Source organism: Filicampus tigris, chromosome 3 (assembly GCF_054856515.1).
Source record: "Filicampus tigris isolate MCC_2025a chromosome 3, RoL_Ftig_1.0, whole genome shotgun sequence".
In the NCBI taxonomy this organism is placed as follows: domain Eukaryota; kingdom Metazoa; phylum Chordata; class Actinopteri; order Syngnathiformes; family Syngnathidae; genus Filicampus; species Filicampus tigris.
Genome location: NC_141219.1, coordinates 60,890 through 326,239, shown reverse-complemented (window position 1 = coordinate 326,239; position 265,350 = coordinate 60,890). Strand labels below are relative to the sequence as shown.

Sequence of the window (265,350 nt, the reverse complement as noted above, 5' to 3'; positions counted from 1 at the left end):
GGCGTGTATGTTGGAAAATATTTCAGTTTGATGTGCATGAAATGTGTGCGTCCAGGCTGAAGAGCGTGCCGCCGACGCAGCCCCCCTGGCGGTGACCCTTCTTCTTCTCGGCAGCAACATGGCCCTAAAAATCAGGTCATCAAAGTTGCCAGTGACACGGTTGCGTTTTGGAATTGCCAGCGAAACCATTCTTCATCGTCAGCCGTCAGCAAGCAAGAAGTCATCGCCGCACGGCGCCAACGTTGGGCCGAATAACGATCGTGCAGCTCCCGGCTGAAGTTTAGTCCCAAAGTAAAGCTCAACCAAAGGCAAATATTTGAACGCAAACAGTGCGGCGACACGTGTAGACTGTCATGTATTCTTTGTGCCGCGCGAAATGAAACCCTTCCCAGGAAATGCCCCGCCGCAATATGATTGGCTGCGTCATCTGCTACGGCTGGGCGATGAATGGAAACGAAATTGGGATTAGGGCTTCTCGTGACCATAAAAAACGTGATAGGAGAGAAGCGATAAATGTGTCAAATGGTGCGGTGTGAGTGTAGCCAGCGTGTTGCCTGCGCTTGTATGTCGCTGCGCTGGAAGCTGTTTGATGACTCGCCACTTGCAGTTGACTGGCAAAGCAAACGCGCAGCAAAAAGGATTCCACACGCACACAATAGATTCAAGTACAAGACGGGCTTCGTTTGTGCTAATGCCAAAGTCAACGTAAAATCCCACTGACAGGCTAACGGAACATTAGCATGGACTTCTGGGAGTGATATTCCTTCAAAGAGCAAATATTCACACACAAACGCCGTTGGAACACGTACACAAAGGCAATACTTTCATGTTTCCGAATGTGTGACAAACGAGTTGAATTGATGATGATTAAACTTGATTTAATTCATAGATTTCCTTGTTGAAGGTTTCATGGATTTTGTTCCAGACATGCTGATGATGACCCTGCGTGGGCACTCCTTGAACGTTTTCTGACATATTTCAATCAAAGACGTATGTTGTCTCAGATTTAAAGTGGAAACGTTTTTTTTTTTTTCAAGAATATGTTCTATGCAAGGCCACTAGTTGAAATAAGGCAATCACGGCTCAGCTTTAGAAAACAGGTGAGCTGCGATTGGTCATTCCTGAGCCCTGGGTAGTTGTGATGTCATTTTGAGTCGACAGAAATGACAAAATGGCCGCCCCGTGGGATGGCTCAAAACGGCTGGATTTTGCTGCTTAACTCCTATTGCACAAATGCACTATTAATCAGAATGCTGTGTTTCAACTAGTGGGCCTGCTGGGAACAAATTCTTGAGAAAAAAAAAACACGTTTGGGTTGATTTCCACTTTAAGAAGAAGAAGAAGAAGAAGAGAAAAAATCGGCCATTTGTGGACTGAAGGTAGCGCGGTCGTCAGTCAGCCCACAGGTCGGAGGTTCGATCCCCGGCCATCGTGACCATGTCGAGTGTCCTTGAGCAAGATAATGAGCCAGCCCAGCTGGTCGTGATGCTGCGTCATCAGCACATCGACGAGGGCGAAGCGCTTCGCGTAGCGAAAGTCCAAAAGCGCGCGCGGCACAATCAAGTCACAGGCACCACCCGTTTGCGTTTGACTTCTCAAGGGGAGCGTCCGACAGACAAGTGTGCGTAGGGCTCCATGTGTCCGACGTTCCCGTCCCCGCCCCCGCCCCGCCCGCCTTTTTGGGGGACACACAACGAAGGCCAAAAGAGGCCCCCGGCGGCTGGCGCGACGAGCGGGCCAAGAGCGAAGAGCACAATCGCTGACGGAGGTGAGCATTCGTCCGGTACGTTGGGGCTTCTCGAATTCTGCTTGCCTTCAAAGTGGAACTGCTGGTTGTGTGTTGTTTCTCCTCCGAATGCAATTGGTCTTTCATGTGCGCCTGACGTCTTTGTGCCACTCGTAGCGGTGGCTAGTTATCAACTTAATGTTGTCGTTTGTCTTGACATGTACGCGAGCCGTCGCGTGGCGGCGGTTTACGTGTTTCAAAAGTGTCTTTGGTGCCCTTCGCGGTCTCATGTGATGTGGCGTGGTTGCCCTCTAGTGGGCTATGTTTGATTTAGCCTACAGGTCAGCATGAGCCCTTTTCATGGCAAACGAAAGTTGAAGGAAACGTGTCAAGCACTTGCAGCAGGCACGGCTGGGTGGCTCTTTAAGGGCCGCTGAATGCAAACTCCCCCTCCTCCGTTGTTTTGCGTTTTGATTGGACCCGTTGGCTTCGTTGACAGTATGACACGCTGTTTTAAGCTCTCAATCCCAACATGGAACTTTGTAGTTCCAAAGTTCCAGGGCTGCGAAGACTTTTCCAAGGCACTTGTGAATGGCTGCTTTGCCTTTTTGTGGGGTGGGGTGGGGTGGGGTGGGGTGGGGGTGGTCCGCGCCGTCGCCCCTGTGCTGGGCAGGGTGGACGTCACCGTTGAGCCTCTTGGAAGTGTAAAGAGGCTTTGAATGAAAACACGATATTGTTGCAATTGCAGCCCAAAAACCGAATGCTCGTACGATTTGCAAAAAGATCAGCAATAACCGTGAATGGACTTTGGAAACATTTGCAATTGTCAGATTGCTCACAAAAGCACACTTGAGCCCAAATCACTTTGGCAGCCCGGATGGACTGACACAGTCCAAGACAAATAAATGCACACGACATGGAAAGCGTGGATGCTGTGTGCGTGCGTGCGTTCGTGTTTTCATGCTCAAGGTGTGTTTGTGTTCGTTTTGCACACATGCAAACAGACAGAATTGTGTGGAAAAAAAACATCTTTAATTCTATCAAAGAATGAGCTGAAAAAATCTAATCTTGTATTAATACAAAATTCACAGTTTGAGTGCTGAAAGTTGCCTTTGATATAAATACTCCACAATGTGCTGATTGGTTGGAAATAGTGCAGGAACAGGACGTGATGTCACAGTCAGGCCAGGAAAGGAGCAGGAAGTTGACCAATGGGCAGGTGAATAAATCAAAGTCACTTCCTGGTTGGGAAATCATGTCTTGGTGCTTTTATTTTAGCGGTGTGACTTGCGGTTGTGCTTGTGAAAATTGGCTGAAGGGGCGCGGTCGGCGAGGGGCGGGGCGGGCCGGGCCGGGCCGGGCGGGGCCGGGGCGGGCCGGGCCGGGGACGCTCCCGACAGCCCGCAGCGGCAGCGTCGGACAAGCCGTCAGGTTTCTAAAGGTGGCGGACCAGAACTCAACAAGCGGCACTTGTACCCGTAGAACCTGAAGAAGCCCGATTTCAGGAAGCACATCATCACCGTCACCTGGAACGGCGCCGACTAGAATCAGCACTTCGACAACCACAACCTGATGAACCAGAACTACTCCAACTTGAAGAGGCAGAACAGAAGTCGGGAAGCAGCAATTACAGAAGCGGAACTTGCGGAAGAAGTCCAAGCGGAAGCGCGGTCGCCAACACCGCTGCAAGTTGCAGGACCTCAAAGTGCCGCTTCCCAACCTCCTGAAGAACCGGGCCGTCTCCAAGGAGAAGGTCTGGAGCCGCGGCTGGAAGAGCCGGCGCGATTAAGCTCAAGGCGAGCCCAGCCCCGCGACTTACTTGTACCTCGAGGAGCGTCACTTTGATTTGCAAGCCACAAGTTGAGGAAGCGCAACTAGCGCAGCCTCCGCAACCTCTCAAATGTCCAAGTTGAAGTAGTGGAAATTGCAGCCCTTGTGGTTCTCCGAGCCGATGTTGCGGGCCCCGCCCCAAAAGGATTGAGGGGAAAGCCGCCTGTGCGTCGATCCCCAAATCTTGTTCTCCCCTTGACACCGGCGGGTCGAAGCGCGTACGACGTCGGTCGGCGCACACCAGGCCGGTCACTTTGCCGTACGAGTCGCTAAAGTACACGTTACCGCCGGCAAAGTACACGTTACCGCCGGCAAAGTACACGTTACTACCTACATGTGGCCAATTGCGTGTCAGCGGCGCCGGAGTCGGACCACGGCCGTCTTCCGACTTTTCAACTCGCCCGCCGGGGTTTGTCTTGCGCTAGCGACCGCGTGGCCCTTAAGCAAATGCTGAGCGGGCTTCCGCCGTGCCTGCCACACAAATCCAAATCCAAATCCAGTTGTCTTTCTTTCTCTCTTTTTTTTTTCTTTCTTTGATTGGCCCCGCCCCGCCCCGCCCCCAAGCCGCCAACGACGCGCGGTCTTCAGCGCCGACCGAGACCGCCGCCGCTACTTGACTTTGTCCGACGCCTCCTCGTTGTTGTTGTCGTCGTGGCAACAGTGGGCGGGGGCCTCCTTCCCTCGGACGACGTCGGCGGCGGCCTCCTTCCTGAGCGCCCGCGGCGCCAACTTCTTCTTGAGGAAGAGACTCTGGAGGAATCGGTCCCTGAGGGCGGCGGGAAAGTAGCCGCTGACCAGGTACATGAGGCCCACGCCGGGCCCGGCGAAGTAGCGCGCCCGCGGCTGCGGATCCCGCAGCGCCCGCTCCATGGCGTCCACCACGGGGCTGAGGTCCGGGTTGGCGTGGCGGGCAAAGCGCTGGAACAGTTCCTTGGTCTCGCCCACGTAGTCCTCGCCAAAGTCGTCCAGAAGCGCCGGAGAAAGAGAGCCCAGGAGCTGCTGGTGTTGGGCCTCCCAGTACGCCGCGTTGCTGCACTGACCTGGTGGCCGCCGCAACAACCACGTTACCACGGCAACTCACCTGCGCCGCCTTCGATGCTTGCCCGTTGCGCGGCCTTACCCGTCTTATAGGACGAAGGCAGTATGGTGGAGACGTGGACTCCCCACGGCGCCAGCTCGTGTCTCAGCGTGTCCATGAAAAGGTTGAGCGCCGCCTTGGACGCTCCGTAGGCGGCCAAGCACGGGAAGGGTTGGTCACCTGCGCGGCGGGACCATGACCATGAGGAAGATGGACGGACGGACGGACGGACGGACGGCATGAGAGTCAGCCGCGGGCGTAGCAGACTTTCATTCCCATTTGTCCCCATCGCATTTGAATCGTATGCCAATCGCGCGCCGGTCCCAATCGCACTCGAGTAGCGAGGCTCCCCTGGACACTCAAAATTGTCACTCAGTTGTTGCAACATATTGACTGGGCCGGCGGTGATGGTTTTGTTCTTTGTTTTTGAACTTTTTGGGGGTGGGTACCTAATTAATGATTCAATGAAAAAGGTTGAAAAAAGTGAAATGGAATGGAGGCGTACTTGGACAGTTTGCCACTAGAGGGAGCTGGCGCGCCGCGAGTGGCACTGGTGCCACATTGGGCTTCTTGGAATCCCGCGAGGAGAAATTCAACCGCGACTGCCAAAGACATAATAAGTGTCTCCCCCCCCCCCCCGCCCCCACCGATGAAAGTTGTCTCACGCAGGCTGAGGCTCGACGCGCGCGCACGTACCAGCCGGACTGGAGACGGTGACCAGTCGCCCTTTGTCGCGTCGCAGCAGCGGCAGGAACGTTTTGGTGACGTGGAGCGTCCCGAAGAAGTTGACCTCCATGCAGCCGCGGAAGTTGGACATCTCAGACAGCTCGATGTCGCCGAAGTTCACGCACACGCCCGCGTTGTTTACCAGCGCCCACAGACCTGACGCGCGCGCGCACACACACGCACACGCACACGCACACGCACACACACACGCACACGCACACGCTGACTTGAGCTGGAAGGGCAACGCGCGCCAGTCGTAAAGCTGCCGCGCACGGCCGCCTGCAGTCGCGTTACGCAAGAAGCGCTTTGGAGCGCGCGGGCGGCCGATGGCGTCGAGCAACACGGCGGCCCAAAAAGGTCATCGACGGTAGCCCAAGCTTCCATTTGGACTGCCGTGACATTGGTCTTGCTTCTTTTCACTATTCTGCCTTCCAAAAAGGACGAAAGGAAAGGAAAAGAAGCAAGGTGCAGCTTTTCGAAAAAGTGCTCCAAAAGATTTCTTTGAAAAAAAAAAACCCGTTTTGATCTTTAGCGTTACAAATGGAAATGCAGTAAACGGTGCCCTCCGTGGCAGGCAGGTTCACGGTCGGCTGTTTTGGCATTTTTTATTTATTTTTTTTGGTGTAGCGTTTTTTTTTCAATTGCAAAGAAGCAGCGAGAAGAAGTGGCGTGTGTGCTGTGCCGCAGCACAAACCGATTGGATGACGTCATGGGCTGCGGTCCTGCTTTTGATTTTCAAATGTACTTTGGCCCTGATTTTGCCTGATGTTGATTATCGGATGACAAGTTCCATTCGTTGGTTTGGAACAACAACGCCATTTGTTGGCTGAGAACAGATGGAGGGCAACAGTGTAGTAAGGAGGACAATATTTTTGGCCCGGTAGTTTGTTTAGAATGAAAAATGCCGTCAAAGCGTATGTGGGGAGTATTTGGCGGCTTTTGACTTATTGCTGGCGGGTCTGCGACGCAAGGCCTGCCATGGACGCTGGACGGGCGTCTAGGAAAAAAAAGCCCTCAGCTGTGACTCCAACGAGTGAGCGTTTTTGTCGAAGAGAGGCATGAGGTGAGGCGCGGGCGCGGGCGCGGGCGCGGGCGCGGGCGCGGGCGCGGGCGCGGGCGCGGGCGCGGGCGCGGGCGCGGGCGCTTGGGGGCGCGGCCTACCTCGGGGTCCCAGCCGCTCCCGAACCTGGGCGAAGGCCCGCCGCACCTGCTGCGGCTGCGTGATGTCCAGCTGCAGCAGCGTCAGCCGCGGCGAGCAGGTGCGCCGCAGCTCGCCGGCGCCCTCCCCGCCCTCGTCCAGCACCGTGGCGAACACCCGGAAGCCCAAGCGGTCCAGGTGGCGGGCCGTGGCCTTCCCGAAGCCCGAGTCGCAGCCTGAGGAGGGGGCGGCACAATACACACGTCACGTCACGTCACGTCACGTCACGTCGCATCGCCCACATTTGCCACAATCAAATGCCCAGAAGCCATTCATCGACCGAGGAGTTGACAAAATTTACGGAAGGGAAAAAAAGTACAACTTGATTTTGGGTCGCCGTTTGCCCGGTGTTTGCGAATGTTGCTTTTTCCTTTCACAAGAAAGCAACAAACCGTTTGTCTTGCCGCCAATCCATTTCCAACGTCGCAGCTTCAATGTGTTGCGACTTTTTTTTTTTTTCCTCAAAATTGCTGATCCTTATTTGTGCCTATGCGTGGTTTGAGGGCGTTTGCACAAAACGTACGTCGGAATTCCCGATTTGTGGCTGCGTTCCGCACAAATGGAGTGAGGTGGCGAACAGTCATCGTGACGCGCCAATTTTTGCATTCAGCACGTTTAGAATTCAGCGTCCAATTCGAATGAAAAGCCCGATGGGAACCAAACGTGCCCGTGCCCATTTGGAATATTGTCAAGGCCATTCCCATCAAGAGTGGCAAGATTCCCACCGGTGATTCCCAACCAGAGAGCGCCAGGCTGACTTTGATGGCGCATTGCCGAGGGGTCAGCCACCGAGCGAGGGCAGGGGGGCGGCTGTTGCGCAACATTTCCCACCTTGGTGTTTGACACTCAAGTCCGCTCCCAGCGTGCTCTTTCTTCCTTTTTATATCTTGCTGTGACCGCTCCGAGTCATCCTGACACAAAAGCTTCAACGCGCAGTCTAGCGTGCGTGTTGGTGAATAATTACAAGTGTGCGTGTGCGTGTGCGTGTGCGTGTGTGTGTGCGTGTGTGTGTGTTGGGCCGGACTGGCAGATGCCCGGTCGGTCGGTGTGTTGAGGGGCCGACGCGGTGCAATGAATTCCTTTTGAAAAAATGCTTTCAATGAATGAAAAGCACCAAAGCAGAGCAGAGGGGAGCAGCCCAGCAAAGCGTTGACAGAGCGAGCGGCCCGGCGATTGTAGCGCTCGGTTTCCGGCTCAGTTTTGCTTGGCCGCTCCACCGTCGGCCGAAAGCTGCCTTGCCAAGCGGCAACGACTTTTTCCCTTTTTCGATGTGCTTCGAATGAAGGGGCCGCCCGCGACGACAATGGCGACCATCGGCCAGCAAAAGACGAAAGGGTCGCACGCGGCAAAACTTTGCTTTGGCAGTTGTTGTTTGTGGGGAGCGGGCAACTTTTTTGGGTCACCGCGTGACGTTGGAGCTCGACCTCCGAGTTCCGGACAGAGTAAGGGCCAGCAGCGTGGCCGCTTGCGTGCGCTTGCCATGACCGGCGTGCCGGCTCAGCCCTCGTCTTGCGCCGCTGGATTTGCGGCTGCTTTTTGCCGATCGTGCGCGTTGGGTGCGCTGGTGAATGATTGAAAGTTTAGTGTGCAAAGTTGGAATGATCCCTGTCGTAGTCGAGATGGCTGCACGCACATACACTGTTATCTCACGCGCGCGCGCACACACAGATTAGGTTGCTCTGCTCAAAGTCAAATAGGGACAAAGAGTGAAAGACATTAAAGTTTAACACGCACACCGTCATTACGCACACACTATTATCACACCAGCGCCACACACATAGGTAGTCACACACGAGGACAATAATAACACACGCTCACTCCTGCCATGCACACACTAGTCAAACACACGGTCTAGGAAAACAAAACTACTAACAGGCATTCTTTTTTCCCTCACACACACACACAACAACACACAGACAGTAGAACGCAGCCATAAACACACACAGACACACCCCCACACAGTCCAAACACGCACACACACACGCGAGCATAAACAATCCGAAGCAACGCGAACACGCACGCGAAGACTATTGTCGTGCGACACACATGCGCGCGAAGGAGGCGCGCCCGCCTGCACTTGTCCAACTTTGGCCGCCACTTTGCCTGATCTGATCAGCATCCTCGAGGCCAACGCTTGATGTGCACGATCGATGGCGACTAACGCGCACGCGCACGCGCTCGAGGACCGCGCAGCAGATCAAAGTCAAAGAGCATCAAGTGGTCGCTTGCCTGATAGCGCAAAGTGGAAAGTGAGCTGGCGTGCGTGCACGTGTGTGTCACCTGTGATGACGACGGCTTTGCCGCGGGCCGCCAGCATTTTGCTCGTCTTCTTCTTGGGCTCGTCTGTCCTGTGCGCGTCGTCCTCGAGCACGCGCGCCAGCATCCTGGTCGTGGCGCCCAAGCACGCCAACGCCAATGCGGCCGTCGCCAGCACCAAGCTCCACCACGCCAGCGCCCACGCGTCCATTTCCCGCGCCACTGCGACCTGCGTGCGTGCCTGCGTGCGTGCGTGCGTGCGTGCGTGCCTGCCTGCCTGCCTGCCTGCCTGCCTGCCTGCGTGCCTGCCTGCCTGCCTGCGTGCCTGCCTGCCTGCCTGCCTGCCTGCCTGCCTGCCTGCCTGCCTGCCTGCGCGCGTCTGCCTCGTCTTCGTCCTCGTCACTGGACTGAACACTGAGCAGCAGCAGCAGCCGAGCACTCTTTATATAGCGCTCGCTCGCTCGCTCGCTCGCTCACGCACGCACGCACACACCTCGCCTCACCCAACAGCCCTTCTCCAAGGGTGCTGCGCGCGCACACACGCACGCACGCGCGCGCGCGTCTGGACATACGAGCCGCTTTTCAGTCTTTTGGGAAGGCAAGAAAAGTGCATTTTTGCAACTCTTTTTTATTGGGATTTGTTTCCCTTTTACTGACTTGTTCACACATTTGCTTCAAGTTTTTCTTACAATAACAATGAAGAAACTATCAGTCTTTCAAAAATCCTTTTTTTTTGGTCTTCCCCAAACATTGAAAAATGACTTTGGCTATATGAAGGCGTGCGGCCAAACTGACGCGTCACACGCACGCTGACACAATTGCACACCTCATTTGACACTTGCGCAAAGACACACTGACAGCCAGATCAGCAAGGGGGGTGCGTCAAACGTGTGCTGATGGCTGTCGCGTCGACTCCACCCCAGCCGGGGGCGCCCGCTAGCAAAGCTCAGCGGTGCGTCGGTGCTCGCCCGACCTTGACGTGATGACACGGTGCCCTGCTTGTGCTTGTTGAACGGGTGCTGTCTGGACGCGCCTGTCGGGGGATTAAAGATTAACCTTGAGTGGCTCACACCAGCTGCTCAGCTAACCGTCGGCGCTACATGCTAACGGCCCGAGGCGCTCGCGGTGAGCCGGCGCACCGCGCCAAACGGATTAGCGCACGCACGCGACGTGGCTCAGTGGTAGGGTGAGGTTGGGGGTTCCATACCCGGCCCTTGTGACCCCGTCCAAGTGTCCCCGAGCAACATGACATAGAGAGCCCCCGGCCCCTCCCCCTGCGCCATCAGTAGGCGGCGCAGGCCCAAAAGCGAGCGTCGAGCGGTCGTGCTTGGGCGGCGCCGCGCCGCCATGTTGTCAGCACGCTTCCCATTCTGTCCGCCCTCAAATCGCGTCATCCTCCCCAGGCAGCAAATCCCAATGGCGGACGGAGGCTTTGTGTTCTGCGGCCATACAAAACGCCGCTCAAGTTGTCAAGAAACGGGGAATCCTTCTTGGCGTCGGCGCATCGTCCGGGACCGTTCGACACAACATCGACATCGGCCGGGGCCTCGGTTTCCTTGCTCATCGGTCGGGGCGCTTCTGGGATCGGAGACGTCCGCTTTCGCCACCCGCGTCTTTGCTCAGAAATAGGCAACGCGTTTCATGGGCTCCAAATTGGTGTGGACATAATTTGGGTCATTTGGGAGAATCCTGACGACCACGTGAGGCGCAATCTCATCACAACAACATGACAGTGACGCACTTGCACTTGACGCAGGCATGCAGGCAGGCAGGCAGGCAGGCAGGCAGGCAGGCAGGCGCACCTCCGCGGATTGTTTTACGATGACGCCTGACCGCCGGCGGCCTTTTCGGGATCACAACGTTCCCGCTGCGGACGGAACATGGACTCTTTTTTTGAATGTATTTTTTTAACATCTGCGAGGACTTGCACAAGGTCGCTCAGAAGGCCAGCGTTGCCTCACACCGCTCAACAGTAGACAACTCGGCTCTTTCGCCTCATATGCTGTCACATATTTGATACGCTACACACATGGACCAAATTGTCGGTAGCCGTCTTCTAATCGAAGAAAAACAACGTGAAAAGCAAGAACAAGAATCACTGGATCAGCCTTCCAGGAGGCGTTACCTCATGGGGGCCTCCGAGGGGCTCGGGTGTCCCAATGGAGCTGAGTCGTCTGGGGCTTGATGCCCCCGGCAGGGGCCGCCATGGCAAACGGGGTCCTAGGTGAGGGACCAGACCAAGCGTGGCTGAAAAGACAGACTGACATAAATGGGCGGAGTTTTCCTTTGCCCGGACGCGGGTCGCCGGGGCCCCCCTCTGCAGCCGGGCCCGGAGGTGGGGCTCGCCGGCGAGCGCCCGGCGGCCCCGCCGTGGCCCCGCGGGGCCCGCGCCCGTGAAAGGCCCACGCGGAGCCAGCCCCCCCCCCCCTTCGCGTGGGCTCACCACCTGTGGGAGGGGCCGAAGGGGCGGTGTGCATCGTGAGCCGGGCGGCGGCGCCAAAGCGGGGGACCTTGCCAGTCCGCTCCCCGGCTACAAAAAGTAGCTCTTGGCACGTGTCCTTTGTCACCGACTCTGTTGATCGGACCTTGACGGGGTCCGTATTGCGTGTTTGCTTTTGGGAAGTCGTGCGCTACTGCTGGCTTCTTCAGTCGGAAAGGGCCGGGCTGCCGTCTCCGGCTCGGGGATGAGATCCCGCCCCAAGTATTTTGGCCTCTCGCTTGCGAGCGCGGGGAGATGGAGAGGCGGCTCGGCGCAGCGGCTGCGCTCATGCGGACTCTGCGTCGCGGCCAAGCTCAGCTCTCCATTTAGCGGCCCGTCTACGTTGCCGCCCCCAGCTAAGGTCGCGAGCCAAAGATGGGAGCGGCCCAAATGAGTTTCCGGGCTCTCCCTTCGAGATGAGCCGAGGAGCTCCGTCCTTCCTCCCGCGAAACGCGCCGTGGCCTCTGTTGCGTTGTGGAGCCGCTTTGCTGCGTCTTGCCGTCTTGCGTCGGCGCTGGCTACGATGGAATCTGGAGAGGCTCCCGAGACTCAGCTTGCCGTGAGCCGCCCGCAGGCCGCAGGCCGCAGGGGAAGAAGCGGCCAAAAGGCAGAGCCGCGGCAGCCGACCACGGCCGAGAGCACAACTTCTGCCAAGGGCCTCGGCTTCAACATGCGACTCGCAAGCGGAGCACATCAAGAAGCGCAAAACAAGCCGGCCGTCTCTCTCAACCTGGAATAGCAAAATTGATGCGTCCTGTCATCGGACATCTGCTCAAAACCATGCGCCGCTACGTATATGCAGTCGCTATGCGTGCGCGTGCGCGTGCGTTCATACAGATACGCACGCGTGCAATTGGGCCATTGCGGGAAACGTTGCGGTGGTCTGCGAGCGCGCTCATAAACGGAGCTGTGCTCGTAAAGGTCTTTATTGGCCACGGAAGGTAGAAAACCTGGGAAGGGATCATCAAAGTATCAATACAAGGACAGCCACGCATGTTGCGCAGTTGATTGCGAGCGCGTCGGTGTGTTTGCGCATGGCATTGGGGGGTGGGGGCTTGCGTGAAGGCGAAAGCCAAGCGCCGTCTTTGCTGGCGCGGCGTGGCGCCGTCAAGGTTTCCGTCGGCGCAGGCCGGCCAACATCTGCCGCTCGGCCTTCTGCCTTGCCAACGCAAAAAAAGGGAAAGTGTCTCCTGGCCGCGCGCGGGACTGTTGCACCTTTGACACCACGCGTCCTTGTTTGCTTATGTTGCGATGGGGGGGGGGCTGGGGGAAGTCTTGGCACTCCTGCCGGACGCCCTCACGTGACCAGGAAATCCGCCGCTTTCCTTTCCACGCGCACGCGCGAGTCACGTACGCCTGGACGCGCGCACGCGCTTGTCGCATCCGGAGGTTTTCGCATGACCAATTGTTTGCCTTGAGACGCGGGCAAAATCGGAGGTGGGACTGCCCTTGAGCTCCAGCCGCCTGACCCGGGAGCCTTGCGGAAGCGCATTTCCTCGGGACTTGGATTTTGCCTCCTGGCCATCTTGAAAAAGAAGAAGGCCGAACGCGCTCCAAGTTCCCGACTTTGTGAAAACAAGCCGCGCGCGCCGCGTCTGGCATTGAAAAGTAAGCGCGCAACAAAAAGAATTAGACGCGTTGTATATTGAAATGCAAGACGTCCTTTTGTTTTTGTTATTTGAAGTCGCCAGCGCTCGTGCGTAAGTCGACGAAAAATCCCATTGAAACGAGCAGCAGGCGCAGCCCAAACGCTTGGTCTCGGTTGTGCTTTTTGAATTGCTTTTATCCCACTACTCTCTTCTTGGACTTTCTTACTCATTTCTTTTCTTCTTGTCCTTTCAAATGATACTTCTGGTTGAATTTTCAAGATGCATTCTTTGCTCAAAATTCAAGGATCCAAGAGCCCTTTGTGGTTCTCCTAACGCAAATTTCCCCCCCGATACGGCAGTCAGACGGTTATCCCAGGTTAGACCGAACATAAAAAGGGGGCGGCAAAATCCCTCCCCCCATTCAAAGCGAATGGAGAGATGAGGGAGATGAGCTTTGAAAGTGGGCAAAGAGGGAAAATGCAAGAGCCTTGAATTTCACCTGGGATGTGCAAGGTCACTTTTGTGACACTTGACATAAAAAAAGAGCAAGAAGAGAGACTAAATAGTCCAAAATAGTGCGGGGTGAATGAATGCGCAGGAGGCTGTGACCAGAGTTTGGAGTAGTTGACGTTGACCAAGTTTTCAAGGCAACGAATGATCGTCTTATCGTCTAATCGTGATTCCAATCGCAATCCAAATAATCGTGATTCTTATTTTGAGTCCAGCTGTGAACTCAAAGGTGACTTGAACTCGTCCCAAAGTTCTTTTGCGTTGCCCACGTTTGCTCAAGCACTTCTTTCGGGCGCCATTTTGGTCGTCGGGGATGGACGCAAAGGTGCTAGCCGACGGTGTCGCGGCGGCCTTTGTCGTCATTTTGGCTCGTCCAGCGTCACCGCGCTGACAAAAGCTCCGATCCCAATGACGGCCGTTTGCCGTCCGCGCCGAGGTCGGAAGGGTTCGCGGAAACCGACGGCGGGACGAAAAGTACAATTGGAAAAAGAACATTTTCCACAAAGAAATCAAATAGAAACAAAAAAGTATCTCCCGTTTATAGAAGTAACTCAAATGATGTGTGCGTGTGTCAATTACTAGCATGCATGAGCTTTTGGCTTGATTTGAAATGTCTTTATTTTAGCATTGCTGTATGGCCGTACAGAAGAAGGAAAGGTCAAACTCAATTGTTTGACTTAATTACACGATCCTTTGTGACCTTTTTTGTTCAACTCGGGCCTGACAAATGCTCCGCGTAGAAAAAAAAGACGAATAAAAACGCAAAAAAAAAACTAGCTGACTTTCAAAAACAAAAGACAAACTGGAAGTAAAAAGCAAGTCTCATGACAAATCCAAAACGATTGTAACCCGGGTCCAGAGGACAGGAAGTTGAAAGCCACTTCCCGTCTGACTGACCCGACGCTCGAAGCCGCTTCCTGGGAATCGGGCGTCATCCCCGTTCGGCGCAAGTTGACGGCAGGCTGTTTGCTGGCGCTTCCCGCGCGATTGACGGCTCTTGGCCGCGCTCCACTTTGTTCCGCCGCCGTTTGGAAAGGAGCCGTGACACCGCCGCCGCGGCGGCCAATCGCGGGTTGCGGGGGGCGGCGGCGGTCTTTGTGTGGGTGTCGCATGACGCTAACGAGGCAGTTGGGCTCAGACAATGTGTTGTTTACCGCCGGGCGCTAATGGCTAACCAAGCGAGCGCTCGGCGCTATTGTTGACGGTCGCCGGCCTCGCCGTCCTCACGCCATCCGCTAACGAGAGTGAGCCCCGCCCACCCCCGCTTGACTCCACTTCCTTCCTGGTCAACACGCTGACATCATCCCTTCACAGGCGCCAAGTTAGCTTGTTAGCAGCACTCGCAAAACTCCTTGTAGCTCACCCTGAAACGGGAACGCTCGGCTTACGCAAGTGCACGCATAACATTCACACTACACGTACACACGTACACACGTTGCACGCTCATTACATGCGCTGCGCACACGCACACGCACACACACACAAATGAGTCTCCACAAATATTCAACTTCACGAAAGGTGACTGGAGTAGCCAAGCAGTCTAGCTCCACCCACGGCAACCACGGCAACCAAGGTCCTACCTGCACACCCCCAACCTCCCGCCCCCCGACGTTTGCCTGGCATAGGCAGAGCGGCTAACAGCTAGCCACTGACGTCTCTGCCGCGGAAGGCCCAAAGCGTCCCGGTCAGACTGACGGGCCAACAGGTGTGGCCCTCTCTTAACGCTCCCCGGTTGCCACGGCGACCACCCCCGCGCCACCCGGGAAATCCCCGGCCCAGTGACCTCAATCGGCTGCTAAGTGGACCAGCAGAAGCTTGCGTGCGGACGCCCCGGGGACGCTTTGTCCTCACATGAGCGTGGCGGCGGTGGCGTGAGGACAAAGCGTCCCTCCCGTCTGCCTCCCGCTCACGCTGACACACATCGTCGAGGCGTCGGCGGCCGACCGTCGTCATGTAACGCCGAGTGCCGAGCGCTAATCGGCTGAGCTCCCCCCTCCCGGGATGAAGGGCGTGACCGGGCGGGAAATTTCCCCGGACTCGCTCGCGCGGGGGACGCGGCGCTCAACTTGCAGACAGCTATGACGGCAAGCTACGTCGAACCTTCTGTCAGTCACTGTCAGAGAGGTTAGCGGCTAGCTGTTAGCCTCAACTTCCTGTCTTGGACATCTTCAGCACCGAAGCGTGTCGTGTGACTTTTTGTCAAACGGGGACATGCGGGTCAATGGCTTGAGCGAGGCGTCTTTTGACGCTCCGATGACGTCAATCGATGGAATGACGACCTTTGACCCGTTCCTAATGATCTCACCGGGCAAGGCTGCGCCGGCTGTCGACGCTTGGAAGACAAGAAAAGCCGAGCTGAATTGCTCAGGCCCCGCGGGGAAAGTTGTCCCGCCGGCCGCTCGGGGGGGCCGCTAATGTGCCACCCTGTGCCACTGTGGGTTGTGTGTGTGTGTGTGTGTGTGTCGTGTTTGCTTGTGTGGGGTGTGCGCGTGTGTGTTGCAGTTGTGGCTTTTGCCGCGCGTTTACTGTGAGCCGCACGACGTTTGTTGCGCTTGTTGAAGGAAGCCTCAGGTGATCCGCTAAGAAGATTCCCACCGGGGGATTGTTCCCGACTGTCTCGGCCGTTTGAGCCGACCGACAGCTTGAGAGGGATTGAACGCCGCTCGGCCGAAAACCAACATGACACCGTGAACCCTAAGCTAAGCTAAGCTAAGCTAAGCTAGGCTATAAGTGAAGCGCCCGCCCGCACGCACGCACTCTTCCTGACTTTTCCTTTTGACCCGAATGTCGACTGCGTGTAAACGTAGTCGCCGACGTCAGCGTTTGGTACGCGACGGGTAAAACAGCGTCGCTCGTCGGCCGTGTGACTCTTTCGACACAAACTTTCAACACAAACACTTGTTTTGGTCACGGCGACACGTTGACGGGGCTTTTTTGGGTGGCTCCCTCCCTCCCTCCCTCCGGTGGCCTTAACGCCCAAGGCAGCTTGAGTGACATTTGTCCTGTCACAAAGCCAAAACGGAAATCCCGCGAAAAGGCGCAAGCAAACGAAGCCCAAAACGGAATCGGCGTCTTCCTTTGGCATCGCCGTAAAGACATTTTGCCATTTGAAGCGTGAAGCGCATTTGACCTCCCCCAAGCCGGGGCAAATGTTGATGTGCAAATGAGCCACAAAGACGTCCGGTCGGGTCCGCCAAGGAGCGAACCAGCCTAGCGCCGAAGAACGGCTCGCCCCAAAGCTGCCGCTCTGGGTCCAAGTCAACCTTTGTGTTTGCCACGCACGGGGCCGGCGGCGGCACGACGACGACGACGACGACGACGACGACTACGACGACGACCACGACGACCACGACGACCACGACGACGACGACCACGACGACCACGACGACCATGACGACCACGACGACGACGACGACGACGACGACGACGACTACGACGACGACCACGACGACCACGACGACCACGACGACGACGACCACGACGACCACGACGACCATGACGACCACGACGACGACGACGACGACGACGACCACGACGACCACGACGACGACGACGACGACGACGACCACGACGACCACGACGACGACGACCACGACGACGACGACCACGACGACCACGACGACCATGACGACCACGACGACCACGACGACCACGACGACGCCTCCCGTTTGGCCGATGGAGAGAAGGAGGGCCGTTTGTCTCTCGAGCCCTTTGGCTTTGTTCCGCCGTTTACACTCCAGCAGAAAATCCGGCACACGTTGTAGGAACACGCTGTTCTGGGAAATTCTAGTCTGCCTGCGCACACGCGCGCACGTCCGCCCCCCACCTCTTGTCCTGTCCGTGTGGGTGGTGCGCCGCCCAAAACAAACGCAGCTTTTGTCTGCGAGGGGCCAAGATTACCAGGAGCGGGTGCGCGCGCGCGTGCGTGCGCGCGCGCGCGCGTTCCACAACTACACAAGCCAATAACACATCCCCGCGCATTCCCGCGCTCATCCACTCAGTGAGCGTGCCAGTCCTCGGCCGGCCGAGACGGAAGCCGACGACCTTCGTACTCTGCGCCTGGCTATTGTCTTTGAGCATTTGCTCGGACGCAGTCAAGTGGCCGGCTAAGTTGTTGTTTGCTTGTTTCCCTTTGGCCGTTTTGCTCCAAATAGGCCGTTGACTTGATTCCAATGGAATGGCGAAGGAACGAAGGCCGCTTACGTCCCAATAAGTCGCCCGAAGCGATCGCCATTTCCTGGCCGCAGGCCGAAAGCCAGCGAGTCGCAGGATTCCCCCCGCCCTCCGCGGACGAGATGTCCTTCCCTCCCTCCCTCCGCGCAAAGGTGAGTGGTGCCCCCGTGCGCCCCACAACAAAGAACAAGTCAGGCGGCGCAAAGGAGTACGCGAAGCCGGCGACGCGGCGGCGCGGCGGCGGCGGCGGCCCATCGTTCGCCTTCAATTGAGTCGCGACCGACGTGAAATCGGCTGGGAGAAAAATGCACTTCACGCTCTTGCTTGTCGACTCAAACAAAGTGGCGCTTTCGCTCCGTGCCGGCTTCCTTTATCCTTCCTTTCCCCTCGCCCGTCCGCCTCTTTTCGTAAGCGGCCAAAAAGGCCGAGCGGACGGCGGCCGCATCGGCTTCGGCGTCGGCCGCGAGGGCCTCGTCCGCGCGCGACCGGGCGCCGCGCTCGGCCCCGACTTGGACCGGAAATACGGCGCCCGCCGGAGCCGGCCGCGGCCTGACCGAGTTGCCGTCTGCACATTGAAAGTTCAAAAGGAAAAGAAAGTTGTCATGAGCGGTGGACATGCCAAACAATGGCGGTGACAACATGAAAGTCACAATTCAATTGCGGGTGCGTCTTTGCCGGCCGGCAGCGTGTGTGTTATTAGTGTTTTTATTGAAACAAGAGGCAAGAAGCCAGAAGAAGTGTCCACAAAGGCACCTTGACAGGACATGGAAAGCAATCCGACCTCATTCCGTGTTGGAGCAACACCCCCGAAAGCGCGCATGAACACACATGCGTGCGCACACGCGCGCGCGCGCAGCACATGGACACGCACCCGGCCACACGCACACACGCAGCACCGCATGTTCCGTCCCGAACTCTCGGTTCACGACGCGCCGCTCTTTTAGTCATCCCGAGAGCCCCGAACAAGTCGGCAGGTTCTGCTCCGGAACGGCCGGCCCGGCCCGCCCGCGGTCGAGCCTCGCAAACCGGACTTCAGACTTGTTGAGGTCCATGTTGGGCTGTTGGACCGCCGCTTCCCTTTCGCCCGCCCCGACGGGATGGCGGCGGATCCTCGGCGGACCACCTGCCGGGCATGCTGCCGGCTTTTGAGCGGGACGAGCGCAGCCTGCTCATCCCGGAAAACACCCCCCCCCCCCCACACACACACACACCCCCCCGCCCCCCGGCCCCTTCTGGAGGTTTCTCATCTTTCCCAGATGTTTTCCTTGTCCGCCCGTGCGCTCAAGATCGGGGGAGGTTGTGAACGTTTGTCACCTGTGGGCCCTTTTCTGCGATGAAAGAGTCGAGGAGTCCGGCGGAACGCACGGTGCGGCGCTGCACCGCTTCCATGTTGCAAATTGAAAACCTTTCTAGTAGCCTCCCAATCCTCATGGCTCCGCGCCGCCTCCCTCCCCAATGGTGCCCCTGCGCGTGCGCGTGCGCGCGCGCGCACGCACGCACACTCTTAAGTGTCTACAGATGTGTGTCCTCTGGCTGCTCTGACATTTCCTCACAGGTTGTTGGAGACAGCACTGTGTGTGCGTGTTCCTCTTGAGAATGATTTCACAGAAATTGTGTTTATGGAGTGTGCGCATGTCCCGCTTGAGAACGCTTGGACAGAAAGTGTGTGTGTGTGCGCGCGTGTGTGTCAAAAGAGGTTGATGGTTCATTTGAGCGCACGACGGCGGCCACGTTCTCATGCTGGGACGCGCCCGCGTTGCGCCACGTTTACCAGAGGCAGCCATTCCCTCCCAGAGACGGAATGGTCCGACGCACGCCCATTTTGGGGACGGAGGACGAGAAGTGCTTGAAGAAGGACGGACAAAGCGAGGACGGAAGCACCTGCAATCGTCCCAGACCGGCTCAAGTAGCCGCCGACGTGTTGCGTTGGGTTCTTTTCAAAAGAAAGCCCGCTGCTCTCTTGAGCGAGGCCACGCTCACAGGCATAGTCTGCCCCCTAGTGGACGCCCATTTCACCGACAAGGAAAAAGGCGCCTAGCGATTTAGTTTTGTTGACTAACTGTTAGCATTTGGCACACGTACCTTCTCCCCTTTGCCTGCCAACTATGTCCTTGTCTGGGACATTGGGAGAAAAGCGTCCTTCAGTCTCATGCCAGCGCCTCCGTACACTTAACGCTTGGAGCCGGAAGTGGAAGTCTTTTGTTCTGCTCCTAAAATAACTTGCCTTATTTTGCAATCATTGTTTTGATTGTGAGTCACGGCCACATAAACTTTCGCCTTCTAACGCGCATGAGAGCATGAGAATAGAATGACATGAGAGTGTGAGTGCATGAGATCTCATCGGCGTGTTCTTGCAAACGCGCACACACAGATAATTACATCCAGCGCAATTGAACGGTCCCATGTGTGGGGGTCAAAGGTCACACACCCTGTCACGGCAAAATGTTCATCTGCATCTTGTCGTGCGCATTTGAATTGTAGCGGTGTGTTTTCCCTCAACTGCTTTGACTTGTACTCGAGTCGCTTTTGGGGTTTGTGTTTTTTTGTTTTGCCTGAGAGAGTGCAGCGTGTAGCGAGGACTTGAGTCCTTTGGCTGTCAAGTGGAAAGCCGCGGCGATGCGAGCCGGTCCCTCGTGTGGTTTGATCGGAGCAGCAGATGACCTGCGATGCACCGCGGGGGCGGGGCCGACTGGCTTCGCAGCTTGTTTCTATTAGAAGATGGGAAGGGGGTCAGGAGAGGGGGGGTCCACTCGGATCCGTACTGGAGCGGACGGACCCCCCCGGCGAAACAAGCGGACATATTTCAAAGCTCTGCGGGACGCCGGCTGGCTCTTCCACTGCAAACGTCTTGAACTTGAATTTATGAGCCAGAGCATAACAGCCAGCCCCGTTTGACCCCCGCCGGCCCCCGCCGGCTCGCATTTCCTCTTAAAGGCGCAGGAACGCTTGGCTTCTTGCGCTCGCACTGCAAGAGTTGGCTCGGCGGGTCTTTCGACGCAACAAGCAGCCCGCTGCCAGAGCTAGAGGGGGCCCGGCCGGCCGGAGGCGGCACCGCCCCCCCCATTAAATAGGCTTGGACCCCCCCCCCAGTGCCATGCTAGATCATTGACTTTTGGGTATTTTCCATTTTTTCCCACATTTCACCCCGTTCTCCGTAGGAAACATGTCACGAATATAGACGTTTTGGAGGTTTGTAAAAAAAAAGACATACAAAATTGACACGCAACCTCATGAGAGCGCAAAAACCTTTTGGCAATATTGGAGAGATTTTTTGAAATGTCGGCTTGGCTATTGCGCGATTTGCATTCGGGGCATTTCTGAGGGTAACGGCAACCCAGCTCGTCGTGTCAACGAGCTGAAAAGTTTGCATCTCCATTGGTCAATTTTGCCTGCCATTTTTTAGACTCGCTAACATAGCGAAACTGCCACGAAGCAACAGCAGGCTGCTGTCTTTCCTGTTTTCACAGGGTGCATAGAAAATTAATCCAAATAAATTGTAGCGGTTGAAGAACGATTCGTCTGTATATTTTTTTACTTTGTTGCCAATGTTTTAGATGTGTACGTGTGCGCGTGCGGTTTATTCAATATAAAAATGATGTCGATAGCTGATAACGTGTTTCCAAGTCGAGCAACTGATTGACGGCATTTCCTTTTTTATGGCCTTTTTCATTGATTGAATGGCATTCTTGTTTCTTTGACAACAGCACAGTGTATTTATTAGCAGTGGTATTTATTTAAAAACACTATTGTTTTCTCTAACCCCCGCGTTTAATTGAATGACTTTCAAGGCTTTGTTGATTTAACAGGATTATTATTTAGCTGATGACTTTTGTTAAATGGCAGTATTATTGATTGAATAACATTGATTCAATTATGTGATTTCGTGACATTATTTGACTGATTATTTAATGGTTTGTGTAGTTTTTGTATGAGTTTATTTATATGGCATTTATTTAATGACTTTTTCAAAACGAAATATTTCATGGAAGTATTCATGTAATGCCTTTTATCATTTAATGGTAATATTCATTTATAACTCAATTATTCAATGGCAATATCACATTAATTGGACTTTTATTCATTTAGTTATATTCAAAGATTTCCATTATTTACTTCAGACACTGTTGTCGATCAAGTAACTTTTTTAAAGTGTATTTCTATAGGTTTGTATCAAATGAATTCAAAGCACGACACATTCAGAGTGCGATGGATTGAATTCTCATTTTGGTAATTCGCCAATTGTCCCAATTCTGACTGCGTGTTGGCGGCGGGCCCCCCCTTCTGGCCACAGCGTCTCATCACGTGAGGACGTCACTCGAGTTTGTGGGCGGGACAAGGACTAAAGTGGCCAATGGGGAGCGCCCGGCGCGTTGCCACAGAAACGACGAGCAGCTTCTCGCTGGCCGGGTGCAGCCGTCAATACTATTGGCGCAGCGCGTTCGCCGGAGCCAATCAGATTGCACGGGGGGCGCGTCCCGCCCGGAGCTCCAATGGCATTCTCGCCAGCGGCGCAGCGGGCGGGCGGGGCTGAGCGCTTCGGCGTCCGCGGGCGGGCGGGGCTGAGCGCTTCGGCGCCCGCGGGCGGGCGGGGCTGAGCGCTTCGGCGTCCGCGGGCGGGCGGGGCTGAGCGCTTCGGCGTCCGCGGGCGGGCGGGCGGGGCTGAGCGCTTCGGTGTCCGCGGGCGGGCGGGAGTCCCGCTTCAAGATGGCGGCCACCGCAGGATCAGCTCGCCTTTCTAGCCGAGATTCGCCTCGCAGGCTGGCCGGTTGACGCTCATCCCTGCGCGCGGAACATCCGTGGACTCCTCTGCCGCTCGCCCTTGCCGTCCGCCCGCATGGACGTGAGCTAACGTTCCCACCGCTTGGAAGGCCCGAGACGAGCTGTGTCGCTTTCGGGTTGGATCGGACTGAGAGCCCCCGACGGCCGGCGGACGGCGGACGAGCTCGGGCTCTGATGATGAGGCGCGCAAGCGCCATCCGCCAGACGAGTCCCGCTCGCCTGTGTTAAAAGGTGAGCGCGCGGTCGTTCAAATGACATTTTGGCCTGCGTGTTCGAAGGAGGCTTTCCGACGCACTACTCGTCTGCACTATTGGCATTCAGTAATGGACGAAGCGGTTCGTCTTATCTGTGTTGGGTCGCTTCTTTTTTTTCCCCACCCAGGATGTTTTGGGGTGCCATATTTCCGGTACGATCCAAGAACTCTTCCTCAAAGAAATATCACATTTCAACCGAGCATAACGTACAACGTGTGTAGATGAAGACTTGGAGCAAGAATGTCAGCGTAGCCGCAGATGTTGTTGAGCCCCAGCAGAGCAAATGGCCCTACCCGTGCCAAGCGTCCTACCGGAGGCCGATTTGCCAGCCCGTTCTCCCAAAATGCCAAACCCAAACCCTAACCTCAACCTCAACCTCAACCTCGAACTCAAGCGCGACCCCCAAGCGCGCTGGGCATTGGTCGGACGTCTCGAGGGGCAGCAAGGAATTTCAGGAGGCGAAAAGTCCAGAGTAAATGATGCCCCTTATAGTTCATGTTGGGGCGGGGGGTGTAAAAATCCCCCCAAATATTTGGAGTACGTGGGGATACGTATCGCCAATAAGCGTTTTCCACCAAAATCCAAGGTTGGCACGTTGAGGGGCTCCTTGAGTCAAAGCGCAGGGATCTTAGCTGAAGACAAGTTCAAGTCACAAGTTGACTATTAGCGAGTCTTCAAGTCTTTCATGTTGAAGCGACGGTGAGGCCGCGCACTTCCCGGCATGCTTGGAAATACTTGCGGCTCTTTCATTGCTTTGCTGCGAGTGTGTCCGTCGTCCGTCTTTGGCCACGTCGCGACTGCAAGTCATGATGCCCCTTGTCTGTGGGCGTGACTTGGTACGCGTCAACTAGGGTACTAAGTCTTACAAAAGTTGTCGTATGCCCGTACATATCCGCGTCTCACCGTACACGTTCTTTGCCAATGGCTGCTGTCTCGTGATTGGAAATCAGCTTCAGCGGATGGAATCAAGGTCACGCGAGAATATCGCGAGGTATGAGAATGAGAATGAGAATGAGTGAGCAGACGACACTTTGGAAATGGCGCTGGCAACAAAGTACAACTCCATTAAAAAAAAAATATATATATATATATATAAAGCGTCCAAGTTGGCAGGTATGCGACTTGTTGAATGTGACCTCGGTCTGCTGCCGCGTGGCCACAGGTCGCCAATGTCGGCCGAACGCACGGAAGGAGCGACGACGTCACTCGCAATGTCCGCGGAAGGAAATTTGGTCCATCTCGTGTCTCCGGAGGAGCTGATGTGGGAGGAAGTTGAAATCTTTGGGGAAATGAGGCGAGGCTTTTTGAGCGCCTCATTTTGTGGAGACGTCCGCGAAAGATGACGTCACGTCATTGCCGCGCGGAAGAAATGAATGAAAACCATCACCGCAAAGCGGATTCAATTGCGGACCAGTTTTTGGGCCGTGGCGATTTGCGATGGGACGGATGCGCCGACATGCGCGACAGCTTCCGCCTTCGGTCACGGTGGGGCGTTTTCCGATGGCGCCAGAAGAAACGCTACAAGACTATTTCGATATTTGGCAAACTAAGCAACGTTTTCCACCAGCATCTCGCACGTAACTCAAATTGTATGTAAAAAGGAGCATTTGAGATGCCAACAATTCATAGGAATGTTTTTTGAGCAAGTCCGGCTTCACGCCATCACGTCGTCAAGCGCTGGCGCTCTTGCCGGTTAATGCGGCGGCGTTTTTTTCGCTTCGCTCAAGTGACGCACGGCGCAGTCGCGCAAATTCGGCGGACGGCGGTCGCAAGGATGAGGCGCCGCTCCGGAGGCGTCTGCGTCGAGCAAGCGGGCCGACCGGGACCCGCTTCGGCCGAGCGCTCTTCCTGCAGCGCTTCACTCGATTGACTTTCATATCATATATTCCGCATCCTAAGCTGCGTCCAATGCCGCCCGCCCGGAAGGGGGCTTGCCCCATCTGCGCTCCCTTCTCGAGGTTTCTCTTTTCGTTGCGCCCAGATGGGCTTTTTGACTGTTTGCCAGGAGGCCGGCCCTCCCTCCTGGGGGCTAAGATCGGGCCACGTCGTACGTTCACATTTGTCAACCGTGGGAAATCCATTTGACCTGAGTGTGAAATGGCGGTCCGCCCCGTGCGTCAGTGCGTGTGTAACGTTGAGCCGCTGCGCTCCGCAGGATGGAGGCGTGCGCCAAGCGCACGGCGCCGGGCGAGGACGAGGACGAGGGGCGGCCGGCCGGCGACGGCGGCGGCGCGTCGGCGTGCTCGCGGACCAACGGCTGGACTTGGCCTCCTCATCCCTTCCAGATGCTGGCCTGGCTCCTCTACGCCTACTTTGCCGTGGTGGGCCTGGGCGTCCTGGTGCCGCTGCTGCCCGCCCACTGGACGCCCGCCGGCTACATCGTATCCTTGCCGCCGTGCGCGCGTGCGTGCGTGCGTCAAAGCTGCGTGAAGCTTCCCGATGCGACGGCGCTCAGTGCACCGGCGTGATGTTTGCGTGCCACCTGTGCACTCACGTCATGGCGGTCAGCGTGGACCCGGCCGACCGCAACGTCCGAGCCAAGAGCCCCAGAGGGCCGCTTCCCGTCTTGGACCGCTCCAAACGCGCCCACGTCATCGAGAACTGCCACTGCTACCTCTGCCAGGTGGACGTGTGAGTCGCCGCCCAATGAACTCGTATTGCACAAATGCAACATTCGTCAGAATGCAGTCTTTCAACATATTCTCGGGGGGGGGGGGACTGTTTGGGTCGACTTTCCCTTTTAAGGTTGAGAGTTGATTTGATTCGGCTCCTTTGTGACTCCGTTCCATTGGGATTCTTTAGGTTGCGATTCCGTCGGATTTGTATTCTTGAAGTGGAACTTCGGTTGACTTTGCATTGCGACGCCTTCCAACTGGATTCCGGATAAGACGATTTGGTTTGCGATTCGATTTTGATTCTTTGGCTTGAGATTGGACTCGGCTTTGACTTGTTCTCTTGCCATTGAATTCCGTTTCGAATGCTCACGTTGACATGCGATTGGCATTCAATTCTTCGGGCGCCTCTTGATTTGACTCACTGCTCCCCCCTCAGATGTCTGCCGGTACTGCACTTGTCAAACATACCCTGGCGCCTGCGCTAATTGTGTGTGTGTGTGTGTGTGTGTGTGTTGCAGAGGACCCAAGTCCAAGCACTGCAGCGCGTGTAACAAATGCGTCGCCAACTTTGATCATCACTGTCGATGGCTCAACAACTGCGTGGGAAGCAGAAATTACAAGTCGGTTGCCGTCTTCCGCTTCCTTTGTCCTTGTCGCGTGTGTGTGAGAGAGAAAGTTTGCAGGGTTCAGACGGTCATCAAAAACCTGCTAACGTTTAGAGAATTGAAAATGCATTTTGCAGCTCCTGGAAAAGTTCATCGAAAAACCATTTCTCATTGCTTTGAGTCAATGACGTGGGCGGCCGTCATTTGGACAGCCCGGAGGTCAACTTGTTTGACCCCACCCCCTAAATGACACTTAGGCCGAAAATCACTCGGCTTTCCGGAAGGACCCGAACATCCCCTTCCTGTTGAGAGGCTCAAATCAGAGCGATTGGACAAAGTGAACCTCAACAATCACCGCATAGGATATTACTCGATATTTGTCGATGAATCAATTAGTTGCCCCTTCATTTTGACAGCGGCGGTGCGTAATGAGCGTGTTCCACGTGTGTGTGTGTGTGCGCGTGCGCAAACCCGTCCACGTGTGTAACACGCGCACGCAGGTTGTTCCTGTACAGCGTGGCGTCGGCCGTCTTGGGCGTGTGCGTCCTCCTGGCCGTTTCCTCCTACGTGCTGATCGACTTCTTCTTGGAGCCCGGCGGCCTGCGCGCCGACGAACACTCGCGGGGTGAGTTGTCGCGTCGCCAGGGTAACCGCTGGCACCGCCCGCTCAGCGCGCCTCTCCCCGCTCAGCGCCTAACCGGACGGCGTCGTGGTTCCCGTTCCTGCCGCCGGCGCCTTCCGCCGCCGTTCCCGCGCTGGCCGCCGTCACCGGCGCGCTGGCGCTGCTCGCCTGCGTGCTGCTCTGCCACCTGCTGCTCTTCCACTTGTACCTCAGTAAGTCTCTCTCGCCTTCCGAACGCTGCGCGGCGCTATCCGGAAGGAAGAAACGTGTTTGGCCCGCCAAACGGGACTTGTATGACGAATGCGCGTGCGTACTTGAGTGTGGAACAGGTTGAGCACGTACGAGTACATCGTGCGTCAGCGCCACCGTCAGGACGGAAGACAAACGACGGCTGTCCGCTTGAAGGTGACGCGCCGCATTTCACTTCAGTTGCGTTGCCGGGCTCGCTCGCGTGACGTCATCGATGATGATGATGATGATGATGATGATGATGATGACGATGACGATGACGACGACGACGATGGCCCTGTCGTTGTCAGGAAGCGGACGCCTCGGGACCGCCGGGCTACACGGAGCCTCCGCCGGACGGAGGGCGTGCGCAGTAAGACTTCCTCATGCCCCACCCTGACACGTAAGCGCTCCATCAACGCCATCTTGTTCATCAAGCAACTGTGTGTGTGTGTGTGTGTGCGTGTGTGTGTGTGTGTGTGTGTGTGTGTGCGCGCGCGCGTTGGAAGGTTGGTGGCCAATGGCAGTGTGAGGGGTGTGGCTAGCCCGGTTGTAGAGCTCGAAGCCCCACCCGCAGTCTCCACGCAGCACAACACGGCAGAGCACACGTACGCGCAGGTGAGCCTACACACACACGCACACGTTCTACCTGTCCTACTCAAGTACTTACAACTTTTGAACAATATTTGTATTAATTCAGTGCCGGGACTTTGTTTCATTTAAATGGTTCTTTTTTTCACATGGTAGGGTAAAGGAGCGTCTGAAAATGGCTGGCACCGAATGAGTTCAGCGTACAATGCTTTGGAGAGTATATTAGGGCCGCAACTAACAATCACTTGAATCAGCGATTTTCTCGATGAATCGCATTTTTAAAAAACATGTTTAAAGTTTCCAAACTATTATTCAGGACCAGGACAAGATTTCAACTAGGGCCGCAGCTATGGAAGAATATTTTGGTGTTTGCAAATGCGACTGAAAATTCTATCAAATAATTTGGATAAACATAAAAAATGTCTACCTTTGCTTGGTTAAAGAACAACATTTCACTTAATAAAGAATGACCAGCTGTTATTCGTGTTGCGAGAATCCCCACGTCGATGTCAACGGAAGGACATTTTTGGCTGATTTTGGGCTATGAGCGCAAGCGAGCGAGGTCACCTCAGCACCCCGGCAACCGTTTGGCCAGCTCCACCGGCCAGCTTTTATTTAGTTAGCCAGGCGAAACAGATGAAGAACAACATTCTTCTTGACACCGTGGCCTGAGTAAGGAAGTCGCTCCGGCTTGCTTCAAAAACGGGCCACTTGGATGTGCGTTCGTTGGGCTTTAAAATGATTTCTTTTTTGAAATGAGGTGCTCAAATAGCTCCGGCTTGTTTTTCAGACGGACGTCATTGCCTTTCACTCGCTGCTTTGGCACGGAGCGTGGGAGAAAAAGTCAAAAGCAGGTGGCTTGTTAGGATTCAACGCAAAGTTGAACGACACAAAACGGAGCATATTCCACATATTGGGACAGTTTTCTATTACAAATGACATCCAAATCGATAATCGCAATTAATGGTCGATTGCTTGGATACTCGATTAGTTGTTGAATTGCATCTCCAAATCATATTTCAGTAAGTTGTGACAAAAACTACCAACATTGAAATCGTCAGCAAATATGAAAACAAAACATAATCAACAGAAGACACGCACTCGAGAGTTGACAGCGTCGTGTGCGTGCGTGTGTTGGCCTTTTCCCAGAAAACGGCGACAAAAAAGAAGAAGAAGAAGACGGCGGCGGCGGCGACGACGACGACGACGACGACGACGACGACGACGGGTGGAGCCAGCGCGATGGTGTCAGACGGCGGTCCAGACGCTCGTTGTTCGTCGGAGCGGGTCGGCGCGTGGCTGCCGGGTCCGCCCCCCGCGGGGCGCGTCCGCCCCCACCCGCCGCCCGTCCGGGCCGCCGCCCCTCCCGCCGAGTACCACTCCGACTCGGCCGAGTCGCTGGAGGAGGTTCCCGTGGCGCTGCGCAAACTGGGCTCGCGGACCCCTCGGCGGACCGCCCCCGCCTCTCCGCCGCCTCCCGCTCGCTCGCCCGCCGTGTTTGTGAGCGGGGCCAGCGGCGAGGTCGGCGCGCCGCCGCCTCGGGGCGAGGGAAGGACGCCGAGCGCGCCTTGGTCCTCCTCATCCTCGTTTCCTTTTCCGTCCGTGGCTGGACGGCGGCGGTGACCTGGCTCCCTGCTGGTCCCGTTGCCATGCCAACAACGCCGACAGGTTCACTCAAACGTTTGTCACGTCACACGCGGTCACTCATCGGTTAGTCCCGCCCGGACTGGTCGCCGGCCCAGATTTTCAGGCCCGCCTCCCGCTTATGCTTTGGGAACCAATGAACTGCCGCAGTGTGGCCAAAGGTCACTCGCTTGCGCCCCCTGGCAACTTGGACAAAAAGGAGCGCGTTTCCCGTCCGTCCGTCCGTCCGCCCGTTTCGGAAAGGTGCAAATATTTTGACCTTTGGCGCACCTGCACATTGTTCACCCCCAAAATGCCCCTTTGCGTCATCAAGGAGTCACGCACGCACGCACGCACGCAAGCCAAAAACATTTGCCACGTTCAGCTCGTGGCAACTTGTTCCTTTCCCCCGCTACGATGGCACATTGAAATTGCTCCTTCGCAAGTGACTCTGCACTCGTCCCCCTGCTTGATTCTTTGGAACCGCAAACTGTTTTCTACGTTTTTCACTGTCAAATTTCACAAAGTTCCACATTAAAAGATGTTTTCCTCTTCAATATTTCTTGACTGACTAAAACCATGCTCGCTCCCAAATTTCCGTGTTTTTTTTCCCCACGACGAAACTTGCCCATTTTGGCCTTTTCTGTCCTCCGTCGATACTGCTCAGCCGGAAAATGCGCAGGACTCTCGCACGCCAACATTGACGCATTTGTGGCGTACAGCTAGCGGGCCCATGTGACCCACGTTGTATTGATAAGACTGGCCACCCATCAGACCAAATCACACCATTGTCTGTCTCTTTATATTGTTCGCCTTTCAGTGATACGCAACTCAACATGAGTACTTCACAACACAAAATTGGCCTCCTCTTTCCGTTGGCCTCGCGCGTGCTAACTCAGGAGCGCAGCAAGAGTACGCGCTCAAGAGCGATGCGGGATGAACATGGCCTAACTGCTGCATTCTCACTAGTTCGTCATATGAGCGTAACAATGACCCTTCATCAAGTGCGAAGCTCACAAGGACGCACGACAAGCAGGAAAGGCATTTTAGCAACACGCTGAAGTCAATAATGACGGGGCGCCCTTCACGTGGGTTTCCTCGCACTGCTCGTGGGCCGGGCCGTGTCGTGTTTGCGTGCCTCTGCGCCAAGCGCGCAAGAAAACATGACCTGCATCTGAGCTCCAAAAGCGCTCACTTTGGTTCAATGAGGCGGACTGAAAAACGCCACACGATGAGGGCCTGCTCTGAAGGAAAGACAGATTTGGGATACATTTAGTGGAAAATACCGTCAAGCTTCTTTATACTCAACCTTTGGGTACTTGTGGGGAAAATAAGTACATGAAAATGAAATGCAACCAAATCATTTAAAAATAGGCCGTACAGCAAAAAAAAAAACCCGAGTCTTTTGCCTTCATTAGAATAATACACACTACAACAATATCATGTCATTCAAAGCATGACGACATGCGATTATTAAACATGAAATTGATCCCACTTCCATAATTTCCAATGGAACGAGTCCAAATCCAAATGATTTCGATCCGCTGTGCACGCGCACGCGCGGAGCGCACAAGGCAATATCGCCCCCCGCCCTCCTCCTTCCCACCGCAGACCACGTGTAAGGTTTCACTTCCCGCCCCTCTCTGATTGACAGCCACGCCGACCAAGGAGAGGCAGGGCTCTCCCCTGGCGGAGTCGAAGCAGGCCAATCGCATCGGACCCGAGGCGGAGCCGGCTCGCGTGGGCGTGTCCTCGGCCTGCCCGATTTGATCCACTTTTGGGGAAGAAGAAGAAGAAAAAAAAAAAAAGTGTGGCGGACTCGCGCTCCTCCTTGCCGGTCCAACGACGTCCGTCCAAGTCCCGGTTGTGGCGAGCGGCTCTGGTCCCGGTCCCGGGCCGGTTCTTGGCTTCGGCATGCGGGGCGGCCGTGTGTCTTGCCTGCTGGTGGCGCTGTTGTGCGCGGAAGTGTCCGGTAAGTTCAACGTTACCTTGGTTTGGCTTGCCTTGGCTTGCCTTGCCTTGGCTTGCCTTGCCTTGCCTTTGCTTGCCTTGCCTTGGCTTGGGCGCTGCTGGCGAGCGAGTAACGGAGTAACGAGTACAAATACTCTGGGACAGCATCGAAGAAGACTTTTCAGCTGGCGCTACCTGGCGTCGACTTTGACTTGACTTGTTTTAAACACGCGCGTGTGTACTTGGGCCTCCTTCCTTTGGAAGCTTTTGTTTCCAAGCGCCCATTTGATTTGAGCCGAGAGAGCAAAAGTGGGCGACTGATTGCTTGACTGACGGATGTCAGCAGCTTCTGGCCTTCAAAGATCTTCGGTCTAATCGGAGAAAACACTGAGTGGAATGTATGTTGTCATTAGCTCCCGTATCTTATCATCCATAGCATTATTATTTGGATGATTTTTTTGTTGTTGTGAGGAGCAAGTTGTCTAACGGGCTCTTGTAAAGCACAGGGCCGGGGCTCATCTCATTTCTATATTTGCGCCTTCCTCACTCTCCTGTTTACATGCTAGCTTCTCGCAGCAGATGAGGTGGGGAGGCGGCACTGTAATCTGTCCCTCCATGAGTTCGCGGGCACTTTTATGATTGTTGCTCTCTCTAAAATGCCTGATTTGGCAGGCAATTTTCCTAAAAGTTGCGATCATTTTTGGGATGACTTGTTTTTCTTACACTGCATTTAGAACAAAATAGTTGACCCCCCGCTTTCGTGCGGGTGGTCCAGATATTGGTTTGCGCAGTCCTATGCCGTGTTTTTTGTTGGCCAATGCTTTGCGTTTCTTTGCTCCACGTCTCTCAGAAGTCAACGTTTGCCATCGTCGGAAACAGGATGCGAGGTGGGGATTTTCTTCTCGGTGACTTCAGTTACCGCTGCTATTTCCAGTAGGGCGCCCGCGGAGCCATTTTAGGCAAAGTAACCCCCAGAGTTAAGTGAAAATGTCATTTTTAAAACCTAGTTCTCGCGGGAAAGTTGCGGTGTTTAAACAAAATTGCAGGGAAGTGCGATTTTGCCGGATTTTCTTGATTTTACGTTAATCGTTGCGATCGCAGCCCTCGCAAAATGGTGTAGGGGCTGTGTGATGATCGTATGAATGTTTTCTGCTGCAAGGATGCAAACAAGGGGTCACGCTCCGCACATTGCAAGGTCAAATGTGTCATTTCGTCATTTTCCTTTCCTTGCACCTTGAAGTAGGTTTGCGCAATTAATGTAATCGGGGCGCGCGAGCCGAGCGCACAATTTTGCCTTCATGAAGCTGCTTCCACAACGACCAGGCTGAAGTGGCCATTTGGACGGAATGTTTGTCTGTCTTGGGGAAATCTTGACATGTTCGGCGGCGCCAGCCAAAGTAAATGATCGATGCTCCCTTTCATTTATAATTGAAAAATGTTTTGGTTTTTTTTGTACTGCAAATCGGCGACGCTTTGCGTAAAGAAATAGCGATGCCACCAGATGGCGGCAAAGCGAGCTTTTGCTGACTTGTCGGTGCCGCACCCAGCGGCGGCTTCGGACGGCGACGCGGATTCCGAGGAATGGGCGGAGGTGTTCCCCAGGCTGCTGTCGGCGCCCGGCGACCCGGAGCACCTGCTGGTGTCGCTGGCGGCGTTCGGCCAGGACCTGCGGCTCAACGCCAGCAGAGACGGCGGCGGCGGCGGCGGCCTGCTGCCGGCCCATCTGCTGGTGGAGGAACGGCGGGCCGGCGGGAGCTCGCCCGAGCGCGTGCGACTGGAGCGCAAGCAGCTCTGCCTCTACTCGGGCTCTGTCCTGGACCGACCCGGCTCGCTGGTGTCCCTCGTGGCCTGCGGAGGCCTGGTACGCACGCACGCACGCACGCACACACAAAGAAATGACGAGGGCTCTTATGCGGGTTTTTTTTGCGTCTGATTCCAAACTTTGGCAGAAGAAAATACGGATAACCCATTTATAGGCCCACTAATCCTGAAAATGTCATGAATAAAAGAACTTGTTTGTTGGCGGCGCTGGGCATTTGACTCAAAATTGGCGCTCCGCAGCCGGGGTGCCCTTCCGCCGTTTTTGTCCGGCCGGACCAAATAGTAATGGCCCGTTTATCCGAGTCTCATTTGAAACGGGCTCCCGTTAGCGTTTCCGACAACCACCTTTGACAAACTGTCGGCAGCATAGTGCGACTTGGCGCTCGGAAGCCGAAAGCGTGACCCGCCCGGCGGTTTGAATGTGAAAGTGCGGCCCGGCGCTTGGGGCGTCCAAAGATGGCGGGGCTCTTTTGGTGTCAAACTGGGACCGGGCCTTTGAATGGGAAGACGTGACCCGGCACGGCACACTTGAAAGGATGACCCGGCAGCTCCCGATGTGGCCTCATCGGTTTGTGTGGGAGCGTGCGACTCCCCTCTCAAGCATTTGAATGTAAAAAAGTCACATTTTTGCCAGATGTCTCCATAACGAGATTACTCTGGGTTCGGTAAAACACAAAGCATTTTTTTTTTAATTATTTTTTTATCAATCCCAAAGGTTGTGGAAAGTGTCGTTGTTTTTTCTTTCTTGTTATTGGAACTAACTGGCAGCCATCAACATTAGCAACGTCAGTCATGAAGTCAAAACAAGTCACGTTCTGTTCCAAGAGAAGCGTGTGCGCGCCAACTGCCTCAACTTGGGCGGTGCAATTCATGGAAATCCAATGACCGTTATTACACGATACCATTACAAAATTGGCATCATCGTGAAAAAACAAGATTGATACGCATTTGTATCCAACGTACTACGCTTGTTTATCGGGCGAATCGGCCACTCGCGGCTGATCGGCGCGGCAAAACGCTGACGGGAACGTCCCTAGCGAGAAGAGGAAGGTGGTTGGTTGGACTGAGCTTAGCGTGGCAAGCTCGCGCGACTCAGAGCCTCCCTCATTTCCACGCTGGTATATCTGGAATCTTTTCAAATGCTGATGACGATACGATAAGGACGCGCCGCCCGGCCGGCCCGACTCGGCACTTTGAAGGGTGCGGAAGGGTGAGCCGTCTTTTTCAACGCGAGAGAAACTACGCCGCTCGGCACTTTGAAGCCCGGAAATGAGATGTGAAATTGGTACGACTCGGCGCTCGCTTCCCATTGCAGACGGGTCTGCTGCACGTGGACGGTGAGGTTCTGCTCATCCGGCCCCTGGAGGAGGAGGAGCAGCAGCGGCGGCGGCGGCGGCGGCGGCAGCGGCAGCGGCGGAGGAGCAAGAGTTCACCGGGGTGGCTCTCGGGAACCAAACATCAGCTCCTGCGACGACGGCGCCGCCGGTCCGGTCGGGACGCGGACCACGCAGCAGAACAGCAACGCCGGCAAGGTTAGCCACGCGCCGCTCACTACAGTCACAGCCACAAGGGGGCGCTCGTGCCACTCTCTGGATGGAGCTTATGGGATGTTTCAGCGACGCAATCAACGGCAACAGGAGCGTGCGAAGGGACAGGAATAGAAAGCCGAACACGAGCGGGATCAGGAGTTTGCACGTGAACACCCACATGACCGCTGACGGGAACAGAAAGAATAACAAGAAAAGGAAAGTGGACACACACAGGTACAGGAACACGCCCCTGAACAGGAATTTGAAAAGAGACACGACCGGTGACCGAAACCGAAAAGTAACAATAACTCAAACATGCGCAACAACAGAAACGGGAACAGGATCGTGCACATGAACAACAATATGTAGATGAACAGGAACATGGGCAGAAACACCACACAAACAGGACATGCTCCTGTTGCGGGACCGGAATAGAAACACAAACGGTATCATGAGCAGGCAGAAACGGGACCGTGCGCATGAATCGGGACTTGGACAGTATCATAGACAGGAAGGAGAGAGAGGCGCAACAACAGAAACAGGAGCATGCGCATATAGCTGCACATGATTAGAACACAACAGGATCATCGACGGGTCCACGCAGAAATAAACACAAGCCCGGGATGGAGAAGATGGCCAGGAGCAGGCGCCAGCCAGCCAGCCAGCCAAGTGGCACCTTGTCTTGAGTACTCCCGTCCTGTAGGGGGCACTCTTGCCCATTGCAAAATTCCTTCCGTCGACCCGGCGCGCGCACACAACACGGCTTTGCGTCACCGCGGCTCCCTCCGCCGGATGCGAAAAAAAAAAAATGGACATGTGAAAGTGTCACTCAGCTTTTGAAATTTGTTTGTGGGACTCACTCGGCACTTTGCGACAGTTTTGAGTCGACGCGAGCGGACGAACAAGCAAACAGAGAAAAAGAAGCGTGCCGGTCATCATCACTCGGCTTTTCGAGCGTGAGCGTGTCCCCGTGCGCGCTCATTCCACCAAGCGGCTTGACCCCACAAAAGTTACATAAGCCCTCCCCGCCAAGACCACGCACGCGCGCACGCACGCACGCACGGTGGCTCGCTCTTAATCCGTTCCACATGTTCACAAGCGGGTCAGACGCCGAGCCCAGCCGGCGTGCGTGCGTGCGTGCGTGCCAATGTCAAGACAACATGGCACACACGAATGGCTCAAAGGTCTTGAGCAACGTCAGCTAGCGTCGTCTGATTGCTGGAAGTCGTCTCAGCCCTCCCACCCCCCCCCCCCCCCCCCCAAAAAAAGAGGAGAGCGGCCGCTCTCCCTCCAGCTGCCTTCTGACCAAGCGCGGCCAAGTTGGCTTCTGGGCCGGCGCTGCAACATGTTGCCAGACGCGTTGGACGTGTCCCAAACGCTTTTTCTTGTGGCCAAACACGTTGCAAAAGGCCTGTTAGGAAAAAAAAATGGGATTGCCATTTTCTTCAAATGAAGCTTCGGCGCATTTCCCACAATTCCAAATAGGACAGAAAGTGACAGAAAATCCACTAAAGAGGTTTTGTGCCGGAGGCCGGGTTTTTTCAAGCTTTTGAAGGTAAGGCAAGTCCTTCAAATGGATGGCAACGCTCCACCAAATTCTGGAGCTCCACAGCGTCTTTTTGCGTCTTCGTCTTTGCCTTTATTTCCCTGTCACAAAAGGCGGCGGGTAGCGATGAGTTGAAATGAGGCCGGCTTTGGGCCCCTCCCTTTACAATCAGAAAAAAACGAGGCCAATTTGAACACATGAACACATTATGGCATAAAACGGAAAAAAAAAAACCCACATCGGCCAATGAATGGCAGATTTACCGATTTTTCTTGGTCATAACTAAAGGCCAAAGTACTGTAAAACAGTCCGATGTCCTCACTGCAATTCACGTTTTTTATTGTTGTAAGCGTTAAGGGACGAAGAAAATAGTTATTTCATTCATTCTATATAGTTTTGGGTGATTATAGGGCTGGGTTTAAAAAACCCAAAAAACCATGAATCAACTGGAATAAATGTTCCCTTTCATAGCCCAATATCGATCCTTACAACCATAAATCTTTGAATGCTTCTTCTTCGTGCGAGAGTAGCGTAGCAAAGCAACATGGCGGAAGACAACAACGAGCTTGAAGGTCGGCGAGGGTTTCAAAAACACGTGAAGGCAGCTTTTGGAAAAAGGACACCATGAATTCCGCCCGTAAACAGTCCTCCTTTTACGAAGCCGGCAAGTTCCCGCCAAAACAAACGTTGCGCTATTTGCAGCGTCGTTCCTTCCGAGAAAGCGCGGCGAATCCCGAAGGGAAGGCAAAGTCAATCGCGGCGGATCTTGCCAATGTCGCGAGACGACGAGCGGGTCGCGGGAAGTGCGCGCCTTTGGGCTGAGAGGCGGCCAACGCCTGCGGCGTGTCTTGACAGACGGGAAGACGGCGAAGAGTCGGGAGGAAGGCCGCGCTCGGCGCGCGCTGATCGGCGCCGAGGACGCCTACACGCTGGAAACGCTGCTGGTGGCCGACTCCAGCATGGTGCAGTACCACGGAGCCGACGCCGCTAAGAGGTTCTTGTTGACCGTCATGAACATGGTAAGCGCCGACGTTCCCTTCTCAACGAGCCGCCCGCTCCCGGCCGAAGGCTGAGCTGCACCCTCGGGCCGGTTCGCACCGCAGGTCGGCATGCTCCATTTTCTTTCTGTACGCCTTCATATGACAAACGCGACCTCGCTCCGCCGTATGAAGGCACGCGTCGCCAAACCTGTTTGCGGAAGTCAATGCGAATGCGGTCCAGCGCGTCGGGCCTTTTCCGCACCGAAGCCTGCGTTAGGTGGCGGGTCGAAACAAATGCCTTTCTTTCTTTGTATTTGGGGGGAACGTTTCCGCTGCAAATGTCTGTCTGCTTCGAGTGGGATTCAATTCAAGTCAAATAGAAAGTCAATGGTGTCAGTCAAAACAAGTTTGCAGAGCGCATCCCCCCGCTGCCGGCGCCCAGCGCGTTTTGGGCCGCGGGCGACTGCGGGCGACTGCGGGCGATGTCGGATGGATGCCGCCTATATTGCAAAAGATGGCCGCCTATACCTATCCCATTTAGGACCGCGCGGGAAAAACAAATGCCGACCGAGGCCTTCGGAGCGTCCTAAAAAAATCCCATCCAAAATCCGAGCGATCCGGGTCGCCTTTGCCCGCGGTGTCAACCTAGCCTTTGTTTGTGCAGCGTCTCTGAGAAACGAAACGTTGCAGGCCCTTTTTCAGGCTTGTGCGTGTGTGTGTGTCAGGTGTACAACATGTTCCAGCACCAGAGTTTGGGCGTGAGGATCAACATTCGGGTCAGCAAGTTGGTTCTGCTTCACAGCCGCCCCGTGAGTGCCGAGTTCCTTCAGCGTTGCCGCTTCGGCCCGGTCGAAGTTCGCGGGAAGTTCTCTGAAGGCTTGCGTCCAACATTGGGCAGCTCCATCATCCCATCCCCAAATGTTGGGCGCAGTAACTGAAATCAGCATGGTCCTGGTCCGCGGTTTACTTTTGGCTACAAAACAAGAACATTTTTAAAGGTAAACAATAGAAAGACAAAGAAACCAAAGCGAATGTATCAAATGAGTTCTTGTAAAATACAAAGAAGGTGCAAACGTCTACATTGGAGTACGATTTCCTTCAGGCAACAAAGGAAATAAGCGAATCACCGTTTTGTTCCGATGACGCCAATTTCAATCATCGTAATTGTCATTGCTCACCCCCGTTTGGCTCCATGAAAAGTCCAATCCAAATTCTTTGGGGACTTCAACAGTCTGTAAGTCTTTGATCGGAGCACGCGCTGGCGCCCTTTCCACTTGATGGAAAGCTTCTTGCTTCTTTTGACGCCGTGGCAACCTTCTCAGTTCTTTCGCTCGACCGCTTGAGTTGAACTGGAGCAGTGGGGGACTCTTTGCCTTGCCTGTGCTCAGGAGAAGCTGAAGGTGGGCCACCACGGCGAGCGCTCCCTGGACAGCTTCTGCCAGTGGCAGCACCAAGAGTTTGGAGGGCCGCGCTACCTGGGCAGCAATCGCCTTCCCGGAGGGCGGGAGCAGGCGCCGCCGGTGGACAGCGCCGTGCTGGTCACCAGGTGGGTCGGCCCGGGCGTCGGGTCCTCGCCGCGCCGCCTTCCTTCGCTTCCGGTCGGGATGGCGGCTGCGGCGGCGGCGGCCGCCCGGCGCGGGGGCTCGGTCCAGGGAAGCGCTTTTGCGGGCCGCGTCCGACCTTATTGCTTTGTATCCTGGCGCCGCCGCCGACGGGCCGCCGATGCAAATGGGCGCAAGGTGTAAAGGCGACCGGCAGAGGGCAGGCTTTGTGGCATCGCGGAGAGCAAGAAGGTTGCGTTTGGGTCTCGGACACACGACGGCCAATGAGAAAGCCAGTTCGCCGACTAAAGGCGGCGCTCGCTCACAGCCGATGGCCGCGCTCCACCGAAAATGGATCCCGCTGGCTTTCTTGGCGGCCCGACGGCGTCTTGTGCTCCTGCTTTGCCTCGGCAATGCACTGACTTGCTGTTTTGTGTATCTCAGGACAGACTTCTGCGTGCACAAGGAGGAACCGTGCGACACTGTTGGTGAGCTTCCTCAACGGCCTTCCCTCGCACACACACACAAACACACGCGCCCGCGCCCGTGCTTTTGTCTCATTTAGGGCTCTTTTTGGTTAGGGAGGGACCAATTGTCATATTCGGCGTTTGGACAAATATCGGCCTTTTTTCACCGCTCCGATTCAAAACTTGGAGGATGTATTTCTTTACATGTTCAGTTCACTTAGTTCAAAGATTTGACTGACCCGGAGAACACGCCGGAGCCTGCACCCTTTGGTTTTTGTTGGAAATCAAAACAAAGATAAGTGAAAGGTGAACATTTCTGTCATTTGGAACGTTTGCAGAACTCTATCTACTGTAGAAAACTATATGGAGCTTTTCATTTCACTTTTGAAGACCCTGCGCGGCGATCCCCAGCGACAAAGACGTATAGTGCATATATGTAAAAAAAAGAAACAACAATCTTATGCAAATCAGAAAAATTGTTCAATATGCTTAAAGACAAAGTTAAGAGTTTGACATTTTTAAGAGTTTGAATTTAGATTTAGACGCCAATATTTTCCTTTTTACCGATAATGAATATCGGCTGCAAATATCGGCCTCCTTGACGACTAATAATCGGTATCGGCCCTGAAAAAAGCACATGTGTCCATCTGTACTTTTTGTGCGTCTCACATTGCATGTTGTTTTGTTCTTGGGGTGTTTTCTGTCTTTTGCTGCGGCGTCTCTTTGCACGCGTCTCGCCGCGACTTGATGTGTCTCTCTTTGTCGTGTTCCTCTCGATCACGTTTTGTTTTTGCGTCGCGTGGCCGACGGTTAGCCCGTAGCTGTTAGCATGTGGCTAACAGGCACGGCCGGGCCTTTTGTGTGTCAAGGTATCGCGTACCTGGGCGGCGCGTGCAGCGGCAAACGCAAGTGCGTGCTGGCCGAGGACAACGGCCTCAACTTGGCCTTCACCATCGCGCACGAGCTGGGACACAAGTGAGTTGCCGCCGCCGAGCCGGAGCCAAGCTTATTTGCGCGTGCAAATTCAGCTCTCTTCCACTTTCTGATGGAATGAATGGAAAAGCGTTGTATCGGAGGAGACGTCCGAAGGCCCGTCCAGTAGGAGAGAGGCTGGCGGAGTGGTTGCAGAGCGCTAACGGCAATCAGAGAGGTCGGCTGCTACGCGGGCACTTTGCCAGTAGCAAGCGTAGCGCCAAAACCGCGAGCCGAGTGTGAAAAGTAGGGATGCTCCGATAGACCGGGCGCCGATAATGATCGGCCGATTTTCGTGAAAAATGACGCAGCCTAAAGCCATGAGAGACTAGCCTGCGTGCGGCGTTGCGCCCCCTCCCCAAGTTTCAACACAACCCACCTAATCCGACATTTGAAGAACAAGCAATTGTGAGACTGCTGAGTTTACGAGGCTCACGAGGCCTCCGAGCGGATTTGGCTCCGAATTGGCGCTCCGTCGATAGCCTTCCGCCGCCCGCCTTTTGCTCCGGCCGAACCGAGTAGTCATCGCCTATCGGTCGCTCCCACTCTCCTTCCCGACGGCCTTCGTTAGCGTTTCCCGCGACCAACTCTGACAAAGTACATTGGCATACACGGCGCCTGAAATAATAGCGGCACGGTTGGATTTGGACTTTGCTGATGGCCAGGGCAAACGTTGTCCGAATGAGCTGACAACCGGACATTTCTCGCAAAACAACAACCGGCTCTCCGCACCTTTGCATATGTTGGGCAATTTAGTGCCAGGGTGCGGGATTGAAAAGTCAAAAGGCAAATGTACTCAAAAGAAGCTGCCGGTATTTTGCCGGAAAGAAAATGCGGCGGCAAAATGTGACGCTTTTTGTGCGGCCGAGACGCCGTCCGCGAGATGGCGCCCGCGAGATGGCGCCCGCGAGACGGCGCCCGCGAGACGGCGCCCGCGAGAGGCGAGAGCCCAACGCCGTGCCTCGGCCTGACCGCCCGCGCGTTGTTCTTTGTGTGTGCGCCGCGGCTAGCATGGGGATGAGCCACGACGACGACCACGCCTCCTGCGGCGGCCACGCCTACATCATGTCCGGCGAGTGGGTGAAGGGACGCAACCCCAGCGACCTGTCCTGGTCGGCGTGCAGCCGCGACGACCTGGAGAAGTTCCTCAGGTGACCGACTGGTCGGCCCGCTTCCTTCCTCATTTGCATATCTGTCGGTCGGCCTTCGGCGCGCACTCCTTTTCCACACTCCGCTTGACTTGGCATGAGTAGGAGTCACCCGCGACGCAGGGCTTGGACGCAGCAAGCCCACGCGGGCCAAGTGCGAGCGACGCTCGGTGCCGCGCGGCGTCGGGCCGAGCGTCGGCTGGAGAAATACTCGGCCGGCCGGCACGGGCGGCGACGGCCACGCCGAGCGTCAAAGTAGCTTCGTGAGATGTAATAGCCCTCCATACCATCGGCGGCGCTAGTCACCATTGCTCACGCTTAGAGAGCGCCAACCGGAAAGCTACCGGCCGGGGACGGATTGTAAAAGCGTCAACAAAGCATTCAGCTCTATTTTTGTCTCTCGCGTGAAGCGAACCCTCCCGCTCTTGACACAGCGTGATGCAACACTTCCAAAGTGTCAACTCTCGCGCTTGCACCTGAGATGAGAAGATGAAGGCGCGCTCACTGTTTATCTGCATTCGTCACTTCCCGTCGGTACGCCCACGGGCTAGCTGACAGCCAATCGGAGGGAGCAAACGTCACGACGGCGCTTCCCGACGGGATCCGACGCCACCGCCGCGTCGGCCACATGGACGGGACGGCGCGATCCGCCGCCGGCCGACGTCGGATCGCTTTCGACGCGCCAATCCGACGTTGGCCTAATCCGACACACTGCAAAAGAAATAGAGCAAGTTCTTCACGGAAGCCGGCCACCGTTCGTATATTCACTCGCGTTGTTCTAGATTCGAGAGGGCTCGTCCGAACATTATCTGCAAGTACGAGCAAATAATGCCTCGTGCCGGTTACCGGCACCGGTATGGCCTTTGAACGGATATTTGAGAAAATCCGAGGAGAAGCCTTATCCGTTGTTAGCGTTGTTGCTCACCGGTCTAGTTGGTGCAAAAGGTCCCAGTACGGAGGGACGCGTGTCCTTCGTGTCCGTCCGTGACCTGTGGCCACATTGGAGGCGGTTGCTTGGGGGAGTCTTGCAATGACTTTGACTGCTCGCAGCAAAGGTCTTTTGCTTTTGCTTTCGCTTTCGCTTTCGCTTGACACACTCCGTCCATCGCTATGGTGTAAAACGCCATTCTCAACTTGTCTTTCTGTGCGCCGTCCAAGCCGCGTGCCAAGTCAGCCAAATGGCAGCTAGCAAAAGAAAGGAGCTATTCCTCGCCCTTTGGCGGTCGCGCGCCGCCCGCATTGTTCCCGAGCGGCGGGAAAGGGCGTGGCGTGGTCACGCTGGCCTCCCTCTCTGTGTGTGTGTGTGCGCGCGCGCGCGTCAGGTCCAAGGCCAGCGGCTGTCTGCTGCACACGGCCCCCGGCGGCGGCGGCTACCAGCCGCGCCTTCCTCCCAAGCTCCCCGGGATGCATTACAGCGTCCGCGAGCAGTGCCAGATCCTCTTCGGGACCAACGCCACCTTCTGCTCCGACATGGAGGTAGCGAGATGGATCGCCGATAGACGCTCTCTTCTTCCCCTCCTTCGTGTCCCCCTCTTCTCGGTCCCGCCGGTGGTCAGCATGCGCGGCCGGCGCACCGATGGACGTGAAGAGATGAGCGCGGGAAAGGGACACCTTGAAGGCACGGCAGTGAGGTTGCCCGTGACAACGTTGGTTCGCTCGCTCAACTCTTCCATCATGTCCATCCGTGCGTCCGCCCGCCACGCGTCCCTTCTTGCGCAACGCACGTCCATTCATGCGTTCTCGGGCCCACGGCCGTTCGGGCCGGGCCCATGTTTGGCGTTTTGTCCAATGTCGCCACCCGCCTTTTTGAACAATCTGTCGGCCGATAATAAAGCCATTTAAAAGTGTATTGAAAGCAAAACAAAGAGACGTGAAAGTTGAACTTTTCTGTCATTTTCAAATTCGGGAGGACGTCGAAAACTTAGGTGGAGCTATTTTGGAAGTTTTCATTTCACTTTTGAAGACATGCTGGTGACCCAGGGTGCTCCCTGAACGGAACGTTTTGTTACAATTTGATAACAATGATGTATATTGGCAAACATTTATAGTAATGATCATTTCCCCCCCAAAAAAAATCAACATGATGCAAATCTGAAAAATGGTTCAATAAACATCTGCTTGAAGGGGAAGTCAAGCCAAAGATATTATTTTCCACAATATGTTCTCTGTCGGCCCGCTGGTTGAAACGCGGCATTCTGCTGACTTTTGCCTTGGTGGAGCGAGACTTGATCCGGCCCTTTTGAGCCACGTTGGGGGGGGGGGGCGTCCGTTTGACCGAGGGCTGGACCGATCGCAGCTCGGCTGTTTTCTGAAGCCGATTGGTCGTTATCTGAGCCCTGCCAGAAGTGACAAAATGGCTGAAAGCAGCTGGATTAACTCTTCTTCCGCAAATGCAATGTGAATCGGAATGCCTCGTTTCCAGCCGCGGGCCTGCATTGAAGGTCCTGTGGAAAAAAGGATCTTTGGGGATCCTCTTATCCCCTTTCAAGACGTTTCAAGCACGGGCCCACAAAGGGCGGCAAGGAGCGCAAGAACGCGTACGTGCCGACGGTCCCGATGGAACCGATGGCTGAGATGAACACATGAATGGCCGGACACGGGGATGACCGCCGGCCGCCGCCGCCGCCGTCTGTGTGTGTCTCGTAGCACCTGATGTGCGCCGGCTTGTGGTGCCTGGTGGACGGCGACGCCTCCTGCAAGACCAAACTGGACCCCCCCCTGGACGGGACTCAGTGCGGAGCCGACAAGGTGATCCGCCCGGCCCCGCCCCGCCCCTACCCACTTTCCGCGCGTGCTTAACGTGTGCGTGCGTGCGTGCGTGCCTCAGTGGTGCCGCGCGGGCGAGTGCGTGAGCAAGACGCCCCTCCCGCAGCACGTGGACGGCGACTGGAGCCCGTGGAGCCCGTGGAGCATGTGCAGTCGGACTTGCGCCACCGGGGTCCAGTTCCGGCAGAGGAAGTGCGACAACCCGCCGTACGTAGCGCACTCGGATCACCGCTGCCAACCTGCGCTCAAACGTTTGCCCCGACCGACCTCGCTGGATCGAATGCGGCGGCGTGCGCGACTACGCCATCTTTAGCGCTCTTCTTTCATGGTTTTTTCCGCCTGTCCAAGTGAGCAACTTGACGCGTATGCTTTCCAATTTGAAAAAGAATACAGCGACAAAGTGACAAAGTGCTGCGCAGACTGTCCGCTCGTGCAATCACCAGCGTTACCGAATGCATGAAAAAAATGCCACGAATACAAAACAAAACACACAACCCAAGCCGGACAATAAACGTGGCCGGGCGGGACCTTCGGCTCCAAGACGAGACTTAAAACACCGGACTGAGGAGGCCCTTCCGATCCGGGGGGGCGCAGCGTTCCACAGTCTGGGGGCCACCCCCGAAAAGCGATGCGGCCGCCGCCGTTTGTCCGCTTGCCCCGCCCGGCCTCCTTCTGCTCCGAGACGCCTTTCGCTACCACTTTGTATTTGCTGCCCTTGCCCCATCTCAGTATCCGTGGCTAGTATGGCGTGCTCTCGCGAGTACTCGGTGCATTGAAATGACTCCCTTGATTTGTACCGCACCTCGTCATCCAAAATGTGCAACCCCCCAAACAATTTTGCAGTTTAAAATCAACCCGTAAGGCTGCTACAGGCTCGACACCGACACCTGCCATCGGTACTCGCCCGTCCCTAGTAACCGTGGCAACAGGTCGAGTCCGTTATTGTGTGTGTGTGTGTGTGTGTCCAGGCCAGGTCCTGGCGGGCACCCCTGCCAAAAGGCCAGCGTGGAGCACAAAGCCTGCGAAGGTCCCCCGTGCCCAAAGGGGGCGCCCAGCTTCCGAGACCTTCAGTGTTTGTCCTACGACCGACACGCCGGCAAGAAGAAGAGCGACATGCTAACTGCCGTCGTCAACGATGGTGACGCTCACGCGCGCACGGAAAGCCGCGGCGTGTGTGGCCTGTGTTTGTGGGAGGAACGTGTGTGTGTGTGTGTGTGTGTGTGTAAGCGTCAGTATGTGAGCGTGCGTCCATTTAATGCTAGGTGTGTGTGTGTGTGTGCGTGTGTGTGCGCGTGCGTGCGTGCGTGCGTGCGTGTTTGCGCTTAGAGAAGCCGTGCGTGCTGTTCTGCAGTCCGGTGGGTCGCGACCTTTCCGTGCTGATGGCCGACAGGGTGATGGACGGGACGCCGTGCGGGCCCTACGAGGCCGACCTGTGCGTCAACGGCAGGTGCCAGGTATGCCCAGCCCAGACGAGCTAAGCTAAGCTAAGCTGAGCTAAGCTAAAAGCTCCGTGTGATTTGCGCACATTTCAAGCGATGCCTTCAAAGCCACGAGTCGGCCTCTTGGATTCCAACCGGCGAGCGAGTGGCTTTCCGAGCGCTGAGCAGACGTTGACGCGCACGCTCTGCGCTCTTGGGCTCCCTCTGGCGGTTTGCCAACCAATCGCTGGCCGAGTACGGTTTGGCCGCTCTGAACTTTTCGATTCGGCGCAACGCGTTTGCGCGACATGACCATTGCTCAGGGTGCTGTCCGACCCGGCGGCCAAAGCGTTTGCCAACGTAGCCAATCTTGCTTTTTCCTCAGGCTCCTTCAAGGTCGCAAAGATGTTCCTCAACGGTTTTTCTTGTCAGGTTTTTTTTTTTTTTTTTCGGAACGTGTGCAAAATGTCTTTGCGACGATTCGCAAACATTTGCACATTTCTCGGAGCCCTGACAAATAAACCTTTGCTACCTTCAGCCCGTATGTCACTGAGCGGCGAAAGGTTTGCCAGTGTTTGCGTGAATATTGATTCAAATGTTTTGGTCAGGGCAGGTTCAAGGTCGCAACGATGTTTGCCAGACATCCGCAAACAGTTTCAACAGCCGCAACGCTGTCAAGTCCAAATGTAATCATTGCCATGCAAGTCAGGATAGTTTGGAGTCCCAAACGTCGGTGTGCTCAAGCCCTACTTCGGATGCTAAGCTAACTGTGCTAAAAGAGTGAGAAGGAGCGGACGCCACTTTTGTCTGTTGTTTGTCTGCGCATCTGGAAGCACTCGACGAGAGGGCGTGTCCTTCCCCGCTCCAATATGGACATCATTATCTTGACACACACAACAAACAAGACTCGGAATGCGTGTCCTCGGCACGCACGCACGCTCATTTTGACCTACTTTGGCATGGAAACACGCCCGTTTTCATGCGCACGTTGAAGACGGTGCAAGGTCCAGCGACTGGAACTTGAGGAGTTTGTCGGTCCGCGTTGCGCCATTCAGTCAACATTGTTGACTGGAAGCAAGTCAATGGAAGACGTTGACTTGAGGAGGACCTGAGCGATTGAATTTGCGTGGCTGACGTTGCGTCTTTTCAAATCAGCAATCGGCAGGGAGCGCAGCTCTGCTCCGCACTTGGTGAGCCTAAATGGCAGGCACTACCGTCATTGCGGTGAAGATATATTGTTGGATAGGGAGGGAGGCCGATGCCCACTCGGACCTTGGGCAAAATGCAATCGCATGCAATAAGCCACGAGTGAATTAAGACAAACGGTGAAAATAGCCTGTTTCTGGTCCCTCAATGCTTACGACAACAAAGAGATGAATTCCAGGCAGAACGCGAAAAGGTTCCGCAATACTTCAGCTCCTTCGCAACCGAGAGAGAAATTGGTCCAAATCTGCCAATCGCTTTCCCCTTTTCCCCAGGGCAAATGACCTTTGTCTTGTACATCATGTCATTTCATCAAATCAAATCTGCCCCCTTTTTTTTTTTTTTTTTTTTTTTCCTCCAATTTTGACATTTAGGCGGATGAATTGTGTCATTTGCCAGTCGCACGCGCTTCAAGTCAAACTGATGCGCCGGTCTTTGTTTGCTTTCAGAAAATCGGCTGCGACGGCGTCATCGGTTCTTCGTCCAAGGAAGACGTTTGCGGCGTTTGTAACGGGGACGGACGCTCGTGCACCGTCGTCAGGGGGGACTTCAACCACAGCAGAGGCATGGGTAAGGCCGCCCGCGGCCGCGCGCCGGATGAGTCGCCTTTGAAAGAAGTCCACTTTTGTTTCGACTTGAAGAGTTGCGCGGGGCCGCTTTTATGCTGGAGCGAGCATCACGAGCTTTCCTTTTGTTTTGTACGGCTCATTTGCATGCCGTTGCGTCATCGCGGTAGAGGCATTTCTTTACAGTGTCACGTCGTACACGTACACGTGACTTGACTGATGCGTAGCCCATCGAATTAGCCATCAAAGTGCTCATCGTTTACTGGCCCAAATCGAGCTCGTTCATTTGGGACGCCGCCGTCTTGCTACGAGGAGCAAAAAACGGTCCGGATCCGCACGTGGCTTTTGGATTTGCAAGACCCGAGTGTGCGGAAAGGTGCAGGTGCTCGAGCGCCACCCGGTGGCCATGCGTGCTCGCGCGCCGGCCAAACGGCAAGACCAAGTGTGAGCCGCGCATCTTGTGCGTGCGTGTGTGTGTGTGTGTGTGTGTGTGTTTTGCCGCGTGTGCGCGTCAGGCTACGTGGAGGCGGTTGTCATTCCTGCCGGAGCGCGGCGCATCAAAGTGGTGGAGGACACGCCTTCGCACAGCTTTCTGGGTGAGGAACGGCAAGCCTTGCGGGGACTTGCTGGCTTTTTTCTCGGCATACACTTTTTCCCTCATTTGACGGGAGAAATGTGCAGTTTTTAAATGCGTCTGTGTACAAACATGACCCCGCAGGAATGTGAGTACGTCCACTCAACTCACTTCAGTCTAAAGTTCCTTTTTTTTGCAATCCTCTACAAAAACATGTACATGTGTTTCTTTTATTTTCTTCTTGGATAGTTTTTCTTCTCTTGCATTTCAAAGGGAGAAAAAAGAAAAGAAAATGGGCCATTTGAATTTTTTTACCTTGCTTGTGTAAAATCGTCTTCTTACCATGTAAGCATGTGCCATTTTTTTGGGAGTCTTTGCCAAATGTTATCTTCAAAGTGTTTCTTCTGACCTGAGGAAGCTTGCGCTCGTGTGTCATGTCAAAGCTAACCTGTCACCCCGCGCGTCAGCCCTGAAGGACGACGACGGCGGCGGCGGCGGCGGCGGCAAATCGATCAACAGCGACTGGAAGATCGAACTTCCGGGAGAGTTCCAGGTGGCCGGCACCACCGTCAGATACGTCCGGAGAGGCTTGTGGGAGAAAATGTCAGCCAGGGGGCCCACGCGCACGCCGCTGCACCTCATGGTAACCGGTTACGGGTCCAAACAAAAGAAAGCTGCAAATATTCGGGGAATGTCACTCGGGCCGCACGCGTGACAAGGATTTCAAATGGGGACAAGATGTGGATTTTTCATGACATTTGCATTTCGAACTCGGACACGTTTCCTTTTTCTTTTCAAATGACCGGGACAACAGAAACAGGACAAGGGAAACATTGCTCTTGTGTTGGCTTGCGTTTGCCCGCCTTGTGTGGCCAGGTGCTGCTGTTCCACGACCAGACGTACGCCATTCACTACGAGTACACGTTGGCCCTCAACGCATCGCAGCAGCGCCAACAAAGGCAAACGCCGCCGCCGCCGCCGCAACACTCTGACGACAATGGGCAGCGCCACCGGCACCTCTACATCTGGACGCACAGCAGCTGGAACGCCTGCAGCGCGCAATGCGGAGGAGGTAGCACACGCGCCAACACACCAAATGCAACCCAACGCAGACGCGCGCAGGCATCCGGCCCGCAACCTGATTTGGAGTCCGACCCAATCCAAAGCATGCAAATGCGGCGTGAAGCCAAAGGACCCCCCCCCCCCCCCTTTGTTTGCCTGCGCAGGCGAGAGGAGGACGTCGGTGTCGTGCGTGCGTTTGGCCAACAAGTCCACGGAGGCCGCCGACCATTCTTTCTGCCGAGCTGACAATCGGCCGCCGCCGCAAGTCAGGCCGTGCAACCCTCAGCCCTGCCACTACCGGTACGCGCGCGCGCGCGGGCACGCACGCACACGCTCTCACGGCTCAATGAATCCATCCGGCAATCGCTCCCTCGTCGATCAGCTTTTGTTCAACGGGGATGACTCGGGGGAAGCGTCTGATGCGGCTCCACTTTGCAAACAAGCGTGGGCCATTGGCAAGATTTGATATGGATTCAGGTTCCCAAAATGGATTGGATTGGACTCGCAAGGGCCCGCTACGATTGGGTTGACCGTTCGCTCTGAACAAAGAAATAGTCGAAGCCTTTTGCTCTAACTTGGTGCGGTAGTAAAAATGCGCATATTGACATTCGGAATGGAACATATGGTCACACGGTGAGACTGGTGCCACGTCAGCGCCCATATTTAGAGCTCCTGCAAAAGAAGCACCCGCTCATCCGCTGTTTTTGGAAAAATGGGGGGCGGTCGGGGGGTACGTCGCAGCGCGGCCGAGGCGATCAAACCAATTTGCCGTACAAAGCTTTTGTTGCGTTCTCAGAACATTCCAATCCACTCTTTGTTGTCATACGTCTTGTTTTTCAAAGCGTGCCTTGCGCTCGGGCGCCGACCCGACGCCGTTGTTGCTCAACTGAGTGCTTTTGTGTGCCGCGGCGGGTCAGGTGGGTGGCCGGCCAGTGGGGGCCGTGCTCGGCCACGTGCGGCGCCGGCACGCAGCGGCGCCGGGTGACGTGCGCGCGGCAGCGGCGGCGGGAGGAGGAGGAAGAGGAGGAGGAGGAGGAGGAGGAGCCTGAGGAAGGGGAGGAGGACGGGGGCGGGGGCCGCTGCCCGGGGCCCCGCCCGCCGCCCCTGCAGGCCTGCGAGGGCCGCCTCTGCCTCAGCGTCTGGGAAGCGTCCGAGTGGTCGCAGGTCGGTCGCTCGCCAACGCGCACCAACAAATCTCGCACGCGATCCGGGACACAAGGGGCTTCTTGGGGCTTTTTCACCCCCCAAAAAACAAAACAACATTTTATTGGGATTGTTGTTGTTGTTAACTGTTGTGGACTATTTAAAAAAAAAAAAAAAAAAATTCTTGTCCATTGACAGTTTATAGAAAGACATATTTTTGGATCATTCAAAACAATTGAAAGTATGTATTTTTGGGGCGAGTTGTGGTCTTATCTGTAAAGTGAAACGTCAGAAGCAATATTTTGTCTTTCAAAATATGAATTGTATTTCATATTCAGAAAATCTTGGAAAATGACAATTTGAACATGAAATCTGGCTGAAATCAATAATGTTTGAATGAACTCTTCATGTGAAATGGCGTTATTCTTCATTTGTAATTTGGGACGCAAATTTGCCCCCCCAACAAAGAAAAAAGTAACCTTTGTGCTGATTCTTTTATGGCGTGTAAAATGAAAAGCGCTTGCTGTCAACATTTTCACGGGGGGAAACAAAGTGTCCGTTTTGACCCTTTTTGAGCTTGTCAAATGCTGTCCGTCCCGATGGAAGACAACGTCAAGTGTTGAGGAGCCATTTTGCCCGTTGCCGTTTCAGTGCTCGGAGGGCTGCGGCGCGGGGGTGCGCAGCCGCACCGTTGCGTGCGGCGGCGCCGGCGGCCGCTGCCATCCGCTGACCCGGCCCGCCCGCCAGGAGCCCTGCCAGGACCACTCGCGCTGCTACGAGTGGAAAACCGCCCAGTGGTCCAAGGTACGTGCGCCTTAGGTGTGACGTGCCACGCGGCGACCGCATCTCGTCACGCACGCACGCGCACACACACACACTGGCCCCTCCCTCGGATTGGCCGCGGGTTTGTTGTTTGTGGGCCCATTTTGGATTCAAGCCTGACCGACGTGGATTTGTAGCACAAAAGTTGCAAGACCGCAAATATTTGAGCCTGTTTCCCCTTCCAAGTTTGACCCTCGCTTGGAATTACACAATTATAGAAAGTCAAAATAAGATGTTTCCATTTTGTTCAAAACTTGTCAAAATGCAAATGAATCTTTGAACATGTAAAAGATTGATTGTTGATTGATTGATTGGATTGGATTGGATTTTTTTCTCCCATTTGATTCCCCCGAGCGCCGCCGTCCCGTTCTTTTGTCTTGCGCTTTGTTGACCTGCGCTAAATTGCGATTGGCCGGCCGGCGCAGGTAGTCTCCGCCCCCAAAGCCACGTCCGGCTAATAATGCCTTTTTTTGTCTCCGGATGGGCCGCCAGTGCTCGTCGTCGTGCGGGCGGGGCCTGCAGTCGCGGGCGGTGCAATGCATGCACAAAGTGACGGGTCGCCACGGCAACGAGTGCCCGCCCAGCCTGCGCCCGCCCACCTATCGCCCCTGCCAGCCCGAGGGAGACTGCCGGCGCAAGGTCAACGAGGTCAACGGCAACACCATCACCTCTCCCAGGCTAGGTGGGTGGCGAGGACGCCCGCCGGCCACCCGCCGCCGTTCGCCAGCGGCCGCCCGCCGGCCGCCGCTTCCTTCCCGCGCCTCCTTCTTGTGCTTCTACCGGTGGCGCCTTGCACTTTGAGCCATTTGCGCTCTTGTGGATGTTGTCCTGCTGGTTGTGATTTGTGCTTCTGTGGCTTGCTTGCTTGCGACGACTTTTCTGGTCTTTTGCTTCTTCCTCTGGTTCAACTTGTTCCAGATTTGACTTCTCCTACTTCCTGTTCTGCTTCTTGCGATTCTTCTCTCGGGTCTTGTGATTGTCTGTCTTGTTTTGGCGTCGTGTCTGTGTCGTACTTTTTCCTTTTGATTCTTCTTCCTCTCTTTCCGCTTGTCCAAGCTTGCGCTTTGCGTTCTCCGTCTTCCGCTTCGACGTATGCGACTCTCCTTTTGTGATTTTTTCCTTCTTGCGACTCTACGTCTACTCATTGTATTTCTTCCGATTCCGCTTCTTTCTTACGGTTCTACTTTTGGTTGTACTTTGACCGATGCGACTTCTCCCGAAGGTGCTCCGCCTTCTGCTTCCGGTTACGTTGTTTTGTTTTGTTTGTTGTCCCCCCCCCCCCCTCAGCGGCGCTGACGTACAAGTGTTCCGGCGACCAGTGGCCCGTGTACTGCCGCGTGATCCGCGAGAAGAACCTTTGCCGGGACATGCGCTGGTACCAACGCTGCTGCCAGACATGCAGAGACTTTTACGCCGCCGGGACCCGATGAGCGGCCGCTCCGAGTGACGGCACGTGAGGGACAGGAAACGGCGAGACAGGACGGGACAGGACAAGACTTGAACATTTCAGTAGGCCTTTTTTTTTTTTTTTTTTTTTTTTTTTTCCCAATTTGCTCTACAAAAGAAAAACAAAAACGAGCCAAAGCAGGTGGCGCCATTGCACGCGATTCTTATTCCGCCGCCGGTGTGGAACTGCTTTGTCTGGTGCTACTCTATTGCCGCTTCCGGTCGTGTTTCTACTTCTGGTTCTCCCAATTCCAGTTGTGCTTGTGAAACTGCTGTCAAGCCGTTCTGCTTCCCATTTTGGTTCTTTGGAACTTTTTGCGCTTGCCTTTGTACACTCTGCTCATCCAAAGCCGCTGGCGCGGTCGCACATGATTGTCGTTGGATTTCTACGTCTGCGTTTGTTGCGGTCGTCTTGGCGCTCCCACTTGCGCCACTCCTGTCCACGTGTGCTTCTGCGACCGATCCCTTACTCCTACTTTGGGCCGTGCTTCTTTTTCAGCTCGTACGTCTTCTGGTTCCACTAGCTCCAGCTCTACTTCTGAAAGTGCCTGGCGTCGACTTGTTCCGGTTCTGCTTCGATCTCTTCTGCTTGTACGTTTCCTTCCCCCCCAGCCCCCATCTTGTTCTTTTTCTCCTTCTACTTGCGGCTCCACTTTTTCTGCGCTGCGTTGCTTCTACTTTGAGTTCTTCTGGTTGTACTTGTTCCGCAGCGGGTGTCTCCGCTGCATACGTTTGAATCCTAATCATAATACCGCATGTTACTCCGCTCATAACGGTTGTCGTACTGTATCGTAGCCAATGTCGCTAACGGGGCCGGGCCGACTCGGCCCCCGTCCGAAGCAGGGAGCGCTTGGTAACGCTTCCGATGCCGACGCGTTCGCCGACCGACCCGAACAAAAGACTCCGTTCGCAAATCTCGGAACACGAGGGCCAACGCGCGTTAGCGCCCGGCCAGCTGACGGCTAACCTATACGAGGCTAAAAGCAAAACACACGAGTAGCTTTTGAGACATGAAGTGAGGGGGGCGGGACCAAGTTTGTTTGACAGTTAAGTCCGTGTGTGTGTGTATTGGTAGCTGTTATCACGTCACGATGACATCATCACTTGGCTCCTCCCCCTCCCTCCTTGACCAGAAGTATCATCAGAGGTGCTATCTTATCTTGTCTTGTTATTTTTGTTGTTGTCGTTGTTGTGATTATTTAACACATTGATGATGATTTTGTGTATTGTTGTTGATATTTGCATTAGTCAGCTCAGCTGCCATTTTGTGTACTTCACCTACTTTCTGTTCTTGATTATGTACTTGTTGGTGCTCCACAGAATAAAAGTTATCTCTCTCCCAGCCTCAAGCGCTCCACGTGTGGGTCCCGCGACTGCCGGAGCGGCGGCGCGGCGGCACTCGTCACGTCACGTCGCAATGTCCAGCACCTTCCGATTCTTTTGCGCCGGCCGCTTCTTCCGACCGCACTCGTGGATCGATGTCCTCTGCTGCTACTTTTCCTTCCGGTTTTGCTCCTTGTTCCGCTTGCACTTCCGCTTGGAAATCCGGCTTCTTCTTCTTCTTCTGTTTTTGGCTCTACTTGTGCTGCGCTTCTCCCGTGTCCTACCGCCACAGGTTGGACTTTTTCTGTTGCTACTTGTGCTTTTTGATTCATTCCTGGTCAAGTTCTGCCACCCTGGTCACCCATGTCACAGTCATCTGCTCTAACTACTCAACTAGGATCATCTTGATGCTGATGATAAGAAGAACAATGCGTTAGCATCATGTCGAATGCTAACTGGAATGCGTCATTCAAAGGCATTGTTTGATAGGAAATGAGACTGAATTATATTTAGTCATAGTGGTAAAACTTTCAACATTTAATCCTTCATGTCACAAAAATAATGCGGAGAGGAGGTGTGATTTGAACCACCAACCCGCTGGTCAATGGGAGAGCGATTCTACCAGGTGAGCTAAAGCCAAGATAATTAATGTTGGAAGTAATGTATAGCAAGGTGTTTTTTTTGTGAAGGAAAAAAGGCGTTTTTTGTGGAAAAAAAACCCCACCATGTATAGTAAGGCGTTTTTTGTGACTACATACATACATAGACATGCATTCATAATACCGACTAACAGCGTTACAGAGCCCACCAGGAAGACGAGAAAATATTTTGTAAATTGAGTGCAGCAGGTATTTTGTTGTAAATGGTAAGTGGTCTTTTCCACCTGTAAAGGGACTCAAAGCGCTTCACACTGAGTTCACATCCACCTACTGATGGCGCAGGATCAGGAGCAACTAGGGGTTCAGTGTCTTTTTTTTGGATGGGGGGGGGGGGGGGGGGATTATTTCGAACATGATCCGTACATCAATCATTTGTCAATACGCTACAGTAGTTCTATATCATATAATAATACACAATAATATTACAATATTGATGATGATAATAATAATATAAGATAGTGATTGTTACAACTCATTAAGCTCTTCCTCTTTCCTATACTTCTCAAAAACGTTGATTTGAGATGTCTTTTTGAACTGGTGTATGTTTGGACATTGTTGTAGGTCATTATTAAGTCTGTTCCACATTTTTACTCCCAATACAGATTTGCAAAAGCTTTTCATTGTTGTCCTTGAGTACGTTACCTTTAAATGATAGATTCCCCTCAAACCATAGCCGCCCTCTGTCTCTGAAAACAAAAACTCCTGCCCGGAAGTAAGTTATTTCTCGCTTTGTATAATCATAGTACAGTTTTAAATTCCACTCGATCAAACAACTTAAGAATTTTAGAGTGCAGAACCGGTGCATTTGTGTGCATCTTGCTCTAGGAAGGACACTTGGACATGGCTTGCGAAACGACCGCTCTACCGCTGAGCCATGTCGCCCCCGTTGTATGCCTCGAGAGGTGTTTCATCGTGTGTACTGAGCACGAACAAAAAAGTCGTTTATAAACACGTAGGAACAAAAAGAAGCCGTTCATAAAAACGTTGGACGCAGCGCAATGAGAAAAGTTAGCGGCAGAAGGTCGAATGGACTTGCCAAATGTCCCGGCAGAAGGAGAAAATGAAAAGGCAGCTGCCTCGAGTGAGGCAGACGTGAAAGGCGGCGGAAGTGACGTGAAGGCCGCCTCGACCGCTGCCGCTGCCGCTGCCGCTGCCGCTGCCGCTGCCGCTGCCGCTGCCGCTGCCGCTGCCGCTGCCGCTGCCGCTGCCGCTGCCGCTGCCGCTGCCGCTGCCGCTGCCGCTGCCGCAAGTTGCGCTTGCTCTTTCCCAATTGCTGGTGCGGGTCGGAATCCGAGCTCCGCCAAAGTCATCACTTTCTTTTCCGCAGAGGCTCCAAACGGCCAGCCACGCATTTTGCGTTACCGTCCAAGACAAAATAAGACAGCGGGCCATTTTCGACACTACATCGTGTCAGAATGACGACACCCGCGCCTACGCGCGGACTGACTGAAATAGTGTGCAGAACAAATTGTGACCTCGGAGCTGGTCGTGGCCCGACGCCCGCGATATGGACAAGTGAGCGACTGTTGACCAGGTCAAGCAAAAGAAAAGTCAAGAAGAACGAAAAGGGGATCGACTGCTGTTCTGGAGTCGAGTCACTCATTGCCTTCCAAAAACAATGAGCAAGTCCAAAGCCTCGGTGCATGTGCAGGCAGATTCGGATCAATATCAAATCAATGCCTAAGCGGCCTCGGAACAGCGGAAGCACAATTAAGCATAGAAATCATCTTTTGGGGTTTCCCCCCCCCCCCCCCCCCCCCCCCATGCAGCTGTGTTCCGCTCGCTCTTATTTTGACAGCTTATTTTGTGTGTGTGTGTGTGTATGTGCGGCGGCGTCACGCTGCACTCTGGACAGCCGCCGCTGGCGTGGCGTCATCGTGGCCCAAATGTGACGTCACAGCCGCTGCCCGCGCGTGCCGGCGGCTGCGTCGAGTCCGCCGCCCGCTCGGCGGCTTCCGGACTCGGAAGATGAGCCGCGAGGATAGCCACCACGCGCAGCTGCTGGGCTGGCCGCGTGCGCGCGAGCTTTTTTGCTCCAAGCTGGCCGGCGGACGCGCGCAGCGGCGGCACGCGAACGCGCAGCGAGCGAGCGAGCGAGCGAACGGAGCGGGAACGGGGTCTCTTTGAGTCGGTTCCGCTCGGACGCAGCATGGACTCCGCTCCGGACGAGTCTTTGTTCCTGAGCCGCATCCTGGCGGACCTGGACGCCCAGCACGCGCACGTGTCCGAGCAGGACCTGTGCGCGTCGCTGTGCGCGCGCGTGTCCACGCCGCGCCTGGCCGAGCTGCGCGCGCTCCTGTTCCGCGCGGCCAGCCTGGACCCGCACTTTCCCGCCACGCTGTTCCGCGACAAGATGCGCGCGCCCGGCGGCGACGCGCAGTCCAAGAGGCGCGTGCTGGCGGCGGACGTCGTCGCCATGTTCAAGCTGGTGCGCGCTCACGGCGGTGGCGAAGAGCAGGAGCGTGAGGAGCGCAGTCTGGGGGGGCCGCGCCCACGTCGCCGCTACGCCGACCCCCCCTGGCCGGAAGCCTCCGAGCCCGACTTCCTGTTGGGGGCGGGCGGCCCGGCGGCGTCCCCGGACAAACTGCACCACCTGCCCCGGTACTCGCCCTCGTGCCCGGGGCCCTCGTGCCCGGGGCCCTCGTGCCCGGGGCCCTCGTGCCCGGGGCCCTCGTGCCCGGGGCCCTCGTGCCCGGGGCCCCCGCCGGAGCCCCGCCCCCCCCGCTGCCCGCAGAAGAGGAACGACTTCCGCAAGATGGCCGCCCTCCGCCCGCAGGTCAGTCGCGACGCGTCTTGCTGCTAAAAGTGGACCGGTCGTCCGTCGGGCTCGTAGACAATCGCGAGCGAGGCAGGGCGCGTATGGGACGTGTCGACTCCAGCTTCAAAGTGTCAAAGTGTTGCTTTTCAAATGACTTCAAGTACAACGGTCAAGTCCGGATGTTCGCTTTTCGGATTCCTCTGGCGTTTGTGGAGACGCAACGAATCCGATGAATCCACCTCATGCGGCCCCAAATTTGGCCCTTGGCGCTTTCCCGTGCCCCAAAAACATTCTTCGCGTCACGTCGAAGGCTGCCCGCTTCAGCCGCGCTAAAAAGGATGGCGTTTCGTGGTTTCCCTCGCCGGCATCCGCGTGTGCTACCGAGCACGATGGCCAAAGTGGTTATAGGAGGTACTGCATCAAGCGATAATATGACGTCAAATAACAACATTCCAATTTGGGGCTTGGAGACAAAACGGCGGCCAATCAACGTCAAGGCCCGTACTGCCAAACAAGAGTGGCCGCCCTGTTGCCCATGTGACTTTTCGTCCATCTCGAGCGACGCCAACGCGAAAGGCGAGAGGAAAAAGCGCATCCGAGCGCACGGCGGACTCCAACCCACAACCGTGCGGGCGCGCGCGCTCGCCGCTTCCCCCTCCGAATGCGCCCAGCTAAGCGAGAGTGTCTGTGTCTGTCCTCTAGGCGGCGGCCGATTGCGGCGGGGGCGTCCCGGGGGTCTCGGGTTCCAAGCCCCGCCGTCCCGGACCGGCCCCCTTCTTCGCCCGCAGCTCGGAGGCGGCCTGCGGGAAGGCGCCGCGGGCGCCGGGCCTTCACGAGCGGCGCCGCGTCAAGCACGAAAGTCTGGACGACCCGCAGCAGGCGCCCGCCGCCGGCGCGTGCCAGGCCGGCGCCCGCCAGGCCGGCGCCCGCCACGCCTGCGGCCGGCCCGCCTGGCCCGTCAAGAGCTTCAGCCTCAACGTGGACGACCGGCAAAGTCGCTCGCGCCGCGACGGCCGCTTCCGAAGCCCCGAGCGGGCGGGGGCGGAGTCCGCCGACGGGCCGTGTGGGCGGGACGCCCGGGCCAGCGTGGGGACCCAGACGGAGGGCGGCGGGAGGAAGGGGCTCGCGGGGACGGGGGCGGCACCCCCCGACGAGGACTCGGAGCCGACGGCGGACGACATCAGCGACATGTTCCGCTTCCTGGACGAGATGAGCGCGTGCGACTCGCTGGGCGCGGGCGACTCGCTGGGCGCGGGCGACTCGCTGGGCGCGGGCGACTCGCTGGGCGCGGGCGACTCGCTGGGCGCGTGCGACTCGCTGGGCGCGTGCGACTCGCTGGGCGCGGCGCCGTCGTCCTGCTACGACAGCGCCCCCTCGCTCGGGTCGGTGCTTCGCTGCTATTTCACTTGTATGCGCGGGCTCCCTCTAGTGGTAGGGCAGGATTACAGCAGTTTGGGGGGTTTGGGTTTTTTCCGCAGAGAGATGGAATACGAATCCGACACAGAATGTAAAAAATACATCAAATAAATAAATGAATATGACAGGGGTAAAATAATAAATAAAAACGAAGACGCATTGAAAACACGAAAATGACAACTGAAAAGTTTGAACCGCTTTCTCATTTTTACAAGCAGATATAGAACCTAGGGTTTTCCTTTAGAAAAATGTACATTTGTGAATATAACATTTCGTAAGAAAGGTTCAAAGACGAATGAATATTACTCCTAGGATCATTGGGGCGCGCAAACCCCTCCACCACGATAAGGTGGCGGTCATTGTGGATTGCGCGACGTCATCTTGAGTAACCGTCGCCAAGGAATGAGGCGATTGAGGGGCGCGGCCTCATATCGCCCACGCCCAGCTATTTGGAGCCCGCGTGTCGTGTCGGCGTGCCAACTTGCGCCCGGGTCAAGCTCATCAAAATCCGCTGCGTTTTGTTTGACTGTGCAGGTCGGACAGCGGCGAGAGTTGCGCCGAGCGCGGGGCGGAGCGCGGCGCGGAGCGCGGCGCGGAGCGCGGCGCGGTGCGGCTGGCCCGCTGGCAGCTGGACCGCCTCCTGCGCTCGCTGGACGGCGCGGACGGCGAGCTGAAGGCCAGCGTGGGCAAGCTGGCGGCCAGGATGGGCCACATCGAGAGCAAGCTGGAGTCGCTGTCGGCCGTGCGCGGACAGATCTCGCAGGTGCTCAGCAAGCTCAACACGCTGGACCGCAAGATGCAGAGGCCCGGCGGCGGCGGCGGGGCCGGCCGCGCCCCCTCCCCCGCCCCCGGCCCCGCCCCCGGCCCCGCCCCCGGCCCCGCCCCCGGCTCAACATGTCCACTCTTACGTCGCAACATTCAAACATCCAAGAGCCCAGACTTCCGCTACGACTTCCGCCCCTTACCAGATGATGGCGCCAGGCAGCAGGACACATCCGGGTCATCGCCGCTGCCAGGGTGGCACGTGGACGACGCCGGCGGCTCGCCGCGCGTCTTTGGCTGCCACGCGCCGGCCAAGGCCAACGCCGACGACGACGACGAGGACGAGGACGAGCGCAGCCCCAAACCGAAGAAGAACGCGTGGCGCTCGCTCAGCGAGGACGACGCCGACGCCCAGGCCCCGGCCTCGGCGGCGCCGGGCGCCCGAAGCTGGATGACGTTGGCGCACACGTGCCATCGCAAACACGCCGTCGGAGACGAGGACGTGGCATGCCGGGACAGAGGGGTACACGCGCACGCACATATGCAAAAAGCAAGCAGAAGCAAAAGACACGCACTGTAATTTGACACTCTAAGCCAGTGTTTTTCAAACTTTTTGGAATCAGGCCACATTTCTCTCATTTAAAAAAAATCCCGCGGCACACCGCCAGCTGAAATTGTGTAAAAAAGCTGGGGCCGGTTTGGATAAACGTGCGTCACTAATTCGCTTGTCTCGAAACAAAGACAATTAGCTACCTGTTGCTGCTGCCACCTGCTGGTACGGAAGAGTACTGTAAAGACATGACCACGCGCAGGCACGCAAATGTGATCATTTCCCACCGCACACCTGCCAATAGCGCACCAGTGTGCGGCGGCACAGTGTTTGAAAAACACTGCAGCGCTCTAAGCCGATCAAATTTAAAGCGCAGCCCTCGTCTCTGAAGCAACACACGCACACGCACACACACACAAGACTTGTTGACTTTGTCGTTGCCTTTTGCGTGCGTGTGTGCGCAGGCGTTGGAGCCAGATCGCCAGTACGACTTCCCCCCCAAGGGCGCCGCGTGGCGCGCGACAGAGCGCCAGTTGCCGCCGCCGCCCGCCGCAGGAAGTTCGCCTTACTGCGCGGGAAGTCCGCTGTACTCCAACCTGCGGCTCGTCGCGCACTCTTGGAAGGCGGAGCGGCACAAACACAAAGCGGCAGAGGGCGCCATCAACGTCCAGGTACCGGCCACGACTCGGATCCGACCCAAACGGAACTTTTCCGGAGCGTGATATTTGGCGTGGGACATTTGCTCGCGTGCGTGTCCGCGTCAAACAGGGCGAGGGGAAACGCCGGCTCGGGTCTCCAAGTGCTCTTTGGCTTTTCGAGCTTCTCTGTGTGTTTTGGCGTAGGCCGAGTCTGCGTCGGCCAGCGAGCTGGCGTTCTGGTTGGAGGACGTTCACACGCCGGGATACGATTCGCTGCTGAAGCGCCGGGAGGCGGAGTTCCGCAGGGCCAAAACGTGCAAGCTGGCCGCCCTGATCGCCGCCACGTTCAGCGTCATCCTGGTCATCGTGGTGCCCATCTGCGCCATGAAGACGTGAGCTAGCCGACGCTCGCGGGACGTCGCCACCTGCGACGCGACGGCGGGCAAGACGACGTCAGCTAACCGGCTAGCCGACGCTCGCGGGACGTAAAGCGGCTGCCGTGGAGCGCCGCACGTCGCCCGGGAACTCGCACGACGGGCCGCACTCAACGCCGCCTCCCGGAGGGCCGCGCGGCGCGGGGATGGACGTTTCTGATTGGCCCGTACCGAATGTCCGCACGGGAACTCCATTGGACGTTCTCCTCGGAAAAGGAGCGTCGTCACCACAAGGGGAGAATTTCGTCTTCACGCCTCCGCTGTCTGAGCTCTTCTTTTCAAGCCCAAACAGCAACCGTAAAGCCGAACCTTTTGTGAAAAGCCCCAACTCTGCTTCGAAACATTGAGCTCCTCGGTCCAAGGTTACGGTTTCAAGCCGCGCTTAGGGCTTTCAACGGCGATTAGGCTTTCAACGTGTGCTTTCCCACTGACTTGACTCCGCCCCTTGACCCGCCCGTGTGCGTGTGTCGGCGGTTGCCTCGACGTCACGCACGAGCGACTTGGCGCCGCTTGAGGAACGTTCTCCCAAAAAGGGCGTCGGGAAGAGAGAAGGAGTGTGAGTGGATGCAATGTTGTTCCACAATAAAACTTTGGGATGTTTGCCGCGCGTCCCCTTTTGTTGTCTGCTCGCCGTCGTCAGCGTGACCTTCGTCCGCGACGGCTGACATTTGTCCTCTGCGCCGATTGGTCGTCACTGAGGCCGGCCTCCGTCAAGCGTGGCCGTTTAACGCGAGCGACCTTTCCAAAGTAGTTGCGAGACTTTTCTGTTCATTAAACAGCGCTATTTGACAGGCAAATGTCAAGTCAGCTTTTTTGGGATAGCCCTTTAGCGCAAAACTTGACTAAGAGCAGCGACGTTCCCCGATCGAAACCTTCATCCCCAAATGAGGAAAAAAAAAACCCCAACAACTTCAAAACCCATTTTGGGGAGTACGAAACGGTGAGAAGGGACCACTAACGGGGGAAGCCCCCTCCCGGGACGACCAGGCTGCCGTCGATGCCGAGCGGGCGACGTCCGACACGAGAAAGGTGTTGAAAGCACAGGCGGGAAAGCGGTTGTTCCTCAGGAGCCGGGCCGGTCCGCGCGACGACGTGTCCGGGCAAGCGCTCCCCCGCAGATCTTGTCCCGGACGCTCGGGGAAGAATCGAGACAGCCGCAGACTCAAACTGGGCCACCTCCAGAGGAGAAGAGGCAGTAAAACAGGCCGACGGGGGCTTTCAATAACGGCCAGAGACGGAGCTGGCCATTCCGCCGATGACCCTCGGCCATTTTGCGGGCGGGGAAACTTCAAAGCAAGCGTCGTCGGGAGGCCATTTTTTCCGTCCGCGTCATCGACTATTCTTGCGGCGAGGCTCGGAAACGCTAACGGAAGGCCGTTTGAAATGACGATTACGATTTGGTCCGGCCGGACAAAACGGCGGCCAGACGTACCCCGGCCGCAGGCCGTCGACGGACCGCGACTCTTGAGCCGAAACGCTGTGGCCGGAGAATACGAATAAGGGGAGGCTGCGACATTTCCACCGAGAGAGCAGCTCCCATTTCCACAGGCCGGCCTTTCCGGAATCCCGGAGAGCGAATGCTGGAAAACCCGCCGCCTCCTTTTTGGCTCTGGGCGTCACCAAAAGACCAGCGCCTTGCCAACGCAGCTTTCAGGACGCAAGACGAGACGCGTCACGTTTGCTAACCGAGTGACAAAAGGTTTGCGTCCCAAGCGACCACGACAATACCGCGGCACGCCTCAAAACGCCCACTCGGGCAAAACGAAGCCGCCGTCCCTGCCCAAAACATCACCGCAAAATCAAAGACATCAACACAACCTGATTGTTGGAGCTTTCGATGCCGCCGCGACGCGAACAAACCCGATGGCTTTTCTTGCGTATGGCTGTGCAAGCTGCCAGCGTTTGCGTGTGACTCTTCCTGCTTTGACGGAATATCACTCTGGCAATTGAGCCTCTCGATGGGATTCGACATTGACGGCTAGCGTTAGCAAGCGTTAGCAAGCGTTAGCAAGCGTTAGCAAGCGTTAGCAAGCGTTAGCAAGCGTTAGCAAGCGTTAGCAAGCGTTAGCAAGCGTTAGCAAGCGTTAGCAAGCGTTAGCAAGCGTTAGCAAGCGTTAGCAAGCGTTAGCAAGCGTTAGCAAGCGTTAGCAAGCGTTAGCAAGCGTTAGCAAGCGTTAGCAAGCGTTAGCAAGCGTTAGCAAGCGTTAGCAAGCGTTAGCAAGCGTTAGCAAGCGTTAGCAAGCGGCGACGTTTCCTGAGTCTTGTATTGCGCTCGCCGCGTCGTCTCCCTTTTTTTGATGTTTTGTTTCACAGCCAACTCTTAGCGGGCTCTCCTCAAACGGCTCGCTCGGGGCGGTCGCACGCTTGCGGCACAATTTGAAGTCACCATATTCCATCTGCACAAGTTGCCCACACACGAGAAGGTGGGCGGTGTGCGAGCAGATGCGTCGTGGGACTTTTGTTTTTGTTTGGAGCAAGCTGTCGGCGCCGCACGGACGCTCATCAATTATTTGCGGCCCCCCCCGGCGGGAGGGAGCCTCCTGCGTACTTGGGCCGGATAGACGCGGCAAAAGCCTGGCCGAGCCCACGGGAACACTTTTTGCAAGTGCGCAAGCAGCAGACCGGCGACGAAAGCGTGCCGGCCAGACGGCGGACCGCCAAGCGCGGCGATGTCGCAATTGAAAGCGATGCTCGACTGCGCCGAAAGCCGCCGCGGACCAGTGGAGGAGAACCAGCGGCAGGGCCGGCTGGCATCGCAACCACAACGGAACGAGTGTCGCTCCGCCGACAAGTAAATGCTGCGACGGATTAAAACTGGCTGGGACCAACGCAGGGCAGTGTAGGCCCATCGACTTCATGCGACGTGAAGCCAGATGTGAAGGCGGACGCGCTACCAGCGGCCGCTCACCGTTGGTCCAACGATTGGAACGGCCACAACCGACGCTAATGCTCACCTAGCTCGATAATTGTTGTTCCAACGACCTCCGCCGGTCAGGCCAAAGTTTCGGAACACAAATTGCAATTTAACATTTGCGTACAATGTTTTATTTGGAAAATCTGGTGCATGACCCGCGCTTGTCAAAATGCATATGTTGATATGTGATAAAAGCTCACAATGTCGCAAAAAAAAAAGAAGCTGATCCAAGAAAGGCGTGACTAGCGGTGCGCGTCGTCGACAGCTGCGGGCCGAGCGAGACGGCCGCGCGTCATCCGGCCGACCGCGCTTGATCGCCGGCTCCCTCCGCGCTCATGCGGCCACCGACGGAACCGTCGGCCAAGGATGCTAACTCTTAGCGTTAGCCGCTCCAGAGAAGCCCGCCCCATACCTCCTCCTATCGAAGGCTGCTTTTCACTCGGGTGCTAGCCGTTTACAACATGCTAGTTTTCCGACACCAGTTGTTTTTGTCAAGTCAAGTCCTTGGTGAAAAAAGGAAGCGTTACGCCAGGTCAAAGCTTTCAGGCTTTTCCTTTTCCATTCCCAAACGCCACGGGCATTTTTAGATCCCGGCCAAAGTTCCAAAGGCCGTTAACGTGCTTAGGTCGGTCGGTCTGTCGGTGTGGTCCCAGAGCCGCGCGCGGGACCGATTGCCGACGGGTAAGTAGAACCTTCAAATGAACACTCAAAGCAGTCGGGCAACATTTGAGGAGAGGAAACCTTGTTTTTCGCTGACACCACAAACAATACGAATGAAAACAAAGGCACCGCGCTCTTCTCGGACTTGTCCAACGTTTGTCACATTGTGATTGTTGCGGCCACGTCGGAAGCTTCAAGATGAGGTAGTCACGTTCAAAGGTAAACAGGCCCCCGTGAAAGCGTCTTTTTTGTCGTGTCCATCGACGCCCGAGTCCAGACGGGTGAGGTAGTTTCAAAGGTCATGCAAGGCCATGCGGCTCCTCGAACCGCCCGCCCGCCCGCCGGCGCTCTTGTCAAGTCAACTTGTAAAGCGGCGACGACTTGTCCTTATTGACTCGCAGCCTGTTCACTCGCGACGACTCGTCATTTTTAGCTTGCCACTTGTGAGGCGGCGGCGCCGGATCGGTTTTAACCCGCAACTTGTAAACTCGCGACGACTCATCCGCTTTAACTCGCGACGACTTGTCAGCTCGCGCCAAGCCTTCGTTTTTAACGCGCGACTTGTTGACTTGTGCCGAGTCGTCGTGTTTGTCTCGCAACGGCTTGCCGGCGGGCGTCCACTTGTCATTTCGGGCCCGCGCGGGCTTGTTGAGCGGTAGCGTGTCGTGTTTGACTCGCGACTTGTTGACTGGCGTCGGCGCTTGAGCTGCCGTCGTCATCTTGCCAACTGCCGCCGACCCGTCCTTGAGTCGGGACGAGTGGCTAAGCGGCGACGGGCCGTCGTTGACTTGCAACCTCTTGTCCCGGCGAACCCGCGATGACGGGTCGTCCCGCGCTCCCGAGCGCTCGCCGTTCCCTTGGGACGGGCGGTCCTGGCGGGCGCCGGACGAGCCGCGGCGGACCTGCGACGAGCCGTCGGCTCGGGAAGAGCGCCGCTCATGAGGATGCGACAAGTTGTTAATTTGCGTCGACTTGTTGAGTCTCGGCTTGTCTTCGTGACCGGCGGCGGAGCGATCGCGGTCATCCCGCGGCAACCTCTCCGGTGCCGAACGGCGGTCCTGCTCTCGGTGGGTCCGGACCCGCGCGGGGCCCGCTCTGCCTTGGTGGAGGGCAACGTGGTGGGCTTCTGGAACGATCCGATTCATTTGGAAGAAGAGACAGATTTTATACCACCAGGTCTTCTCAGACTGAACCTTTGGACCTCTCTCGGGACGACTGGGCCCACGTGGCCCGAGTCCACCGGGCTTCCTGTTGGCCCTGAAAAAGAGACACCATTTCTGCCACCAAGTCTTTGCCTTGGCTTCTCGACCCCGATCGGGAGGCTCCTGGTGGGTGGAAGTGGAACCGGGCGGCGTAACCGGAACGTCCGTCCTTTTGGTGCCGAGGAAACCACAGAACCTTTGACGCCAGTTCCTCGACTTGAGCGGTTGACCCGATTCGGACTGATGCTCCGGCCCTTCCTTCTCCAAGCTGCTCGTTGGACAGAACTTCATTTTGTCGAAGCTGTCAGTCACACTGAAAGAACACAAAAATCAAGCCCGAGAACCCGTAAGGTTAGCAAACAATAAGTCAGGGCTACAAAAGACGACCGCTGACGTCAACCGTGCTTGGAGGCGGACCGATTATCTTGGTGCGTGCGTGTGCGCGTGCGCGTGCGCGCCCGCCTTTTTTCCTTCTTCAAAATAAGACACTTGCAATCATCTGCTTTGACTTCCGACAACGAGGAGTGACATTTTTTCCGATTTCCAGATGGCTAAACCTAAGCGGGTGAGCATTTCATCCAAGTTCCGCGACCGAAAGAATGTCCTGTGTCGCAATGGAGAGATGGCAATGAAAAGGAGGCCTTCCGGAAGCGAGTCCCGGCGCCGACTTACTACGAGCTGGCGGCCTTGTGCTGGCTCAGGTGGCTCATGGTGAGAAAGGGGTGCTTGAGCGCGGCCTCGGGGGTGATCCTGCGTTCGGGGTCCATCTGGAGAAGACACTTGAGGAGGTCCACAAACGCCTTCCGATCCTCCAACTCCACCGGCTCGCTGACCTCCGGTTTGAGCTGCGCGCGCACAGGATCGGCGTTAGCGCTTGCATTAGCGTGACGCCGATTGACCCGACCCGACCGAGTGCTTTGCAACTTGGGGGGCGGACAGCAAAGTTTGGGGGCGGGAAGAATCATTTTAGCCTTTCTCCCCCCCCCCCCCCCCCCCCCCCCACTGTCTTAATGAAGTTGTGAACTTGTTTTGTCATTTTTCTCATGAAAAAGAAAGAGGATGCCCAGCCGCCCCCCTCCCCCGACTAGCATCGGTGTTAGCGTTAGCACGGTGCCGCCGGAGAAGGCCACTTACTTTGACCAGGTCATCCAAACACTTGAAGGACCACGGCAGAGATTCGGGACGAACTCCCGTTTTGTCCTGGTACTCCCCTCTCGGTCTGCAAACAAAGCTGCCGTTGAGTAAGCCGCGCTCGCTCGAGTGTTACTAAGTCCAATTCATTTGGCTTTTCCAAGCTCTCAAATTCCACTTTGGTTGTTTGTGCAATTGACAGGTTTTCAAACAACCGGAAAGGTGCCATTTTTGTCCGTCATCTCTGACGGGATAACGTTGCATCGAATTGTATTGTCATTTGGAGCTGTGGTTAAAAATGGAATTCACTTGATGAGCCAGAAAATGGAAAATGTCAAGCTGACCATGAGCCGCCATTTGGGATGATCTCCATCGTTGTCTCGGTCGCTCCTCTTGAAATACTTGTGAGTGTTTTTACTGGCGGTCAGCAGATGATCGGAATGCGACCCACCACCTCGATCATGCTCCGCAACTGCAAACGCGTCAACACTGATCACGATGCAAAATGGCCGCAAATTCCGCCCCGCGGTCCCACGCTGCAATCGTTCGATTGATCTTTTCACACGCAGTCGTATATGCAAAAAGTTTGGGCAGCCCTGATCATTTGCAAGATTTCCCTTTAGAAATCAGTTGCAATTTCAGTTCAACGCATCACGTGGCAGACCGACACTGTGACATTGCGGATTGACAGAACGCGTGCAATCGGGAATTCGACTAAAGTAGGCAGGCGCGGACACGTGGAGACCATGACTTCAATATGCACAGGGGGGCAATCAAGTATTTAGTCAGACAGCGGGAACTGGGCAAGTTTCCCCACTTGGACAGATGAGAGAGGCCTGTCCTTTTCATGGTAGCAATACGCAACTAGGAAAGATAAAACGTATGTCGCGGGCAGGTCAGGTCAGGTCAGGTCAGGGCAGGGCAGGGCAGGGCAGGGCAGGGCAGGGCAGGGCAGGGCAGGGCAGAGGGAGATGTTCCATGTCCACGAGATGCTGAAGTCTTGCCTTTGTACTTGACCAAATACTAGTATTCCACCATCATTTGCAAATCAATTCCCCAAAGACCAGACAAAGACATTCCCGGCCTTTTTTTCTTCTCCTTTTCTCTCTCATAGGTGAGGCATACCTGGGACGGAAATGACAGGCCCCCTTCCCTCACATTTGAAAGCGGGAGAACTTGCACAGTTGCTGGCTAAGCAAACACTTGAATTGCCACACTGCGGCGGATGCTCCTTGAGCAAAAAGAACAGCCTTCGAACGCTTGCCCGAGCTTGCGACGAGAGCCCGGATTCTGGCCGGAGCCGTTTTGGTCGTTTGGCGAGGGAAAACCACGGAACTTGACATGATCGCGTCATTTGTTCTGCAAAGAAAAGCGATGCCCAAAAAGTGCAGCTCGGCATTTGGAAAAGAGCGATGGAGGTGAAGGTGACCTACCATGTTGTAGTTGGAGTTGGCCAGAAAGAGGTAGTTGCCCAGGTACAAAAAGGACAGCACGCAGCCCAGGGACCACATGTCGATGGCCTCGGAGAAGGGAAGACCGAGGGCCACTTCCGGTGCCCTGTTGGGGGACGGTCGCACAGCGCGAACGGCAGAACGGCAACAAGTGAGGAAGGCCGAGGGGCGCGAGACACCGCGAGCTTGCTGCGCCCGCTCAGCGCATGTGGAGAGGACAACTTCTCCCGCGGGGTCCAGCGCTTTTTGGGGAGCCCGGCGCCTTTTGGGGAGCCCACCGCCTGCGGGAAGCCGATCGGACGGCAAACGAGCTTGATCGGAGGCCGACGGCCCTAGGCTGGCCTTTCTTGCACGCTCGCAAAAAAAAAACAAAAAAAAAAAAAAGGGTCATAGCGCAAAGGTAGGTTCGCAAAGCTTTAGGGTAACTTGAGCCATGGGCGCAATAAGCTCCGTTTGCCGTCCCGACGTGCGGCTCGAAGCCACGTGAGAAAGGCGTGATCAAGTGCGCGCGCGCCTTCCGTCGCCAAGCTTGTACTCGCGTCCTGCAGATTTGCCGACGGCCGTTACGGCTCCGACGCTGGGCCGTCGCACACTCGAGCGCTCTTGCTCGTAGAGAGAGAGAGAGAGAGACATTTTCTTTCCGGATGTTATTGAAAGCAATGTTGGGGGAAATGCTGTTGGTCTCCTTCTTGAGCCGTCAGCTCCCCCCTGGCGGAAGGCTCTGCGCGTCCCAATGATCTGAGACGCCGCCTTGTCAAGGTAGCTTTATGCCACTGCTACGCTCGCCAAGGGCCGACGGGGCGGGACGAAACAAAGCGTGGCTCCAAGAGAAACCTGCCGACAAGGCTTAACCCTGGCCGGACGGGGGCGCCGAGGCCCAGACGGACGGGGGCGCCGAGGCCCAGACGGACGGCGAGCGCCGGGCGGCGGAGCCTGCGATTGTGGTGCCCCCCCCCCCCCCCCCTTTCCCGCGGACTCGGCGCGAGCGGGGCGGCCGGCTCGGCCATCTACGGAAGTGCAACGTCACGCCTCCGGCCGGTGTGCAAGGTCAGCAAGTTCCTACGGCTCGCCTGGACACACAGCCTGGGCTGCGCTGCCAGTCCCCTTGAGGGGCCTGGGACTCGCTTCTGCTCTGGAGCCCCCCGTGGCTTATACCGTGGACGCTGCGCATTGACATGGTGTATCGGATGCGAGGCGGCGCTGTGCGCAGACCGACCGACCGACAGACAGACCGACCGACCGACCGACCGACCGGCGCGCCGACCGACCGACGTGCCGACCGACCGACCGACCGGCCGACCGACCGACCTGTTGCCCATGGGCTGCAGGGCCACGCCGTAACTGAGGGGCGCATCCACGGTGCAGATGGAGAGCCCGAAGTCGATCAGCTTGACCCTGAAGGGCGCGGCGCTGTGGTCGACCAGCATGATGTTGTCTGACTTGAGGTCCGTATGGATCACCCCGATACTCTTGAGGGCATCAAAAGCTGTCAGAAGCTAAACATAGATCAGAGGTTTTGACTGACGTGCGCTTCCTCGTATGGGAGGAACTTGACGGGGAGGAGGAAGTCGCCTGTCGTTAGTCCGATAGCGCAGCAACTTACTGTCACCGAGTTGATCCCAAACGGCAAACGCGACTGCTAAAAATGGCCTTTGCTCTTTAGGTCTGTGGAGATTGCCAATCATCCCGCTCATGGGATCTGAAAATCAAGTTCAATCGAGGCAACCGGACACTTTCGGGAGTTGAGCTCATAGCGGGTGTGCGGGTCCTAAGTCTCAGGTCGTTTAACCTTCCAAAAAAAAAAAAAAAAAAAAAGTCAAGACAAGTGGACTCCATCCACCCCGCTTGATTTCAAGCAACGTCAAGTCAAGTCATTGCTCATGTCAAGGCGAGTCATCCAACTTTGGAATACAGTCAGGTCTGCAGGAAGGAAGCGCGGTGTCGCCCGAGGGCAAAGTCCCGCTGCAAACTTGGTGTGCGTGCTGCCGCCGGAGGGGCGAATCCAGGTCCGGACAGGCCGGAGCCCGCCCTGCCGGTTTGCCCTCGGCCGTCGCCCGGCGGGTCAACGAGCTGCTGCTGCTGCCCGCCTGTGGCCAAAGCCAAACTCTGGCAGGCCTTTCTGGACCTGGATTTCGATTTCTCACCGCTGGGTCTTGCTGCGCTGAACTTATTGCAGCACACCGCGCACGCTACAACCGCAAGTGTCAAACGCCCGATTTGTGTCCGGTCCGTCGCTGATGATTTTTCTTTTTTTCTTAACGACAAAAAAATCCTTGTGCGTATCCGGACCACAGTCAAGTCGGGTCTCATGAATACCGCGTCAAGCACTCAGTCGTCCTTTGGTCCTAGAATTGGCAGGCAAAGTCTGATTGGAGTCGCCCACCCACCTCTGGTGTCTACCTGTTGGGCGACGGGTCGGATGTCGTTGGGCGAGAAGGTCTTCCATTTCTTATCCAGCACCATGCTGAACAAGTTGGTGTCCAGAAGCTCAAAGACCAGACACGGGTGTCTGTTGAAGGTGAACGTCTCAATGAACTCCACGATGCTCTTCTTGTCCGGGTCCAGCACGCTCACAATCTCCTGCATCTCGATCTGAGGACGGCAAAATTAGCTGCCCAGGTGAAAAAAGTGCTCCGGCGCGTCCGCAAAGCGCAAGCCGTGCTGACTCAACTCCCCAAAAAGGTGAATTCTTTCTGCAGATTGACACAGCTGCCCAAAAAATGGGGACGGATTCACGGCCTTTCCAATGTCAGTGGGCAAAGTTCTTTTGAGGTACAGACGGTTCGACTTTGGAGCACGGTTCGAGGAACAACGTGCACTTCTAAGTCAAGGTACCGGCGGCGCTCAGAAGTACAGTCGGCAAATCTCGTACCGGGTTACTTGGCCGGGGCGCAAAGACCTGGCGCTTGAAAACGGGAGAAGACCCACCTCGTTTTCAAACAGCGCGTAGTTCTTGTGGACTTTGAGAGCCACGTCCTTGGCGCTGGCCAGGTTTTTACACTTGAAGACGTGGCTGCTGGTTCCTCGGTCCAGAAGCTTGTGGATGTGGTAGAAGCCGCTTTTGCTCTCCACGATGGAGCCCTCCATCTCTGCCAGATCCTGGGAGTCCACCTCGGAAGAACACGCTGAAGAACATGCAGAAAACGCAGACTGCGCAAAGGTCAGTGGAGGCCATACAGCACAAGCGGAAAGATACGCACGCCGAGCCCGGAACGCAGCGCGGGACCTAACCCGAGGCGTAGAGTCCAGACCGGGTGATGCCATCGAACCTTGGCACTTGTGGCTAATCCCGGGAATAGTCCGACTCCATCGGACTAAAGCCGCGTCACGGAGGATTCATTGGAACCCGGGGACTAGTTCGCATCGTGCCGAGATACGGACGGATTCCATCTCGGAAAAGAGCGCGCGCAAAAGACCAGAGGACACGAGCGGATCTCGGCCGAGAGACGCTTCCCGCGTCGAGAGTACGTTTAGCCCGAGCTAGCGCAAATAATAAAATCACACTGACGGGATACATCCCGGACCGGGAGCCAAGACGTAAGGCATAGAAAGTAGAACCGAGCACGCGAGGTGGCATCGGCAGGATGATAACAAAAGAAAAAGACAGAATCTAGTCCGCGGGATGAAACCCAACATGGAGAACATATTTCCTGGTCACAAAAACAGACCCAAATCGAGAAGACTCAACCTCACCCGGAGACTAGAATGGGACATGCTATAGAATCAACTTGCGGGCTACAGCAGATTATTCAGTCAATGGTCCAGAAGATACCCTCTCAACCGGAGGAGAGGCCCCGCTTACCCTCCCCCGGAGAGTAGAACCGAGTCCCGGGGAACACCGCCTCCTCCGCACGAGCCCGATAGCCAGGGCGCTGAAACCAGAACGGCAGAGACGACAAAACACAATCTTTGCAACGAACGCGAGCGGAGAGCCGTCTAACGCAAGCACGCGGGCACAATTGTTTAGTCCAGGGACTCGACTTTTCACCTAAAGGTCGAGCCTTACTGAGAACAAAGAACCTAGCACGGTTAACAGTCCCGAGTCCGCAGGGTGGACCGCGATGCGGGCTGTAGGGCCAAGGCCGGAGGAGAGGGAGCCTAAGAGCGAAAAACAACAACAACCTGGACCTCAACCGTAGTCGGACAGTTGTTGTCCTAAAGGTGATTTCTACACAGTCCTTCACCGCTTGCAATGTTGACGCCTCCTCTCGTGTCACGGCTCAGTGGCAGAGTGGCCGTTCGCCAAGCCGGAGGTTGCGGGATCCATCGTCGGCCAGTGCCACCGCGTCCAAGTATCTTTGAGCGGGACACCGACGCCCCGGTTGCTTCTGATGCCGCGTCATCAGTCGGTGGAAGTGAACTCGGCGTGAAGCGCTTTGTGGGTCTTAATGGGTGGAAAAGCGCTATACAAGTGACAGCCACTTGCCATTTACTCTTTTTTTTTTTTTTTACGAGGTGAGGTGTGCATTCCTACCTGTGTCATGTGTGGAGGATTTGAGGAGGACGACAGCGCAGTAGAGGGCGGCGCGGCATGAGACGGCGCAATAGAGGGCAGCGCTGACGCGTACGCTGGCGTCCAGGCAACATTGGACTTGTTTGTATTAAAAAAAATCGACTCGCACGGAAATCTTTGTCAGGGGGGGACGCTGGGAAAGTTTCCCTTGTTTCACACGCCTGCCATCAAAGTTGCGAGATGTCATCAAGGTGTACCGGTGACATCATCCCCCACTGATGACGTCAGATTGGCCGCCGATGTCATCCGGCTTCGCCCGCACCAGGCCGAGCCGTGACATCGCCGGCCGGCTGCTGCTGGCGGGGGGGGGGGAGGGGGGTTAATATACAGGAGCGCAGAGGAGAAAAGAGCCCAGGGCCCACCGAGAGCGACAAGACACAAAGCCAACCTGGACTACGGGCCGGAGCCTCTCGTCCGTCCGTCCGTCCGTCCGTCCCGGCCATGCCTTTCCCTTCATTGCAGACAAACCTGCAGTCCTCACCACGTTTGGGCGGGCCCGAGGTGAAGACCAGCTGAAGTCCAAGCGTTCAAATTGGCCGCGGCCTCGACAACGCCGACATCCGCGGGCAACGTGGACATTCGTCGACCGAGCCACGCGTCCAACAAGAGACCTGATGTTGCAATCGTCGTCGCGGCGACAAGGAGGAAAGGCGTCTTTTGGTCCATTTTGGCTTGACTCCTTTTATGGCTTTCGTTGACACAAAGTAAACATTTGGCCTGAGATGAACACAAATAAACAAAGATGTCTGAATCGGGAACTTGACGCGTAAGTCTCACTTCCATGTTTTGGTTACGCTCGCACGCGCAAAATAAACTCCGATTTCATGTGTCAAAATGTCAAAGTGTCCGCCAGACCTTGCCAGCATTCATCAGCTGCCCGCAAATCAAAAAAAGTCGATTATCACCCCAGAAATACAAGTCAAAAAAAGTGGATTGTCTGCGTGCGCGTACACGCATCTTCATCGTGAACAAGGTCATTTGGAACAATAGTTGTCGCTCGTGCTTGTAAGATGCTTTCAATTTGGAAGCGAAATACTAGAGGCAATTAAGCACACTTCACTTCTTCCCCCCCCAAATCCTTTGGAGCGTCGTCGTCTCGTGCGATGAGAAAAAACAAGCCGTGACTTTGGTCACGGCCGCAGTCCGAAGCAAAGTTGACAGGAAGTGATGTCACGGCCCGGCCAGGACGCGACCTCACGGCTTGCTGGTGGCTTTGAGGAAGCGTTGCGACTTTTGTCTGCTCATGCGACGTTGCCGCTGATCCGCCTGAGCGTCCAAGATGGACTCCAGCATCCTCTGAGGGGAACCGTGGCAACATAACACACACATTAGATGCGCGCGCACGCACGCACACGCGCACACACAGACGGGAAGTACCTGGGCTGCGTTGACATCTCTCAAGTCGATGCTGCGAGTTGACTCGTGAGCATCTTTTTTGGGAAGTTTCAACTTGTGATGCTCCTGAAAGACACGTGATGATGTCACGCAATGACATCACGCTGCGCCGAGGTCACGCAACGACATCACGCTGCGCCGAGGTCACGCAACGACATCACGCTGTGCCGAGGTCACGCAACGACATCACATGACAACGGCCATGCGCAGTCCCTCCAAGAGCCAAAGGTCACGTGATCAAAGGTCAAATCAAAAAAAGAAACACGAGTGACTTTGTTGTCCAAGGCTGATGTCGTCAATGCGCGACGGATGGACCCGATAGGCCGATTATTGGGAGGCAAGGGGGCCCATATTTGGAGCCAATATTCAATGTCGGTAAAAAAAGGGAAAAATATTGGCATCAAAATAAAAAAAACTCTTAACTTGGTTGAAATGTCTTTAAGCTTATGTTTATGGAATCGTTTTTCAGATTTTTTCAGTTCAGTTTTGGGGTTTTTTTGTATTATTACTGTCCATTTTGACAAAATGGTTTAAAATTGATTTATCACCGTTTGGCGCTAGCGCCGGCCGTCGCGAGGCCTCCCATCATGCGCTCGCGTTGTTACCTTGCAGTAAATGTTGAGTCGCGTTCCGGAGACCTCGGGAGCGGAGAGGAAGTCTTCAAACAAACACTCCCAGTCTTTGCTCAAGTGTCCCACAAAGTCCATCTCCTTCACGCACAACACCCGCCTGCAACGAGGGGCGCGTGAGCACGGGGCCGGCCGCGGCGCGCAGGATGCGGCTCTTGCGCGGCGCGCCTCCGCCGGCGGCGTACCTCCGCCGGCGGCGTACCTGTTGGTGAGCAGGATGTGGCTCTTGCGCGGGCCGGGCTGAGGAAACCCATCTCGGAAGACTTCGCCTTCCAGCCGCTTGAGCTCCGAGCGCTGTCGCCGCAAACGCAAGGTCAAACGAAAGATGTACGTACGCGCGGCACACGCAGACAGATACGCACGTCGGCCGCGCACACGCACGTGCACAAAAACATACAAATAGGTGGGCACGCGCACACGACATACACAGAGACACGCACGCGCACGCACGCAGTCAGTCAGTCAACAGGTCGTTGCTCTGGACACTTTATTCATCTTCCCACAGATGAATGCGAGCTACACTGGTGTAAAAAAAAAAGAAAGGAAAAGAAAAGAATCAACACTCACTTATTTATAAAGATGGGTTGTTTTTTTTTAAACGCTAATCTAAAGTAAAGAAAGAGAAAAGACATGCAACAACATCTTGGGGAGGAAAAAGGGAAGCCAAAGTCCAAGACGCTTTTTTTAGTCGCCATCCTGCTGCGTGTCAGTCAAACACACAAAAAAGAAAAAAGACAAGGATCAACTTGAGCTCAGGAAGAAGAAGAAGAAGAAGAAGAAAGGAGGAGGACAACAACTTGTGTCAGTCAACTTTGAACGGCTGCAATGTTGGACATGTGACAAGCGGAGCTGGGCCTTCCGTCCGTGTGACGCGAGGCGACTCGCTATCGTTCCTCGTCGCCCGCACAGGTGCCGCCATGCGCAAATGTTGTCGTGCGTCGCTTGTCTGAGTGCAATGTGCAAATGCGGAAGGCCGCGCGCCGCACGGCTGCCAACGCTCATGTTGCACAGAGCGCACTGATTGGATGGTCCATTTTTGGGGTTTTTTTTTTTTTTTTTTAGTTCAGAAGCGCTGACGGAAGCCCGTTTGGAATCAGAGGCGGTCCGGCCCCTAGGCGGCTACTATTTTTATTGCCCCCCGGGAATGACGGACGACGGAAGGGTGCCCACGCCGCAGACGGATGAGGAATCTTTTGCCAAAGGCCCAGCTCTGGTCAGAAGCTGCTCAACGGCAGTTCCGGTCATGTGTTAGCATTGAGCTAGCAAAGTTGAAATGCAAAGTTATGGTCGGAGTTGTCTCTTGTAAAACATCACAGAGAGCAACGTCAAACGCTAAGCAGGGGACATTTGGGGGACTCACCTGAAAAAGGTCAAAGCCTTGCGATTCGCCGAGGTCGTAGGGCCGAATGATTCCGTCCTCTCGGATCAGTCGAACTGGACGAAGTTGTCTCACGTCTTCTGTGGACTCCGCCACCCTGGCCCGCGCGCACACACACACAATGACAAACCATTCGAATGAATGAAAAGATAGGAAGGGAAAAGCCGCCGCCGCCGCCGAGCGTTGCGGGCACACGCGCGCTGCTCCCGGGGCCGCAGCGAGCGTCTCACCTGATTTGACCTCTAGGGGCAGCGTGGAACAGGCACACAGTCACGTGACCAATCAGAAAGAGGAAGCATGTTGTCACGGCGACAAGAACCAAAGCGGGTCATTGTCGTTTTGGGGTGGCGATCAAACAAAGAGCCTCCGACCGGACGCAAGCCAATCGGCACGGAGCGTCGGCACGTCATGCACGCGCGCACACATGCGCCGACGAGCCGCGCCGACCTTCCTCACTCAAACGTCACGTCTGCACTCGAGTGTCACCTTGGTCAACCTGTGCCATGCGCATTCTGATGCCACGTTTGGAGTCCTTTGGTGTCAGTCGCGCATATTTGACGCTCGGAACGCAGCGGTACGTCCCGCTCGCGGTACGTCCCGCTCGCGGTACGTCCCGCTCGCGGTACGTCCCGCTCGCGGTACGTCCCGCTCGCGGAGAGTCCCGCTCGCGGAGAGTCCCGCTCGCGGAAAGTCCCGCTCGCGGAAAGTCCCGCTCGCGGAAAGTCGGCTCGCTCTGCCCGCTTTGACTCGGGACAGCCCAAAATCATTGTTGTCCCGAATATCTTCTACGCACGGCCACTGGTTGAAACAAGGCATTCTGATGAACAACTGCATATGCGGAATTAGAGTTAATCCAGCCACCTCGGGCGGCGGCCATTTTGTCACTTCTCGCAGTTGCTCAGGTACGGACCGGTCACGGCTCACGGCTGTTTTCCGAAGCTGAGCCGTGACGGCTCCTTAGCTGAGCCCTCAGCAACTGTCATGTCAGTGGACAAAAGTGACAAAATGGCCGCCCACAGAGACGGCTCAAAACGGATTATGGATGTGGATTATTCGCTCATCAGATAGTGGGCCTGCGGAGAACATATGCTTGGGGAACAAAACCTTTGCCTTGACTTTCCCTTTAGGAGCGTCAGGCAGGACAAGATGGAAGCCGCACAAGCAGGATGGCGGGGCAGGCTTGTGGGGGCTGGGACACGCAAGCCTCCCTACGTGGAAGGAAGGAAGGAAGGAAGGAAGGAAGGAAGGCGGGAGGGCTTTGCCAACGCGGCAGCCATGTTGCTTAGCGGTCAGATCGCATTTTTTGTTGGCAGTCCCGCTCTATCACGTTCGGACCCCTGCCGCGGATTTGGAGTCGGACGGCAAGTTCGTCGTCCCCTTTAAGTCTCGTGCAAGATTCAAGGTTTGCTCGGTCGACACAAAATGCAGCAGGGGGCGGGGCTTGTTTCCGGAGGGACGGACGGGTGTAGTGGTCACGTGATGAACTTACCGTCAGCTAAGGTCACGTACAAATGTGATGTGAGAGCACACCGGTCCGCATTCAAGTGCAAGTTGAACGTTTGATGAGCACGGACACAAAGGCCGACCACGAAAAGTTAACATGTTAGCTCCATGGGAGTTGAACATGTTAAATACTCACACAGCCAAAAAAAAAAAGAAAAGTCACACCGGAGCTCGACGACACAAAAGCAGAACAAATGGACATTAGTCAGCACAGCAGAAGAATACAAACGCCGATGAGGGGCCCGGGGGATGCCGATTTAGAATAAAAATGAGCATAATTCTATTGAGTCCAAGCCGGCCCATGACACGCTTGTTATAGTTCATGAAAAAAACAACAACTCGCCGAAACGAAAGTCCACGTGATCGGAAGTAACTCACTCTCGGCCAAACGTGCTTCGTTTTCATCTTTGTTCATACAAGAGCCTTTGGGCTCGATCGGAAATGGCCTCGGTTTCCTTGGCAGAAGATGGACGCTCCGACAATCCTTTGGGGATTGTACTTTACTCCATGACACCGGACTTAATGACCTCATCCTGCACTTGACAAATACGTCATATGCAAAGACACAAACTAGACTGGAGCCCTTGGCCGCAAAAAAACCTTTGAAAAAGGATTCAAAAAATCCAAACTAAAAAGTACCTCCAATATTTATAAAAAAAAAAAAACCAACCTTTTGAGTTGAAGAATCCAAAGGTCGCGGGCGCGGCCACGGGACGTACCTCTGGATGCCCTGAAAGGTGCTGCTGGCCATGTCCACGATGCTGCCGGTGGGCCGGGCCACCGCGCCCACCAGGCCTTTGCCGATGCCTTTGAAGAAGCCCGCCGCGCCCTCCTTCTTGGCCCCTGCGCAAGCGGCGAGGACAAGCGCTGGGTCAGTGGGAGCAAAGCAGAGCGAAAGACGGTTCAGCGTCCACGCACCCTCCACTGGTTTGGTGACGATGCCGGTGACTCCGCTCACAACGCCCTGCACGCACGCACGCACGCACGCACGCACACAGGCACACGTGGGTCACGCGCGATGCGGCGGGCACGCAGACGCGCAGAAGGGTGTAGGCCAGGGGGCGGGCTTAAAGCCCGGCCTCCTCCCACCTTGAGAAGTCCTTTCCCGCCTTTGGCCAAGCTCCCGCCAAAGTCTTTGGGGGTCCTGTTCATCTCTTCTCTGCGTTTCTGTTGGTACTCTTTGTCCATGGTGATGGCCGCCAGACCTTTGCCCACCGAGCCGGTGATCCTGGACACCACGCCTGCGGCGCCCCCTGCGGGACGGCCGCACAAGTCACACGCCCCGACTTCGTGAAAGCTAACGGCGGCATCAACTAAATGGCGCGTGTCTGCGCGTGTCTGCGCGTGTCTGCGCGTGTCTGCGCGTGTGCGCCTTTGGCAATGGATGGAAAGGGAGCGCGCACTCGCACTCTCCGCGTCACGTTTGCACACGCTTGTACTTTTCCGCCACCTTTGCTGCGGTGATGCAGCGGCGGTGTTTTGTGCTCTCACCAACAGTGTGACCCAGGAGGCTGCGCACTCCGATGACAAAACCTTCAGCAAACTCCTCCGGACCTTGGACCGCCCCCTGACGCCACAAAGAGGCCAGGCGCTGTCACGCGCTGTCACGCCGCGCGCGCGCGAGAGCGAGCGAGCGAGCGTCTACCTGAAACGGCTCGTAAAAGAAGGCTTCCACACCCTCCGACAGACCTCGGATCAGTCCAAAGGGGTTCCCTAGCACGTCCAGACCGAGAACCAGGACGTACATCTGCTTTAAGAACTGCACGTGGCGACAGGACACGGCAATCAGACCACAGCAGCGGTCCCGGGCGGGCGGGCGGACGGACGGACGGACGGGAAAGGCGGCCTTTGTCAACCTGCTCGCTGTAGTGTCGCAGCGCCGCCCGCATCAGCTTCTCCCGCCGGTAAAACTGGCACTTGACCTCAAAGTAGGCCAGCCTGCGGGAAGCGGAGCACAGCGGCCCGTCACAGCGAGATCGCTCAGCGATCGGCCCGTGGCGGCGGCGGCGGCGGCGGCGGCCTCTCACTTGAAGACGAGGTCGTCCACGTCGGTCAGCGTGGCTCCGATGCTCTTCAGGAGCAGGTTGAGCGACTGGACGGCGGCGGCCTGGCCCGACGGGTCGCCGCTGGAGCCCAGCGACAAACTCAGGTGCAGCTGGGGGGAGGCGCGGGCACTTTGACTCTCACCCTTGCACGCGCCCGCGCCCGCGCCCGCACCCACGCCCGCGCCCGCGCCCTACCTTGATGGGCGAGATGTGGAAGTGTTCAAAGAAGTTGAGTCCCGACGCGTCACTCAGCGAACTTTCCATCAGTTGGGCCTGCAGCAGCTCAACATCTTTTTGGATCAGACGACTCTGAAAAACACACACGGACACAACTAAGGGGGCCTTTTTGTCACGCTTCAACATCTCATGCAAATCCAAGCCCGACTTTTCTCTTCCAGTCCAAGTGAGGCAGACGAGACGAGGTGGACTTGCATCGAGCCTTTGAAAGGCAACGAGCGGAGCCGGGCAGTCGGGAGGCCCAGCGAGAGCCGCGCGCGGGCTCCCAATACGCCCGCGTGTCTTCATCTTCTTGGAGCAATCCACCCGATCCGCCATCGGAACTTTAGCGTCTCGCTGCAGCAGGGGAACTGCAGTTCGTTGAGGTGCGTCACTTGGACAAAAGTGGCGATCGGCTGACATCTTGTCAAATCATTTTCACTCCATACGACTTGCGCTTTGGGCGATTGGCGGGCCTCGACAAAATCGCCATACCGAGTTGGGCCCGGTCGGGGTCGACCCACCTTTTGCCCTTTGGCTCGGGGGTCGGCGGCAGGGCTCAGCAGAGCCAAGATGGCCGACAGGAAGCCTTGATCCAGCTTCACTGCCATTTCCTGGACCAACGCCATGAAGTACCTGACAAAGAATCGCGCGTGAGTGGCAGAGTGTCCCATTCCGCACGTCCTCGCTGATGCCACCTTGACCGCCGGGCGCGCGGCGGCGGCATGAATGTGCGTGCGCACACACACATACATACATTTACACGTACTGAAGACGGCAAACGCGGCCAAACGCAGCGAGCCGTCTCTCAGATCCATACAAGACTCAGGCCACACTTGCAGAGAGCGAAAACGGGCGCAGACACTCACTTGAACTGCGTGACGCCGCTGTGCCGGTTAAAGCGCGTGATGACGGACACATCGATGAAGGGCTTGGGCTCTGTGAGGGCGGAGCTTGCGGTTAAAGGAAGCGGGGAGGGCCACAGGAAGCGACAGAAAGCGCCGGAGCACCTGAGTCCAGAGCGATGGACTTGGGAGGAGGAACCGGGTGGAACGCGATGGGGAAGATGGCGCCCGGCAGCTGGTTGTCCACCTGAACGCACACACGCGCGCGCGCGTCACAGGTGGCTGGCGCCGGGTGTGCAGCGACGCCCGGCGGGCGGCCCACCTGCAGCCAGTGCAGTTGCGCCCGAAGGCTCCGCTGGTGCCGAGATCGTTTCAACTCCACCTGGATGCCCGACAGGAAGTTCCTCCGGAGCGGGCAGGAGAAGGGCTGCCGCATCATCATGATGGCGGCGCTCAGGTTGACCTGGCCACCGGCGACACCACGGGCCATGACGTCTCCGGGGCGATGGCGGCGGCGGCGGGCGAGCGGGCCGGCGGGCGGCCACTCACCTCCAGGTTGGCGTCCACTTTGGTCCAACCGGCCGGCAGCTGGCCGCTCTGAAGGCTTTGGTACGTCTTCTCCAGCAAGTTGATGTGCTTCTGACTCAGCGGCTTCCAACGGTTCTTGCGCCGCATCTCCCACACCACGCCAGAACTGAGCACACGCACACGCACACGCCATCTCCACAAAAATACAAGCTCCAAAACAAAACGCAGTGCAAAGCAATACAAAGTCGTGATTGTCCAGGTGTGGCACGCCAGCTCCCTCTAGTGGTACACAAAGAAAGCGGCTTCATGTTGAAGTAGCTTTGACTTTTTTTTTTTTTTAATGCGGTCCGGCACAGTAGGTTGTCTTTTCCTGTACAGGTAATCAAATTGAAGAGGATTTCTGGAACTTTGAACAAGTAGGTAAGACACACACACGCACACACACACTTGAACCCAGGTAGCGAGCGCACAGACCTGGGAATGCCAACGTAGGCCACTTCCTGGCGGCTGGCGTTGTCCACCAGGGAGAGGCCCAGGCTCTGGAAGGAGACGCGCACTTCCTGTTGGAACTGTTCCAGTTCTTCGGCCTGGCGAGCTTTGGTCACCACGGCGACGTCTTCGGTGAAGATCAGGACGCGCTGACGGCCGTCCAGGAAGGACACCCAGTGAACCTCGGACAGGCCGTCGAACGAGAACTGACCCACCTCGTCCTGGGAAGGAGAGAGAGAGAGAGAGAGCGCGCGCGAGTACAACGGCCACACTTTTCACAGACATCTTTGCAGTCCTGCGCCATCTTTGCAGTCCTGTGGCAAGTTTGAATTGGATTGACTTAAGCAGGGAGGTCAGCTGAGAAGCGGTTCTCATTGACCGTGACAACCTGGCAGTTGCACCTTGTCATAAACGGACCTTGCAGTCCTGCCTGCCTGCCTGCCTGCCCGCCTGCCTCCGTAGTCCTGTTTAAGATGTCCTGTCCTCAAATGCTAGCTAGCTAGCTAGCTGGCAGTAGGACATGAAGGTCGAGTGAAAGGAGGCGGACCTTGAGAAGGTCGGTCTCTCCGGAACGTTCGGCGCAGCTCCAGCTGAGCGTTCGAGCCCCGGTCGGGTCGTCCCAGACAAAGAGCCGCGCCTCGCCGGGCTTCAGCTGGTGAACGGCGGAACAACCGCTGAGAAGGACAAACGAGAGATGCGTCAGACACAGGCAGCGGTCGGGCCTGTTTTGAAAGCCAAGTGCCACGTTTGCAGGCTAATCAAATCTGGCCTTTCTCTCCCTAATTTGGGGCAAAGATCGCAGCGCAATACGCAGGGTGCCTTGTCGGACCCGCTACAAAAGTGATCGTCCGCGCGAGCGCCACTGGTGGTACAAAATCACGGAATTTAATCTACAAATTGTGCCTAACAAAGTGCTTGGGGGAAAGAAAGAAAAAACAACAACAACAAAAATCAATCAATCCAGCACAGAACGTTTGTTAAGTACAATTGAGATACAACAAGGAATCATCTACAACTGCTTGTGTTCAAACATTTCTTCAGGTACAATTTGTACTTTGTGTTATTTAAAGAGAAAGTCAACACAAACATTTTCTGCACACATGCAATAGTCAGTGGAATGCTGTGTTTCGAATTGTGAAGGCGCGAAGAGCATGGGATTGCAAAGATTTTTTTTTGGGGGGGGGGGGGTTGACCACCCCTTTAAATGCGGCTTGACATTCACATTCAAGACTATCGAGGTCACTTTTTCTCAAAGGCTTCCTTGAACTTCCAGGAGCCTTTCAAAAACCTTTAGGGGACATTTATTTAAAACTATTAGGGCTACTTTTAGGGAGTATTTGAGTACGTTGAGGAGTATTTCGATTTGGAGGAAATAGATTTAAAAGTATTGAGCTCCATATTGACAAGTATTTGAGCGCATCCGGGACTGTTTCCACCACATCGCGCTTGAACGCTTTAGGCTTCTGCGCAACTGTATCTTAAAGTTGGTCATTTTGGTGGAACTTGGAGAGCAAAAGTCTTTTTTTTAAGTGGTACTTGGCATTAACTAAAGCAAAAAAGTGGGGGCTCCGACCTCTGCTTGTAGCTGATGTCCACCCAGGGCGTGTGGTTGACCAGGAGGGCGGGCGCCGCCCCCTCGTAGTAGTCGGCGAAGCCGATGACGGTGGAGTGGTCCGACACGTTGACGTCCACCGTGATGCCGCCGCACTGCGCGCGCACAGCGCAGCCCGTCAGCAGAGGCACCCGAGCCGGCGCGAGCTCGGGAGACGCGCCCTACCGCGTCCACGGCGAGCAGGGTGCCGTTGTCCTGGCGGTCGAAGAAGAAACACTCGGACGCCCGCTCGGAGCCCACCGCGCGCACGCACAACTTGCCCGGAGTGCTCTCGGGCCACAGGGGGAGGCACTGGAAGGCAAGCCACGATCGGCGCAAGCAAGCGTCGGCGTCACTCGGCTTGAGAACAAGCGCAACAAGCTGCAACGCAGCAAATGCCTTTGGCCCAAGGCGGCGCTGACCTCGGCGGAGGGGACGTAGTGCCACCTGGTGGCGGCGGCGCCGACGAGTTCGCCGACCTCCAGCTCGTAGGAGGACTTGTTGACCAGCGTGTAGAAGGGGCTCACGGCGACCATCTTGGTCAGGTTGAAGCTGCTCATGCGGATGCTCACGCCCACCTCAGGCAAACACAAGCGAGCGAGCGCGCGTCACATCACATGGCACGGCGCCGCATGGCCCCACCTCATCTTATATCCACGGCAAGGGGAGGGGCGCTACCAGGAAGTCCGTCTTGTTGTTGTTGCCGGGGCAACGCACGCAGCCGTAACTTCCCACCGCGTCCAGGGAGAAGCCGTCCGACCAGGAGCTGGTGGACACGCACAGCTGCAGCTGGGAGCGCCGCGGCGAGAAAAAACTTTCAACTTATTTGCCACACGGCCCGATCGTGCTTTCATCCCGACCGCTTCCGGACGAGCGATCGACGGCTGCCGCGATTTTCAACGGACTCATAAAGGAGACGGACGGGCGGGCTTTTTTATGAGAACGGAGGCGTAAATGAGCTGCGGTTGGCAGAGGTGGGCGTTCCGTCACAAGGACTGACGGAGCGCCCGTCTCGCTGACGACTGGCGCTTTTTCACGCCTTTTCAAATTGACCGAGGACGGGTTTTCGTTTGAAGCGCGTCCGTCGTTACCCCGCCCGCCCCGACCGACTTCGATGACGGATTGACGGACCGACAAGTGACGAATGCTGGCGGATGTCGAACCGGCAACATTGTGTGAAAAAACAAAGTCGTCATTAGCCGCGACACGTTCCGACCTTGTTCTTGCCGAGGATGTTCTTCCTGCGGAAGGAGAAGAGGACGATGTCTCGGAGGTCGGCCGGATGTTTGAGGCTGACGTCTTCCGCCCGGTACCGGAGGACCCGCTGCGTCTTGTTGATGATCCAGAAGGGACTGAAAACGGAGAGCAGAAGGCGGCCCGGCGCCGGGGCCGCGTGGACGCTCAGGTCCAAAGTGGCGGCGGCGTCAGAGTCGCACGTCAGGCACACGGCCAGGAAGTCGGGCACGTTGCGGTCCACGCGCAGGTGCCCGTGCCAGTCGCGGCCCTGGTAGCGCAGCAGAACCACAGATATGATCTCGCCCGACGCGCGAGCGTTCAAAAGGTCCGACGTGCTCCCCTCCGCCAGCTCGTAAGAATCCGCACAATTCTGCGGAGGCAAACGGAGCGGCTCCACTTACAGCAGGAACACAGCTTGACGCTTTGCTTCTTGCCACTTTCTCGCAACGACAACGTTGGCAGCTGCCGTGCGCTCGACCTGGTTCTTCCACCGATTCTCCTTGTTTTCAAGAAGGTGTGAATGGTGTTCGCCAATCAACTTTGCCGGGGGCTCAAGCCACTCTCAAGTGACTTTGCTCTTGCTTTCATTCGCACGCTTCTTGTCCAATAAATACGATTCTGCAATTCTTATCGTTTCCCCCCCTTCAATTTCGGATGGAGCATTAAATGGTTCGCCATATGCCCGACCCGGTTCGTCCTTCGATGCCCACGCTAAATGTTTGAATGGAGCAGTTGCAGCTCGTGCTGGGATTATTTCCAATGAGCTTCGAAAGGATTTGGGTCTTTGCGTCTGACCAGTTCCTTGCTTGAATGCTTTAATGTTGAAACGGAGCGGTCAACGAGTTGTTCTTCCTTTAATTGGGATTACTTCCAATCACTTTAGAATGGAAGCAGAAACGGTATGATGTAGCTGGTCTCGTTTCTGCTTGAATTCCCCCCCAATAAAGTCAGAATGGAGCGGCAAACGGTTGCGAGGAGTCTGACCTGGGTCGCCTTTTTTTTTTTGCGTGTCTGAAGCGGTCTGCCTTCTGTTACCTCCATCATGTAGCGGAGCGTGTACGGCAGCAGGTTCCTGAGCGTGGCCACGGGGTGCAGGTGGAGGACGTAGGCCGGGTCCCAGTCGTCCTCGCCGCGGCTGGCGATGTGGTTGAGGGCGTCGGGCGCGGCCAGCGTGCTGACCGTCAGAGGAAGTACGCCGCCGCCTCCGTCCAGCGGGGGGCACTGCAGCAGCGAGCGCACCTCCGAGCTGCGGTGCACTTCCTCCTTCCAGGACAAGCAGGTGGACGACGGACCGTACTCGGACGACAGACCGGACGCCGGACGTACGTACAGCTGACACCTGCGCCCCAAAGGTAGGCAGGGGGAAAAAAAACAGCTTGGATTGTTGGGAAAGGCAGAGATAAATTGTTGACTTGCTCATGTAAAACCTCTCTGTATTGTTACTTCTGCAATTACAACGGAGCAATGATTTGATAAAGATTTCATTTAAAATGGTTTATTTCAAAGGCACGCGGGGACATCACCTGTAGGCGTCCAACGGGATATGGAATTCCTTCTCGGGGTGGGCGAGTCCGATCGCTTGCAGGGCGCGGGCCGAGGGGCAGAACTTGAGGATGCTGAACGGCACCGAGAAGTGGTTCTGGATCTGGAAAGCAGGCCGGATGCCGATTGGCCGCCGAGCGTTTGCGCTAGCCGGACGCCGACGAAGGACGCCCACAAAGACAAAAGACGTCGGCGTCCTCGACGTACCTGCAGGGGCGAGCGAACGGTGACGAGCTTGTTGCCGTCGGCGGCGTCGATCTGGACCACCAGCGACACGGACTGCTGCAGCTCGGGCCCGCGAATGTTGTAGAGGCGGCGGCCCGGCTTGTCCACGGGCACGTTGGCGATCTCGCTGTAGCCCGACGGCACTGGCGGGTCAAAAGCGGCACAGGCAATTCAACAAGCCGCCACAATTGCCGGCCCCCCTCCAATTGGCTGCTTCTGAGCAAAAAACTTGGGCCAAGCTTTCTTGAAAGTCTGTGTCTAGCCACTTTGGGCTTGATCAGGGAAACGTGTGCAGCGGCGGAGGCCCCCCCGCCCCCCTCTCACGTTCCAACAAAGTCAGAGAGCTAAAATTCTCCAAAATGGCTACAGTCCCCTCTAAAAGTCTTGGAACGGCAAGGTCAATTCCTTTGGGGGTTTTTTCGGGGGGGGGGGAGAGAGAGACACTGACGACATTTGGCTCTGAGATGAAAAGACGAATATGAGCTAAAGGTTGAGCTTTTATTTCACGGCATTGACATCCACATGTGTCAAACGACTCCTTTCTTTCTCCACACTCGGGCCTTTCCATCAATTTGTTGGAGGTTGATCTCGGTCTCACGGAGATGTCAAAAGCAATCAATCAAAGCCGGACTTGCCAACATTTGCCTGATATTCATCTTTTGGTCTGACAGCCAAATGTCAGACCAACCGACCTTGTGGAGGGGGCTGAACCTCTAAGCAAAACAACCAACTTCCTGTTCAGCTCAGGGCATGGGTTCTTCATACTTGTGAATTTTGTGTTCCCCAGAATAAATTGGCCATGCCGGCTAATGGCGTCCAGGGCCAAATCCACATCATCCGCATCATCATCATCCGCATCATCATCATCCACATCATCATCATCCACATCATCATCATCCACATCCACATCATCATCATCATCCACATCATCGTGATCATCATAAGAATAGCAAGAAATGCTCTGACCGATGGTGAGGTGAAACAAGCAGCTCTCCTGACGCTGCAGAGCCGACAGTTTGCCTCGAGACGAGGGTTCGAAGACGGAATGTTCCAGGTCCATGCTGCGCTGGGCCGGCAGCTCGTGCAGGCTCCCGTGCTGCGCTACGCCCACCGGCCTCAAGTTGGCGCTGTGCCGCACTATGAGCGGGATGCCCAGAGCGTTGAGGATGGTGAACGGAGCTTTCTCTTTCATGGACGGGTCAAAGGTGGACGCCGCGCCCTCGGAGAACGCCTGAATGCGACAACGTCATCATCATCATCATCATCATCGTCACCGTCATCACCGCGCTCGGCCGACAGGCATCGTTTCCAGGCCGACGGCAATTTGACCTTGGCGAGGTTGCCGAAGACGTTGAGGCTGCGGCGCGACAAGGTGACGTTGAGGGCGTCGCTGGAGCGGATGCTGACGGCCACGCACGGTTCCGGAAGGATCACAAAGTCGTCTCCGTGGACCGGACTTTTGTCTTGCACAGGATTGCTCTTCATCTGTCAAGTCAAACAGGACTTCTTGCTCATGTCCCGAACGGCCGCTCTGCTATGTGGACCAAATATTTGCCGGCGGCACTGCGGAGCCGTTCGTCTCGTCACTATTGTCAAGGAATCGCTACAAAATGACAATTTACTTATTGACTTCGCGTGCCTACATTGAACAGCTTATTTTGAGTTTATTTTTCTTTTGATCAACATATCATGGAACCAATGATAAAAACGTGCCAAAACGATTCATCCGTGATCAGTTTTAAACACGTTTCTGCTTGATTCCAATCCGAGTCCTTCCGTAAATCGTCACGGGAGCGTGGCGGTCACCGAGTGAACACCGTGTCGCGGCCGTGCCCTATTTACCTCCAGGTCCAGGCTCCACCTGCGGGCGCCGCTGTCCACGCGCTCGATCAGCGGCTCCCACACGGCGTGGACTTCGTTAAAGTAGTTCACCTGCAACATCACCAGATCAAATCCACATCACCAAAGTGTTTTTCCTTTCTTCCATTCCATTGGAGTCACACGCTTTGTTTTCAATATATACTTTGCTGTCCTGCTGCTGGGACATTGTGATTTCGAAGGAATGTTGGAGAAGACAGCGGAAGAAAGAATAAAAAGGAAAAAAACAAAGGAAAAAAATCGACGCCGGGACCCGATCAATTCACGGGCCGGCCGCTTTAAGACACACATAAGGGCAAAAGCGAAAAGCAGCTTCGTTTGTGTCCAAGAACTAAAGCGGCTACCTCCAGAGTCATATTGGCTTTGAGCTGCAAGAGCGAGGACCAGTCCTTGGCCGAGCCGCTGAAGGAGGACTCGGCCAGCAGCAGGGGCACCGTACGGTGACCCAGACCCGATTCCAGGGTGACCTGGATGACCTGGGAAGGGCGGAGAGCTCGTGAAAACCTCGCCCCACTTGGATGGCGGGTTGCTTTGCGGCGGGGCGGGGCGGGGCGGGGCGGGTCTTACTTTGACTCGGGCGGCAAAGCGCTGGCCGACGTTCAGCTCCTCCTGCTCCCCGAAGTTTTCGGTGACCTCGCTGGCCTGGTCCACGCCCAGGAACCAGTAGTTGCAGGCGTAGACCTTCTTGGTGAGCCACAGGTCTTGCAGGTCTTCCTGTTGTTGCTCTTCCGTCTCGCGGCTGTCCCGTCGCCTGGCCGTCATGGCCGCCAATATGGTGCTGACCGTGTTCAGGATGAACGGAGAAACCTGGGCCAAGGAAAACCACCCAACGGTGACCAAACACAAACGAAAGCCTAACCCTTCTTTCCGACGCTCGGTCGCAGCCCAAATTCACATTTGAAACATTTGGAACGCTCACTCGAAAGCCCCAAAAGCTCCTTTGACAAACCGCGCCCCGACTTCGTACCTTAACAATGACCTCCTCCACCGTGACGGAGCCGCTGAGCGGTCGGCCGGGACCGTGTGCGGTTTCCATGACAACGGAGCAGGGTCTCAAAACCGTGGTAATGGTCTCGTCCTCCTGGTTGTGGATGAAGGGGCAGGCCAGGACCTTGAGGGCCCTCAGGTGGGCCGTGGCGGTCTGGCTTCCGCCCTCCTCCGCCAGGTTCAAGTCGCACTGGAAGGACACCACCAGGGACGGGGCGTCCGCCTTCATCAGGCTGGCCACGAACACCACCCGCGGGTCCACGACCACCGCGCGCACGCTCGTCCTCGACGGCAACTCTAAACACACAGCGGGCGAGTAGGTGCGGCGCGGGCTCGGGCGCTGTCCTCGTGCTTACGCAGGGATTGGCCTACCGCTCTTGGCCTCGCTCATCCGTTGCGGGGCGGGCCTTGTCGGCAGCCTGTCGCTATTTTGGGGCGGGCGCTGCGGCAGAGCCCGCAGGAAGAAGTCGGCCACGGCCATCAGGAACTCCACGCTGGCGCACACGTAGAGTTTCTGCAGGACGGCCACGACCGAGCGGTCGCCGCCGCCGCCGCCGCCGCTCTGCCGGTAAACCACGTCCACCATCACCTGGGAGCTCTCAGAGTCTTGACGGCTCACCATCCTGAGGGCAAAGAGCACAACCTCGTGGACCACCTGAAAGTGACCTTCCCTTTCTTGGAACTGAGTCAGGGCCCCAATGCAACGGATCCCGGTCCCCCACGAACCGATCCTCTCTTTACAGGAAGCGGTCCTTCTCGCGCCCCCGAAACCCAGCCTCCCTTGCCTGAAAGCCATCTGACTGGTCGCGTTTGATTTTTGCCACAGTAACTTACTTACTGGGACTTACTCCGAACCTGAGGCGCCTTTAAGATGTGCACACCCGGGCATAAAACCTTCTTTCTTTGTTTCTAAAGACATGCGTAAGCCACCTACTTACCGCGAGGTGACTCTGTCCATGCCTGTCCTCTGGTCATCCAAAGTGCAGTCGGTCAGGACGGTGCTGAACTCCATGCTGCCGTTGCTCCAGAGCTTCCCGGAGGCCTTCAGCAGGTGGAGGGCGAACTCGCCCAGACGCAAATTGTCACGGTCAGAAGGCTGCAGGAAACAGGCGCAACGATCAGACTGAACCACCTGAAGTAGATGGAAAGAAACAACAACACTCCCGCTCTCCCTGAACCGCGTCGGCCGCCTCAAGCACTGTTTGTTTTTCAGTGGGGGTAAAAGGTGAAGTCAAGCTGCTGACAGGTGAGAATGATATTGAACGTTTCCAATGAACTGTTAGCTGGGAAACCTTCTCACGCTCCTTCCGCCTCGGCCGCTCGCTGGTCTTCCCCCACGGGGGACAAGCAAAGATCAAAAGCGGTCGCGCACCAACCTGTGCGGGTTCGTCTTTGTACAGAACCAATCCGAGCGACTCGACACTAAAGTTGAACTTGATGGACTCCGCGCGCTGATCCCGGTCCTCCTCCACCCTATTCACCTGCTTGCCAGCGTCACCTGAAAGGTCAAACAAAAACCCGTGCATGTCTTCCGCAGTCAAATCAACGTCAACTAAGACGGGCCGCGCCGGAACCTGTCTGAGGGCCGGCGGGCGCCGGAAGCTGCCGGCCGCTTCCCGGTCCGGGCTCAGTCGTCCGCAGGCTGTCGGCCTCGGCCGTGTTGTCCGTCAAGATTTTCAGCAGCGCCTTCAGATCTTCCTGGCTCAGCGCCACCTACGGGGCACAAGCGAACCGAGTTCCTCTTTTGGAGTGCTCGCGTCAGATAGGCGGACCTTAGCCTAGCTCAGCCTAAGAGGAAAGGCCCGGCCGGCCTACCGACCGCACGTCAACGACAACGTCGCGAGATTCTCTGGATGTTTCTCAAGGTCAAGGATAGTCCCTTGGTGGGAGGGGGCGCTCGAAAAAGAAACACAGATCTTACCGTAAACAAACCTAGGACCAAAAAAAGTCTTCATCTTCAACTGAGGCTAAGTGTTCAGAGCGTCTGTGTAACAATGATAACAAAACAAATGATGCTAATTAAAATTGACGACGTTTGAATGGAGGCAACCGGACCCTTGTCGTTTGTCCACAACGTTTGGCCTCACGTGCTCGGTCGGGGTCATCGCTCACAAGCCTCGAAGACGGAGACGCGGAGAAGATCTAAAGCCAAGACAAACGCTGGACGGATGGAGCAGACACACAGCAGGAAGGCTCCAAGGGACTGACTGCGCCGCCTAAGGGTTCCCCCGACTGGCCACGACACCCCATAGTGAGGATGAAGACACCAGGCGCCATGCTGGCTAGAAACTCACAAGAGGGCAGAGCCAGCAGTTCGTTTCAATGTCAAAAGCAAGAAAGCACAGACAGCGAGGTCCCGATTGCGGACAGGGAGGGACCGTTGCAAATGACAAAGCGGGGCTGTCCCCGTCGTGTCATTTTCAGATGATCCCAATGGGGCGGCAAACAGGGCGCCTTCGCCTTCGCCTTCGCCTTCGCATCCGCATCCGCATCCGCATCCGCATCCGCATTCGCATTCGCATTCGCATTCGCATTCGCATTCGCATTCGCATTCGCATTCGCATTCGCATCCGCATCCGCATCCGCATTCGCATTCGCATTCGCATTCGCATCCGCATCCGCATCCGCATCCAACATTTCCAACTGAGGAGGAGTTTTCAAACAAACAAGCCCAGTCAGTCCAGTTGCCTGCACTCGACCTTAGCCGATGACGAGTTCAGCAAATGTCGAGAAGGAACCTCGTTTGCCGAGGGAAAACACCCGGTCCGCATTGTGCCATCGCAGGTTCTAGGCAGGGTGAGAAAAGGTCCTAAGAGACGCACGCTACTGACAGCACCTTTGGAGGACCGCCGCTCGTGGACTGGACGCAGTCACAACAAGTTAGAAAACCTCGTCAGTCAGCATCAAAGTGAAATGGACACACCCTCCTCCAAAAGGACATCCCGGTCCCCCCGACACACCGGCTCCTTTTTCCCCACCTTCATCGGCCTGAGGTCCCCGTCCACCTCCACGGCAGCCATCCCGTCGTACCAGGATGCGGCCAGGTTCCTGCTGACCCTCAGCCTGAGGTTGACCGGCTCGAGAAGCTCGCTGCAGGCTCCGCCCGAAGCGGGGTCCAAACACTTCCTGGCGGACAACACACTCGGGATGACAAGCACGTCTTTGCCCTCTCTTGCCTCACAGCTCAGTTGAGTTCCCAAAGATGCAACGCAGAAGCTTGTCAGACCTGGACAATTTGAGCCGCGTCAGTTGGACCTCCATGTTGTCAACGACGGCCGGCAGGGGGCACCCGTCCACGGGCAGCAGGGAGAAGGAGTTGGATACGGTGATGAGGCCCAGGTCAGCGACCAGGGCGCGGTAGGAGGCGGACGACTGCGGGATGACGATCAGAGGCGCCTTCAGCTTGATGTCCGTGGACAGACGGAAGCTTTTCTCAGCCAAGTCGCGAACGCTGGAAGCCGCCCTCTCCGCCGCCTGAGCCGTGGCCGCGCTCACCGCCGCTTTGGCCGTCTGGAAGTTATTGGTGAAGTTCTGCGGGGCGCGCACACAATGCAACGGGTCGATGGAGGGCGCGGCTCAGGTGCGCAGATGCTGGGGATCAAGTACACAGAGAGGAAACCGCCCGGGGCCGCACTTGCCGGCACTCGGCTAAAACCATCCTCTCCTCAAGCAAGTGACGTTCGACCTCCGCGGCGGCAGCAAACCGTAGCGCGCGCGGTTGTCACTGAAGGCAGAGTAGCGACGGGAAGCCAATGCTAACGGCTAAGCTACTACTACGTTGGCAAACAGCGGGAAAAGCGCTTTCATGAACACATAGCAAAGATAGACTAGCCGGGAAGAGTCGACAGACAGACAAAATCAACACCAAGAGGAGAAAGGCTGGAGTAGATGAGAGTCGAGTAGCCGTATAGGGAGCAGGGGAGGGAGGGAGGTAGGGGAGACGGCTAGCTCGAGAGGAGACGGCTCGCTCGAGAGGAGACGGCTCGCTCGAGAGGAGACGGCTCGCTCGAGAGGAGACGGCTAGCTCGAGAGGAGACGGCTCGCTCGGCTCGCTCGAGAGGAGACGGCTAGCTCGAGAGGAGACGGCTCGCTCGAGAGGAGACGGCTCGCTCGAGAGGAGACGGCTCGCTCGAGAGGAGACGGCTCGCTCGAGAGGAGACGGCTAGCTCGAGAGGAGACGGCTCGCTCGAGAGGAGACGGCTAGCTCGAGAGGAGACGGCTCGCTCGGCTCGCTCGAGAGGAGACGGCTCGCTCGAGAGGAGACGGCTAGCTCGAGAGGAGACGGCTAGCTCGAGAGGAGACGGCTCGCTCGAGAGGAGACGGCTAGCTCGAGAGGAGATGGCTCGCTCGAGAGGAGACGGCTCGCTCGAGAGGAGACGGCTCGCTCGAGAGGAGACGGCTAGCTCGAGAGGAGACGGCTCGCTCGGCTCGCTCGAGAGGAGACGGCTAGCTCGAGAGGAGACGGCTCGCTCGAGAGGAGACGGCTCGCTCGAGAGGAGACGGCTCGCTCGAGAGGAGACGGCTCGCTCGAGAGGAGACGGCTAGCTCGGCTCGCTCGAGAGGAGACGGCTCGCTCGAGAGGAGACGGCTCGCTCGAGAGGAGACGGCTAGCTCGAGAGGAGACGGCTCGCTCGAGAGGAGACGGCTAGCTCGAGAGGAGACGGCTCGCTCGAGAGGAGACGGCTCGCTCGAGAGGAGACGGCTCGCTCGAGAGGAGACGGCTAGCTCGAGAGGAGACGGCTCGCTCGAGAGGAGACGGCTAGCTCGAGAGGAGACGGCTCGCTCGAGAGGAGACGGCTCGCTCGAGAGGAGACGGCTCGCTCGAGAGGAGACGGCTCGCTCGAGAGGAGACGGCTCGCTCGAGAGGAGACGGCTCGCTCGGCTCGCTCGAGAGGAGACGGCTCGCTCGAGAGGAGACGGCTCGCTCGAGAGGAGACGGCTCGCTCGAGAGGAGACGGCTCGCTCGAGAGGAGACGGCTAGCTCGAGAGGAGACGGCTCGCTCGGCTCGCTCGAGAGGAGACGGCTCGCTCGGCTCGCTCGAGAGGAGACGGCTCGCTCGAGAGGAGACGGCTAGCTGGACGGAATCAACAAATTGCAGAGTAGCCTGTGTACGTATATGCGGATGGAGAGAAGGGAAGGCAGACCCACCAGGAGGGCCATGATCAGCTTGTGCAGGTAGACCACCTGGATGCAGCCCACGTTGAGCTTGAGCCGTGCGTCCGTTTTGCTGGTATCGGCGTAGCCCGAGCCTTCCGTGGCCTTGGGAGTCAGACTCAGCGAGAAGCTGAACACCTCGTCCCCCACGATGGAGATGGCCTGAAGACGGACGGTCAACACATTCAAGCGCGCCCGGGTGGCGCCGAGCGCTTGGCACCCACCTTCTTGTGGACGCTGCCGGGATCCACGTTGAGGACGGCAAAGTCCCGCAGGCGGGCCGACATGTGAGTTTGAGGTCCCTGCGTCAGCAGCGAGCCCTCAAGACCTGTGGGACGCAACGAGTCCTTGAAGACGCAACCAGTCCTCGGAGACGCAACGAGTCCTCGGAGAGGCAACGAGTCCTCGGAGAGGCAACGAGTCCTCGGAGACGCAACGAGTCCTCGGAGACGCAACGAGTCCTCGGAGACGCAACGAGTCCTCGGAGACGCAACGAGTCCTCGGAGACGCAAAGCCAAAGGCGGGCCGGCGTCGCTACCTTGGATTTTGATGTCCACTATGTTGCTGCTCCGGTCGCACACCAGCACGTTGAAGGCCCCCAGAGCCACCATCACCTTCAGGCCGATGATGTCGGCCAGTTCGGCCGACGCGTCTGGCGGCAAAGAGAAATTTGCTGCTACTTGCAAATGCCGTGAGACCGTTAGGATTGCACGCCCCCAAAACGTCTTCGGTGGCCTGGCCAGCAAATACATTTCCTCTCTGTCTGAATTGATTTGCTTTCGGGAAAGTCTTCTTAAAATACCATCCGGAGACATTTTTCCCAGAACATAGCAAAAACTCCTTTCAGGGCTAGAATCGAATGACCTCTTTTAACGAAGGATGTGGACGATTTTAGCCGATGAGCATCCCGAGGAGATTGTTTCGGGCAGACTTTTTTATTTTTCTCTCCGAACCCGTTTAAGAGGTTGATGATATAGACCTTTGCGGGTTGCATTCTACACGGATCCATCATTTCAAGTTTCACAAATACCATAATATCGATGAGAGTCCCGTTAGCCCGTCTATGGAGTTTCGCATTGTGTGTTAGCGTTCAGCACTTTTGTAAGACAAAGCGATGTGGTTGGGTTACATCCACAATGCGTCACTCTCGCTCCTTTTTTGGCTCTCGGTTTCGCTTTACAGTCAACTTCAATTGGGAGTGGCAAAAAACAGCCGGAAGCAAGCACAATTTGCTTAAAAACAAAAAACAAATCCCTGAAAATGTGAGTGCAATAGTTGCACTTTGACACGCTGTCAGGTCCGCTGGCGCCATCTAGCAGGGGAGCGCCTGAAGCTACCTTTTGCTCCCAACACAAAGGCAAGAAAAACAACGGCACCGATGTCGTCGATTTGATTTGTTGTCCTCGTCGTCTTGGGAATGTGGACCCCAAGTCCCCAAGGGCGGACCTTGAGGGGCGCGCGTTCGGTGGACTTACCTGGCCTGGAGGCCGCCATTTTGCCATCGTCAGCCTTGGGCCCGGCCGTCCTCTCCGGAGACGTCCTATGGCCAGCGCAAGACAGAGCCGCCGACAGGAAGTTGGCGGCAGACAGGAGAGCCTGCGTGTGCAGCACCAGGTCAAGCGAGGTCAAGGTCACCTGCACGGAGGACAAGGACAAGTCAAGGTGTCAGCCGCCCAGGCCGTGGTCGTCGGCCCGCCGGAGCGGGTGTCCGTTCGCGCTCAAAACGCCCCCACCTCAAAGTTTTCACGGACCCCCGGCAAGTACGTACTAGCCCTGATAAATGACCCCAGAGCCACGTTTACACGGCCCGAGTGTTGCTAAGCCACTTCTGTCTGTTCAAGGGGAAGTCAAGCCAAGCGTCTTTTTTCCAAGAATATGTTTTATGCCGGCCCACCGGTTGAAACAAGGATGAATCCGGCCGTTTTCCGCCATCTTTGGGGGCGGCCATTTTGTCACTTCTGTCGACTGAAAATGACATCGCAGACCCTCGGGCCTCAGGTAAGGACCAATCGTGACTGACCTGTTTTCTGAAGCTGAGCCGTGATTGGTCGCTACCTGAGCCTCTGTTTTCAGTCGACATCAGTGACAAAATGGCTGCCCCCAGGGATGGCTAAAAAGAGCTGCATTTTGCTGCTTAACTCATATTCCACAAAGGCAAGATTCATGCGAATGCCGTGTTTCAACTCGTGGGCCTGATGGGAACACATTCATGAAAAAAAAAAACAACAAAAAAAATATATATATGTCCGGGTTGATGTCCACTTTAAGTTAGCTTCCAGTGCATCATTGGGCTGTGCGATTCATCGATTACGATTGTTACACTCCAATAGTAAAAAGTGGGCCTAATCGTAAAAAACAATTGTTAATACACGTTTATATCCAACCCACACCGTGTGCCTACACAAGGAAATCATACATAAAAAAACGATAACTAGCACATACATCTTCTTCGGTCCAAATGGAACTCCCATAAATATTGCGCTTCAAAGAAATGTATTAGTCTTTGTATTTTTCACGCTTAAACATTTCCTCGTTTTGTAGCCCAAAATAAAGGCTCGTTTGAATCATCGTGATTTCAAAGTAATCGTGCCGAATATGTGTTTCGTAACGGAGCAGCCCTGGTGTATGGTCTCTCGCTTGTGTGTCCACCAGGTGAGGATTTTTATTCAGCACCTACAAAAGGGTAAGCTGCCATTTTTGTGAGTTTGGGAAGTTGGATTCAGTCAGTGTTTCATTTCATTCCACGGAGGGTCGAGATAGCGGCTCAAGTGAGCTGGTCAACTTCAGGTTCCTTGTGTGAATGCGTAGCAGCGACGACGAAAGCAACGCTTTTGTGCGGCGCCGACCGCTGTTTGGACGACAGCTGAGACGTCTTCGACGACCGACAACAAGAGTGCAGCTGAAAACAAAACAAAACGCCAGCAAACGGGAAGCCGGGTGGAATTTCCTTTGCGCGACTCACGTTGATCATCTGTTCCGTGTTCTTGTAGACGCCGGCAAAGTTGGGAGCGCGGCGATCGGCCTGAAAACAATCAAGAGCGGCGCGTCAGGACCGGCCGAGACCGAGCCGGCCAAAACCCGAGCCGATGTCCTGACCTTGAAGTACTGGACTTTGAGCAGCTCGGCTCCGGGCAGTGCCGACGAGCTGACCAGACACAGGGGATCTCCGCTGGAGTCTGTTGCGCAACATCAAAGGCGTGCGCGCGCACACGCCGCCGCCGCCACCACCACAAGAACAGAGCCGGCAGATGGTTAGAAGATGGGCGGAGGCTTGCGCGGGCGGGAGGAAGTCTGCTTAGCCGGGTCCTGACGGTGGAGCAAGCTAGGTGGGGCGTTACCTTTGAACTCCAGACAGCTGAGCGTCATCTCGTTGATGTACGTGGTGGCACAGGTGTCGTACTTTCGCACTTTGGTGCCCATGCCCAGGTGAGCGAGCTGCAAGACCAGGAAAGGACGTTCCGTCTCCACCTGGCTGTCCACCTTCTTCTCCTTCTTCTTCAGGCTCAGCAGAACCTTCAGGAAGAAGCAAAGTCAAAGTGCAAACGCTTTGAAAGCCACGTCGAAAAACTGATGAAGGTCTCGAAGCATTTCCCAAACCTCCCACCATTCTTTCAGTCAGCTACTCGCATTTCTTGACTTTGCTTTTCACTGCTTGACATTCTTTTGATGGTAAACGCTTTGAAATGTTTGTTCATTCCACAGCTGGGCATCCATGCCACGGAGCGGTGCGCCCACGACCGACGCAGCCATATGAAACCTTGGGGCCAAAGGGGCACGCGACGGCGCGGGAGGGAAGGGGAGGGAAGGGGAGGGAAGGGAAGGGGAGGGAAGGGGAGGGAAGGGAAGGGGAGGGAAGGGAAGGGGAGGGAAGGGAAGGGAAGGGAAGGGACCCCACACCGCTGATGGATGACGGACGGACGCCTCCATTTTCAGTCTAATTGAGCCCAGCTCTGCTTACTTATGTGAAGTGTAGGAAAATGGGGTCAAGTAGCCTTGCCTGCCCTAAGCGTCCTCGCGCAAGACACTGAACCCCGAGTGGCCTCCGAGTGGGCAAAGTCAATGGCGTTGAACGTGTTGTCGCTTGAACGAAAGCCACAAGCGCTGAGCACGTGGCCGTTGCTCTTTTACCTCTTTGATTTCAAAGTTGAGTAGGACGTTGACGGCGGCGGCGTCGTCGTCGTCGTCGTGCGCGACGGTCTCGGCCGCAGCGGCGCCGGGACGGCCGGGCGCCGCCGCCCGCCGCTCGCCAAGCTCCGCCTCCTCTGTGGACAAAGACAGCGCTCCGATCGGTTCCCGGGAGGTTTTGGCCTGGGTTTCGACGGGCGGGTCACCTCGAGCGCCGGCGCCGCGCCGCTCTCCGCTTCCCTCGCCGATATTCTCCAGCAGGACCTTGGTCAGCACGGCCAGGTCCTCCTCCCCCACACTCACCTGGCGGACACGCCGAGCGTTAGCGCGCCGGCGCCGGCCGAGCGTTCTTCGAGCGTTACCTTCAGCGAGCGCAGGACTCCTTGCACGTGCACGCCGGGGATCTTGGTGTACCAGGAGGAGGCCATGTTCCTGGTGAGCGCAAGTTCCACGTCGGTAGGCTGCAGGATCTCAATGTCCGGGCCGCAGGAGGAGCCTCCGCCCAGGGCGGTTCTGCGGAGCGCCAAGCCGTGAGCCACGCTGCCGTTTGCGTCCCTTCTGGCGGGACGGCGAGGACGCTAGCTAGCGGCTACCTGGAGAGCTTGAGCCGCGTGAGCCGAACGTCCATCTTGTCCACCACGGCGGGTAGTGAGAATCCTTGGACGGGCAGCAGGCTGAAGCTGTTGGACACGGTGATGAGGCCCAGGTCCACCAGGACGGCGTTGCGGGAGGTGGACGACTGCGGCACCACGACGAGCGGCGCCTTCAGCCTGATGTCCGTAGACAGCCGGAAGCTCTTGCGGGCCAATTGGCGCACGCCGGACGCCGCCTGAGCCGTGGCCGCGCTCACCGCTTCTTTGGCCGTATGGAAGTTGTCCGCAAACATCTGGGGGGACAAAGGCACGACGGGGAGACGAGACAAACCCCGGCGGGGACGCGAGTTCAACTCGTCTGCCGAGGAACCCCCGTCCGTCGCGCGGCGAGACTGACGAGCCGAGCGACTCGGCACCTACCCGGTTCTAGCTCTAGCGCGGGAAAACCAATTCAACAAGAAAAAGTTCAGGGAGCACCCAGGCTCGTCGGCATGTCTTCAAAGGGGACATGAAAACTTCCAAAAATAGTTTTGGACAGTAAATCGAGTCGTCCGGAATGACCCGGAACGCCAGGAGAGTTCAACTTTGACATTTCTCCGTTTTGATTTATGATCGGCCAACAGATGTTTCAAAAAGGCCCAAGGCCTCAAAAGGCAGAATGTCGGCACGGACAATCGGGCCGGCCGATAATCGGTCCGTGCCCGGCGAGGGGAGCGAAAGCTATTTCGGCCACACGAGTGTGTTGCTTTTGCGCGTGCTTGTGTTAGTTGGCTGACCAGCAGCGACATGAGGAATTTGTGCAGGTAGATCATCTTGATGCAGCCGAGGCGCAGGGTGACCTTCCCGTCCACCTTGGACGTGTCCCCGTAGTTGTCCCCCTCGGTGGCCCCCGGAAGCAAACACAGCTTGAAGCTGAACACCTCCTCGCCCACGATGGAAACCGCCTAGACACAAACGGGCCAAATTCAACAACGTCAAAAGGGCCTCACATTCATTGGACTGCGAAAAGAAACGTTTTCTTTATTGGCTTGTTTTGAGTTGATTATTTCAATGCAATTGATTGACCAATGATCAAAAACATTCACAACCGGTTAAACGTCCCTTCAAAATGATTCACGTTTGTACTTTGTACGTTTGTGCCTTCTGCTCAAGCGCCACGTTTGCTAGAAGAACTTTCAATCTTTCTAGACTTTGTACTGGAATAAAATGATTCGTCCTCATTTCTCATTCAGTCATTGATCATTGAATTCCAATCAATTTCATGCTATATTGTTAAACATACAATACGTGTACAGTTGTTTATTTGACAAAAAGCTTTTAACATTATTGGCTCAAATGTGTTTGGCGGTGAAATGATTTCACTCATTTTGAACCGAATCGTTTATGTCGCATTCAATGAGAATGCATTTGGCACCTGTTTTAATCAAAGCTTTGGAATTGTACTCTCTATGTCAAATGTTTGGATTTGACTCTTCCCCCCCCCCCCCCCCCCACCTCCCCCTATCTTAGCACTTGGAAAACATAAATGGTGAACGTCTCCGTGAAAGAAAATGTCATCCTCATTTTCAATTCTATGTATTTAGTTGTTTAATACAATACACGAAAAGACTATTACGATTCTAAGATTGTTGTATGAAGTCGATATTAAAGTGCATTTCACTATTATATTATTTGAATGAGATAAATCTATACGACATGCAAAATATTATATCGCAAATAAGTTATGAGATATTACAACAAAAATATTCTAAAAAATAATTCATCTCACCAATAAAAGAATGATTACAATATGCCCAAAAGGTTACTCATCAAATACAATAATGTTGCCGTTTTCATATCATTAGAAATTCAACATGACAAAACGTACAACCCGGTGTCGTTCTTCACAAAACGTCAACGTGGCAATTTGGAAAGAAAACCGGCTTGAAAATAACGAGCGGATCTTTGGCACCTTTGTGTGAAGGCACTGGGGGTCGACGTCGGTCACCACGATGTCTCGGAGGCGGGCGAACACCTCCGTCTGCGCGGCCCGCACCAGCACCGACGCGTCCATGCCTGCCACAACCGGCGGCCACGGCCGGCGGCCCCGACGGTCAACGCCGGCGCAATTTGCGCCCGTACCCGAAGGCCGCGCGACGGAAGCCCGCTCGAGTCTTTGCTTACCTTGCACTCGAATGTCGGCAATGCGGCGGCGGCCGTCGCAAAGCTCCACGTGGAAACACCCCAACACGGCCAGCAACTTCAAACTGAACACGTCCGTGTCTTTGGCGCCTTTCGACACTGAGGTGAGGGGGGAAAAAAAAAACAATCAGAACTCGCATCCGACCCATACGGATTTGGGGTTTTGGGACGGTAGAATTTCAAATGACCCTCTTTTTTTGTTCCTCCCCAAAATAAAGACATGAGTTCCAGGCAGAACTTTGAACTACTCCACGCACGCAGCGTAATCAAGAGCAAGGAGAAGAGGCAAAGAAGGCCCCCCCTGCTCAACTTGACAATTTGTTCCCAGCGAGCAAAGGCAAATATGGTCACGGTCTGGCGGACTGCTCCCATCTCCAAAATCAGGAAATGGAAACGCCCCCTTTTGGCTTCCTCCGCCGCAGACTCCTTTTCGGGGCTTGAAACCCGGTCCGCGCATCGTTATCGGGACGTAAAATGACCAACATCTAAAATCTGCCGCATATTGCCCAGCGCTACTTGGAGCCGTATCAAAAAGGCCCCATAACGTTCGGGTTGGGGCTCAATAGGGATGATTGATCAACTTTTCTTTTTCGAAACAGGAAATGTTAGATTTCATATTGAACATACACGGGCTTTCCCTTTGGAAAACAACGATCGACATTGCGCACGTTTCCTGACGCCAAAGCAGGAAATGCTTGCGTATTTTCGGCACTGTCAATTTGAAAACACGGGCGCTTTTGCGATCCGATTCGTCGACAAAATAATCGACAGATGACCGCTACGGTAAAAGAAAAAAAGGCGGCTGTGACCACAAAGCGCTGGATTCTGTCGGATCGCGTCGGGCCACTACTGGTTTTTCTCAGGCCGTTGCCCTTTGTGAGCGTTGCCGCTCCGCGCGCGTCAAAGTCGCAGCCGCTGGACGTTTTCAACGGAGAAGGACATCGCTGCTCGTGCCCGTCACGCCATGTCTCAATATGGGTTGACAGGAAGGAGGCGGGCACACCGGGGCCTCACCTGTCCCGCCCCGGTCTTTGTCGGCCGGCTTCCCGCCGTCCGCGCTGCGCTCGGAAGGAAGCTGCGACGCTACGGCGCTGGACAGGAAGTCCATGGTGGACAGCGAGGCTTTGGCGTCCAGAAGAAAGTCCAGGGAGGAGAACTCCACCTGGCGGACACGGACGGCACAGTCACAACAAAGACGGACGGCCTCTGGCTACTCGGCATCTTTTTTTGCCACTTGCGGCCTGCTGTGACTTTGCCTCAAAGACTCTTGTCGTCCTACTTTAGTGTACAAATGTCAGCCACCGGCGGGACGACGCGCTGCTAGCGAGACTGAGTGACAGTATTGCGCTACTGGCAGTAGCAGCCGCGGTGGTTGGCGGCGCCGGAAGGGGTCAAAGTGGCTGAGACTTGCGCTCCCACCTTGAGCGTTTGCTCCGTGTTGTCGAAGAGCGTCGAGAAGCCGGGCCCGCTCGGATCCGCCTGCGGTGCAAAAAGGGAGAAAGGCGCCCGGCGCCGCCTTGGGCCGGTCAGCGCAAGTGACAGGCGCGTGCCGGCACGCCCGACTCACCCTGGTGAAGTCCACCTTGAGGAGGTTGGCGTCGCGCTGCTCCGAGCAGCCGATCAGGCGAAGCGGGCCGCCGTCTGAAACGTCCACGTGTGGGGAAAAAAGCCCACCGTTTGTATGCCTTGCCGACATTGAACAACGGCGCTCGCGCGATGGCGCACGCCTGATCCGGGCGATATCGCGACGTGGCTAGCGCGCAGGCGTCTTCCGCTGACCGGGCACGTCGCAGTAGTCCAGCGTGATCGTCCTCAGGTAGGACGTGACGCTGGTGTCGAAGGTCCTCATCTCGCCCTGGGCTCCCAGCTGACAAACGCCGAGCGCCAGCACCGGCTCCTCGCGCCGCCGGGCTTGCCGCGTCAGCTCCAGCAGCACCTGAACGAAGGCCGCACGTTGTTCACGCCGCACTCGGGCCGGCGCCACGCCGGCCCCGCAGCGCCGCGCACCTCTTTGACTTCAAACTTGAACTGGAGCTCGGTCAGCTCCTCCACAGCCCGGCGCCCATGCTCGTCCTCCGGCGACTTCTCGCTGCCGTCCGAATCTGGCACGCCCGAAAAGATGGAGCGTCGGTTTGGGGCGGGGGCACGGGGGTGGGGGCACGGGGGCGCGGGCCGGCACCTTACCCGTCTCAGCCACACTCAGAAGCGCGGGAGGGAGGGAGAGGGCTCTCGGTCGCGACTCTGCCAAAGTCAGCACCTGCAGCAGAACGTGCGGTTCAGCGGCCAAACGTTAGTCGACGTGTCCAAATACGCTGGGGGCAGCCCGATGTGGTCAATGCGCCCGAGTGCCAGCGACACGGCCAAATTGGGTCAGCTGCCCAAATGTCAAAAGTCAAAAGAAATTCTAAACGTTTCGGGTCACTGAACGAGTCATGTTCATAACCCGAGCCACATGCAACATCGCTCATTTGGTTATATTTGGGCATATTTTCATTTATATCCATGAATGAATGAATGACGAAATCAACACTTGTGTATTGGTCAAAGAGGTTTTCATGTTTGTATTCACTATAAATCCATTTGAAAATCATTACAAGGAAAAAATGAATATAAAACAATTTCGACAATTGCCGATTACGATTTAATCAAACAGTCTTAGGGAGAAAAACTGAACAAAATGTCCAAAAAAAAGGTTTTTATACAATAATCATTTTTTGAAAAAAGTTGTCATTTCAATCTGCCGATGAATCTATGACTCAAATCAAAAAAGTGATGATTAATGTTGACCAAAGTCAACAAAGAGGTTTGCAAATGTCTTATTTTGACAAAACAAAAAGATGATCAGCCTGCTCCAGAAATGGGACAGGACTTTCCATTGAGTGGCGGAGGAATTCCTAATTCAAACAAGGTCCCCAAATGAGCGACGTCTCTATCGAAATAATTATCCATTCGTTCGACAATTGATTAGCTGTCTTTTTAGCTCTCATACTCTTGAAATATGATTCCTCATCCTTGAAAGTGTATTGTTTACAATTGACGGAATTATAATTAACCACCTTTTTGAAAATACTACAAGAAAGGGTTATTATTTCAAACAGTTCATCGAAGCGATGTTCCAAATGTTATCGTTTACAACCAATCAATCGATTTACGACTACGAGAAGCATGACTACAAAGACACGCCGCACCTTGTCGGCGGGCGTGGCCGGCGCGGAGGCCGGGCGGGGCAGCGGGATGCTGCGCAGCAGCTCCACCACCTTCCGGATCTTCTCATCCGACATCTTGACGCGCACCAGGGGCAGCTCGCCCGAAAGCTTCAACCTGCGGCAAAAACGTCGGCGCCGAGGCCAAAAAGGAAAAGACTCGTTGCCACCTGGCAAGTCTTTAACGGGACAAATGACTGCCGGCGACACGGGCGACATTGGGCGCCTCAATCTGATCTGCGACCGGAAAGCAAGCGAGCGAGCGAGCAAGCGCTCGGCGGGCGTCGGGGAAGGCCGGCGCGTACCTGGGCATCCGGGCGTCCTTGTCCACCATGCACTTGGACAAGTGAAGCGTCAGGTCGAGCGGCTGCAGGATGTGCTGCCCGGAACAACTCTGCGAGCGGGACGACTTCCACTCGTCACCTGGGCGCCCAAACAAAAGACGGGCGGCGGCGGCGCCGCCACGTTGGCAACATTCCGTCAACCTTGCGTTAACAACACGGCTACCAAAATCAAGATCAATACTTCTAACATATCATCACTTGGACTGCTCAGCACCGCCGCTACAAGAAAGGAGCACAGCGAGCAGTGCTGCAATTGAACGGGCAGATATTAGCTCTTTAAAACGGGCAAAAAAAAATGGCGGATGGGATTGGTTTTTTTCCCCTCCCACATGAATACATGGCAACACAAGGGACTTTCACACATTCCCTGTCCTTTCCGCCAAAAATGGACAATTTGGCCAATATTTCTCTCTGTTGTAAAGTCAAATAAATAGTTGGGGGGGCCTCTTTAAAAAAAAAATTGAAAAAAATCGATATCGGTTGGGCCCAATCATCGAGACGTGAAAAAAACATTGAACGAATGGCGCAATTTTGGACAGAGGAGCATCCTGACTTCTGCTGCTGCTCTCTTTTTTTCCCTATGCGTGCGTGCGTGCGTGCGCGCGTACCAGACTGGCTGTAGAGAACTTGCACTCGTCTGAGTTCCACGCTGTAGCGCTCGTACGCTCGCTCCATGATCTCCTCCAGAGATGAGAAGGATGACGAGGACGAGCGCACGTTCTCGTCAACGCTGTTCAACTGTCACACGCGCACACACACATTCACAATCCATCCGTGCGTGCGTGCGTGTGTGTGTGCGTGCGTGTGTATGCGCTGACCCGCAGGCTGCCAAAGTCCACCACGATGAGTTCGGAGGTGTCCGAGTAGCAGCCGGACTTGGGCAGCAGAAGGTAGGACGGACGCAGGTGCATCTCCAAGTCCAGGACCTTGCGCGTCCGGATGATGTGAGACAAACCTGCCGGATGAGGCACAAGGTCAGCCGGCGGGCGGCGCCAACGGAAGGTGCGGGCCACGCTTTGCGGGGGGCCACGCTTTGCGGGGGGCCACGCTTTGCGGGGGGCCACGCTTTGCGGGGGGCCACGCTTTGCGGGCGGCTACCCGTTGCCGTCTTTTCTTTGATCTCCTCCAGTTTGGAACGCGTGGCTGACGTCAGCACTTCCAGGTCCACGCCTTTGGACATCTTGAAGAAGTCCACCAAGCTGTTCACCGTCATCTGGAACACGCACACGCGAGAGTGGGCGGTCGGTCGGGCGGTCGGTCGGTCGGGCGGGCGGGCGGGCGCGCGTGCGAGGGGGCGTCCTCGCGCCGGCTTACGGCGTCGTAGATGATCTGCACGGGCTGCGAGTGGACGCGGACGAGGTGATCGGCCGGGCTGTCGTCGGGGTTGAGCTCGAAGGTCGCGCGGAGCAGCGACGCCGCCGAGTCGCCGGCCGCCGAGATGAGGGCGGGCGCGCCGGCGCCGACGTCCAAGCCCGTCACGCTCCACTGCTGCAGCGACACCTCCATCCTGCACAAGCGTCGGCGCGCCGCAAATTGACTCGCGCGGCATTTAATCACGTCCATCTACGCTCGCTGTCCTCACTCAAACAAAGAAAAAAAGTGGCGATATGATGGGACTAAAATGTGAAACCTCGATAAGTTGAAGTATGATGAATAAAAAAAAATAAACATTGTTCTTGTTTCAGGAGGCATAATTGGACAAAGAGAAAATGACACACTTTTGGACGGGCAAGGATAAATGATCAAATGAATGGAGGAATCTTTCTGATATCTTTCATCCAATTGTCCAAAAAACGCTTTGACTTTGGAAGACAACGGTCATCGTTTTCCGCCGGATGCGGCGACTGAATGGCAACTCATCGAGGCTTGCGCACTCGGCATCGGAAAACATGTCCGCTTTTGGCATCGGGCAACGGAAAGGATCGTCGTCTCTTTGGACGCGACGGGATCGGGGTTAGTCGCGGCCGACCGAGGTTGTCGCCTTGTCAGGAAGAAGGGCCTACTTTTCCTGGGCTGGTGGCCCCGCCCGCCCGAGGCGTGCGCCCCCACCCACCTGAGGGCCTGGGCTCCCGGTCTCTGGCAGATGTTGGTGCCGAGGTGGATCATCCGCACTCGGAGGATCTCCGGCACGCGGGCTCGCTCTCTGACCGTCACCGAGGTCCTGAGCAGCCGGAAGGTCAGCTCCACCGCCACGTACTGCGCGCGACAGACGCCGCGCGTCAACCGCGGCCTGACTTTCCGTTGCGCGGCGCTAACCAAATGTTCCAAATGAAAACCTGTTTGGGCAAGGTGAGGTCATGCGAGCTGGCGCTGTAGCCGATGGCGGCGTAGAGCTTCTGCTTCTCCTCCGCCGTCATGATGTCGTCCAAAGGCGAGCCTGAGGGCGGAGCACAAAGATGGGCGGCGGGCGCGGCGGCGGCGGGCGCGGCGGCGGCGGGCGCGGCGGCGGCGGCTGCACCCGCGCCCCAAGTCCCGGCCGGCGCTGACCTCGGGCCTCCTGGCTCTCCTCCTTCTTGGGCCTGCGGCCGAAGAAGCCGGCAAAGAAGCCGCCCTGCTTGTGGGCCCCCGCGGCCTTCTTGGCGGCCACCTTCTGCCCCGAGCGCAGCACCTGCGCAAGGACACTTTATTTGCAAAACCTTTTGCCGAAGCCTGCCCTCTTGCCGGCAGCCGTTTGGGAAATGGCCCGACTGCGAAATCGATTCGAAACAGAGAAAGACTTTTCTCGGGTGCGCATTTCCAGCTTCTCATTTCTTTGCCTTGACTTGAATTTGTAGCGTACCTCCATGTGGGCCTGCTGTCGAGCCAAGGTGATATTGAAGACATCCAGCGCTTTCTCCAGGTCCTGCACGGTACGAGCACGAGCACGAGAAAAGTTGGGTGAGCGCAAAGGCCCCAAGGGGCCGTTTGCTAGCCGCGAGCGAGCGTCGGGACCTGAAGCTGGCCCTCGGCGTCGGGGCTCAGCTTGTTCTGACTCAGGACTTTGCTCTTGTAGGCCGCCTTGTAGGTCTTGACGCGCTGGCGGTGCCGTCTCATGTTGGACCAGGACCACATGCGGCTCGAGCGGCGGACGTGAACCTCCAGGATGCTGCTCCAGGCGTAGCGCCACCTAGTGCGCGGGGGGACGAAAAAAGAAACAAAACACAACGATCCTTAAACGCGTCGACTCCGGAGTAGGGCTTGGGAGGAAAAAAAAAAGTCGACCCGGAAAATCGGTTGACGATCGAATGAAAAGCGCTTGAGCCAAATTGCGTGTCTGTGATTCGGAATGACATGCGGATGATGCGATTGCGGTCTTGGTGTCAAGCCAGAACTGACCAGACGGCGGCGTTGGCCTGGACCGGGACGTCAGGCCGGAACTTCCTGTAAGGGGCGTTCTTCGCCATGCGGTCTACCGACTCCAGCATCTCCACCATGGTCACGTACTTCAAAGCAACAAACAAAGAGTCAGCGGTCGCGGCGACAATCGGCACCGCAGCGATCATCACGGCAACGGCGCATCGCGGTCAAGGTCATCGTAACGGTCGCACCGCCGCCGGCCGTTGAAGCTGCGGTCGGCAACGGGCGTCATGGCCGCGCCGGACGTATCCTTGGCGTCATAGCGACGGGCGCCACAGCGACAGTCTACGCGTCTCAACGAGAGTTTTCATGGAGCGACGATTGCCATAGTAACGCTGCTCGTATGAAAGCCGCGTTGCCGCGGCGATGGTTGTCACGCCGCGCGAGCGGCTCCGCACCGCGAGCGGACCCGTCTTCCTTGGCCAAATGAGGCGCGGCCGCCGTCGGGCGCTTCGCCCCGAATGTTCCGGCTCAAAAATCGCACGTCGCGCCGGCAAACGTTCACTTCGGGCCCCGTTGATGAGACGCAATAGCAGATTTGTTTTGCCCGACGATGGGGCGGGGGGGCGCCGCCCCGCTGGGCCGCCCATCCGAGTTGACCCCGACGGCAAAAGAGTACGAGTGCATTTTCGAGGCCAGCGCAACGTTTGGTCAGCCCGTCTTTGTAAAAAGGGCGCAACGGCGTCACCCCGCAAACTAGCAAGGACTCGGCAAGGGCAGTTCGAGCGCAATGTTCTTCAAAGTCGCACATGAGGTTGGCAAATGCTGTGAGACTTCAACTCAGGCAATGATGAGGGCACTTGTTGACTTCTTGCGGCACCTGAGGTTTGGTGATCTGAACGTCGATGTTTTGGACCTCCAGGTGCAGTTGGGCTTTTGGAGAGTCCAGGTCCTGCTCGGCATCGGGGTCGATGCGGATTTTGGCCGTGGCGAAGATGGGCTCGAAAACTGCAAAGCAAACAGAAACAACAACAAAACGCTCCCGATGCGAATCCAGATCCATCGACCGGCAAAGAAGAGGCAACCGATGTTTAAACCCGCTTTGACTTCTACGCTCGACAATGGCCGCGAAGGAGCGAAAAGAAAATACTAATAACTAAGACCCTAAGACCGTCTACATACAAGGGTGAGGACCGAAACGCATGGCGAGGCTGCATTCGGCCCTTTTGGTCCTCACCTTTGGAATAGCCTGCCAGAGGACCTCAGGTCTGCAGAGACTGTTGATATTTTGAAGAGGAAGCTCAAGACGCACCTTTTTAGTTTGGCTTTCAACAACTTTGAAATAATTGATCTTTTCTTTTGATTGAAGGTAATTCTATGTTTTGCTTTGAATGTTTTAAAGCACTTTGAATTGCATTTTGATGTATGAAAAGTGCTATATCAATAAAATGTGATTGATTGATCGATCGATCGATACAGGTCTAGTGCCAGGTCAGCGCAAAGGTCTTAGGAACACACGAAGGTCTAGTTCCGGGTCGCTTAACATGAGGAGTTACGTTCGGTTCCGGTTCCTCCCGCAGTCAAGACCGAGGGCAACGTAAGAGTCCGGTCGCATATGGTCACAAAGTCTACCGAAAGACCGAAGTCCTTTTCGAGGTCTACGTCCACATAAAGGCTCTAGGGTTCAGGGTTCACGTCCAGCTTTACAAGGGCCTGACTATTCAAGTTGGACATGAAGATCTAAGTCGAGTTGAGGGTCCCCCATCGAGATTGAAGTCTTTTCAAAGGTCGAGATTCACGTCAAGGTCACATTGCGGGTCTCGATCGAAGTCTTAGCTCCGCAAAAGGCTCTTCTTGTTCCAGTTCAACGTCAAGAACAAAGTTCACCGAGAGGTTTTGGTTTTAGTAGGAGGGGGGCTTAAGTCCTCTTACGGGCTCCATCTACGTAAAGGTCTAGTTCAAACTCCAGAGCAGGGCTGGGCAATTCCGGCCCCTGCACGTCCTCTATGTCACCCTGCTGCAGGCCACCCGATTCAGTGATCGGGATCGTTATCCAGCTTCCGCAGAGCTCGCTGACTAGATGACGATTTGCGTTGCAGCGGGGAGGGGTGGAAAAGGGGCAGGGCGGCGGGCGGCCCCCGAGGACCGGAGTCGCCCAGCCCGGCCGGGTCCGCCCGAGGCCCGGGTCGAGATCTAGGTCGGGGACCGGCCGGCGAGCGGCTGAGGAAAAGCTCGCGGATCCCTCCGGCGTTTAGCACTTGCCCGTCGCAGATCTAGGCGCAACCCCGAGGACGAGGGGAGGTCTACATCTAGGCGTGGGTCCGGGTGGACCTATTGCTCTAGTTCCGGTTGCGAGCGAGGCCAGACCGCGCCAAGGTCTAGCGCCAGGCGGCGCATCGAGGCGTCGGCGTCAAGGTCCAGGCTCAGCGTGACGCCCGGTTGCAAGTGCACATGAGCGGCCGTGAAAAGCTCCACGTTCGCGCCGGGGCTCGGGTCGAGAGTAGCGCAAGTGGCGCAAACGACGCAGGTCGAGTACTGACTGTAGTGGTAGTCGGGCAGCTCCTGGTCCTTGCCGCCGATTCCGCACTTCAGCCGATCCTACGGAACATTCCGCAGCTCAAACGGCCTTTTCATTTTCCATCAACCGATTACGCTTTGAAACGTGGACAGAAGCTCACCACGATCTCTCGCCGTGACCCTCGGTAGAAGATTTGACTGTCCACGTTCCAGTAGGCGCACAGGCACTCCAGACGGCCCAGCTAAGCCATCAAAAGGAGGTCGTCATTGACGGGAACGCCCGGGCCCGGCGGGGGAGGGGGCGCCAAGCGCGTGCCTGCGCTGGATGCTAAAAAGATCATTTACCTTGTAGATGATCTTTGCCGCTTCGTTGACGATGCGCAGCTTCCAGTTCTCATCGGTCGTCTAGTAGGGAAAAGAGAAACGCAAGCTACGCAGAGGCCTTGGCGAGGCTGATTTGGGAGGGGCAATGACAAATACCATGGCTACATCGGCATCATCGAGTTTTTTGCTTTTTTTTTGCCAATTCATTTCATGAATTTTGTTTGGTCCAAAAGGAACCTAGCTACATCCATTTGCCTTGATATTTTTTTTTTACGTTGAAACATTTCCTTGTTTTGTAGCCAAAAAGAAATGATCGTTGATTTATGACCCAAACAATCCCAATGGGCCTTTTTTTTCACCACGGAGCAGCCCGAGGGAAGGTGCGGTGGCCGTTACCTGCAGGCTGAGTTCCGCCAGAGTGACCCCCACGGACAGGGGGCGCCGCGGGTCCGACACCTGAAAGGCACACAACGACACGGACGCCGGCAGAATTCGGTGGGGCTGACGAGAGCGCCCGGACGAGGCGGCGAACGCGGCCGGCCGGCGCTCGAGCCAAACTCACGTCGTCCTCGTATCGCAGGTGGATGCCGCTGATCTTCACCTGCAGGTTCTTGACGACCTGCGTGGCCAGCTTCTCCACAAAGGAGTCCTTCTTCTTCTCCTCCTCCTCCTGGCCTTTCTCTGAAAGCAAGCGGCAGGAGAGCGCTCAGAGAACCACTCGGGCCGCTTGAAGCCGAGTACGTCCCCGAGCGGCGGCGGAGAAGCTCCGTTTCTTCACGTGCGCCAAAGGTGATCCAACTCACCCGCCTTGCTCTCGGGACCGCCTTTCAACTTCCTCAGAGCCTTTTTGTGCTTTTTGTGCTTTTGAAATCCTTTCGGCACTTTTGCAGCGTTCAAGAAAGAGACAGCGGTTAGTCCGGCAAAGTGAAAGCGGCGCGTGAGGAAAGCGCGACGACGACGACAAGCGATCGCAAAGCAATGGCGGCGCCCGGCGCGAGCACCCGCGTCTGCGGCGAACCCCCCGTCGGGTTGCGCTTCCTCTTTGGCGGTCCGCAGGGGCCGCCAAAGTGCCAGCCAATAAGCTCACAAGCCCGAGAGTGCTTTCAATGCGTTTCGAGCGGGATGTGGGAGGGGAAACGCGTCGATGTCGTTTTGGGCGACGCTTTTCCATTTTGGAGGCGCGGCTGGGTTCCAAAACGAATCCCGTGCCATAACCACACCGCACTCTTTGTCGGGATGGAAGGAGGCCGACGGGGCTGAAACGTGGCTGAACAAGAAGCTTGGCACTGACGGGCGGTTAGCGTGCCGGCGCTACGTTCAAGCAAGCGTGCGCGCGTTACCGTCGAGCGCCTCCTTATACACAACGCTCTCCGGGCCGAAGAGCAGCCGGCCGCTCTGCGACGCTGACGCCAAACGCAGCGTGAACACAGATCACAGGAAATCACAATAGAACCTTCGTACAGCGGCATGACGGCAGACAAGGAATAGGGCTTTGGCAAATCAAAACAAACAGCTGATTGCGAACCCCGCCCGCAAACGCAGCTCGGCGGGCCGGCAATTGCGGCTTCAAGTCCGTTGAAGGGCGCCAAGTGTGTCGGCGCCGGGACGAGGTCGCCGCGTTCACAAACATTGCCGTCTCTTTTAGCGTCAACGCTGGTTGTCCATTCCTTTTTTCCTCCTAGTCTAACAGCGGTCGTGCGCGTGTACGGAAAGGAAAGGAAAGCCTTGCGCCAAGCTAGGACCGCCACTGGGCACAAAGTGGGGGCGGGACTCAACTCATCGCCGATACACAATATACGGAGGAAAAAATGGCCATATCGCGGCCTACGCGATATGCATCTCGCAAAGACAGGCAATCTTTCGCTTCTGGAATCGGAGCGGCATTGGACAAGTCGGACGCGCACTTCAAGGTGCGTCGCCGCCCGATAGTTGGACATCACCGAGGGGAATTGCAATTCATTCGCCCAGAACACCTTATTTTGCCGCATCTTTCATTAGATAATAAAAATGTCATTTCTTTAGGCGCGTTCAATATTATCGCAATTACATCCATCTCGTCAACATCCGCATCACGATTGCATGTTTTTCCAATACGGCGCAATCAATAAAATCGGCATGAAGCCTACTGACAGAGCCCCTGCAAATGGCGTTGCGACGTCATTTGATGAATCGTTCGGCGCACGTGCACTTTTAGGATCGGCCTGACATTTGAACGGCGATATGCGTGGGAAATGGTGTTGTGTAAATAAAGTGAGGGGCTGGCGTGCAAGCAGGAAAAGGATGGAAAAGGACAATCACCGCAGCAAAGAGAAACAAGCGAGAGCGAGCGCCGAGATTTTTCACTTGAAATTCATGTTTCTGCTCTTCAACGGCGGAGTGAAGAGCAGTGGACGAAAACAACATTGAGTGGCAACTCGATGAAGCTTCCGCAAACACTCGCGCTGTAAGGTCGCGCTCGTTTGGGCACCGACGGACGGACATGCTTGGATAGCGTCCCGTCGCATTCAAACGCCATTGCTGCCGCCGGTCCGGAAATGGACCAATGAACAAGAACCATTGGCCCAAAGTCAGTCAAGAGGAAACAATCCCGTCTTGAATTCAGGCAGCCGTGTGAGTTTGCCGTGCATCATTTTCAACCGTAGGAAAACTGAGGGGACGCGCCAAAACTAGCACGAAAAGGGCCTAGAATTTAAATTGCACGAAAACCAGAAAACCAACAAAAGCCCAGGGTGCATTCCCTTGGCTTGACTGTACTTGAGTAAAGGGGTACAACGGTGTTTGTTGGAAAAAACAAACAAAGAGCCATTTGCCAACATCGGCTTTTACAAGAATGGGCTTTTTCTTTTTCTGACGGGTGCTACGGAACACAATTGATTGACATTTTCCGCACCGTCAATTTGAAACGTTGTTTTGGAAGGAAGGGATGGAAAAGCAAACAAAACACGTTTGGTTTTCCCAGTCATCGACTCATTGCACTTAGTTGCAGCTCCCCCCCTTTAACCCCCAATTAGTGTTTGAGTTGGCCACTGAGTTGGCGACTCACCTCGCCTTGCCGCCGTTCGGAGCGCATCCTCGATACGCTGCAGTTCGCGCTGCTTGGCCTCCTGCTGGTAGCGCTCCTCCTTGTCCGCGTCGTACTTGATGGCTGTCCGCAACGCGCGCGCGCGCACAAAGTCAGCACGGCATTGTGGCTAGCGGAATGAGAAGTGCGTCGTCGACTATACAGACTTCTGAATATTTCATACTTGGCCTTTTTGTGCTCAGGCTAAAATGCTGTCTAATATACAAGTTGTGCTTTGGCGCCATCTTGGTGCCATGGAATGATGTTGCGGCGAGTTGAGGAGCTCCATTTAAAAGCCCAAGTCAACCCAAACCTATTTTTTTTCAAGAACATGTTGCCAGCAGGCCCACTAGTTGAAACAGGGCATGCTGATTAATTCTGCGTTTGTGGAATATAAGTTAAGCAGCAAAATGCACTCGTTTTTAGCCGTCTCCGTGGGCGGCCATTTTGTCTTCTGTCGACTGAAAATGACATCACAACTGCTCACAATGACCAATCACGGCTCAGATTCAGAAAACCGGTCAGCCGTGATGAGTTTTTTTGTTTGTTTTTTTTTTGGGGGGGGGGGGGGGGGGGGGTTATCCTCGTCTTATACGATTGTTAAAAATCCTGTAAATCTGCTCAAATCCATTTTTGGACCATTTCAAAAGCGCTAATATCAGCTGTTGAATTTGACTGGCCAATCGAGCAGCCAGGCCATAATATAAATGCCAAATCATAAGCTATGCTCTATCATTTGGATTGTTTGGGGGTTTTTTTTGTTTTACATGAGCCTCCTCCAGTGTTGTCATTTTTTTTTCTGTTTGTTCCATTCAACCAACGGCTGAAAGTGCACAGTTCCTTCATTGTCCACAGTTTGGCTTGCCCCCCCCCCCAAAAAAAACGACCAAGCAATAGCTTGGAATTGGATTCAAGTCAAATTCCTGTGAGAAAAAAAAAACCCGACATTTTGTTTTAAGGACGTTTCCCAGACCCAATAGTATGTGAATTATTTACAAACAGAGTTTACAAATTGTCAATCAACACTTTAGGCATGGCCGTATATTTCAATGATTCAATGGATGTTCCAGTCAAAGATTGTGAATTGTTTGCGGCTTGCGTGGCGCTCAGGCAGCCCGACGGGAAGCCTGACGGGAAGCCGGCGCAAGGAAGGGAGCCCCCGCGAGCCCACCGACGACGTCGGGCTTACCGTTCAGCGGGCACGTCTTCAGCGCACAGTCGGCTGCAATGCACGCACGTGGGCACGCAATGTCAGCGCGCACAATTTCTCTCTCGCAAGCGCACGCGCGCAGTACATCTCAATTACGATGGCCGCAGCGTGGCTTGCGGGGGCTTACTGGCGCCGGGGACCACCAGCAGGTAGAGGCCATCCAGCGTAGCCACCACCGCGTCGTTGTACAGGTTCTTCCATGGGATCTTCAACGTCAGTGTGCCTGCCGCACGCACACAAATCCAGAAATCCAGAGAGAAAGCAAAAGAGAGAAAGACAAAGACGGACAGAAAGAGATCAAGACAGAAAGAGCGTCCGTGTCATTGGTGGATCGGGAACGGCCTCAAGTCCCTTTGCATTGTTGCATTTGGCACTCGGAAGAGGGCCGGCCACTTGCTTTGCCTGACTTGACACTTTGCTTGCTTCTTTCTTTCTTTGACTGGTTTGGATGTGCTGCATTCAAGTGCGGTACGTTCTCATGCTGAGCTTGAATTCATGTCGGCCAAACGTTTGGCATGGATGGGGGGGACTTTCTCACAGCGACTGTCGCTGACTATTGCGCTTTGCTGGAACGGGATCACTTGATCAAGTCTCTTACGGCGATTCAGACTAAAAAAAAAAAATCAATCGAAGCATGTATCTTATGTGGGATCAATATTGGTATCGGGCAGTACTCTAGGCTGCGACGGTAGGGGAAGTGAAATTCTGAGAGACGCGTGCACGCAGCGAGCCTGGGACACACTCACCGATCTGTCCAGCTTTCACCTTGAACGGGATGTCCAATTCACTCTGAAGAGAAGAGAAGAAAAGACACACATGGGGACACACATGACAATCAAGCATCCTGAGACATTTGGCGGCCTACCAGCGCAAAGCAAACCTACCAGCGCATTTTCCTTAACTCGCAGGTTCTCCAGGACAACGTTGCCTGCAAAAAAGGACGGCAAAAGACTCAACGCTGACGATTTACTGCAAGCATTTTTTTCTTTTGGAATCTACAAGCACACAAGCAGCTAATGTCATCTCGACATACAGGTTTGTGCCGCACCTGGTCCAAATACGTGCCTACGGAATATTAGTAAGGTCATCGTTTGCTGGTGGCCTACAGCACTTCCTGCCATTTTGGATTTGTCAAGTCCAGTTTACTTGGATAGGCCCGAATCACAAAAGAGTTTCTTCGCGGGCCCGCACTTGCCAAAGATTAGCAACATACCCTGATCCAAAAGCGCCAATCGTGCAAGGACAAAACACAAAAGGCCGTTTGTTGAAAAAGACTTTGAGAAGGACCACAAGCGGATGAGTGTGTGTTGTACAGTTGATCTTGGAAGTGCATCAGTGACGGCGGCTCTCCTTGCCCACATGCCAGGGCATTACAACATCAGCGTCACGGCGCTCGACGGGAGCTGAAGGACATTTTCTTTTGAAGGCTGACGTTTCGAGAAGGACTTGTTGTGTGTCGCGACATGCCCCAGAATTCTCTGCAAGTCACAATTGCTTGTACGGGTTTTGTCTGGTGGGCCAAGTGCTGCGGGTCTGGTGTGTTGAAAAAACGAGATTTGCAGCAAAATAAATTGTGTTTTAAAGCGTAGGTTAGGAGCGAAGAGTCGCTTGTTTTGTGGCACTGCATGCTTCACAACTGGAGACAAGTCACGGGTATGGGTATGTGCAGAGAGAGAAGTGAGTTTGAACTAGTGACGCAAGTGAACGAAGTCTGGTTGCGCCCTAAAAAGAAGAAGAAGAAGAAATGCGGCGTCAAAACAAAACAAGCTCGAACGATCATATTAGGACCGAGGATTAGAAGAGAGCTCGTTGCGTGTCGCTGCACTGAGCTGAATTCTTTGCCAATCACTGTAGTTTGCACAAAGAGCAGCAAGTTTTGACTGGCGAGACAAGCGAACGGAGTCTGGCTGCGTGCGGCAGCTAGCCCGCCAGCTAGTTAGCCGCCAGTTAGCCGCTTAGCTCACCTCCCCAGATTCCGATCTTGAGCTGGGACTTGTCCAAATTCTCCACGTAGTCCCCGATGAACCTGTTGAGAAGGTCGCTGACCAAAGCCTCGAACACCATGACTGACAGGCGCGCTGGCTCACTTCCGCATTGGACGCCGACGGGATGCCTGTCAGCTGATGAGCCCGGAGCGAGCGACGCATCTGCGCTCCGTTAGTCGAGTCTGCCGTCCTACATTAGCGCCGCGCACCCAGAGCGCGTCGATGTCGATCGCCCTCGCCCTCGCCCCCGGACAGATTTGTTTTGGCTTGGGTTTCCACCTTGTTTCTTAAGCGGTCGGTCTTAACTCAAAATGATTGCAGTACATTATCTACAAGAGTCTTAATCAACACACAAAAGAAGAATCAGTCACCCAAAACAAAAGCAAGACATGACGGGGCGTCACAAAGACAAAATAAATGCAAAGTCCTCATTTTAGACTTGAAAAGGGAAGCCCGATTTCAAAGTTTCGAGAGCTTTCTTGTTTCACGCAGCAGCTATTGAAAGTAAATACAGTCCAGTCCTTTCGCAAAGACACAAACAATAGGTTTAATCTTTGTAAATTCAACTGTGAATATTGCAAGAAATATACAAAGATAATATAATAAAATGAAGGAAATCATATTCTTTTTCTTCACCAAACCAAGAAGGACAGTGTGGAAATTTGAGATATTTACATTTTAAATTAAATCACCCTCCGGTCAACGCCCATCTCTGCTAACCGCGATCCCACATAGACAAAGAACATTAGAAAAACCTTCCGGTTAGACGGCACAATGGACATTTTCAAGTCATACTGCGTATCATGTCATCATATGGTCACCCACAAGACACGTCCGTGTTGACTTTGGACTTTTTTATTCAAGTTTCATCAAGGTAGAAAAGAAGACTAAAATAAATTGCTGCAAGTTGACATGCACACATAAATGACACGCATATGTACACTTGAGGGTCTTGGCGGAGGGGGGCGTGGTCACTCTGCGGCATTGGAGCCAGAATCTGAAAAAGAGAAAAAAAAAAAAAGGGGGGGGGGGGGGGGTTAAAGCTACTCATTATGATGATGCCAAACGTAGAAGAGCAAGGCTTCTGAAACAGGTCTCCGTGACTTTGACTTGATTTCCAAGACTGACCAATTCTCGCATTTCGGCTGGGCCACGGAAACACATCGAGCTGCAGAAAACAAAACTAACAAAGGCGCTTTTGACACCCGCGCTCGCATGCAACTTGTCATGCTCAACAGCATCAAGAGTTCAAGTCTCAAGACAAACGGTCAACCCCAAAAGTGCTTTCCGGCTACGCATGCAATCTCATGACTCGCCCCATCAAAGAATTCATCTTGAAATACAAATGGACAATCCGTTGCTTCTTTGTTGGTGGTGGGCAGACTCCATGCGGAAACCAAGTTTGAGCGATGTAAGGGGACGCTGCATTTCCCTCCCAATATCCACTTGAGTGGCACGCGACGCCATTTTCGGTTTGACACATGCTAAATGTTTGCTACTCAATATTTCCCAAAGTGGATTGAACCGTTGCAAACTTTGAGCGTGTGAAGCCCGAAGGCGTGCGCGTCACCACTTACTCTTTCCGTCGCACGCCACAATCTTGACCTTGTCCACCTTGACGAGGTCGGTGACTTCTCGGAACTCCACGTCGTTCAACACGAACGTCCACACGTTATCGCAAAAGCGGTACGTGTTCAGCGAGCCCTGAGAACACAAGCCCAAGGTCACAACGCGCAACAGGCGGCCGGCCCCCGCGCGCTCCCTTCGTCCACTTTGCAATCGACGATATCATCGACTTTGGAGGCAAGCGCCTCATCCTGGCTGGCGCGACCGAAGACGCAGGCGCAAGATGGCGGACCGCGACCGCGACGCAGCGCATTCAAGGGGGAAAAATACATCGCGGCGTCCCGGAAGGCCGGCTCACCTTGAAGTTGACGCGGTTGCGTACGCGGTTGGCGAGTGCCGTGTTGATGGCTTTGTCGAACTGAAGAAGAACCTGCAGGGCCAACTGGGGGGTGATCTGCTGCGTCTGAAGGACAAAGACACACACCCACACTTGCAAACGCTTACACACTTTTGCCACATGCTTTTGTTGCACTTCACAAAGCAGCAGACATTTTGTGCCCCCCGCCAGAGCGATTGTGCTCGCTCAACACAGCGTGAAGCTCCTGCTCCGTTGCTTGAGCAATCCATGTGCCTCTGCGGCAGCAACCTATTTTAGCTGCAGTTGCAGCTTTCGCCACTATGGCGGCGCTATTTCGACAGCGGTGCGCCCTGAAGCAACTGCCGAAGAAGAAACAAGGCCAAATGGTGTTTTTCCCCCCCGCTAGACGCTGCTCTCCGCATCCTGATTTGCCCTGGCTGATGGTACAAGCAGGTTAATGTTTGATTTGCACGATTATGGGAAATCATCTACTTGTGATTTTTTCCCCAAATAATTGCGATACGGGTTGCGATACGGGTTGTGATTCCCCCCCCCCCAAGCTATTTTCTTCTGTATTTTTCAACCATGAATCCTTATTACAACAACCAATATCAGATGACAGAATGCTGAAGACAAATGAAGCATTAATATGCACTAATATGAAAGCATTTAGACGGATAAATAACGGCTTAGGGATAGAATCGTTATACATATTGTATAGAATTATAACATGTATTATTCTAAAATGAAAGCTTACCCGATCTCCACTTAGAAACATCACACCCGCCACCCGGTAGAACAAGATGATGCCTACTTCTGACGCCAGCGGGCATGAGCTCTCGGCGGCGTCTCCAAAGCTTTTCGTCTGTCTTTTAGTACGGAACATGCGACCAAATGTATCCTCTTGACAACCCCGTGGTACCAACTCTGCCTCAATTTGAGCCAGGAAAAAAAACCCTGTACAGTTTGCTTCAAAGTGAACGTACATGTTCAAAGCATTATCGCCGATGACTAACGTCATGTTGTTTTTCTGTCGGATCTACGCCAGCAGCATAGGGAGACAGCCGGGCAAAATAAACGTCGTTCAATTGGATGGCAAAAGCTGCAACGAGCGCGCGTCGCGTTCGACCCGTTGCTACTCCTCCAACAGAACAAGTCGGAGCTTCCTGCAAATACAGCAGCTTTGTGTTCAACTATACGAGGCCAGATTTCACCCCAAGTACAGGAACTTTCCAAACGTTTCCAGCCTGAACAAGTCAAGATTCGAATCTTTCACTCATTTGCAACACAATCACCCCCACAAATGCCTTTGTTCCACCGATGCTCGAGTTGCAAAAGTCCGCAGGTTTGCTCGCAGCTCTCAAGGAAGGCCCCAACAGCACCTATCGAAACCTTGAGCCCGCAGCTCATGCTTCGGGCCCCGTCTACACGTAGCCGGGTTTTTTTGAAAACGCCGGACGGATATAAGCCTGCGCTTAGCCCCACCTTCCACACGTCCCCGGAGTTTTTTCAGTGAAAACGCAAAACTCCGGCCGCTGTGGAGATTTGCGGATGTCTCCGGATCCGCGTTTTGCTGTGGACGGTTACACCCGCAGATTGACGTCGTCACCGTGCGACAACAATGCTTTGACGTCATTGCGCGACTTGTGTTTTCACGCGAGTCGACATGGATTCTCACGGCGCTGCGTTGGTTATAGCCATTCTCGATGCGCTCTTTGCTTACTTACTTGTCCGCAATCAACCACCGCTTCTCGTTGAAAGGTTCAAAAGCAATTCTGACCTCTTGTTTGGCTCCGTGTTTTTGGTTTCGTAGAAGTGACGTCAAATGACGGAAGTTCCTTCTGAATGGACAGTATTTGGCTAACTACTGCCACCCAGAGGCTTGGCGTGCGTTTGAAAACGCACTTCCGCGGTTTCGTGCGGATGCGTTTTTTTAATGTGTATATTCCAACGCAGGCGGGGGGATATACGGTTGTTAAAAAAAACCGGCTACGTGTAGACAAGGCCTCAGTGCTTGAGTCTGGGGAAGACAAACAAGACGTGTGAACAGGGAGGCCGAGGAAGGTCTGCAAGCTGTGCTGTGGGAGCTGAGGCATCTCGAGGCCTTCCTCGAGGGGCGTGCAAAGCGTTCAGCACATCCAAGATGGCGAGCGCAAAGAGATGTGGAAACATCCAGTACAAGAAAGGCGCGCGCCTCTTTCGTTGGCAAGCTGAACAAGCGAACGGCCAAAGTGTCCCTTTGTCGGGAAAGTCGCGCGCGCGTGCGCGTGCGTGCGTGCGCGCGCGGCCAGCGGAAGCTCAGTAGCGCTAGCGCTAGCGCGTAGCACGCTCACCGCTCACCGCTCACCTGAATGAGCTCGTCCAGACTCTCCTGCAGGCTGTTTCCCAGCGTGGTGTTCCTGTACAACTGGTACGCCATGCTCCACCGAAGCCCGGTGTGACGCCGCAAAGCAAGACAACGTTGAGCTCACGGCGAACACGCGGAGATGAGCAAACAACCGACGGCAACAGGGTCGCCGTCTTCTTCCAATTCTTCTTCTTCGAGCGCAGCGGTCGATAGCCAAACAACTTCTTCTTCACACGTTCGGTCGTGCGTTGCGATCCAGTGGCGCCACCTAGTGCAGGCGAGGAATGTACAGACAGACAGACAGACAGGACAGACAGGACAGACGGATAGCTTGTTTGAGTTGGAGAAGGATAAAAGCAAAAAGGACCAAGGAAAAAGAAAAAGAAGGCGCTTGCACTTACAGGGACTTTCTGCATTCGAGGAAGGTGACAAGTCGGACTTTTCCGACTTACTACTTGGAAATGTGGATTCGACGCTGCTTTGAACCAAGGGCGGAGCCACGACGTGGCTAATGGTTGGGCCTGGAAAAATCAGGGTGGGCCTGAATATTCCGCTCACTCATTTCGCATCGTATTCAAATAAAATGACAAAGTGAATAATATGAAGTTCAGATCTTCCTTAGACAACCGTAATTATACCATTCTTAATATTCAATGAAATAAAAAGAAAAAAACACACAACAAAACAAAAATTAAAAAATAATTGAATAATAATTGACTCAAAATGTAAAAAAAGTATCTATTTTTTCTTGAATCTCACTGGGTGGGCAGTCTGTCATTCTGGGTGGGCCTGTGCACACCTAGGCCCAACCATAGCTCCGCCCCAGCCCCTTCACACCGCAAGGTCCGAGTTGTGAAGATGGGGGGGAACCCCGAGTCCACGGACCGACTTCAATGTGACGTCATTCGACAATGGCGACCCCCATGGAGACACAGACCGTCAAAGGCAAAGGATCATAAACACATATTTCGTTGCCTTTATTATTACATTCATTAGGTTATTCAAAATAACAAAGTAACAAAACATGATTTGTGCTGACTACATCAAGATATGCCCTTCTCTCCCAGCATTGAATGAAATGCTTTGAAGATATTCCTTTATTTATGTAAATTAAGGACATTGTGAAGAAGGTTTGCTGGAGGTCAAAATGTGTTGTGATGAACCAGAACAACAAACAACTGATCGGAAGCAGCTGTCTTTGTTGTTTGCGTTCCCCTCCAATGCTTCGAAGGAACGGAGCGAATCCAGCCATGATCCAGAGCGCTTCTCCTCACTGCATGGCTCAGTGGTGGAGTGGTCCTTTCCCAACCTGAAAGTTGTGGGTTCGATCATCCCCGGACATTGTGACCATGTTAAAGTCTCCTTGAGCAAGATACTGAGCTCCCAGTTGCTCCTGATGCCGCGTCATCAGGAGGCAGATGAGGTACAGTGTGAAGCGCTTTGAGTACCAAAGGTAGAAAAGCGCTTCACAAGTGACAGCCCGTTTACCATTTACGAGGGTTGCGGGTGTGCTGGAGCCTATCCCGTGTGGGATAAGTCCGATTTCCCACCTTCCTCGAATGCAGCATCACCACTGGCTACAGGGCGCAGTTGGAGGCATGGCTCAACGTGAGGTGGACAGAAACGTTTGACGGCGCCCCTTTTCTATTTCCTAACTATTTCCTTGGCGGCTTTAATGATGCGCCGTCTTGTGACGTCAAGGGTTCCCCCCCCCCCCTACACTTAATTTGATGATATCGAAAATTACAAAGTCTTGACTGACTCAAACCCAACTAACCTCAACCATACAGGAAGTGTGCCCTCTGCCTGCGACATGTGGTACTGCTCTTTTCTAAGTGCTAGACGTCTTTTGACCACCAATTTTGAACCCAATGGCCTTTCCTGCAGAAATCTGACTGGCAAAAAACGGAGTTGAGTTTACTAATCTGATTAAGTTCTCATGCATGCATGCATTGCTCATTTCTCATGAGCAAGAATGAGAAATGAGAATGAAACCAAGGGGAAGACAATTGGAAGCGGGGCTTTTTCACTCAGCTACTCGTTTTTTTCCATAAGTGTTCTTCATTGTTTGACTTTGGGTTTATGATGATGCTGGCTGAAATAGGCCACACCCTTTTTCATTGTGCATTTTATTGGCTTTTCTGTTCCAAAAAACAAATGAAACACACCTCCCTCTTGTTTGTCGGCCACACCCACCACGGAACGGATCGACGGCATTTTCCGCCGATCGAGATGTTCCTCGGTTAAAGGGTCTTCGTGAGTGCTCAGGGTTCCGGTTGCCACGACAGCAGCTTCTCAAGTCTCTTGGCCGTCTTCGCCGCACTCGAGTCCGATCGTTTGCGCCGCACCCTCCGCGTCTCCGGAGAGCGAATCAGCGGCCGCGTCACGGGCGGGCGCCGAGACGGAGGCGGTGCCGCTCGCCTCGGCGCCGACGTCAGACGCGGCTCCCTCGTCATCGGGCAGCAAGAACCCGAGCGGCTCCAGCAGCTGTTCCACATCCACGCGACCCAAACGCTCACCGCTGAGCATGTGAGACGCCGGAACACCTGCGCACAAGTTCAGCCCTACATTAGAGCGTGACATGGGAGTGGATTTTCACTCCTGCCCCATCACACTCCCACGCACAGAAAAAAACCCCCCAAAAAACGTACCATCCCGGACCATAGAATTTTTTTTTTTTTTTTTTAAATCCTGTCCCATCCCGTTCAGAATGACTCCCACTCCCATACTGTTGCCATTTTGGAGGTCAGCTACATTGAAAGACATCCTGCACACAATTTCCTTTCAATTCTTTGCACTTGACTGCAGTCCTTGAAAAGTTGTTGCACGGGCGTATATATATCTTTGCTGCTGTAACTGTACATCAATAAAGGCCTTCTTATTCTTACTATATTGCGGTGGGATGTCTTCTGACCACTGGATTGTTTGTTCCATTCTTTCATTTTCCTGTGCCTTCTACACAAGACACGTATTTTATGGACAAATGGAATCAATGATAACAGAAAACCGCCATTCATTTCATGCAATTTTAAGGAACTACTATACTGGGATATGTTGGTCTTTGATGAAAATGATCCGTCATTGTTTTGGGGGAAATCTTAGGAGTTCAAAGTACGAGCGCTACCGGTACTCCGTATCTGCGACAACTCAGGAGTCGAGCACTCGTGGCTCCGACAAAAAGTGGGAGGGAACATCCCAGATGATAATGAAGGCTTCTGACCGAGGACGAGCGCCATCTGCTGGGCGGGAAAGAGAATCTGCAGGCATCCGTCCAGGAAGGGGAGCAGGTCTCGGGCGTAGACGCGGCACATGCGCACAAAGACTTGGCGTTCGCCGTCGCTGAACGCCGAATCCTCGGCGCGGTGGAACGCCAACAGCTGACCGCTCACCTGCCGGAAGACACGAGCGTCACCGCACTTGTCCGGAAGCCGACACGACACGCACGTGAAAATGCACGTTGAGCCACATTTGTTGGACGGACGGGCGATTGGAGACGGCGGCAGCGACCACTTTCAGGTGGGGTTACGGCCATTTGGTCAATCGGTAACGCGGGCGCCAATCAGAGTGGGCCTTTTCCCGCTCTGGTTCCGTTTGCCTCCGACGACTGGGCGCCGCCCCAAAAATGTCAGCCGCCGCTTGGCGCTCGCCTCCCGAGACGGGGCCACCGGGACCAGAGCAGGTGCGACGACGTCCAAAAAGAAACCTCTTCCAATATTCGCCGCTTGATTATCAAGTTGGGAGTCGCTGTAAACTAGTTGATTGGCTTCTTTTATATTCTTCCTACTTTCGCTGCGCGGCTGAGTAATAGTTGTATACTGTTCCAATTTTTTCATTGAATTTATCTGAATAAAATGTTGACTTCTTTTGTTTTCACGACAGATGCTTTAAAAGTGTGGGTTGACAAACAAGATCTAAAAACTGCGATGGGATGACATGACAAACTAGCGGCGCCCTGACAGCGGCACTTGACAAGCGAAGAAGGCAAAGGTGGCACGGTCGGCAGCGTTTTCTCTTGCCAGAGGGCTCCGCTAGCAGCCTTCACAAGCGCACGGCCGTCAGGAGCCGCCTTCACGGGGCCAGTCAAGTGGTTGTCACGCCGGCCTTCGGTGGACGACACAAGCGGCAACAATTGTCAAAGTGCGCTTCGGATAATTCCCGAGCGGCGTGCCGGCAGAGATCAGCAGGTGTGCTGCGGGAAACTTATTTCAATTGAAAAAAACAAAACACTACAAATATGATTGTTCATTCATCTACTGCGCCAGTGACGTTTCGTAGCAGGCAGAAGGGCGACGCGCATTTGCGCAGAAGGTACCCAATCAACCCGTTTGTGAGACTTTTGCAAAGCGGCGTGCCGTGAGATTTTTGCCCATGTCAAGTAAGCGGGCAAGGTTGGCAAAGGCTGCGATAACGGACGGATGGACTTTCTCGCGCGGGCCGCACGCTTGACGTATCGTCGGCTCATGGTGACCCCCCCGTAGGCCACTTTGTGGCCGCGAGTGCGATGTGTCTTACGTGGCAGAGGGCGCGGTGCAAGTCTGCGGTGACGCCCTGGGCGAGCGCCAGGGGGCAGCACGGGCGCAGGTCGTTGAAGGCGGCCAGGATGCGGTTGAGGAAGCGACCCAGCGGCGGGAAGTCCAGGAGGGCGGCGGGCGGCGCCGCGGTCGTTCCGGGCGGGTCCGCCGGCGCCGGGCGGGAGGCGGCCCCCGGCACGGAGGGCGCGGCCACCGGGGCGTACGCGCTCATGTCCCGGTCGAAGCACGCCGCCGCCTCGCGCGCCGCGCTCCCAAACGCCTCGGCCGCCGCCCGCGCCAGCGTGGCCGCCAGCCGGCCGCGGAAGTCCGCGCCCACCCGGCTGAAGGACAGGCCGAGGTACATGCACTGCGCCGCCAGCGAGTCCAGTCGGGCGCCGGCGCCGCGCCGCAGGTCGCGCTCCAGCGCCTCCACCAACTCGCACACCTGCGCACACAGCAAACACAGCGTCTCGGTCGGCACGGACGGACGAGTCGCTCGTACCTACGCGCGTTCGCCCTCCTCGCTAGTAGGGCAAACTGGGAGTCCCGCAACTTTGTGTCACTACGGAAACTAAGCTGCGCACTATCGAACAACGGTGCGCCAACAGTACCGCTATTGTCAGTTTCCGTTTTTCCGAGCTAGCGTCCCGCGCTTCAACGGCAGTAGCTATCCATCGCGGTTTTTGGCCTCACCTGTGACATAGTCATTCTACTCGAGCACAGAAATGTCACAAGCAAGCTGCTGTGAGCTTGAGCGCCGAGTCAATATCAGCTGAGGGTCCACATACTAGTTACACTTTCTTCCCACTAGTCAGAGAATTTAGCGCAGCAGTAGAAGCAGTGTCCGACTCGTAACGTCTTTTCCATTACGAGCGGGAGCACAACTAGTAGGCACGCGTCACACGCGCTCCATCCATGCATTTCGGTGGGAGGCGGGGAGCCGCAGCTTGAGCTGAGAAGCCCGGACTTCCCTCGACCCAGCCACTTCCCTCTCCCCAGCCACTTCGTCCGGCTCTTCTGGCGGAATGCCGAGGCCTTCCCAGGTCGGCGGGCGGACTGACAGAGGGGTCGTCGTCGCCGGCGGCTCCCCCCGCCGGGATGTGCCCGGAACACCCCGCCCGGGGGGGGGGCATCCCGAGCGGATGCCCGAGCCGCCTCATCCGCCTCATCTCCTTGCGGAGGGGCAGCGGCTCGGCTCCGAGCCCCTCCCGGGTGAGCAAAGGGAGAGGCCGTACGCCCTGCAGAGGGAACTCAGGAGCCCTCGCCCTAGCCCCAACCTCAGGGGACCCATCTTCTTAGGGTCACGAGACGCAGCTCGCCACTGCGGGTGAAGGGAGAAATGTCCATTGAGCGACCGGTCATCGAAAGCGTTGCCTTCCGAATCAGAGCCGTGCCACGCACTGGTATCCTCTTTTATCACAGGCATTTGTGTACATTGGCAAAACGTGGACGGACGGCACCTTGGCGAGCACCCAGCCGTGGAGGACGTCGGCCTGGTGCGGCGCGGCGCCCGCGCGGTGCTGCTCCGAGAAGATGGCGCGGTACTGCGTGATGATGTCGAAGAGGTGCACGCGGCACGCCTCCGCACTCTTGCTGATGTGCGCGTAGGCGTCGGCGTCGGGTACGGCGCCGAGCGCCGCGCGCAGCCAGGCGCCGCGCGCCTGCAGGAACTTGACGCGCAGCTCGGCCTCGTCAAAGGCGTCCATGCGGCGCAGGTAGCCCACCGCGCGCAGGCACGACGACAGCTGCCCGTCGCTGCGCAGCTGCTGCAGGAGCTGGAGCAGCATCAGCTGAGCGCTCTCACCCACTTCGCGCACCAGGCCCTGAGCGCGCGCACACACACACAAACGAGACAACGTGAACGGTTAGGCGGCATTGGAACACCAACGGCGACGTAGCGACTCGCCACGGGCCCGTTTGACGGGTTAGGGGGTTTTCAAAAAGTCAAGGTTTCACTCAGCGCCAATACCGGCTGTCCAGTAATTCAAGGTGCGTGCGTGCGTGCGTGCGTGCGTCACCTGTATGACAGGAAGCGCGCCGTGTTTCTTGTCCAGCCTGCGGACGTACGCGGCCAGCTCCAGCGCTTGGTCGTAGTAAGCGTTGCGCACGCACGTGTCCATCAGCTGAGGGATCTCCAGGATCTCCAAGATCTCCGTGTGGCGGTTCAGCGTCAGCGTGTTCATGCGGCGGCTCGCCGACATCTGCTCCGCCTCCTTGGCAAAGCTCCTGAAGGCAAGCGCGCAAGGAAGCGCCGTCAGCGCCAACGTATTGTCATTCTCCGTGAGAACAAGAATACCGATTATCATCGCGGGGTTTTTCTTTCAAAATATGACATTTGTAAACATGCGCTTTTACTTTGGCAAACAGTCGTTGACATCTTTTGTCTGAATTTTACTGATGGATGTTCGCAATTTGTGCATCTTGGGAACTGTCAATTGGAATTATTGTCCTGATTTTTAATGAAGGCTTGGAAACGGGACAAAGTTACATTTTTTTGGGAACAGACAAACCAATTAAAACAATTGCTGAATGAGATTATGCAGGTGAGTGGGACATGGTGAGGGCCAATGACAGGATATCGGCAGGAGCAACCCGACAAGACGTCTTGCTAGGGCCGCACGATATGGGAAAAACATGCCATATGCTTGTTGAATATAGCCATATCGATATTACCGCGGTATTTAACATGTTCTTAAAGAAACGACATTTTTATTATCTAATGAAAGAAATACATTTTTTTCATGTAGCAAAATTTAGCGAGCTAAATGTATTCTTAGTTAATCAATTGTAATTCCCCTCGATAATGTTCAACTATTGGGTGGCCATGCACAGTCAAATTCAGATAAAAGCGTACAATTCCAGAAGGAAATGATTGCATGTCTTTGCGATATGCATATTTCATGAGACAGCATCGCGATACCGATATTTGTTTGATATATCGTGCAGCCCTGCAAGACGCCGCTCAGTCAAAATGTTCAGTCGGCTTGGAGCGGCCACTTCAACTTGTGGATCTAGATAGTTCCTAAACGCAACTGCGTTGTCAACCACTCATCCACTCATTCCCGACTCCCCAATCACGGGAGAAAAATTGGCAAACTGACCAAAGTTCCCCAAAACGAGACAGGCTGCGCGCGCTTGGATGGCCACGTCAACGCAGCGAGAATCAGGAAAGTCACAAGAAAGCTTCTGCTCAAAGGGACTTTTTAGCAGGTACGAAAAAAAGGGCCTTTCTGGGCAGGTTTTTGTGTGATTTGGTCGATTGAAAATCTGCTAGCAAGCGTCTTCCAAATCCGAGGGAACCAGCAGCACTTGCTTATTGCCAACATATCCGGGCGAGCCCTTGCGATTGGTCTGCTCGACAGAGGTGCGCCACTGCCGTTGCGGGCTCAACACTTTCGACTGGACCGTACTGCAAATTCCTTTGAACGTGGTGCTAAAGTCGTTCCGACGTACTGGTCAAATGTCGGCCAAATGCTGAAAAAAACAAAAAACAAACAGATTTTTTTCCCCCCATAATGCCACGGGGTAATAGCACAATAGAGCACTTGCAGATCTCCGTCGGTCGTGCGGCGCATTATGGGTAAGGGACCGTCTTTGACTACCTTCAAGCAACGTACAGAGCTGTGATTTGGACACATTTCTTTTCTCTGGCTTTTGATAAGACCTGAATTTTTCGGCTTTCCCGGTGTCAATTGTATATCGTGTTTTATGTCAATTTATTTATATTTGATATATTACTTCTGCCTATATTTAGTAATACATGTACCACAGCCTTTTACTGTTTTTGTTTTATTTATTGTATCGGAAAGTGCCTTGTTACAGCCCTAGCTGTTATGAAATGCGCCGCTATATAAATAAAATTGTATTATATTGTATTGCATTTCAAACACTGCAAATGTTGTTTGGGAAATTGTGACGAATGAATGGAGGTTTACAATGCTTTGTTATTTTATATATTTTTTTAACACCAAAGTTCGAGCCTCTACGTTCCACGAGAGCAGTTAAACATGGCACAAAGTGCACCTGTCGGTATGGGACTTGCAGCTTAAAGCCTTCGAATCAAGGCCCGCAAGCTTGAAGGCGTATAGGTTGGCATGCGCCTTTGTACTGTCAGACAAAAGCGCTTGTTGTTGGGTAGACTCTCTTAACTATAGGCATATACAAGATGATATATTTACCAACATGTTTATATGCCTTCGGTTAACTGTAGGAATCTTAAAATAGAATAAGACATCTCCTTCAAAATGCAATGTTTTTAGCGCCTCGCCTACGTTTTGCCAATACTAACAACTCGAACCAATACGTTCAAACGACTTGATCAATACGCTCGAAAGACTTTACTAATACGTTCCAACAAATTTACCAATGCGGTGGAACGACTAGATCATACATTCAAACGACTTTACCAAGATGTTGAACGGAGTTTGCAGTACGTTTGCGCGACACGGTTCAGTCCAAACTGTCTTCCCCACATTGGCAGTTCCACGCGTCAGTACTTCTCCGAATCCCCGTGCCGTTCCAAACGGCATCGCTTGCCGCCAAACTAGAGAGCGGAAAAATAAACAAGACCTCACGAACGGAACATCGTAAGTCAAGTGCCAGACAGTGACACTGAGGCGTGTGCGTGTTGGACGCGGACCGGCATCTCTGTCCGAGGGCGGGCAGCTTGTCGAGCAGCCGCGACACGGCGGTCTCGACGCGGCCAAAGTCTCGGTAGATGCGCTCGGTGCAGTCGGCGGTGCGGATGAAGGTGTGGTAGTTGGCGAAGGCCAAGTGTCGGGTCTGCTCTAGGATGCTGGCTCGCTCGTCCGCCAGCCGCTCCTGCTCGCGGCCCAGCTGGTCCACGCCGAACGAGCTGAGCTCCGCCAAGTAGGCCGCCAGGTCCGCTCTGTCCCTCCAACTGTCCGGGAAGCAGTCCTGGAAGACGGACGCCAAATTGCTCTCGTCCTCCACGTCCACCGTCGCCATGGCCGGAAACAACACAGCCACCACCAAACGAACTACCACAACAACGCCCGAATGCCACACGTCCTGCCGCTTCAGCTTCCGCTTCCGCGTCGTCTTCCTCCTCTTCCTCCTCTTCCTCTTCTTCTTCGTCCTCTTCGTCATCCTGTATCTCAAGGCGCCTGCCCGAGTGCAAACTTGCTCCTCATCGCCATCCGGCGACCTCCAAATGAACTGTCAGTCATTGACCACCACGAGTGAGAAGCCAAAAACTCCTTTTGTTTTTTTTACACGCGCGCACGCACACGCACGCGCACGCGCACGCGCACACGCACACGCACACGCACACGCACACGCACGCGCCGAAAGATCCTGTAAGGTGATTTGTTTATGAAGCCATGAAATATGTCTGACTATTTAGATTTGTGCTTAAAGAGGCAGTGTTTAAAATGCACTTGCTATCTAGTGGTGAACTAATAGAATGCAACGACTTAAGTTGGAAGCGCGTGCATTTTGAAGCACACGCTCTGCGGCGCCTCAAAGAGACCACACTTTGCAAGCACCACCATTTTTTTCAGCAGGCATGCAAGCAAAATGTCATTACAAACAATTCTATTTTCTCATATCTCCTCAAGTGACGAAATAAGTGCATCACACAAATCCTAACCCATCACAAAGTTGTTACACATGCTGTCGGCATGATGTTGAGGGACTACGTTCACTACGTTTGTCTCCATTTAGGTGAGTTTTGATAAGATCAGTTGAAAACAACTTTTGTTGAACCAAGGTACCTATTTTTCATTCCAAAAATATCACCGGCAGATGGTACTGGGGATGAATCAACAAAAAATGACAGCCTTTAAAAAAAAATGATGTAAGAAGGCTTTCATATCCTATGGCTATGTTGCCTGTTGAGTACATGTGGCAGTAAGTCGAATCTTTTCACAATGTCTCAAAAAGACAGCGCGCCACAGATGAAATGGCGTTTGCTCTTACTAGACGTAGGCTAAATGTAAAACCATTTTTAATACTGTATAGGTGTTGAGCGGGAAGAGATTTTCTAATGTTTTTTTTAAATCTAAGATATGATACATGGCAGACAATTCCTGATGACAAAGAGGCAGGCCCAAGTCGTCAGTCAGGAGAGGCTCTGCCTGCGGTGAACCACTACAGATCAGACACAATGGTTAAATGTCAAAATAAAATCAAATTTTGCGGCTGGCATGATGTTTTGATGGCGGATTTGGCATTCCTGACAAATAAGTTTCGTCTTGTACAGTATGATTAGTATTGATCAGGCATTTTCTTTTAAATATATATATATATATATACACATACATACATACATGTAGAGAACTGGAGCAGCGTGCGGACACGTACTTAAATTTGAATGGACTATATATATATGTATGTATGTATGTATGTCATCATTCCAGACAACCCGGTTACCGTGAACACGATTTGTGACAAAACGTGACGTTGGCCAAATTTGGCCAAAAGGCGGCTTCCGCCTCACAGTGACGATACGTTCCTGCCATCCTTGAGGGCTTTTGACTTGGCAGATTAGAATAACATCACACAACATGAAAGCATATAATAATAATTTTAAAAAAATACTGTAATCTCCCCCACCCCCCAAAAAGTTCAGTTTTGAGCCAATGTGGGTGCAGCACTCCTCACAACCTCTGCCACTTTGACCTAGGAAAAACCCCGCATCCACCAATAAAGCGTCATGGTAACCACGCTTAACTTAAGTCGTCTTCAAACGTTTTATTTCCAAAATGCATAAAAGTGTGATGACATAATCAAAGTGCAACAATGACATTAGGAATGAAGAATCGTCATTTTGATGGAGTGGACGAAAAGTGTTCACGACATGCGCCACTGCATCAAAAGTGCCCATCTCGCGATTAGATGACAGCAAAGGCAATGAATCGTCTGTTATCGATCACGAGATGAGAGTTGGATGCAGTGATATTTCCTGATTCCCAAATTGGCCAAAGGGACGACGTGAACCGAGACAGATCCTCCACTCAAAATGCTGACATCGTGGCGTTCGCGATCATTCATCGGTTCATTTTTAGTGGACATTTTCGGAAGGACATCAAAATTCCGATGTGAAGAAGACCAGAATTTGTCCCGTGGCGCCAAGTCCCCCGGTAGGTGACCGTCCAAATATGGATCTCGTGGCGTTCACAGGTGTTGGTCGAGCTGCGCCATGAGCATCCGCAGTTCCCCAAAGGCGGAGCCGTGCCGCCCCACCAGCGCCGCTTTGCTCTTCACCACGTTGTTGATGTTCTGCAGATGCTTGCAGCACACCCGGCACTTTTGCTGCCTGAAGGGTCAGAGGTCACTCTCAGAATCGCCGGGGGGTCACGTGCTGACTCACCGTTCCTCTCGCGTGACGTCCACGCCCACCGACGGTCCCGCCCTCAGCGTTTCCCAGATGAGCGGCCAGAAATACTTCATGATGATCTTCAGGGACGCGCAGCCGCACTGCATGTAACTGGTAGGCGTCAAACAAACACGCATACATGCATCACATACGCATGTACAAGCGCGTACAGACAAATACACACACACCAACATACATTGCACAAACATTCATAAAACACACACACACACACGAAGCACAAACATTAAACGCACACACACCTTTAAGGCAAAATGCAGTAAATGCAAGCAGCACAACTGACCTTTCATATTTACTCTGCAGCAGTGTGTCAATCTGAGGAAGACTGGTTGCGCACACGTCCAAAGTCCAGAGCGACCTGAATACGCACAGTGAGTATAATGTCGAGCAGAACAGACACAGTGTCTGCGTGCGTGCGTGCGTGCGTGCGTGCGACTGACGGCTGCATGTTGATGATGTTGACGACGTCCACAACGATGGACAGGTCATTCATGGCCACGGCGGCATCCAGGGCGCTCTGTGGATACCATCGCACATTATTTGGCAACCTAACACAAATGGAAGACTCACAAACACAATTTTGCAGTCAGAAATGTCATGAAAACATTTGTGGGCGCTGGCAACCATTTACAGACAACGGAGAAAAGTCCATGAGTTGCTTCATGTTCTAATTCATTTGTTCTTAATTTGAAAACAAAGTTGTACTGTTCTGGTCACGAACATCCAACATGAAAGTCTGATGCCAACTAGTGGCAGAAAAAACGACTCACCACAAATCTATGACGCCGCAATAGTTGACACTCATTTGAACTTGCATAAGTATATCTATTCAAAATGACTGAATCAGTGGGATACATCCATATCTGATTTGGGTAAACATATGTGTCCAATTTAACAAGACTATTAAAGATGTGAAGAAAAAATGTTGGACATAAAATGTGTGATTCATTTGCGATTATCGCGACTTAACTATGACATTCATGCCATTAAATAGGATTCAAACAACTGACAACAGCCCTACATGACAGGATGTGACTTTTTAAGGCAACTGCGTGCATCCCACCGTTTTTGGGGACTTTGAAAGGGAGGGGGGGGGGCGACGTGTGCATATGGCATTTATGAGATTCAAATAAATAAAAAAAAAAAAGAAAAAAAAAAGCTCTCAATCAAAAAGAAATCTCGTTTTATACTTGTAGTCCTTCAAACATGAAGATCTATTTTGGATGCTTGTTGCGGCTTCTTGCAAGAATGTGAAATCCTTTTTGGGCTGGATATTTTTGGCGTCTTACCTTGATGCCCTGGCGGGCCCACACGTCCCTGACCGTTTGCAGGTTCTTGCGCCGATTGCTGAGCATGACACGCATGGTGGCGTGGCCGTTTTGGATGTGATTCAAAACCTCGCTCTCGCTCAGGACTCCGCGACGGCGCCCCTGCAAGGAAAACGCACAATGGCCGCAAGCACAAGTGCGCAAGAAAAGCACAAAGACGCGAGGAAGCCTCACCGACAGGAAGTCGGCCACGTTGAGACCGGTCGGCTCGTTCCTGCCCACCGGGAAGATTTGGGGCGGCGGGGGGGCCCGCTCGCCGGCGGACGGGGCCGGCACAACCTGGCCGGCGGCGGACGGGGCGGCCCGTTTGGCACAGGCGACCACTGTCGGCTCCACCCTCTGGACGGGCGCGGGCGAGGCTAACGCGGAACCCTGTCGGACGTGCGCGCGCACGCACACGCACACACACACACACGCACGCGCGCGCAAACGCACACTTTCAGAAGCCGCGCACTCTTGGAAGGGGAGGCCGTCGTATCGGCTGGCTGACCGGCTCTTGGTCGGGTAAAAGCGCCGCATTGTTGACGGCTGGTTCTGAGGAGGAGGAAGACGGCGACGGCGGTCAGACGATGGCATCAAAGCGCGACGAGCCAGCCACGTGACTCACCGTCCTCGGGCGGGGCGGGAAAAGGCTCCGACATCCTGGGAGGTGTCCGAGCTGAGGGCAAAACAGTCGGCGTGAGCGTGACGTCGGCACTTGTCCGGACGTGGCGGGCATACATATGGCGTTGCGGGGCTGGAAGATTTCCCGGTAGTCTTGCGCGTCGTGGATTTCGGCCGACGAAACTTTCTCATCCGCCTCGTCCTCGCTGGGGCTGCGCCTCTCGCCTTCGGGACTCCGCCTCTCGGCGTCGGCGCTCCTCTTGAGGCTGCCGACATCATCCCGAGACTAGATTAGGATAGGATTCGGCGGCGGATTCGGCCCCTCCCCGCGTCCCACCCTTGAGACGGGCACGCCGAGGTCGGGCGCTCGTAGCTGCGGCGCAGTCCGCCCGCCTTGGCGTCGGCGGGCGCCGCCGGCGTGGCCGCGCTTCCCGGGGCGGCCTCCTTCTCAGTGTTGGCGCCGTCGCTGGCGGCGCTCCTCTTGACGCGCTGCAGGTCCACCACGTACGTGGACACGCTGCTCAGCTGGTGGGACACACCAATCTGAGCAAAAAAGAAGACAGGTGAGGCGCGCGCACACGCCACACAACAACTCAAATGCCAATGGATCCCACTCAAAGATATCCTCTTATGCGGCTATTTTGATGAGACTGCCCAAGAATGCAAGCACAAGGGGGGTGGCGCTGATCTCACCAAGGGGGGTGGCCTGATTTCCCGGTCCCACGGGAGACACAGGTCCAACCCGGTGCTCATGTTTTTACTCATGCATAGTTTTGGGACTTGTATTTGTTGTACTGATCAATACTCCAAGACAGGTTTTGCGCATGGGAATTTGATTTGGACACAAGGTCAGCTGCAAAGATTCTAGGGACGATTGCACGGACGGACCAAATTCCGCTTCCGCTCTCGCTTGGTCTGTCCTTTTCAAAAGACTTCTTGTCCTCCCTCCGTCCGTCCCTGAGACGGAATGCCCATCTCTGGTTTCTACTTCATCGCAAGTAGTTGAAGAGACGGTACATCGGGTCAAGGCCGAAATGATTCCGCCCCTAGCAAGGGTTGGCCCACCTGTCCCCATTGCACACAGACTGGACACGTTCCAGCCCAAAATGATTCATAGCCCAGGCGTATGACCGGGGATCCACTTTGATGTGTCCGTTGCGTGTGTGGAAATGAAAAAAAGTGAATTCACACTCCTGTTGCAATTGCACTCCATTTGGTGAAGCAATTGCAGACTGCTGATATGTTTGGTGACAAGTTCACTCACGATCAATGGAGGTATTTTACAAATGGACTTGCAATGTCATTATTAGCACCAAAACAATGGGGGGGCTCTCGCAATGGTCGTTATTGAGAGCTTATTAATTGGATAGAGCAGTGGTCAGGGTCAACGTGAGATCAAACTGGCGTGAATGTGGCACTGAAGTGCCTTTGACCGAGCCCCCACCCCCCCGTCTTTGGCGAAGACGAAGCGATACGCACCAACTGCTGGTTGCAGAGCGCCAGGTCAGCCACCCGCCCCCAGCCCACCGGCACCGCGTCCAGCCAGCGCTCGGGTTCCCACACGCACACGCGCAGCACGTCGGAGTGGCCGCTGAACAGGCAGCCGCCGTCGGCGCTGAACATCAGACACCTGCCAAGGCAAAGAGGACGCTTAGAGCGGGGCCGCTCGCCGTCTCGGTCTTCTGACGCCGAGCGGTCGGAGGCGGCGCTTTCTCCGGCCAGCTCGCCGAGCGCAAACGCGTCAGCTCTTCTCCGACCAAAGCGGAGCCGATCGCTCGGCCCGACGTCGACTCCCGCCCTTCTCATTGCGCCCGGGCGCTGTTGCTACTCTCGCTCTTTTCCGCGTGCTAGCGTCGCATCCATTCTCATTGGACAGACACAAGCTAACAACAGGGAGAAACAGGCCACCTCTGCGACGGCCGCGGTCCGACAAAATGCGGAGTTTGGGCGGAAGCCGGCTCGGAGCGCTCGACTCGCGCCTGAACCGACGACGACTCCGATAAGGAGTCGGCGGGATATGGCGACGCCGTGGAGACGAGGCTCAAACTCGGAGCTTGTGGACATTCTGAAGATCAAGCATCCGGGGACAAAACGGCGCTCGATGCATTTGATTATCCGATAGCAGTCCGTGGGAATTCGGGTTGCCTGCACATTCACCGTTTGACTTCTGTCGGGATGCTATTTTGTGTCCGACGCTCAAGCCGCACCGCGGTCAATCTCGTCCCTCCGTCTGTCACACTCGTTGACGTTTCCAGTGACGATCGTCCTCACGCGTCAGACACGGACGGCGGCGGCGACTCACCTGACTGCGCTCGAGTCCTGCAGCGCTCCCACCTGGCAGAACTTCTCCAGATCCCACAGCCGAAGCCACCTGCGCACACCGCGCTCATTGATGAAATCGCGGCGCTCATTGATGAAATCGCGGCGCGGCGGCAGCACCTGTCGGCGCCGCCCGAGGCCAGCAGGTACTCGTCGGGGTGAAACTGAACGGCGCTGACGGCGGCCGTGTGCGCCGTGAACTCCGTGATGGTCTTGGCCTGCTTCAGGTCCCACAGCTGTCGCACAAGACGCCAACAACGGGCTCAGACCGGCAGACGCTTTACAACCTCCCAAAACGGGTCGCCGGCGGTACACGGACGGACCAAAGTCCACTTCCTTAGCCCGTCTCGTTTTGGAAGTTTCCCCGTCTAAAGTCAGCAAAACGGGCGTCCGTCGGTCAGACGGAATGCCCGCCTCTGTCTATGACATCCTACTTTGGAGAAAGCGAGTCAAAACCGGAGCTGGGCATCTGACTCAAATTTCCCGGACCGTTTATTGGCCGCCATTTTGTCCGCTCGGAGCAAAGAGTCATCATTAAACGGGCTTCCGTTAGCGTTTCCAGCGTGTGCAAAGACGGAGCTGGCGCCACCCCCGCTGAACGATATTCGGAACGAAAGCCCCACCGCGCCACGGAAGCCTCGCCACCGCGGCCGGACTAAACGCATCTCCTTTCAGGAATCAGAAGCCTCGGGAAACGGAAACCGTGCCGCAGCCATTGAAGCCTCACCGCCAAAAATATAGAGGGAAAAAATGGCCGTCCGACTATGCTTAGTCCGTCTATTTTTTGAAGTTCCCAGTCTATCGTCTATCGCCTACAAAATGGGCGTCCGTCATAGGCGGACGGACGGGCCGGTCCGGTCCGTCACATAGGCGGGATGCTCGGCTCCGGTAATAACATAAATTGAGCGTAAAGCATGAAAGCGATTGTGCCACACGGAGGCAGTACAAGAATGGGCTTCTTCTGATGCTCCAACATCCTTCGTAGCGGCTCAGTTGCTCGACAGTTTGTGTTCGACCATGACATTAGCATGTCAATGACATTTTGCATTCATGCTAGCATAAAGCTCGCGGGCCACAACCATGTGGTTTATTGTCGTAGTTTGGAGTCTGCTGAAAAGTCGACACGGCGCCCCTTTCACCTTGACCGTGCAGTCGTCACTGGCCGACGCCAACCACTTCCCGTCCGGGCTGAAGGCCAAACTTCGGACAGCCGCGGTGTGACCCTGGAAGAGGGCGGCGGTTACGTGACCTCCGAGCCACCAAGCGGGTCAGTCCAAGACGCCGCCGGCCGTCATCTCACCTTGTAGCTGTAAATGGGGCCTTTCCTCCGCACGTCCCACATCTGACGCCAGCCGTGGTCACGTGACGTGGAACACAGTCACATGACATGAGACATGACACACACAACCACACGCAAAAGAGATGCCCGCGCGCGCGCGCACGCACGCACGCACACACCTTGATGTTGGTGTCGGTGGAGCCAGACACCAAAAAGTCTCCGCAAGGATAGAAACCAAAACTGGTGATGCTGGATTTGTGTCCCGGAAGAGTTCGCAGCACTGGAAGGGCGCACACACGCACACACACAGCAGGGTTCAAAGTACGTCCTCATTCCAAACAAACTTGAAAAGACAGATCGAGTCCAACTGCAGCCGTCCCTCGTATGCAGTTCCACTCGATTTGTGCATATTTGAAAGCTTGATGCGTAATAGCAGAGCTGGGCATTTGACTCAAAATTGGCGGCCCGTTTAGCGCCTGCAGCCGGGCCACCCTTCCGCCGTTCGTCTATCCGCCTTTTTGTCCGGCCTGTAGGCGGTCCGCCTGTGATTTGAAAGTGGCAACTATGAAGTCCACATCCTGAAATCAGGTTCCATCACCAATAAAGGCAGCTAAAAAACCAGGCTGTATTGTACGGCGCCCGCCTGTTGCCGGCGTTGAGCGAGCGCTAGCTCGCAGCGCTTAAGCGCCGGCGAGAGCCGTCCGATTCAAAGGCAGCGGACCTAAAAATGGCTGTGCGCACTTTGATGCCCACAGCCTGATACGCTTGGCGTTACAACGGATGGGATTTTTAGCAAGCCAGCCTTACTCGCGTGTGTCCTTTTAGCCGGCAAAAGTCGCCGCTGTGGTGCTGACGCTGTCACTTTGCCTCGGAGACCAAAAATTAGGGGCAGAGATTTGTCTCAATCTCACTCATGTTTCCAGAGTGAAAAACAAAGTCCAATTTTGATCGTTCAAAAAAAAAAAAAAAAAAACAATCACGTTAACGGAATGTCCGTAACGCAACCCGGAAACCCCGTTATGTGAAAAGTTTTGGGACGTTCATTTTTAAGCGGAAATGTGGTCTTTTGTCTTCAGTACTTAGAACCAAGGAAAGAATGAGTTTGGGGGAGAAATATAACATATCAATATTATTTTTAACCCGAATCCCCGCTTATTGGATAGAATTTTCAGTAGGATATCCAAATGGCAAAGTATTTGATAGCCGCAGCCCGAGAAAGGGAAAGAAAAGTGAAAAGTGATGACGGGGGGTGGGGGGGACGGCTGCATTCGCAATCTTGTACGAAAGAGTGGAGCGAGAAGCGCAGCAGACACAAGAGAATGGCAGGTGGGCAAGCGCGCAGCGTTGCAAAGCGGGAAAGGCACAAGTGGTGCAGCGCGGGGAAAAGACGAGCGGCAAGCGGTCTGACTTTTGGCGGCCTCCAGGTCCCACACGAGGATGGATCCCGACTGCGAGCCGGTGGCCAGCTTCTCCTCGGACGTGTTGAAGTGGACGCACTCCACCGCCTTCCTGTGGCCGCGCAGACTCTGGCACGCACACACACACACACACACACACAGTGGTAAACACAATCACAAGCACTGGCTGCTGCTAGAGGGCGGGCGTCGGTGCACAGGAAGTACCATGACGCAGTTGGCCTTGCTGACGGACCAGATGTTAACTTTGCAATCCTCGCCTGCGCTCGCCAGCAGGCGGCCCCTACTTTTGCCCAGAGAGGCACAGCAAACGCGACTGGCATGAGCCTCAAACTCTTCTGCGCACGCACACACACACACACACACAATGAACTGTAGGTGGAAAGAGCACGCCATGTCGTCATGGTGACAAGCGATCCCTTTGGAGCCCGATGCAACGTGCGGACAGATGTCAGCCACCAGGACGATGCCGGCGTAGCGGATGATGTGTAGGGACCAACAGGAAGTGAGACTCACGCAGTCGCCAGGAGATCTTCGTGGTGCCGGCGGCCGCCGCCATCACGACGCTGCGCACCTCGCCCGCCGCTGTCCGTTCCCGACCTCTGTTGAGCTGAGGCGGCCATTTGAAAAAGGTTACCACGGAACTTTACCTTACAAAATCCAACTAGCTTCATGCTAACATATCATGTGAAACGCCATAGGCGGGCAAACAAAACAAGCATTGCTATCACTGTGGTTCTAAACATACATAGAGTAAGAATAAGAATAAGAATGCCTTTATTGATCCCACAGTGGGGAAATTTTCAAGTATATACACACACACACACACATATATACATATACATATATATATATACATATATACACATATATATATATATACACATATATATATATATACACATATATATATATATACACATATATATATATATATATATATATATATATATATATATATATATATATACACATATATACATATATATATATACACATATATACATATATATATATATACACATATATACATATACATATATATACACGCAGAAATTACATTTTGTATTCGCCGTAGCAGTTCATTGATTTAATCAATGAAGCACAAGCTAGGTTTTATACAGACAGGTTAAACAAAAACAGAGATGCAGTGTTGTCCTCACTTTACATCTCATAAGGGCTTTGTAGCGCCAGGATTTTGTTTGCTTGCTTGCTTTTGAAAGTTGCCGACCAGGCCTGCTTGCAAGTCCAAACTGGCTCCCAACACACCATCAAGAAAGAGTTGGACAATAGCTCAGCATGAACGACAACAGAACCAAAGTTGACTACTGTAAAAGCGGCTGCACGTCGGTCGTTGGAAAGACGCCGAGCGGACGAAGCTTCCAGAAAAAGAGGCGAACGAACGCTTCGTAGCAAGAGACGAGAGCGCAAACGCCTCCAAGTTGAGGCTAGCGAGGCTAGCTCGTTAGCCGCCTGCAGGCGTTCTCATCAATAGCTAGCAACAACAAGCCAAAAGCACAAAGAAGCGAGAAAAACTCAAGCGAGAAAAGCTCAAGCGAGTCTCACAAACGTCGACTCGTTGCTTACCTACTCAGCCGAGCTCCAACTTGAACCACGATGACGACAGAAGACTGTTGACAAATGGGCGCGCGTGCGCAGCTTAGCAACTGTCCACTGCCGATGACGTCACACTGAGGCCACCCGCTGCCATTTGATTTCATTAAAGTTTGGGAGGGATTTAAAAAAAATAGATATGAAAAAATGGACGATTTCACAGTTGGCCGGTCTAAAGCTGCCACAGGCAATTGGAGGCCCGCGCCAACACTCTGAGTGGCCCCCAATAAAAAAAATAAAAAATAAAAAATTAGGGGGGATTGGGTTTGGGGCATGTTTCCTCTACTACAGTGCACCGCTGCGTCCTGGCGGTTCGGCACCCGCAGGTTCACCTAGTAGTGAATTTTTGTTTCAATATTTAAACTTTTTTTTTGTAACCCCGCTTTCATGTAAAATCCATTTTGGAGGTTTATCAGCATTTTTGAATAAATTGAATAAATTATTATTTGTGCCCAATTTTCCAAATGCAGGGGCGTAATCATACAATTGTCAGTGGCGCAATCATACAATTGTCCCTGGGGTGGCCGGGGTGGCCAGCGTGCCGCAACGTCTTACTGGCCGTAGGTGCGAGCCGGGTGGCCGTAGGCGCCCGCAAAGCATGCGCATAACCCAGCCAAGTCCTTTTGTGTCACACAGTAGCAAGCACAGTCAGGCCCTCCAAGGGAAACCGCAACTACAGTATGGCCCGCTACGAAAAATAGTTGGACACACCTGGTTTCGAGTTTCCAGCTTTATTAAAAATGAAATAGAAAAAGCAAAGCAATCAAAGACGTTTTCAGTCACGGCACACACCCCGAGGGAGCCCAAGTACGGTCGGAGTTGTCCTGGCGTATTCGCTCGCCGGCCGGAGCGAGAGGAGCGTCCTCATCGGGTGAACACTTCAAAGTTCAACATCCATTGCGAGACGAGCATTTCCGCAAATGCTCCAAAGTGCAAGAACTCAAACACTGTTGTCGGTTGCTCACGGCAACACGCCCGCCCCTCACGCCGCCATCTTCAGTCGCCCTGCGGACAACAAGTGACACGTCAGTGACAGGCGACCTGCACGCAGGCGTGACAAACATGCTGTGGGAGGGGCGGGGCTACTAGGCCATGCGGAGCGCTTGCGCCAAGCTTTCAGCTTTCAGCAACAAAGCCCCCAATCGCATCTTGTCCTTTGCTTGCCGCCAAATTGCAAAGGTGTCAAGTGCTCGCTCGGACTGATTAGACTTCTTTTTTTAAGTGTCTGTGGTAGTTTGGTTTTGAAGTGCTTGAAATCACGCGTAGCACATTGAGTTAGCCGGCGCACGAGAGCAATAAAGCTGCCTTGCAACAACCCAAACCCAGAAAGCTCCTGCGTTGGATTCGTTGACCAAGACCAACAAGAACAGTGAAGTTTTAAAATCTCGTTTGGGTTTCTTCTAGGAAAATGTTTGTCCGTGACTTATAACAAGCGCGCCACACGCGGTCGAAGGACCGCGCGCACGCGACAGCTGCGCATTTGGCGGCACCTTAACGTTGGGTGGGTCGTAAACGCACGGCCAAGGCGAGCGCACAGCGCCGGCTGCCGCAATGACGTCGCAAAATTGCGCGCGCGCACACACACACACACACACACACACACACACACACACACACACACACACGTACCTGTGGAAAGTTGCGAGTTGGATTTCCGTCGAGAGCCGCCGGGCGTTCTGGAGGCGGAGTTGAGAGAGGAGCCGGCACTGCTGCTACGCGATAAGGGGAGGGGCGCCGGGGTCAGGGGGGGCGAGTCCATCTGCACAGACAAGCAAAGTCAGCACCGCAGCGCGCGCACGCCCCCAAAGGGGATGAGTGCAAGTCATCAGTCAAGACGTGTTGCAAGAAGCTGCAAACACACTCAGTAGAGAGCACGTTGCCAACACCAAGAAAGGCTGATTTTTAAACGATTCTTCAATTTGCCTATCGTAGTGCGCTTTTTGGCATAATTGTGGTTGTCCGAGGAAGATCTGAACTTCATATTATTCTGTTTGTCATTTAATTTGAATATATGATGTCGGGACAGGAGGAGTGTGCTCTGTGAGAGAAATAGTCAGGCCCGGTGTGATTTTTCCAGGCCCACCCATTCGCCACATTCTTGCTCCGCCCCCGACTCAATGCGAGAAGAAAAGGCGTCGTCGGAAAAGTTTCAAACACGAAGAGCTAATCCAGTTTTCAAGGCAGTTTTCATTTGGCCAACTTTGCCATATTGCGTGCGGGCGGGCACGGACTGGAAAGAAGCGAGGTGACCTCCAGGCTTTGGTGCGTCGGTGAGGACGACGCCGAGCGGCTGTCCGGCCTCCTGGAAGCGGAGTTCGATGCGTTGAGCTCCACGCTGCGGACGCGCTGAGCGAACTTCAGCGAACACAGCGACTCGCTCACGTCGGCCGCCACGGGAGACACCTGAAGGAAAGTGCAAAGTGTGCAAAGTGTGCAAAGTGTGCAAAGTGTGCAAAGTGTGCAAAGTGCGCAAAGTGCGCAAAGTGCGCAAAGTGCGCAAAGTAAGCAAAGTACGCAAAGTACGCAAAGTAAGCAAAGTAAGCAAAGTAAGCAAAGTACGCAAAGTACGCAAAGTACGCAAAGTACGCAAAGTAAGCAAAGTAAGCAAAGTAAGCAAAGTACGCAAAGTACGCAAAGTACGCAAAGTAGGAAGAGGCGCAGAGCAAGTATTTGCGAGGCGGCGGTCGCACCTGCACCATCATGAGCGTCTTGCTGTCCCCCCGCAAGCTGTCCTGCAGCAGGAAGGTGAGCCGCGAGTTCCTGAAGGGGACGTGGGCGCGCTTGCGGCGCAGCGCATCCATCACGTCGCCCAGAGCCGACAGCGACTTGTTGATGTGGCGAGCCTCGCGCAGACGCCCGCCCTCGGCGCCCGATCGGCCCACCCGCTCCGAGCCGGCCAGGTCCACCAGGTTCAGCTTACCTGAGGGCGGCAAAGGCCGTCAAGGCGGCTCGGGGGCGGCGGGAGTGGTGGAGCTAGGGAGGGAGGCGTCACCTTGCGTGCGACTCCCCGTGGTGCCGTTGAGTCCCGCCACGCTGACCATGAGCAGAGCGTGAGAGCGAGAACTGCGCTCGTTGAGGTCGGTGCACGCCGTCGCTCGGCTGGCTCGGCCCGCCTCCAGAACCTGAAGCGCGCCGCCGCGGTTCAAAGGTCACACGGCTTGGATTCTGAGCATTTGGACATTTTGACGTGGCCGATGGAAGGCATTTGGCCCCTAAACCCCCCGTCCCCCCCAAAAGAAAGATGATCTGCGGCAGCTTGAGGGTGCCTGATTCGAAATTGGACTGTTGTACGTTTGGATCGGAATCAAGCATAGGAGGCCGAACCTCACCGAGAGACAAAGGTTTGCCGGTGTGCGCGCACGTTGCCAATGGTGTTTTATGGTCAGGGTTCGCTCCAGGTCGCAAACGGTGGCAAACCATTTTAATGGTCCCCGACAGTTTCTCTTCTCGCAAGACATTTTGAACATGTTCAAACTTCGACGGGGACAAGACAAACTGTTTGCAACCATTAAGACTGTTTGGGAATGTCTGGCAAACGTCTTTGGTCATTCATTGGCTAGGCGCGCAAACCGTCACCAATCGGTGAGATACAGGCTTGAGGTTCGCCAAGTTACAAATAAAACACCAGACTCAATCACTGGCTATGAAAATAATGGATGGCTGTACAATAAGTATTTGACAGTGACTTAAGCACTTGGCTTTGCTGCATTTTTACACCACACTAGCCAATGGGTCCATTTGGCAAGTGAAAGGTTTGCCCATAAAAAGTTCAGATCCGAAAGTATGAACCGGGCAAAGGTTCGCTCGCCACTCAGCCCACGTGACGGACGACTTGCGACTTGATGGCCCAAGTCAAATAGATTAAGAAGTGGGAGAAAAGGGAAGCCAAGTGAACGCAAGAGAAAGGTCACAGCAAGATAGCGGCCCGGCTCAAGTCACCCGTCGAATCGAATCGAATCGAATCATATGCGCCATCCAACGTGACCAAACGTCAAAGTCAAGCGCGCACGATCGCGGTACCTGGTTGACGTCGTCCACACTGCGCACGGCCACGCGCGTCAGTCCGGGGACGTAGAGTTGGCCGCTCCCGTCGGGATTCATCTTGATGTCCAGTTTGTCTGCCGGCTGGTCGCCAAGAAGGTCCCTGAGCAGCAAGCGCACACCTGAGCGTCACGCCCATCGCAGGAAGCGACAGATGCTCACCTTAGCGTCTCGTTGTAAATCTCCAACATGCTGACGCAGATGTGGAACTCCCACTCGGGGCTTTTGTCAGCCACTCGCGAGAAAAGCAGGCGCAGGGCTCGCTGGTTCAGGCCCGGGTCCGACGCCGCGCCCTGCCGCATTAGGGACACGTGCATACACACGTTAGACGCACAGTTAAAGCCACACAAGTCGATTTTGCATCTTCTCGTGCTTGTGTGAGCAGAAAGTTTTGCAGATTTTCCCAAAGTGTCCGTTCCTGATGATTTTGTTGTTGCTGGCAAACTTCTTCAGCCCATTTATCGATAATAGCAGCAGCGAAAATGAGCGGCGGGAATATTGACTAGAAAGTGTGCTCCGAAAATTGCAGGTTGGGTGCCACTGTGGTCCAAGTGAAAAAAAAAAAAAAAGTGAGCCTGGAGCCCTGCCGTGAGCAAGGATCACGCCCGTCGTTTATTCGGGGCGCGTTGGGAAATGCGCCCCATTCGCACTTGGCTCCACTCAGACCGTCGAGACACTCGGAGCGCCGTTGCGATGTGCCGCCGGGTTCTTCAGAGTAAGACCAAACAGGAGCGCCGGCCACTAGCCGGCAGGCAGGACCGGATGGAAACGGGCTTGTGGGCGGACGGGAGATTTAACAAGCCCGTTCATCATTGGTGCACCACAGATAGCCACACTCGGGCTAAGACCAACTCGACTCAACTTTATCTTCCGCAGCACTTTAAAACAACCAGTGCTGCAAACAAAATGCTGTACATGGCATAAAAAAATGAATTCAAAAAACACCGACACAATAACAATGACAATAAAAAACAGTCAACTGATAATAGTAATCAACAAAAATCAAATCAATGAATCATTAATCAATCAATTAATGAAGCAATCAATTCATCAACAACACAAAATACCGCCTTAGCAATAGAACAATGTCGAGTCTCAAGTTGAGTCGAAAGCCAAAGACTAAAAATGAGTTTTACAAGTGGACAAGGAGGGGGCTTGCTTAACATCAGCTGGAAGGTCAATGCAAAGGGCAACAGAAAAGGCTCCGCCCTCTCTCAGGCTACACTTAGTCCTGCTTAGGCCACCACCACCATTCCGCCACAGAAAGAAAGGAAGAAAATCTAGTCCCGAGGAGCCAGCCAAGCTATAGCTAACGTTTTTGGGACGCCCATAACAACGACGAGGACGAGGACGAGGACGAGGACGAGGACGAGGACAACACTCTGGCGCTCAGCGGTCTTTGGGTGTCAGAGTTCATTTCCAAACGCACCCTCACCCCAAACTTTTCTTATCTATTCTTGATAAAGACTACTTGTTTGTATTTTATTATAAAATTTGAGATGTTTGCGACTGTTAAAACTGTCGGCGAACGTCTTTGCGGCCTTGGACGAAGCCTGAGGAAAAATTGACATTCGCTACCTTTGCCGCTCAGCGGGATGCCGGCTTTCATAAACACACAAATTGTTCAACGCGCACACTGCACACGGTCCTGGATCAAGCTGACCTCCATGGTGTAGGTCTTCCCCGAGCCCGTCTGTCCGTAGGCGAAGATGCAAACGTGGAAGCCGTCCATGCACGACGTGACCAGCGCCTCCACCTCCTCGAACACCTGCATCCCCAAAGCAAAGGCAACGGCCCCGGTCAAAGCGCCGACAGCCAGCTCCAGAAATCGGCGGGGGGCTCGCTCGCTCGCTCACCTCTTCCTGTGTGGCCTGAGGCTGGAAGACTTTGTCCAGGTCAAAGGTCGTCACCTTGCCCTTGTCGCTGAGGTACAGGACGCCGTCGTCGTCCGGGTCAAAGGTCAGCACGCCCTCCTCTTCCTCACTGCCGTTAACGGGACGAACGCGGCACAACACCCGGATGTTTCCTGACAAGAACAAAAACAAACACCCAGATGTGGGGTGACAACCAAAACAAACGCTCGTGGTCATAGCTCAGCTTCAGAAAACAGGTGAGCTGTGATTGGTCGTTACCTGAACCCTCAGCAACTGCGATGTCATTTTCAGTCGACAGAAATGACAAAATGGCCGCCCCCAGAAATGGTAAAAACGGGCGCATTGACTCTTATTCCACAAAGACAATATTTATCACAATGCCTTGTTTCAACGAGTGGGCCCGCATTGAACATATTCTTGGTAAAAAAAAATATGTTTGAGTTGACTTTCATGTTAAGGGTATTAAAATTCGATAAAATAATGGGAGTAATATATTAGGGCTGTCACAATATCGGCAATATCCTGATATTAAAATTGCCACAGTATATCGTTGTCGTCATGTCACGATATGAATGGCAGCAAATCTGTTGAAAAGCCCACGTTGTTTTCCATTTGTGTACAAAAACAAAATAGACATGTTTTTGTAAATGTTTTTTTCATATGAGCTCTTTTTTTTTTTACAATACGGTGAGCTTTTATACAGTATTGTGAGCTTTTTATAGATCACTAACCTCCCCGCAATATTGCGATAATTAGTACTGTGAAAAACATGTCCAATTTTGGAAATTTTTCGAATTTTCACGTTAATGCGATGTCTGTAACGTGGAAACATCATTCGTGTGAAAATAAGCAAAATGAAAAAAAGGGCATGAGGGTGTTTTTTCGCAGGGCAGCGACGAATATGTGTATGCATTGTAGGAGATTTGATTTGAAGGCCTCCACATATTTCTTGCTAGAAAGTATCTTGCCGCAATGAGAATGCTTCTGAAGTCAGGTGAAAGGTAAACAAACCTTTGAGCTGGACCAGCTGGTTGTGGATCTTCTTCCTCAGGTTCATCTCACGTTTGTATTTGCCCACAAGCGTCTGGTTGGTCACGCTCACCTCGCTGATCACTTGACAGATCTGCGCACGCGCACACACGCACACAACCGCACACGCGCACACACACACACACACAGTGATACATTTGAATGGCAAGCTTGGGAAGAGCAGTAATGAGACACAACCGCCAACAGATAGCAGTGATGCACGACTTGACTCTAGCCTGGTTTGATTTGTTCAAATTTCCATTTCTCCAATTTCCCATGCGTCTGATCATTCACACAAAGCCTCCCTTGGACCACAGTGAGCAACACCAACGGAAGAAACTGCCACGGGCACCAAACCCTCAAAGGAGAGCCAAGAATGGCAATCAGGTGAAAGAAGCACGGCAGGGAACGAAAGGTGACGGTCGCAATCACCTCGCGCTTGGCGTCGTCGATGGCGTTGTGCAGCATGGCGGGGAAGTGGTGCACTTGCTTCTTCAGCGTGTTGTAGTCGCTCGTGAGCGTCCTCAAGGCCGGATGAAGACCCGCCAGCTTGCTGCGCACGCCTGAAACAGCCACACGGGAGCAAGAGCAAGAGCGAGAGCGGCTCTCGGGTCATTCAGCTCCAAAAACACCACGTCGGCGGACGGACGGACGGACGGACGGACGGACGGACGGACAGACGGACGCACGAGCGCCACTGGCCGCTCTAACGCAAAAGCCTCGCTGGCAGGAACGGAAATGCCGCTCATCATTTGCAGCTTCCTCGAAAGAAACCAGCCTGACTTGTCTCGCACCCCAGTTTGCACCTGATCGAAAGGTCAAGTAACGACTTCATTCAAGAGAATGGAAAGAATCGCCCCGTCTTTTGCTTGGCTTGAACTGACCATGTGCCACTCCTTCTAGTGTGCGCACCTTGGCCACCTGGGGGCAGTATAACGCAGCCATACGCACACACATGAAGGCGCCCAGTCCTCAGAGAACAGCGCTAACAGTCGTTCTTTGCAGAGGACTAAGATGAGCTATCTAGATGTCCGTGGGTATTGTGATAATATCTGTTTACGTGTGCTGCGCCAGCCTGGTTGTTCAAATATCTGTGGGTGTAAATGTGTGGCTAGCGATGCTGATGATTTTGAGCCAGCCTTTTTGCCCGGGTCACGCGAGGCCAGGACGCGAGGCCAGGACGCGAGGCCAGGACGCGAGGCCAGGACGCGAGGCCAGGACGCGAGGCCAGGACGCCAGGCCAGGACGCCAGGCCAGGACGCCAGGCCAGGACGCCAGGCCAGGACGCCAGGCCAGGACGCCAGGCCAGGACGCCAGGCCAGGACGCCAGGCTGCCAGGCCAGGACGCCAGGCCAGGACGCCAGGCCAGGACGCCAGGCCAGGACGCGAAGCGGGCGGCGGCCCTCTGACCTGCCAGGTTGTCGTGCACGGCCTTCATCTGTCCCTCGGCCCTGACGAAGGCCTCCTGGATGACGCGCTCCTTCTCTTCCTTCAGCTGCAGCAGCTCGGCGTCCAGGCGCTTCTGAGCACGCTCCATCTCGCCGTCGTACACCGCCACCTGCAAGCAAGCGCCGCACCTTTTTCAAAGTGACAGCTACTTCTTGGTCAGCGCCAAATGTGAAGGCCTACCTATTGGATCTTTCAAATAAGCTTGAATAATGTTTGCTTGCGGACAGGAAGTGCAAGCGTTGATAGCGCTAGCGGCGGCGTTACCTGCGTCCTGAGCTGAGCGCAGGTCCTCTGCGACTGCTGCAGTTGTGTCTCCATCTCTCTCAGCAGGCGGCTCTGCACGCAAACTTGCTCTTGCAGCAAAGCGTTTTGCATGCGCAGCCAAGATGCGCCCTCGCCGGACTCCGCCTCCTCCTGGTGAGCACGACGCACAATGTTGTTGGTTCACAACTAAACCGCGGCGCCACCTATTGCTCATACACAGTGCGTTCGGGCAGGCGTAAAGCGTGGCGGTACCTGTAATGTCGGCGGCGCGCCTTCACGGTGCGCCAGGTCCCGGAGGTGGCGTTCCGAAAGTCCCGGAGGAGGCGCGGAGAGGTCCGGCTGGGGGGCGGGCCGGTCCAGTTGCCGGCGCAAGGCGTCCACCTGGGCGCTTTTGTCCAGCAGTCGCTTCTCCGCGTCCGCCAGCTGGCGCTCTCGCTGCCGGCCGCGCTTCTGCCAGCCGATCGCATCCCTCTGCAGAGCCTCCGCCTCCTGGGGACACGGCCAGCGTCAGTCGGGGGGGCGGGGCTAGCTCATTCACTCGCCACCACGGCTGCCAAGTACAAATACTTCCTTACTGTATTTTGCGCTTCTTGGAACCCCCGGCCCGCTGCCCCCCACCCCCATGTATGCGTACGTGACCTTTGGCGGCGGTGGCGCACAGACCGCTGACCTGAAAGCAGCCGCAGGCGCTCTCGGAGGCCCCGCCGGAGGCCAGCTGTCGTTTCAGACTCTTGTTCTGCAGCTCCAGAAGCTCCAGATGCTTCTCTAGGTCTGTCGCCCCCTGCAGGAGGAACAATGCAGCTTTGTTTCCTGGCATTTTTTTTAGCCCGCTCCCCTTTTGCTGATACCAAACAAGTTTTTGCCTCCGGTATCAACGTCCACACAAATAACAGAAATTATTTTCACAAACAATGTGGAACACGATAAAGTGCGCGGTTGAGCTCGTCAGCGGTCACCACAGGCCGCGGCTGGGAACAAGGTAAGCTCGGGACGAAACGTTCCAAAACCGCGTAAAGTGCGCCTCGTGCCTATTTTGTATCGCTAAGAGAGTATATACTTTCAATATAACGCTTTCAAATAGGCATGCGTAATACATGAAAAATCCATGGTGACGTGAGGTTGAGGAAGGTCGGCCAAAAATGAGGGACGGCTGCGGCCTCTGATGAGTCCCGAAAATGCGGCGGACTGGACTCACCAGTCCTGAGCGAAGTCCGGCCACTTCCTGCGTTTGCTCCGCAAGCTTCTTCTCCAGTTCCTCCACCTGCACGCGGTCATCATCAAGTTTACGTCGTCGACTTCAACTGCAAAGGTTAGGCCGACGTACCTGCGAGTGCGACCGCGTGCTCGGCTGCTCTTGGTCCACACCACCTGACACGCACACGCACACGCACGCACGTCGCCTAAGATCAAGAGAAGAGATATGCTGCCCCGTGCCCAGCGCCACGTTGTTGGAAAGTGCAGAGCGTCTCGTCTCCACTTTGACAAGAAGGTGGAGATGAGCGACGCTGAGAACGTTTTGGGGACATCTCGTCCTAACCTGACCGCAGGCCGTGCGCTCAAGAGCAACGGCGCGACGCCGACCGCAACGTTTCGGCTGCATCAAAACGCCGGCCAGTCGGGAACGAGGAATGACTGGCGAAGCAATCGCTACCTCGCCAACGTTGGCTCATTCCCCAAATGGCTACAAAGGCACAACTTTTAGTGGAGGAGCTCTCCACTACTACCAGGACTGACGCCCAAAGACAACTTAGCGGGGTGTCCCCATACGACTTTGTCGCTTCCAACACGATGTCTGACACCGAATCGGTTCCCATTCTGTATCAGCAGGAATGACACATGCTTTGATTTATCCGGGACTATGAAATGTTAGAAGAGACTCGATCAAGTGATACTATTCAAACAAAGAGCAAAAGTCAGCGACAGAAGGTATGAGGAAAATAGGACCCGTTCATTCCGATTGTGCGTGCTCGATCCGGACGCCGCTGGCTAGAAGAGCGCGAGGGAGCCCAGTCTGGAATGGACTGCTTCCATGGGAGTGCACATGGCGGAAATTTTGGGATCGAGGCCAACGGAATCCAAAACTCGGGTTTTTTTTGGCCCGTATCGGATCGATATCAATATTGGATCGGGACACCCCATCATCCTCATCCTCATTGTATCATAGGCCATGAAAAAGAGCCGGAGTTGTTTTTTTGCGGTTTGCAGAGCGGCGAGCCGAACTCACCAGAGGGCGCCACACGCTGGTCCCTGGCCCGCCCGCCTGCGGCGGCGGCGGCGGCGGAGTCTCGGTCCAGGCCAGCCTGAAGTTTGCGCACTTTGTCCTGCAGCGTCTGGACGCACACAAACAGGAAGGTGTCGACATTAGCCCGGTAGCAGGACTAACGCGGACTACAAGATAAGGGGACGCCGCATCTATTTGTCAACCGGAGCCATGTCAAGCCTTTGGAGACTTTTGGGTGATTGAAGGGGACGTCAATGCACAAAAAGTCTTGACAACTATTTGTTCTATGCATCCCCACTAGTCTAAACTTGATATTCTGATGAAGATCGCCTTTGTGGAATACAAATGAAAAAGCAGCAAAATGCAGCCGTTATGAGCCATCTCAGGGGGCGGCCATTTTCTGTGGACTGAAAATGACATCACAGTTGCTCAGGGTTAACAACCAATCACGGCTCAGCTTCAGAAAGCAGCTCCCTGAGATGGCATCAAACGGCTGGATTAACGCTTACTTCGCAAAGGCAATATTTATCACAATGCCTTGTTTCAAAGCATCCAACATAATATGACGCCTCCACATCGTCACGTCTCACCTGGATGAGCTGCTGCTGCCTGGCCGCGTTGGATTGGCTCAACTCGGTGCTGGGCAGGGGACGCTGAGACAAGGCGGGGCTGGGCAGGGACAGGAAGGAGGCCTCATCCTCACCGTCACTCATCAGGAAGTCCACAGAGCTCACTACACGCACACACACACGCACACACACACACACACGCACAAACACCCCACACACAACCTGATTGACACGCAGTGGGCGCCTCAAGCGTAACGGAAAGCTGACAAACACTTGTGCTGTGTTGTGCGCATAGGAGCAAGACTTGCATACAAGAAGCGTGGCCTTAATCTCTCACATGATTGGCTCATTCTAATCCCGTCACCAAGAAGCAAGACGTGGGAATTCTCGTCAGCTGGAAGCAGCTCCACCACGGTGCGGTGCGCACACGCACATTCATTTGTGTCCAGCACGGTAACGATGCTAAGGTTGCGCGCACAGCGAGGTCACATGACGGCAGCCAAATGCCGTCCCTCGGCTCAGCGCTAACTCAAGCGAGTGGCTCCAATGAGAAGCGAGCGTTCACGCGCACGCACCGTCCAACGAGAAGTCGTTCTTGCACAAGTCCTGCAGACAGGGGGGGCGGCCCAGGTCCCAGGTCTTTCTGGGTCCCAGCATGACCCCGGGACTGCCCGGCACCCTCAAACACTTCTGCAACACCTGCGGGGGGAACACAACACAAGACTTACAGGCCCTCCTCGCCTGTTCGTGGACAAATTGTTTTCGATTCCAATCACACTCTTTGGCAAAGATTTTCAAACACTGGCAAAAATGCTTAGGAAAACAGTTTTGACAGGCAGTAAACAGGAAATAAGGCTGTTCTTTCAACAGACACGCTTGCACATCGCGATGGCTTCATTTCAACTCGCAGATGGCCCCAAAAGTCCCGACGGGGTCAAGCGCAAAGCAGGCACGGGCAAGTGCAATGCTGGAGGGGGCCGCCATTGCTCATCAGGGCGCCACCCTTGCCAACAAAATGCTCCTTGAAAAATCACCAAAGACGGGCCCGGCGCAGATTTGATTTTTCAAAAGATCCACCATCCCAAGCCAACAACAAAAGCTTGGAAGCAAACCACACAACAAGCACATACTGTCACTTTTCGTTCTCAGTGCAAAGGGCTCTCTTGCAAAAAAAAAAAAAGAAAAAAAAGGGGGACCATTCAAGGACGGCACAAAACCGCTGGACAACAAGCCAACATTACATGCACAATGCCATTTTGAAATTGTTCATATTATTGAGGTGCAATGGTTGTCCTGCCTGCATCTCATTCCAAATCCAGGAAAAATGTTGGGCCTCGGGCATTATATGAGCGAGTGTAAATGCAACTAAAACATACGTGGAGTCGCATAAATGCAGATTTTTTTTTTCTTATTTGGTATTTTTCTTGTTTTTTTTCTGCGTACCTGCCACTCCAGTGTCAAAAAGACAACGTGGCAAGCAAGGGCCATCAAGATTTTCTTTCAGCTGTGACGGAGGAGGCCGCACGTGAAGATAAAAAAAAAGACGGAAAATCAGGCACTCGACACTTTTGGTGGTGTGTGCCACAAATTCCACAAGGCCTTCCATCAGCCATCTCCAAACGAGTCCTCTGGCATGAGCACACAAAAGCAAAAAAGGCGTTGCCCGTGTCGCGCCGATGTTTCCCACGGGGAGACGTCCTGGCCTTGGAAAATCCTTCTGGACGTGTGGCGGCCAAAAACAACCGGCGGGCCTCAGGTGATGTCACGCCCTGGCACGGGAGCAAGGCGAGCCGCAACTCCGGCGCTCGCACGCCGACGGAAAGCGGCAAAGACAACTCTGGATCCTCATGTCACGTGGTAGGCCACACCCCTTAAAGTGGAAGTCAACCCAAACATATTTTGTTCAAGGATCTGTTCCGTGCAGGCCCACAAGTTCAAACGTGGCGTTCGGATTCATATTGCCTTTGTGGAATATGCGTAAAGCAGCAAAATGCAGCCGTTTTGAGCCATCTCAGGGGGTGGCTCACCTGTTTTCTGAAGCTGAGCCCTGATTGGTCGTTTACATGAGCATCTGTGATGTCATTTTCAGTCCACAGAAGTGACAAAATGGCCGCCCCCAGAGATAGCTAAAAAGGGCTGGATTCACTTTTATTCCATAAACGCAATATTTATCACAATGCCTTGTTCCAACTCGTGGCCCTGCTGAGCACATATTCTTGAAAAACAGACGTTTGGCTTGACTTGCACTTTAATGTCCAACATAGGAATCCTACGCAACAAGTGACTTTGGGCCTCTTTGGCTGTCAGGTTGGAGGTCGCCCGAGCGAGTCGCCAGCGTGACTTTAAAACGTGAGCCAAAAGCGGCAGCGTTGATGGCAGGGGCCCGGAACAGATGCCTGGCCTGCCATTTCGGTTGGCTTCAATAAACAACAACGTGCTTGGAAATCATGTGAGCCTCTTGTAGCCGCGCGCTAACGCACTTAACGGCTGGCGCAATGCTATCGACATAAGCTAACGCAAGATAACACCAGTTAGACGTTAAATATCGCCAAGGAAACAAAAACAGCATCAACACGGTGCAGCCTCCCCGTGGCGTACGCGCGCCTCCATCTTCCAGTCTTACCTTGGTCCAGCCTTCATCCTCCTCCTCCTCAGTTCAGCCTCACCGTGACACGCAGCAGCAGGAAGTGTGTCAACATGGCCCAGCGAACGTCCCTCCCTCCCTTCCATCCCTCCCTCCCTCCCTCCCTTTCTCTCTCTCTCTCTCTCTCTCTCAACCACACACACGCTTTCATCCTGTCCGTTCCCCCAGCAACAGCAAGTACAGCGTTACAGTTTTAGCTCCACCCCTTATCCCAATCCAATAAATATTTCAACAGCCAGTCGAGTGCGACCAGCGCCCTCCCCCACCGTGCGCGCTACGCATCTGCAAAGACAAAATTCATCAAGGCATCCACGCAACAAAGAGCGGGGGTGTCAACGGCCGATCGGGCCCCCCGCTGGTGCTCGCACCGACCGCCGCTTCAATGGCTTTGTGAAAATGGCCGCCACTCGGGATTTGCCGCCTGAATTGATGCACTTGTGAAGCCAAAAAGATGCCAGGTTTTACCGGCAAAGTCAGCAGACTTCCTGGCAAATGCCGCGCGCTGAGCGATCTCCTGTGAAAAGCGAACGGTCCCGCTCCAAATATTGCAAGAGATTGAGCAGTGGCAAATGTCGGTCAACAGAGTAAACGACTGACAGTCTGCCCAATCACCGGAAGCCTTGCGTCACATGACACAACATGAAGAACACACGCCCAAAATACACATTCGACAGCAGCGGTGGGCATCGTCAGTGCGTCACTAGTTTCCCGTCAGCATTTCAGACCCACCCACGTGGGCCCAGCCTGTCCCTTGGCGGCGACAGCATCATTTAGACGTCACACGCAGACACCGCACAAGCAGACGCACAGCCAAATAAAAAAAAAAAAAATTTTTTTTTAAATCCAATAAAAACAGACACGCAGGCACAGCATGGCGATGGGTGAAATCAAAACAATATGGGGCATGTTATTGCGTTGTGGGACCGCAAGGTACACAACAATGATTGTTTTGTTTTTTTATTCCTTACGGCTGCATGTCAGGTGTGCAGCACCTGCGTGTGACGTGGTACCGTTAGTCCGTTCTGGATGCCGTTTGGCTGACTCGGACCGACCGGGCCGGCCTGAAACACTGACGAGAGCTCACAGACGGACTGAAGCACTGACGACTGCCCCCCAATGTTTGATACAGTCAATTCATTTAACGTATGACTGCAATATTTCCGTCTGTCCACACTAGAGGCTGAGACTTTTTCAGGAACCCCACACAATTCCCACAGCATGGCACTCAACTTTGTCCTAAATCACAGGAGGGAGCAGACGGGAGTGGGATTATCCAGTTGAAAAAAATAATTCTCAGAGGGTCCATGAGGAGAAAAGGGGCAACAAACGGCTCAATAAATGAGTAAAATGCAGCTATAGTTGGTTGCTTGTTGGTTTTTTTTGTAGCTGACCTCCAAAACGGGAGCGGTACAGGAGAGGGAGTCAATGTGAACAGGAGCAGGACAAGATGGGAGTCATTTTCACCGGGACGGACAACACAGGATTCTTTTCTCTTTTGTACTGTGGTCAAGGACTGTGAAAATCCACTCGTGTCACCCTCGAGTCCACACCGCACATGCACAGTCTATTTATATGGAGGAGCGACACACCCACACACACACCCCAACCCACACACTCGACCACGGTGACAGTGTGTGCGTGCGCATTCCAGATGTTCCCACAAAGGAGATTTAAACCTAAACTTTGAAGTTTGACTCAAGTTTCAGAACGCCTTCGTAAGTGGTTTAATGTCAGAGCACATGGGTAAGGGCGCCCCACTGTGGCCTTCAGAGTAATTACACCCTAACATTTACACATCGTTGCTTTTATAAAAAGAGCCCTGATAATAGTTTGTGTCGCGGCTGAGACACAAAAAGTCAAGAAAACAACATTTGGAAAAACAAACGATTGTCGATTAGATCAGAATAGATAAGTTCCTAAAATTGAGAAAGAGACAGCAGTTAGATTTCCTTTCATTCATGAAGATGTAAGAGCCATGCCACTGGAAAAGCAACATTCTTTCCATTTTACTTTTTTTTTTTATGACAAGGTCAGCGTTCGGCGCATCGTGTTTGTCTTTTGCTTGGAATTTGGTGTCAACAAATGATGTCGAAAAGAGTTTCTCATTGATTTAGACTTTATCTCCAAAGTGAACGCGTGCGCTCACTTTGTGTCTTTCTGTCACCGTGGAGGCTTGCTTGCTGCTGCCTTTTTTTCTTTTTTTTTCGACTCTTGCGCGTCGAGCCAACAATGCGGGTCGATGGGCGCGTCATCGCCATGGCGTCATTAAGTTTCAATCACGTGATCAGCGTTGGCACGAGCCCCAGCTGTCGATCAAACGAAACCCAGTCGATCGACCCCCGCCCGGTCGGCATGGAGACATGAGCGCGTGAACCTTTTGTGACGAGAACAAAACCCGAACAATAGACGAGGATAGTTCTCCAATGACAACGTGAGCGTTCTCAGCGTGGAACTTTCTCGAACGACGCGCAAATGACAAGCAGGCAAGCAGGCAGGCAGGCAGGCAGGCAGGCAGGCAGGCGACATTTCTGGTCGTACCTTGGGTGAAAAGCGGCGACTCGTCTAGTCTCCTCGTCTTTCAGCTCGTCTCGTCTCTTTTCCTCCCTTGACGCGTCCGTCGGTCGGTCAGCATGAATGCCCAGTGTGAGTTCAAGTTGGGACTTTTTTATTTTTTTGGTGAAAGAGAGTCAAAAAGCGTTGGCGCCAGTGGAACTTGTCATTTCCGGTGGGGCTTCCCGCCGCTGCCTTCAAGGACTTGCTGACCTGTAGGAAAACACAGTAACCACGTGACAAACCATCGTCATTGGTCGTATAATATTACTGTTATTATTATTATGTGCGCGTGTGACTCACTGCGTGTGCTAGGAAAGAAGACGTCTATCCAGTCTATGAATCATGGACATCTTGATCCTATTTTTGACAATGAAAGATTTCAGTAATTACACTTTGCATGGCCTACACAGCACAAGACAATTTGTCACTCAAAGGGCTTCACAAACCCATCCATCCATTATCGATACCACTTATCCTCACACGGGTCGCGGGCTATCCCAGCTGTCTTCGGGCAGTAGGCGGGGGACACCCTGAATTGGTTGCCAGCCAATCGCAGGGCACACAGAGACAAACATCCGTACTCACAATAGGGCAATTTGACAGTCCAATCAACTTACCATGCATGTTTTGGGAATGTGGGAGGAAACCGGAGTACTCGGAGAAATCCCACGCAGGCACGGGGAGAACATGCAAACTCCACACAGGGAGACCGAAGCCGGGATCGAACCCACGACCTCTGAACTGTGAGGCGGATGTGCTAACCAGCTTCACAAACCCACTGATGACAAATATTAGCGCCTTCCCCTGAGCTAACTCGCACAAAAGGGCAAAAAAGTGCCACAATGCTCAAGTAGGTCGAAATCCAGCATAGGGCTACTGCACCTTAACATGTTTTGTTTTCTCCTTAATTGAGATAAATGTTGTTGTGATTTGGGCTAAACAAATAAAAGTTTATTTGATTTTATTTGACTTAGAAGACAACCATAATTGAACAGTATGGACATGCAGGTGACAATGTTTTTTGGGGTTTTGGGTTCTGTCATCAGAACTACATCCAGTTTTCTTTGGGTGGGCAGAGTGTGTCTGTGGGTGGGCACTGCCCCCCCCTCTGGTAACGCCCCTGAATTTCCAAATCTGGATCACATTTGTACAAAATCAAAACAATTATGGTTGTTAGGGGAAGTGGGTTTCACAATAATGCCACTACACAGAAGTCGGCCTCTTCTTTCCCACCAAACTCTCCCATTTTTCATCTTGGAATGTAATGTTACAATCCATTCATCTGGTTAATAGTAAGTCACAACGCAGAGCAATTGACACTCTTGACTGCAGCAATTTTTGTTCCATTGTATTCTTTGTTTAATCAAGTTAGGCAATTGAGCACGGTCTGTAATTTACAACGCTGACCTGGAGACAATTTAGTGTTCAGTGTCTTGCCCATGGGCGCAGATGGCACTGGGGACGGTGGGGGACACATCCCCTCAGATTTATGGTGGGAGTGAAACGTCCCGTCTGTGGCGATGCAAATCTCCGGTCAAACAGAGGACATTGAAGCTGCAGCGTGTACTATATGTTGTGCCACATGCGTTAAGTTCCACAAGAATATTGGAATTTGGACCTGGAATTCTGTAAAACTCCACGATCCGGAATTGAGGGCCACCCAAGTGACGAGGTGTGACGCCACGGTCTTCCAACTAGATACGTACTACTGTACTGTATGTGCGCCAAGAGTGTCATTTAGAGATAGGAAGATGGCGAGCCAGGAGAAAAGGTCACAGCGACATGACGGCCTAGCACGAGTCACCTATTGAATGATGTGCCAAATCGGAACAGCACAATTCAGTCATTTCAAATCTTTTTGAAAATGACTAAATGTGCATGGAAATACACATTTTCAAATTCATCACAACAAAAATAGGAACTTTTCACTACGGCCAAGAAAACAAATTGCCCATGAAAAGTACAGTAGCCCTTTAGGAATGTGTCAGCAAGGGTAAATGTGGAGTGCGGGAATACCTTTTGAAATGCGTCTCGGGAAGGCTTCCAGGAAGTTGATGTGAAATCAAACACAAGAATCCTGTTGAGACGCATCCAAGTTGCTCTGCTTTACCAAGAAGCCAACTAGTCCATTTATTGTGTCAGTTGTGGAACACGCTACAATAGCAGCATTACAGTACACAGCCGCCTTTTTCACAGTGTTCGTAAACAGTCGGCAAGGGGTGCTTCCGAGTGACAGAAGGTGATTGACTACCATTGACCTGAGCTAAAAAAGCTCAAGAGTTTTTGGTCGCCCAATTTCCTTCCAAATGAATCCAGCAGAACAAGATAAATGGTATGGATGTGGTGTGAATACAAAGTCGTTGTGCCGAGACAGACTCAAGATGTCGTAGCCACCGACGGGACAGGACAGGACAGGACAGACTGGCAAGCAAAGCGCCGTCGCCAGGTTTGCGGGGAGCATTTCCTCCCGGCCTGCTCGTAGCGCGCAATCCACGTCTGTGCCATGAATCCGAGCAACGGAAAAGTCAATTCATTGGTCAGTCCCTCAATTTCCAGTGTCTGAATTCCCACCACGATTAGTTTTGAATTGACTTTCCCGTGTAAATGGAAGTGCCATCTCCCTCCCAAGTGATTGATCTCACGTGACACCTACTTCTGGCCTGACACTTCACACACGGCAGGCAAGAATCAGCATTGGAGCCATTTGTCTTGTTCTCTCAAAGACACCGCCTTGGGCAAATGACATGGAAGGCTTTGTTGACTAAGGGTGCCATCGGAGAGAGCTCCGGCTTGAAGTGCGACGCCATGATGTGGGAAGGTCTGTATTCTACAAATTGGACAGGATTTAAGACTTCTACGAGTTATGTAGCAAGAAGCATCTTGACATCAACAATTGTGGGAAAGTCAAGAGTCGGAAGCCTTTTACTTGGCCTCTTCCTCCGCCTCCTTCTCTGCTCCATCCACTTCCTGGTCCTCGGTGGCGGTCGCCTTCACAGAGAGAAGCTCCTCCCCTCCCGTCGGCGATGTCATGGTGATGACCAATGAGCTGCCTGCGGGCGGGGCCGCCGCGCTGTGCGGAGGCTGCAAAGACCAAAAACAACAGAGACCCATGTACCAAACCATGTTCCATCGATTTCTCGCCAGCTAGCCAGCTAGCTCGCTCCCCGCAGGCCGCCGGCCATCCGGATGACAGCTCACATTTTTCCTTGTTAGTATGTTCTCCAGTGAGTGCTGTCCAAACAATCGCCACATGCGCCTTACCCCCACTTTGCTAAATGCCTCAAGTCAACAACAACCAACAATTTTGACTTTAAACATCTGTAATTGGTTTACGTGTTTTCATCCCCTTTAACTGGAGCGGAATACAGATACTGTAGCCGTTTTTGCATGCTAATCATGCAACTCTTTTACTCGTCAAGTCAGGTGATTAGGGAGTAGGGAATGAGTCAGTGATTTCCAACACAGTCGCTGTGCTCTGACAGTCGCTTGACTCCTTGGCTACTCCCTAATCACAATGGGATTGTTGGTGGAGTGTGAGTCACCTTTATAGCCCACTAGTGAAAAATCCCGTTGTAATGATTGGAGAGTAGAAAATGTGTCCAACGGAATCATTCACTCATTCCCATCTCCGTGATCGTTACAGAAAGATTTTTAGGGGAGGAACTATCCCGTCCGTCCACAACCTACAAACGACTACCAAATCCCACCTGGCCCTGCGGCTGGCCGTAGGTCTTCTTGAGTTTGGCGAAGGTTCCCGCCATTCCCGCTTGCGCCGTCACCTTCATTGCCGCCTTGAACATTTTGGGCGTGTCGGGTCGGACCGGAATGACCTGGGCAGCATCTTTGCCACCTCCCTTTTCCTCCGGCTTCTTGTCCTTAGTCAGCATGGTCCTGAAGGACAACACGGAATGTATGTGATGAACCTTTCAACCAGGGAAACGACAAACACCCCGGAGGTCTTTCTTGCTTACTTAGCCTTCTTGCGTAGAAGTTTCTGGGACTCTGGATAGTGGACCAGGATTTCCGCCAGGTCCTTTTTGTCAAGGATGAACAGGTTGGCAAATCCGTGCGCCTTCACGTTGGCAGTACGCCGGTTCCCTCCACCCCCCGCCAACAAACTGACCAATGGGAGTGCGCAAGGTTGGCACCTCGAATTTCCTTTCACGTCTGCCTTTACTTCCTGTCATGTCCATGTCTACTTTGAGTGGATCGCTTGGTAATGTCAACGTTCGTAGCTCTTGGCTCCTCAACCTCGTTCTGACGCCGACCGCCATATTAAGGAGCATCTCAGTTAAAGTTCATCATGTGTGATGATAGAAAAATGATAGAAAATCCAGGAAGTTCCATGGGCTGGCTATTGCGCCTGAACCAAACTGATCTTTCCTTTCAAGAAGTCTTTTAGCTCTTTGGAACGTAAATGGAACCGAACCTAAAACGTAAGCTTTTATTTTTGTCATTCCTTGATTATTTTAGTTTACGTATACATATATTCACAGGTGCACGGCACTGCGTGGGTGTGCGACTTCTTAGGGTCCACAATCGGCGGTGTATTTGCATATTAAGAAGAAGGCACATTCCCTTTGACCCATGAAGGCCTAAAGCGACTGGCTCAAGAGCCCCCCAAAACCTAAGGGCGACTATGGAATCACCCTCTTGAACCTGAGGTTCTCCCAGAAATTCAACACCTACAAAATAATTGATATCTCAGCCTCTGTAGCAGATAGAAACATCATTCCAAAAGAATTTGAGAGCTTTCACACAGGCCGAGTTTGCTATTATTTACTGTTTCAATCAAAGATGTAAAAATAAAGTGTCAGTGCAGGAGAAGCACGATTTTATTGATTTATTTAGTTATTTTAATTGAGGGCTTCCGGCTTTAGTGGTAGGAACGCGGTTATGCACTCCCGGCCTTAATGGGTTCAGGACAACAACATCCAAGTTCTGGATGGGGAGGACTACTGGTTTGAGAGAGCTGTAAAAGAAACCATCGATGCCAAAGTGTAAAATCTGTCTCCAAACAAAGAAGACAGATTGTCTGCCCAAAACAATGTCCTGAGATGACTCTCCCCGGAGATGGCCTCAGCCAACGGGAAGAAGAGTGGAACATAATAAGTGCCGTTTTGCCACAAGATGAGCGAATGACTGATTGGTGTGCAGGACGGTCATTTCAGGGCAACACATGAAGAAACAACAACGCCCTATTGTTGATCAAGTCCAGTTGACTTGATTCAACATTTCCTGATCAATCAGACACATAACTCGAGAAGCAAGGCTGTCGCTATTCAAGAAATGACCCTCAGCCCACGTCTACTTCCTGTTTGCATCTCAACTTCCTCACATCATCCATCTCCACTTCCTGTCACATACTGCAAATGTGTCCTGTGCAGTTGAGTGGTGTCGGTGTGGTCGTCGTGACGACTGACCTGATCTCGCCAAACACTGAACCTGCCCTGATGGTGACAAAAACAGTCTGAAGGTCTGGACCGCCCACCACTTGGACCTCACCCTGCTTGATGATGTACATTTCCCTGCCGATCTCTCCCTGCATCATGCACGCACGCGCACGCGCACAGGCACACACGCCCACACACACACACACACACACACACGTTAAACATACAGAAACACTTTTGGATAACAACCGGTGAACACTGACCTTTTTACACACAAAGTCTCCCGGCAGGTAGACAACAGATTTGAGTCTTGTCAGCATGTCAAACACCATCTGACGATCACACCCCTGACACACACGCACGTTTGATCAAGGCTTGCTGTCGACAAGTGTGTGTGCGTGTCTGTGACGTTGGGAGCCGCTGACCTGGAAGAGCGCCACCTTGCTGACGATGGAGTAGTTGACATCCACGGCCATGTCCAGTCTCATCTTGGCAGGAAGCTGCAACAACAACTCTTGCTCGTCTACACGCACACACACGCACACACAATATGACGGACACATGGAGTGACACACACAATGTGACCCAAGTGACGCACACACTCACACACGCACACCAATGCGACACACCCCAAATGTGATGGCAAATGCGGGCGTGTGAGTGGCGGTGAGTTACCCAGCATGCCTTGGCTCTTCCAAGTGTAGTCGTACCAGGTCTTGATGCGGTTGCGGACGGCCTTGGGAATGTCATACGAGTTCATGTATTTGGCGGTGCCGTCCACGCAGGTCCGGTAGTAGTTCTCGCCGGCCGTGGCTGCCCCCACCACGTCCCTCATCTGGAAGACAGGTCAAGGCTCGGAGTTAGGGTCCCGATGGGTCCGGGGGGCTGCGGCGGGATCCTTGGCTTGACCCACTTGTCCGATCATGATGGAGAAAGCGAAGACGCCCACAAAATAGTTGATGAGTTGGAAGCAGATCTCGAAGACGGTGGTCGGGTCCGGAAGACCGCCGATGGTGATCAGCGTCTTCACCGCAAAGTAGTAACAGCGGATGTATCTGCACATGTAGGGAAGCAAGGCAAGCAGGCGTTATTGATCGACTACATTTCACACATAAGGCAACTCAACACCTAACAGCTTTCCAAACGGAAGAGTTAACGACATTCAGAAACAAAGCAGAGGAAACAAAAGTAGCTTACCAAAATTACAGGAAGGTCAAGGCACATGTTAACACAGAAATACTATCAGGCTACATGCTAACAGGCTCCATTCCAATATTGGATGTAATAGGACATGCGCGGAGGTCAGGCTACATGCTAAGAGCAGATGTAACCCAACACGCGGGGAGGCCAAGCTACATGCTGACAGTTAACACTAGCCGCGTACAGCAGTTTCGCCTTACGCGTTGCCTTTCCCGTCGTAGACCCATTTGGTGGAACCCAAGCCTTGGTAGTCGGAGCCCCAGTAGAACAGGCATGCGTTGATGTGCAGAGAGTACAGCAGGTAGGTGGAGGTCCGGATCACCCTGACACAACCCCCATTTTAGTCCAGCTCCCAGACACCAAAAGCCACTTCGTTTACCTGTAGATGTAGGCCTTCTTCATCACTGCTTCCATCCTGTCATTGAACTCGAAGAAAACGTGGTACTGAGAGAGACACGCCTCACATTCATCACTTCAATCTCCAGTCTGACAGGATAACGTGAAAAGCTCAGCGAAAAAAAAAAAAAAACCTTGAGCAGACGAGGGAATCGTAACAGAGACGTGACTCCCGTCCAATAGTAGAAGATTTCCATGGGAAACAGACTGATGACATCCATCTGCAGAGGAGAGTAAAGCAATAACCCTAGACTGGTTTAGCCGGCCTCTGGACTCTTGACTTGTTCTTAAGTGGTTCTAGTGCATCTTGAGAATGTGTCTAGGGTTGTACTCGGCTGCTTTTTGGCTGTTTCCACAATAGCTTTAGATTTGTGCTAGACTGGGCCTCGAGTGGGTCTCGTTTGCCTCTGATATTTCTTTAGATGTGCCTCTACTTGATCCTTAGGGACTCTAGATGATCACTTGAATGCCTCCCAATGTTTAGAGTGATACTAAAGTGGTTCCAGCTTGCCCCTAGAATTACTCGAGGTGTACTTTACTGGTTTCAAAATAGTTGTAGATTTGATGGTTGTAAAACATACCTTGAACCTGTCGGTGGTCATGTAGTTTTCTTGCATGGCTTTTTTATCGCACTGAAATGGAATTTTAAGGATGGGGTTAAGAGGTGGAAGCAGAAGACACAGGAAGAAGACAAGACAAAAAGACGAGAACACAAGTTGTCAACTTGTGTCGTTGGTCCCTGACCACGATGTCTCCGCCGCGGACAAACTGTAGGCGGGGCTGGAAGACCAGGATGTCCACGATGTAAATGAGGTCGCAGGTGTAGTCGACCAGGAGCCAGAGAAAGAGGTTCTCCGGGGTCTGGTAGGGAAAGGCCCAGCGGATGGGTATCAGCCAAACGTTCCAGTTCCAGGCTGCGACCACCAAGAACAGCCACAGCACATAGACCAGGTCTGCAGGCCCACAAAGCAACTGGTCACCGGATGAATCAGGCTCACAAAAAAATGTCCGTGCTAACGGGTCCAGGCTGGAAGGGAAACGGAACTCCACCGTGGAGAGTTGTTGTAGACTGGTCCTAGAGAGGTCACACCGTCTCCCTAGAATGCCACTAGACTTCTTCTCAACAGGTCGATTCTAGATTTTCTCTAGAGTTGTCGTCGATAGGCATCAAATGAGTTCGAGCTTGTCAATAGAATGCCCGTGGAGTTGTCCTGGACCGCTTCGAGGCTGGTTCCAGAGTAGTTGTACACTTTTCCTTGTCTGGTCCGACAGTCGTTCTAACCTGTCTCTTGGATGCATCAAGAGCTGCCTACACTGGTATTAAATCAACACTGATCTGGCTCGTCTCTCCAGTGCCTCAATGGTTGTTTTGGACGAGTACTAAAGTGGGTCTAACCTGTTTATAGAATGTCATTCGACGTGCTTTATACAAACCGGTGAACGGGTCGATGCTGGCGGGGAACTGGAACTCCACGATGGGTCGGAGCCATTTGGGCACGGTAAGATGTTTGGGGATTTTAACAGGATGTCCCAGAAGATGACAGAGTAACACGGCCTCTTTTTCTTCCTTTCCGGTGGTGGGGCCTTCCATCTTGTCTTCTCCATGCGGCGGTGGGGGCGGTGGAGCTTTGCTGGGAGCTGAAGTCACATGACAAGGTCAAAGGTTGATGGGTAAATAGTCCGCTGGCCATTTTGTAATGAGTATAAAAATAGCTCGTTGTCGTGATCAGTGTGTAGGAAATGTGTGAATGATTCCCAACGCGACTGAGGTCATAGTGATCCCGCTGATGTTCAGACTTACAAGCAGCGGGACTTTCCTGCTCCGAATCGTCCGGATCAACCAGACGGTCTTTGTGGCGTTCCGTCCGACCTTTGAAAAGTTGTACCAGCTGGCTGAGGCGGTCCTGAACCACCACGCTTCCGACACTAGCTGCCGACGCCGGACGGACGCTGGCAAACGACAAACGGGTCGTGAGGACAGCCAACGGGCCCATCTCCTGCACGAGGCTTCGACTCACTCTGCAGTCAGCAGGTCCCCTTGACCGGACCGGGACTTGAGCCCTACCCTCACCGACTCGTCGTTGGCCTCGTCCGCGGAGAGATCTGCGGTCCCGCTGGGCCAAGACAGCAAGAAAGAGGTGTACATTATATCGCTTTTCGCGTTTCATATTTATACTACCGTCATTTCTCGAGAAGAACCCATACTTGCATATTATGTCTACCACAAAAATTGCTCTTCAAAAGTTGATTTTTCTTCATATTCATGTTACGTATAAAATTGGAACGTTAGACATCAAATATGATATTACAATTAAAAACAACAGCTTTTTCACAACCCCTCTGGGATTCACGTCTAACCTTTCAGGGTCTCTTTTGAAACAAGTGGCGGCCATTGAATGTCACCTGAGGTCCGACAGAGCGGGGTCGCCAACACTCAGCATGGGGGCGCAGCATGACGTGGCGAAAATCTCAGGGAGGCTCGCACCTTTCCCTGTTTCCGGTCGCAGACCTGCCGGGCCGTAAGCACATCAGCGAGCACCAGAGAACAGCCGCCTTGTCGTCAGGACGGGAACCAGTTGGCGGAGCAACGTACGCGTCTATAGAGCAATTCGCCACGTCGTCACACTGTCACACGTGTGTTCCGTGTGGCAAAAGCCTGGTGCTTGACGCCTTCTCAGTTGGCGCCAAGAGTAAACAAACCCAAACATGTCATTTGACCACGCCGGAGCCACAGAGAAAACAGGCCGAATGGCTTGAATGCCGATTTCAGCATTCCGCTCAAACCCCCTCGCCTGGATGTGCAACATTTCAACAGTCCAAAGCATTGTGTGACACGTTGCGTGAGATCAACTGAGGCGCACCGCCTCTCGCCCGTTACAGTTCAACTGGTCAACTGATTACAAACTTGCTGTGGTGAGAATTGAGACTGATTATTGAGGGGGTGGCTAATTACGTAATTCAGGAAATAGTTCGAAATGAAATGCCTCCGCCTTGGTTACGCTAGACATAGTCGAAAGGAGAGCATATTAGCATCATTTGTATGTGAGCCTAGCTTAGCCTAGCCTAGCTGGATATTACATTCGTGTTCTCCTTCCACTCTACATGAGAGTGGTGTGTGTTCCAGACGCTGTCACCTCTGTACACGCCACGCGTGTATACCGTACGCTGGGAAACATTTTTGCCACCGGTGCCTGAGAAGACTCAGTGGCCGCAGATTGTGGCACCGCTTCCGCTTTCTGCACTTTGACATTTTAATGGCCCAAGAAAAAAAAGACACTTTGATGTTTCCTCTGGACACAAAGCACTCAGGTTAAGAGCCACGTGGATCTGTAAGTTGCACACATGGAAATGAAAAAGTGCATTCATAACACTGCTGAAAATGTGTTTTTGTAGTGGAAATTTCTGACTGCTCATATGATTTGAAGCAAGATTCAGAAAAAGAAAATGATCGGTAAATGTGAATATTTGCCTAAGGTCATTATTTGCACCAAAAAAAGGGGAACTTTTTGGAATAGTGGTCATGAGTGGATTTTTAGGCCCCGAATGGAGTGTGAGACCGAATTGGGTTGAATGTGGCCTCACAATTCAAATGTGGTTGCCGGCCCTGGCCTATTGGATTGGGTCGGGCTTTCAAATTGGGGCCGCGAGGCCAAGGGGACAAAACCTGGTGACGCAACTTCCTGCAATCGGGAAGGCCGAGGACAGAAAGGACTTGTGTGGACAGATGCAAGAAGTTGAAGGTGGAAGCATGAGACTGCTTGTGATGAGCGTGAAGATTGTGGTCACCTTCATCTGCTCCAGTTTCAACCTGAAAGTCAACCCAGCTTGTCTCAGGCTGATGGGACCACATAAGAGAACAGCCAATCAGGATCCAGGGCGACTTTACCTGATTGTCTCGTGGGCCGGCGGAACTCCCGCTGACTTGCTGTGACCCCCCGGCTGAGCTTTGAGCGCCCCCTTCAGGTAGGCACCTGCTGAGCACCATGCAATAAGGCAGTCTTCAGATGACGAGCATTCCTCTTCTTACGGTGCTACCTTATCGTACGAGTTGAATTTGTTCCGTGCCTTTCTCATGCTTGTTTTTCATTTTCATGACCTTGATCTGTTCTTCTTGTTCAAATAAAGTCAGAGTTATTGTCCTAGCCTTTTTTTTGGCCCTTCGGCCGTTAGCCAACCATGACCTAGTGTACGTTGGGAAGAGTCTAAAGCCACCAACAAGACTGTAGTCTTGCATTTGGGCCTCTAAGGGGCGTGTTCTAGTGAGTGACGCCGGAGCTGAAGTCAGGTTCGGGGCTGCACGATATTGGAAAAACATGCGATATGGTTGTTGAATCTAGCGATATTGATATTATTGCGATATTTAACACGTTCCTAAAGAAATTACATTTTTATGATCTGATTGAAGAATTTTTTTTTTTTTTTTCATGCAGCAAAATAAGTGAGCTCAATGTATTCTTAGCTAATTACCTGTAATGCTCGATAATGTTCAACTCTTGGGTGGCGATGCACATTTAAGTTTCAAATTCAGATAAAAGCATCCAATTCCAGAAGCAAATGATAGCCGGTCTTTGCAAAGCGCATATTGCATCGCGATGTCGATGTTTTTCCGATTCATTGTGCAGCCCGACCGCTTGATCTGGTTGCCAGCGAGAGCTGCAGACGACGTCAGCTTCTTGTTCACCTCTTCTACCTGGGCGTGGGAGTGTTTTGCCGTTGTACCATTGCAAGCCTTCAAAACAGCCACAAGTACAAGCAGAGCAGTGCGCCTGCCTGACTTGGCCCTTTGGGCCCCGGGTTGGACTTTTGAGTTAGTTGCTGGGGATCTATTCAGACAAGAAGTGAACTCACTGGGGCTCGTCCTGGCTTTCCTCCTCCGGGATGTTTGGAAGTCTAGAAGACGACAGAAGGGCTTGTGCCAGGTTCCGTGATCAACAACCGCGTCCCGGCGAAGCGGGTGAGAGGCCACTCACTGCTCGTCGCACTCGGGCATACGTCGGCCGAGCAAGGAGGCCGAATGTTCCACCCGCAGCTGTCGGACGGCCTCCTCCGCCGCCTTCCTGGCCACGTCCTCCGCCGCGCGGGCGGCTTCCAAACGCCGCTGCCGCAGTCTGCTTCCGGCACGCCGCAGCGGATCACGCGCGCACGTTTCGCGGTGCCAATGTTCAAATGGGAGCTTGCGTAAGCGGGCGCGCGAGCGCACGAGGACCCACCCACCTTTCCTCCATGTGAGCCCGAAGGGCCGGGCCGGCATCCTTCTTGATGTCCTCCGTCAGCGTAATCCAAGACTCATCTTCAAGCTGCAACACAGCACGCCATGACGAGATAGCAAGCGCGTAACCGTACCTAAATGTCTCGGTCGGCTTTTGAGCAGGATGTTCCTCTGACAATCACTGCCATATCGTAGGGAAGCTGCAGTCAAGGTTGACGGCACCGGCGGCGCGGAAGAATGAAAAGACGGCTCTTTTTCTCCTTGGCCGAGTCTTTCCTGCCAGGCTTTAGTGGTTTCTGCGTGTTTTCCCAGCGGTTTTTGTGGAAAGACACGGTCAAATCCCTCAAATTGTGCCGACGGACATAGCCGACCCAAAAGTCAATTTGAAGCGCAACGGTCCATTATTCGATTCTTGGATAAGCGCACAAAGATATGGAGGCGCGTTTGAGAGCGCAATATGTCAGCATCTCTCTCACTGCGATTGGACGCCAGCTCACCTGGTTGTCCGGCTTCTTCCCGTTGCCGTCTTTTGCAGCCGGCTGAAGATCCTGCTCCAAAAGTTGCAGCTCGCTCGTCTTTTGAAAGGCTAAAAGTCACAAAATGCGAGAGACATTTGACTTGAGGACAGTCACTCTTGCTTGTGAGGATCCTGATGCGAGTGCGGCACGTGGATGGACACCGAGGTCATTTTTGCACGTGCGGTCACTCTTGTTCCCCGTTTCTTGTACCATCCCCCACCGTAGCCGTTTCCTAGCAAACTGCATTCTCCCTCGCTGATTTAATGGCCACCCTCCACCTCAGCGTGGTTCCTGGTTGAACATGTTCTTATTTCTCAGTCGTGATCTCCCTCTGACACTAACTCTCTCCTCCCTGTTCCAGTGCTTCTAGAGGTGCAGCCAAAACGGCTTGTCTCTCTCGCTGGCCGTCTCCACGTCTTTCTCTCTCCTTGGCTGCTCTTGGCCAACCGGCCGAGGCGGATGGCCGCCCCTCATTGAGTCTGCTTGAGGTTTCTTCCCAAGAGGGAGCATTTCTTTGCCTCGCGCTTGCTCAGTTGGGCTTCAGTTGGTCTGGTCATACTGCGCGCACGTCAGTTGTGTTGTCTCAGACCCACACCGACATCACTGCAGCAGGCATTTGGCGCGATATAAACAACATTGAATTGAGTAGACTAAAGCCTCCAAATTTGGTCCATTTTCTTTTTTACCGCGGTATTAAAAAGCCACGGTTTCAATTGCCCAGTAACAGTCATGAGACTTTCTGTTCTTTTTGGAGGGGACGCCAACGCAGCTGCAATATGATTGGCTGTTTGCAGTGATCACTAAACAAGCCTCCTCTTTGAAGATAATTGGAGAGGCCGGTGGCTTTTTTTTTTCTCTCTCTCGCCTTCTCGGCTGAGCAGAGCGGGGAGGGGTGAGCAGTTACACACAGGCGGGAGGAGGGACAAAGACGAGCGCATGCAGCGATGCCTTTACGCTATGTCGATTAATGTGCATTGTTCTAAAAGTCAAACAAACAAATAAAAAAAAACAGTGCCAAGGACAACATGAGCAGTCTACGGGTCTGTTCTAAAAATAGCTCGCTCACTAGTGAGGGGACACTGTGACTTACTAAGAAGAATCAAAACAGAAGAAGAAAGTTATTCTTTCTTCTGTTTCTTTCTTTTTTCAACCTAACACAGTACACGTAAAAACGGCACGTTTGTTAAGCAATGAACATTACGTCGTCTTCCGCATTTTACATGGTGAAAATATCACTACGCATGCGTAGAATGACCAATAGCATAGCTTTGTGACAAAATAGAGAATTGAGCAAATTGTGTGACATTGGAGATTTTAGCCGTATGCCAGCGAGATACTAACGCAGTTCTGGGATAGTCAAAATGGCGGAAGAGTCGAGTGTGGATGCCGTTCCAATCCCCGCACATGGCTGTGTGTGGTAGATTTCTGTCCCTCTTTTAGCCAGGACATATGTGAACAAAGGACTTGTCTTATTGGAGTAGGACACATCCTTGTTGCTAGGGTAGCCTATCATCCATTGTCCAATAGAAAAGTCGTGTTTTGGCCCGATCAGGAGAGAAAAGGAGCAAATGGGAGATTTTGCTCATGTCTGTCGCTGCATTACAATGTTGTTTAGTTCAATTGTGTCCACCACAATGCTAATGCATCAAAGTTCTTTTTTGAGCTGTTATTGCTAACGCAAACCCTTTGCCAACGCTAACCACGTTTGCTCAATAGTCCGCTACGTTCCCCAGCTAGCCACGAACCATGCCTGTAAGCTGCTAAATGCACTTTGGAGACTGTGTCTAGGAAAGGTGCTGTATAAATAAATACAATTTTGCTGGTTGGCTAAACACTCGATGATTCAATTTGCTACATTGACCAGCTGGCCTCTAACTGAAAGAGCTTTGATGGGTTGCCCTTATTGCGCGCAAGCTACAAGCCACTAGTGCATGCGAGATTGTGAAAGACAAAAACACCAGATTCATGTTCCACTTACTCTCCTGAATGTCTGCTTCCTGCGTGAACAAAAAAGGACTCGTTTATTGGTGGCTGGGAGACGGCCGACACGGTGAAAAAGTTCAACATTGCATGAATTTAAAAAAAGAAATAAATGAAGTCATGTTTTAGCTTTGACTCATGGAAATAATTCATTTGGTGCAACTTGAAAATGTTTCATTAAATGTCAACTTATTTCTTCAAGTGTAGCAACCCAATGATTTCAAGAGGTAAATAGTTTCCTCCCACATTCCAAAAATGTGCTCATTAGGTTCAGTGAAGGCGGCACGGTGGTCGACCAGCCAATCGCAGGGCGCACAGAGACAAACAAACATCCGCACTCACAATCACACCTAGGGGCAATTTCGAGTGTCCAATCAACTTACCATGCATGTTTTTGGAATGTGGGAGAAAACCGGAGTTCCCGGAGAAAACCCACGCAGGCAGGCACGGGGAGAACATGCAAACTCCACGCAGGGAGGCCGAAGCCGGGATCGAACCCACCACCTCTGAACTGTGAGGCGGACGTGCCGCCGCAATGACTTTACATGAAGTTCAAAATGTCCAGTTGCACTAAATAAACCATTCACACGAGCCAAAGAAAGTGTAACAGCTAGGTGCGACAAGGGGTGTAACGGTCCGCCAAATCACATTTCGGTTCGGTTCGGGATATTTTCGGTACAAAAAAACAGATTCAAAAAAAAAAAAAAAAAAGTTTCTTTTGAAAAGATGACAAGTCAGCAGTACATTTTTTAGAAAAAAATAAACAAAAGCGAACAATTTGGGTGATATTCTAAGAAATGACACCAGAATAAAAAATGCACTAACAATAATTGTGTTATTTCTAACCCAACTGTTTTTAGAGCCCTTCGAGCTCTGGCTTGTTTGCGTATGCCATAATAATGCCATTTATCCACGCATTTATGATTTATCACGCCTTCTGGCGTACTGGCTCCTCTTTTGTTCCGCCACTCTCCTCTCCCGCGCGCAACAGTCAATAGCGCCCGTGCATATAATAAAAACTGATCAGAAACGGTACGCAAGGTGGACCGAACCGAACACGCCATACCGAAACGTATGAATACACCCACGTATACCGTTACACCGACTTCCATTTTTGGGAAACATATCCACTGTGTCATTGCTGCTTTCAGCATATATGCTGCTCAGTGTTGTAAGTCGTATTGCGCTGATGTGCATGCGGCACTTCGAGGCGGTGGATTAAATCTACTAAGTCCTCACTGAAGGCCCAGCAAAATGCACCGTCAGCAACAATGTCACTGAGCGCTCGGACGGCACGGGCCTCGCGCTCGGACGGCACGGGCCTCGCGCTCACCTGCTCGCGCACCGGCTGGGGCAACACGCGCCCGAGGCTGCCGACAATCCATCCCATAATACTGCAAAGAGGAGATCAAAGCGCTGAGTGACGACATCATCGAGGGGCCCCACACACCCGCGGTGCGGTCCACGTCTACCAAAAACGGAGGCCTCGTCGTCGGCCTTCGATCGACAAGCGTAAACCTGCGCAAGAGACTCACCCCGGTGGGCGGGGCTCCTCCTTGTCCGCGGCGAACCCGTGCGCGGACCTCGCCTCCTCGGGCGGGATGTGCGTGGCTGAGTGAAAGACAAAAAGCCAAAGAGACAAGCGCAAAAGCCATTTGTGCATTTCTTACGTCCTTGTGCTCTGGTGAAACGTCGCCAGCGGGGGCCCGAGTCCCGTTCCCAATCAGAGCACCAAGAAAACAAGTACGCGCGCAAAACCCGGCCGGGTGTCGCTCTTGCCACCTAGCCAAAACCAAAGAGGCATCGGTTGCACACTTTTTGAGGGCTTGCCTGGGAAAATAGGCCGAGATGCATTTTGCGGCGCTATCCCGGGAATCGGTCCGAATCGGGGGCAAAGTTAGCAAACACACAGCTGTTCCAATTTCCTTCTCGGCAAGAACGTCCTCGCGTACGTTCTTCCCGAGACCCGACTTGGCCAGTTCACAAGAGCGGACTCCGCCTTCTTGGTACTGAGTCGCGGCTAAAGACTTGCGGGCCGGCAGGGGTGTGCAGGTGGCGGGAGGGCCGGGTCTCACCTGCCGCCGTAGCGTCCTGAAAAACATGCGGGCACACACATGAGCTGAGGGCCGAGCACGCTGAGCTCAAATGCATTGCGGGAAAGCAAACCTCCGTGGCGGCCGGCTCGGTGCTCTTGTTGAGGACCGGCGGAGGAAACACTTTGTTCAGACCTTCACTCATCCAGCGCACCACGCCCTTCCTGCTGGTACAGGAAGTCAACGTTTGCTCCTTCGACTCCTTCGATTTGTAAAACTACAAATCAAGTTGAATGTGACCTGCTCTCTGGCGACAACCCCACTTCCTGTTTGGACTCATCCTGGGTGCTCGCCTCATTCTCCTGAAAAAAGTCACGTAGAACGGCGGAACACAATGATTCCAACATACGCACGCGCACCCGCGCACACCCACGCACGCACACACAGAGTGTGTCTGACCGTAAGAGGTTGTGGGTCAGCAGCATTGGATTCGAGGTGTTGGTTTTTCTCTGGGGGGCGGGGAACATTTTGTAGCACCCAGCTCATCATGTTGAAGACTTTTACTGTGAAAGGGCAACGCGGACACAATGATGTTCTTCCTGTCCGCTTTTCATTTCAAACAATCAATGAGAGTTAAGGAGGCGGAGCTCCTGGGACAGGTCTCATCAGCCCTATCATTCAGCGTGTCCAAATATGGTCACTTCCCTTCCACCGGTACTGCTGGCGGGGGCGGGGGCACAGCCCCCCCGGAATATGCTCGGACCCCTCAGGTGCCAGACCAGATAATTGATTTTGGCTATTTTCCTTTTTTTTTTTTTCCAGGAATTCTTTTCCAGATGACCTCCCGTCCCCTGTAGGGAACATATGATGTTTTTTTTGTCCGTTTGTTTAAAATCAGCATTTTCTGAAGTATTTGGGGGGCTTGTAAATCTTTTTTTAAAAAATGGTGTTTGGACCCCCCTGAGATATCATTGAAACCCCCATGGCCCCTCCAAAGGGGAAAAAGAAAATCATGATTGATGCTCATCACTTGAATGAATGAGTGAACGCATGCATGAAGGAGTGAGTGGAAAAAAGAACAAATGAATGACTGAGAGGAGGAGTGGCGAAATGATTCAATGAAAGAGTAGATGGGTGAGCGCAGCAAAGAACATGAGTGTGCGTCTGAATAAATGAGCGGCTAAACGAACGAGAGCGCGATTGGACAAACGGGAGAACAAATGCAGTCGAGGAAGGCGCAAAAGAGGACTGCAAAGGTGTCGACTTCAAGTGCTTGCGCTGCAATCCGATCCAATCCGACTCGATTTCTACAGCGCATTTCACAACAGCTACGGCCGTAACAAAGCACTTTACATGTGCCATGAATGTAACAAGAGAAATCAATAAACGAACACAAAACAGTGTATACAACAGACACGGACGGGAAAAGAGCAGAAAAGTGTCAGTGTCATGTCGGCTCAAAAGCCAGAGAATAGAAATGTGTCTTCAACCGGCTTTTAAAAGTGGACAGCGGGGGGGGGGCCTTGCCGAACATTCAACGGAAGCTCATTCCAGCGGGAAGGACCGGCAAGAGAAAAGACCCGATCAGTCGCGTCCAATTAGTGGCAGGCGCCTTCATCTTAATCCTCTTCATCCTCGCCAGCGGCTCGAGCGCGTTCGCGCTTTGCCAGTTGCCCGAGAGTTCATCAAGCTTGGCTCCCAAGCAGCAACGCTGAAGTAGCCCGGCCTGCCTCCAGGGATCCGGCCATCTTCCTGGCCGACATTCCATTCCCGTGCGAATGCAAACACGCCACACATTTGGATGGGCAAAACAGGAAGAAGCGCAGCGCAAGGCCCGTGGATGGCTTTCGCTGCTAAGCTAAGCTAGCTTCACCGCGGCTCGCGTCTATGAAGAAATAAGCTGCCTGATCCCCACAATCCCACTCAGACGATGCCCGTCGGCTATGACGACAATCATATTGACGACAATGTCACCATCGGAGAGTCCTCCTGCACAGACCGTCATTTGCCGGCAGCCGTGCCCCAGGCCGTCGGCATTTGGCCATTTGGGCTTTGCACTTTCGGGACACTTGCCAACCCGCCGATGCCGGAAGCGCGACGGCTGCCAAAAGTTTCTGCCAAAAGCAGGCAGGCCGGGCGGGGAAGGCTCGCTCCGAACACCGCCCATCAAAGTCGCGTGCCGGGCGGCGCCAGAAGCCGGCGTCGACGCGAGCTCGACTCAGCGAGTCGGAAAAGCTTGACCGCCGGCGGAAATTCTTGATCGCGAGCGAGCCCCTCCGAAGCCGGCCGGTCGGCTTTCAGGCTTTTTCGGGCTGATCTCCCTCCGCCATTGCATCCGCTCGCGCCGCTTGTTTGAAACTTGTTGCTAGCAAAAAGAAACAAAAGACGGCGCAAACAAAGGACGATTGGATTCCAGAAGCAATGCAAGAAAGAAATGAGCTCCTCAAGTCAATGTCCAGGTGGGCTAGGAAGAAGTCCAAGAGGTTTCTGCTGGCACACGCGGCAACGCCAGACGCGCAGCCGCTCGCAGTAGCGGAGGCTCTTCAGTTTCGCGCGATACCGACCACTTCTCGGCTACTTAGTCCGTTTTCAGTTACGAGACAAAGAAATCGATCAGTGGTGATCTTTCAGGACACACTCGCAAATAAGCCGCGAGCAATAAACCGGGTCCAAAAGAACAAGGCGGCGAGACATCATGTTTTCTTTTGTAGCCGCTCAATAATTGGAGTTGAAGGGTCATTTGGATCAAGTCTGACACCTTTGAATTCCTTTGCACATTTCTTCGACAGACTCGGACCTTTGAGCCAATTGAACTTTTGGACACCCTGAGGCCAGTCAAGCTTGTTGCCAGGCGGCAATTTTGCAAGCTTCCCCAAAAAGCGCACGCTGTCAAATGGCGAGCGCTTCACGGCTGCTACCTGTCGTGACTTTCTGGAGCCGCTCCACCACCGGCGTTCGCGATGGCAATCGCAATGGCTCGGACTCCAATCGGCGCGCTTTGGCCGCGATTGTCAAATGGGAAAAAAAGAGCCGCAACAAGCCAACGTGTAGCGCGCTTCTCCTCACCTGACCGAGTGGCCGTCCTGTCGCATCCCCTGCAGGCCGGCAGATCCGGAAGCAGAGCCAGAACCAGGACCAGGACCAGGACCAGGACCAGGACCGGGATCAGGACCAGGACCAGGACCGGGATCAGGACCAGGACCGGGATCAGGACCAGGACCGGGATCAGGACCAGGACCAGGACCAGGACCAGGACCAGAAGCAGAAGCAGAAGCCGCGCGTCAACAGCGTGGCTGTGAAGTGATGACCAGTGGGAGGACTTGGAGGAAGCATTTAAGCGGATTATTGACACACAGTCCAAAAAGGCAAAGGGGGAGTGTGCGCATCCAATCAGCTCACACGTGGGTTCTTTTCTTCTTGGACTTTGCGGACCTTCCTTGCGAGAGGGAAGACGACAAGATTGGATCGGCGCGTCATCAAATCATCACCTCTTTCTTCTTTTCTTTTGTTGCTGTTCTTTTTGTTGTTCAGAATGTGAATGTCTTCTTTCCCTCCCGGTCGGTCTTGCCCTTCCCTTTCCCATCGTTTTCATTTGGCCTTCAACCAGAAGCTGTTGCTGCTGCTCCCTCCCAATGAGATGTTGTTTTTTTTTGGGGGGGGGGGGGGGGGGGGGGGCAATTGAAATGCTTTACAAAGGCCGAACCCGGGCAGGTCGACAGCTGTCTGGGTGCGCTAAATCCTCGGACCTGGGCCTCCGCCCGTTGGATCCGGTCGCCGTCGGCTTCCAGCTTCGGGCCGACCTTGCGACTCCCGGACGCCTCTTTCCGCGCAGGTCGTCGTCTCGATCGGCGTCCCCGCCGCGTCCACTGAGGCGCACGTCTCTGTCGCAGGGAATGGCATTGGTGAAAAAGTGCATCGAGATATTTCCAACAACGACAAGAGCAACAATTGTAATCTATTGTAGCTCTCGTGCTGAAACAAACAAATACGGTGATGAATTGAAAAGAAGGGGATGGCAGGTGTTGATGACGACGATGAAGAACAGAAGAGGACCCGATCCGGCGGTGCAGGCGAGCTAATAATTAGCCAGTCTCGGCAGGCAGGAAGTGACATCGGCGACTCAAGGTCACGTACCGATTGGAAGAAAAGCCGTCTTATGAGCGTCCTGTTGACACAAGTTTGTGTGTCGTCATGGTAACGCAGGGCGGCCCGAGGTGACACGCGGGGGCCGGACTGGCGTGTGGGCGTGCGACCGCGCTGCTATTTAAAGAGCGCGCGCGCGCGCACACACACACACACACACACACCTCAGCTGTCCTGCGAGCGACCGCGTGCGTGCGTAAAGGTAAGAAGACACCTTGAACGGGGAATCCAAGCCATTTGACTGACGTGACCTTTTGGCAAGGCGCAGGAAGTGCATGGCCACATCTGGCAGCTGCGCTTGTGCGTCTTCCTAATATGTGGTGGACATCTTCCTCGTGTGTTACTCACACATTCCCAAAGTGCTCGTCGGGTTCCGGGCATGTTCTCCGGGCGCGCTTTCAATAAGTTCTTCTTCGCATATGGTCTTCTTTGCATCATTCTTCTTCACATGAATTTGAACTTTGCGTTCTTTCGATCTTCTTCAAATAGTCCACATTTCCCAGCATGTGCATCACGTGTCCTCAACATGTTGTCTTTTCACCGGTTCATAAGGCGTTCTGAACATTTCTTTCATTTTCTGCACGTGTTCTTGAGATGTCGCTAAAGTGTTCCTAACATGTTGGCAATGTGTTTAGGACATGTTCTTACCGCGTTCTTGATGCATTTTTAACCTGCCCTTCACATTTTCTTTCTTTTTCTCGACATGTTCTTAGTGTGCTTCATTGGGTTTTTTTCCCACCATTTTTTTGATCTCCGGGGATTGTTGACCTGCTCTAAATGTCTTCTTAACATCCTTGACAAGCAAGTTCTTCCGATGGCGTGTGAGCGAGCATGAAGGTGACGCGCGTGGAACGCAGAGCTTCGCCAGATAAAAATCACCGTGACCAGCTCCAATCAAGCTTCTCGCCGGCTATTTGTTTTGTGAACACAGTAGGGGCTATTATGAGACGACAAGAAGACTATTTGTGGTATTGGAAAGTAAGCTTCAAGCAAGCGTCTTTTTTCAGAGTTCCAAATGAACGCACGATCGAAAAGAGGAAATGCTGGGCAAAAGTCAACGCGTCTCCATCGACCGAAGCGCTTTTATGGCGTCTTATCAGCTTTGGCCGCCCCGCCCGGCACCGTAAAGCAAACACGCCCAAGTGCACAGTGCAAACATGCTGCGTGCGTCACTTAAACGTTCCCGACTCCAGAATCGCTCCACGGAGACGATTTTCATGGCCGCGACGGACATAGATCAGGGATGGGCAGCTGTGAGCGCGGAGGCCGGGGCTCACAATTTTCCATCAGCCCAACTCTTCGGGGCGGGGGCGCACGCAATGTAGGACCGCACACATCCTGGTGCCAAAAATGCCATTTTGTACGAGGGCAAAATATGTGCTTATATATTTGGTCCGTCCCTGCAGTCAAGCAGCCACTGACGTGTTGCGTTGGCTTCTCGTAATAAGAAAGACCACCCTTCTCTTCTGCGTTACCGCCGAGTCGCTTTTATTGACTGCCTGCAACAACTTTGGAGGGTTTTTTTCCCCGCGCATTCCCTGCAGTAGCGTTGGCCAGGCATAGTCTGTACACTTGGATGTCGCCACAGGACGCCATTTCACTCAGTGACAGAAACACGGCCAGGCCGTCTTGCGTGCGCAATCCGGGATGAGTTTGCATTTCATTTCGCCCGACATGGAATGCGCTTCCTGAACGGCAAGCTTTTCTTGAGCCCATTGGCTCCTGGCTTCTCAGCAGGGCCGCCCTCTCTTGGGCTCGGAAGCGCTCGGAAGCGATGTCTGCCGTCGAGTGGCCAACACTGCTCGTCCGACTTCAGACCGCTCAGCAACAGTAACCCTGTTATTTTTCAAAGATGAATGGAGGGCCACTGCGAGTGCCCGGGCCAGGCCGGGCCGCCGCTTGCCCATCCCTCACCTAGATTTGATAGCACCAAATCAATTTGACGCCTTTCCTGCGAACGTTTCCGCCTTCGGAATCTTTCGCTCGTTGCAGACTCCCTCGTCACGTTGCTCGCTCAACAAGTCCGTTTCCCCGCGCAGGTCAGAGGTCAGAGAAATCGAGATGGCATTGGTGTCCGAGTTCCTGGGTCAGCTGACGTTGTCGTACGGCACGGTGAGTCGGATGCCGAAGGAAGCGGGAAGTCCTTCCTTGCTGACGTTGGCTCGCTAAGCTTCTTTGGGCCGATCGGATCAAAGGTGCGGTGTGTCCTCCGCAGGAGGCGGAGCCCAGCTTTCCCACCGTGGTCGCCGTCCGAGACTTTGACCCAATCAGTGACGCGGCCAGACTGGACGCCGCGCTCAGGACCAAAGGTTATTATTAGCGTTATTAACATTACAAATACTAGCATTGCTATTAGCATACTGTCGTTATTATTACTGTGAGCGTATTTTTTCAAATAATTCCAGTGGTATCTTGACTTACAAGAGCCCCAATTTACAATACGACCGTTTCGAATCACTGTGCGAGACATTGTGTGGGCAATTGAAAAAAAAACAACCCCCCAAAAAAACTATTGTGTCGAAATCTGCTCCGTGCAATTGAAAAAAATGGAGCAACTGAGGTAGTGCGGTGCCCTGGCATGCGGGCAAGGAGAGCCTGTTTACCGCCATACACACAAACACAAATGAGAACACTGGCAAGGAGCTGCGTTGGCCACAGCTCGCACCCCTGACATCACTCACTAGGCCAAGCCCCTTAAAGGCACACAGGCACTCCAGCGTGGACGCTATAGGAAGGCCACTTGATAAAAGCACGTGTTCCTTCACTTTCTCTTCATATATTTCATCATGTTCGCAAAGCATACAGTGCTGGTTTTCTTGATGGGGGTTGGAAGGGATGAATGCCACTTTAGTTCATTCCAATGGAGAAAAAGCTTTGACTCACGAGCATGGTCACAGAAAAAAAATGGAACTTGCGCATCAAGGCACAAGCGCTGCCCTCCGATTAGGTTTTGGAAATTCTTGTGTTTGCGCATTCAGGAGTAGACGAGCAAAGCGTCATCGACATTCTGACGCGAAGGTCGTACGAGCAGCGGCGAGAGATCGCTTTTGAGTACGAGCGCCTGGCCAAGAAGGTGAGCCGCCGCCGCCGCCGCCGCCGCCGCCGCCGCCGCCGCCGCCGCCGCCGCCGCCGCCTCTGACATCGTCACACGACGAGGGCGTCCCGGGCTGTGGCCGGCTGACATGCTCACATATGTTTCAGGACCTGCAGACGGCCCTGAAGGGGGCGCTGTCGGGATCTTTGGAGGCGCTGATGCTGGGCCTAATGAAGAGCCCCGCCCAGTACGACGCCCTGGAGCTCAAAGCTGCTATGAAGGCGCGTCCCCGACAAAGACGACTACCAAAACAAGGACGACCGCAACCATGACGACGACCGCGACCGCGACGACCGCGACCGCGACCATCGGCTACGATTGCGGGGACCACGGTGACGACGAGCACCGACACAACAATTACCGTGACAAGGACGATCATCAAGACAGTAACGATAACGACAACAACGATGATGACAATGGCGACGGTGACGCCGGCCAAAACCACCCTGCCAACCGGTAGGATTACGTAGACGACAGCGATGATACCCATGACCGGAACGGCCGTGAGGAAGACGACAACCGCGACAAGGATTACGATGACGATGACACGGACAGAATGACCACGATGACAACGATGATGATGATGATGATGATGACGATGACAGCGGCGATGATGACCATGACGACGACCATATGACCGAGACAACAACCGTGACGACCGTGACCAGAGGACAGCGGAGACGATCCCACGAAAAGTAAAGGAGAGGTGCGGGTGTTTTTTCTCACCCAGGGTCTGGGAACGGACGAGGAGACGCTCATCGAGATAGTCTGCTCCCGAAACGACCGAGAACTGGCCGAAATCCAAAAAGTTTACAGAGAAGGTGAGCGGCTAAGTCCTGGCTTTTCCTGGTTTCCTGGCAGGGAGCGGCGTTGGGCGGCCAACCGCCGCTGAGCGCGGCCAACTGACGGTGGGCAGGTTGACGTGTTGGCTTTTACTCTGACGTTGTCAAAACATGCGAGCTGCGTGAAAAGGCCGCAGATGGTTCATCGCGGCAATGCCTGTCTGTCTAGACGTGCGCAAGCCTTGACTGGCGACCGGCCACGACCAGTCGGTCGCTCGTCGGGGTGAGAGGTGGCACAAGTACTCATACGCTGTACTCAAGTACAAGTACTGATACCTGTGCACAATCAAAAGTAGCCATTCAGCTCCATTACTTCGGTAAAAGGCAAAAAGTACAAACTCTGAAATGTACTTCCGACTAAGTACTAAGTACAAAAGTAAGACGGGTCAAAGAACTTTTGACCGTCCCCCGTTTGGAGTACTTTCCATCTGCTATCAAGACTCAAATGTAATCCCGCTTGACACGCCAAGTGGACACGCGTGCCGATGCTAATCGTTCGGCCGTGAAGGCGGCCGATTGATGACGCGCGTCAACAGGCCCGGACGGCTCCAGGACTTTTTCACTGCCGGGGCTAAAGGGGGGACTTGACCAATACTGAGAAAATGTAGATATCCATCGAAAATCTACATCCGAAATATAACTGCGTTTGCGAACATCAAATCAAATGCTGGAGGGATGTGACGTCATCGAGGATTTTCGCTCTTCTGTCACGGTCCTCGTCCCTCGGCGGGAGAAACGGGAGCGAGCGAGTTCGCCGGGGCCGCCGGTGTCGTCGTACTCCGCAGTGATCCTGGTCCGGGTCCGCGTTCCCAAAAGTCTTGCTCTTGCCCGGGGGGGGGGGGGGTCGCGAGTCCGGAGAGCCTTGGTCTCGTTGGCACTAAATGCAGCGGCGAACCCTTCTGTGGCCTGTTTGTCCTCAGTGTTTAAGAAAGATCTGGAGAAAGACGTCGCGGGAGACACGTCGGGAGATTTTGCTAAACTGCTGCTGGCTCTCGTTCAGGTCGCTCACTCAGTCATAGCCACGCCGTGCGTTCATTAAGGCCAAGTGCTGCCTGCCTGCCTGCCTGCCTGCCTGCCGACCTGTTGCTTTTTTGCCGCCTTCAGACCAAACGCGACCAACCTTCCAACGTCGTTGACTACGAGAAGATTGACGACGACGCCAAGGTTGGATCAATCAATCAATCAGTCAGTCAGTCAATCAATCAATCAATCCACCCGCGAGTCATTGAGCTGCGGCCACGCCCCCTTTGTCACATCAGAGCCTCTACGAAGCCGGCGTGAAGCGCAAAGGAACCGACGTGGCCGTCTGGATTTCCATTCTGACGCGGAGGAGCGCCTGCCACCTGCTGAGAGGTGAGCTGCGCTGGCCGCCTGGCTGGCTGGCCGGCTGCCTGGCTGGCCGGCTGCCTGGCTGGCCGGCTCGCTCGCTGGCCGGCTGCCTGGCTGGCCGGCTCGCTCGCTGGCCGGCTGCCTGGCTGCCTGGCTGGCCGGCTCGCTCGCTGGCCGGCTGCCTGGCTGCCTGGCTGGCCGGCTCGCTGGCCGGCTGCCTGGCTGCCTGGCTGGCCGGCTCGCTCGCTGGCCGGCTGCCTGGCTGCCTGGCTGGCCGGCTCGCTCGCTGGCCGGCTGCCTGGCTGCCTGGCTGGCCGGCTCGCTGGCTGGCCGGCTGCCTGGCCGGCTGCCTGGCTGGCCGGCTCGCTGGCAGGCCGGCTGCCTGGCCGGCCGGCTCGCTGGCCGGCCGGCTTGCTGGCCGGCCGGCTGCCTGGCCGGACGGTTCGCTGGCCGGCCGGCTGCCTGGCCGGCCGGCTCGCTCGCCTACCGGCTCGCTCGCCGGCCTTCCGGCCGGCTCGTCGGCCACCTGGGATCACAGCTCACGTCATCGCAACTCCTCACGCTGTGTGCACGCACGCCTTTGCTCGCTAGTGTTTCAGCGCTACAAGAGCTACAGTCCGTACGACATGAAGGAAAGCATCCGCAAGGAAGTCAAAGGAGACCTGGAAAAATCTTTCCTGACTCTCGGTACATTGTCTTCTCTCTCCTCCTTAACACGGCAGTTTACATTGACCAGTAAGTGAGTGTGTGTGTGTGTGTGTGTGTGCGCGCATGCGCGCGCAGTGCAGTGTTTGGAGAACAAGCAGATGTACTTCGCCGACAGACTCAATGAGGCTATGAAGGTAAGGTCAAGGTGCCATGTGACGACTTCCGTCTGACCTCCAAGTGACATTTGTCTGACCTCTGTGCGACTTTCAGGGCAAAGGCGCCAAGGACAAAGTTGTGACTCGCATCCTGGTGTCCCGATGCCAAGTGGACTTGATGAAGATCAGAAGCGAGTTCAAGAAGCGACACGGACGCTCGCTCTACCGCGCCATCAGCGTGAGGACTACGATCGGAACAACAACAACAACGACACTTTCACAATTAGACTTAGCTAGGTTGACACCGCGGGCAAAGGCGACCCGGATCGCTCGGATTTTGTATGGGATTTTTTTAGGACGGTCCGAAGGCCTCGGTCGGCATTTGTTTTTCCCGCGCGGTCCTAAATGGGATAGGTATAGGCGGCCATCTTTTGCAATATAGGCGGCATCCATCCGACATCGCCCGCAGTCGCCCGCGGCCCAAAACGCGCTGGGCGCCGGCAGCGGGGGGATGCGCTCTGCAAACTTGTTTTGACTGACACCATTGACTTTCTATTTGACTTGAATTGAATCCCACTTGAAGCAGACAGACATTTGCGGCGGAAACGTTCCCCCCAAATACAAAGAAAGAAAGGCATTTGTTTCGACCCGCCACCTAACGCAGGCTTCGGTGCGGAAAAGGCCCGACGCGCTGGACCGCATTCGCATTGACTTCCGCAAACAGGTTTGGCGACGCGTGCCTTCATACGGCGGAGCGAGGTCGCGTTTGTCATATGAAGGCTTACCGAAAATAATTGAGCATTAACACCTGCGGTGCGAACCAGCCTTTGAATTTCAAAATGGCCGTCCATTTATTGCGGGGGATACGTTGCAGATCCACTCGCAATTTGTGCTCCCAGCACGTCTAACTTTTGGCGCTCATGTCACGTTTTTTGACAGAGCTTCAAGCAGACAGATAGCCGAGAGGTCCGCGGACGTGCATGCCCCGCCTCTTTCTTAGATATGCTAAATGAGTCACACCGACCAACATTTCCAAAAGGAGCTTTTGGCAACATCAAAAAGTGAGCGATGCCGTATTTCCAAGGACGCATCAAGCGTATGCCATCACTGCCTCTCGTGACATCACCGCCACGAATACGAACGGGGGACGCAAGCGGTTTCAGCTGCACGCTTATGCAACGCTCAGCGTGGAGGGTCAATGTCGTCAGCGGACGTGTGCGGACGGCGAGAAAAGCTCAAGAACAAGGATGCGCTTGCGTACAGAGCCTCACTCCGCTGGGAGGGAAAGAGCGTCGGACAGACAGGCTGAAGTTGGCGCGGAGGAAGTTGGAGGAGGAGGTTGGGGGTGGCTGGGCTGATGCGCCTTCTGACATATTTTCTCTCCCGCTCATCACGGCGCTGCTGTTGTTTGGTTTCAGGAGCACACCAAAGGCGACTACCAGAAGGCTCTGCTCGGCTTGTGTGGAGGAGACGACTGAACTCCCTCCCTCGGCGTGCGTGCGTGCGTGCGTGCGTGCGTGCGTCACATGACATGGGGCCACACGCACACTCGCAAGCCCACACACTCAAGTGCCTCAAGTGCCTCAAGTGCTGCACGTGGCAATCACACATTAAAAAAAGGAAACAAGTCAAAGTGTCTCCCTGCTGTTTGTCACTTGCATCACAGGGCCGCCAGAGGGCAGCAGAGATGACATTTGGCTCACTTCCAGTCAGGTGGACACGGTTGCCCTCTTTTGGGATGGAAATCAAAGCGGCAAAATGTGCAAAGCGTTTAACGTTCAGCTCTCATTAAAGGGGCGGGCCGTGCATCCGACTCCGACGACAACAGTTTCGACACGTGGGTGTCCCCCACTTGCGAAGGCAACAAAAGTCCCGTTTGTACGCACGCGATGCACGCGTGCGGTGGTACGCCACATCGACACATTTCAGTGCTGAACTCCAACTGAAGTCGAGGCCCCAAAAACGCTTCAAATGGCATCGTGCGATGATGCTACGGACCACTTGAATAGCTTCCCTGGACATTGGGCCTTTTGCGCAATGTAAGCCCCGCTCATGAGGGCAAAGGGGGCGGGGTTACCGTAGCTTTGGAGGGGAACTTTCCCCCGCAGACATCATTTGTCATCATCCCAAATCGCTTGGGAGCATTGGAGAGGAGCTTGAAGATTTGAGCGTTCTTCCTCTTCCTGTTGTGGGCCGCACACAACGAACGAAAGGCCAGTGCAAAATGGGCCCTTTTCTCCTATTGGCGGCTGAGAAAAGCATCCGTTTCCCCGACGCCGTGCGACACATCGCCGTCGAGTGGAGCGGATCCGACGAAGCGCATCGGGCGCCGCTCCCGTGGCGGCCCCTGACGTTTGTGCTCGTCGAAGTCGAAACAAGCCACTTTTTCCCGCTTGATGGCAAGCGCCGCCGGGAACATGCAAATGAGGCCTGCCACTAATGGCCGCCGCAGGGCCGCACCGCTGACTTCCAAGCGGTCGCGACGGCGACGTGCCTCTCTGCTCGTTCGCTGGCTGGCTGGCTGGCTGGCTGGCGCGCCACATTAGCATAAACGTTTGTTCTGCGTGCTCAACGGAAGCGTGGAGAAAGATGCCGCCGCCGCGACAAACGTGTTTGTCATGTTTGTCTTTTCATCGCGCCGGCGCGCCGCCGGCAGCCGCCGCTTTGCGGCGTGTGTTCCTCGACGACACGTTTTCAAGTTTGCCTTCCAAAAGCAACGCCACGGAAAACGTTTCGGCGGCGTTCGCATTTACTTGATTTGCTTTCCTGCACTCCAACGCACCGCTGCCTGCAGTTGAGCACTTTGATCACGCAAACATGCACGTCCTTGTGTAAGACGTTAACGAGAGACTTGTTGTTGTTGTTGTTCTTGTTGTTGTTGTTGTTGTTGTTGTTGTTGTTGTTGCTGTTGTCGTCGAGCCAAAACGCAGCCCGTATCTCACCGGGCGCCGACGGCTGGTGAGTGTTTTGCTTGTTGCAATGTTGCTTTTGCCTCAGGGTTGCTCCAAGGTCAAAAACGGTCACCAAGCCATCTGCCGGACGTGCGCCGACTTTCTTTGTCAACCGGAAATTTTGAACGGGATCAAAGAAAAAAACGTTTGCAGCCATCACAACTGTTGCCGAATGTTTTTGCGACCTTCGAGCGACTCTGACGAACAAAGCCAAACATTGGCTACGTGCGCACACACTGGCAAATCTGCGCGTTGGAATTTCATTTGGACACGTCATCGGCTGTCAGGATGACCGACCGCAGGTGACGATTTCCCCCCGCTGCAGGCCACGCCCCTGAAGACCTCGCCTCGGATGTGTTCGGAGCCACTTTTTTGCGGCCCGCGTCCTCTTTGCGCAGCCACCTGCGCGCTACTCGAGCGACATGTCGCCCCAAAGTTCCAAATCCCAAGACGGTCTCGCTCGCAATCACTCCAACGGACGCAGGCGGGTACGCGCTGCGTTTTTACTTCAGCCATCCATCCACGGGCACATGTTCATATGCTTCAGTCCTCTTGTGGAAGACAAAGAACGTGGACTGTCTATGGTGTCTTTTTACGGCTTGGCAGCGGGCGGCTGCGTCTCGCTCGCTCGGAATCCCGAAACGGGAGCGCGCGGCGGCGCATCGCTCAAAGCAACGCCGGCATCGGCCGGTCCCGGGCGCAAGCGCTCCAATGGAAAAGGGGCCGAAGACCGAGTAGGGCCACATTCGGCCAGATGAAGACGTCAGCCCAAGCTGAGCGCAGCTTTGCTCTTCATCTTCATCATCGGTGCTCTTCATCACCTCTTTGGTCTTGATGGCCAATGACCGCCGCCGTCACGCCCACTTGACTTTTAGGACGGACGCCGCTGCTAATGTCCACGCGCACACAATTAGTAGAAGTACACGCACGCACACACACACACACAATAAAGGTTGCTTTTCTGAAGTCGAAGTGCTGACGGGCGGCTTAACGAAGCTGGTGACAGCCAATTGCCTTTGTGGACTAATGAACGGCTCGCTCGTCCTTCCTCAGCACAACAAACACAAACAGGGAGTCTGCTTACTCTGGCGCCACAAGGTCACATGCAAAGACTTTGGAAAAGGGGGCACACGCAACTCGGCTGGATTCTTGTACAAACCACCGAAATGGGAGGTGGGCGCCAAATGCTCATTTGCGGCCATCCGACACTAATTTGCAGCCGCCAAGTCAACGGAGAGCTCCTTGAATCAAAATGATTGAATTGACCTTTCGGCTGGGAATAGGCTGCTGGGAAATGCCGCAACTAGGGTAACGTGTGCGCGCGTGGGTGCGCGCGTGCGTGCCAGCGGCCAGTGCCCCCCTTGGAAGCATGTTAGCGCAGAGTAGGTCCACATGAAGTGTGGACGAAAGGCTCCCCGGGAAGCTCCACCGGTGCTTTCATCTTGAATGCTAACTATGCTAACAACGGCAGCCGTTTTCAAGTCTCCCCCGGTGAACCAGCGAGGAAGCAGGCAGAAGAAACACGTGCCCCGTCTGGATGGTTGAAAGACGGAAAATGACGCGCCTGGGATTGAAGGACTCGTTTCGTCCCACTTGAGCGATTGGGTGGAGCCTTTTTCTGCCGGATGGCCAAGAAGCTCTGCCCTGTCCCAAATGACTCCACTTCTCGTAGCGTCTGGGCGGGCCCCGCACGTGGGGGCTGGGCCATGATGTGGGACTGCTCCGCAGTCTTATTTCAGCGGGTTCAACCAGCGTCTTAAGGTGGCCCCGGCTAGCGAACGTCAGAGCCAGTGGGAAGGACGCAGCCATAGGCCGGCCCGGCTCCGGTCGGCTTTAAAACGGACGCTCGCCACCATGCGCTTGAGTACGACACTATGACGCCAGGTGAGCCAAGGAAGGAATTACGTCGTTAGCATACAAGTACCTTTTGGAGAAAATTCTTTTTCTTCTCTCTCTGTCCTTCAAATCCTTGCCGAGGCTGACTTTGTCTCACGTGAAGCTTCTCAACACTGTCGTCATTGCTAAGAATGTGCTTGGCCTTTGTACGGGAAGCCCACGACCTACGACGTTGCCACTTTACGGCAGCCGTTTTGTCCCCAGCACTATAGAACCCTTCCGTTTGGAAAGGATGCGACGCCATTTGTGGGGCGCGGCTTAGCCGGAGGCAAAAACAACTAGCGCGCTCGTTTGAAAGCACCACTTCAACAGCAAATTTCAACAGCAATGTCAAATCTCAAACGGTCATTTGAGTCAACGCGCTCTCCGCCATCCTAAATCTTACCAGTTGACCCAGTTGACTCTGACCGAGGGGGACGCCAGTTGCCGATCCCTGCACCCTCACTCACCGGACGGACGATTTAAGAGGACTTCCCACCGTGTACCGGCCGAGTCCAAGTCACAATATCTTGCAAATGTGGCAAGGGAGGCTTTGGCCGGACAGGTCGGCAGCGCTGCTGTGGACTTCTCTGACCTTTTCCACACCTTTGTTTGCATCCCGCCGCCTTTCTTCGGCCGCCTGCGCAATTTGCAGGAGCGCAGAATCAGCCGCCGGGCCGCCGAAGCGTGACAGAAGAGCCGAGGGGCGAGAGGCGGGGACGTCGCGCCGGGACCACGCCGAGCCGTCCTGGCCTCTTTTAGCCGGCGGGGCAAAGCGAGAAAAGGACAGTTTTCAAATGAACATTTTCTCTTCTTTTCCAGCCATGTCAGTAAAGTATGGTACGGAAGCAAAGTGTGAATTTGGTGTCTTGTTTCCCCCCTAATACAAAGACAGACAATTGGACGCACTTTGCGAAACACACGTCGGCTTCAAGCAATCCCATGTTCTGAGTACAGATCTCTTCCTTTCTTCCTTCCTTCCTTCCTTCCTTCCTTCCTTTTTGACCGCAGAAGGTAAAGCAGCCGATGCTGACTTCATGTCGCTCGACCGGAAACTTTCCACCCTGGCTCAATGTGTCTCCACACGCCGAGCGATGTGCAAGCGGGGCAACGTTTTCAGGTCAGCGGTGCCCAAGCCCGGTCCTCCAAGTATCCCGTCTCCTCCGTTTGGTTCGCCCATCGTCCGGATCAGCTGCGCGGGAGGACGGAAACGCGGAAATCATGCGGGAGGCCCTCGAGGACGGGACTTGGACACCGCTGACGGAGGTCCGCTCTCCAAAAGATGCTTGCGGGCGCTCGGGATGATTCCGAGCGCCTGCCGAGTCACCGTCGCCGAATCTCTAATCGGCAGGGAGGGGTTTCTCTGGCGCCGCCTTTTTTCCATCGAAAAAAGAAAAGAAAATCCCTGTCCAGGATTAAAGATGGCACAATTGCCGTATGTGCGAAGACCGCTAACTCACGAACAACGACAAATACGCCTTGAAGGTCAAACAAAGCTCGACGTAGCGTAGCGACGGCAGAAACGCGAAGCCGACGTGACGACGGTGATGCGCAAAGCTGGTGGTCGCGTCGCGTCGCGTCGTGCTCTTTTGTCGTCGTGTCCTTTGCATTGGGAAACGCGCGTCCCGAGAAGGAGAGAGAAAGGAACCTTTGCCGTCTTTCCATTGCTTTATTCAAACACAAAAGAGGTGAGGGAATGGCTGAAGGCAATCAAAGACACATTCTTCTTTTCAACATGAACCAAGTGACAAACAGCTGCACAACATTGGTTGGGGTTGCATGCAATTTGGGGAACAATCGATCGCCGGACGCCAAACGATCATTAGGACCGCTTCCGCCGGGCTCAAACTTTTGGGGACATTTGAAACATTTGCACCAACATTCAAGTGACGAGCGCAACATTGGAAAGCTGTCAAAGTCATTTTTTCCACCTTTGCCAGGAAAGAGCACAAAATGTTACTTGTGCCAGCTTTGGACAAACAAAGAGTGGGCGTCAAAAGACCTTTTTCTTGCCGTCAGTCAAGCGCGACAAATCGGTTTCGCTCTTGCTGCCAAAGAGCACAAAAGGTCACCTGCGAAACGGGCCGTCGGTCGGTCGGGTCCGTCGGCCGTTTAGCGGGCGTCCACGGGGAAGGGCGGCGCGCTCCCGAGGAAACGCGCAAGTGGGGGCAGCGGAGCGGGCGCGGCTCCGACGGCCGCCGGCACGGTTGGAAGCGGGTGGCCGCCGAGCACGCCGTGGGCACGCGGCATCAAAGGCGGCAGGAGAAAGTCCGCGGCCGCCAGCGGCAGCGCCACCGGGACCGGAAGCGGCACGGCGGGCGCGGCCGCCCGATGGGAGGGCCAGTCCCGCTCCTGCTGTAGCCGCCGCCGCCACCGCTGGACGGGCGTGTCGTCGCCCATGAGGCTCTCGATGGCAAAGGGGTGCTTGAAGGGCGGGGGCGGCGGCCGGGCGTGCGGGTGCGGCGGCCGGGCGTGCGGGTGCGGCGGCCGGGCGTGCGGGTGCGGCGGGCGCCCCCGGGCCGGGGGCTGGACGGCCTTGAACCTCTTGCGGCGTCTGAGGAAACTCCCGTTGCGGAACATGTCGCCGCAGAGGGGGTGCAGGGCCCACATGCCGCCCTTGCCCGGCCGCTCGGGCCCGCGCGGGATCTTGACGAAGCAGTCGTTGAAGGACAAGTTGTGGCGCAGAGAGTTCTGCCAGCGCCGCGTGTTGTGGCGGTAGAAGGGGAAGTTTTCGGAGATGAAGCGGTAGATGGCGCTCAGGGGGAGCATCTTGTCCGGGCTGCTCTGGATGGCCATGGCCGTCAGGCTGATGTACGAGTACGGCGGCTTGTGCGCGCCGTACGCGCTACGCGACGGACGGGGCATGACGGCCGGCCGGTCGCCGTGGGGTGGGGGCGAAGGGAATCCGACTTGCCGACTAGGGAATCCGCTCGCGGCGGGCGGGTGTGAAGAGTGCGGGCAGGTTGACGCGCGCGCGGGCTGTCAAGTTGGGGAGGCGGGGTCACGGCGGCGGGAGGCGGGGAGGGCGGCGGCCGGGGGAGCCGGCTCATTGGATGCTTTTTCTTTGTCGCCGTCCTGGAGGGAGGGGGCAGATGGGTGGGTGCGGGGGAATGACGACGTCGCGTCGTCGACGTCGTCAACGCGCCAAAGAAGTGCCTTTAGTCACACTTGGCTCCCTCTTACACGGTGCGTTTGTGCACACGCGCGTGCGTGCGCGCGCACGCACGCACACACGTTGACCCAAAGTTGCTTGTTTGGCGGTGGCACTTTGTCACCCGCTCGTGCTTGTCCGTGACTCGAAAGCAGCGGTCGTAGACGTGGAAGGAGCCAGGCCAAGCGCCGCTCGGAGCCCATCTCAGTTGCGACGCTCAGGTCAAGTTGATGAGGGTCAGGGTTGACCCCGACTCAGCCCTTCGTCACTAACGAGGGCCAGTTGACAAAGGCGGGCGGACCTGCTCTGATCCAAGGTCCGCAACCGGGCAAGGTCCAACTCAAAAGCCCGTCCGGACAACAAGAAGACGGCCCGAGCAAGGAGAGACAGGCCCCGATGGAGGAACTCCCCCCTCGCAGAACGGGCAGGCTGAAAGGGATGCCCATGACATTTGGCGTGCAATGTCGACGGAAAGGGCGAGGGTCCCGGCGGTGGCGTGACCCGCCGCCGCAGTTCCGCGCTTCCGGGAAAGTCCTTCTTCCTCAGGACCCGACCCGGTCGAATCCTCCGGCTCGGGCTCGGGCTAAGCCGAAGAGTTGCGCGCGACTGTTCGGGCCAGCTGTTCCTCGCGCTCGCAGCGGCAGACTTGCTGGCCCGCCCTCAACCAGGATCTGCCACGGGAACCATCCAACGGGTCGGCGATTGCTTCCCGGCCGACGAGGAAGGACTCTGAAGGCTTATCCCGCCGCGCCGGGGATCCCCTTTACACACGATCATCCGGGGAAAGGCTGACTCGGGTGGAGAAAAGTTTGTCTGCCGATGAAAAAGTTTTGTCATTAGCAATGAATCGTGACTCGAACGAAATGGGAAGTTAGCGCGGGCGAGCGGCATCTTCATTCCGACCGACGCGGGTGCGTTAATCCCCGGGAAAGCTTTGGGCGCGCGAAGGCCACCGAGATGTTTGTTTGCGCGGGATTTGCAGCCGGCGCGCCGTCAACAGCAGACGATGGCAGAGACCGACGACGACCGCGATCGTGATGTGACTGCCAACATGAAGGGCAAGAAAGTTTTTCCAATTGCAGTCTGAGCTTGACGGTTACTTTTTGCGAACCCCGATAATGTCGCTTTGGAGTTTTCGATTTCTTCAGTAGAGGTGCAAGAAAAATGTCATCACAAACAAATTCCGGCCCGCCTCAAGTGGATGCAGGAAGTGCATTGCATTCGCTCCACGGGCCGTGGTCATGATGCTGAGGAACTCCGCCCGCAAAGCGCGTCTCCTTCGACTATCCGTGGCGGGAAAGATGGCGGCGAGACGCGGCCGCCCGCCTCCTGTACGGCGAGGCGCCACCCCGGAAACATTATGGCCAATTACTAGACCAACGATGACATAAAAAACAATGTGCGGGGGTTTTTTCCATATTGTTGAAATGAATCGCGTGTTCTTTGACATGAATGAACACTGAAAAATCACCACGTACAACGACGTAGTGTGGACTACACAAGTTGTACACACTACCTCTAGAAGAGTTTTGGTTGTTGCTGCTTGCGGTGCACTCAACACAGAGCAAGCGCTCGCGCGACCGATTCGGCCCCGGCTTCCGGCTCAAAACACGTCCTCAGAAATCTCACGCGTTGGTCCGTGGCCGCTCAAAAGCCAAGAAGAGAAGACACTGGCGCAGATTGGCCCAAGTCAGCCCAGCCAATGAAAAGGGGCCGCAGGTGAGAGCGTTGGTCGGCGGGAACCCTCTTGCTCCGCAGACACATTTTTGTCGTCGTTATGAGGATGTTACGAGTGAGGCGCGTCTGGGACAAAAAGGCGGAAGCGCTTCCTTTCGCTGACTGGCACGGCCAGCCAACGGAGTTGGCCGCCACCGATGAAATTCTCCCGCACTTGACGGGCGCCAAGGTCAAGCCCTGCGGGTTGGTCCTAATTTTCTTGGCGCTAACCGCTCGTACGGCCGCTCGTACGGCCGCTCGTACGGGCCGGATGTCGTTTTGTCTGGAGCGGGCCTAAGAGAAGCACTTTCTATTTTTCTTCTGCCAGTTAGTCGCCGTCATTGCCCGACCACTTTGCCAAATGGGAATAAATGAACAGGACGCTAATGAAGGGCGGCTAATTAGCATAACGACCTCGAGCGGAAGCAACGCTCTCATTTGCGCACGGCCGACTGGCTAACGGCGGCCCCGAGTCAGCGAGCAGCAAGCGCTGCCCGTCGTGACGCGCATCCATCTTGTCCACTCCACCTCATTTTCCACCCCAGCCCATTCCCTCAATCGAAGGACTTCCAGAATGCTAAAAGTCCGGAGGCATGTGACACGTTTGTGTCCGGCCGGCTCCGCGATGCGTGTTTACAATCTCCACGATGGCCACCGCAAAGTTGTGAGAGCAAAAGTGCTACCTAAGAAATAAGATCCGTGCGAATCCGATCGGCGCGAAAGCCCGTTCCTGGTTTCATCATTTTGAAATGGGCCTACCCAGGTGAAAACAGCACAGACCGCGGTGTCCGGCATCGTCGTGGCCGCCTTAAAGGGACGGCAACACATTATTTCTTGGATTTTTTTCCCAAGAATTCTGATGAAGATTGTGCTTGTGCAATATGAGTTAAGCAGCCAAAACCTTTAGCCATCTGAGGCATCCCTTTTGTTACTTCTGTCGACTGAAGATGACATTGAAATTGCTCAGGGCTCAGATAACGACCAATCGCGGCTCACTTGTTCGATTGGCCACGATCGGTCGTTACGACTCGGATGTCATCTCCCGTGGACAGAAGTGACAAAACGGCCGCCCGCTGAGCTAGCTCAAAACGGGTGGATTTCTCATATTCCGCAAAGGCAATATTCATCAGAACGCCTGCCGTGTTTAGACTGCTGGGCTTGCGTAGAACATATTCTGGAAATAAAATAGGTTTGGGTTGACTTCCGCTTTAAGGTCCTTGCTAACAGTGAAGGCCAACAAGAGCCACATTCATTTGGAGGGACAGTATCGCCCCACCCGCTCCCACAGACATAAACGATGTTTCGTCTTACTTTTAGATGACTCGAGTCTCCGCGGCCCTTTCTTCCCGAGGTGCCTTTGCTGAGTTTCCGTTTGTGTGCATGTAACTGTGAATCGTGTTGTTGTGCAGGTTGTGCGTGCGCGCGCACAGGGTTGTCTACTAGTCTACACCGGCTGCTGTCATAATTCAAAACAAACAAAGAAAAACAAAGGTAGCCTGCAGGCGCGGGTGACAAAGTCAAACTTTCCTCCTAACGAGCGCACCTGTTCCAATCCACTGCGGGAGTTCACCAGGCTGCGTCCAGGCTGCGCGCACGCTCGAACGCGTGCTGCTTCAACACCATTTGGCCAGTAGGAGGCACAATGGCTCACGAGTTGAAAGCCAAACACAAATATCGGCTCCAACGGGCACGCTTTTGTTTTGGCGCTGGTCTCATCAGCTACTAGCGGGGCAACTAAGCAAGACCAACGCCAACACGCACACCATGCATGCTCGACACCAAATCACCTTTCTGATGAGATCTTTTTCAAACGGGAAACGCGTCCCATCTTAAAAAAAAAACCCAGCATAGACTGACACGGTTGCGTTTTGTTTTGGCGCTGGTCGCATCGGCTACTAGCGGGGCAAGTAGCAAGACCAACACCAGCACAGTCACCGTTTTTGGTTTTTTTTTGTTCAGGGTAGCCCAACTAATGAGACAAAAATACAGAACTACTGTTGAATGATCGAACAACGAGCGATCGAATTTCAGCAGAGAATAGTTACCTGTGACAAAGTGATCCGAGCAGTTCAAACAGAGTCAGAGTTCGTTAGGTTGGCGCCGGTTATTGCAGCCAACCACAGTCGTCTTCATCTTTGACTTTTTCTTCCGGGCCTCAAATCCCTGATTTGTGATCACCTGTGGAAGCCCTTTTCACTTTTCCCCCCTCGAGTTGGACAGCCAACAACAAGACAAGTAGCAGGCACGGCAAACCTCCTTATTCCTTCGCCCAACAGGAACAAATGAAGCGGTAGCGTCCAAAATGGGCGCGGGCAGTGCATTCTGGGTGACCTCGGCCGCATTGCATCACGTGATCGACGCGTTGCGCTGCGCTGCGCTGCGCTGCGCTGCGCGGTAAGTGTGCAACACATGTCACGAAAGCTACATTCAAGTGCAAGCAAGAAAGTGTGCGTGTGCGTAAAGAAGTCTACGAATGCAGGTCACCTACGTCGCTGCCTTCTTGATTCTCGATTTTGCAAAGCAATTAATCTGGCCCGTCACCATGGGCGGGCCATAGGGGGGCGGGGGGGGCGGGTGCGGGCCATAGGGGGGCGGGGGGGGGGCGGGTGCGGGCCATAGGGGGGCGGGGGCCCGCCCACCAATATGCGTCCCCCCCCCCCTTTGAGGCACGGATTTCTAAAACTAAACGTTACTATTTTATGACATCTGCGTTGCGAAATACTAACATTTAGTTGCTTATCACTAAAACATATAAAGAAACAGTTATGTGATTTTTGTTTGATTGATGGCCAGTCCTATCAGCAACAGCCAATCACGGCCTTAGCGAAAATAATATTCGGTACGCGACGAACACGTCAATGTTTGCATGCGAGATTTATTCCTGCACATTTGTCAAAGTGTGGGATTGTGTAATGTGGCAAGACATGTCTCTAAAAATGTACGCATTTGTAAATAACAAGAGCTGAGGACACTCAGGCAGACCGGCACTTGGGGCAGCGCTCTAAAATGTCCAAAACAAACAAACTAAAACGCCTACGTCACTTAAGTTGTCAGAAAACTGCAACCACTCGTTCCAAAATGTTTGTGGACATCTCTATGGAGGATCAAAACTGTCCGAATATAAATAATAAATAAAAATAAAAATAAATAAAAGTGAAGATAAAAAATATAATTGAAAAAATAAGAACAATAAGAACAACAAAAATATATCATACAAAATAAAAGTCAAATACAAAAAAAAAAAAGATTTAAAAATAAATGTGGAAATAAATACAAAATTAATTTATAAACACAGTTTAATATCAATTTATTTATATTTGATTTGATTTATTTCAATTATATTTGGTTGTATTTTCACCTTTATTCATTTTGGATTTTGGCAGTTTTGGTCCTTCATACATCTCTAGTGTGATGGCCACATTAGCCTCTATAAATATTGTGTCAATAAGATTTTGTATTTTATGGACGACGCGACATAAAGTGACATAAGCTTTGTAGCGAGCGCTTTGTAGCGAGCGCCGAAGAGGGAAAACGCCGTCCCCGCAATCGTCCCTAACCGGGTCAAGTACTGACTGACGCGTTGTGTGCGTTGTGTTCCTTTCAAAAGCAAGACCTGGCACCGCATGTTCTCTTCTGCCATACCACGGAGCCCGCGCAACACTTTCATGTGCGTTTCCTGCAGTCAAATTGCACAGGCATAGTCTGCCCTCTAGTGGCTCAACACATGCAGCTTGGATGTTGCCACAGGACGCCATTTCACTGACTGACAGAAACACGCCCAGACCGTCTTGTGTGCGTAATCCGGGAGAAGGTATGAAAAAGGCGGAGAGCGACTTTGCTTTGTTAACTGTTACCATTTCCTTCTCCCCTTTGCATGACAAGTATGTCTTTGTCTGGGACATCTCGAGAGCGTCAAAATCACTGCCAGCGCCAACGTACTCTGAAATGACCCGGAAGTGGAAGTCTTTCGTTCTCTGAAACTGAAAACCTACTGCGTTATAACGCAAAAGCTTTGAAATAAAACGCGATACCACGGCGTTATACGCCAGCCGGAATTGGCTAGAAAAGGCCGAGGAAATTCCACGCTGCTGCTGTCGTAACCACGATCAGCCGCAGTGACTGACACCCTCCGACTTGGAGTGAAACAGAACTGGAATACATTTTCAACACAACGCAAGTAAAACAGCAAAGTGCAAGCGGCGCGCGCGGGCGAGCGCCTTGAAAGGGCACATTTGAGGAGGCCTGCTTTATCTTTCCTATCCCGAGCTCTATTTTTCCCCGAAATATCGTGAGCTTCTGTTATCTAGCCAGCTTCCCCACATTGTTGTTTCAATGATCGTATGGTGACGTTTGCCAAGTAGCTAGTCGTCGCGTATGAACGCAATCTAGTGTGCGAGCGTGTGTGCGCGCCTTTGAGCACAAACACGGTGTGTTTCCAAAAGTCTGATTCTTTGTTCTCTTTTTCTGTCTGTTGTGTCCCAATTCTGGGCAAAATGTCATGCTTAGTTTATTGTGTGAGAGGAACAAAACAAAGACTTTTTCAGGAGCGTTTCATCAACCATGACGAAGCGAATATTCAAAAATATCCCCCACTTTATTGAATTTTTTTAAATAGAAAAACGTTCCACTTGGACAGAGTTGAAGTCAAATACCTGGAAAAATCACATTGAAAGAAAAGAAGATTTAAAAACAAGAATGAGGTCATTCTGCCTTTGTGTTGTCACGCGAGGACCAACAAGAAAAGCAAAAGCCCCCAAAGTTCCCGCTCAACTTTGTGAACTCGGTCCGCCAGCAACATTGAGGTTGGCTCAGCAAGCCGGCAAGCCGGCAAGCCGGCAAGCCGGCAAGCCGGCAAGCCGGCAAGCCGGCAAGCCGGCAAGCCGGCAAGCCGGCAAGCCGGCAAGCCGGCAAGCCGGCAAGCCCCGCCCCCTCGCACTGGGGAGATCCTTCTCAGGAGGCCGCGGCTCTTTGGTGACAGACAGCAAGCGGTCAAAGTCAATAAGTTAGAGCAGTCGTCGTCCTCGTCGGCCCGCAAAAAGAGCAACGAAATCCGCCGGCACCTTGACGGACCGGTCGAGCGTTCCGACAATGTTTCAATGGAACGCGTGCGCAACCATTTGGCCCAAGAATGACAAGCTGTGAAAATGCTGCGTCTGCTTCAACCTGACTGCAGCCTAGCAAACGTTCGCAACGGTGTGTGTGTGTGTGTGTGTGTGGGCGTGTGCGTGTGTGTGTGCCTGCGCGCGCGCGCGTGTGGCTGGCCCTTTCGGGGGAATGTTTTCCGCCTGGAAAAAACATGCTTAAAAAGGCTTTGAAACGCGAGTCAAAGTTGATTCTTTTGCCACAAGCCTTTGGGATGGGTCCGCTCCTCGAGGAAGGCCTGCTCCGATTGGTTTCAATTCCAAATCGCCAGCAATCCGCTCGCGCGGAACGAAATTCAAAGACGCCGGTGAGGTTTCGACGGCCGCGCTTGCCCTTAGGGCGCAACTTGAGAGGCGCGCCAATGAAGCCGCACCTCATTGATAATCCGCCACCAATTGGCAATTGTCAAATGCTTTGGAGCCATTATTTCCTTTGCAATTGTCCAGGTCTTGCCGTTTCACCCTCTCGGCAGTAGAGATTTGGGTTTTTCAAAATAAGCCATTGTCAACAGCAGCAGCTTTTCCGTTGGAAGGCAATGACTCAACGTGTTCGCCCGAAACTTTGTGGCAATTTGAAATCATGTCCCATTTTTTCAATAAGGAATGGAAAAGACTTCTTTTTTTTTTTTTTTAAATGATTGATTCACCAATTCATTGGGAAAAAAACCCGTCCGATGAATTGATTATGAAAACATTTGTGAGTCGCATCCCTACAGAATAGCAACAAATGTAAAGAAATGGAAAATGCCATGATCGTGGCATGCGTGAGGTCATGTTGAAGTTGTGTGTGCGTATGCCTCGAAAGGGCGCGGCCCAGCGAGCGATGTCAGTGGCCGGCGTGTCAGCATCTGGATGCGACGTGTGGCCAACAGCAGCTCTTTGTGAGAGTCTTTTCTTTTTGGGTTTGCGTGTTGCAATGTTTGTCAACAAGAAAAAAAAGAAGAAGAAACAAAAAAAAGGGATAAATGCGACTCCCAATTTTTCCGGCAGCAAAAAGCTACAAGTCGAGGCAGCGCTGGTCAGTCAAGGCGCCGGCATCACCTAACAAAACAAAAGTGCGGGTGTGTGGTGTGTAGAGGGCGGGCGAGCCCAAGTGGAAAAAGTGGCTGAGAAATAAGAAGAATAAATTAGAGCGGGCCGGCGCGGGGCGGGGCGGGGTCAGGCTGTCCGAAGCGAGGCGTTGGCGGGCGGCGGCGGCGGGCCGGGCCGCTTCTTGTCCAGCCAGAGCTGGGCCAGCTGGCGGACGGAGCCCCGCGAGGACGCCCGGGACCCCAAGCACATCGTGTACTGCTTGGGCTCCAGGTGGGGGTCGCAGCTGACCGGGTGGTGCACGTGCACGATGCCCGGGTCGCTGCTGCGGAAGGGCGCGGCGCCCGAGCGCAGGAACTTGTCGAACAGGTCCACGTCCTCCAGCCCCCAACCCCGGATGGAGGTGTCGAAGCCCCCGGCGCGGAGCAGGTCCCCCTTGTGGGCGCACACCACGCCGAAGCCAAAGTTCCTCCACAGGCCCGTCTTGGCGGCGAAGGCGTAGTGGTTGGCGGCCGGCGCCCCGCCGCCGGCGCCGTACACCACCCGGGGGTCGTACTGGCTGAAGACCACCGGGAAGTAGGCCGAGCGGCCCGCAGCCGCCGCGTTGGCCCTGCAGCGCTGCAGGAAGTCGGCGGTGAACAGGAGGTCCACGTCGCAGTAGAAGAGCAGCGAGCGGTTGGAGAAATGCGCCGAGCCCACCTCCAGCGCCAGCGCCCGCGAGAAGGGGCCGGCCACCCCTTTGATCTCCAGCTCGGCCCGCGGGTACTTGACGTGGTACTCGCGCATCAGCTCCACCTGCTTGACCCGCTCGGTGGTGTTGTCGGCGCTGAACAGCAGCACCAGGAGCTTGACGTTCTGCTTGGGGATCAGGCACACGCGCTCCACGTTGGCCATGAAGCGCGCAAAGACCTCGTGGCGGCCCGACAGCGGCACCAGGATGTTGACCTTCTCGTCGCGGCCGTCCGCGCGCTCGCCGGCCGCGCGCTCGCCGGCCGCCGCCGCCCCCGCCCCCGCCCCCAGCTTGAAGGGGACCAGCATCTTCAGGGAGTCCAGCGACAGGAAGGAGAGCGAGTCCGAGTGGCGGTTGAGGCGCGCCGCCAGGGCGGCGGCGTCGGTGGGCCGCTCCTCGCGGAACTGGATGCGGCTGAAGGTCTGCTGCAGGTAAGCGTGCCTGCGCACCGGCACCGTCATGCTCTTGCCTTTGTGCTTCTTGTAGAGCAGCAGCAGGTCCAGCACGTACTCGGCGCCGTACAGCGGGTTGACCCGCCGGTAGCCGTACTGGATCTCCTTGAAGTCGATGATGCGGCCGCGGGTCTTGGCGTTGGCGTTGATCATTTCCATCACCTGCGGGACAAAGGCAGCCGGCGTCTCAGCCGCACGTTGACAAAAAAAGGGCACGGCACATTGGCGGTTCCATTGCTGCGTATCATACTTTTATTGAAAGAACGAGGACCTCTCAAGCAAGTCGAGTCGTGAAAATCCCCCTTTTTTTTTTTTTCTCTCAGCCCCCCTTAGCCTCGGGAGAGAAAAAAAAAATCCTGCCGCCGTGCCCATCGAAATGCAAAACAATCGACAAACGCGCAACGCGGAAAAGGGTGGTAAATATCGAATATTCCACCTGAAAATATCAGGAGGAAAATGGAGGGACCCCCCCCCCCAAAAATATTTCAACTTGGCATCGGAAAACAAACACACCAATCTGTGAATATGCCAGTCGGAGTATGCGGGGGGCGGGCGACATCTCTGCACTAAAGACGATTCGATACGGTTTCGGATATGTTAGGTGCGGAGGATTGGATTTGAAAGTGGAACGATTCGCTTCGGCTGGACTCTGTGAGATTACGATTCCATCGGGTATGCAGTTGGATAGTGTCCGACGCAGTGACTTTTTGCGTCGTCCTTTCAAACATGAATTTGGCAGTACTGTCAATGTGCCAATCTCGAGTGGATACGCATCTCAAACCGGTTCTGGTTCCGGCGCTAGGGTCGACTGTATTCGATGGCATTTACGGGTACGATGCCATTTTTGACGCGGTTGTCCACGCGGGTGCCATTTTCTGCCCTTATTCGGCTTACGAGAGACTTTTTTGCCACGATTTCACGCTCTTCCGGACCCGACAACGTGACACGGGTGTCCTCCCGGCCGCGATCCTATTTTGGGAGGCGACGGCGCGACGAGGGCAGCGCGCGCGCGCGCGTCCCGCCGCCCGCGCCTTCACCCACCTGCATGATGACGTCGTCCAGGGCCTGGCGCTGCGCGGCGTCGGTCCCGCGGCGGGGCGGCTGCCCGTCCCAGGCGGAGAAGAGGTGCCTGGCGCTCAGGAAGTCCCACTCCAGGACGTCGCGGCGGCGGCGGGGGTGGAACCTCATGAAGGAGGGCGGCGCCCCCAGCCGCTGGTCCTCGCGGCCCGGCTCGGGGGCGCCCACGCGCGCCATCTGCACCAGCTCGCGGTGGAGGCGCACGGTGCGGTGGCGCAGCGCGGCCGCGCGCCGGCTCAGCAGGTAGGCGTGCAGCCGGTACTGGTAGGGCGGGTTCTTGTTGGGGTGCAGCGTGATGGCCCGGTGGATCTTGCTGCTGCGCAGCTCGCGGATGAAACCCTTCTTGTTGGGCTCGTAGTTCTCGTAGAACAGCTGCTGCATCTGCAAAGTCGCAACGGGGACTCGGTGAGCGCCGCCGTTCGGCTCCATCGAGTCCCGCGGAAGCCCATTTGAGCGGCATCGACGTTCGTTTGCTCGCCGCGCTCGCCGGCACCGGCGATTTCGACTCCTTTTACCAACGACTCGCTTCGGATCACGATGGGAGGTCACCGACTGGATCGGGGGAAGACGGCGCTAACCGATCACCGTTCCATCACAAACACCGCGGTTGCTTTTTCGTGGGATTGCGGAATCGAGAGCTGGAAACTGGACAGGGCGGCTGACTGGCTGACTGACTGACGGCCACGGTCCTTGGCTAAAGATCCAGATGGAGACATACAGGGTTTTATTAGAGAAACGCACACGCGCGCTATACACGTCTGTGGGGGGGCGCGTGTGCGCCTCTACGGCCTCGGTGGCACAAAGTGACTTTGACAGCAGCATGTTTGTCATTCCCAAAACGATGGCCGCATATTGGGCAAGTGAAAATGATGACGCGTCTCGTTTGTGTCCTCAAGGAATGTGTTTGGCTTTTGCTTTGGGGAATGTGAATGTCAGTGAAGGAGAAAAAAAGAACAGAAAACAAAGTGCAAACATGCTGACAGCTGCTGACTGGCAGGAAGTCAAGAGACTTCCTTTTTTTAAAAAATATTTCTTTTAACCACCAGATTGAAAACTTAGGAAGCTACTGAGTACTTCAACATTTGATTAACATATGAAGTAGCAACCCCAAAACATGAAAAAGATCAACATAGGAAACCGTCGTCATCTGCCGGCCGGCCGGCCGCCGACATTTGTGGCCCGAATCCAAAGAGGAATTCATCCTTTGTGGGTTGCACGTTTTTGTCTCTGTTGCAGAGTTGAGCAAATAATGAGGGACAAAGTCGCGTCCGGGCGCCCAACCTTCCGCCGGTCGTTACTTTCACATCATTTGGGTCGGAAGCCCCGCGGGAGCCAAAACAAGTCCTTTCATTTCTTCCTCCCTTTGAAATTCATCAAGCCATGACTGGGTTAGCAGGATTTGGGGGGCAGTCTGCACGGGCCCCAAAAAACAAATCCGTATGGCTCGCCAACCATGACATCATCACGTTGTTTTATGGAATTTTGACAGCACGAAGCCCGTCAGCGTTTCCGCAAGAAACGGGCGGCCGTGCACGTGACTGACTCATTGGCTTGCCGTCAATCGCAACGCACGCGCCGCAAGTGACACACGACGCACGCACGCACGCACGCCCTCACCGCAGCGTGTCGCTTGGAAAGAAAAGCAGCTGGGAGAACTCATCTCTTCATCACCACCAACATCATCGTCATCCCGTTTCCTGCGCGGACAGGGCTGCTCCATGATGAAGAAACTATTCATCGCCATTATTTTGGTCATGAGTGAAATCACGGTGATTCAAATTTATTTTGGGGTAACCAAGAACATGTTTCAACGATACAAAAAATACATTTACATTGAAAAAATATACTTTAATACTATAAAGACAAATAAATGCAAGTCCATTCCTTCCGAATGTATAAAATTTTAAAAAAGGTGCAAAAGTATGGTTTCCTCGTGTAAACAGTGCGCTGGATAGAAATGCATATTAATCATTGTTTTTTCCGATGATGCCAATTTTGTAATTGAGGAGTGGAATCATTGTCATTCAACTTTGATGAATTGCACAGTCTCGGTGTGTCCCGTTTTGGGACACGCCAGACTTGACGCACTCGCATGCGCAGGCACGCGCACACGGGTGCACGCGCACACACACACACACACAAGATCCACAAGCACCTCCTCGGCCGTCGCCGTATTCAGCGGCGGCCAATTGCGTCAAGTCCGAAATAAGCCTGGTGTGGTCCCGCCCTTCCGCACCAGCGAGCCGCCGCCGCCGCCGTGTCGTCAGACTGCTTTCGGATGTGGCATCATGGCCGCTCGGAGGCAAAGTCACAAGTGGACAGGGTGCGTGGAGACCAAGGGGCGCAGCAGCGTCCCCTGAGGCGCGGCCCCGCCACTGGCCGACACCGCGCCAGAGAGCAGCCTCCCGAGGCCGGCCTCTCTCGGCTAACCGGCCGGCCTCTCTCGGCTAACCGGCCGGCCGTCCGACCAAAGCTGCTTCTCACGTTTGGATCTCCCAAGCGGAGGCTAACCCGTCCGTCAGTCCATGCTAAAAAAACAAAAACGCCCGCCTGACGTTCACACAGATGCGGGACAGCGCCACTCGGCCTGAAATAGTCAACCCCCCCCCCGAACTGGAGCTCAGCAACCAGATGAGACTTCAGTTGGCAAAGGAAGCAGCCGCTCCCTTTTTTTCCCCCGCTGCTCGACCTTCTTCAAAGGGGCAAAGGCGCGGCTGACTTTTGCGACAATCGAGGACGCATGCGGTTGAGGCGCGCTCTACTTCTCTCGTGGAAAGCGCCGGCAAAAGTCTCGGCGTCGACTCCCTACGTCAGCCAGCCAGCCCCTCTCCCAAAGATGGCCGCGCCGGCAACCGGTGCAAAGCCGGGGACCACCGCCCGCTCTGAGCCAGAGGTGTGAGCAACGGCCCTCACGTGGGCAGCCAGTGATTGCTCCCAGCTGATGCGGGCGGGCGGGCGGACGGACAGACGCCTTGGCATACGGCTCATGCGGACGCAGCTGTCGTTGCCAAGCGCTGCTTTCCGCACTGCTCGACAAAGGAAACGTTTCTCTTTGACTGGCGGGACGGGACGGAAAAAAAACCAAACCCACGAGGGCCAGGCAGCAGCTGTCATCCGCCCGCCGCGTTCCCAAGCAAACACGGGCGGGTCCAGACATCACGCCCAAGCTCCAAATGAAAGCCTCCGCCAAACGTGGCCGTCCGTCATTATGGCCGTCCGTCATACGGCGGTCGGCCCGGCTGGCCTCGAGTCAGCGGCGTACGCTCGCCGCCGGCCCACGAGAAGGGGAAGCTTCAGCCAAGCCTGCCATCCGCACCCAAACAATTGTCGCGCAAAAGCGTTCCCCGATTGAAATGCGTCGGCTCGCTCGCTTTGGCTCGCCGCCGACTCGCTCTTTCGGGGCGCGTCCTCTCAAGTCGGGCGCGTCCAAACAGGAAGCTCGTGCCTCTGTGCTGGAAAAGGAAGCTGCAAGTGTGGCGTGCGCCAGCAGCTACTAGGCCGGGGACGGCCGATGAAAATTCCGACGGGGTTCTGAGGGCAAAGGCCCGCACCTCAAAATGTTTCCGTTGGCGCAGCCCACCCGTCCCCGAAAAAAAGACCACGTTGGGTTTTCCACACCGGAAATGTCAAGTGCGCGCGTAGCATCAATGGAAGTATTTATCTCGGCTTCTCCGAGTTTGCCGTTTGACCGAGAGTCTCGGCAAGTCGGACCCTTCAATATTTCTTGTGGTCCTTTGGAGGCCTCAAAAGCCAACAGAGAACAATCGGATGTGGCAAAGTGCAACCCAGCGCAGCTTTTGCACCTCATCGCGTCTGCTCACGGTTGCCGAGGTCCACCGAGGTCACGTGTCGGGACTCGGCCCCGAGGCCCGACGGGAAGCGGGTGCGGCGGACTTGAGGGAACTCCTCCCTGGAAGCCCGCAACCTGCCTACTGGGGGGACGGGGGCGGGGGCTAACGGGACTCATGACAGCCCTGTCCGTCTTTGAGGTCAGTGCCACAGCTGCGCTCCGACGCCCCGGCTTGACGCCGGTCGGGGGCCACGCGGGGAAGCGGGACGCAGCGGACCCGAGGTCGATGCCAGCGGGAACGTCGAGCGCCGATTCCAAAAGCGGCGCCGCGAGTCGAGGCGAGGCGAGGCCTTTCTTGACGCCGCTGTTTCCACTTTACGAGACAAACTCCGCTGCCACGCTGCGTTCACCACGCAATGACAAAGAGAAAATTCTTCACCATTTGTTGTCTACTCACGATAGCCACGCCCACCCAACGTCAAACGAGCTACGGGGGACCATCGGGGGGATTCCATCAACTACACTGCTCATTTGTTTGTGGGCAAAACAAGCGCGGCTTCTTTCCATAGTTGACGTCGATTATCGATTTAGCCTGCGCAATTCATTGACAACGACCGTTATGACACTCCATCATTACAAAAGTGGCAACATCGGAAAAAAACATGATTAATATGCATTTCTGTCCAACGCAATGTTTGTTTACACAGGGAAATCAGACTGGAATTTAGACACAATTTGCACCTTTTTTTTTAGCTTTATTCTCATTTTTAACTCATTTTTAGAAATTCGGTTTAGTCCAAAAGGAACTTGCATTTATTCATCTTTATCATTTTTATGTTTGAATAGTTTCTTGTTTTGTTCCGAAATCTAAATGATCGTTTGAATAAATGGTGATTTCAATTCTTGCCAAAACAATCACGATTCATTCTTTTTTCCCCCACCATCGAGCAGCCCTAGTAAACCGCAGACGATACGCGGACATTTTTCGATTAGTCCGCCGGGGGTGCGGTGGCCTCATAGCGTTTTTTTTGGTTGCCTCTTCACAGTGGCCACGTTGACAACTCGTTCCCCAAAACACAGTAGATGGAGCCGGTGAGCCGCAAGAAGGGCTGTCGCCAGCAGATGGCGTTGCTTTTTTTAATTTTTTTTTTTTTTGGATTGTCTGCCTCTAGTGGGCGTGGCTTCCAGGCCACACACAAGTCCAAACAAGTGCGGTCGAGGCCTGCTTCTTGCGGATAATAGCTCATTGTGCTGCAATACCAAACCAAATGCATTGGAAATCAAGCCCAAAATTCAAATCATTGCCAAAGTCCCAAACAAAGGGCAGAAAAAAAAAATGGATTTGATAAAGGGCAGAAAAAAAGTTGTTTTTTTTTCAATTTTAGTTGGAGTTATTTTGTTAGTTGTGGTTAAATGAAAACAACCTTGGTGGGTAGTCTCCAAACAGCACAGAGCCAAGGGAGGATTGTTAAGCTAATTGGCTAACTGCCCCAAAACAACAACGTGACGCAATCCGCATGTGGCGTCACAGGCCCGCATAAACGTTCCCGTCTGCAAGCGACTCTCGTTCCGCTTTGCAGCACTGACGGCCAACTTCATTTTTGTCCTCTTTTAGTTCCAAGCGAGCCCAAACCTTCGAGTAGTCATACAAACGAGTGCCGAGCGACCGAGGGACCGAGTCCGCTTTTCAAACGATGAATGATACTTCGGGGTGGACTTGGCCCATGGTGTCTGCCGGCCCCCCTACTTCCTGCGTCCTACGCGGCGCGCCTTCTGGAGGCTTTTTTGCGGCTTTGCTCACGCCAAGCCACGATCACGTCGCTACGTGAAACCGCCCGCTCGTCTCCGTGCAATACAGCGAGCCTTCAAAATGGAAAGGCGCAACGGCGAAGCTCGCAAGGCCCCTCGCGGCGGGGCGGGGCGGGGCGGGGCGGGGCGGGGGGAAGAGCGGCCAATAAGCCGACTGATGACAACCCGCAACAGCCGAGCAGATTCGCACGCACAGTGACTGACAAAGCAGCAGAGTGAGGCTCAGGCAAGCGGAGCTTTGCGAAGGCCATTGGGAAAACGAGCATTTGAAAACGGGCCTGCGTCTTTGAGCACAAGACGACAAAGTACGGGGGACTACTTTCAACAAGTCGCGGCCAGGATGTCACCAACTCGCCACCGTTTTCAGCCACACGCGCCAATGGAACGGCAGAGAAAAACCGAGTCGCGACTGGAGGAGCGTGCCGGACGAGAAGGAGGAGGAGGAGAGAGCCCAGAATGAGCGCCGGAAAAAGCTCAGCGCAGCAGACGTCGCGTGCGGAATGACGTCGGCCCTCCGTGACGCCGCTTTCGACCGACTGCGGCGCCCCCCCCGCAAGCAGTCTCAAGCGATGACCACGCGAGGCCACTGATGAAACGGCCACATCATCTTCCAGAAACGCCGGCTGGAAGCCTCCCTCCCTGCGTCAAAGATTTCAAACGCAATCTTGTCCAAAAACATTTCTCGGCGTCTGCTTTTGATTTTCAAGCGGTCACTTCACGATAGGGCCGCACAATACGTGGAAGAAATCAATATGGCGATATTGGCCCACACAACAGCATCTCGCAAAGACAGGCAATCATTTTCTTATGGAATCGTATGCTTTGAACCGAATTTGACCAGTCGGACGCAAACTTAAAAACGGGTCAGCCCGGCCGGGTCAGCCTCAATCACCGCCCGATAGTTGGACGTTATCGAGAAGACCTGCAATTAATAAGCTAAGAACATATTCAGCTTGATTATTTTGCCGCAGGAGACACTCCGAATGTCATTTCTTGAGGTGCATGGCAAATATCGCAATCATATCGCCATTGCACGTTTTCCCACTGTCGCGCAGCCGTACTTCGTGGCGAAGAAAACGACGGAGTAGAAGAAAGGTGATTGAACAGAAGCGGGCGTGGCCTCGCCTCGCCTCGCGTCTCGATCTTGTTTTGCCACTCACGATGCTGCGCACGTTTCGGGCGACATGGAAAAGGTCGCCGCAGCAGCTGATGCTTTTCTCGCCGTCTTTTTCCGCTTGAAAATTCCTTCAAGTCTGTCGTCCGGCAAAACAAATACCAAAGCGCGAAAGCGCGAAAGCACAAATTCAAAGAATCAAATGTTCTGCTTGTAATTCACATCTTGTTGAAGGACCCCCCCCCCCGAAAAATGCTATTTGAGCCACGCCACAAAAAGTAACTTTTGCCTTTGAGGAGCAATTGTGCTAATGGATGACTTCAGATGAGGAGCAATCAAAAGATTGATGTAGGTTAATCCCGGGGTTTTGTTCAACAGCACAAAGAGCACCGTAGAACGAGTCCTCTATTTCAGCGTCCCACTCGGTAGTCCTTATGTGGATAAGCTAGATTTTGACTTCATAACCGGCTGTTGGCTAGTCTGTCAGCGCCGATGGGAGGATGCCCGTTTTGCCGACAAATGATGGGAAACTAATGAAAAGATGGACCGAGCGCCGCCGGAAGTAGGTTTCGCTCCATCGGTACAATCCACACTGGCCGGCTCAAGTACCCACGGACATCTCGGACGCCCGTTTTGCTGACGACTGACAGAAACGGGCACCGGCCGCCCCTCTCGTGTCTTTGTTCGTGGAGCCGAACGTAAGCGGGGTGGCTTCCGGCGGAAACGCTTTCCGCTTCCTGTACAGCAAGGATCGGCACCGATCGCCATGCGTTACCTGCCGCTGGGGCAAGTTAGCCTTCTGCCATTTCCGTTACATTTGGCAGCCGTGTAAGTAAACTCAAAGCAACATTGGTGGGTGGCTCCCCGCCAATTTCAAGAGAGACGACCGCCACGTCATGGAAGTCAAACATTTAGTCGTCATTGGCAAGTTGGAATTTGGAATGCGGAGGACGCTGAGAGCGCAGAGTTGGCGAAACCAGCAACGTGAAGGAAAAGGCCGCCCCGCACGGCTCGGGCCAGCCGGCGCTTCCTCGGCGCGTCAGCGGAGCAGCTCCGGTTACTGCCGCCTGTGACTGAAGCGGCGGCACTCTTGGAGTCTGCTGCCTGGAGATGGCGCCCTTTTGCTCGTCCAACACGGAGATAAAGTCGTTGCCTCTCCCGGCTCGTTCCGTCCAGAACCTCGCCGGGGGCGGCCGTCTCTGAGGCTGAGGCAAAAAAAAGCGTATTTACACGGGGAATGTTGGCGGAAGCGCTGCCGAGGAGCGGCAGGGGCGCTTTTAGGGCAACGCGCAGCACTGGCGCCGACCCGCGCGCTGGCACTAAGACGCTTAGGCGCTAATCCGCGCTAATTGGATGCTTGCAGCTTAGCCGCACCGCTGGGATGTGGGTCGGGAAGGTCGGAGCTTGACCCCGTCGCACTGGGGGATGTTAGCGGAGCGGCTAGCGGCAAACGCCGGTTGACAGACTAGCGCAGGCGCCTGACGAGGTTAGCGTGAGTCAAGTGCACCGCACGCGTGGGAAACACTCGCCACGTTTGCACCTTCTAATGTGTCCGGAAGGCTGCAACAATCCCCATGCTGCGCAATTGCAGGGGTCAAAATTCAGCAGGTGATTGAAAACTCATCGATCAACATATTTATTGACGACTACTACTTTGATCATGGATGACTCCTTGAGATATTTTTCCATTTCAAATGGCCCAAACACTCGAAAGCAAACTGGCGTCCCATCTCTGTCGTCCTCCGCGAAAGCCGACGGATTTTCTTTGCGTTCAGTCCAAAGAGGACATTTGCCAACTTTGTCTGCTTTCACTTTGGAAAACAACCATCAACAATTTTGCCGCTTCTCATGTCATGGACCATACCAGGGCTAGGGTTAGCTCTGACACCGGTCGTGGGGGGCTCCAACTGCCCCTACTAGGGCGCCTGACAGGCCATAGTCCAGGAGCACACAGGATCCCCCGGGGTACGCGCTCGGACGCCTTCTCCAAGTCCACAAAGAACATGTGGAGTGGTTGAGCGAACTCCCACGCACGCTTGAGTAACCTGCTAGGGCCTCCAACCGGTCCGCCGTTGCACGGCCAGGACAAAAACCGCACCGCTCCTACCGAATCGGAGATTCAGCCTCCTCTCCAGCACTACCGAATAGGCCTTTAGCCGGGAGGCTGACGAGTGTGATCACCGTATGGTTGGAACACACCCTCTGGTCCCCTTCTTCCAAAGGGCAACCACCACCCCGGTCTGCCAATCCAGAGGCACCGTCCCCGATGCCCACGCCACGCTGTAAAGGCGTGTCAACCAGGACGCTCCCACAACACGCAGAGCCTTTGGGAACTCGAGGAGGATCTCATCCACGGCCCGGGGAGCTTTTTAACCGGCCCAGTGACCGTAGGAAAGCCCGCCCCGGAGATGGGAAAGCCCGCCCCGGAGACGGCAGACAGGTGTCGACGGAAGTGAGGAGATCTTCCGAGTCTTCGCTCCATTGATTCACAGCGTCCCGCGTTGAGGTCAACAGCACCCCATCCCAACAATATACAGCGTTGACGGTGCACCGCTTCCACCTCCCGAGACGCCGGATGTTGGACGGGAATTTCTGGGAAGTCGGCCGGACGTTGTTCCCCACGGCCTCGCCGAGCTCCTCCCGCGCCCCGGGGTTTTGCCTCAGCGACCGCCGAAGCTGCTCTCCGCCGGGCCGGCCGCTACCCTTCGGCTGCCCCCGGACCCCCGCGGGCCCAAAAGGCCCGATGGGATTCCTTCTTCAGCTTGACGGCATCCCTCACCGCTGTTTCAACGTATTAACAACCAGGAACTGTTTTTGTGTTCATGGAGCGTAATGTGCAGTTTCTTTGCATTCCACGCTAGCCCAAAGCGATATCGTCGATGCTCTTCCGTTAGCCGTCATTCAATGTTCATCCGATGGAAGTGGAGTGAACGTAGAGTGGACTCTCTGGCAGCGCAGGTGTTAGCGTTGACCAATGGTCTCAGGATTGCTTGATCTTTTGAGCGGACTCTAGACCTACGCCGGTCATTTTGAAGCAAGTCACGCCACTCTCTGGCCCCGCGTGACCACGCAGCACGGCCGCGTCATTGGTTTAGCCGCTGCTTCTTGCTCGCTTTGGACCCTTCTTCTTTATTGGTTCAGCGGCTCGTTCTTCGTTGGTTTAACCGCTTCTGCTTTGTGTTTGGATCCGGCCGCGCGCTGCCGCAGTCAGGGTATGCTTTCGGATTTTTTTACCAGCCAACATTTTATCGAAGGCGTGACTATCACGCTACGTATTGACATTGAATTATCGCCCAGCCCTAACCAACATCATTTTCGACAAACCAAAAATCAATCAATCAAGGAGGCGTCGGTCGTTTGACATTTGAAAACGTTGCCGTTTTCCCAAGGGCGGCGTGATGCGGAGAACAATTGTGCTTTGTGTTCCCACGATTCAAAGAAGGATCCCGTGATGGCCGGCCGCCGCCTGCTGCTGCTCAGCTCCGGGTGCTTTCCGGGGGAGGGAGAATAACGCAGCCCTCGTTGGCGATTAGCCACGTGACAAAAGCAAGGCCACGCCGCCACCAAGACGGCACGACCGGGCAACTCACGTGAGCGGACGTGAGTTGTGTCACGTCACGTCCGTCTGGGGGGCGGGGGGCCATTCCCACAGGCTCAGCTTAACCATCGTGGGCGGAAAACACGAGGGGGCAGCGGCAAAGCACGCCACACCGCGGACAATGCCTTTTCTTGTGGATCCGCTCTTTGTTGGCAACGGCGTGCGAACTGGCGGTGGGCAAGCATGCAGGGTGGCAGAAGGAAGCGCTTTTGGGGAAAAGAATGTGAGGCCGAGCAAAGACGGGAAAGCGCCGGTTGGCTGGCCGGCCGGCCGAGAAAGACCCGCGAGCCAAACAACACGGGAGGCAAAACCACATCAGAGCAAAACAAGACAAAAGCATCAAAGGAGAGCCACAAACATCTTGCCACAGCGTTGCTCCGTTCTTCTTCTTGACTTGTGGTCGCCGTCACACCACCAACACGAACACGACATCTGTGCGTGTGCGTGTGTGTGTGTGAGCCATCTTTGGTTAGAGTCACGTCACTGGATCTCTTTTTCAATTTTTTTTTCATTCCCGCGGGACGCCGTTACTCTGGCAACAGTTTTGGGGGTTTGTTTGATTGAATTGTGACAAAGCAGAAATCAGAGTGCCGGCGTCGCCAATCGCCAGACGTGAAAAGCGCATCTGGGGAGAATTGAGAGTCTCAATTCAAACTGAAACACAACAACTAGCCAACTTGATTTGATGTTATTGTGCCCACTTCTGGCCACCCGCGCTAACGCCCCAACACTATTTGCCACCCGCCAAAGGAAAGACAAGGCCGGGAGGGAAGGGGGATTTGGGGTGCCAGTCCCAGCTCCGATTGCACACCTGAGTTGAAGTGGCGGGAGGCGGGCCTCTGGCCAAATTATCAAAAGAGCCCCCCAAGAAACGTCTGCTTCATAGTCTGAAAAATTATTTCATGACATGAATCCATTTTGACAAAATAACAGGATGGAAAGTAGTTGATTTTAAAACTAATGAGTAGACTGGGATTTTTGTGGGGACATGACTAACTTGCTGTCCATTCTTCAAGTAAGACTAACGCGTTTGCTATCGGGCGCAGGTGCAACGATGAATCGACAACGCTTTGACGATCAAACGAATCGATTTTTATAATAACCTCGGAAAACCCGAAACTCTCCAAATGGTCCGATTCAACAGGAAATACTCTCCGGTTTCTCTCCAGCCATCCTGCATCACGGCAGACCGTTGATCTTTGTGTTTTTCAAACGAGGACACTAGCAAACATCCGCTTTGACTTTGAAAAACACTGAGTGACATTTTTGCCGATTTTCTTTGGGATCGTGTCATGGACCAAACTGGAAACGGAATCCTTAGCAATTGATCTTGTACCGTCCATTTGAAATCAGGTCCTGTTTTAGGATAAAAGGACGAACCTTTAGTTTTTAGTCGGGCTCATCGATGAATCGAGGGGGGGAAAAAAAGGCAGATGAATTGATGATCGAAATGAGCCCAAGCATCAGGAGAGATAAAACAAATCCCCAAAGGGAGAAAAAGAAGAAAAAAGTCCATGTTTGCTTTTGCTGGTCCACATGGCAGCCGCGCGACAGCTTTAGTGGAATTTGTTTCAGAGCCGACTTGAAAAGGAAGAATCCCGTAAAAAAGCCGACTCAAAAGTTCACGTCCGGCTGTCGCGTTCCTATAAAAGGAGCCGCCGGCTAATCAAGCGCTTTTGACCAGCCGGCGGCTTCTTTGCATCACCGCCGGACTTTGCCTCGACTGCGAGCGGGCGCCATTTTGGGATGTCACGTAGCAAGAAAAACGACAAATGGAACCCCCCCCCCAAAATAGCCCCACCCCGCCCGCCTCAGGTACAACCTCTGAACTCGCCGAGTTGACTCGTCCCGTCAATTATCTAGTGGCGGCAATCAAAAATTGCCGACAGTTCATTGACAAATTGAGGCGGTGGTTTATTTGGGGAAACTTTGATTTTCTGCCCAAGCTGCCCGTGAAGCTTTGGCGCCGTAGCCGCCCGGCAACCACATGGCCGGAAAAAGGATCGGCCCACCGCCGGTCTGACCCATCGCAGTTGAGCCAAACGTTTCCACGCACGCTGAAATGAGACGGCGACCGCAAGCAGCACTAGTGCGGATTTAGCAGTAGTGCGGTGGGGCCGCCGTGCAAATACGGACCAAGGAAGAAAGGAAGACGATATTGTGAGGAAGAAGCCGAAATAAGGGTGAGGTGGAAACCGTCCACATTTTGGAGGGGGTCCAACCCGCGACCGCCACTTTTTCCCAGCGCGCGGCTCTCTCGTCTGTGCCTAATGAGAACCCGCGGAGACGCTTTGCAACAGGCACACATACAATGACCGCAGAGTGCTCGTCGCTCGTATTTGGACACCTCCACTTTTCTTTTGCGACGTGCAGCACAGGCTAACTGGCTAACTAACTTGAAGCTAACGACACACGCGGGTGGCACTGTTGCGAAGCAACGACAGTCAATCAAGTCGTCCGAAGTTTCAAAAGGACGGAAAAGTTCAACTTTCACATATCTTTGTTTTGATTTCAACACAGGTTTTCGCTTTTAAAGGGATTGTTTATCCGACGACCAAGGGGGCACTGACCTCGTAGGACCAGACGCACTGGACCCCGGCGAAGCGTCGCACGCAGCGTCCCACCTCCACGTCCTCGTGCGTGGTGTACATCTGGCTCAGACACCGGCGCAGGTGCGGCGCCACGCGGCGCAGGACCTCCCGGCTCATGATGACTCCGGGCCCGCCCATGCAGAAGTTCTGCCCGGGCTCCAGCGCCAGCTTGCCCAGCTCGTCGCGGGCGCCCATGCCCGTCTGGCCCAGGAAGACGGGCGCGCTGCTGTTGAGACTGCGCAGGAAGCGCTCCAGGCGCCGGCCTTTGACGTAGACGTCGTCGTCGGCCCGCATGAACCACTCGTAGCGCTCCAGGTAGTGGTCGTGCATGTACTTGAGCATCATGAAGGACTTCTTCTGCGGCGGGTACGAGTCGTCCACGCCGCTCAGCGCCACCAGCGGCAGGGGCGCCGACGCGTCCGAGCCCTCGCTGGAGAAGAACTCCACCCGGCCCGGGATGCTCTGGGCCCACGTTCTGCCAAAGTAGCAAAAACAAAGCGGGTGGCCACCGTCAGCGGGATGCGGGGCCGTTCGGGCAACGAGTTGCCAAAACATCCCGAGCGAGCCCGAGCGTCTGAAACGCCGGCACTCGGGATCGACGCGGCGCGGGATTTGCCGACGCGGCCGCGGCCAAAGGCGGCATCATTCGGGCTCCGCGCTCAAGTCGGAATTCCGCATTGCCAGATCGAACCTTGCGCCTTTTCTCCGCTCCGTTTCCATCCGACAGCCGAGGGTGGGGGCGGGGGTGGGGGGGGGGGGGGGGGGGCGTGCAATTCATCAAAATTCAATGACAATTACCATTACTACGCTCCACGACCACAAAATAGGCATCGTTGTAAAAAATGGATTATTCATATGCATTTGGGGCCGATGCACCATGTTTGTTTACACAAGGAAATCACGCATGTGCGCCTTTTTAAAAATGTTATGATAACTAATTTTATACATTTTGTTTGGCCCAAAAGGAACTGACTTGCATTTATATTTTTTGAAACATTTTCTTGTTTTGTACCCAAAAACAAATGATTGTTTAAATAATCGTGATGACCAAAGTAATCATGATTGATATCTCCCCCCGCCCCATACAGGAGCAGCCCTTGCCAAAAAACTCAATGCGGCACATTGGACATGGTGACCTCCTCCGCCGATTCAAGTTCCAAGCTCAAAGTGTCGCTGCGCTTGTTGGCTGGCGCTTCATGGCGCTCCCAGAGTTGCGCCATTCCCACAAGGGCGTTTCCATATTGACGTCGTCGCCGGACTAATTCAAGCGTTCGCCGCTGTCGTCTGCGTTTGCTCGTGTGCGCTTGGTTGGTGTGTACCGCTGTCGTGTGCGGCTTTTCAGTGCGCGTGCGCTGGCTGTACTGTCAAAGTGACAGTCATCCACTGTGCCAGCCAAATCCATTTTGATAGGAGCATGGCCCAAACGTCAGCTGAGGCCGACAGACTTGTCTTTGTTTTGTTTGCCAGCGGGATCACGCGCACGCAAAAACGACTCGTGCAAATTCCACCACAGCTCGGCTCGGCTAGCTTAGCGGGAAACGCGGGAAGGAATTGGCTTTCTGCTTTGGAAAACCTTTGAGCCGCCCAAGCCTTCAATCGGGAGACGGACCGCAGATCTCAGCTCAACATCAGATGCGGGCTGCCGCAACCGACTCTCGTTAGAATCGGTTCTTCCGTCGACTGCTCGAACAATCAGAAAACAAATGGTTTTGCGTTCGAGTTGATGGTGAAGTCTTGATTTTGCGAGGAATGTTTATGTACAGATTGTTGTTGGTTAGTGGGGAAGTCAAGTCCAAAAGCTTTCTCGCCAATGATGTGCTCTCTCTCAAGACGGCGTTGGCAGGAATAGGAACGCAGCAATCGCAGGGGGCGGGCATTTTGCCCCGGCTGTCCGCTGAAAAAGACATGACGGTCGCTCAGGTGGCCGACCACCAATCAAGGCTCACCTGGTTTCTGAGTTTGCTCACGTGACTTTCGCAAGCCGGGCCGCTACCAGTCGCGGCCCGGCTTTGGCCCACATTTGGCAAACCGACTTTTAACTGACTGTGGCTCTTCCGTCACGTTTGGGCCTTCAGAAAAGCAGTAAGAATGTCGATCGTCGTTTTACAAAATCAAAGCGGAAGATTGCAAATGCCTTCTCTGTTGAAAACGCAAAGAGAATCTGTCACTCGCTGGCGTTCATGGACAGCTGACGGCAGAAATCAGGGAACATTTGAAAACAGGCTTGAGAGGCTGACATTTGGACAATTTCAACCTCAACAATGGCTCAAAACCACAAATCAATGAGGGAAAACGTGATTAGCAATCATTTGTCGATTCCTTGATTAACTGTCACACCTTGTAAGCAATAGGCAGAGAATGTCCCCAAAAACTAAAATAAAAAATACAAAGACACTCACAAATACCAGTTGGCAGCATTTTAAGTGCCACACCAAAGTTCGGACAGAAAAATAACTTCAAAAATGGAGGGGGGAAAAAACACTCCAAAAATGAAATCAAATGAAAATGGGAGAGCGATCGACGATTCCTTTCGTTACACGAGGGGCCGATCATTTTTAAGAATAGGGCCGGAGGGTCCAGGCCGGAAGGGTACTCGGGTCGCGGCCGGAGCGCTGGGGTCTGACCGGCAAATAAGGGGCAAGTGCCCAGCTCTGATATTTTGCATTGTATTGTCATTGCTACCTTTTGACTACGTATGCATGTTAGGCAATTGTATAAACGAAAAATAAGATGGGAGTAACGACGGAAATTATTTGGAGAAGATGACGCACTATTTGCCTTCCCTTTTCAAAGTATTGCCTCCGACTTGCGTTTCCAAGCCGACTGACCTACTTCTCTAAATTAAATACAAGTCACACTCGAGATGACCCACAAATCAACTCCTGACAACATGAACAGTTTGAACACACACAACCTGACCAGTCAAGTCGCTTCCCTTCTCTAACTCCTCTTTACTACTCTTCGCAAAATGACACGGTTGAAGCGCAACAATCAGTGACCAATGATCCAATCCTCCCTCGGAGTTGAACTTCTCGACAGAAAACTTGCGTCGTCCTCCTTGAAAGTTGACTCTTTCCCTTTCCAAAGGAGACAGACAGCTGAAAGCATCTGCTTTGACTATGGAAAAGAAAACCATCATCGCCATTTCAAGGCATTCTCTGATGGCTGCTTATACGAACCAAACCAGCAATTGAACCTTCATCAGTTGGAGAAAACTTGTCCTATTTTGGAAAAAAGGGTGCAAACGAACACGTTGTTTTTTTTGTTTTTTGGTTTAAATCCGATCCGTGGACGAGTAATCGGCAGATGGATAGCTGACCAAAGTAACTTGGTTGTAGCTCACAGGTTACGGGGGAACTCGACCGGAGTCACTCCAGCTGACTTTGGGGCGAAATTGGCTTGCTGACCGACTGCTAATGAGGCTTCAGGTAAGCTCATCGGCGTGCACGCGGACCTACCTGTGCGCGGCCACGGCGCGGCTGTCGAGGTACTTCTGCGCGGTCATGACGCCCACGAACAGGAAGTTAGCGGAACGCGCGGCTCCGTCCCCGGGCACCCCGGCGGCCGGCGTCTCCGTGGCCGGCGAGCCGCTGTCGTGAGGCGGCCACAGGGCGCCGGCGCCGCGGGGGCCGAGTCGCTCGTTGAGGCCGCAGCCGCTCGGGTTGCCTTTGGAGAGCTCGGCGGCCTTGGGCAGGATGAGCCTGGAGGCTAGCGTGAAGCCCAGCACCAGACCCAACAGGACGCCGAACCAAGCTCTCCGGCTCCGAGCTGCCATCGCTCACGACAAACATCAAACTCAAGTCGGACGAGAAAAGCTGCCGAGTGTCGGCCGCGCGCCTTCTGCGTCTCGCTCGTGCTTCTTCTTCTTCTTCTTGTGCCCACGTAGCATCCCCGAAGGCGCCCTGCCTGCCTGCCTGCCTGCCTGCCTGCTTGCTTCGGCCCGGCCCGGGCCGACTAGACGCGAGCGGCCGGCGCCCTTTGCGTCGCTCGCTGCTTCTGAAATAGCGGCGGCTCGGCTCAGTTATCTCGCCATGTTGATGGCTCGAAGTTCGGCGTCTTACTGGAGAGTGCGCGGCGCGCGTCGCGCAAGCGTGTGTGAGCTTCGCAGCCTTCCGTACCCGCGCCTCCTCCCAACCGACGCTCCAGAGGCGTTCATGTGACGTGGGAAAAAGCAGTCTGGCAGTGCTCACAACTCCCCTCACTTTTTGTTGGGGCCTTCTTCATCTGTCACAACGGTCAATTACTGCAGTATGAATTCGACACGAAAACATGGCAGGGATCGGAAGTCCAAATGAAAGAACAATAAAGACATTCAAATGGGAGCACGATTTCAACGTTTGGAGAGCCGTCTTGTTTATTGAGAATAAAAACAGTTCCCTTTTTTTCAGAAAGACAAGCACGATGTGTTAGCTTTGCAAATTCACGTTTGTGACTCTACAATTTAGCAAGAGCGACAATAAGGTTAATTAGGTGGTATTCTTAGCCAAGTGCACTTGACAAAAGCGGAGTCAACTCACTCAATTTGACACGTAGTCTCCATGGTGACCAGGCGCCGTGCTAGAGACCCGTCAGAAGCTCTTCCAGTATTTGATTGGATATTCTAATATATTCAGAAAGGATTTTCTCAGCAACCCTACGTCAAGGGGTCAAGCAACATCTTAGCCCCGGGAAAGAAAAAAAAAAATCCTGGAGCTGTGCCTGGCTATGTAGAACACCATCAGAAATCTTGTAGTTCCAGTAAAGCTCCTCCAGCATTTAACGATCCATTTTAAACAATTTTTATTCATTGAATATAGGTTAAAACACCGAGAAGCTAAGGCGTAGACATTCTGTTGCAATCTAATCCCTGCTTCTGCTGCAAAAAAATCTGGCGCCGTGCCCGTCCGAAATAATAGTATCAAGTAAATCGGGCAACAATGTAACTTACTTCTACGTGACACTTTACAGCTCTTCGGGCACTTCTTCCAAATATTTTCCCCGTTCAGATATATGCAAGTAGGCTGATGCCTTTTTCAACATAAACTGAAAGACGTGGAAAAAAATGTACAGTACTGTACTGCATCTACAAAAAATAGTACACTGTACACCCGGGTTTTAAAAGTTCTCAACAGGAATCCATGCCACGAATCCACTTGAGAAGTTGGCAACTTGAAAAACAAGGCATCCTAGCATGACTTCATAAAGGTGTGTGCATGCATGCATCACACTTTTGAAGCGGTGTTATGCACTCCAAAGTCTGTGGACTGTTAAACGGTACACTGCATTATCAAAATGTTTGACAATCATATTGTTGTTGCACTTATACTGCACAATACTTACCATGGTCTTTTTTAAAATTCTTGCACACTAACACTTTAGGCCAAAACTAAAGTAAAACTGCTTTTGAAAAAAAAAAAGAACTCATCCAAATCTAAAAGTCGCCCTGAAAACGAATTAAAACTACACGGAAAAGAAAACCTCAAAATAGACTACAGTATACTTAAAATTCACAAACTACATTAGCCCTGCTTGCGAGTAGAATGTTTTAGTTTGTTTTCATTTAGGCGCTGAAGCTTTGACACACAAATGGAGCTGGATTTGACAGGCAGAGAGAAAGCCATCTTTTCCTTCGGAGACGTTCACTCAGCTTCGTCGACGTCGAGTCGCAACTGTTTCCACTTGCCCGGAAGCTCCCCAAACGTAGCACAAGCCAACTACCGGCATGCTGGTCGCGGACGCCCCCTAGGAGGGCATTAGTTGCAATGACAACGACAAAGCAAGCCTGTTGTGAAAATTGCTCTTCTGCCTAGTTTGTTTTGTAGTCCTTTTAACTGGGGACAGAAGAGAGACTCCTAAATCCAAAGTTGGCATGGTTTGATTTATTGCTTCAAAATGTGGACAGCAGCAGAAGAAGAAAGTTTTGTTCAGAGTCAAGGGGCCAGATCGCAAAAAGGAGACTTTCTCTCGGGTCCTGTCTTGTGTCCACAGCGCCAGGCATGAAATGAAACGTGCTTCAAAATGTGCTCTTGTCAATTTACTCCCCGCTGTGATGTCACAATTGGCATACACCTGCCCCTGCCTCCGCCCATGACACGTTCCAGAGCTGAAGAGCCAACTGGATTGCCGTGACTTGCGTCAATGTCAAAAGGTAAGCAGAGCTGCAGCGTGAGCACAGTAAGAGACAGATTTTCACCCTACGTATGTAGTACATACGTCTGCCCGGTACACTGAGAACTCTCCATGCCCTGGGTCTTTTGAGCAAACAATGCCAGATGTCTGGAAAGTCTTCAAAAAATGAGAAGAAAAAAAAAAATGCAAGGTGTGCGATGTAGCCATGACAAGTCTTGAGAATGTAAAACAACAAAGAAACGCCCAGAAACAAAACACTGACGCTGACGTTCATCAGTCTCACTCGCTGGTCGGCGACCATTTCCGAGCGCGACGTCATCCCGAGCTCGCGGCAGCACCTGGACGCTACATGCTAATGCTCACATACGCTACAGTGAACCTCGCTATTTGATAGATGATTTTTTATACTGCCATTCATCTTTTGTGTCCCGGCTCACACATTTTCACATGTTCCTTTGTTTGGGGGGGAACTGATTTTCACAGTACACAGGAATGTCTGATTTTCAAGTAGCACGTGCCTTCGGGCAGCACTGAGCATCTGATAATCTTTGCTAGCATGAAGCTAGTGGACTTTGGTTGGATGGAACAATATGGTTTGGCTGAACATTTTGTAATGTTTAATTCTCCGGTTTCATGGGTCAGTTGGACAGAAAACGTCAAGTGGGAGTGACAAAGAGCTTGAAGTAAGCAGGCTTGTCCTCTTTTGTAGGCGTCTTCTTTTGTTTGGTCCAAGTGATGTAATGCGCTCGGATCCCATTTGGAAAAGTGGCGAGCCCGCCTCCCAGCTGTCAGACGCTGTGTGTGGGCTGAATGTGCTGAAAGCATCAGCGTACTAAGAGTTTTTGTTTGGAGAGCAATTTGACACATTGACCGTTTTTGCATTTGGGCACAGTTAGGTTTTTTCCTGCGCGCTGCCCGGCTAACAGTTTGAGCCGTCAACACTCGATTGAGCCTCGGTCGCTTCCCGGTGGGAAAAGAGCGAAGCCTTATGATGCCGTCTCAATCTCACATAGCCGGAGAATGTGGCCGATACGCGGCCAAAAAGATGGAATGACGGCACTCGTGCTTGTCTAGCGCAGGAGGGACCAGGTCCCAAAGTGCCTTGCCCCGCGGGCTGCGTTTTTGCCACGACCCCCCCCCCCCCCCCCCCCAAAAAAATCTCCAACTCAAGGGGAGGAGAGTTGAACAGAAGGGCTCGGCAATTCACCGCGACGTCGTTCTGCCCGATCATCTGCCAGAAAATCCCAAATGTCGAAGGCGATATTTGGAATGGTTTTGTTTGGATGAAACACAAAAGATAATCAGTCTGCCTTCACGAAGGAATGGCAAAACAAAAGTGAATCATTGTGGAGATTTGGACAATGTCAAGATCTCCAAACCATGAATCGATGACCAAAGAGTTCAATCTCTGGCTTCGCTTTACACCGTGTCTTCAAAGCAGTGAGAGAGAACATCAGGCGCACGGCGGGAAATTGTCCAAAATGAGTTCTTCCGATGAAAATGTCTGATTTGATGAAGATAGAGACAGAAAGAAATGTTTCGGTGTATCGATCTATGCCAACCAGCTAGTGTTAAAGGATGAACAATCAAAAGCTCTTCCATTGGATGGCAGAAGGTACAAAATGAACTTGTGCGTCCACTCTTTTTAGGACTCGTGCTGTGCTGTGAGATTCAAGTTAAATATGCGCCTTGGCTCAATAACGCTTGGGAAGCACGGGAAAAAAAACAAATGGCAGATTTTCACCTAGCATCGGGTGGCGGCACCGTACCAGAGCCCCACTTGATGAACGGGGGTTCACTGGAGTGTAGAGCGCATGCGCGGTCCAGGGAGCTGCAAGCCGGCGCCAGCGCGCGTGTGCGCGAGGAGGTCGTCCGGCACGACCTCCTCTAACCTCATCCGCCCGAAGACGGGCCGCGCCTGGCCGGGCGCCACGAGCACGAGCCGCCACCCTCGCCGCTCAGTGGACTGTAGTCTGAAACACAACAACAACAACAACAACAACAAGGCAAGTCAAATTGGTTTGGAGCTCGCTCAACGCTGCATACAAAGTAGGAGGAGTCGCAACGGGCCACCTTCGCATCATTGCACCAGGCGACTGCGCTCCCTTGACTTTGCACGCCAAATGATTCTGTCAAATTTACTCGTGCATGGAATTCATATTTAGATGCCTCCAACAACAACAACAACAAAAACAAAACGTGTAAGACAAACGCAGAGGTGGGCATTCTGTTCATCCGTTTTGCTGCCGTTTTTTTTTGGGGGGGGGGGGGGGGGGGGACGACTGACAGGCTGACGGCTTTCTGGACTAAGTGACCGGCTGATGATTACATTTCAGTTGAGCTTGAAAAAATGCTGACAAATGACTGAGCGGCGAAATGGAGTCAAATGCCCACTTCTGACAAATAGTAGACAAATTAATTTGACACTTCTACGGTACTGCCCCCAAGTGGCCAAAGCGGGCAGGACACTGAATTGGATTGAACACGAGAGGAGATCATGGTGTGCACAAACTGTTTCAAGCTTCTGCTCTTCTTCTTCCACGGTGTTCTTAAGTCCAATATCCCAGTGTTATTTTGACTCACTCAAACTCAGGTTTTATACGATACAATACAATAAGATTGTATTTATATAGCGCATTTCATAACAGCTAGAGCTGTAACACAGCGCTTTACATTCAATACAATAAAAAGGCCATAATACAACTAGTGGAATTTTGTCATTGTTTTTTTTTTTTTGAGTGGGTGGGGCAGATTTTTCTTTTTTTTCCCCCTACTATAGTAGTAGAACTTTCAAGATGATTCTTTAGCTGGGTGTGAGCTTAAGATGGAACAGGCCAAATGTGTACGTTCTGATCTCTTGGTCGTGGTGAGAACGCCCAAGCTGAGGAGCAGCGTTCCAAATGCTAAGCGGGCTGTGACTTTTCTAGCGCTTTTCTACCTTGGCTACTCAAAGCGCTTTTCACACTGGTGCCTCATTTCCGTAGCGAGGACGCAGCATCAGGAGCAAATGGGTCAAGTACAGAGGCTCAACAAAACACAAAGGGCCCAAGAACTGACCCTAGAGGGACCCCACGTGTCATGGCCATTTGCTCGCATCTTGTTGCTAGTAGCAGCTTGCGCTATAATGTTCAAACAAATTTTCTTCTGTTTCGTCTGTCGAGTGGCGTTTCATACAAGAGCCCAACGTCACTGCAATCGGGGTTTGTGTGATGCGTATCATTTTGAGGGAGTGAGCCATGGCAAAAACTACAAGTAGCAAGCGCTTTGCAACACAAGACGGCAGCAAAGGTCTTGGAAGGCCCGGCAGGTACACAATCCAAAAGCCATGTTTTATTGACCAGATGTATTCAGTACTTCAAACATCGGACCCAAACAAACCAGCCCTGTATTAGCTAGCATACTAGCCTAAATTGGAGACAGGTTCGCATCCCCCTCCAAAAAACAAACAAACCCAAAAACTCAGCCCACACGTGAATTTGCGAGCGCCAAAGAGCAACCACATTGGGTTGCTTGCATTTTTGTAACGTACGCGTGCAAGAAAAAAAAGAGGCGTGTTGTGCGACGGTGACGGGAAGTTGCGTTCGCCGCTCTTACCAGAGCTGCGTAGCGGCTTCTTGTCGCTCTTGGGTTTGAGCGCAGTGTCGGATGGGGCGTCCTCGTCGCGGCTCTGCGGAGAGTTTTGAAAACACGACCACACGTGTCACGAGCGGCACGTGACGTTGCGCACGCACACGCCCACACATCCACGAGTACGACAAGTGAGGACGACGGTGAGCAGGACGTCGCTTTCTCTGCTTGTCGGCATCAGAAACGGCCGGTGACCGACAACACTTTGGGTCTTTGCATGTGCACGTTGTGGCAGCCCAAGAGGAAAGCTTTCAATCCCGCATCCCGCTGGTGTAGCGGCATAGGAAGAAGAGGCCAGCTGCAAAGCCACATGCGGAACTACTACTTTGCCAAGCCGTCCCCTGACACCTGTTGGTGTGCTGGAGCCTGTCCCAGGCATCTTAGGGCAACTAGTTGCCGGCCAATCGCGGGGCACAAGTAGGCAAATTAGCCTCGAACATGATTGAGAGTCTTCAATCAAGCGCTTGAGATGACATACAGTACATCCTAATGCTAACGTGTGCTGACCTGCAATCGTCTGGAAGCTCCTTTGAAACTCTTGCCCAGCTGCATGCTGTCCCACTCCTCAATCTTCTGCCTCCTCTTCTCCTCCTCTTGCTAACGCACACATCAGTTCAAAGGTCACATGAGGAAGGTGTCACACGGGTGCGTGCGCGAGCTGGCGAGCGCGCTTCACCTGCTTGCGCTTCTCCCTGAAGATGGCCGCCTTGGCGTCCTGCTCCTGCTGCATCTTCCTTCGAGACGCCTCCATGGCCTCCTGCCTCCTCACCACCTCCTGGGCATCTTCACATCAGCATCGGCATCAGCGCCGGCATCGGCACTACAAAAATATGCGCCGTCGCTCGGCCCATTTATTTTTGCCTCGGTTGCGAGCTCAACCTTCACGAGCGCAAAGAGAATTGCACCTCACATTTGAACTCGTGTCAAACTTACAAATTATGTCACTTCTGTCAACTGAAAATGACATCACAGTTGCTCAGGGCTCAGATAACAACCAATCATGGCTCGGCTTCAGAAAACAGGTGAGCAGTGGTTGTTGCCTGAGCCTTGAGCATCTGTGATGTCGTATTCAGTCGACAGAAGACAGTGACAAAATGGCCGCCCGCTGAGATGGCTAAAAACGGGTGCATTTTTGCTGCTTGACTCATCTTCCACAAACGCAATATTCATCAGAGTGCCTTGTTTCTACTAGTGAGCCTGCACAAAGCCCTAACCCTAACCCAAGTATAGAGACGGTAGTCACGATTGCAACATACCTGACCAGGGACGACAGAAGGGCACCGACTGTAAAAGGCAACAGCCAGCCAGCCAGCCAGCCAGCCAGCCAGCCAGCACAAAGGATGACGCACACAGCACGTTTGAATACAACACCGAGTCCAATTTGCAAACAAAGTTGCCAGTCGAAGGCTGACACACGATGGAAAAGGCCATTGATGGCCTGACAAAAGCTAGGCGCCGTTGACCCGCCTTGAGGGAGGCCCATTCTCACAGAGTGGCAAGGAAACATGCCCATGAGTCGTGTTTGCCACGTATCAGGATTTCTGTGTAGATGACGGCGGCGGCGGCGGCGGCGGCAACTTGCACGCACATTTTGCTGTGAACAATGTGTCGCTCTTCAATGCACAACGCTCTTGTGTGTTGACAGTGAGACGACAGCCCACGGTACGGTCACCCTTTTAAACGGACGTCAATATCGTTCGCTTCTTGCTTGAATATGAACTGTTGTAACACAGCCACTCAATTTGCATGCCGCAAGTGCTCCTACTGCGCACACACGGGTGCGGGAAAGCCATCATCGAAAGCGAACCTTTGCACTCGGATCAGAACCGATCTTTCTGTTGCGCGTGTTGTCTCTCAAAATGTGTGACGAAGGCGCACGGGCAGGCATGATGTTGACGGTGAATAACCTTGCAGCGTGGACACGGGATGGGAGGCGCTCCTCCTCTTGGACAAGTAGACGAGCAGCGCGCAGAGCGCCACCAGCGCCAGCAGCAGGTAGCAGCCGTACGTCCACAGCAGCTCTCCGGCTGAAATGAGGCCAATCAAACACTGATCGTGAGTGCAACACATCCACAGGCGCGTGGAACTCGTTTTAATGGTCAATAACATCACGCGATTGGATTGCGCCAATGTGGAAAAGTAAGCAAATTGCAGTTTTACTACATGGAAACGCGGGACGCAAGCATCAAATGTCTTTGACGACAGCGAGGATCATGCTGGATTTGTAGCTTTTTCTTTTATTTCTCCAGCTTGGGCTTCTTGCACATTTTCAGACCACAATCAAGGTAAGAACTGAAGGAAATCAAAACAGTTGCGTTACATATAACGCAAAAAGGGGCTACAACCAATGATTGATTTAGTGATTAATTCATCCATGGATTCTTTTTTTGATTCATCAATAAATCGGATGATACAACACATTTTTTCATGTCCACCTCTTTAGTGACAATAAGGACACAATTTCAAATGGACAGTGCAGAAAGTGCACCAACACAAGTTGATGATGATTCACTTCCCGGTCTGGTCCCCAACATCCGTCCGAAATTCGGCACCTTTGTTTGCCAAGTCGAAGAAAATGTGTGCAAACGAAAGAAAGTGTTTGCAAACGTGGTCATCTCAAAGATGACTCGTGAGAGGCCCAAATTCCAAAGATTTGGACAATTGGAAGGGAAATAAAGTTTGGAAATCCCCAATTGATGGTCATCAAAACCGTTTGCCAAATCAGTGGATAAGTGATTAGATGTCAATTAATCTCTTGAGTTTTCAACCTCCCTGCTCCAACACACCTGACTCAAATGTTCAGGGTGGTGATAAGAATAAGAATAAGAATAAGAATGCCTTTATTGATCCCACAGTGGGGAAATTTTCATTGTTACAGTAGCAAAGATATAGGTCACACAGGGGCGGCGGCATAATGTGGCCATTAATGTATAACATTGACGGCAAACATTTAGAATCAAACCTATGTAGATATACGCAGTAACATGTGTATATACACATGTGTATACACACCAACCTACATCTACATAAAAAATATGAGGAACACTCATTTCGGCCTGTACATAGTACAGAGGATCCAGCTTCTGTTGAGTCTCGCGTAAACGCATGTCAACAAAACGCCAGATCACACAGGAAGCCGCACCCATAATTCACGCAAAAGGCTCATGGGGCGTGGGAAAAAGGCTGATATCGTTATAGTTATCCAGATGAGCTCGTATAGCAACATGCGTGTAATTCTGTCCCGGCACCTTTGTTTGCATTCTAAGGTGGCACTTTTGCAATAGCTCAACAGTTTTCCTGTCAAATGTACAATGCGCTATCGTTTTTGTAAATGTGTAATGGTTTACATGTTTGGTGTAATCCAAGCGAGTCCGTAGGGTGCGAGCTAGCATGCTAACTTGTTAGCGTGTGATCACTTGTGCCCCAAAAGTAAGTCGACGGCACAGAAGCATCAATATTGTTCGATGCGTTGGTGACCAAAACGAGCCGTGAAGTGCTCTTAGTTTGCCCAAGAGGGAGGAGTGTTCAAGTCACTCTTGTTTTGGTTACCCAGGAGGCCATCGGTGGGCAAGTCCTGCTGCTGCCGCTTCAAATCTTTCATGTCCACTGCCGGTAGCACGTCGCCGTTCTCGTCCACGTCCGTAATCTCCACGTCGCCCATTTGGCCGCAAACTCCACGCCACGAGCCCGATTAATGATGGTGCCCGCCCGGCCACGAACTATGACTTTAAATAACTCCTAATTAACTGACTTGGGAAAATAACTCAGTTGTTGTCTCGACGTGACGGTGGAAGATCGACCGACGAACCCAAACAAGCTTTGGTTTGCTAGCTTTCCTTCTTCGTCAGGCAGTTACTGTCTGTTCGCATAATGTTTGAGTTACTGCCACCTGCAGGGGGGCGGCGCTACTACATCGCCTCGCTTCGCGTCCCCTTCATGGGAATGGCCATTAGAAATAAATCCACTTTTTTCAAAATTTAAAGACAAAGTCTGCAAAAAATACTGTACAGTAAAATCAGTCCAAAGTGATTATTCCTCCCCAGGAACAAGAATCCACTGGAATGGTTTTCTACATGTTGGAGGAATGTTTTTTTTTTTTAGGGCAGATCAAACGTGAGGAAAATTATCATGTATGTATTGTATGTACTGTATTTTGCGCAGTCTTTGGCCGATAATTTTTGAAAAAAATTGTGCAGTAAAATCAGTCCAAACTTCACACGATGCTAGTATGGGCCACCAGGAAGAAGAATCCACTGGAATGATTTTCCACTTATCGAGAGAATGGTTTTTAGGGCAGTTCAAATGTGAGGGAAATGACGATGTACTGTAATTAGTTGCAGACTTTGGCTTTAATTTTTTGGGAAAAAAAAAAAAACTGCAGTAAAATCATCAAAATTCACATGATGATAGTATGGGCCACCAGGAAGAAGAATACACTGGGGTGATTTGAGAAACGGGAGATTTGTTACTGTCGAGTGGCTGGAATTGTGTGAATTTCGACGAGATCTCCAAACGATGAGCGGATGAGTCCGATAGTTTGGGATTCATCGATCAGTTGTTGATGAAGGCATGAATTGGGGCATCTCTGTCGTCAGTCAGTCCTGGCCAAGCTGTCGTGTTACTTGCACGAGGAGTCGGAGGAGAGCATCTGCCTTGTAGGGGAAAAGTCTCTTGTTGTGCAGCCTGGCCAGCAGGAGGCGCAGCCGCAGCAGGCAGCGCCGCGCCCTCCCCAACGTGTGCTCGGTGGCCACGGCGGTCCGCCGCCGCCGCCGCCGCCCTCCTCCATCGGGGCTCGCCGCGTCCAGCCGCGCCTCCTGGTCGCCACGCGCGTCGGTGTCCAGTAGGAGGCGCCCCCTGGAGGGCGCCCAGCGCGGCGCCTCTCTGTCCAGTCGCCGGCACGAGGCGCCAAAGCCCCGCCGGTCGGTCCTTAGGTAGCGCAGGTAGCGCAGCAGGTACTCCAGGAAGCAGGTTTCCGCCGACATGAGGAAGTCCAGCAGGATGCGGTGGTCCCACGAGACGGAGCGCAGGAGCAAAAGGAAGTGGCAGTGCGGGTTGCAGCCGACGGCGCAGGGGGCTTCGGCCGACGACCGCCAAACGTCTCTACTGGGGCAAGCAAGCGCACACTTTCAGCACTCTCTTTTTACACCGTGGCGCCAGCAGATGCCGGGCGGCGGCACTGACAGACGCTGGCTGCTCCGTTTGTTGTTTGAATGAGCCAACTAGCCACGCTAGCGCCCATCGATGGCGCGTTGCAAATGTTAGCATTAAGCTACCCTAAGTCTGTTAGACAAATGAATTGGTTGAACATTTTGGAATTAAAATGTCAGTGAACGCCCCCGCATCGCAAATTCTCTTCTTTTTTTTTTCCAACCTCCCCAAATCTGCCCATCATAATTGAGTTGGATTTGTTTTTCACCCCAAACATTTTTGAATGAAGTGCGTATATACAGCCAATGACCCTTTTCACCCAAAAAACATGAATTATATGAATGAATTTCACATCCCAAAATGAAGGAATCTTCTGACAAATGCAAGAAGCGGCGAATCCGCCGCCGCACGTACCTGAGCCGGAGGAAGATGAGGAGGGCGGCTTTGGCCGCCTCCATCATGTCGTCGTCCTGCTCGCCGAACAGCAGCGGGAGGACGGCGCAGTCGTGCTCGGCCTCCGCGGGCCGCATGCCGTTCTCGCGCAGGAACCGCCACAGACGGGCCAGGCGGCCGTCGGCCTCGCCGGCACCTGAGCACCAGACAAGGGCTGAGGTCGTCACGGGGCACCCAAAGTCAAGGACGGCGTTACTCGTAACCGCAGCACAAGTCACGACGGCAACCCATAAGCCCAAAACAAAAAACAGCAGACACGCCTACATGGGCAATCCTATTTGAATGATTGGCATTCAATGGTTGGCATTCGAAAGGGCAGCATCGCCCGGGAAGAAAAACAAGGTTCGAAATGAATTTCATTTCCCGCACACAGAAGGCCAAAATGTCTTGCCCGTTTTGTGTCCCAGTTGAAGTTTGACAATCTGTGACACGTTCACTGAAGGTTCAAATTCCCTTTTGGAATCGAAGGGATTTTGCTCCGACTTCCTTTTTGCTGCTTTTTCTCAAACGGACGGCCTTTGTCGCTCAGTCCGTCGTGAGCCATACTGCCACCGGAGGCGTCTCACGAGGTTGTCACAATGCACCAGAGGGATCTGGGATGCCGTTTTGCACTCACGCGTCAAAGCAGACAGCAAAGTAGAAGGTTGTATTTCTGGGCTCAGAATGTATTTGTGAACGGGTCCAAACTATTGCACGTCTTGACTCTAGTGCTACGGCCTCCAATTTCAGATCATCAAGAACTTCTGGCAAGAAGGACTTCAAGCATGGGAGACGTCGACACATGAAGAAGAAAACGGCCCCCGTCGTCACGGTGACAGGTCGGGCCGCAATTTTGCTGTTCTCACCCGCGGTGGCGGCGGCGGCGACGTGCTGCTGGACGCTCTTGATGACCAGCAGGCTGACGGCACGCAGCATTGCCGTGTCACGCCTCCCGTCTTCCCCGCCTCCTTTGGTGCCGCTCGTCCCGCCGAAAAACGACGGCGACCCTACGCGGACGCTCGCCAACCAGTCGGACGCGGTGGCGGCCAGAACGCTGACGTCGGCGGTGGAGGCGGCGGCGCTCTCTCCGGACGCGGCCAACCAGTCCTCGCCGGCCTTGCGCAGCGCCGCCCGCTTCAGCAACAGCGCCACCCTCTTGCTGACAAAGTAGTGCGGCGTGCGGCGCATGGCGGCTAGCAACGCGGCGGCGTGGACGTGCGTCAAGTGCGGACCCCGCGCGTCGCCGGACAGCATGGGAGCGGACGCCGTAAGAAGCTCGAGAAGGTCCAGCAGGAGGCAAAAGGCGTCGGCGGCGGCACCCGTGCCATTGGCGGCACCCGTGCCATCCGCAGGAAGGAGCCTGGACGCCGCGGCACTGACACTTGCGTCAAAGGCCATCACAAGCATCCGGACAAGTTCTGATGGATCACAGGCAAAAGTCAGACACTTCTTTTGCGGTGAAAGATCATTTCGTCCGGGCATCACACTTGCCCAAACTTTAAGTCAGGCCCTGTTTCATTCAGTTAGAATCAATTCAAATGACAGGCTGCACAATATATCGACAAAATATCGAGATCGCCATATTGGCCCCTGCGATATGCATATCGCAAAGACGCGCGATAAGTTTCTTCTGGAATTGTATGCTTTTATCTCAATTTGACCAGTCCAACGCAAACTTAAATGTGCTTTGCCATCCAATAGTTGAACATTATTGAGGGGAATTACATTTAATTAGCTGAGAATAAACTGAGCTTGCTTTATTTTTCTACCTGAAAAAAAAAAAAAGAATTCTTTCATTAGAGAATACAAATGTCATTGCTTTTGGTGCATGTTAAATATCGCTATGTTGAACAACCATATTGCATATTTTTCCAATATCGTGCAGCCCCATTATATACACATGAACCCTAACTGGTGCTCATGTGAGAACCGCGCCAACAGATGTGTGCGTGCGTGTGTGCGTGCGTGCGTGCGTGCGTGGGTGCGTGCGCATGTAGGCCTCTGTCAGTAATGCTAAACCACAAGCTGTTGAGTCATTTTCATCGCAGTCGGTTACTGCACGTCTTTGCTTTAGGATGTATGAGATTTGACCTTGACGGTTGTCGCGTAGAACTTTCTGGAGGACGCACGTCAGCGACCACAAGCAGGCGTCCAGTTCGGGGCCGGCGGGCAAGCTGAGCAGCGCCCGCTCACACGTCTCGTGCCATGTGGGGTTGACCACGCCCTAGTTACATACGTCATCATATCAATAATACATCAGGAAGCACAACAACAACAAATGCAAGTCCTTAAAATACACGCACACACACACACACACCCCCACACACACACACACACACACACATATAAAGTCAATGTGACGTGTAACCAGTAAGTCAACCAAACGAGAAAGAGGGGGCATCTTGGGGCTGTGCAGTAACTCACTTGCAATCATTTGAATGGTTTCAAACAAATCACCCAACTTAACGATAGCAGTATTTTTTCTAAAAAAATTTCTTGCAATATCTGCACACTTTTCAAACATCGGCTTCAACGCTACACAACACCAGTCCCGCATCTGGAAACGTTGGTATGCTGCTTCTTAGTATATTATCTTGAAGCGGCTGCATATCTGTATGTTCACAGGTGGGCATTGTACTCAATTTTGCCAGTCCGTCCTTCATTATCTGTCAGCAGCCTAAGTACCCGTCCATCATTTTTTCAAACCGAACCGAATTGTATTTGTGTATTGTCTGTCAGTCAGTCCATCAATTCGTATGTCAGTTAAAAAAAACCAGACAAACATGAAAAAGCCTTTCAAGGCCCAACGTGCAGAATTTAGTGCCATCTAGTGGTGAACTAATAGAATGCAACGACCTAAGATCGAAGCGCGTGCATTTGGAAGCGCGGAGCACTACGGTGTCTCAGAGAGAGCACACGTCGCAAGCCTTCCACCAATTTATGCAGCAGATGTAGAGGTACAAGCAAAATGTTATCACAACCGACTTCTACTATTCCGTCACTATTCCGTGACAAAGTAGGTGCATTGCATTGGTTACACATGCTTTAGTCATGAAGTGGAGGAACTCCGCTCGCTAAGTTTGTCTTCTTCGGTTACCCGTAGCAGAAAGATGGCGGCGAGACATGGTAGCCTCCTGTAGGGGAAGCGCGCCCTATGTAATAGAATTAGAGATGACTTCACCTACGATTATTTAGAAAAATATACATTGATGGGATACAACTTTTTTTTTTTTTTTTTGCATATTACTGAGATTAATTGTGGGTTTTCAAAATGAATGAACTTTGAGAACTCAAAACATTCTACCAGAGCTGGGCAGTCCGTCCCTGGGCCGGACCGGTCGGACCCTCCGGCCCGGCCGGATGCCCAATTTTGGGGCGGAGGGGTGGTGGGTGACAAATTTTTAAAAAATGGCTGGACTAAGCATGGCCGGAAGTGGATTTCAGTCCGGCCCACTAATTGGCCCTCATGCGTTTGACGTGGTCGCGAGGCAGCCAAATTTCATCTCAGCCTACTCAGTGTAAGGCTTCTTTTTAGGCTCCTTTCTACCCCGGCGTCCGCGAGCGACAACTGCCGCGTTGATTCATGTGACCGACGCATTGTGCTGTTGGCGACGGGTCTCTAGTCATCTCGGTCCGTTTATGGTTGTAAAAGGTCCGATATCCATTGTTGTCGCTGTCTTCATCTGGCGTTTTCCCGACTTCCGGAAATATGCCGTAGCAAACCTGGTGTGTATTGTGGTTTGCTGGTATGCTTTTATTTTGAAGGCCGTGAAGGAGGAGAAGTGTGCAAAATAAATAAGTAAGTTGTTGACGCGACTTCTGGCCGTCTGATGGACCCAAATAATTATACAAAACTACAAAACCAACCTCGCAATGGAAGTAATCACAGGCAGTTGGGTAAGTAGTAAAGTACTGGTGGCGCATTTTGAAGCGTGTTTGAAGTGTGTCCACAGCGGGTTTGAATAGTAAATTAGCCAGCAAATGATCCTTAAAAAGCCTCTGCCGTTCGCATCTCTCCCACGGCGGCGTTAATCACGGACCCTTTTTTGGGGGGTGGGGGTGATAATTTGTATGAATAAGGGCGGGGCGGTCGCGGCAGGAAGGGTACCCAGGTCAAGGGCGGAGGCTCGCGGCCGGACCGGCAAAAAAGGGTCAAGTGCCCAGCTCTGTATTCTACACGCTGTCACTTTAAAAAACGCTGATAAACATTCAATATATACGTTTACCACGGAACACAGGGGATATTGGGATCAACTCTGAAAATGTTCCAAAATATATTTTTTAAAACCAAACAAAAATCTACGAAGATGCTAGTATGTGGCGGCAGTCCACTGTACTTACAGATACTTGCAGTTGATAGAGGACACATGCGGAGGCGCTCTTCGCAGCCAAGTGACGGACCACTTGCTCTTCACAGCCAAACTTTGCCACCTGCCGCGCGTTAGCGTTAACGTTAGCGGTGAGCGGTGAGCGCTAAGCGCTGAGCGCTGAGCGCTGTGCGCTGAGCGCTGAGCGCTGTGCGCTGAGCACTGAGCGCTGAGCACTGAGCGCTGAGCTGGAGGCGGGACGCCGACCGACACTCACCATCTGAGACACGACGTCCAAGTCCAACAGGACCTCCAACACGTCCTGGGAGAAGCGGGCGACGTGTGATGTACGAGCCGTCACCGTGGCAACCATCCTGCTGACCAGCGTCAGAGCCAAGCAGCTCACGTCCGCCGCGCCGTTACCGTGGCGACGGTGAGCATGCACGCCATCGAGTATCACGCGCGCCAGCTCCTCGGCGTCTTGCTTCGGTGGTGTGGCGTGCGCGTGCGCGCTCACAGAACACTCGTAGACTTCGGCGAGGACGGCCATGAGCTCACTAGGCGATCCGCTGGCGGACGCCATTTTGTTGTTGTTGTTCTTCTTCTTCTTCGGTGTTATGGCGGTTGGCAAACAACTTTTGGCGCATTACCGCCACCGTATGAAATGGAGTGTAGGTCTCCACAAGCCTGTCCATCTAAAAAAATGAATTAATTCACACTTTCAATTCAACCCATAGAAGAACAAAAAAAAACAAAAACATCTTTGTAAAGGCCGTTTCGTCTGACTTCATGCATTGTTGTCCACCACCCGGAATACAACGCCACTGATGTTCTCTGCACAGGCCCTGTTTTAGGCAACAGTACATGTACTGTCCATTATATGCCTTATATGCATCAATGTTGGTCAAGAAATCGCAAAGTAGTAGAAAATTTAGAGGCACAGGCTGTAAATCAAGAAGCAACGGTAATATCGCCGGACTTGAGTTGAAAACCTCCACTTACAGTGTATGTATATGTGCGTGTATTGTATACATATGTGTATGTATGTTTTATTTTTTGTCGTCGTTAATGTTGTTATTAAATCACGTTTTCTTTTTTTGTAACTTAATCCTGGCTAGAAAGGGGCAGATAAAACAAGACTTTGTCTTCTTTCTGCTCCATTTCAGGCGAGATTGGAGAACATTTGTGTTCATATGATATTGTTATTTCTTCTTTTACAAATGAATGAAATAAATGTACAAAAACAAAACAAAAAAAACAAGTTGCAGTCTGAAAACCGGCACTTGTCGCATAGCTGTGCGTACCTGAGTTTTTTTGGGGCAGATAAGATGATGCCGTCAAACAAAGAAAACCGCACCCTTCTTTTTTCAGGGTTTTATTGGTTGTCTTTCTACTGATAAAGAACAAAACAATAGTATTTCTTTACACCAAAAGAGCTACTGTCGTAAGATCAATATGACATTCAAAAGAAAGTTTCTCTCCGTGCCTGGAGTGGGGGGCCGCAAGCGTTTTGGTGGGCTGCCCATGGCGACGGTACCAGTTGTCAATCTGTCATCCGCTTGTCACCATGCACGGCAACCGCTTTGCCAACACAAGTCCCAAGAGCAAAACCTGCTGCTGTGTTGAGGGTCATACGGTCGTTTGCTAACTTGATGATTGCAATTTGCATATCTCAAGAAAGCACGCTTTCTTTACGGCCTTTGAAAGAATTCCGAATCCCCAAAGAAGTGGCGAACTCAAGAAACTCGCAAAAATGCTCGTCAGTGCGAGCAGGAAGACAGCCAAAAACGCTCACGAGTGTTCACGAGTACGAATGTTCCTCTTCTTCTTTTTGGGGTCAATTCAATCCACAGCTATGCTTTTGTTGCATCAATTGTGATTTCCCTTCGTATCAACATTGATTTCAAGTCTTTTGAAAGTACCGTAAAATCCTGCCATAATAACACGCACCCGGGTTGTCATGGCGCTTGTCCATTTCAGTTGCCGGTGCAATGAAACTTTCCTCCGAACGAGCGCACCTGTTCCGATCTCATACCTGTCAACTGGTACGTTTTCCCCGTATTTTATACGTTTTTTGATCATTTCAAATTGTGTACGCCGTATGACAATTTTTGTACGGGGAAAAAATAAATAAACTCGTTTTTTGTTACACCGATCTCGTCTTGCCCATTTCGGCTGTAATCCGGAGCGTCCGTTGGCGAGTCCGACTGCAAACTCTTCGGCCGACTTTCACGCGCACACTCGCATGCGTGCTGGCTTGAACAGCATTTGGAACACCAGTAGGTGGCACAATCGCTTACTCTCAATGAGTTGGAAGCAACTCCAACAGGTTGCAGGGCCGTCAATGTGACCATTCTGCAAAGCAAATGGCCCTACAAGGGACATTTCAAGAAAGTGAACTTTTAGTAAGCTCTTTTAGATTTCTGGACTTTGTTTTCAAATATCCACCTCTGTTTGGCGTGACTTTAAATGTTGTACTTGACAGTATGTGAGGATGCGTTTGAAATTGCGTTGTGGATGAAATGCGCTCAAAAGAAAGAAACGATCCAAATTCTCCTTCCGGTCGTACATTTCATCCTCAATTCCTTTCAATTATTCGACACGCATTTACATTCTCACGAAATTACTGTTTGAATGTCATTTTCAATGATTTGGAGCCATTGTTTGAATTGTTGACTGTTGTTTCTTCCCTGATGAAATTGTTGACGTTAAGCCAAATCAAATCCTTGGCAATAACTCTAAATCCCGACTGCCCGAATTGTTTGTCGTTGCTTATTGTTTGTTTGATATGCACGCCTGAGCCCACGTTGAAGTCTTAAGGCAGGCTCGGGCGCGCTTCCGGGTGGGTGAGGTCGACCAGGCTGGCGGCAGCGCGCGGCGCCTCGGGTGTGCGCGGCGACGGCGAGCAGACGCCCGGCGAGCACGCGCCCGGCGTCCTGCTTTTCTTGCCGCTGTTGATGTTGAGACTTTTGGACCGCAGCGCCGGGAACCTCCTGCCGTCGTCGTCGGCGGCCTCCTCGTCATCGGCGCGCTCGCAAGGCGAGACCAGGATGTCCACGTTGGACGAGGTCTGAGCGGGCTCTGGGCTTTGATCCGCGTAGTGGGCGCGGCCCACTGCCGATTGGACGCCACCTGGAGACGGCAAGTGGCACAGCGGGTTAGACTTGTAACCCGAATTTCAAACCGTAGCCCTGGAACTAAAGCCAAAGGCAGACGTGGCGCTCAAAGCGGAATCCCAAGTGTGGCGTGAAACCTCGACGGCGGCACTCCCAAGCCTACCTGTAGCTCAAAAACCTGCCTTAAGATAAGAAGGCCTTTATTGATCCCACAGTGGGGAAATGTTCAGGAAATCTTCACACCGGAAGCCTCAAAGAGCCTAACTCGAAGCCTCAGTTGAAATCGCTGAGGCTTAGGATCGCCAAACTTGTTGTTCCACTCCTCCCATCTGGGTTTTGGCCCATTGTACGGCCGCTTCACCTCCCACCCCAGCGGGGCGCCGTCCTACCAGTGTCGGGGCACGGCGCTCGTCTCTCCGGACTCCCGGCGTGGTGCTCCAACTGGAAGCGGTGGAGGCTGGCGCCGTCGGCGCTGCCGACGCTCCCGCGGCGGCGCGGGGAGGCATCGGCGCCCGGGACGCCGGCGGCCGGGACGCCGCCGCCGCCGCCCGCGGCGCTCTCCCCGGAGAGGTCGGGCTCCGGCCACTCCACACCCGCCAGCTTCTCCAGAGCGCTCATCGTGCGGGCCGACAACTCCTCCAACCGGGCCAGGCGCAGGTCCACCGTCTGCAGGGACGCCTTCATGGCGTGCTCGCGCTCGTTCACCTCCTCCAGCCGCATGGACATGTTCTCCACCCTGTGGGAAAAACAAACCGGCGCCTGGCACTCAGCATGTGCTTCCCGTGGTGCGTGAGTGTGATGCCTCTGGAAGAAAACCGTCATCAAAGCAACGCCGGCGTGCTGCTCTTTGCCTGTTTTTGGTTTGAGATGTTGACCTCTTCCCGATGCACGAACGCACTCGCCACCCTCTGGAGAAACACGTTCTTAACACGTTGACCTGTTTCTGATGCACGAGCATGCCCGCATTGTTGAAAAACATCAAAGCAACGTGAAGATGATCTCCTTTGCACGTTTTTAGATGTTGACCCCCAGACGCAAGAACATCTTTTCCACCCTCTGGAAAACCCTCAACCCAACTTCAGCCTGTTGTTTGTATGTTCTTCACATGCTCTTTTTGTACGGCCATGTAAATCTGACGCTTTATTGTCTGGATGATTATCAGAGCCAAGTCTTCAGGAAGTTTGAACCCTTTTACGAGAGTCTCCGCGTGCTCCCGTCACCTGGGCCGTTGAGTGTAAGTTGGTCTCATCCCCGACGTTCGAGGTCAGTCTTATTCCCGGCCCTTTAGCAGCGAGAAATGTACGTCTTTGAGTTTTTGCCGATCCTAACCCAAGAAAACAAAAGCGCCAATAGGAAACTTTGCCACGATGAGAGCGACACGAGCGACGGCAGGGCGCGGGCGCCACTGGCGGGCCAAACCGGAGGGTCCCGCGAGAGAAGCGGCTGGGCAGGACGCGGGCGCCACTGGCGGGCCAAACCGGAGGGTCCCGCGAGAGAAGCGGCTGGGCAGGACGCGGGCGCCACTGGCGGGCCAAACCGGAGGGTCCCGCGAGAGAAGCGGCTGGGCAGGACGCGGGCGCCACTGGCGGGCCAAACCGGAGGGTCCCGCGAGAGAAGCGGCTGGGCAGGACGCGGGCGCCACTGGCGGGCCAAACCGGAGGGTCCCGCGAGAGGCCAGCCTCTTCAGACGCCGCGGCGGAGATTGACACGCCGCTCGAGGCGATCCCACGCCCGTCAACGCTCGGCAGGCGGGCGGCCCGGACTTGAAGCGCCGATGGATCTCCGAGCCGGTGCCATCCCCGAGTGGGACGAACGCCGCCGCTGCCGCCGCCGCCGCCGCCGGCACGAGTGGGATACGGCGTCCCTCGCTACTTTGCCCTTTGTTGATTGCGGATCATCACTCGATCCATTGCGGATGTTCATTTGCGACCTTGGCATGACAGATTACACTCGGACCTTTTGGCAGGTTTCCTTGCTATTCGTCTTCCTGCTCGCTAAGTGGCACCAGTCAAGAAATGAACATTAGGCTGGCCTCGGGTCACGGGGCGTTGCGCCCGCCCACCTGCCCGCCATAAGGCAGCCAAGGTTGTAAAGCTACGGCACGAGCAAGAGCGGCGCCGAACCTCTCCGAGGTGACTCGGATCCTCTCGTTGTTGGACGACTGCTTCTCGTCGTCCTTTTCTCGGAAGTACTCGTCCACGCATTGCTCCTCGAACTCGTGGAGACTCTTCAGCTCGTCCGCGCCCAGAAGCAGCTCTGCGCACACAAAAAGCACGCCCGAGTCACCCGTGCCATCAGCGGCCTCACGTAACCCTGCGCAATTTCTCGACTCCATTTTCACATAGCTGTGAAAGGACGTTGAGCTGCGTGGAGTAACTTGCGGCGGCGTCTAGAGAGAATCCAGCCAGTAGGGGGGGGCTAACTCAGAGCATTTTTCCTCAAAGAAGAGAGGAAAGGCATGGCCTTCAAATGAATACTCTTCCCGATTCATCCGCGCCAAAGTGAGCCAAGTCCCATTTCCGAGATGGCCGCGCTCTCAAAAACATTTGGGGGAAAGCTGATCGATTGGCTGGACGGTGAGACTCGGACCACTTTTGCAATTTGGTTGTCATTCAAGTACGCCGCGTAGGTAAGTAAGGGGGCGGTCTTACGCAGGCGTCTCTGGGTGTCGTCGCGGTCGGCGTCGCGGCGCGGCGGCCGGCGGCGGCGGAAGCATCGGCAGCAGAGCCGCTTGAGGACGATGAAGACGTGAGGGAAGACGATGAGGGGCGGGGGCAGGATGGGCCGGTCGTGGAAGGTCATGATCAGCTGGTAGCGCTGGAACTTCCACACCTGGTTGGAGATGGACTTGACCTCGAAGAACGTGTTGCTGCCACCACAACACACGGCAAGCTAGGACGGCGGCTCGTGCGCGCGAGCGAGCGGTGCGAGCGAGCGGAGCGCGCGCTGACTTGAAGACGGCGATGAGCAGGTTGACCAGCAGGATGTTGGCCACCAGCAGGTAGCAGGCCATAATGGCCGGAGTCAGCCAGGCGCCGGGTATACACGGAGGGAGCTTCTTGCCGTCCTCGTCGTACATGTTGTCCCCGCACGGAGCTGACGCGGAACGCACGCGCGCGCACACACACACACACACACGCGCGCGTGAACACGCACACGTGCGACAATCTTCTGACTGCCATTGAGGATTATTGTTGTTGCTTACGATTGATCTCCATGGCGTAAACTAAGTGGCCAAAAAAAGAGAAGAGAACAGGAGGGGCAGGGGGAGGAAAAGGAGGAGGAGGAGGAGGAAAAGGAGGAGGAGTCAGTCTTGTCTGACAGGAAGACGAAACAAAACTCACAAGAAAAGCAACAACAACAATATGCGTGATGCATCGCAGGTGCTGCTGCCCCCCCCCCCCACTGTCTACGTGTCTTTGTTTACGAGTGAGATTGTGCGTGTTTGTGCATTTGTCATGGCGTTTGTGCGCATGTGTGTGTCTGCAGAGCTGGGCTCAATTGGACTGAAAATGGAGGCTCCGTCACTCGCCGTCCGTCAGCAGCGTGGCTACGCCTCCGTCATCTCTCGATTTGGCTGGCCGGACCAAATAGTCATCGGCGATAGGCCGGCACGCCTATCGTTTTAAACGGGCTTCCGCCATCGCTTCCGTCTCGGTTTGTTCCGTCTCAATTGATTCCGTTGAGACTGGCACCAAATATCGTCTTTTTTTGGAGTCGGGTGTACTCGAACAAATTTACTGTGTAGGTGGAATGCGTGGCTCTGTGTGTGTGTGTGTGTGTGTGTGTGTGTGTGTAGCATGATATATGTGCAGCTTGGCTGTGCACGCGTTCCTCTGCTTGTGTAAAGGCGAGGTTGCGTGCGCGTGACTCTTGCCGATTTTTCTTAGCATGTGCTACTGTGTCTGGATCGGAGGGAGCTGCGACTGTGAAATATTTGTGTGCTTGCGAGTTCCGTGGTGCGCATCGCTATACAGTATTTGTGCATCAAGGTGATTGCGCATGTGTGTGTGCGGCTGTGTGCATTTGCATGCATGTATCTGTGGCTTGGTGTTCTGTGTGAATCAGCTTGGCTTTGTGTGTACGTGTTTGCGTGCACTAGCATGTGCGTAAATTGCCTTCTCGCCTCCATATGTGTGTGTTTTCGATGTACGCGCGTGCGCTTGTCTTTTGATGCGTCTGTGCGTGTGCCATCAGGTCACCGTCAACCGATCGATCGATCATCAGTCGCGCTTGTGACATATTTGCAGGCGGGGGCGGCAATATGTGCATGAAGTGTAGACGAGAAAAGGGAGAAAGCGCGGTCGGGCCCAGGTGGGAAGTCTTACTATGAATTCTAGTCTTACGGTCTATGGAGTCGGCAAACACCTCGCCGTAGATCATCCAGTAGGGCATGTAGAAGATGTTTCGCGCCAGGCGCCAGGTGGGCTCCTCGTCCGGGTGCAGGATGGCCTGGCGGGCCACGCCGAAGCTCATCAGGACCACCAGCATGATCACCACGAAGTAGAGCATGTCGATCATCTGAGGTGCGCAAAGTCACGTCAACCCGGCTCGCCGCACACACGCACACGCACGCACACGCACACACACGCCCACACACACCCACACACACACACACACACACACCCCCCCCCCCCACACACACACACACACACACACCCACCCACACACACCCACACACACACACACACACACACATCCAAACATGCACGCAAAAACAAGCACGCACCAAGAGGACACACACCACTTTTAGCCCGCCTAGAGGACAACAAACATCGGATGTCACTACATTTCAACGAAAAGAAAGCAGAAGTTATGGTGTTCGGTCCCAGCGGCTCGTCTCCATCCCACCCCGTTGTCCTGGGCCACCTGGCTTCCTATCTAAAGCCAACAGTCTCAAACTTGGGTTTTGAAATGGACAGTGATCTTAAATTGGACCAGCAAATCAGCACTGTTGTAAAGTCGAGCTTCTTTCACCTTAGACAGCTGGCTAAGGTAAAGCCCCTCCTTTCCCATCAGCACTTAGAAACAGTCATCCTGCATGCCTTTGTTCCATCTCGGCTAGATTACTGCAATGCACTTTATTTCGGAGTCAGCCAGTCTTCCCTCAAACGTCTCCAGTTGGTCCAAAATGCTGCTGCCCGCCTACTAAGTGGAGCTCGGAAGATGGAGCACATAACACCAATTCTGGCGGCCCCTTCACTGGCTGCCAGTGCATTTTAGGGTTCAATTTAAGGTTGTCTTATTCGTCTATAAGTCATTAAATGGCCTGGCCCCGGCGTACCTCTCTGAGCTCCTGCACTCCTATGCGTGCAGCCTCAGGTCTGCGGACCGGGCGCTGCTCGAGGTGCCGAGCACCACGAGGAGCCTCAGAGGGGATCGAGCCTTTTCAACTGCCGGTCCTTCCCTCTGGAATGACCTCCCATTGGTGGTTAGGCAAGCCGCCTCTCTATGTCCATTTTTAAAACCTGGTTGAAGACACGTTTCTTTTCTCGGGCTTTTGATCAGATCTGAAATTTTCGGCTCTTTCACGGTGTCGATTGTAGATAGTGTTTTATGTCAATTTATTGGCTTCATTATTTATATTTTATTTATATATTATTTATGTCTATATTATCTATGTCTATATTTATTAATACATGTATCACAGCCTTTTATTGTTTTTGTTCTATTTATTGTATTGTTTGTAAAGTGCTTTGTTACAGCTCTTGCTGTTATGAAATGTGCTGTATAAATAAAATTGTATTGGATTGTATATATCATTCGCCCCCCCCCAAACACACAAATAAACAAATATACACATAAACATACATGGACAAAAGCCACTGGTCGTCTGATGAATGTTGCCTTTGTGGAATACGAGTTAAGCGGCAAAATCCGCCCCTTTTGATTCGTGCATTTTGCCACTTGCTGTTGACTGCAAATGACATCCCAGTTGCTCAGGTCATCACCACTCGCGGTGGGCTTCCTGATCGGCATCTGTCCGACGTGTACGCCTTTGGCTTCCGCTCGTAAAACGGCAGTACCTCGAAATAAGGCCGGCTGTGGGCCCCATACCCTTACCTGACACGCCCCTAAAACATGTGCGCAAATGTCATTTGTGCTACCTGGCAGTAGTGGGACAACAAGTCGCGAGTAAGCTACAATGCTTCCACTAGTGGGCCCGAGTGGTTCGGGGGGATGTTTCCCGCGGATGGGCGCTCACCATCTTGCCGATCATCATGACGTAGGGCCCCAGGTACTTGTTGACGCCGAAGATGTCCAGCACGCGGATGTACCAGAAGATGATGTCCACGCAGTAGATGACGCGGCCGTAGCCCATGTAGGGCTCGTTGTGCAGCCGCAGCAGCAGGCCCAGCACGAAGACCCAGATGGCCGCCAGGTCCGTCAGGTTCCAGTAGTCCTCCAGCCACACGTTGATCTTCTGCTTCAGCTTGCCTGGCTCCGACATCAGGATCTTGAGGGGGGATAATCGGTCACCGTAAAAAAAACCCCCGCAATAACAGTCTTCAGACAATATGGATACCGTTGAGAAGAGGAGGAGGAAACCAACAGAGCTGGGCATGGCGCATATGTGACGTCGCGGTCCGCGTATGACCGACGCCCATTTTGTAGGCGATAAACGATAGACGGGAAACTTCCAAAAATAGTCGCACTAAGCATAGTCGGGGGGCGCTAGTGGTACTTTGTCGAATTACTCGTCTATTTGGTCCGGCCGGACAAAATGGCGGATAAACGGACGGCGGAAGGGTACCCCGGCTGAAGGCGATAAACGGAGCGCCAATTTGGAGTCAAATGGAAACAAAAGTCAACCGAAAAAACCCCAGCAGCAAATCCAGCAAAACGGCTGTGGTGCGCGGGCTTCCTTCTTGCGTTTCTACCTGTCGGACCTTCTCCAGGCCAAGCGTGATGATGTAGGAGATGACGATCCACTCCTGGAGCGAGGGCCAACGCTCCATCTTCACCAGGATGATGTAGTTGTACAACATCAGGTACACCAGGTATGAGATCTGAAAGCACAAAGGTTGATTCCATTGTACGCCTTCCCTTGCTTTCAATGGCCAAGATGTGTGTGGTCCCAAAATGGATTCGGCTTGTGAGTCAAGCGTGCTCTTTGTCCTCACGGCGCAGGCCGTCGGCCGAACCGCTCGGACACGGCGGCAGTGGGACGACTTGCCACCGGTAGAGCAAGTGACACATTAGTAGCGATGCAAAACTGTCGCTCGCTACTCCAAATGTTTCCCATCGTAACGTAGCTTGGTAGTTTTGGTAGTCATGTATCCGATCGCTTCTGCTGAGGCGCGGGGATATCATCGAGGGGTGGGGAAGTCATCGCTCGCAAGACCTCGAGGTTCTACTAGTGTGCTCGGGTTGTTAACGCGCACAATTTGAGGAGAGTCACGGTACTCGTAACACATTTGCCCGGCTAGTAATATGTAGTTGTTCTACTAGTGCGCTGAATTGTCTCGTTGGAGAGGACGGAGGGCGCGCTAGTATGACACGGTCCTTCAGCCGATATGGGTTGAATGCCGGAGCAAATGACGACCGATGGCTGCGACTCGCCGTGTTGAACCAGAACTTGGTGAAGGGGGCGTTGTAGAACTCGTAAATCTTCCTGCCGATGGGAATCCTCCTGCCGCCTTTTTTCTGGTTGTCCTCCTCGTCTCCTTTCTTGGACACGGTGTCCACGTTGGACACGGCGTCCTGGACCCAAAGTTCAGCTTCCCGTCAAAGTAGGAAGGACCAAAGGACAGAGAGATACTCGGGCACTCCTACTTTGCCGGACTTGTTTTCCTCGTCTTTGCTTCTGGCGCCCTCGTTCTCCTTGGACGAGTGGAAGGACGTCTCGTCACCCAGGCGGAAGTCTAGCATGAGGATGGCGGGCGGGAAGACGATTCCTAAAATCACCTGCGGACAAAATGGGCATTGGGAAGGTTTTACGCGCTAGCCGGCACGACAAAGTCAGGCAAAAGCAAAAACACTGTAATACTTTGAGCGGCGTTTCAGGTTGCGTTCAAGTTTTTCTGCTGGCAAAAGGGTGGACCGACCCTCAGGCGTGGCAATTTCAGCTGAGAACGGACCGTCCTTTTGGGCGTCTCACGAGATTCCCCGTGGCCACCACGCCCCTGCCTGAGTTTGATCTCCAGAAGAATTCTGACAGTTTCCAAATCATTCCTCGTTACTGTATATTCACAAACACTGTACTGACAACGCTAAGTTTCGGACTTAATCCATATTGGCACTACGTAGCTACTGCGAAAAGTGCAATTTTACTACTTGCGCTCGAGAGGCTTTGAACCAACAGACCAGAATGCTTCAGTGGTTCCTGAAGCTTCATTTCCTCTGTACTATGTACAGGCTATAGGAGTGTTTCTTCATACTCCGTATGTAGATGTATGTAAGTGTGTATATACATGGGTATAAGTGTAGATACACAGATACTGCGATTATTTACATAGGTTTGTTTCCGAATGTTTGCTGCTAATGTCGTACATTAACGGCTACATTGTGCCACCGTCTCTGTGTGACCTATATCTTTGCTGCTGTAACACTGAAAATGTCCCCATTGCGGGATCAATAAAGGCCTTCTTCTTCTTCTTCTTCTTCTTCTTCTTCTTCTTCTTCTTCTTCTTCTTCTTCTTCTTCTTCTTCTTCTTCTTCTCCTTCTTCTCCTTCTTCATTTCGCCATCACCAAAGTAACAACTCAAACAGACAAGAGACTCACAACAACTGGGAACAAGACCAGACCCAAACAGAAACAACAAACAATCAACTAAAAAGGACTGAAAGAAACCAGTAAACGAAATACAGGCAAAGTGACAAGACAACGAGGAACACCTGGACCGGACACGAGTGGTTGGAGGGAGCTGATTTGGTTTGCACGAGGGAGCGGGACAACAAGAACAGGCAGAAACGAGGCCTGACAAGCAGGACATGAAAAAAGAGGCTCAAGACATCATCAAGAAACGTCATCGAAACAAGAAAAACACATCATGACAAGTGGTGATCGGGCCGTATGGCCGTCGGCCCCCCCAGAGTGCCCACTGGACGGCGCTGCTGCCGGGGCTCGTCGGGCGACAAAACCCGCTTTTGTGGGCATGCGGCCGGCGCGCTATCCGGTTGACGTTGCCGTTTGCGGACAGCGGGAGGGTGGCGCGCTTACCTTGAGGCTGTTGCTCTTGCCCATGCGAAGACATCCCATCCACATGTCGGTCAGCAGCATCTGGCTGCACGTGTGCGCGATGAAGTCTCGATGTTTGGCGGCCACGGCCAGCTTGAGGCAGGTGGAGTTGCTCCAGTTCTTCAGCTCGTAGGTCAGCAGCTTCATGGCCACCTGCTCGTCCCGTTTGTATGACTGGTCGAGAAGCTCGTAGGCCAGCTGCCCGAACTCCCTGCCCCAAAAAACCCGACACGGTCAGGATGGGGGTCGCCGGCCGATGGCCCGGCCCGGCCCGGCCCGGCCCGGCCCGGCCAGGCCGTGAGCGCGCGCGTCCTCACTTGGAGTTGTTCTCCAGATCCTGGTAGATGTCGTCCACCAGCTCGCTCTGGGACGACTCGTGGGCCATGGCCTTGTAGAGCTTGCAGGCCACCAGGGCTTTGGCCATGGCCTCTTCGCCGCGCTGCCACAGGAAGAGCGCCATCTTCTGGCGCTTCATGAGCACGGCCCACACCATCAGCTCGTGGAAGGGGTACTGGAAGCGGCTCACCTCGGGGTCGTCCACGTCGATGTCCACCTCCTCCTCCTTCTTCTTGTTCTTCTTGCCCTTGCCCTTGGGGCGAGGCTCGTCATCCTGGAGGTGGCCGGAGAGAACGTTTGTCTTGTCCCCGCCGCGACGGCGCATTGCGACAATGCGGGGGCGGGCGGGACGATTACCTCCATGCCGAGCAGCTTCAAGGCTTTGGGCTGAAGACAAAAGGTCAACGAGATGGTCGCTTGTCCAACTTTTGACACCGAGCGGCATCTCCGAAAGGACTAAACTCTTCAGTGGCAGCGTAATAATAAATAATAACCCAAACACTGATAATGAAGTTGTGATTTTGTGGGAAAAACAACCTCCAAGGTTACAGGAATAAAGTGGAACTAGTACGTGGGGGGGGGGGGGGTTGTGTGTGTGGGGGGGGGGGTGAATGCTACAGTAGATGTGAAAAAGGAAAAAAGCCAAAGGAAAGCAAACTCAAAATGAAACAAGAATAAAAAATATAAAAAAAACATCCGGAAGCCAGGTGACGATAGTCAAAATATTAGGGGTAGAACTTTGCAAGGAATAAAGATGACATTTGATGGGAAAGGTAACAAGACTAATGTTGAACGAGAGTAAAGCAGGGATGAGAATGACAGTTGAGAAAATTGTGGGGAAAACGCGAATGGTTTGCTGCGGACCCCGACCTTCAACCCAAAACGTCGAACTCGTCGATTGTTGCGTCCTTCCAACTTGGATGCTAACGTGCTTATCAAACCCACCAAAGGGATCGAAGGCACACTGACGCAGGTAGACAGGCACCAATGACCAGAGCTGGGCAATAATTGGACTCCGAATTGGCGGTCCCTTTCAGCGCCTTCCAGACGCCGCCGGCCCTTTTGGACCAAATAGTCATCCGGTCCGCCTACCATTTCATACGGGCTTTCGTTTGCGTCGACAAACTTCGACCAATTTCCACTACCGTAAAGGCAACGCAAATGTTCAAAGAATAAGTTCAATACCGCCGAAGTGTACTTGGGCTGCCGATTGTTTGGAGCAGCGCGAGAGGAGCGGAGCCGGAAACGTGCAGCCGAGTGTTGACGCTCACCCTCTTGAGGCCGTACAAGTTGTTGTAGAGTGCCCTGAAGCTCTTCCTGGTGTAATTGCAGCGGTAAGCTCCGCCCATCAGGAACTCCAGAACCAATCCGATATCAATCAAGGTGATCTGGTAGTCTGGAGGGAGGTTCCCCTGTAACAAAAGTCATGCCAGTCATCGCTTTGTCTGCGGGCCGATGACTGAAGAACCGTGGAGAACACCAAGAGGTGTCCTTTCAATGTTGTTTTCTTTTTTTGAAGGGGGTGGGGGCTGGGCGAAGGACGTCAGGTCCCGCCAATGGCGCGCGACTGACCTTCTTGACGTCCCGGACCACAAAGTGCAGCGTGTTGGCGGGTCCCAGCTTCTGCGGAACGCGGCGGCACAAACAGGAAGTCAGCCAAGGAAGGAGGCGGCGCAGCGGGCGTGGCCCGTGCGTCACGCGTGTCGGTCAAGCGTCAACGCCATCGGCTCGTCCGTCACACGTGTCGGTCGCGCGTTGACGCGTGGCATAGAGATGCCGTCCGTCGGTGGACACGGGGGCCTGCCCCATCTGGATTTTGGGGAGGCCCGTTCCGATATTCGGCAGGATAAAATTCCACGATTCAACTATGGACGGAATAAGCCCTTGTTGGGCTCTTACACTTATGGCGAAAAAAGGTAAGTCTGTCGCATATCAGTCACATCTAACTCACATGCGTCACTCACATGTCACGCATGTCAGTCACGCGTCCCATCGGGCAGCAGAGCCACATATGCCACAAATGGCACGTTTGAATATCTGACATGGCTCAGTCACCTGTACGTACAGGACTCTGTCACCTATGTCAATCACATGTCGCAAGTGTCAGCCATGTCGCACACAAATCACATGTGACGTCAAAGGTGTCACTCACATGTCACGTGTCAGTCACGTGCCATGTAAGTCTGTCACGTTTGTCACGTCCGTCCGTCGCATAGCTTGCACGTCGGACATGTTTGACTTGTCGGTCATGTATCACGCAAGTCCGTCAGGTGTGTCAGCACCTCAGTAACATCCATCCATCCATCCATCCATTATCGATAGCGCTTCTCCTCACAAGGGTCGCTCACGGGCGTGCTGGAGCCTATCCCAGCTGCTCTTCGGGCAGTAGGCGGGGGACACCCCGAATTGGTTGCCAGCCAATCGCAGGGCACTCAGAGACAAACAAATATCCGCACTCACCATCACACCGAGGGGCAATTTAGTGTGGGATCGAACCCGCGACCTCTGAACTGTGAGGCGGACGTGCTAACCGGTCGACCGCCTCCTCAGGAATATGTTATATGGAAATCACTTGTGTCAGTCACGTGTCACATGCATCAGTCATGGCATCAGTCACATGTGACTTAAGTCCGACACATGTGTCAGTCACATGTATTGCACATCAGTCGGGTGACATATCTTTGAGCTTGTCAGTCATCAGTCGCGCGCCATTTGTGCGTCACGTCTCGGTTCCGTGTGGCGCGGATGTCACCGCTTGCCTGTCAGTAACGTCTTGTGTGTGTCTGGGTCATATCGAGCGTCACGTGTGACTGTCACACAACTCAGTCGAGAGTCACATGAGTCTGTCCCGTGTGTCAAGCAGCAATCAAGTGTTGGCCCCGCGCCACGCATGTCTGTCACGTCTTGTGTGTCCGTCTGGTCACGTGGCCCGTGTGTCAGGTGTCAATCGGGCACTCGTGCGACCGTGTTGTAGAGTTCCTCCAGACGAGGGATGGTGAGGAAGTGATGGATGTTGACGCCGTTCTCGATCAGTAGCTTGACAAAGTCGACGCGGTCCAACACCAAGGCGTCCATCATGGCCTGCTCCAGGGAGTTCACCTGCCGCGGCGCCGTCAAGGTTATTGGCGGCGGCGGCGGCGGCGGCGGCGGCAGCGGCGGCGCTCATCTTACCCAGCTGAGCAGCTCCAGCTTCCTGGGGTCCGTCTCCTCCGGGGGCTCGGCTTTGCCTTTCCCCGCTTTTCCTTTCTTCCCTCGAGCTTTCCCTTTGGTTGCCGCCGCCGCCGCCGCCGCCGCCGCACGCTGTCCTGCCGCCGGGCTTTTGGGACGCTCACTCAAGGTCGCCGGCTGCGCACCAACACACACGTCGTGTCCAAAATGGATACACGTACTGCAACGCTGCAATCACTCCCTTTCAAATCCCGCCCCCACTCCTGAGCTCTTGTGTCATAGTCATTGACCAAAACAACGGACATTGGCTACAATTCTATTCGACTGGTTACTTTTAGTCACTCTCACGCATGTAGTTTCAGATCGTTTTTGTTCTTTCGAAAGCATTTCCATTTTGATTTCATTCTCGTCAACCAAAATGTTTCTTCGGCGACTTCTTTCGTTGACCATCAGAATCTTGGCGACACGAAGCGTCGTGCGAGCGTACTCACGGGCCAGTGGTGTCCGTGCACGAAGATCTGACTGCGAGCGATGTCCACCCGATTCCAGGCCAGAGCCAAACTCAACTGGTCGCACGCCGAGGCGTTGGTTCCTGCACGCACAAGCGCACGCCAGTCAGCCGCCGTCGATGGCTCGTCAATTCCCCAAACCATCAGTGGCCGTCACGTGATGCGGACCGCTGAACTTTGACCTTTGAGAAGCGCCGTGAGGATGGACATCTCGATGTCCTGCTGGCCTTCGCCGCCCATCCGGAACACCGTGATCTGAAAGGAGACAGCAAGTCACCTTTCCTGCTTCCTACTTCCTGCTTCCTACTCCCTCCACTCTCTGGCGCGTCTCTGCCAAAGAACAGCAGCAGCCACGCCGGCAATTGACTCTTCTTTTCGACCGCAATTGGTTTGAAGGCTGTCGCCACCATTTGCGATCGCAACATCTTAGCAGAGTGGCCGCTGTGCTCATTTGACAGAGCGTCAATGATTTCAACAGTGGGCTGCTGCAGACAGTGGAAATCAAGTCCCATTTTTGCTTCGACGGCCGTTTGGATGTGACGTCGGACTTATGCGTGTGATTTCGACGGCCCTTTTCCCTCAACCAGCGAAAGCGCCCGCGACGGCTATCGATGGGGCGGCGAGCTCCACGCGCGGCACGCCTGACTCGGACCGAGCGCGATCGGTTCCGACGGCGCAGTCTTCGCTTTGCGGACCGCCAGCTCCGCCTCCTGAGCCACGGCCGCGCCCCCGCCTCCTCCTCTTTGACTTCAACTGCACGACTTACTAAGGCAACGCGCCGTACGCACTATTCGCCCGTCTGTGCCGAGTGAAACAAAACGCAGCAGGTCCAAGTGCACCTGGGACGGCCCGTTTCAAGGCATGGATGGGGAAAACGCAGGGACCTGCTGTTGCCATCTTGGCGTCTAAAGCGGCCGCGCTTCATTTGAATGCAAGGCCGGAAGCCGAATGGATTTCCCGCCAAGCGCCGGAGACGGCCATCTGGTGCCACCGCTTGACGCAAAATACGCTTCCACACTGCTCGATTACACTTTGTTAGTCTTCAGCAAGTATTGACAGTGGCAAAGTCAACCCAAAGATCTTTTTTTCCAGAATAGGTTCTATGCACAGCAGGCGTTCTGATGGATGTTGCCTCTGTGGAATATGAGAAACGCACCCTAGCTAAAAACTTAGCTAGCTCAAGTGGCGGCCATTTTGTCAACTCAGGCGATCGACTGCAGATGACATCCAAGTAGCTCGGGGCTCAGATACTGACCAATGGCAGCTCACCTGAGACACCGTTGCACATTGGCAGAAATTGGTGACGACAGCCGACTCATTCGCTAAGCCTCCCTCATGGCCACAGAGGGATTGTTCTCTTCACATTTGCTTCTAATGGACTCTTGTGTGACTTTAATCCCACAATGCGCCTGAGCTCAGAAGGTCACATGACCGCACAAAATATCCGCGGCCGGTCAGATTTCAGCCGCTATGTGTTGCCGTGCCCATCGGAGCGGCGCTAAAGCGCGTTAGCCGCGGAACTCTTGGCCTCACTTGTCCTACGGCCTCGTTTTCGTACCGTTCGCTTTTCCACAGTTTGGGCGAGGGGACTCTCAATTTTGTCCATTTTCCCGCTAGTTTTCGGAAAGAAAAAAAAGGATTTCAAAAACACACGAGTCAGCCATTTCTTTCCTGGAAATGAGGCGCATTCATTGAAAGCGTTTCGTAAGTTGTGGAAAAAGAAGATGGGCAATAACAAGCCTCCCGATCTGCCGGTCAAAGCGCTGGCAGAGGGCGTCCTTTCACTCTTGCCACACAAGCTTCCCTGGGTGCCTTTCTTGGCAGTTGCACTCAAACCATTTTGTGCTTGTTCGTTGCAACACATTAACGTGCAGGTCAATTTCACAAACGTTTCACGTAATAAAGTGCTCAATTTCCCGTCAAGACATTCCCATTTCATCGTGATGCATTTCCCATTCTAACATAACAAGTTTCACGCTTAAGCGTGCTAACTTTCAAGGATCAGGCGGTAAGAAGGGGCGCAGTGGCCATTGGGAGTTTCCCGAACGGCCGGTCAGTTGCCAGCGGAAATCGGCGCTCAGGGGAGCCACGGCAAGTCGGATGCGCGAGTGCGAGGCGAGGCGAGGCGAGGCGAGGCGAGGCGAGGCGAGGCGAGGCGAGGCGAGGCGAGGCGAGGCGGGTAGGCGAGGCAGGTTGCGTGCGACGCACCAGCGCTTTCTTCTTCATGCACTCCATGACCATGAGGAAGATCTGCTGCGCTTGGCCTCGGCCGTAGTTGAACGTCTTCTGAATGGTGACCAGGAGCTGCTCCTTGACGCCCTCGCTCACGGACCTTAAAGGCAGCAAAACACAATCAATTGATTGCAGTCGCCCAAGGGACGTGTGTGTCCATGGCCAAATTCAAGCTAGCTAGCCAAAGAAGCGCGCGTGAACGCAATGCCGTTTTTTCCAAAACCGAACCTTCGTTCTTCACTCAGAGAGGATGAATTACTTTGGCACCACATTGTGCAATCTTGGTGCCAAGCAACTGCCTTGAAGTGAGGCATGCCGTAGCCCTGGCGGACAGAAAAGTAGTGCTTTGCCGCCATGTTGCGGCACCTATGGGCAATTCGACTTCTCCCCACCTCCGAGGGGTGCAAGGGCCTGAGCCCTGTCGCAAGTAGCGAAGCTCTGATGAGAGAAATGCACCACTTTTGTCTGAAGCTCCTGAATTCACTTCAATAGAAGTGCTTGAAAACAACATGCCACACCGCGGTGGCAAAGCACTACATTTGTCTAAAAAAAAAACAGCTGCTCAATTCAATGGGTCCTCAACACCAAGATACCACAGCACTACCTTGGTCTAAACAAACCTCCAACATTGGTCCTTGACATCAAGACTCCACAGGACGGCGACAAAGCACTACTTTTGTTAAAATGAAGCTCCGCCATTGGTCCTTTGCACCAAGATGCCACAAGGTGGTGGCAAAGCACTACTTTTACCTCAACGAAGCTTCTCAATCACATAGGTGCTTGACAGCAAGATGCCCCAGGATGGCGGCAAAGCGCTACTTTGGTTGAAATGAAGCTCTAACATTGGTCCTCGGCAACAAGATGCACAAGATGGTTGCGAAATATTACTTTTATCTGAGCAAAGTTCCTCAATTGACCTTGACACACGATGGCGGCAAAGTAGCACTTTTACGAACCTCCAACTCGCCTCGAGATTTCCGAAGGCTGGTGACGAGCGCAAGCTCAAGGCGACTGACTTCACTTGCCGTCACGCCTTCGCCCCAAGCTGGCGCGGAAACTCACCCGTCGGGGTGGCAATATCTGTGCGCGAAGGAGATGATGTCGGACGCTCGCCCGCTGCCGTCGCACACCACCACGGGGACCGGGGGTTCCTCCCGCAAGCTGTCCAGGACCACCGAGATCATGTTGGGGCCCCCCTCCAGGATCAGGCACACCACGGGGACGCCTTGACCCAGACCTGCGCACAGGTGGTGGGCGGAGCCAGCCGTATGAGGGGGCGGGGCGGGGTAGAAAGGCGTCCCGGGGCCATGCACTCACGCGTGTTGATCTTCTGCAGCGCCACGTGCTTCTCCAGCTGGCGGCGGAGCCGCACCTCGGCGCCGTACTTGCCGGCGGTGCCGTCGTCGGCCAGGATGAAGTGCGAGTGGCTGGCGCTGAGCACGGCCAGCTTGCTCAGCGGGTTGCCCATCGTCCCGTACGGACGCGACACCTGCGTGCGCCGCAAGACGCCGAGCGCAAAGCTTTCAGCTTTCACAAAAAAAAACCAAAAACAAACAAACAAACGAACCAACGCAGACCAAACATGACGATGTTGTAAAGTTCAAGCACGTCGACGAGATTTTGCAATGTCCCCCTAAAATGGATCAATTGGTCAATTTGAGTACGCAACTCCAAAGGGAAAGTCCCGTGACAATGAAGTGAAGACTTTGGAATCAATTGCGGTGAATTTCCATTGTGCGAGCGTGTCGTCGAATGCAAAGCAAAGGTGTGTGCGTGTGCGTGCGTGCGTGTGCGTGCGCGTGGGCGTGCGTGTGTGTGTGAGCGGGCACGTTTGTTTCGGATGCCCGTTGCGCTCTTGCATCGCATCGCATCGCATCGCATCGCATCGCATCGCATCGCATCGCATCGCATCGCATCGCATCGCATCGCATCGCGTGCACGCACGTACGTCTCTGCCGAGGAGATCGTCCTTGTTGTCCACGATGCCCCACGGCGCGATGCCGATGGCGCACACTTTGCCGCGAGACTTGGACGAGTGCTCCTTTAGGGCGTCGCCCACGTGGCGGATCACGCCTGCACGCACGTTCAAAAGGACATTCCAGCACCACTGCAGTACAATTCCACTCAACTGGCATTGTCCATTCAATAGCGCATGACAAAATGAGGAGGAGAAAAAAAGCTCAAATATGTCGATTGTTATTTAAAATCACATTCAATAGAATTAAGTTCAACCATTCTTTTAACATCATTAATCATACTTGTCATAATAGATTCAAAACAATACTGCAAGTTTGTTTTCCTAAAACGGCCAAAATTCAAATATAAAATCTTGAATTTCATTTTCTGAGAGGATTTTTTTTTTATCCAAACCTGAAGAAAATGTTGTTTTTGTGCTTAGGACAAAAATAATATATATATATATATATATATATATATATATATATATATATATATATATATATATGTATTTGGTAGTTGTTAATTTTACGAAAGGGTTTTTTTCACCCAGAACTGGAGGCATGCACGAACTTTGCGCTGTTTTTGGCAACCAACTCGGGCCTACCGGTGCTGACGCCGCCGGTGAAGATCCAGGCCCCGGTGGTGACGGCGGCTTTGATGAGGCCTCGTCCAAAGACCTGCCGCAGTTTGGGGGGCAGCTCGAAGTTCTGCAGGCCGCCGTGGACCGAGATGAGCAGCGTGGGCAGCTCCAGCGACCACTCCTTCACCATCAGCTGCAGCAGGCACTCGGGCTTGGCGTCGAAAGACACGCGGATGTACTGCGGGGGGGGGGCGAGGGTTATACCCCGGGCAGGTTGCCAGTCAAAGTCAAGGCCCATCTAGACAAACGTGGACTTGGGGATTTGTGAGGAAGGAAGAGTCAAGTAGTTTGGAGGATTTGTGGTGCACCGTACCATGGCCTTGTTGACGTGTCCTCCCTGCTGGAACTCAATGACGCCATAGGCGTCGGTGGGGGCGGCCCGGGTGTGTTTGAGGGGGGTCCAGCGCTCGGGGGCTCGGGCCTCCAGTCGCACCAGGGGCCCGTCCCCCTCCGCCTCCTCCTGCGCCGGGACCGCAGAGTGCTGCGCCACCGGCTGGCCGCAGCCGCACCTGCGAGGGGAACAGCGCAGAGTCACATTATGTCTTTGCTGTTCCGAGCCCAATCGGGCCCGGGTCAAAGCCGAAAGCTGAAGAAGCGGCGGGCTGGGCCGGGCCACTCGGCCCATCCGGAGCGCAGCGCCGGGGCGCGCTCCGTTCAGGGCCTCATCTGGAGGCCACCGGTGTCGGGTCCCCGACAGTATCCATGTCTTTTGTGGACTTGGAGAAGGCGTTGGACTCTGTCCCTTGGAGCTTCCTTCCCGATGCCGATTGCTTGCCATGGAGGTTTGCACGTCCGACCCGAGATTCTGGGGGAGCGGTGTGGTTTTGGCCCCGACCCGACCCGACCCGACCGGGGAAAAGCCGGCCAGATCCACACCCTCGGCAGGGTCCCGGAAGACGCTTGTGACTGAGGGTGCTGCTTTGGGAGTATGGGCTACCGCGCCCCCTGACACGGGCTGTTCGTCACCTGTATAACCCGTGTCGACCGTTTTCTGCTCCTTTGTCCGCCGTTGCTTTTGTGGCATCTGTTTTGTGAAACAATTGTTGCGCGCCGCAACAGCGCACACAATGCCGCGATCGGGTTTACTTTCGGATGTTTTTCTATCCAACGTTTTATCGAAGGCGTTTTCTATTGACAGCGGTAGCGTGCCAATGGCGATACAGATTGATATTGAATTATCGCCCAGCCCATGGCGCAAAAGTTGTTCTTTTTAGTTTAAAATCCCATCGGTCGTATTGTGGCCACCGGGAGAAGGATCCTGGTCAGTTATTGCGTCTTTGGCCACTGTAAATCGTAAATGTTCGTTGTGGCAGGTGCCGCATGCTCAACTTTCGACACGTCGCGCCTTAGTTGCTCCACTTCTTCTTCTTCTTCTTCTCCTTCGACGTTTTTTGGGACTTGGCAAAGACCTCCGGTGCCTTCTTCAGCTGCCGCCCCCCACGGAGCGACCGCGGATAAGCCGACAAAGCCGGCCGGACGAACTTTGGCGCCGCGTTTGTGTGCGCGCGCGCGCGCGCGTACCTGCTGGCATCTTTTCCTGCGACGATGCGTACACATTCTCTCTTCTGGAAGGTTTTCTCGATCCAAGCTCTCTGCAGCTGCAAAGAGAAGAATTTTTCTGCATGTTTACTGTTGTTGGTGGACGTGCATTTCTCACAGCCGCCCGATTTTGTTTGCAGTGACCTTTCCATCCATCTCTCTATCGGCCGAATGGCCCAATTTGACCACATGCTGTTTTGCGCCACATATTGCGTGTTATTTGTCACCGTGTTTTACCGCGTTATTGTGGCAGTGTATTTCTGACAGCGTTTTTTTTTTTTTCAATGATTGGTGGGATTTCCTTGAGTGTATTTGTTTGCGTGTTGTTTATGACATTGCCTCTTTTCAGTGTATTTTACCACCTTGTCAGTGTAGCGTTAAATCCAATTACAACACAAAAGTGCTTTTAAATAAAACTAATCCAAATGTTTTTCATCAACCTCTGTGTCATTTCCTGCTGCAACACCTGAACGTGGGTGGGTGTGTGTGTGCGTGTGTTTGTGTGTGTGCGTGTAAAAGAATCGGACTAATTATTGTGAGGGTGAAGCTTTCCATTTCTTGATGGTTCCAATCCGCTTACACAATAATCATAGAAGATAAATAATCCCGCTCAGCTTTTAAATCACTGTGATAATGTTTCATTGTGCTCAGGCACACACGCACGCACACGCGCATACACACACACACGCTGCGTGACATTGCACTCTGCATAATGGAGGATTAACATGAACACAACTTAAGCCTCGTTTACATTGTCGTCATCGCCGTCATACACACACATGCACACACTCTATGTACATATGCATACAGGCAGTACATTTACACACACACACACACACACACATACGCATGTTGTCTCTGAGGATCGGAAGGTATCCAAAGGTGGGCATCAAGTCGCTGTTGAGTTATCTCTGGCAACATGCTGTCTCCAAAGATTTCCTTGGAGGACTTCTGGTTGTCTTTGTTGACAGCAAGTTGTCTCAGAGACACTCCGGCTGTCACATGGTTGTCTCTCTCTGAAGACATCAAGTTGTCTGTAAGGACATGAAGTCGTCTCTCTTTGGAGACACGAGTTTGTTTTTGAGGAAATAGGGTGTCTCCTTAAGTCGTCTCACAAAGTTGCCTCTGAGGACTTCCAAGTTGTCTTCCGAGACTTCATTGTTTTCTCAGAGGACATCGGCTCATGTCCAAGTACGGCCAGTTGGCTGCAAAGATTCCAAGTGGCCTGCAGGATGCAGAGGGAATCAAATGATCTCAAAGTAGCTCAAGTTTTTTTTTTTTCCCCAAAGTCTTCCCTTGTATCTTCAGCGAGGATTTCAAGTTGTCTTTGAGCACCTCAACATGCGTCTGTGCACCTGAAGTGAGTTGTACCATTGTCTCCAAATTGCTCCAAGAACGTCACGTTGTCATGTGGACTTCAAGTTGGATCTGGGAAATCTCAAAGAGTCTCCCAGCGACAACTTGTCACAGGGGACATCACGTTGACTCCGAGTTGTCTCTGCGGGCCTAAAGGTGCCCCAAGTGTCTACTACCTGCATGCTCGCGACTAGCGATGTCAAGAGGTTTCCACTATGTGCCGCAGTGTGTTTGAAAATGTTTGACTTACCCTCTGCGACCCGGACGAGGCGCTGCGTTTAATGGACGAGCGCTTGAAGGAGCCGTCGGTTCCTCGTCTTCCTCTGCCGTCCATCATCACGCCGGCGTCTTCGCGTGTCCCTCGCTCGGTCGGCTTCACCGTCCTCCAGCCTCGGGATCTTCTGGCCGCCGCTGCCGTCCCCCCAAAGCTGCGCTCGCCGCCGGCCGACGGACTGGCCTCACTAATCCCGATTAGTCGTCTTTAATGCACGACGGAGATTTCATAAACGCTGATGGCCGGAAAATCCACTTTCGGAGCACAAAAGGCCAACACAGCCAGCGGCGCCACGCCACAATTCGCGTCATTCTGCACTCTTTCCGCATCACTACGCACACTAGCGTGTTTTTAAAAAAATTTTTTCATAATCAACATTTTCATCGTTTCGCTTCATCAACCTCATTTCCGTTGATATTTGACACGATGATGCAAATGATTCTGGATCAACCGACGCTTGATTCTTTGAATGGTTGGAATGGAAAGCCGACGACTAACGCGCGCACGCTAGCTGTGAGCGAGTCTGACGGCCCAGCAGGCCTGCAGTGCCAAGTGTCTCGAACTTGTCCAAGCAAGTCTCAAGCTCCAAGTTGAGCCTCCACTGAGCATATCGGCCGGTCGGTCTGCTGAATCTTGCCAAAGTTGCCATTTGCCCTTCCATATCTGTATGTAGGGAAATTGGCGATGTACCCGTTTGAAAAGGTGCTTCCACCTGTACAAAAGTGTCCAACTTGGCAGGTACGCAGTTGTGTTTCTCGTGTCATGCTCTGTCTCTGCCTCCGGTGTTGACGTGAGTTTCATGTTTTCTTTGTGTTCCTCTCTCTGTCTGTCTGTCTGTCTGCCTGTCTGTCTGTCTGTCTGTCTGTCTGTCTGTCGGTCGGTCGGTCGGTCTGTCGGCCTGTCTGTCGGTCTGTCTGTCTCATCAAGTTCTTGGCTCCCCCTGTGCTTGTCATGCCAGTCCCTGGTGTTAGCCAATCAGCTCCCTCCGACCCTTTGTGTCCTGTCCAGGTGCCCCCCGTCGTCTCGTCAATTTGTCTGTATGGAGTCGCCTGCTTTCTTTCAGTGCGTTTTCAAATGCCGGTGCAAAAAAAGTCCTCGTGTTTGTTGAGTTTGTTTTGATCCTTGCGATTTTGCTAATATCGCACCCAGTACCTTGTTTGCCTTTTTGCTTTCTTGAACTGGAATACTTTTGATTCCTTTTGGCCTCCTGCTCCCCCTCCAACAGCCCCCCCCCCCACAACCCTCCTCTTTTGGGTCCTCCTCCTTGCCACCGGCGACAACTAGCGCAGCACAGCGCCTCACTCATAAGCTTTTCTTGCATACGAGTAGGCCAACAGTGACCCTTACTGGTGGAAATCAAATGTTAGCGCGAAGACACGGTCGTTGGACTCATGTGGCGCATTGTGCTTCGAGGCATACTAGCTAGCGCATGGACAAGAATCTGGATATCACTATTATGCAATCAAATCTCAAAAGACACCAAGATTTGATCTTTTTTTCCCCGATAGGTGTATATTTGGCGTGTGCTCATTTTTTTTCAACGATTCTGCACCGGGGTCGCTGCCCCTTGAGCAAATCATGATGAATCGTCATTCGTAGCCAAATATTCTCATGACATCGTTCAAGGTCCGTTCTTTCCGAGGTGTGGTAGCCGTTGGCAACATTTGCCACCTTGGATCAACTTTTCCTCAAATGACCTTGTGACGCGGTCCTTTCCGAAGAGCACGTTGTGGCTCACACACACACACGTAGAGCATGTTATCGGCGTGTGAAAGCCAACATGCCGATAATCACCCAGAGGAAAGTTAAAGATTAATACGCCAAGATTTCTTGACTTGGTACGTGCGCGACATTTGCTCCAACGCGTCTCAATATTTTTCAGTCCTTTGCTTTTTTGCAGTTTGATTTCCCTTTGAGAGCTTTGAATCGGGGTCATATTTGATGTGTTCGTTCAGGACTAAATATCAGCTGGAAGTTTGATGTAAGAATGACTTTGAAAAGTCATTGACTCCTGTTTGTGGCATAGCACAGATTTGCCCTTTTGGGCTACTTTGGGATGACCGCAGACGGCTCTGCGGTTACAGAAATCATGCCGTGACCGTGGTGTGACTTTCTTTTCATTCAACTCAAATTGCGTAGCTAGGTTGCTCTTCGTAGTTTCCAGCAATGGAAACCCGATTGCTGATGAATTGTCTTTTCGAAAAAGAACACAACCGCCACAAACTATGCAGAGAAATGTGACGCTTGGATGGATGTGTCCAGAAAAGGCATTTTTCCATTGGTCAATGTGACTTTTAGGCAAGTTTGTTCTCACAGGAATAAGAAGAGTGTTGGCTGAGCTTTTCATCACAGAAATATTATTAGAGAGTTTGCATGAATAATAGTCATAGCAGGTGAGCAACATGATGAGGCAGCCGAGTTTGAGTGGGCGGAGGCGCCGTCCAATCAGAGCGTGGGAGCGGGCCCGTTGATAAGCAGCTGCGGCGTGAGCGGGCCGCTCCGGGATTGGCGGCCGCCGCTCCGGCGGGCGGATATAAGCGCGGCAGCGGCGACCCGGCGACATCATCGTCGTCGTCGTCGTCTTCGCCGTCGTCATGGCCGTCCTCTGGATCATCTCCTGCTTTGCCCTTGTCAGCGCCGCCTACGGTCAGAAAATGGACGGCCGCGGCGTGGGCTCACCTCGGCGTCTCGTGACATCATCATGTCATCACTGTCCTTTTGCGTCCGTCAGGTTGCGGAACGCCCGCCATTCCCCCCGAGGTGACCGGCTACGCTCGCATCGTCAACGGCGAGGAGGCCGTCCCGCACTCGTGGCCCTGGCAGGTGTCCCTGCAGGTCGGACGCGTCCAACGCACTCATGCTGCTCCTGCTGCGCTTTGTTGTCCAATTCTATTCCACGCAGTCCTCCTGAGCCTCTTTCACCTGTTCATTCTTTTTGCTTCCAGTTCCTTCTGTGCTGCTCCTGTCTCTTTAGGTTCCCATTCCCGTTCCTGGTTGGGTTCTTCTTCCTGTATCTTTGGGTTCCCGAACCCTCTTTGTCATCCTGTTACTGTCCCACTTGGGGATCTTGTTTCTGTTCATCTTTGGGTTCCTGTTCCTGAACCCTCTTTGTCATCCTGTCTGCTCCACTTTGGGCCTGTTTCACCCTGTCTTTTTGTCCTTGTGCCTTCCTCTTCCCCTTTGGGTTGCTCTTACTCTTCATCTTTGGGCTCCTGTCCATCCTCCCCTTATCTTTCCGTTCCTCTTTGAGTACCTGTTCCTCTTTGTCATCCTGCGCCTATTCTCTCCGGCTTCCAGTTCCTGTTCCTCTTTGGGCTTCTGTTCCTCTTTGTCAACCTGACCTTGTTCCTCTTTGGGTTCGTGTTCGTCTTCTCCTTAGTCTTCCCGGTTCTCTTTCAGTTCCTGCTCGTGTCTTCCTGCTGGCGTTCCTCTTCCTCATTCCGTTTATGTCCCTCTCTTCCTGTTCTTTTGTCATGGTATTCCTGTTCCTCTTCGCCTTCATCTGACAGTACCTATTCCCCTTCCTCTGGATTTTGTCCTTGGGCATTCCCCTGCGATTGTGTTCCCATTCTCCTTGCGCTCTAGCGTCTTGCCTCGCGTTCCTGTTCCTGTCAGTAACGTGGCAATTTCCTCGGCAGCAATCCAACGGCTTCCACTTCTGCGGCGGCTCCCTGATCAACGAGAATTGGGTGGTGACCGCCGCCCACTGCAACGTCAGGTAGCCGTCACTCGCAGGCGAGACATGGCAGTGGCGGTGATTCTTGATTCACCCCATCTCTGTCCCCCCTCAGGACTTACCACCGCGTGGTGGCCGGCGAGCACGATAAGGGCTACGGCTCCAACGAGGCAGTGCAGGTCCTGCGCCCCGCCAAGGTGTTCACGCACCCCCGGTGGAACCCGCGCACCATCAACAACGACATCTCCCTGATCAAGCTGAGCACGCCCGCCCGCCTGGGCACCAACGTGTCGCCCGTCTGCCTGGCCGAGGCCGCCGATGACTTTGCCCCGGGAAGGACCTGCGTCACCTCCGGATGGGGACTGACCAGATACAACGGTCCGCTTGCCCCCTTTCCTTCCTCTTCCTCTATGTCCGCATCAGCCCGTTCCCGCTTGCTGACCGTCTTACGTCTCTCGTTACGCTTTGGCTTTCTGTTCCCCTTCTCTCATTATCGGTAGAGGTGCAACGATTAATCAAAAATCATTTTGATAGCCGATCAATCGCTTAGGCGGCACGGTGATCGACTGGTTAGCACATGCGCCTCACAGTTCAGAGGTCGTGGGTTCGATCCCGGCTCCGGCCTCCCTGTGTGGAGTTTGCATGTTCTCCCCGTGCCTGCCTGCGTGGGTTTTCTCCCGGTACTCCGGTTTCCTCCCACATTCCAAAAACATGCATGATAAGTTGATTGGACACTCGAAATTGCCCCTAGGTGTGATTGTGAGTGTGGTTGTTTGTTTGTCTCTGTGTGCCCTGCGATTGGCTGGCAACCAATTTGGGGTGTCCCCCGCCTACTGCCCGAAGACTGCTGGGATAGGCCGCATCACGCCCGCGACCCTTGTGAGGATAAGCGGTATCGATAATGGATGGATGGATTAATCACTCAGACCTTGTTTTTGTCGTGTATTTGCAGCTCCCAGCACTCCCAACAAGCTCCAGCAGGCGGCGCTTCCTCTCCTGTCCAACGAGCAGTGCAAGCGCCACTGGGGCACCAACATCTCGGACGTGATGATCTGCGCCGGAGGTGACGGCGCCACCTCCTGCATGGTGGGTCCTGAGGCCCAAAAACACACGGCGGCCTTCTTATAAGCAGTTTGCGCTTCCCTTTACATCGAACATTCTGTATCGAACGAGGTCAATATCGTCTGAAGTCCGCCAACTTAATGCTGACGCAGAATGCGTGTGCTGATAGCAATTAGCGTAGTCATCTTGAACCTACAAACAGACGCTACTTGAGCAGAATAACTCTGCGTTCCTCTTTGGCGGAGCGCAGTGCTGCCCAGTACGCTGTGGCACAATGTGGTACTGCACTGAAAAGTGCCAAGCAGGAACTTTGGACTGAAGAAATAGCTGCTCCAAATGTTGAGGAGCCGTCCACCCGCCCGTGCCGACGTGTTCCCCTCTGTGCGCTTTAGGGTGACTCCGGCGGTCCTCTGGTGTGCGAGAAAGACAACGCGTGGACCCTGGTGGGCATCGTGTCCTGGGGAAGCAGCCGCTGCTCCACGTCCACGCCCGCCGTCTACGCCCGCGTCACCGAGCTGCGCGCCTGGGTGGACCAGATCCTGGCCAGCAACTAAAGGCCCACTTCCCGTGGAGCCCCAATAAAAAAATATGTGATCATCACGCACGGCTTCTCGGCTTTGACTTGATCCCACCTTCACGCTCAACTCCAAGCAAGGCTGTAGAAAGC

General features: G+C 53.9%; 20 protein-coding genes across 42 annotated transcripts in view; 6 read left to right on the top strand and 14 right to left on the bottom strand.

The window, feature by feature from the left end:
* The window catches only part of gpatch1 (G patch domain containing 1), a 9,408-nt gene extending 8,518 nt beyond the window's left edge, over positions 1-890 (top strand). For all 4 annotated transcript variants that reach the window (XM_086024910.1, XM_086024911.1, XM_086024909.1 and 1 more), the window contains one exon: positions 56-890. In XM_086024910.1, coding sequence (XP_085881036.1) covers positions 56-95 — 40 coding nt within the window. In that variant the 3' untranslated portion in view covers positions 96-890. The remainder of the gene's footprint in view (positions 1-55) is intronic.
* Positions 891-2,736: 1,846 nt separating this feature from the next.
* On the bottom strand, positions 2,737-9,238 carry hsd11b2 (hydroxysteroid (11-beta) dehydrogenase 2). Its single transcript, XM_086024913.1, has 5 exons — positions 8,839-9,238; positions 6,522-6,734; positions 5,331-5,516; positions 4,677-4,814; positions 2,737-4,596 (listed from the first exon to the last, which is right to left on the bottom strand). The coding sequence occupies exons 1-5, from the start codon at positions 9,023-9,025 to the stop codon at positions 4,166-4,168; spliced, it is 1,155 nt and encodes a 384-aa protein (XP_085881039.1). The 5' UTR covers positions 9,026-9,238; the 3' UTR covers positions 2,737-4,165.
* Positions 9,239-22,727: 13,489 nt separating this feature from the next.
* zdhhc1 (zDHHC palmitoyltransferase 1) lies at positions 22,728-29,439 on the top strand. Its single transcript, XM_086024912.1, has 10 exons — positions 22,728-22,750; positions 24,754-24,979; positions 25,054-25,229; positions 25,732-25,833; positions 26,319-26,443; positions 26,509-26,652; positions 26,760-26,845; positions 26,980-27,041; positions 27,178-27,287; positions 28,398-29,439. Exons 2-10 carry the CDS (start codon positions 24,755-24,757, stop codon positions 28,880-28,882), a joined length of 1,515 nt encoding a protein of 504 aa, XP_085881038.1. The 5' UTR covers positions 22,728-22,750; position 24,754; the 3' UTR covers positions 28,883-29,439.
* A 1,223-nt stretch (positions 29,440-30,662) lies between these two features.
* On the top strand, positions 30,663-54,433 carry adamts17 (ADAM metallopeptidase with thrombospondin type 1 motif, 17). 3 transcript variants are annotated; one of them, XM_086025382.1, is made up of 23 exons: positions 30,665-30,854; positions 32,380-32,693; positions 33,969-34,185; positions 36,584-36,747; positions 37,434-37,517; positions 38,097-38,254; positions 38,694-38,737; positions 39,586-39,691; positions 40,699-40,839; positions 42,159-42,312; positions 43,483-43,584; positions 43,664-43,809; positions 44,571-44,740; positions 44,929-45,056; positions 46,673-46,793; positions 47,305-47,385; positions 47,831-48,006; positions 48,240-48,435; positions 48,590-48,725; positions 49,343-49,589; positions 50,220-50,372; positions 50,883-51,072; positions 53,180-54,433. In XM_086025382.1, exons 1-23 carry the CDS (start codon positions 30,797-30,799, stop codon positions 53,542-53,544), a joined length of 3,651 nt encoding a protein of 1,216 aa, XP_085881508.1. In that variant the 5' UTR covers positions 30,665-30,796; the 3' UTR covers positions 53,545-54,433. The 3 variants fall into 3 exon arrangements, with proteins under 3 accessions (XP_085881509.1, XP_085881508.1, XP_085881510.1); XM_086025384.1 differs by having other exon boundaries at positions 51,678-53,180; XM_086025383.1 differs by lacking the exon at positions 50,883-51,072 and having other exon boundaries at positions 30,663-30,854.
* Positions 54,434-55,730: 1,297 nt separating this feature from the next.
* On the top strand, positions 55,731-60,977 carry LOC147149460 (major intrinsically disordered Notch2-binding receptor 1-like). Its single transcript, XM_086026836.1, has 5 exons — positions 55,731-56,594; positions 57,279-57,958; positions 58,527-59,277; positions 59,769-59,975; positions 60,147-60,977. Exons 1-5 carry the CDS (start codon positions 55,968-55,970, stop codon positions 60,336-60,338), a joined length of 2,457 nt encoding a protein of 818 aa, XP_085882962.1. The 5' UTR covers positions 55,731-55,967; the 3' UTR covers positions 60,339-60,977.
* Positions 60,978-64,011: 3,034 nt separating this feature from the next.
* On the bottom strand, positions 64,012-66,435 carry LOC147149459 (uncharacterized). The gene is made up of 3 exons (XM_086026332.1): positions 66,287-66,435; positions 65,825-65,997; positions 64,012-65,465 (listed from the first exon to the last, which is right to left on the bottom strand). The coding sequence occupies exons 2-3, from the start codon at positions 65,917-65,919 to the stop codon at positions 64,304-64,306; spliced, it is 1,257 nt and encodes a 418-aa protein (XP_085882458.1). The 5' UTR covers positions 65,920-65,997; positions 66,287-66,435; the 3' UTR covers positions 64,012-64,303.
* Positions 66,436-66,580: 145 nt separating this feature from the next.
* Positions 66,581-72,356, bottom strand: LOC147149458 (homeodomain-interacting protein kinase 4-like). The gene is given in 7 exon segments (XM_086026334.1): positions 66,581-66,719; positions 66,722-66,755; positions 67,717-67,840; positions 69,043-69,230; positions 70,135-70,326; positions 70,663-70,884; positions 72,209-72,356. Coding segments are annotated over 7 exon segments (900 nt in total). The 5' UTR covers positions 72,218-72,356; the 3' UTR covers positions 66,581-66,588.
* Positions 72,357-72,912: 556 nt separating this feature from the next.
* Positions 72,913-116,888, bottom strand: vps13c (vacuolar protein sorting 13 homolog C). 7 transcript variants are annotated; one of them, XM_086026328.1, is made up of 85 exons: positions 116,688-116,886; positions 115,608-115,651; positions 115,470-115,512; positions 114,851-114,946; positions 113,496-113,597; positions 111,793-111,855; positions 111,256-111,333; positions 111,015-111,133; positions 110,849-110,908; positions 110,474-110,533; positions 110,290-110,370; positions 110,152-110,209; positions 108,492-108,619; positions 107,651-107,757; positions 107,267-107,441; positions 107,115-107,177; positions 106,823-106,943; positions 106,612-106,712; positions 106,389-106,531; positions 105,650-105,842; positions 105,434-105,548; positions 105,154-105,290; positions 104,944-105,073; positions 104,297-104,414; positions 103,977-104,109; positions 102,973-103,045; positions 102,796-102,890; positions 102,568-102,724; positions 102,356-102,429; positions 102,208-102,267; positions 101,803-101,950; positions 100,771-100,887; positions 100,559-100,662; positions 99,384-99,551; positions 98,608-98,900; positions 98,377-98,527; positions 98,221-98,317; positions 98,018-98,151; positions 97,228-97,402; positions 96,986-97,065; positions 96,852-96,911; positions 95,365-95,524; positions 94,428-94,541; positions 94,114-94,217; positions 93,884-94,051; positions 91,961-92,265; positions 91,713-91,860; positions 90,309-90,447; positions 90,111-90,232; positions 89,673-89,830; positions 89,107-89,357; positions 88,715-89,031; positions 88,315-88,554; positions 88,092-88,223; positions 87,712-87,801; positions 87,199-87,354; positions 86,836-87,100; positions 85,852-86,012; positions 85,626-85,747; positions 85,138-85,441; positions 84,083-84,472; positions 83,545-83,655; positions 83,289-83,444; positions 83,053-83,178; positions 82,849-82,982; positions 81,823-81,949; positions 81,261-81,496; positions 80,808-80,952; positions 80,581-80,721; positions 80,424-80,505; positions 80,283-80,352; positions 79,938-80,049; positions 79,393-79,506; positions 79,180-79,307; positions 79,009-79,090; positions 78,798-78,911; positions 78,644-78,719; positions 78,242-78,405; positions 78,071-78,116; positions 77,872-77,995; positions 75,632-75,746; positions 74,474-74,565; positions 74,248-74,371; positions 73,625-73,708; positions 72,913-73,543 (listed from the first exon to the last, which is right to left on the bottom strand). In XM_086026328.1, exons 1-85 carry the CDS (start codon positions 116,785-116,787, stop codon positions 73,442-73,444), a joined length of 11,205 nt encoding a protein of 3,734 aa, XP_085882454.1. In that variant the 5' UTR covers positions 116,788-116,886; the 3' UTR covers positions 72,913-73,441. The 7 variants fall into 7 exon arrangements, 6 of the variants coding, with proteins under 6 accessions (XP_085882454.1, XP_085882452.1, XP_085882453.1 ...); XM_086026326.1 differs by having other exon boundaries at positions 98,018-98,317; XM_086026327.1 differs by lacking the exon at positions 111,793-111,855 and having other exon boundaries at positions 98,018-98,317.
* Positions 116,889-117,547: 659 nt separating this feature from the next.
* Positions 117,548-121,741, bottom strand: gtf2a2 (general transcription factor IIA, 2). Its single transcript, XM_086026793.1, has 5 exons — positions 121,381-121,741; positions 120,980-121,247; positions 118,633-118,737; positions 118,286-118,412; positions 117,548-117,705 (listed from the first exon to the last, which is right to left on the bottom strand). The coding sequence occupies exons 2-5, from the start codon at positions 121,049-121,051 to the stop codon at positions 117,680-117,682; spliced, it is 330 nt and encodes a 109-aa protein (XP_085882919.1). The 5' UTR covers positions 121,052-121,247; positions 121,381-121,741; the 3' UTR covers positions 117,548-117,679.
* Positions 121,742-123,092: 1,351 nt separating this feature from the next.
* cog8 (component of oligomeric golgi complex 8) lies at positions 123,093-130,629 on the bottom strand. The gene is made up of 6 exons (XM_086025293.1): positions 130,130-130,629; positions 127,509-127,716; positions 126,951-127,313; positions 125,492-125,935; positions 124,200-124,368; positions 123,093-123,525 (listed from the first exon to the last, which is right to left on the bottom strand). Exons 1-6 carry the CDS (start codon positions 130,597-130,599, stop codon positions 123,275-123,277), a joined length of 1,905 nt encoding a protein of 634 aa, XP_085881419.1. The 5' UTR covers positions 130,600-130,629; the 3' UTR covers positions 123,093-123,274.
* A 1,560-nt stretch (positions 130,630-132,189) lies between these two features.
* katnb1 (katanin p80 (WD repeat containing) subunit B 1) lies at positions 132,190-141,493 on the bottom strand. Its single transcript, XM_086025292.1, has 20 exons — positions 141,379-141,493; positions 140,308-140,401; positions 139,999-140,129; positions 139,785-139,902; positions 138,556-138,656; positions 138,398-138,439; positions 138,237-138,320; positions 137,218-137,333; positions 137,081-137,149; positions 136,258-136,408; positions 135,116-135,321; positions 134,896-135,044; positions 134,783-134,833; positions 134,666-134,709; positions 134,350-134,547; positions 134,137-134,277; positions 133,288-133,364; positions 133,131-133,205; positions 132,824-132,940; positions 132,190-132,769 (listed from the first exon to the last, which is right to left on the bottom strand). Exons 2-20 carry the CDS (start codon positions 140,348-140,350, stop codon positions 132,628-132,630), a joined length of 2,055 nt encoding a protein of 684 aa, XP_085881418.1. The 5' UTR covers positions 140,351-140,401; positions 141,379-141,493; the 3' UTR covers positions 132,190-132,627.
* A 627-nt stretch (positions 141,494-142,120) lies between these two features.
* On the bottom strand, positions 142,121-160,136 carry kifc3 (kinesin family member C3). 6 transcript variants are annotated; one of them, XM_086026883.1, is made up of 23 exons: positions 160,066-160,136; positions 158,350-158,406; positions 158,035-158,259; positions 153,165-153,551; positions 152,874-153,016; positions 152,287-152,392; positions 151,387-151,430; positions 151,258-151,323; positions 150,733-150,843; positions 150,315-150,551; positions 150,063-150,212; positions 149,760-149,907; positions 148,782-148,912; positions 148,332-148,443; positions 147,303-147,472; positions 147,110-147,214; positions 145,609-145,739; positions 145,426-145,549; positions 144,398-144,527; positions 144,096-144,325; positions 143,656-143,808; positions 143,035-143,164; positions 142,121-142,410 (listed from the first exon to the last, which is right to left on the bottom strand). In XM_086026883.1, the coding sequence occupies exons 5-23, from the start codon at positions 152,994-152,996 to the stop codon at positions 142,388-142,390; spliced, it is 2,424 nt and encodes an 807-aa protein (XP_085883009.1). In that variant the 5' UTR covers positions 152,997-153,016; positions 153,165-153,551; positions 158,035-158,259; positions 158,350-158,406; positions 160,066-160,136; the 3' UTR covers positions 142,121-142,387. The 6 variants fall into 6 exon arrangements, with proteins under 6 accessions (XP_085883009.1, XP_085883007.1, XP_085883005.1 ...); XM_086026881.1 differs by having other exon boundaries at positions 153,190-153,551; XM_086026879.1 differs by having other exon boundaries at positions 153,428-153,551.
* Positions 160,137-160,141: 5 nt separating this feature from the next.
* Positions 160,142-178,270, bottom strand: LOC147149452 (cyclic nucleotide-gated channel beta-3-like). Of its 2 annotated transcripts, XM_086026878.1 has the most exons (32): positions 178,178-178,270; positions 177,845-178,097; positions 175,238-175,341; positions 175,079-175,140; positions 174,912-175,002; positions 174,821-174,836; positions 174,281-174,356; positions 174,079-174,139; positions 172,744-172,762; positions 170,745-170,833; positions 170,253-170,335; positions 170,009-170,146; positions 169,887-169,928; positions 168,925-169,012; positions 168,825-168,846; positions 167,442-167,547; positions 167,057-167,152; positions 166,840-166,988; positions 166,473-166,676; positions 165,783-165,991; positions 165,620-165,670; positions 165,173-165,259; positions 165,022-165,086; positions 164,843-164,965; positions 164,356-164,497; positions 164,118-164,277; positions 163,868-163,965; positions 163,706-163,789; positions 163,473-163,591; positions 162,021-162,167; positions 161,757-161,940; positions 160,142-161,130 (listed from the first exon to the last, which is right to left on the bottom strand). In XM_086026878.1, the coding sequence occupies exons 1-32, from the start codon at positions 178,253-178,255 to the stop codon at positions 160,972-160,974; spliced, it is 3,405 nt and encodes a 1,134-aa protein (XP_085883004.1). In that variant the 5' UTR covers positions 178,256-178,270; the 3' UTR covers positions 160,142-160,971. The 2 variants fall into 2 exon arrangements, 1 of the variants encoding a protein (XP_085883004.1); XR_015086315.1 differs by lacking the exons at positions 160,142-161,130; positions 163,473-163,591; positions 163,706-163,789 and having other exon boundaries at positions 161,791-161,940.
* Positions 178,271-178,448: 178 nt separating this feature from the next.
* Positions 178,449-186,592, top strand: anxa2b (annexin A2b). 3 transcript variants are annotated; one of them, XM_086026887.1, is made up of 13 exons: positions 178,449-179,123; positions 180,961-181,033; positions 181,137-181,230; positions 181,900-181,994; positions 182,123-182,236; positions 182,746-182,836; positions 183,778-183,857; positions 183,962-184,021; positions 184,117-184,210; positions 184,778-184,873; positions 184,970-185,028; positions 185,105-185,227; positions 186,408-186,592. In XM_086026887.1, the coding sequence occupies exons 2-13, from the start codon at positions 180,983-180,985 to the stop codon at positions 186,465-186,467; spliced, it is 1,017 nt and encodes a 338-aa protein (XP_085883013.1). In that variant the 5' UTR covers positions 178,449-179,123; positions 180,961-180,982; the 3' UTR covers positions 186,468-186,592. The 3 variants fall into 3 exon arrangements, with proteins under 3 accessions (XP_085883013.1, XP_085883012.1, XP_085883011.1); XM_086026886.1 differs by lacking the exon at positions 186,408-186,592 and having other exon boundaries at positions 178,449-178,903; positions 178,982-179,123; positions 185,105-186,388; XM_086026885.1 differs by lacking the exon at positions 186,408-186,592 and having other exon boundaries at positions 185,105-186,388.
* Positions 186,593-191,464: 4,872 nt separating this feature from the next.
* On the bottom strand, positions 191,465-197,054 carry foxb1b (forkhead box B1b). Of its 2 annotated transcripts, none has more exons than XM_086025836.1 (2): positions 196,728-197,054; positions 191,465-193,779 (listed from the first exon to the last, which is right to left on the bottom strand). In XM_086025836.1, exon 2 carries the CDS (start codon positions 192,678-192,680, stop codon positions 191,928-191,930), a length of 753 nt encoding a protein of 250 aa, XP_085881962.1. In that variant the 5' UTR covers positions 192,681-193,779; positions 196,728-197,054; the 3' UTR covers positions 191,465-191,927. The 2 variants fall into 2 exon arrangements, with proteins under 2 accessions (XP_085881962.1, XP_085881963.1); XM_086025837.1 differs by lacking the exon at positions 196,728-197,054 and adding an exon at positions 195,994-196,161.
* A 3,783-nt stretch (positions 197,055-200,837) lies between these two features.
* Positions 200,838-220,179, bottom strand: chsy1 (chondroitin sulfate synthase 1). Its single transcript, XM_086024742.1, has 4 exons — positions 219,472-220,179; positions 215,993-216,488; positions 203,076-203,492; positions 200,838-202,196 (listed from the first exon to the last, which is right to left on the bottom strand). The coding sequence occupies exons 1-4, from the start codon at positions 219,786-219,788 to the stop codon at positions 200,982-200,984; spliced, it is 2,445 nt and encodes an 814-aa protein (XP_085880868.1). The 5' UTR covers positions 219,789-220,179; the 3' UTR covers positions 200,838-200,981.
* A 3,079-nt stretch (positions 220,180-223,258) lies between these two features.
* Positions 223,259-229,926, bottom strand: selenos (selenoprotein S). The gene is made up of 6 exons (XM_086024746.1): positions 229,298-229,926; positions 227,656-227,775; positions 226,425-226,531; positions 226,256-226,345; positions 225,716-225,788; positions 223,259-224,094 (listed from the first exon to the last, which is right to left on the bottom strand). Exons 1-6 carry the CDS (start codon positions 229,407-229,409, stop codon positions 224,009-224,011), a joined length of 588 nt encoding a protein of 195 aa, XP_085880872.1. The 5' UTR covers positions 229,410-229,926; the 3' UTR covers positions 223,259-224,008.
* Positions 229,927-230,078: 152 nt separating this feature from the next.
* lins1 (lines homolog 1) lies at positions 230,079-236,250 on the bottom strand. 2 transcript variants are annotated; one of them, XM_086024743.1, is made up of 6 exons: positions 235,913-236,250; positions 235,670-235,759; positions 233,420-233,552; positions 232,195-232,746; positions 231,311-231,485; positions 230,079-230,851 (listed from the first exon to the last, which is right to left on the bottom strand). In XM_086024743.1, exons 1-6 carry the CDS (start codon positions 236,216-236,218, stop codon positions 230,344-230,346), a joined length of 1,764 nt encoding a protein of 587 aa, XP_085880869.1. In that variant the 5' UTR covers positions 236,219-236,250; the 3' UTR covers positions 230,079-230,343. The 2 variants fall into 2 exon arrangements, with proteins under 2 accessions (XP_085880869.1, XP_085880870.1); XM_086024744.1 differs by having other exon boundaries at positions 230,079-230,848.
* Positions 236,251-236,994: 744 nt separating this feature from the next.
* trpm1a (transient receptor potential cation channel, subfamily M, member 1a) lies at positions 236,995-260,133 on the bottom strand. Of its 2 annotated transcripts, none has more exons than XM_086025556.1 (28): positions 259,922-260,133; positions 258,298-258,374; positions 257,090-257,285; positions 256,741-256,954; positions 256,126-256,250; positions 255,495-255,666; positions 255,240-255,414; positions 254,154-254,277; positions 252,128-252,200; positions 251,928-252,028; positions 251,440-251,613; positions 251,233-251,367; positions 249,841-249,891; positions 249,540-249,680; positions 248,626-248,655; positions 248,250-248,542; positions 247,915-248,143; positions 246,528-246,659; positions 246,315-246,455; positions 245,633-245,761; positions 244,957-245,208; positions 243,080-243,272; positions 241,957-241,977; positions 241,703-241,847; positions 241,403-241,620; positions 240,875-241,007; positions 239,141-239,487; positions 236,995-238,767 (listed from the first exon to the last, which is right to left on the bottom strand). In XM_086025556.1, the coding sequence occupies exons 1-28, from the start codon at positions 260,006-260,008 to the stop codon at positions 238,451-238,453; spliced, it is 4,425 nt and encodes a 1,474-aa protein (XP_085881682.1). In that variant the 5' UTR covers positions 260,009-260,133; the 3' UTR covers positions 236,995-238,450. The 2 variants fall into 2 exon arrangements, with proteins under 2 accessions (XP_085881682.1, XP_085881683.1); XM_086025557.1 differs by having other exon boundaries at positions 243,098-243,272.
* A 2,388-nt stretch (positions 260,134-262,521) lies between these two features.
* Positions 262,522-265,283, top strand: LOC147149445 (chymotrypsin B-like). The gene is made up of 6 exons (XM_086026382.1): positions 262,522-262,591; positions 262,677-262,780; positions 263,584-263,663; positions 263,737-263,999; positions 264,574-264,707; positions 265,076-265,283. Exons 1-6 carry the CDS (start codon positions 262,540-262,542, stop codon positions 265,235-265,237), a joined length of 795 nt encoding a protein of 264 aa, XP_085882508.1. The 5' UTR covers positions 262,522-262,539; the 3' UTR covers positions 265,238-265,283.
* The last annotated feature ends 67 nt before the right edge of the window (positions 265,284-265,350 follow it).

Bases quoted from the DNA above. Each gene is read 5' to 3' on its own strand.
- kifc3 (XM_086026879.1), bottom strand. From the start codon at position 153,509: ATGCTGGGACCCAGAAAGACCTGGGACCTGGGCCGCCCCCCCTGTCTG. The intron at 153,017-153,427 runs GTGCGTGCGCGT...GTGTGCGTGTAG, and splicing joins GAACGACTTCTCGTTGGACG to TGAGCTCTGTGGACTTCCTG. The intron at 143,809-144,095 runs GTGCGACCGCCG...ACTTTCCTTCAG, and splicing joins AGACGCTCATGATGGTGCAG to GTGTCTCCCGTGGCGGCCGA.
- adamts17 (XM_086025382.1), top strand. From the start codon at position 30,797: ATGCGGGGCGGCCGTGTGTCTTGCCTGCTGGTGGCGCTGTTGTGCGCG. The intron at 43,810-44,570 runs GTACGTAGCGCA...GTGTGTGTCCAG, and splicing joins AGGAAGTGCGACAACCCGCC to GCCAGGTCCTGGCGGGCACC. The intron at 48,436-48,589 runs GTAGCACACGCG...TTGCCTGCGCAG, and splicing joins CAGCGCGCAATGCGGAGGAG to GCGAGAGGAGGACGTCGGTG.
- chsy1 (XM_086024742.1), bottom strand. From the start codon at position 219,788: ATGGCAGCTCGGAGCCGGAGAGCTTGGTTCGGCGTCCTGTTGGGTCTG. The intron at 216,489-219,471 runs GTAGGTCCGCGT...CTACTTTGGCAG, and splicing joins CGCGCCGTGGCCGCGCACAG to AACGTGGGCCCAGAGCATCC. The intron at 202,197-203,075 runs GTGGGTGAAGGC...TTTGTCCCGCAG, and splicing joins TGGACGACGTCATCATGCAG to GTGATGGAAATGATCAACGC.
- LOC147149445 (XM_086026382.1), top strand. From the start codon at position 262,540: ATGGCCGTCCTCTGGATCATCTCCTGCTTTGCCCTTGTCAGCGCCGCC. The intron at 262,781-263,583 runs GTCGGACGCGTC...TTTCCTCGGCAG, and splicing joins CCTGGCAGGTGTCCCTGCAG to CAATCCAACGGCTTCCACTT. The intron at 264,708-265,075 runs GTGGGTCCTGAG...TGTGCGCTTTAG, and splicing joins ACGGCGCCACCTCCTGCATG to GGTGACTCCGGCGGTCCTCT.
- cog8 (XM_086025293.1), bottom strand. From the start codon at position 130,599: ATGACGAAGAGGACGAAGAAGAAGAGGAAGAGGAGGAAGAGGAGGAAG. The intron at 127,717-130,129 runs GTCCGCGTCCAA...GCTTGCCTTCAG, and splicing joins GCCCTCGGACAGAGATGCCG to GAGCTTTGCCAAGGAGGCGG. The intron at 125,936-126,950 runs GTGCCGTCCGTC...CTGTGTGCGCAG, and splicing joins ACGGCTGGGTGCTCGCCAAG to GTGTGCGAGTTGGTGGAGGC.
- trpm1a (XM_086025556.1), bottom strand. From the start codon at position 260,008: ATGATGGACGGCAGAGGAAGACGAGGAACCGACGGCTCCTTCAAGCGC. The intron at 251,614-251,927 runs GTGAGTACGCTC...GTTGGTGCGCAG, and splicing joins TGCACGGACACCACTGGCCC to CCGGCGACCTTGAGTGAGCG. The intron at 248,656-249,539 runs GTGAGCGTCAAC...TTTTGTCTTCAG, and splicing joins ACTTGTACGGCCTCAAGAGG to CCCAAAGCCTTGAAGCTGCT.
- anxa2b (XM_086026886.1), top strand. From the start codon at position 180,983: ATGGCATTGGTGTCCGAGTTCCTGGGTCAGCTGACGTTGTCGTACGGC. The intron at 183,858-183,961 runs GTCGCTCACTCA...TGCCGCCTTCAG, and splicing joins TGCTGCTGGCTCTCGTTCAG to ACCAAACGCGACCAACCTTC. The intron at 185,029-185,104 runs GTAAGGTCAAGG...TGCGACTTTCAG, and splicing joins GACTCAATGAGGCTATGAAG to GGCAAAGGCGCCAAGGACAA.
- lins1 (XM_086024743.1), bottom strand. From the start codon at position 236,218: ATGGCGTCCGCCAGCGGATCGCCTAGTGAGCTCATGGCCGTCCTCGCC. The intron at 233,553-235,669 runs GTAAGTACAGTG...GTATGTAACTAG, and splicing joins TCTATCAACTGCAAGTATCT to GGCGTGGTCAACCCCACATG. The intron at 230,852-231,310 runs GTACGTGCGGCG...TGCTTGCCCCAG, and splicing joins CTCATCTTCCTCCGGCTCAG to TAGAGACGTTTGGCGGTCGT.
- LOC147149460 (XM_086026836.1), top strand. From the start codon at position 55,968: ATGGACTCCGCTCCGGACGAGTCTTTGTTCCTGAGCCGCATCCTGGCG. The intron at 57,959-58,526 runs GTCGGTGCTTCG...TTGACTGTGCAG, and splicing joins GACAGCGCCCCCTCGCTCGG to GTCGGACAGCGGCGAGAGTT. The intron at 59,976-60,146 runs GTACCGGCCACG...GTTTTGGCGTAG, and splicing joins AGGGCGCCATCAACGTCCAG to GCCGAGTCTGCGTCGGCCAG.
- LOC147149452 (XM_086026878.1), bottom strand. From the start codon at position 178,255: ATGACGCGCCGATCCAATCTTGTCGTCTTCCCTCTCGCAAGGAAGGTC. The intron at 175,141-175,237 runs GTCAGACACACT...GACTTTTTTCAG, and splicing joins CTGACCCACAACCTCTTACG to GAGAATGAGGCGAGCACCCA. The intron at 163,592-163,705 runs GTCAGTGTTCAC...TGCATGATGCAG, and splicing joins GAGACTTTGTGTGTAAAAAG to GGAGAGATCGGCAGGGAAAT.
- hsd11b2 (XM_086024913.1), bottom strand. From the start codon at position 9,025: ATGGACGCGTGGGCGCTGGCGTGGTGGAGCTTGGTGCTGGCGACGGCC. The intron at 6,735-8,838 runs GTGACACACACG...CCCCCTCCTCAG, and splicing joins CAAAGCCGTCGTCATCACAG to GCTGCGACTCGGGCTTCGGG. The intron at 4,597-4,676 runs GTAAGGCCGCGC...GGCGGCCACCAG, and splicing joins GCCTTCGTCCTATAAGACGG to GTCAGTGCAGCAACGCGGCG.
- gtf2a2 (XM_086026793.1), bottom strand. From the start codon at position 121,051: ATGGCGTACCAGTTGTACAGGAACACCACGCTGGGAAACAGCCTGCAG. The intron at 118,738-120,979 runs GTGAGCGGTGAG...TTTGTCCTTCAG, and splicing joins GTCTGGACGAGCTCATTCAG to ACGCAGCAGATCACCCCCCA. The intron at 118,413-118,632 runs GTGAGCCGGCCT...TTGTGTTCTCAG, and splicing joins GCAACCGCGTCAACTTCAAG to GGCTCGCTGAACACGTACCG.
- LOC147149459 (XM_086026332.1), bottom strand. From the start codon at position 65,919: ATGGACCCCGAACGCAGGATCACCCCCGAGGCCGCGCTCAAGCACCCC. The intron at 65,466-65,824 runs GTAAGTCGGCGC...GTGTTCTTTCAG, and splicing joins CACAAGGCCGCCAGCTCGTA to TGTGACTGACAGCTTCGACA.
- zdhhc1 (XM_086024912.1), top strand. From the start codon at position 24,755: ATGGAGGCGTGCGCCAAGCGCACGGCGCCGGGCGAGGACGAGGACGAG. The intron at 25,230-25,731 runs GTGAGTCGCCGC...TGTGTGTTGCAG, and splicing joins TACCTCTGCCAGGTGGACGT to AGGACCCAAGTCCAAGCACT. The intron at 26,444-26,508 runs GTGAGTTGTCGC...CTCCCCGCTCAG, and splicing joins CGCCGACGAACACTCGCGGG to CGCCTAACCGGACGGCGTCG.
- vps13c (XM_086026326.1), bottom strand. From the start codon at position 116,787: ATGGTGTTCGAGGCTTTGGTCAGCGACCTTCTCAACAGGTTCATCGGG. The intron at 113,598-114,850 runs GTAAGCCCCCGC...CGTTGCGGACAG, and splicing joins GCTGGTGGTCCCCGGCGCCA to CCATCAAGTACGACGCGGAC. The intron at 111,334-111,792 runs GTAACGCGCGCA...ACGCTGCAAAAG, and splicing joins GTATAAGGAGGCGCTCGACG to TGCCGAAAGGATTTCAAAAG.
- foxb1b (XM_086025836.1), bottom strand. From the start codon at position 192,680: ATGCCCCGTCCGTCGCGTAGCGCGTACGGCGCGCACAAGCCGCCGTAC.
- katnb1 (XM_086025292.1), bottom strand. From the start codon at position 140,350: ATGGCGGCGGCCGCCGGCACCACGAAGATCTCCTGGCGACTGC. The intron at 138,440-138,555 runs GTGTGTGCGTGC...GGCTGGCGTCAG, and splicing joins CCACCGACACCAACATCAAG to ATGTGGGACGTGCGGAGGAA. The intron at 134,548-134,665 runs GTCAGCCAGCCG...CACGTCCGACAG, and splicing joins TTTTACCCGACCAAGAGCCG to GGTTCCGCGTTAGCCTCGCC.